The sequence below is a fragment of the Canis lupus genome, chromosome 11, assembly GCF_048164855.1.
Source record: "Canis lupus baileyi chromosome 11, mCanLup2.hap1, whole genome shotgun sequence".
NCBI classification, from domain to species: domain Eukaryota; kingdom Metazoa; phylum Chordata; class Mammalia; order Carnivora; family Canidae; genus Canis; species Canis lupus.
Window position 1 is genome coordinate 39,532,088 of NC_132848.1, and position 288,358 is coordinate 39,820,445.

Sequence of the window (288,358 nt, forward strand, 5' to 3'; positions counted from 1 at the left end):
GTTGAAACAAGACAAATAACATAGTATTTGATTATAATGCAAAGCTAAAATTATCCATGAATATATACTAATATGAAGAAATGATTGAATAAATAAATAACTGGGGAAAAGAGACAACTCTGATATGAATTCCAGATCAGAATCTAGATGTTCACCACCACTCCCAAGAAGATGTGCTTAGTAACTTGCTTTCGAAGAGCACAGAAAATGGTAGAGACTTTGCAGTGAAGAAAACTGGCAAACACTATGTTGTCCAGCCGATTAAGGTCAACATCATCAGTGATAAATAGTCTTCAGTGTACACGGCGTACTTTGGAGTCATTTTCCCCAAAACCTATGACCCCAGTCTAATTAGGAGAAAAACGTCAAACAAACACAAATGGAAAACAGTGCACAAAATACCTGACCAGCTCTCCTCAACACCATCAAGGTCATCAGAAACAAGGAAAGTCTGAGAAACTATCGCATACCAGACAAGATGAAGGAGATGTGATGGCTAAATCAAGTGTGATATCCTGGCTTACATCCCAGACCAGAAAAAAGAAATTAGGGAAAAACTAGTGAAGTCAAAGTGTGGAGTTCAGTTCATAGTAATACTCTCATGTTGGTTTTCTAGTTGTGACTCATCTACCACAGTGACAGTAACATACTAACAGTAGCAGAAACTGGATTAGGGTATATAGGAACTCTCTATACCATCTTTGGAACTCTCCTGTAAACCTGAAACTACCCTAAAATCAAGTTTGCTTGTTTTTTTTTTAAGTAAGCAATCTAATTGAAAGCATGATACAAACTAGATCTTACCAAAATCAAAAAAACTTTGCTCTGGGAAGACGCTGTAAAAAAGATGAAAAGCCAAGCCACAGACTAAGAGGAAAATTAGTAAACAATGTACATGACAAAGGACTCATATCTATAATATATAAAGAACTCTCAAAAGTCGACAATAAAAAAAATCAAACAATCCAATTAGAAAATGGGCAAAAACATCTCACCAAATGGTATCTACAAATGTCAAATGAAAAGATGTTCACATCAATAGCCATTAGAGAAATGCAAAGCAAAAGCACGGTGAGCTATTACCGTACAACTATTAGAACAGCTAATACAAAAATACCTCCACAAAATACTAGTGAGAGTACAAAGAAACCAATTCTTTCATACGCTGCTAGTGGATGTGTAAAATAGTAACAACACTCCAGAAAAGAAAAGGGTACCTTCTATAAGAATACATGTACTTATCATCTGACTCGATGATTGCTCTCATGGGCATTTAATCTAAAGAAATGAAAACTTAAATTCACCCAAAATTCCATACACAATTTTTCATGGTAACTTTGTTATCAAGTGCCAAATATCAGAAAGAACCCAAATATCTTCCATTGGGTGAATGGTTAAGCAAACTGTGTATATTCATACCAGTGGCAATAAAAAGAAAGGAACCTATTGATAACAGGCAATTATATGGATGTATGCCAAGGAAATTATGCTGAGTGAAAAATGCCAGTCTCAAAGGTTATGCATTTTACATAACTTTCCTGAAATGACAAAGTTACAAAGATAGAAAACAGATTAATAGTTGCTGGGGGCTGAGGGTTGGGGACAGGGAAGGGCTGTGACCATAAAGGCTGGCACAAGGGATCCTTGTGATGGAGCAGTTCTGTATGTTGTCTGTGGTGGCCATACAAACCTATAGATGTGATTAAAATGTCATAAAACTAAACACACACACACACACACACACACACACACACAAATGAATGTATATGAAACCAGTAAAATCTGAGTAAGGTTGATTGCTCTTATCAATGTCAATTTCCTAATAATTATATTATACTATAGCTGTACAAGACATTACCATTGGGAGAAACTATGTAAATGGTTTCTTCTTTCTGTTATTTCTTACAACTCCATGGGAATCTAAACCTCAACATATTTTTTTTTAATAATGAAAACAGCACAGGAGAAAGCACCAGGCTATGACAGATGGGATTTTTTTCAATACTAAAATATCTGAATCATAACCACCTAGTTTTGTCTAATCAATTCTGGCAAAGAAATAGAAATAACAAAATATAAAGATTAAAATGGAGCTGGTATATAATCTAACCAGTTCTGTCATGTCATATCAGTATATCCCAGAAACCACAGGCTAAACAAATGGAAATTCTACTATAAAAAGAATTAAGTACTCAGCATTTGTATAGTTCTGTTGTTGACCTGCTGCATAAGCCTTAGGAAAGACATTTACTACTTCACTCTGGGCAGGATGTAAGCAGAGCCTTGTAATATATCTCCAACTTCCCTAACGTTGATATTGATTTATTAATTTCTACCCTTTAGATCAAATTGTTCAGTTATAAATTGTCTATCGATACAGTTATTTAATATTTTTTTTTCTTCTATAAGCATGTTAGTTTTGTTTTGGTGTCTTAAATCTCAACTGTATTGTTGACTTCAGGATAGTTTTTATCTACAACATTCCGTAATCTGTATTTGTCGTGTAGGAAACCTTCAAAGGAAATGTGGTTAGTGAGGCATGATCTTACATAATCCATCCTGACTCACAAAGATCCTACTCTTTGAAAAGCTTGAAATATATGATAGAGTTTGTTAGGGAAGTTCTCAGTTTTCTAACCTATAATCTCAAGATTAACCTCTATTGCATTTTTGGAAAATTGGAACTATGGTAACATTGTTACCATTATAATGCTCACAGTTCAGAAAGACACAAAAATGTATACACTGGGAGATGAGAGACAAGTTGGAGTGATTCTGTCTTAGTTGAGAGAGTGGGAGTTTTAGGCTTCATGGTACAAGTAAGCTGTAAGCAGATTTTTACAGTAAATATGTGCTTAATAAATAGTTGTTGGATAAATAGATGAAAAATAAATAAGAAAAGTAAACTCATATTTGCACAAAATATATATGCAAATACGCCTTTATTTATGACTATATATGCAAATATGTCCATTTGTACAAATTCAAAACCTTAAGTGACATGTAAAAGGGATTGATTAAATAAACCATACAACTATAACACAGCTATTAAGATAAATGAGAAAAAGCTTTGTATATGAATATGGAAAAATGCCCAAAAGACCATATTAGTTGGGGTAAACAGATAGTTGAAAGTTATATATGATAATCATATATATATAATGTATAAATTATAAATGTATATAAATTATAGGCATATAATTTATGCTTAAATACAGTAATAGTATTTCTTAGTACACACTGAAATCTAACAAAATACAAATTAAATTATTTAGAAATTATTAGTAACTGTCTAGATGAAGAAGGGTAATGGGCCCTTTTATATTCTATTTATTTCTTTAATGTTTGATTTCCCTTTTTCTTTTTTTACTTTTATTTATTTATTTAGTAATCTCTACACCCAATGTGTGGGGGCTTGAATTCACAACCCAGATGTCAAGAGTCTTCCGATGGAACCATGAGCCCAAAGTTTGATTTCTTGATATAAGTACAAATTGAAGAAAGAATCTAACAAGTAAAGCAGGCATCACAGTATCCAAAAAGCAAAGGATGCTGTGGATTGGGAACAGCTTCTGTAAATGTCACGCTTAGCGACTCCACGCCCTCTAACACATCTAACACATAGGCTGGGCGGGCGTTGGAGACAGGGGAATGGCGTGCAACAGCATCTTATGCGCCAAGTGAACTAGTTTGGGCTTGTTTTCCACAGAGAATGAGACTTCAAGAAGTAACATTATCAAGCCTGAATTTTACAAGATAACACGTTTATTATCTTTATGCTTGATTATGAAATCTGTGTCCATTTTGGAGCTACACTTTGAGATCACACACACCACACTTTTTTCTTTAATGTCACTTTTCTGCTAATTCCCTCTCGATTTCCCACTGAGATGCTTTATAATTATGGGCTAAGACGCTGCCTTCAAGAGCCATCAGCTCCTCCTGAGCCCTGTTCCCTCCAGAGCATAGTTAGCTTTGGGCCCATTAGCTCTTCTCTGAGCATTTGGGAAACTAAATCCTATTATTCTGGCCTCTTGAGCTCTCTCTCTGAGTCTGTAAGACACGAGCTGGGGAAGACTGGCCCAGGGATGGTTCTCCCTGTTCTCATCTACCTGGCTATTTCCCCACAACAGCTGTCCTCCTTAGGTTTCGCCACCACCACCACCACCACCATAGCAAAATAGTAATACTTTAGCAGAGAAATGGCAGGGGAAACTAACCTGCCCCCACACCCTTGGGTTGTATTAAAGTCATCAGGAGACTCAATCATGCCTCATGCAAACTTGAGGAAATGAGTGGAAATCTATGAAGCATCATTGAGACTCGGGGCAGGAATCCCTGCTTGCAGGAGTGCTGTGTCCTCCCGCAACAGGAGGCCTTGCCAGGTCAGGAAAAGAAGTTACAAAGCCAGGCTATCAGAGCTGGGGGCGAGGTTGGGGGGGGGGGTGTGCCTCGAGGGCTGAGGCAGTGGCTGTCTGTGACCGCATGTAGGAAGGCCATCTCAGGAGCTGCCAGCAAAGTCACAGTCAGCACACAAAGCTTCAACATGTCCCGGTGCTGTTGTGCCACAAGGAGAGGTCAGGGGCCCTGCTGCGGTCTGCGGGATTGTAGGACCAGGAGACACAAATGCAGGTGCAGCAGAGTACATCGGAGGAAACACTGTTCCCCCAACCATCTGACCCTCCTCTAGTGAGGAGCCCCTCGCAGATGAAATATCTCACCAGCCCACGGATTTGTGCAGTCAGTGGGTCCCAGCCATAGGTGACAGATCATGGCAGGTCATTCTTCCTATCTCCTTAGAACCCAATCCCTTCCCTTATCCAGTGGTAGCATCATTATTTAAAGCTTAATGACAGCCGATCCTCATGGTTCTGTGGAGCACAGTGTGGAGCATGGGACCACAGGACTTTAGATCTAGAAGGAGCCTTTAAATTCATCCTCTGCCATTTCGCACATCTGTTGTCACCAAGTTGGCTGGTCAGCCTCATCTCCCCCCACCTTGCCATCAGGCTCATTGTTTGAAACAATCGACAATATTCTCCTTCTTCAAGGCACAGCCTAAGGGTTAGTTTATTGGGAAACCTTTGAGGCTCAGAGTGTCTTTGTATAAATCTTCCTTCTAACAGATAAAACACCATTTTAATTATTTGTTTGACTTCCTCTTCTCCCCACTCATAAGAAAATCCCAAGCTATTATAAATAATGCTGCAATGAACATGAGTCCCATGTGACTCATTTGAGGACAAGGACTTTATCTTATATTTTAATCGCCTTTGGAGGCTGGTAGATGAAGAGATAAAGGAAAGAGAAGAATTTGTTATAGTGAAACCAGAGTGGGTATCTGTAATGATCTCTGTATACACACCCACGAACAGGTGCTTTATATACTAGTCTTCAGCATGCTTTTCTGCAGTGAAGATGCTATTACCTGATTAGGGCTATTATTTTAGTCATCCATAATACTTCTTAAATAGAGGCCTAGGAGAGAACAGGAAGGTTTTTCAAATTCTCACTAATCATTGCAAAACAAAAGAGGAAAGGTAATTGTGTGGTTTTTTAGTTAAAAGGCTTTTCTTTTCAAGACTGAGCCTGTGGCATCTGGAGCCTGTGGCATCTGGTTTAAAATGGCTTCTGAGAACTAGTCCCTATGCAGCCTCTCCCTACTTTCCACTAAAATGCTGAGGAATACACAGCAAAGGCAGAAAACTCATACTCTTCTCTAAGATCTAGGACTGAGAGTCCTTGTGGGAAAATCTGAAGTAAGAGAGTAATAGACGGAACCCATAGAACCAGGGAAAGAAGAACAGCCTCACAAGTGCTAACACTGAACAGAAAAGCTCCAAAATGCACTGTTTCATGTCTCACAAGCCCCACTCTCCTCGCTCTACCTTTCTCTGCTGACCCCTCTCTTCCAAAGGGGCCCACCTACATGAGCTGTGATATGACCCCTGGGATCCCAATGACCCATGACCTCCCAGTTCAAGAGCTTGGCAGAGTCTGGCTCTTGGTCCTGCCTCTTCATGTCCAGGAGGCAAGCTCTGAGCAGTCCAGTTCATAGATAGGGGCCCCGGTATGGCAGACAGGATGATGTTGCACAGCTCATCATAGCCACGTGGGCCACTCCTGATGGGGCAGAGAACCTCAGGAACCTCAGGTGTACAGGAACCTCGGGGTGCTTCTCCTGCAACCTTCCAGAACACAGCTGTGCAGGGTAGAAAGCTGCATGGGACACCTCGGATTCTGAGATGTATATGTATTAGTTTGCTAGGACCACCATAACAAAGCACCACAGACCGGTGACTTCCGTAGTAGAGATTTACCATCCCACCATTCTGGAGGCTGAAAGCCCAAGATCAAGTGACCAGGAAGGTTAGTTCCTCTGAAGGGCACAATCTCCTTGGCTTGTGAATGGCCATCTTCTCCTTAGGCCTTTCCACCTTGTCTTCCCTCTGTGCATGTCTCAGCGGTCAAATTTCCTCTTTTTATAAGGACTGTTGTTTCACTGGATTAGGGCCAACCCTGATGGACTTACTTTTAACTTTAAATTGAGATCTAATTGCCATATAACACATTCATTTCAGGTGTACAACACAATGGTTTGGTATCTGTGCAAATTGCAAAATGATCAGTCTAGTTAACAGCCATCACTATAAATAGTTATAACACTTTTTATGTGTGATAACAAATTTTAAAATACATTATTTCAGCAGCTTTCAATTATACAATACTGTACTATCAATTATAGTCACCATGCTGTACATTACATCCCCATGACTCATTTATTTTATAACAGGAAATCTATGCCTCTTGACTCCCTTCACCTATTTTGCCCACTCCCCATCCCACATCTCTGGCAACTATCAATCTGTTCACTGTATCTGTGAGTTTGGCTTGTTTGTTTGTTTTCAGAGTCCCATGTAAGTGAGATCATATGATATTTGTCCTCTGACTTATGTCACTTAGCATAATGTCTTTGAGGTCCATCGGTGTTGTCACACATGGCAAGATTTCTTTTTAAATGGCTGAATAATATTCCGTTTTTAGATAGATAGAAGGATGATAGATAGATATCACATTAGCTATGTATAGATACATAAATATCACATATTTTCTTTATTCACTTATCCACCAATGAACATGTAGGTCGCTTCCATGTCTTGGCTATTATAAATAATGCTGCAATGAACATGGGGGTACAGATACTTTTTGGAGTTACTTGTTTCATTTTTTTTCTTTTGCTTAAATACCAAGAAGTATAATTTCTAGATCATGTGATAGTTCTAATTTTACTGTTTTGAAAAAAAACCTATACCATTTTTTATAGCATCTGCACCAGTTTACATTCCCACCAATAGTACACGAGGATTTACTTTTCTCCACATCCTCATCAACATCTGTTATTTGTTTTTTGATGTCATTTTTACAGGTGTGAGGTATCTCACTGTGGTTTTGACTTACATTTCCCTGATTATAAGTGATGTTGAACACATTTTCACGTACCTGTTGGCCATCTGAATGTCTTCTTTGGAAGAATGTTTATTCAGATCCTCTGCCACTTCTTTTTTCTGCCACATTTTATATGGATTATTTATTTGCTATTGAGTTACATGAGTTTTTATATATATATATTGGATATTAATCCCTAATCAGATATGTGCTTTGCAAATATTTTGTCCTATTCATGAGTTGTCTTTTCATTTTGTTGATGGTTTAACAGATCACTTTAATTTGATTACCTTGTTAAAGACTCTATCTCTACATAAGGTTTTATTCTGAGGTACAGGGGGTTAGGACTTCAACATATGAAATTGGGGAAGAGAGGGAGACACAATTCACTCCAAAACAGTACAGTTCCAAACACAGACATTTAGTACCCTGGGAAGTGTAGTGTTTGATATTCTATCTTCTCTGAGTGGCATACTCCTATAGAACATCTAGAGCTGCTCTGTGTGAATGTGCATCAGAAATTCAGAACTAGGGGCACCTAGGTGACTCAATGGAGAGGGTCTGCCTTCAGCTCAGGTAGTGATCCTGAGGTCCTGGGATCCATTGAGTCCCACATAGGACTCCCCATAGGGAGCCCGCTTCTCCCTCTGCCTGTGTCTCTGCCTCTCTCTGTGTCTCTCATGAATAAATAAATGAAACCTTAAAAAAGAAAAAAAGAAAAATTCAGAACTAGGTGAGGGATTATATGGGCACCACTCTGTCCTATATAGGTATGGCTCTGGGTAGACCGTTTGTAATACTCAAATAGCTAAGTCAGCACTAGCTACTAAAAGAATGTGAAACAAGACAACAACAAAATCACATTGACTTCTATCACATTGGCAAAAAGTTAAAACCATACTCCATTCTGAGTAAGAATGTGGTTAGGTGAACATTTACACACATTGCTGAAAGGAGTGGAGAATGGAACTATGTGTCTGGAAATACTTTGGTGATTTAATCAAGGGCCTTTTTAAAAAAGTTATGTAACTATGTAACTTGACCCATTATCTTTGATTTTAGAAGTGTTTCTTCATAAACTAACAAGGCCTATATTGAAATTTTTCATAAAGCAATGTTTTTCCCAACATTGATTAGTACAGTAAAACAAAACTGTGGAACAGCCTCAATGATCAATAGTCAAGAAAAAATTCATATGATGTGTAGAATGCTACATGAGAACTAAGAGTAAGAGTCTTCCAATAATGTTTTAAAAATTATAATGTGCTCTTAAGGAAATAAGCCTTACATATATAATATAATTTTGTTTTAAATAGTCTCATAAAAGAAATAATGGAGATCTTAGCATTTATTATCCTTTGGCGAAAAGATTAGAGAATGTTTTTATTTTTTACTCTTTACTGTTCATATTTCCAAAACTTCTTACAAGGTGTATATTTATAGGTTACCCCTATAAAGCAAAAGGATAGAATTTCTCTTAACGTTGTGTATCTTTCTATCTCATGTCTCCTCTTCCTTTATATTCCACCAAGACTATAGATCGAACAGTGACTAAGTGCTCACAAAGACCATTACCCTCTTTTATTCATTAGCTTTAGATCTATTTCTCATTACTATTGCATCCATTATAACTCTATCCATATCCCAATTCTCATGAAACTTACATAAGAATCTCAATTTGTTTAACCTGTTATCACTAAGTAAGAATGCAGTTGCCTCTTTGCTTCAGCTGCATCATGGCACTGGAATGAAAACACTTTAGTGAATGGAAAATTGACTAACAATGGAATTATATTAAGATTTATGAAGGCTAGAAATGGAAATAACCTAGCTGAATTACTGTCATTTACAGACTATATTTTTCTATATATGTATTACAATTCCTACCTTGGAGTTTTTTCATGGTAGAAATATGTTGTCTTTTGGATATAAATATGAATAAATATAGATATAAATATAAATAGTATAGATACAAATTCAAATATAAGTATAAATGTATTTATTAGCATGGCATTACCAATTTGTCATGAACTCTTTTAATCCTTTTTTCTCACCTGTGACAGGATGATTACTGTAAAGAAAGAATTTGATTATGTTAATTTCCCAATTTGAAATTCTCTAAGGGGATCTGTGGGGTGTGACCATGATCCTCCTTCAGGAACTGAGCACTCATTCCCCCAATTGCCAGTGGTGTTGGGAGCTAACTGAATGACTCTCCAGGAGCTGCCCTCCACCAAAGAGAGCAGCTTTACCCTAGGTCACCCCCAACCCCAGGAACAGCCCCCATCTAATGACTAGTCAATGCAGGTATGTAAAGGCCTGACCACCTTGCCTCGACTCAGGACAAATCTGAAGGGCCATCTCAGCTGTAGAGCTTTCTGTAGGATGTTCCCAGCAGCTATTTCTTCCCTCTGCTCACTCACTCCTACTTCTTTCATTTCCCTATAGATGTTGATCCTGGAACACTTTCTAATAAATACTTCCACACATAAGAATCTCTGTTTCGGGGTCTGCTTTCTGAAGACTTTTTTAAAAAAGATTTTATGTATTTATTCATGAAACACAGAAAGAGAGGCAGAGACATAGGCAGAGGGAGAAGCAGGCTCCCCACAGACTCCATCCCAGGACCCCAGATCATGACCTGAGCCAAAGGCAGATGCTCAACCATGAAGCCACCCAGGTGCCCCTGCTTCCTGAAGACTTACCTAAGAGTTGGTGCCACCAGCAGTGGTTTGAGGAAGCTGATTCTACATGAGATTTTGGGAGTAGATTAGCCCTAGTCAGTTGGCCAGGGGAACCCTATCACTGGTGTTGGGTGGGGCATAAACAGCCCCAGGCATCCTATAGCTATGAAATTAGCTTTCACTAATAGTGAATTGGAATGGGATACCATGCAAAGTACTGTACTAGAGTGAGGAATATCTCAGCGCCTGAGAATTTCAGGAAAATAGAAATGAAGGACTGTGGAATCAGGTAGCCATATTTGGGTGCAGTGAACACATTTAAGAAACAAAAAATGAGGAAAGGCTGACAGTGACTAATCTGAGTAAGTCTGAGTCAGAGAGCTTCTTTGGCATAGGGTGACTTTCATCTTCTGTAGCTGGAGGTTACTCTACTTAAAAGAATAGCAGAACTGCAGAGAAGTTTAAAATTTTAACCCCAAAAAGTCTTCTATGCCAAGGTCAGTGCCCTTGGAAAGGAGTTGGAGCCCTAAGACGCAGAATATCTGGGCTCACAAACTTGAAAATTTTGAATGTAGATAACTCTGAAATCTCCAGGTCTGCTAACGTAGCTTACTCTTTCCAGTTAAATACTACCGTTCTCTTCTCTTTCTTGAAGGTTTGAAGGTGATGAGCAGGTCTGTAGCTTACAAGACAACATACACCTCCTTAGGACCTACTCCTAATTCCTCTCCTGGACACAAATGAATAACTCAAGTCATATTATAAACTTGCAAGGAAGGGGCTAGGCCTACTAACAGAGGAAAGTACTGTGTCCAAAGAAGTCACAGGACCTACCAAACATGAGCTAGCAGGAGTTGATATATGGAAACTATTTCAAATGTGTGAATCAAGGGAGACAGAAAAGTTGTATGAAAGTTTATGCATATGGAAATACCATCTGCTGATACACGATTTAATATCCTGGCAAAGACTCCAGAAGACAGTGCTAATGCCATGCTTGCATGTTTCTTAGAACATTGGAGAAAGTGGTAGTTCATGTATATGAAGTCAACATACCAGAAGGACCATGACAGACAATGGAATGGGGATTCAAGGCTCAGAGAAATAGACCTGCTAGAGGGAAGCTCTACACATGTCCAGAAGACAGAGGCTGACAAGGTTCTGTCAGAAACATGGGAAATACCACCAAAGCAATAAAAACTACACTGGTTAGAGGGGTGGTTGCATCACTGAAAATCTCAGAGATGACTGTGCTCTATAGACAAGGACTGATAGTAGGAGATGATGTTAGCCCTGGGTTCTTGATAACAATAAGGATGATAAAATCCCCAAATAATAGAGGTTGGGTGAGAACATGAGAAGCAAGATGGTACAATTTTCATAATAAATGCAAGGTCACTGTAACAACCAAAATGCTATGGAGATAACATATCATGCCATGTTTTCAAACAAGATACATGGATAGACAACAAGGGTAATATTCAGTCTAAAATCAAGACAAAACAGGGATCCCTGGGTGGCGCAGCGGTTTGGCACCTGCCTTTGGCCCAGGGCGCGATCCTGGAGACCCGGGATCGAATCCCACGTCGGGCTCCCAGTGCATGGAGCCTGCTTCTCCCTCTGCCTGTGTCTCTGCCTCTCTCTCTCTCTCTCTCTCTCTCTCTCTCTCTGTGTGACTATCATAAATAATAAAAAAATAAAAAATTAAAAAAAAAATAAAAGTAAAATCAAGACAAAACAAAGATAGACCAAGAGAACACCAAGAATTGGTGCTGCAACAAAATATCACAATCACTTTCCCAGTATCTGAACCTAAATATTCAGACCTAGATCCTATAGACTGAAGAAGAGGCCAAGTCCCTAGGAGGAAGAACCCTGCAATACTATGTGATTGTGTTCACTAACATTTCCAGTCCTTTTCTAAAAGGACATATGGCCCATTACTCCAGGGAAATCATACTCCAGGGAAAAGAAAGCACCTAAGTATATCAATGACAGTGGTACAGAACATCTGAGTTGATACACCGAGAAACATGAGGTATTATCATGACCTCCCTGTTAGAATAAGAGTATACAAAACCCAAGAAAGAAATGGAGTTCTGGCTCAGATCTAGCTTACAATAGGTCCTTGACCCACCCCATGGTCATTCCCCCTGCCACCCAAATCATAATTGGAAAGGATATATGTGAGATTTCACAGGATCCACACAATGACTCCTTGACATGTGAGGTGAGCTTCATTGTGGAGACAGACAAATGGAAATTTCTAACCAGCTCCCCCACCTGCCCGCCCAGCCAACATAGTAAATCAAAAACATCTTTGATTCCCGGACAATTTCAGAGACTGGTATTACCCTAAAACCATATAGGATATAGCAGTGCTGGTCCCTGACATAACCACATTAAATCATCAGTTTAGCCCTTAAAAATCCAGACAGTTACCAGAGGGTGACAGCTGTCTACCAAAAGCTCAAGTCAAGAAGCAACCCTAATTGTGCTGTGTGCCTCATGTGGCATCTCTGCAAGTGCAAATTGATACTGATCCCTTCAGCTTCAAAGCATTGGGGATGCCTATTCTTCTGACCAACTGGCTATAAATTTAGGGACTCTTACAACCCCCTCAATTTTAATAATTCACTAAAGCAACTCACGGAACTCACCTAAAGTGCTATATTGACAAATAAAATTGTATTATAAAGGATACAGACTAGGAAGACACATATAGGGTAAGGTCAGGTGGGGGTGGGGTACATAGATGTTCCTTGTCCTTGTGACAGGTGTATCATCCCCCCAGCACATTAGTGTGTTCATCAACCAGGAAGCTCCACTGAGCCTCAGCATCCAGAGACTTTTATGGGACATGTTTGATTAAATGATTGTTCACAAGATTGAACTCAATTTTCAATCCCTCCACCCTCCCCCACTCACTGTGGCTGGTATCCCAGTAACGGCCCCCCTCCCAAAGCTATCTAGGGGCCCACCTTGAATTACCTTACTAGCAGAACAAAGCCCTATCACTGAGAAAATTCCAAGGATTTGAAGCTTTGTGCCAGGACCTGGGAACAAAGACCAGATATATTTATCATATCCCTGTACTTGAAGGCAATCTAGCCTATATCCAGTGATTGACAGGTATAGGAGATGGGATTTTGGCATAAAGGCAGGACTGTTTTTCTTCAAGACAGGACAACTCTGAGGAGCCATCCTAGCTCCGGAGCTCCCCTGGATCAGCTGTAACTTGTTACAATTTACATTCTGCCTTCAATACCCTACAAGTGTTGATCCACAGAAGCACTCTCCGATGAACCTCTTCCTTGCATTTCCCCTTTTTACTCCACTTCATGGGCAATCTAAGGCATTTTTTTATATCTGGCAAGAAAAAAGTCAAACATCTATGCAGATAAGGTCATTCATATGTTGCTACTAAGTTCTTTAATATCAACTTGTACAATTATTGAACTTTATACTTCTGCCATCTTGAATTCCATTCTACAGTCCCTAAATTCATTTGTTTAGCTGATGGGGCTGGATTGGCCCATGAGAGTGGTGACACTCTCATTCCTCTGTAAAACAACTGACTTACAGCAAATAGGCCACTTCCTCACAAGCAGGCCCACAAAACCATGCTTCACCAACTGTGTTAGTGATCATCTGGAGATAGCTCTTCCCACAAATGTTTATGCTAGCACTTACTGTCATAATTTAATTAAAAACTATATCAATCAGTAAACTATAAAGACAAAAATGAGTTGTTTCTGTGAAAACTAAATTGAATGTTTTGGAAAGACTTGATAAACGGGAGTTCATAAAAATAATTACTCTTTAATTTGGATAAAATCTCAGTAAAAGATTGAAAAAGGATGTAAAGCTCTAGAAATTTTCTCCAGAAAGTTGTTTCCAGATGACTTCATTTTTTCATTTCACTTGAAAGAAAGAGAAATAGGAATCTAGAGGATGCATTAAGGGCATAGCTCACGCAAGAAAGAAAATATGAAACAGTATATTACCAACAAAAGGCCTCAGTCTTGGGACACCTGGGTGACTCAGTGGTTCAGTGTCTGCCTTTGGTTCAGGTCGTGACCCCGGGGTCCCAGGATTGAGTCCCACCTTGAGCTGCCCACAGGGTGCCTGCTTCTCTCTCTGCCTATGTCTCTGCCTTTCTCTCTGTGTCTCTCACAAATAAATACATAAAATCTTTAAAAAAAATTTTTAAAGAAATAAAAAGCCTTGGTCTTTTATTTAAAAATTGGCCAAATGTTAAGTACACTATGATTTCAATGTAACCAAATGTTTAAACTACACATGTCCTTTTTTATAATGACTTGCATTAACCAGTAGTCTGAGCCTGACAAGCAGCAACCCTAATCGCATCACATGAGAATCTTCACTAGTCTAGTGCTCTGAGTCTACCAAGGCCCTTGCTTTTCACAGGATACTTCTCCACCTTCTGCTCCCTCCACGTGGCTTTCGTGAAAAGCTTTCCTTCCTCCTCTTTCAAAACTCAGCTCAGAGAGTAGTTCCTCCAGGAAACTTTCCTAAACTCCTAATATTTCACATGCTCCTCATCTCCCTGTGGAAAGAGGTAGAACTCGTAAGTACACAGAGCATTGTACTTGCCCATTTATTTATCTTCTCCTTAAAACTATAGGCAGTGCCTGACTCTTCCTCATTTTTGCCAGCCCTGTACTCAGCAGTCTGGCACTTGGGAGGAATTCAATAAATATTCATTGGAGTAATAAATGTATGAATAATTTGCCAATGTTACATTTTCTTTCCATGACAAATCTGCTTCAGATGCCGTCACCTTCTTTTTCTGGCTGCTGCCTTCCTTGCTCCTTGCATAGGAGATGGGCCTGTCAATGTCAGGGATGTGTTCTGATAGCATGATGTAGAATAGAGGCAACTGCAAACTTCAGAGACCAAATGAGAAAACTCAAATTCCTAAACATTTTCCAAGCATTAGTCCAAAAAATGTAGTTAGCACAAGGCTTATAATGGCATCCCTATAGCATTTTTAAGTCAATGAAAAGGAACTGGAACTTACCTCAATGAAATCTGTCTTTAGAGAGAATTATATATATGGGTCCTACTAACTGAAGGAAAAAAATATATAAGCAAATGGTAATTTTTCCAAGCTCTCTTTTTTTAAAAATAAAGCCCATATTATCCCCTGCTTCAATGCACAGAACTACCAGATTCTTTGTTGTCTAAAAATTTTTTTCTGCAAATATCTTGATTTAGAAAGATATACAATGGCTATAATAATCCTCATATTTCATTTCTACATAATCTAATTAACATAATGGCTCCTTATGGATTAAAGAAGAAAATTACATTTCTTCAAGGAAATAGCTGGTCATTGCCTTTAGAAATTTATTTGTAAACTACTGTGATGCTGGCAGCAAATGGTACATACACCATTCCATTGTCCCTAGAAGCACTGAACAAAATTTGACACATTTTGTATGAAACTGGTTGCCTGATGATAAATTATTGTAATCGCTGTGAATACTGTTAGTATTCTTGACAATGTTGCAAAGAAAGTCATGATGATGACACTGTGCCAACCGTGTTTCAGCTGGAAGTTATCAAGAAGCTTCTACCATTTGTGACTCAGTGTTTGCAGATGACAGAATCCTATGGGCTCCCATCTTCCCCTCCTTTAGCACAGTCTCCGTCCAGGAGAGATTGCACTGCAGGTGTTTCCTGAAAAGGTCTTACCTGGGACCCTACACTTCTCTGTTTATCAGACAGTTCCAGGTTCTGCTACATCCAATCATTAGTACAGGGAACAAAATCAAAATAAAACAAACAGCTCTTCAGTTTCTCATCATTCAGAGAACTTTAAGAGGTCAAGAAAAATCCTCAAAGGTGATGTGTGTTTTCATCTTTATGTTACCAAGGTGAAGATTTTAGTAGAGTTGTAGCCAAGGCATCTGGGGCTTTGCCCTGTCCCCTCCATCCCTGTAGCAATTGTGCCCACAGGATCTGGTGTCTGTCCCTCCAAACTCCCTCTTGCTCCTTGTTGACAGAGGCTGTTCTTAGTCTACCAGATCCAGGTTGCCTGGGTCAGAAGTGAGAAGTGCCTAGAAATTGTGACTTCAACCACCAGATCTGAGCCAAAGTTACCTTCTGTGGGGTCTGTATGGCAGCACATTTTGATTGGTCTCCTTCCCTTCACCTCTCAACTGGGGTGACCACTTACCCTGGTTTGCCTGGGACTGTACTGGTTTTAGTCTGCATCCCAGAAACTTCTTGGTCACTGGTAAACTGGGCTAGATGGTCACCTTTCACTCCCCTACACCTCTCCCAAGGGGATTTTCTAGGAGCATTTAATAATAAATCACCTTCAAATGAACCCTTATCTCATGATCTGCCTCTAGGACACCCAACCCATAATGTCAGTTTGTACAAACATTGGCTTCATAATAGGGAAATCTTTAAGGAGATAACAACAGGGCATTCCAACAACCAGAGTCAGCCCCTAGCACACTTTCAAGAAGGTGAGGAGGGTCCTTCAAGGAGACAAAGAAGGAAGTGAAGAACTGGGAGACTCATTCTCCACCACCCTTACTGCCACCTCCCGGCACTAAACCTTTGTCACCAGTTGCCATCTCTCACTGGGATCTTTAGTGGCCTCCTCACGCCACACATCTCCTTTCTTCCCCCTTTTCACTCTGTAGTTTATCATAGAGTAATTTAGTTAAAACATGTCAGACCATGGTCCTCCTCTGCACAAAGCCCCGGTGCATACCCCGCTACTCAGAGCCAAAGCTATAGTCTTCCTTCTGACCCAAAGGCTCTACAACAGTCTGTTCCGACCTCTTCTCCTGCCACCCTCCCCCTGGTGGCACCCCAGTGGTCACCCTGGCCTCTTCGTTCTTTGTCAGTTATGCCTGACCAGCCTACCCTGAGGCCCCTGATCTGGCTCTCACCTCAGTCTAGAAGGTGATTCACCACCTCCGGCAGGTCATGACTCAAATTGGCCACCTCCTCTGGTGTCCCATCTGAAATGTAAACCCCCACCATGAACATGCCATATCCCTCTCCTGCTTTCATTCTTCTCCTTAGCATGGACTTCTTTTCCCTCTTTCTTTCCTGTCTGCTCCCTCGTGTGCAAACCCCCATAGGCAGTCTCAGTATATTCTGTTCTCCTCCTGGATGCTTGCCCAGCCCCAGACGCTCACAGTGGATGCTCAGTCATTATTTGACAATTGTCCTTGTTGTGTCACCAAGTCTGCTGCAGCCTTGGGAGACCTGGACTTGTGGGGAGCTAAGCTCAAGTTCCACTTTGTTCATGGCCAGTGACCAGTCAACGAATTGGGTGGCACCTGAACTCTTAGACCCTTAGTGCTTCTGCCAGAACCCTGATGGAAAAGAGCCACGCTAGCATTATGGTCCCACTCTTTGTGGGAGATTGTCTAAACTATGAAGCTCTGTCTTGCAATTGTGGCTGTCGTTGTCCTCCCGAACACAAATGCTCCCAGATACCAACTTCCCTTTAGAAGCTTCCTTTTATCAAAAATGTTAAAAAGATGATGCTCATTGCCTCAGGAATTGTGGTTGGACAGACCCAAACCAAATCAGAATATCTGAAAGATACAAATAGAGCACAGTGTGGAATGTGAGCATCTGAGCAAGGCATTGCTCTTGCCATCCCAAAAGCATATGTCTTTATGGGTGCAACTTTACATACAGGCCAGCTGAGCCTCACTCTGATGGTTCTCAGAGTGAGGCCCCCAGATCAACAGTGTCAATATACCCAGGAACTTGCTGGAAATGCAAATCATCAAATCCCCCCAAAGCCTCCAGATCTGCTGAATCAGAGACTGGCAGCAGGCCCAGCAATGTGTCCCATGACAAATTCTCCAGGGATATTGACTCACACTTGACATTAGAACCACTGGCCTAGCAGATAGACTTTACTCAGCACTCTTTCTCTAGAAAACACCTGCTATGAATCTTTCCACTGGAAGCTGTTAGGCCAGGGTTTCTCAGCCTTGGCACTGTTACATTTGGGGCTAGACAATTTGCTGTGTGTGCCGTCCTGGGCATTGTGGCATGTTTACTGCATCCCTGACCTGCATCCACTAGATGCCAGTAGTATCCCTACCCCTTCCCTCCACCACTTGTGATCGACAAGAATATCTCTAGACTTTGCCAAAATCACCTCTTGTTGAATATCACTCCCTTGGACGACATGGAAGACAAGATGGCTTTATAATGTGGTAAAGCTGAGCCTGCCAACAGCAAAAATAGGTGGAAGTCTCCCATTTCCAACAGCTTGAGCCTAGAGTGTCTTCTGTATTTGGGCTTCCTGGGAATAGACTTTGAGGTTGGCATGCAGAAGGTTGATGGGGGGCATACACCCAGGGACCACTCCGAAGAGGGGTGAGAGAAGCAGGAAGGGCAGACAGAGAGGTTGAGCTGTGAGGCACTTGAAACAGAGGCCCCATTGGAAGCTATGGAGTCCCACGGCCCTGCCACATTCTCCCTATTGAGTCAAAGGAACAGGCCTGTCCCACTGAACAGCCTTGGGCACAAGTGGAGGTGAGGCAGCTTCCTGCACAGAGGCAATCCCCAGAAGACTGAGTTGTGAGCTGCCAGCAGCTGGCACTCCAGGCCCCCAGATGAGCCAGGTCCCAGGTGGTGAACCACAGCTTTAGTGACAGCATCTCATTGTCATAGGCCTGACACCTCAATGTCAGCAGAAAACCTGTGATTCCAGTCCAGGCTGCTAAGTGCCATGACAGGAGCTTACATCCAAAACACAGTTACCTAAACACCTAAACAAGCAGCATTTATTGAGTCAAAATACATGTTATTCTCTCCAAAACCTACTGTGCACGGACCCAGTGCTCTCTGTGCTAGTGTTCTCTGTTCCACGGGAGCACGATCAGTTCTCATAAATACATCATCTGTGAGGCTGCCCTCCCTGGATCTCCACGATCTCCACGCAGGAGCCGGTGTGAGTCCGGTGTGAGTTGGGCTCAGCATATCTTGGCTCTGATAGGACTCTCCTCATGAGGAGCTAATTACAGATGATAAGAAGTTTTCAGGGTGTGCAGTCTTGCCTTCTCTTTGATTTCTGTTCTGAATGACAAAACGTAGAGCAGTCATTAATACTTGTCATCTCCCGGCCCGGGGAACGGAGGACCTCAGCCTTCATCAGCAGCACTGCCTGTCTCTGGGCCAATCAGAACTGACCCCTCAGTGTTCTCGACAGCCCATCCTCTGCTGGAGGACCCATGACATCCATCTGGTGTGCCTATCCTTCAAGCTATCACCTCTCGGGCGTTTGACACTTATTGAGTTCCCATGAAGATACACCTAAAAGGTTGTTTAGCATGTCCCCTCTGACCCCCATGTCCTGCCAAGTCATGTGGGCCCGGCCAATGACTAAGACGATTTGTCTACAACACTAGTGAGCCTAGTGTGTGCTGAATGTCCCTGTGAAAACATAGATTCTTTAACACCACTTATTTCCAGGATTTATAACCCTGAGAAGGGTGTAGTCAGTAGAAATTCTAGAAAGAAAGTTTTTAATGCTTTCAAGTGTGAAATCTGACTCTCAGTACTCATCTAAGTTAAAAAATATAAATTAAAGCTGACAGGGCACCTGGGTGGCTCAGTGGTTGAACATCTGCCTTCAGCTCAGGTCGTGATCCTGGGGCCCTGGGATCGAGTCCCGCATCTGGCTCCCTGCAGGGAGCCTGCCTCTCCCTCTGCCTATGTCTCTGCCTCTCTCTCTGTGTCTCTTATGAATAAATAAAGAAAATCTTAAAAAGTAAAAAATAAAGCTGACATAATATGCAAAGGAGGAAATGCCTTTTAATGAGTCTTGTTCCTTTCAGGAATTTGTCCCACACACAAACCTTTTATTGAGATGATGAGTTAATGTGGCTGTTTCTAGCCTAGACTTGTAAGTGCCTGGATGACAAAAGCCCAGGATCTTGTCTCTGTTCTGACTGTGGAGGCTTAGGATCTGCAGGCCTGGGGTTTGAAAGGATCCCAGACTGAGATGGGAGAAGAAAAGGGGATATATTAGAAACCTCACCCCACCATTTGTCTAAGATTTTCTCAGAGAGCCTCAATTACAACAAAAAAGCAAAACTCTCTATACTTTTGTTAGACCATATGTCTGCCAATGCTCCTATTTATGGTTCAGAAAATAGGAAAATATTTCCACTGAAGGTAAAAAATGTAGTGACAACCCTGTACTTAAAATCTTCTCCTTGTGATCATATTTGTAGAAACTATGGTTGTTCACCTATTTGGATCACACACATAGTACTGTGAGTCTGACTCATTCCCCTCCCCACAACCAGACTGTTTCTGGGGCTTCATCAGCTGCAGAAGTACCCACCCCCACGTGGGGCCCAGAAAAAGCCCAAGCTCCCAGAGAGAAGCAGCATTTTTAGCTCTTCTTGCCTCTCCCTGCCAAGTGAGCTACCTAACTTTCTCAGAAGTATGCTAGAAGATAGTATCTTCATCCACTTTGCCAGATGGCTGCATCAAGATAACACTGAGACACAGTCTGTGAGGGTGGGGGAGAATGAAAGCACTCCCATGTGACGGTGGAACATAGGACTTCCATCACTCAGCCTGCATCTATTTCTGCCTCAGCAATATCTGAAAGCTCAATGGCCTGTAAATATATTTAGGCGCATGATCATTGAGTTTCACAAGCTACTGTCAATTTCATGTGTCAATTTCCATAGAACATTGAATGTTTCATTATAAAAACCTTCTAAGACATTTTCCTCTCCTTAATATAGATTTTAAGAAATAAAAATTGGACAAAATAAGTATTAATTCATCACACAATAGACTGTGATACACTATTGACAGTATCTACGTAATCAATCACATTGCAAAAATTCATGACATTGGAGATGTCCTGTCTCTTCATAATCTGACTCTTACTGATTTTTCATTGTTTGGGAAAACAAAAAAAACTTTGCCTTAGGCTGAGGATTTGACATTTGGATTGGGCTTACCCATCTTTGGAGAAGGCTCTTCAGATATAAGGAAGGCTATTTAGGGAGGAAAGCACAGACGATGATTTTACCAGGCTCATCTCTCCAGAAACTTTTGCCATTTCCCATTCACAACATGTCCTCCCTGACTCTTTTCAGCTGTTTCATTCTTACTGTGATGATACAAACATTGCCCTAGTGAAGCTGAGCTATATACCGCCTATATACCAAGTTCAACTGCCTCCCAGAAGCCATGCAGGAATATTTGATCCATATACTGCCCCCTTTCTTTAAAACCCTACAGCACCCAGAGTTTGTAATACTGCTGTAAATATTAAATTATATAAAACTTGGTTTCGGGATCCCTGGGTGGCGCAGCAGTTTGGCGCCTGCGGTTTCAAGCATGGGTGCCATCAGCCCAACCCATTTGTATATCTCCTGAAGACTGAACTCCTAGCTATGGGATTTCCATTTCAGGGAAGTTTAAGTGATTGCAAATAAATTTCTGACCATTCCAAAATCTATCAAAAATAAATAATAAGATCACATGCTATCAATTTATTTTTTTAACAATAATTGTGAAATCCACTTTTGTGTGTGTGAAATTCTTATCATAACAGGTATGAACGCTTACATATAGCACTGACCAAAGTTGAACTGATATCTAAAACCATTGTTTTAGTAGTTTGATAAAATGATAATGGTAATTCAACTTCTGTCATACTGTATAGAAGTATTTATATCCATTATAAGATATATATGTATGTATAGAATGTATTTATATAAATATATATTTATATATATATACATATATGTATAATATATACATGTGTTTATGTATATGTATATATTTATATGTATTTTAAAAATACATATGTATATTTTCTGGTAAGCATGGGCTAAAGACAGAAAACTAATTAGGTTCTGAAAAGTAGTAACCTATAGTATAGCATTCTGGAAAGCTCCCATTCCTAATTTAAAAATTATTAAAGCATTGCTATTTATAAACCAGTTTATAGAAAAATAAGAAAATAAATTTTAAAAATGTTAAATGTGACCTGCAATATACAGAGATGAGCTCAAAGATTCATGTATAAGAATATTTGTTGTCAGATTACAAATAAAGTTAAAAACTGAGAAATATCATATATTTCCAAGAAATAGAGTAAATAAAATGTAATATTATACACTCATGAAAAGAATATTTTAGGAGGACTTTTTAATAGCCTAGAAATGTTCAAAAACATACTGTTAAATTTTAAAAGGCAAACTATAGCATTATGCACAGTATGGTTTCTTATTTCTTTTAATGTATAAAAATTCAAAGAGAAAAAAGATAAATTTTAAAAACGTTAATTATGATTAACACTTGGGAATGAGAACTAAATTGTTTTACTTCTTTATTCGTACCTTTCTCTATTTAAAAAATTTTCCACACTGCATATGTATCACTTTTGTAATCAGAAAGGAAATAGCATTATTTTTTTTAAATGTGATACTCTGTACCAGCAGTACCATTTTTAAATAACATCTTGTTCTGAATTTTTAAAAACAGCAAAAAAAAAAGATGAACTAATAAAACTATCTCTGAGATTTTGTTTTAAATAAACTATAATTTATCTAGCACTCTGATTTTGTTTCTGATACTATTCTCCAATAAATAAATACATACATATGTACATACACATATACATACATAAATGGAAAACAGAGATTTTCAGAGGTAATGACTGAATTCCAGGCCTGAGGCAGAGAAAGTTCAAGATGAACTTTGCACATCTTTTCTTTTTACTTTGGCACAGATTTTTTTGTTGTTCTTAATCACTAAACATTATACACAGAAGTAGTGCTTTGCCCATGACCTTTTCCCATTTTTGCTCGTCCTAATCCTAGCTTTTTCCAAGGTTCAGGTAGAAATCTCCATTTTCACATCATCTTCATTGACAAGCTAGAAGTATCCTTAAGGCACCAAAGAATAAGGCAGTGCTCAAAGAATGACACTGTTATTGATGACAAAAGGACATGTGAGACATTTTGAAAGGGCTCCCAATGGTCAAATTTGGGAGAATTTGAGCAATAAAATAATTAATTATAGAAAGGGATTTTAATCCATAGAATGAAAATATCCATATTGACATAAATATAGATGAGAGGAATAGATAGATGATAGATAGATAGATAGATAGATAGATAGATAGATAGATAGATGATAGATAGATAGATAGATGATAGATAGATAGATAGATAGATAGATAGATAGATAGATAGATGGAAACCTCCTCCATACTGTAGAATTTCAATGAATAAATAAGCTTTTAATAATTGTACTGTGGTTTTAGAAAATGATGAAGGAGTTCAGGAATTCTTTGTTCTAGTTTGGCAACTTTTTTATAGATTTAATACTATTGCAAGATGGGGGCTCCTGGAGGACTCAGTTGGTTAAGAATTCCACTCTTGGTTTTGGCTCAGGTGATCTCATGGGTGTTGTGATCGAGCCCAGTGTCTGGTTCCATGCTCAATGGGGGAAGTGGCTCCAAGATTCTCTCCTTCTGCCCCTCCCCCCACTTGCACACTCTTCTGTTTATCTCTCTAAAATAAATTAATAAGCCTTAAAAAAACTATTGTAAGATGAAGAGTTAAAATTGCAATAATCTAAATTATTAAGGTATAAATTTCCTTGTGTTATTAAATTAATATGTCGTGGTTGTAGAAAACTGAATAGGAGAAAAGAAAATGTCACAACCCATAAACCCATCATATAAAGAGACATTTCTATTGTCTTTGCTTTTTAATGGACATTGAAGGGCATTTAAGGGCAAAAAGCTATATAGATCTAGAGAGAAACTTGCTGTGCCTCCTGGATTTATTCCTACATGACTCTGAGCTTTTATAATTCTACTGTGCTCAGAATTAAATCCACATGTTGAAATGTGGGAAGACAGTGGGCCGGCATCAGACATGCGAAAAGAGAGCCTCTTCCTCATCAGTCAGAGCAGGCTTCCGGCCTGGCAAGCTTCCGGCCTGGAAACCACCATCAGCCATCCCATCTGGAGAATATTAGCAGGAATTTCCACGGGTAGCATCAGAACTTCCCTCCAGGCACAATGAGGCCTGACGACAGCCAGGAAATGGTAACAAGATTTCCAGCAGCAGAGAAAGAGGAAAACTGATGTTTAAATGATGTAAAAATGCTTTTCTTAATATAGAGTCTTGATCAAAAACCAAAAGCATCAACAAGTAATTGCAAGGCATCTACCTGGCAAGGCATCATGATGTGACTTGTAAGCAAATAAACACAAGGCTGCAGGAAGGCCTGCTGTTCAGGCCACCGGGACCCTATTTCCTGGTAGATGTTCCGCCCCAGCAACTTGAAATGGCGGTTTCTGCCTTGAGAATGGAGGAAAGCAAGCCTAGAGTTCCCCGTGAGCCAGCACAGTGATCCTGTTCTCTAGAATTAGGCTGTTGCCATAGTAACTACCAAATGATGGACAGATTTTTGAATGTGGAGTGGTCTACTGTGATAAGAGCTTCCAGGACATCACTATGTATTTCCAAACCTGCTATATCACACACACTGTGTAATGATACTAAATACCATGTTTCAAGATCGATTTTAAATGGTTTTCTTTTAAAAATTGAAATGATAGACAATCTGAACTATTTTTAGTGCTAAATAACCATTTGTGCTAATACCAGTTTTATTCACTAGCATGCCAAGTCAAAACTTGCGTGCTTTGTGCAGCTCTGCTTATTTGCTTTAAGGAAAGTTGGATGGAATTAATGAAAAAGTATAGTGTCCCCTAGATAACAGTAAAGTTCTTACTGAGGTGAATTTAATGCCAGGAGTTGGATGGGTTCTAAGAAATCAACACAGTGAAAAAAACAGTAAGATGCTTTTGGCCTTCACTTGCTGTATATATTTGACTCATTCCCTTAAGAAAATATTGTATCTACAGAGCAATTTCATTTTGGTGGAAGTGGGAGTGAATAATGTCCATACAATAATAACATTTCCAGGCAATCAAGATTCAATTCTCTACCTGAGTTTTATGCAGATCCCCTTGACTTCAATACATCCAAAATGCTTTTGACAGCCAACATCAGAAAAAAAGCAACGAGATGCCTAGAACTGCTAGCATTTGTAGCAAGTGGTTTCCTCAGATCCCTGCCTCACAAGACTCTAGTAATCACTTAAATCATAGCTGAGATCTAAAGAAATAATCTTAAAATCCAGGCAAAACTTTTAGTGTGTTTATAAGCACAATTTAAGCTTTTTTGATGGAATGTGGATTGACTTTACCAGGACCCTTAGGCAAAGAGTCGATCTCCCTTGAGGCAAAGACTGTCAGAGTGTCTTAAATCTTGTGTTGAACCATGTTATACTCAGATGGAGAGGGGTCTCCATATCTTAAGCGCAATCAGCTCAATTAATATAAATAACACACCTGTGTATGGGATCCCTGGGTGGCGCAGCGGTTTGGCGCCTGCCTTTGGCCCAGGGCGCGATCCTGGAGACCTGGGATCGAATCCCACATCGGGCTCCTGGTACATGGAGCCTGCTTCTCCCTCTGCCTATGTCTCTGCCTCTCTCTCTCTCTCTCTCTCTCTTTCTCTCCCTCTCTCTCTGTGACTATCATAAATAAATAAAATTTAAAAAAAATAACACACCTGTGTAACCAGCCCCTGGATCAAGACAGAGAATACTATGGGAACCATGAAAGGCTCTCCAAGCCTTCCAAATGTTATCCCCAAAGGGTAACCATGCCCTGACTCCATAGATTAGTTCTGCCTGTTTCTGGGCTTTATAAAAAAGGACTCACACAGTGTGTTCTGGGTCTGGTTTGTTTAGCTCAACATTGTGAGACTCATTCATGCTGCTGTTTGCCATGATAGTTTGTTCCTTCTCAACCCTGTAGAGTACTTTATACAACATTTTCACTAAAAAGATGATCTGGATCTACTTTAGCATGGCCAATTCTAGGAACTTTCTCTCAATGCTGAACATCAGAAGGGATCACAGAGAGTTGGCAGGCACAATGTGTTTTTCCTTGAAATCTAAGTGATCATACTCTTGTTTTATTGCTTTGATGGTGTTGCAAGATCTTTCTTTCAGGGCTCACTATTCTTGGGCACTTTGCTTCAAAGAATGAAGAGCTAGCCCCCACAAAAAGAGTGGTGGGCAGCAAAGCAAAGTTTACTGAGCCAGCAATAGTACAAAGTTCTCGAAGAGGGAGGGAACCCAAGAGGGTTGCCAGCAGAATTAAAACCCAAGAGGGATTTTAATGGACTTTTTGGATGCTCTTTTAAATCTGATTGCCCTCTACACTCCTGTCACCCAATCAGGTTTTTGTCATCTACCTATTGTGCAGGAAAGGGTGGAGGGCTCCCACCAGGGTGGTATAAAATCCTTTTAAGGGTGGTTTCCTCTTAGGGAGGGGGTGCCCCTTGTCCTTGCCAGCCTTTGTTCTGACCATCCTTCATTAATGGGAATTAGTGTAAATATCAGACTTGATTGCCTTTGAGGACTGCAAAGCACTGAGAAATATTAGTGCTTTTAAAAGTCACCCCAAGTTTTTGTATACTACACGTCCAAATCTCAAATATCTTTCTTTCCACTTCTAAAACATATTACGAAATTTGGTGGGATTGTTTCAGGGAGGTTCTAATTGATTTCATCTTCTTTTTTTCTGTCTAAAAAGTCTAAAATGATTTTTGGAAAGGACAAAATAACACATTTCCAGCATGGGTATTTGCAAATATATGACCACACAGAAGAAATTCCACAGAATTCCACACCTCTGTACCAGTAATATACTTTCAGAGATGTCTCCATTTTTTTCCATTTTTATTATTATTGTTGAGACTGCCAGGGGCAATTTGCAAAAGTTCTAGAGTAAATATATATATATTTTTTTTTTTTTTTAGAGTAAATATATTATTTTGAATGGCTGCAATATCTTTTCCAAAACACAACTCTAAATTTAGATTGTTTCCTCAGAGATTGCTTCTAAAAATTTTAATTATATCATCCAAGTGGGAGTAACTTCACATGGTCAACAATTTGTTCAAATGTATAATATTCTTAGGTTCATTTTGATGAGGAAAAATGTGACCTCTGTTTCTAAAGGCAAATATCGACCAAGGCTTAAAAATCAAAATTAATTCTATTTTTTCACACTCTGCTGCATTAACTAATGAATCAAACCCATGCTTACCTTCTCTTTTGGAAAGGAGTTGTAAGAGCTTTAGTGCCCAAGGAGAAAGACACTGGATAAATATTTTATCTTTTATTTACTCCAAAAGATTTGGAAAAAAATCATTTAGAATATTCAAAAAACTGAAAGTGTGTCTTTTTAGCCAAGAGTTTTTCTTCTACTCCTGGTCAAGTGTTCCCACTTGGTAGTCTTAGAGAAAACACTGCATGGTACAAAAGGAAAATTTCAAGGACTTTGGACTCAAACTTCATATAGACACAGGCACACACTCCAACACACATGCACCCACAAGGTTGCTTTGGTGTATATGTATAACACATATAACATGAAATCGAAAACAGAATTGCTGTCAGGATCAGCTAGGTGATCAAGAAGGGGCCACACTCAACCTTGATACCAGGCCAGGGGTCAGTTTGCCCAGAATGTCATGACCAGCAGTGAGCCCTCCATTTCCCTGGATCAATCTCTATATCTATATCTATATCTATATCTATATCTATATCTATATCTATCTGGTCTAAATCTCCTTTCAGAGTTCAGATGCTTTAATTCTTCTTCAGAAATATATCAAGTGGTGAGAGGCAGGAAGGAGGTTAGAGCAGAGGCCAGGAATGTGGTGATTACAGTTACAGGGAGCTGGTGGTGCAGCACAGGGTTAGAAATAGATAATGAGATCTCCAGGGATTTCAAGAAGGGATCCAGGATCTAGGAACAGTGATAAATGTTCAGAAATTCCCCTAATCCTGGTGCCTTTGAAGTTCCTGCCAAATGAGGACGTGAGCAGGAGACTAAAACAGACACAGGGTCTGCCCAAGTTGACATGAGCTCAGGGAACAATCCTGACTATGTGGCACCTGACCCACTTCAGAGAAGGCAGAAATTTGGGGTAAGATATAGGATTTGGATTTTTTAAATGAACTTTTTAAGATTTTTTAATAGTTTAAGATTTACATAAGAATGACAAAGACGGTACAGAGATTTCCTATATACCTCCACCCAGCTTCCATTATTAACATTATCCATTGTTTCAGCACATTTGTCACAATGAATGATCCAACAACAACATATTATTATTAACTTAACCATGCTTTATTCAACTTCCCTTTGTTGGGCCAGGGGGATCAAGGGGGATCGGGAGGCACCAACAAATGGCGACAGATCTTTCATCTTGTTACCCTCGCCTTGGGACTTTCACACCACTAGCGACTGCCCGAGGACACGTCATCATGGGAAAAACAGGACCTATTCAGGAAACAGGAACCACACCTTGCCCAAAGCCCCATATAAGGGCATAAGCCATTATCGCCTCACACCGATTCCACCGGTAATATGCCCTAGTACCTACCACCCCACTTTTGCCTGGCCTCTCCATTTCATTTCACTATCAACTGGATCAAACCTGACACCCTTAGTTTTTACTCAATATTCTTTTTCTGCTCTTGGACCCCATCTAGAAGAACAGATTACATTTGGCACATGTCCTTTTAGGCTTCTCCTGGGTATGACAGTTTCTCACACTTGTATTTTAAGGACCTTGACACCTTTAAGAAGTGCTGGTCAGGTAGTGTGTAGACTATTCCTCAAGTGGGGTTTGTCTAGTGTATTTTTTCTTTTTTTTTTTTTTTTTTTTGTCCTCGGATAGAAGACATATCAGATACTAAACTGAGAAGAACAAATACTACAAAAGGCTCAAAGACCCAGAAGTGATTCAGTGTTTTTCTAATGGTTGGAGTGGGTTACAGACTTTGGGAAGGAAGATCACAGAAGAACAATGCCATTCTCAGCACATCAGATCAAGAGTACATGCCACCAACATGACTTATCACTGTTGATGTTAACTTTGCCTGTTAACTCAAGTAGTGTTTGTCAGCTTTTCCCACTGTAAAGCTACTCTTTTTCCCCATTTCACACTGTAATGTTTGGACGGAGCTCACTATGTCACAGCCCACAGTTAAGAGTGAGGAGTTTGACACTTGTTGAAGGAGTAAATTATTTGCAATACTTCTGCATGGAAGACTTGTCTCTTAAAAAAAAAAAAAAAAAGACTTGTCTCTTCTCTCTCATTCATTTATTCACTCACCCATATTGATATAGACTTACAGAGATTTATTTTATATTTTGAATTATAATCCAATGCTACTTTATTCTCTTGCTCAAATTGTTTCAGCTTTGGCCATGGACAGCTCTTGCAGTTAGCTACTGTGTCCCATGAGCTTACCACCTTCATTGTTGGGTTTGAGGTTTAGTTTAGATTTGTTTTGTTTTTTTGAGAACTTCCTGACTTTCTGGGGTTTGGGTTTTGACAAAAGTGGCTCACCTAGGACAATTCAGTCCTCTGCCTAAGCCTTCTGTTCTGGTTACCTTTATAATCACCTAGATAATGTTTACACGTAGATATTTTCAGATCTCGCTTACCTAACAAGGAGCAATGTAGGAGATTGTTTTTTACTTCCTTGGCTCCACTGCTATGTTCTGACTGCATATTATATATATTTTATGGTCTTAAAGAGATATCTTTTTTCAGCTTAGGAAATTATTTTTCTGTCATGTATTTAAGAAAATTCTTCCTACATTTTCTTTTTTCTGTAACTCTTAATAGTTGGATAGCCTTGGGATGCCTGGGTGGCTCAGCAGTTGAGCATCTGCCTTTGGCCTAGGGCGTGATCCTGGAATCCCAGGATTGAGTCCCACATTGGACTCCTTGCATGGAGCCTGCTTCTCCCTCTACCTATGTCTCTGCCTCTCTTTCTGTGTCTCTCATGAATAAATAAGTAAAATCTTTTAAAAAATAAATAGTTGGATAGCCTTCTAGATTGATCCTCTCAAGTTTCAAATTTTTCATCTTTTTCATTTTCTTGACTTTTTGTTTTATAGTCAAAGAGATATCCTTATCTTTATCCTCCCATCCAGTTCTTGTTTCTTTTATATATGCCATCTTCTTAAATCATTCTAGGGATACCAATAAGAGCTTTTAAAAGTTCTCTTCATTACTTGACTTTACTCCTGTTTTTTATAAGTGTTTGGGGAATGTGAACATTCTGCTCACACTTTATTTAGAATGTGGTACTAGGAAGAATGCCTAATATCTCTCTGCTTGTGGACAAGACTTTCTACCATAAAGCTTAATTTTTTGCTTTGAAAATAGTTCTTATGAGATGGACCTCCAAATCTGAGCACTAGCACCTCTCCCAGCTGTCCTAATTTTTTTCCAGAGTGTCAACTCAATTACTTTAGAGAAGAATTGTCAAATATATTATACTGGGGTAAGTGTTTGGTATGGGCACAAGTAAGTGTAAACTATCAACAAGCCTCTAGTTGGCATGTTTCAGCCCAAATCAGAATTCCACTTTCTGTTCTCTGTGTAACCAGTGGTGTGCACATCTCCAACAACAGACCCTCTGCACAGCCCTGGGTAGTTTCTCTCAGTAGCACTCTTGTCTATGTGCACTTGCCATGTACTCCTTTACTTCACAAGAGCTTGAATTTATCTTCAGGACAAATGCCTAGAATTTGAGTTATTAGTACGATGTATACACGAGTTTGTAATTTTGATAGGTAGTGATAGTTTTGCCCGAAGAGGGGAGGTCCCAGTCTACATTCCAATAGGCAAAAAATGAGCCTCTCCAAAATATTTGTGTCATCAAAGTTTTGTAATTTTGTCAGCGTGATGAACAAAAATGATATTTCAGTGTAATTTTGCTTGCATTTATCTCATCTGAACAAGGCTAAGCATCTTTTACTCATTTAGGAGCTACCTATATTCCCTTTTTGTGAACAATATGTTCAATTCTTCACCTAAGTACATTGTTGGTCCTTTGCCTTATTGAATTATAGAAGCTACATATTAGAGAGATTAATGTTTTGCCTTTGTCATAAGTTACAAATATTTTAACCATGTTGCAGTTCATCTTTTGACAGAATTTATAATTTTTTCCCAAGAAAACATTTTTAGTGTTCGTATAATAAAATGTATCCATTTCTTTAATGGCTTTTGGAATGTGGTTTATAGTTAGAAGAAATTGGCCTTCTCTAGAGTAATAAAAGGATTATCCCAGTTCCTTCTAGTACATTTTATAGTTTCATATTTTTATATTTAAGTCTTTTGTTCATTTAAAAATGCTTCCTTGACCTTAGAGTGGGTTATCTAGTACAGACTATAAGACTCTAACAATATTTGGTGCCTTTCTTCTTTTACCCTCTTGACACTAGATTTGACCATGTGATCGATCTACTTTGGCCAATGAAATGTGAGCTGAAGTAGTAATCTATGTCGCTTCTGGTCAAAAGCTTTAAGAGATGGTACGTACTTTGCTCTGTTCTCTCTCTTCTCTCCAGCAAGGTAACTAGCAGTTGTGTCACATAGAGGCTGGGATTCCAGAGTGACAGCAGTGATGACTGGTGCAGAGTGCCAATCTGCCCACAATATTAAATAACATAAATGAGATAGAAACCCTTTTTGGATTGAATCAAGTCACGAGATTTTAGGGTCCTTTTTCCTGTAGCATAACCTAAACTTTATTTCTGATGTAAAATGTAACTTCATTTTTTTCCAGATGCCTGCCCCATAGTCAGATCCTAGATTGTTGAATGTTTTGTCCTTCCTCATTCATCATATGCAACATTTGAATTAGGGTCAGTTTCTAGAGGGCTTTTTTTGCTTGTTTGTTTATTTGTTATCCCTTGATCTGTCTGGTCATACAATAATACCATACTATCTTTATTCATGTGACTTTATAGAAACTTTTTTGTCTTCCAAGAGTAATTTTTGCCCATTATCCATCTATTTCAGAGTTATCCTTGCTCTTCTTAAAAAAAAAAAGTCCACATGCATTTCCATAACTTTCTCAGTGTTACACATCTATGACTAAATATGTCAGTTTTAACATTTATCCTTCGATTTCAGGTATTACAAGTAAGATCATTATGTTTTCTCAATTTCTTTTGCCTTTGCACTGTGATTTTATCAGTGTGTCATTTCTTCTTTACCAGTTTATTCAGCACCCATATTTGTGTTTGTCTTGGTTTCATTGTTAAATATGCTATGCTTACTGGTATCCTTTCATTCTAGTTTCTCTTCAGATCTTTCAGTTAGCCATAAAGCATCTTCTTGCAGCTTCCTTAGATGAGCTCATAGGAACTTTGCTCAAGTTCAAAACTATTTACTTGTCATCCTTAAGTCTGAAGGATATTTTGACTAAGCATCAAATGGTTAGCTTACTCATGGTTTCTTTGGATGTCTTTGTCATAAGATGCTATGGAAAAGAAAAAATAAAGTTGATTTCCCATCTCCACCCCTGCATCTTATTTTGCCCTACTGCATGAAAATTTCCTTCTTTTTTTAATTTTTTTAAAATTTATTTTTATTTTTATTTATTTATGATAGTCACACAGAGAGAGAGAGAGAGAGACAGAGACACAGGCAGAGGGAGAAGCAGGCTCCATGCACCAGGAGCCCAATGTGGGACTCGATCCCGGGTCTCCAGGATCGCACCCTGGACCAAAGGCAGGCGCCAAACCGCTGTGCCAGGGATCCTGAAAATTTCCTTCTTTATCCTCAAACTCCAATGGCTTTACAGGAAAATGACTTGGGCTGATTGGGCTGAATATAACTTGGGACTTGATGTACTCCTTAAATAGACATTCAAGTTGTTGGGGCACCAGGTTGTCTCAGATAGTTAACTGTCTGCCTTTGGTTCAGGTCATGATCTTCAGATCCTGGAATGGAGCCCATCATTGGGTTCCCGGCTCAGTAGGGAGTCTACTTCTCCCTCTCCCTCTGCCTCTCCTGCTGCTCATACTCTCTCACTTTCTCTCTCTCTCAAATGAATAGACAAAAAAAATCTTTAAAAAAAGAAATTCAAGTTGTTTATCCATTCAGGAGAAACGCTTAATGTATTATATATTTAAACACATTTTTCAGTTTTGCTATTTTGTGTCTTTCCTTCAGCAATTCACATGTTGAATCTCTTTGGCCTGTCACCTATATTTATTTGTCTAATCTTTTTAATTCTGATAAAATTTCAAGCATATAGAAAAGTTTCAAGAAGAGTAGAAAGTACTCTAATTTTTCTCTTTACCAAGATCTAGCCATTGTTTATATTTTACTCAAACTGTTTACGATTTGTATGTGTTCTTTCTCTCTCTCCACACATACACATTCACACACACACACACACACACACATATGTATTTTTTTAACCAATTGAGAGTAAGCTGTAGACATTACACTCTTTTCCCCTAAATATATCAGTATACTCCCTAACAACAAGGCTATTCTTCTATATGATCAAGAACAACATCCAGATTCAGGAAAGTTAATATTAATACAGTCTTATTATCTAATTTCCAGTCTCTTTTCAAATTTCATGATTGTCTCAATAATGTCTGCCATGGTGTCTCCCTCACTCAATCCACGATTTAATAAAGGGTCACACATTATATTTAATTATCACATCTCTTTTGTACCTTTTAATTTGTTTTTTTTTGTCCCTTTTAATTTGAAGCATTCTTTACACTTTGTTTTCTTTAATGACTGACCAATTATTTTGAGAATATCACTCAATATGTGTAATTGGATGTTTTATCATGATTAGTTGTAGTTCTACATTTTTGACAGAAATGCCTCAGAAGTGGTGCTGTGATCTCAGTGAGTCATAGCAAAAGATACTTGATCTTGGTTTGTCTCAAAGTTAACTTTGATCCCCTGAGGGATGTGGTGTTTGAAAAGTTTCTCTGCTTTAAAGCTACAATTTATTTATTTTCCCTTTGTAACTAGTAAGTATCTTGTGGGGAAACACTTAAATGGAAACAGGGTGTTCACATAGACTCACACTTTCACCCACAAGTTTTGAGTCATCAACTCTATGCAGTCATTCCCAACCATCATTCCTTCTACTTTTCTTCATTGGTTTTCACAGTAAGGAGGAGTTTGTCCTTCTCATTCACTCACTCACTCATTCATTCATTCATTGGTTCACATCAGTACCAATGATTCTCATTTTATCCAAGGAGTTAAAAAAATCCCTTCTGTCATTATTTATTTTGATGCTTACATTGTCCCAGAACTGATCAGCAGGAAGATCATTTGTAGATTGGCTCCTGGAGCTTTTTGGGGAGTCTCCATCATTCTTTGATTAATTTCTTGCTTCCCACAAAAGGTTGCTCTATAACTCAACTTACACTTTCCTTGCCACAACCCTAGAACCAGCCATTTCTCCAAGGAAACCATTTACCTGAGCCATTTCATTGGAGAATGGTATTTAGTTCTCAAAATCCAGGTGTGATTGGTACTGAGACATCTTGCTTGTTGGCTCCTTTAACAAGGAGAATTGGAAATGTATGGATGGATTAATGCATGTGTAATCATGAGATTATACAGATACCTTCAACTCCATTGCATATCAGAGGGTTTATTTTAGTCCCTACCCTCTTCATGCTTGCAATCCAGCTCATCAAAGGGAGAGAAGAAACTTGAAGCCGATTATCCTCAAAATATTTACTTATTTGCTCAATTTTAGTATGCCCAGAAGTAGTTTCAGAATTACTAACACACAGGACTGGGGAAAACAAAGCTACTAATTAGAATCCAATATGCATGTACATATTATTTTTATCTTTAGTCTGAGATAGTCAAAACACTATCTAACACAAGTTATTTGGGCCAGTTTCTCTATTGCATGTTCTTTAATATTTTTAACACTGTACCCATTTTTTAAATGAATGTTCTTATCTCTACTCTCCATGTTACTTGATGTTTTTTACTCATGTTTGGACCCCATCCAATACCATCCTCATTTTGGTGATCGTTAGTTGTTTTGTGATATTTCCATCATGTGTTCCTCTAGCCTATGTTTCATACCCACCCCGTCTTCCATCTCTTTCCTGAGTTCTTGCATTTCTGTGTCATCACATACCTTTTAAAATGGGATTTATTTTAAATTTATGAAAATTTTATTATTTTTTAAAATGTTTTTATCTATCCTATTGCAATACTTTTCTGGAGAATACCCTTTCTCTGTTGGTAATCTTTGCTGCTTGTTTCTTCCCTTTCACGTATAGCATCTTTGTTCAGGTGGATATTGTATGCAAAATGTCCTTCTCTATTACACCATTTATATGACTGGGCAGTTTGGAGCCGACCTATCTGCAAGAGACTTTTGTAGGAAGAGTGCAGCTAGTGTAAGTTTCCAGATTGGCTGGTTTTCACAAGGCATATGCTTTCTGCCCCTCAGCCTCTGCATACAACTGCTTCCTACAACTGTTGCTTCTATGCCATTCTACATGGAGACCAGCTTCTCCACTTTCTTACTTTATGGTGCAATTCCATTTCTATATTCTTCTTTCACAATTTTTTTCCCTTGGGTGGGAGCCACATTTCTCACACTTTACTTTTGTTAGCACTTTTGAAGTCCCGCTGCAATGGGGTTCTGCTGTCAAGAGCCTTTGCAAAAATAGTTAGATCTTCTATAGGTCTTGGCTCATAAAATCATACTTCTTAAGGCCCTGACCTGTTATTTTTATAGCTGCCCTCTACCAAGAACTCGTAGCTACTTTTCCAAGGCACTAGCTAGAATATATTCAATGCATTTCTCTATAACAGTGCCAAGAATGTTTTTTAAGGATGTAAGTGTTCTGGATTTTCTTAGCCTGGTGACCCAGAGAGCAGAGCCTCAGGCACAGTTTTTTCTGGAACCACTTTATTAGGAAGTGAAATCTCATGGAGTAAGAGTGAGAGAAAGGGAGAAGAAAGCAGGGGATGAGGAAGAGCTGCCCATCATTTCACAAAGCGCATGCCTGACAGTTCCTTTGTCCATTACTGTCTTTGGAAAGGCCTTTTATGCAACTACCTCTTACATAGTTTGTTCAAGGAAACAGGGAGAAAGTAGTCCACAAGCTCCTGTTCCCAACTGATCAAAGGTTTGCTCCACAAGGTATTAATTTTCTCACACTTCTAAGTTGACCTGCCTGGACATGGACCTGAGACCACAATCCTTACCCCTTGGAGTCAACAGGGAAGCCCTGGTAATAGCTGCAGAGGGCAAGCCAGAGCATCACCGTCCAATGATGGCCACCAGAAGTTACTTGTCCAGACTTAGCTTGGCTTTATATTCTAATTGACTAGACACTGTCCCAGTTATGGCATAATTATTAAAAGCACCATATTTTACTTTGAAAATTGTTTTTGGAGTGAATACAAATTAAATATTTAAATAGCAGGACCCAAGACAACTGGCCAAAGTCCCTGAAGACAGGTAAATCTGAGAAGATCTGGAGTAACATAGAAGAGGTATCTGATACACAGTCTGGAACATTTTTTCTGGATATTTCCTACCTTCAATTCTGCAAACTAGTCAGTAATGCTCTGAGAGAACTAAAATAGCCTTTTTTTTTTTTTCAGGGGACCTCTCTTCACTATTTGTCTGTTAATATCTTCGGATATTCATATAAATAAAATGGCAAGATGCATTAGAGGGTGGGGGTGGGAATAGAGCTGACCTGATAGCCTAGAAGGAGGTGATAAGGTGTCTGCACAGATGAGGTGTTCAGTATGACTTAGAAATATAAGTGTGTAAAGACTATAATATTCAACCAAAGATTATTGACTTTCAGTACCATTTTAATGGTGACATGCATTGATTAAGTTTAATTAACTGGTTGTAACGTACTATTAAAAAGTCTATTCAAAACAACTTCCAGAAAATGCATATAATTTGGAAATTTTTACAGGGTACTAAATTCAGCCTAACCTAGAAAGAGCATTATCAAACAAAATTTATCTTCCTAAATAATCTCTAAATATTTTCAAACAACCAAGGCATAGTAGCCAATGCACTGTTCTGCTCATTGTAATTTTGGCTTCAAAGGTAAAATTTAATTGGATATATTGAAAATCCCAGTGAAACTCAAGAGGTAAAGCAATCCATTTTAATTATAAAATGTTCAGAACACATCATGCAAGCTGCGGTCGGCAGGCATCTGAAAGGTAGATCATGAGTTGTTCCAATATGCAAATCACAAAGCGAGGGGCAAGATTTTTCAAAATATTTTCTCTCCCACAGACTTGAATTTGCATTTAAAAGCACAAGAACAAATTTATGAAAGATTTGGTCACAACACCAGCAAGGAAAAGCCTACCAAGAGAAACATTAGCTATTAACTGCCAAAAAGCTCTTTGCTGAGGCACAGAAGACAGAGTCAGGTTAGGTGGACCGTGGAGGCACTTCATCAATGAAGTCAACAGTTCAAAAAATTGTGATATGAGTTTAAAATAAAATGATTATAGGTGAAATATTGGAAAATAAAGACTATGAGAAGAATCTGTGCTTGCTTAACTAAATATAGAGGTATACTATTTTCTTGATTCTGTGACACCATCAAATGGAAGCTGCCTCATCAATTAAACAACAGTCTTTTGGAGAAAAACGAAAGTGCATATGTTTATTTTGTGTGCTTCTTTTTTTTAACTAAACAAATAGCACATAGTAATTCATCATTCTTTCCTCTGTTATTACAAAAGGCTTCCTAATTTAGAAACTAAAGATTGTTCTAATAAGACTTTTGGCCATCAACAGCTTTAAATAACATTAAGGGGACACATTGTCTTTCAAAATCCATACTTATTTGTGCTCTTGACATATTTAGCATGATTTTTTAAACATATAGGATAATATTAGGGCTTTGACTGTAATAAATGTCTATAATTAGATGTCTGACAAGAATTGTATTTCATTGAAAGTTAAACAGCTCTTCTTAAAAGTCAGACAGATATATTATAGATAAATATTCACCACCTAAGTGTAAGAAAGATGAATTAATTATACCAACCATTCCAAGCTCCCACTATAAGGATTTTGGCAATTTCTATACCTTTGATTATATTGCCTGGAATGTGACAGACATTTTTTGGCATACAAAAAGGCTGTAATCTTAAAATGATAGTTATAAAGTTGCATCTCTAATATATTTTGAGCAATGAATTACAGATCCCAAACCGAGTTAAATTTAAAATTGTTTATACCATTTCCATTCATTTCAAAATATATACATATATCAAATCATTATGCTGTTCATCTTAAATTTACACAATGTTATTGCCAATTATATTGCAATAAAACTGGAAGAAAAAATCAAAGTAAAATAAATAAGCCAACGCATCTAACACAATAAAGTACACTAACAGGATAGATAAAAGCAAATCCTCTTCAGATAGAAAAAATAAAACAGAAATATTATCTTGTCTATCCATAAACCTATGGAAAATCTCTACTTGCAATAGATGGTCAGCTCTTATCCCCGTCCTTTAAGAAAAAGAAAATAAACAAAGATTCATCAAAGTAAGAAAAATTGGAGTGAGTTAGGTGATGGGGTGGGCAAAACAATTAAAAATGCTCAGATAGAGGACACTTCAGTGGTTCAATCAGTTAAGCATCTGCCTTTGGTTTGGGGTCCTGGGATCAAGCCCCACATTGGGCTCCCCGATCAGTGGGGAGCCTGTTTTTCCCTCTCTCTCCCTGCTCATGCTCTCTCAAATAAATAAATAAAACCTTAAAAAAATAAATAAAACTGTTCAGATGGGAAAGTCAGAGGCTGAGTACAGAAACAGTGGCCAGACCATATACAACAATAGAATTCCACTCCAAAATCTGTAGCAACCACCTGGGAACCAGACCTCAACACCTGTGGCAATTGGCACAGTACATTCAGGACATGGTCAAGAATGAATGACTGCTCCCCTTACAGTTTGCCCTTGCTTCCAACTCAACACCCACCACAGAAAGCCAAATATCCTCCCAAAACAATCACATAAGATGTCCCACTTCTAGTGAGCCCAATTCCAACTTCCCCATGCCAACAAACTCAAATGGGGCACACCTGCAGCCTTCCATTTTATTCCACAATAAAGCTTCTGCACTCCTCAGCCTGTCTTTGTGCCCCCCAACATACAAGTGATGGTGTCTCATCCTAGCTATGAAAGAATACCCTTTGTTTCTTTTCATGTAGTGACCTTTGCTCATTGCCACAAGGGAAAAAAATGTTTAGAAGTTAAGATGATAAACATCTATAAAGTCAGGAAGGATATACTTAGGGCAAGTAGAGACTTAATCAACAAATTTTGTCCTTAGAAGGAAAAAATAAGTTACTTTAGTGTGATCTAAACACAAAGTCCCCCATGAAAACAATCTTGACAAAGTAAAGATCAGATAACTATAAAAGAACCCATCTTAGAAAATTATTTGTAAAGGTGATAATTGCTATGTACAGTATTTCCTCTGTTTCTTCCAAAATCAGGCTGTCAAGTAAATTTGATCAATAGATAAGTCATTAAATCCACAGTAAGATGCAGATTTGAGGGTCAGGAGTAAGCCAAATCCAACCTCTTCTGTGAAGCTGTTCCAGATCTTTTCAGCACACCCAATGTTCTGCCTACCATCACACATTGTTCTCATAGACTACAGTTACCCATGACCTTAAACCCCCATGCATAATTGAGTAACTATTGTGCTTCTGCCTTGCTAGTGTTTCATGAGCTAGTGTCAGCACCCCAAAGCAAATGTTAATGTTCTGAGGGAAGGAGCACAGAGTGCATTTCCTGGACTACCTATTGTAGTAACAACACAGATAGACTGATCATTAAGGACTTCCTGAAGAACCCTGTCAAATGTCCTCACAGATTACCTATGATTTCTTACATCATAGCTCTTCCCATGATTGTATCATGGTTGCTGTGTCCACCTTTCAACTGGAAAGATTTTAGGGCAATGACTTATTTTTGTGTGTAGTGGTGTGTTGTTGTTGTTGTTGATATTTAAATCCCCTGTACCTTGTTTGGTTGATGGCTTAAGACAGGGTTTGATTTTGAAGGTTTTGTTGGCTATCAATTTCTATCTGAGAAAAAACTATGTATGAATCAGCAATGACCTAATGTGTAATAGTTGCTGCATTTAATAACCAAGGTCAATGAAGTTTTCCTTAAACTGACAAATGGCAAATATTAGGCTTGCAGGATGTAGGGTCTCTTTGGAAACTAGTCAATTCTATCTCTGTCAGACAAAGCAGCTCTGGACGATAGTAAACAAATGGGTATGGCTGTATTAGTACCACTTTTTTCACAAAAATAGGCAGGGAACTGGATGTGGCCTGAGACCCACAATATGCCTACCTTTGCCATAGAATGTCAACTTCAAAAAGAGGTGGAAATTAGAAACATCAAATAAATCTAAGCAATACCTCCCTATAGCCATAGGCTCAGCCTCTGGACCAGTCTCAAAAGTGATGTTATTTGCTGCCTATACTTATAATGGAAGAAAACGTTAAATTTCAGGCAGAGGTTAGTCAAGACTAAAGAGGGCCCTGGGGGAAAAGCTGTGCTGCGGGATAAATGGAGTCCACCCTCAGTCATCAGTTTTCATAATAATACCATTCATGGAGGGATTACACACCATGGGCCAAACATTTAGCAAACATCATCTTGTTTAATCCTCAAAGAACACCACAGAGTAGGCATCATTGTTTCTGTTTTATACCTAAAGAAACAGTGATGGGAGTTACTCAAATATTTTGCTTGAGAATCCAAAGTCGTGTATGGGGAAAAGACAATTTCAAGTCCAGGTCTGCCCACCTGCAAGTGCTGTATGTTCTTAAGACTCCGTAGAGGGAGAGGGAGTTATGTATAGTTTATAACAATGACCTGCAGTGACCAAATAAACTTAACTTCTACTCAAAATATGATGTTGACTTTCTTTTAGCTCTTGGAATCTGTCACACAAAGATAAGGAAAAGAAAACAACTGCTATTTGATGGAATTAAACAGCTAAGATTAACAATTATATTGAAATTATATTCATTGTGTAAACAAAATGCAACAAATTGCACAGTTTTTAGAGATTTGTTTATTTTAGACAGAGAGCATGTGCACATGGTGAGGAGGGGCAGAGGGAGAGAATGTCAACAGACCCTATACTGAGCATGGAACCCCAGGCAGGGCTCAATCTCACCACCTTTAGCTCATGAGCTGAAACCAAGAGTCAGATACTAAACCAATTGAACTACCCAGGCCCCCCTAAAATGCACATTTTTGAAGAAAGATGTCTTTGTGTTCAAACAGTGCTAGAATTTCAAAAGTAGAAAATACAGCTTTTCCATAATACAATGGATTATTTTTATTTGAGCACATTGTAAAAGTGTTCAAAAGTTCAAGTTTTCCAGTCCTCACTAACATGAAATTGAATTTTTAAAATGTAAGATTGAACTATTTCATACACCTTGCTATATGCTCTATGTCTGGCAGGTTTTCTTATCTTTTCTTTCTTCTCCACAGTTTTCCTCTATACAGATTTCGTTAAAAAGAAGCATACTGATTTTTTTTAGGGGGAAGGTTGGAGATTCATGAAAAACAGGCCTGTAATATATCTGGCTCAAAACACACACTAAAAGATTATAAGAGTTTTTTTCTCCACTGGCTTTGGACCTAAACTCATTAGCTGCCTTCTTTCAAAGGATGCAAATTTTACAGAGGCAATGCAGAAATAATATATAGATTTTTAGGTGTACCAATGGATTTTTTTTTTGAGATGCTAGTAAAGAGGTCCTTTGTTTTTGTTGGTTTCCCCACTTTTAAATACACACACACACACACACACACACACACACAAGAATAGTTTGAACAAATTCCTTATTGAGGTTCAAAAGCTTCCAGGCCCTCACCCTCTGGTTTAGAAAGTCTCTGCCCCTGGACTTTGCCCCCACAGACTCACCTCCTCCCCGAGAGCATCTCAAAATTCTCTTGCACTTCAAAGATCTCCTTGCCCTGTTAGCCTGTTCTGGAGACTTTAAGAAATTCTTACCTAAGGTGTTTTTCTTCTCCTTTTACAGGGGTTTTAAAAAGTCAAAATCTTTTTTTTTTTTTTTTTTTTTTTAAATAGCGATTTAACATTCAGGTTATTTTGAAGCCTCCACAATCAAAGGCTGTACAAGTAAAGGTTCTGCTAACACACTCACCCACATGGTCCATATGTTATATTTTGGATAGGCAAGATGTTATATATAAGTTTTAATAAATGCAGCGAGGCTAAATGAAGTCAGGAATCGTGATATTTGCATTTACTGTTTAACCATGATTTTGCCTCACTCTACCAAATGAAGACAGACAATCCTGAGCAGGAAAGGGGAAGAGTCATTGTCTACTTGGTTTTTACCAATTTGTGGACATACAATCTAAGTTTCAAACCTACCATCTTAGTCCTGGACTTGTTTTCTCCTTCATTTAATTACTCATCTCTTTTTTCTCTTCCTTCATAAACTCATATCATGGTTCAAATACAGAGGGAGGAAGTATGGAGATTACACAACTGGATAGTAGATCTCACATCTGTTTGGAGATAGGGTTAGGCTATAGTGGATCTGACTTGCCTTGGATTCTTGATTCACGTGATGCAAGTTGCCATCCAGATGACTGTTGTGGTTGGTTTTGTAATTCAAGAATAGTAATAAGATTATGTAGTGAAAAGAAAAGCTAAGGAGGAATATATCTTTGTTATTTGATTTCAAGTATATTCACAAATAGCTTTCAACACTGACAAAAGAGCGACACACAGGCACTCTTCTTGTTAAGTAACACCAAACATCTGGATGAAAACTGAAGAAGAAGAATCAAGCAAATTGCCTATCTTTGAATAGTCATGAAGTGAAGCACTCAGGTCTTTGGAACATCACACACGAACTTTTGATGAATGTGTATTCCTCTTCAAAGTGAAAATTCTATGAAAACTGCCTTGGGTTTCTTACAGACAAATCATAGTGTCTTATCTCAGAATGAGATAGTGTTAGAAATGGGAGAACCCTGGAGAGGGGGTTCTTGGGGATGGCAGAAAAGGAAAGAGGTAGTTCATCAGAAATAGGATAGCGTGCATCACCAGACAGAGTAACAGGTGCTCTTTATTGAGGGCTCTCTGTACAGGGCACGGGCATGGGCATGGGCCACATACTTCATACTCATTACCTCATGGAAGCCTCAAAAAAACTGGATAGTCATTTGTACTACCACTATTCTGCTACTGATGTGACTGATAATACTATTACAACTTATTGAGTGATTATTACACATCAAGAATTTTTCTAAGCATTTTACATTTACTGAGTTAGTCTTGACACCAATATTTTCATAGATGAGGTCATTGAGAACCACAGAGGTCAGCTTACCTAATCAATGTACTTAGAGAAGCCACTCTCTCTGCAAAGGGGTTGGTCCTAGAGAGGACTACAATGGACAACATTTCCTTGTGTCTCTGAAAAGCTAAGGCAGTCTCAGTCTACACCGTTTTGTCTAGAAATCTCTTTATCTGCTCAACAAATGATTTTTATGAATAGCTGTCTTTTGTGCAATACTCACTGTGTAAGACACTGTTCTGAGTGCTGTTATAAGCATTCCATATTGATATTTTATTATCTTTTTTAGAAAACTGAAATCCAGACAGGTTAATTAACCTGCTCAAGTCAACAGATACTAAATAGAGATTAGAGCCATACCATGAGACTGAAGTTTGTGTGAAATACTGCACAGTAAGCATCACTGGCAAGAGCATTTTTGTGCATGTGCCATGGCAATGTCTGGATTAAAGGTTGGCTATGTTCTGAGGAAAGGCCAGACTCCTTGTCAGAAATGAGTTAAGGGTCAATTGAAGAAGATATACATAAACTAACAATCAAAATATCTTTTAAAAGTTGTTTTAATTAAATGGGCATGCATCAGAAAGCACCTATATAGGATATGGCACTTGACCTGCCATTTACGGGGTGCATGGAAGTCATCTAGCAGAGTTATACTGGGCTCGATGCAAAGAGGACTCTGGCTGAATGTGAGTATACACCTTCTTGCATGGATAAAGATATCACAGCTGTGAGAGAGTTAGTGAACATGCGAGTGATCTTTCACTATAGAGCCAGGATCCCCAGTATAGACTTATACCACATCATGACCCAGAATGTCTCTTCCTTCTTCTCTGCACCTTTCCATCCCATTCACCACAATTTCTGCATGGCTTTAATACTCAGTATTCCTAAGTAGATATAAATCACATTCCTTGCAGGCAAATCCTCTACTATAATCCAATATCCTACTATATTATCATTGTTTCTTTCCATCCCCATCTCCTCTACTGGATTGTGCACTCATATTTTCCTTGCCTGAGTACCTTGCTCTCCCCCATTCCAGTGCCTCACAGCCACTAGGTAGCTGGTTGAGGGGACACTTTGGTTCAGAATAGAGCCCAGTCCAGCCCTGGCCTTGGAACCTCCTTCATGCTCAGAGAAGTTGAACTTGCCCCCAAAACATTTCAGTCATAAAAATCAGAGCTAGGATTTAGATCGTTAGCTCTCTGGCCTAGCTTTCTCTTCATCACAACACACTGTCCCCAATTGAGCAGAGACTACTTAACTGCTGACCCATGAATATAGAGCTAATAATTTGAAGAATTAGAACTCTGATTCAAGCCTGTTGAGTCCATATTTAATAATCATCACAGAAAATCAGCTAGGATTTCTTGGCAAAAATTTAAGGTTATATATTGAAATGACAGTTGTTAAGGCATAATGTGAAGGACATGAGAGAAGCAGCAGGCAGTACTAACATTATTAGTGATCAAACTAAGAACCAGTGAGGGGTGCCTGGATGGGCTCAATTGGGTAAGGATACAACTCTTTATTCCAGCTCAGGTCATGATCTCAGGGTGGTTGGATCAAACTCTGCATTGGGCTCTGTGCTGGGAGTGGAGCCTGCTTAAGAATTTCTCTCTATTTCTCTCCCTCCCTCTGCCCCTTTCCCCTACCCTATCTTAAAAAATAAAAACGAAAAACAAACAAAAGAAATTCCCAAGAACCAGCTTGGTGATGGAAATTAAGGCTTTATATGGGTGACTGCCCCAGAAACCAAAGATCCATGCCAGAGCCTTACACTTGATTCTGTCTTCAAGCTCCCAGATTCTAGGTTAGTCTTGGCTAGTTTTTTCCAAAACTAGCAACACTCTTCTGCCTCTTAAAATCCTTACAGAGGCAATTTAAGATCTTAGCACCATAAGAAGGTAGAGAGGTCCAACATGTAAAGAGGTTGAAAGTTATTCCTTCTGCTCACACAGTAACAAAGAACTACAGACTGAAAATCAACAACTCTTTTTAGATCCACATCCCCCATATTGGAGGGACAGATAAGGAAATACAGAGACTCACAGCTTTGTGGAAACAGATGCTCCTAGAACCACAGACTGATAGAAAAACTTAAACAATAATTGATGAATTGTTAGAGGTTCAGTGTGGACAATCCTGGAAGGTAAATGTGGAGGACCTGCATGCATTTGTCAGTTCCAGTTCCAGAAACCTCATCAGATTCTCACAGTGAAGATCAGAGAAAAATTTTCTCCTTCTTCTGAAGGGCAAAAGGGAAAAGTAACCATTTTGAACTATTCCTAGAGCACTGCTATCCTGACTAAGAATATTCTCTCTCACCTCAAGAGAAATTTTACTGGAGCCTATAGATTTCTGTTTTACTGGAATTTAAAGAAGGAAAATACCCAAATCCAGCCCTCAGTAGACCTCTTGTCCCATGTAAAAGAGAAAGGATTCTGAGAAATACTCATCAGGAAAGCTACAGCCCAAGGGCACAGACTCACTAAAGACTGAGACCTGATCATGGGATTATAGAACACTTTCTGTCCTCTGGACACCTACATCCTATCTATAGATGTTGAGAGTTTAGCATCCATTTAGTTTGTCCAAGTGGCCTGCAGGGACTTTAAACTGATACTAGTACCTCTTGCAAGTGCATGCCCCAAATAGTAGATCACAGAATCATAAATAAATATAAGTCTTTGATGTGATTTCCCCAACAGCCTGTGGGATCAAAAGTCTCCTCCACCTCACAGGGCCTTCCCCTTAGATAAGACCCCTACTCTTTTGGTTTGAATTGACCAGTCCAGCCCTGGCCTTGGAACCTCAAAGCACTCCACCCATGAACCTTAATAAATGTATGTACTCCAGGTCCTATTGCTGTCTGCATTCTGCCTGGACCTCCCCATGTAGCCCCTGAGGCATTCCCCATACCTCCTCCAGGACCTGTGAGTAATAAACTTCTCTATTTCAGTTTTTCTTGTTATTAAACTGCAGTCCACCGTCTAGTGCCTTATGTTCCACTTAACAAATGTTAACAAAGTCATAACAGTAGTGTAATAATGGATCACAGATAGAAGAACTGCAAGCTTCAGACCCTATTTAAGAAAAAGTTTCTAGAAAAATAAAAAGACAATAGAGAAGACAAAAACAAGGACACTAGAGGAAATTTTAGTCACTGACACTGTAGCTAGAACGCACAGTATACACAAACTCCTAGCATAGAATATAAACCCTCACACCAAAGTCCTATTATCTCAGTTCCTTTCACCCAATACACCATTTCTCATATTCAACAACAAATTACAAAGCATGTAGCATGCAAAACCATAATTTGCAGAGACAGAGCAGACATCAGACCCAGTAGGACAGTCAGGGCTCCTGGGTGGCTCAGTCCATTGAGTATCTGACTCTTGGTTTTGGCTCAGATCATGATCTCAGGGTCATGGGATGGAGTCCTGCATTGGGCTCTCCCCTCAGCAGGGAGTCTGCTTCTCCTTCTCCTTTTCCCTCTACTCTTCCCTCTACTCATGTGCACTTTCTCTCTCTCATGCTTGCTCTCTCTCTCTCAAATAAATAAAATCTTTAAAAAATAAAATAACTAGATTGATATGCTAAGAATTAAATGGAAAAAGTGGACATGTGAGAACAGATAATTAATATATCTGTATCTATAACAGATGGAAACTTTAGAATCAAAAGGAAATCAAAAACACTAGAAGAGAAGTAGAAAATATGCCTTTAATAAGCCCATTGGTAAACTGAATACAGCTGAGGAATGAATCAGTGAGCTTGAAGGTATATCTGTAGAAATTTTGCAGTCTGAAAATTAAAGAGAAAAAAAAGAATGAAATCAAGAAAACAAAATATCAAAAAACTGAGGGACAATTAAAAAGGAGTAGCATACGTACAATAGAAATATCAGAAGGAGGGATCCCTGGGTGGTGCAGCGGTATGGCACCTGCCTTTGGCCCAGGGCGCGATCCTGGAGACCCGGGATCAAATCCCACGTCGGGCTCCCAGTGCATGGAGCCTGCTTCTCCCTCTGCCTGTGTCTCTGCCTCTCTCTCTCTCTCTCTCTCTCTGTGTGTGTGACTATCATAAATAACTAAAAAAAAAAAAAAAAAAAAAAAAAAAAAAAAAAAAAAAACAGAAAGAGGAGAAAGAAGGAAATATAAGAAATATCTGAAAGACTAATGGTTGAGAATCATCTAAAATTAGTGATAGGCATTATACCACAGATCTAGGAGGCTTAGAGAACACCAAGTAGAATAAATATCAAAAAAATATATATACATCTGGGAATATCATATTCAAACTTAAAAAAAAGCAAAGACAAAAAGAAAATCTTGAATGAATATAGAAGGGGGAAAATATCTAAGCTGTAAAGTAACAAAAATAAAAGTTATGTTAGATTTCCCTTTAGAAACCATGTGAGCAAAAACAAAGGGAAGTACAATATTTAAAATGTTGGAATGAAACCACATCAACTTAGAATTTTGCCTTCAGCAAAATTACTCTTCAGAAATGAAGGAGAAATAAAGACTTCCACAAGCAAAAATTGAGGAAATTTGTCACCTGTAGACCTAACTTGCAAGAAATGTTAAAGTTCTTCAGAAAGAATAAAAGTTATATAGATCAGAAACTCAGATATACATTAAACAGTTTGTTAAAAATAATAGCAACAATGTGTCAAGTGATTATAGCTTATAGATGAGAGAAATGAACAGAATTGTCATACAGGATGGGAGAGAGAAACTGAGAAGATTGAGTTGTAAAATACTTGCACTATCTGTGAAGTGGCATATTGTTATTTTAAAGTGGATTTAGTTGTAAGTGTATATTGCCAACTCCAGGCAACCACTAACAATTTTTAAAAAGAACTATAATTGAAATGCGAAGAGAACAAAGAAATGCTCATTCAAAACCAGAAAGAGGGATCCCTGGGTGCTTCAGCGGTTAAGCACCTGCCTTCCGCCCAGGGCGTGATTCTGGAGTTCTAGGATCTGGAGTCCTAGGATCAAGTCCCATATCAGGCTCCCTGCATGGAGCCTGCTTCTCCCTCTGCCTGTCTCTCTGCCTCTCTCTCTCTCTGTGTGTGTGTCTCTCATGAATAAATAAAATCTTAAAAAAAAAAAAAAAAAAAAAAACAGAAAGGGCAGAAAAAGTGTAGGACAAAAAAAAAAAAGAGGAAAAGAAAAGAAACAAAGAACAAGAGTAAAAAATTAAAGAATTATAAATACAGTAGATATATTTTTTTTTAATTTATTTACTTATGATAGTCACAGAGAGAGAGAGGCAGAGACACAGGCAGAGGGAGAAGCAGGCTCCATGCACCGGGAGCCTGATATGGGATTCGATCCCGGGTCTCCAGGATCGCGCCCTGGGCCAAAGGCAGGCGCCAAACCGCTGCGCCACCCAGGGATCCCAATACAGTAGATATTAATCCCATTGCATTTATAATCACTTTAAATATGAATGGTCTAAATATATCAATTAAAACACAGAGACACCTGGGTGAGACATCATGGAGACACCTGGGTGGCTCAGTGGTTGAACATCTGCCTTTGGCTCAGGTCATGATCCCAGGGCCCTGGGATCGAGTCCCACGTCAGGTTCCTCACAGGAAGCCTGCTTCTCCCTCTGCCTATGTCTCTGCTTCTCTCTGTGTGTCTCTCATGAATGAATAAATAAAATCGAAACAAACAACAACAACAACCAAAAAAAAAAAACCACGGGGCTGACAAAGTGTACTAAAAAAACAAAAAAACAAGACCCAACTATATTATCTACAAGAAACCCATTTTAAACATAAAGACATGGATAGATTAAAAGCAAAAGGATGAGACAGATACACTGTGCTAACACAGATCAAAACAAAGCTTGGAGTAACTATTTAATTTCAGACAAAGCAGACTTCAGAGTAAGCAAAGTGACCAGGATAAAACGAAGCATTGCATAATGATAAAGGGATTAACCCCAAGGAAAACATAACAGTCTTTATTACACTTAAGGAAAAACATCAAAATACAGGAGACAAAAATGACAGACAAATCCACCATTTTAGTGGAAGACTTAAACATGTGTCTATGAGTAATTGACAAATCCAGCAGACAAAAAAATCAGTAAGGATACCACTAAATTTAGTAACACCATCAACTAGCTAGATTTAACTGACACTCATATAATATTTCATCTAATGATAAGAGAATATACTTTCTTCTCAAACTCATATGGAACATTCCCCAAATTAGAGTAGATCATAGAACATAGAGCACACTTTAATAACAAATTTTGAAGAAAAGAAATTATATGAAGTATGCTGTCATAGCACAGTGAAATTAAACTAGAAATCAGCAACAGAAAGAGCTAGAAATCGCCCCAAAATATTTAGAAATTAAATAGCCCACTTCTAAAAAATGCATAGGTCTTTGGGACACCTGGGTGGCTCAGTGGTTGAGCATCTGCTTTAGGCTCGGGGAGTGACCTCAGGGTCCTGGGATTAAGTCCCACATCGGGCTCCCTACAGGGAGCCTGTTTCTCCCTCTGACTGTCTGTGCCTCTCTCTGTGTCTCTCATGAATAAATAAATAAAATCTTTTTTAAAAAATGCGTAGGTCAAAAAAGTCTCAAAAGAAATTTTAAAACATTTGTAACTAAGTGAAATGAAAATGCAATTCATCAAAATGTGTGTTATGTTATGTTATGCAGGGAAAGCAGTGCTTAAAATTAAATTTAAATTTATAGCATTTAATGCATGTAACTGAAAAAACAAAAGATACAAAATCAATAATCAAAGCTTCCATCTTAAGATATAGAAAAGGGAGATCAAATTAAACATGCAGAAGAAAAGAAGTAATAAAAATTAGAACAAAAATAGATGAAATTAAAATCAAGAAAACAATAGAAAAAATATATTAAATTGAAATCTGATTCTATGAAAAGATCAAGACAATTGATAAAATATCTTGCCAGGCTAACCACAAAAAAAAAAAAAAAAAAGATACAAAATTCTAGTATTAGAATGAACTAAAGATGATCTCTACTGATACCATGGACATTAAAAAAATAATAAAGGAATATTTTGAATGCCTTTATGCCCCCAAATTTGATTCTTTGATGAAATAGAGCAATTCTTTGAAAAACAAAATATACCAAACTAACACAAAGAGAAATAGATAATCTAAATAGACCTATATCTGTTAAAGAAATTAAATTAATAATGAATTGATAAGCTTAACCAATAAATAATTAATAACCTTCCAAATAACAAATGTCAGGCCAAGATGGGTTCACTTGGAAGCATTAAGAAAAGCAATGATATCAATATGTTGCTCATAATTACAGAGAGAACGCTTCCTAACTCATTCTATGAGGTCATGATTATCCTCTCCAAAACCAGACAAAGAAGTTACAAGACAGGAAAACTACAGATCAATAGCTATCATGAGCAAAGATGCAAAATTCCTCAGGGAAACATAAGAAAACATAAGAAAATCGAATCCTAAATGAAACATGAGAAAATTGAATCCAACAATGTAAAAAGGCGATTATGGTATAAACATACCTTATTCCAGGTATGGAAGCTGCCTCAGCATTTAAAAATCAATGTAATCTATCACATCAACATATCAAAAGAGAAAAAACATATAATTATACAAATAGTTGTAGAAAAGCATTCAACAAAATCGAAAGCACATTTATGATAAAAACCCTCAGCAAACCAGGAATAGAAGTTAACTTCTATTAATTCCACAACTTGACAAAGTGCATTAATGAAATGCCTGCAGGTACCAACTTACTCAGTGGTGAGAAACTTTCCCCTAAAGATCAGGAGTGAGGTAAGGATATCCCTTTCTACCACTTCCTACTGAAAGTCCTAGCTAATGCAATCAGCTAAAAAAAAGAAAAGATACACAGATTGAGAAGGAATAAATAAGCTTTGTGGACAGACAACATGATTGTTTTTGTAAAATCCCCAAGAACCAACAAAAAAAACTCCTGGAACTAATAAGTGATTATAGAAAAATTTCAAGATATGAAGTTAATATACAAAAGTCAATTGTTTATATACCAACAATAAATTATTGAAATTGAAAATTAGAAACACAATACCATTTACAATAGTTGTCTCCTCATGACTGCAAGGCAGATGGAAAAGGTCTGAGCATCTCCTCTTCATACAGCAATATCCAAGACCTGGGGAAGAATGGTCCTTATTTGCATCATTTTTTAATAAAGAAGAAAGCCTTTTTAGAGAAAAGAACCACCTCCCCCCCCCCACACACACACACCACTACCAGCAATGACGAATTCTGTTCAAACCTTTGACCCATTTTTTAATTGGATTCTCTGTTGTCTTATTGTTGAATTTTTAAAGTTCTTAGAATATTTTGGATACCAATCCTTTATCAGGTATGTTTTTGCAAAGATTTTCTCTCAGGAAGTGGATATCTTTACATTCTCTTTGCAGTATCTGTGACAAAGCTGAAGATTTTAATTTTAATGAAGTCTAACTTATTAAATTTTTTTTCTTTCATGGATTGTGCTTTTGGTGTTATATCTAAAAAATCATCACCAAACCCAAAGCAATCTAGAATTTCTGCAATGTTGTTATCCTTGGAAAAGTCTTATAGTTTGTATTTTGCAATTAATGTTATTCCATTCCTTCTACTAGTGATTGTTGTGGCAATGAGCAGAAGGACATTTGCATTCTTACAGCAATCTTTGCTAAGAGGAATGGAATAGCTATAATTGGTTTTGACTATTGATTATCAAACTTCTTCCATCATTGGAATCACCTTGTGCAGTACCCAGGTCAGGGTTCTCCAGAGAAACAAAACCAACGAGGTGTGTGTGTGCATGTGTGTACATGTGTATATACATGTGTGTGTAATAAGGAATAAGGTCACGCATTTATGGAGGTAGGTAGGTGCAAAATCTGCAGTGTGGATCAGCAGGCTGGAGACCCTAAGTGGTACACTTCCAGTCCAAAGGCCTTCATATGGAGAATTTCCCCTTGCTTGGAAAGGCAGTTCTTTTTTGCTCTGGTCATGCCTTCAGCTGATTGGATGAAACCCATCCACATTATGGGGAGCTATCTGCTTATTCAAAGTTCACTAATTTAAAAGCGAATATCTCATCCCAAACACTCTCCAAGTTGACACATAAAATTAATGATCACGAGTGAACCCCCTGTCAATTTGGCACTCCTTAAACCATTGTTCATTTTTTTAAAATTTTTTATTTACTTATGATAGTCACAGAGAGAGAGAGAGAGGCAGAGACACAGGCAGAGGGAGAAGCAGGCTCCATGCACCGGGAGCCCGATGTGGGATTCGATCCCGGGTCTCCAGAATCGCACCCTGGGCCAAAGGCAAGCGCCAAACCGCTGCGCCACCCAGGGATCCCTCATTTCCAAGTAGAGACACTAGCAAGGTCATACTTCCACTTGACATTCCTGCAACAATGAAACACTCACAAAATTCTTTCTCCAAGGAAGATACAAAGTCCTTGCAGGATGTTTACTCTTCTATCTGATATGCCATAACTTAAACACTATGATATGAAGCTAGCAATACTTAAATAATGTGTTATAAAATCAATATGACATAGTTACATAATAAGAGAGTAAGAGAGGGAAGAAGACAAAGGTATTTGTTTAACACACACACACATACACACGTTCATGACAAAATAAAGAAGAAATATTCATGACAATTACATCTCTCATTTCTGTAACTGGTGACGTGGTCATAGCTGGTATCTATAACTACCTTCCTCCACTACTCATTCTGTATTCTCTTTACCTTCATCAAGCACTTTAGCCAGTCATGGTTCTTTACCCAGTGGGATGACCCAAACTTTCATCCGTAAAAAGTCTGGGGCATTAGTAGTCCTGCCTGAATTGTGGTATTGTAGTTATCCACGACGTTAATCACAGGGCATGGTGATACTTAGAAACGCCTAAAGGATCTCGTATATTCCAGACATGCTCTTCCTTACATTTACTGTGAAATAGCAGTTCCAATTTCCCAATCAGAATCAGTGGCTGCAGCCTGCACTGTAACTCCCTTCTTTGCCTGTTAAGTCAGAGGCATAAGGATTTCCAAGTGGCTGGGTTAGCCGTCTTAACTTCCAGTTCAATGGAATCATTACTGTGCCTCCTGGAGGAAACATTCCTCCCTTTAGAAATAAGTCCTTTAGGGGCGCCTGGCAGGCTCAGTCAGCAGACCATGTGACTCTTGATCTCGAGCTTGTAAATTTGAGCCCCATGTTGGTTGTAGAGATTACTTAAAAATAAAGTCTTTGAAAAGAACTTAGAAATAAGTCCTCTCGGCCTGCAGAACCTAAGATCACAGGGATAGGAAACAAAAATTTTACTAGCAGGTCAGTAAGAGTAGCAGTGAGTGATACCATTCACATTTCCACCCCTTGATTCCTGTACTGTGAATCCTGACTATGGAGGACACAGCACCATCTATTAGATGCTGATTTAGAGCACACATAGCCTCCTAGAGAACTTTGTCCCAGCTTTGCAAGGTATTTCCACCTAGCTGACACTGTAAACAAATTTTCAAAGGCCATTCCACCATTTTATCTAGCCAGTTGTTTCAGGATGGTAGGGAGCATGTTCAGACCAATGAATTTCATGAGCATGGGCCCATCACCACACTTCATTTGCTGTGCAATGAGTTCCTTGATCAGAAGCGATGCTGTGTGGAAAAGTATAATGATGGATAAGCATTCTGTATGTCCACAGATGATAATTTTGGCAGATGCACTGCACATAGGGAAAGCAAATCCATAGCTAGAGTAAATGTTTATTCCAGTAAGAACAAAGTGCTGCCCCTTCCATGAAGCAAGCAGTCCAATGTAATCAGGTAACTAGCTAATCACCCTGGGGAATGGTGCCATATCTGAGGCTCAGAACTGGTCTCTGCTGCTGGTAGATAGGGACTCAGCAGTGGCCATAGCCAGGTAGGACTTGGTGAGTAGGAGTCCACGTTGCTGAGACCAGGCATAGCCTCCACCCTGCTACCACAGCCACTTTGTTCATGAGTCCATTGCATGGTAACAAGAGTGACTTTGGAAACAGACTCACTATTATCTACAGAAAGTATCATCCTGTCCATTCCATTATTAACATCTTCCTCTGCTGATGTCCCTATTTGGTGAGTATCTTCATGAAACACAAATATGGTCATGTTGGCTTTTTTTCCCATTCAAAGAAGTCTATCCACATATGCCATCCTCAAGTTTCTTTTTTTTTTTTTTTTCATCCTCAAGTTTCTTTAACAATATTTCATTCATGTTCCTTTTAAGGCCCTGACTACCCAGTCCAACCATTGGCCACAGTCCGTGAGTCAGTATATAATCCTATGCATAGCCATTTCTTCCAAGCAAAGTGAACAACCAGGTGCACTACTCAAAGTTCTGCACCTTGGGAGGATTTCCCTTTACCACTATCCTCCAGGGATATCCCAGAAAGGGGCTGCCACCCCACAGATGTCCACTTTTGAATAATGCCTGTATATCATGCAGAGCCACCCTTAACCCAGGTCTCAGTAGTCTTTTCTTTGTTAACTGATCATAAGGAACTCCCTATGAGTCATAGGCATTTGGGAAGTAGAATGCAGCATGCCACTTCTTGGGCTTTAGGGCCTCCTCGGGCTTGATCATGTATATACCATCTCCACTTAATGATGGCATGCTGCTGTGCCCAACCAACTTCATAGTTTTGTGAGTCAGGTAACACTTGCTTCCTGTTGGGCAGCTCAGACTACATGGTAACTTGGTGGACCAGACTTAAGCATTCAGTCTCTGCTAAGGCCCAGTAGCAGACCAAGAGTTGTTTCTCAAAAGAAGAGTAGTTATCTGCATAAAATGAAAGGACTTTTTCCCCAAATCCTAAAAGTCTGCTCTGCAATTCACATGTACGGACTGCCAAAAGTTCCAAATAGCATCCTTCTCTGCCGCGCTGACACTTCCAGCACCAGCGGATCTGCTGGATCACATGACCCAAGGGGCAGAGCAACTGGAAGGTAGCCTCAACCTGTTGTAAAGCCTTCTCTTGCTCTAGACCCCAGGTGAAAGCAGACACTTCTGCTGGTCGTTATGAACAGGTATGGAGAAAAAAGTGTTTACATGATCAATAGCTGCATACCAGGTACCAGGCAATGTGGTAACTTATTCAAGCAAGGAGACCACATCCGATACAGCAGATGCTGTTAGAGTTAACACCTGGTTGAATTTAAAATAATCCACCATCATTCTCCAAGATCCATCTGTCTTGAGCACAGGCCAAATAAGTTGAATGGGGATGTGGTGGGAGTGACAACCCCTGTATCCTTCCAATCTGTGATGATGGCACTAATCTCTGCAACATCTCTAGGTATGGATATTTCATTGGGTTTACTATTTCCTGGTTAGAGGCAGTTCTTGTGACTTCCATTTGGCCTTTCCCATCATAATAACCCTCATTCCATAGGTCAGGGAATGAATGCAAGATTGTTCTGGCGACTGAGTGTACCTATTCTAGTTATGCACTCCAGAGCTGAAGAAATACCTGTAAGATGTATTCAGGGCCACACACTGGACCCACTTTAAGATGGATCTGAGTTAAAACTCCATTGGTCACCTGACCTCCATTAGCCCCTGGTGAACAGCAAAGACATTTTGGGTCTCTTGGCATGCATGTTATCTCAAAGACAGTATCCAGTGGTTCTCAACCCCTAAAGGTCTGGCTATCTCTTTTTCCCTAATGCAGGTACCCTGATAAAAGGTCCCTTTGGGGAAGGCTGTGAGAAAGATTTATAGTATACATTTTCAGTAGTGGGGTGCCTGGGTGGCTCAGTTCATTAAGCATCTACCTTCGGCTTAAGTCATGACCTCAGGGTCCTGGGATCAGGATGGAGGCCCACATCGACATCGGCCTCTGCTCAGTGGGGAGCTTGCTTCTCCCTCTCCCTCTGTGTTCTCTTTCTCTCTCTCTCAAATAAATAAGTAAAATCTTTACAAAGATAAAATAAATGTTCAGTAGTGTGTCAGGGGCCTTTTCTCAAGAGCATGGCCTCCCCTACATTCAAAGTTTCTTTATCTGTAAATTGGTTCAAATTTGGGAGTTACTATTGAGAAGCTGCTGATTCTGTTTTTATGATTCAGCTTGGGCTTTGTTTCATTTTACCTTGTTTTCTGCTTAAATAAACTGAGTAAGAATCTAGCAGGCTTCTTCTCTATTTCACTTCTTGGAACACCACCATCAACTAGTCACCTCCATAGGTCTGTGTGAACCTGAGATTCTGAGTGCTACATTGATTCTGCTGCATGCTACAGTAATTATGTCCGCTCTGCCCTTGGGGGTTGATGCTATTATTTGTCTCCTTCCACCCTAGAATCCAATCATTCCCAATGCGTTTAGATTTCCCAATTCAGTGATCACAGTTCCCACTATGAGTTCTGGCCTAGAGAGAAGAACAAACCATGAAGTTTGTCAAGGATGCTGGGGCTCACTTCACAAATTTATTTCTCACAGTTGTGGTGGAAGGTAGATTTTCTGGATGCCTGTCATGTAGATGAGTAGATTTGAAGTGAGAAATTCACTCTAACAGTACAATCTCCTAAAGCCCCTACCTGCCTTCTTCTACAGTAAACTAAAGCAGGTCCGGCATTTCCAGTTCACTCACTAATGGACTACCTTTTGGTTCATGTTTTAGTCAACCATTAGAACCTTTTCTAACCCTCAAGCTACAATATTAAAAAGAAATCTCTGGGGATTCCTGGGTGGCTCAGTGGCTGAGCATCTGCCTTTGACTCAGGGCATGATCCTGGGGTTCAGGATTGAGTCCCACATTGCGCTCCCTGCAGGGAGCCTGCTTCTTCTTCTGCCTGTGTCTCTGCCTCTCTCTGTGTGTTTCTCATGAATAAATAAAATCTTAAAAAAAAGAAAAGAAAATATTAAACATCAAATTGCCATATGATCCTTCTGGGCATATCCACAAAAGAATTTAAAGCAAGAACTCAAATAAGTATTTGTATACCTGTGTTCATAGCAGTATTACTCACGATAGCCAAAAGGTGGAGGCAACCCAAGTGCCCATCGATAAATAAATGGGTAAACAAAATGTAGTCTATACAAACAATGGAATATTATTCAGCTTTAAAAAAGGAAGGCAATCCTGACATATGTTACCATATGCACAGACCCTGAGGACATTATGCTAAGTGAAGTAAGCCTGACACAAAAAAGTCAAATCCTGAATGATTCCACTGATATGAGAGGCTAACGTAGTCACGTTCATAGAGACAGGAAGCAGAGTGGTAGTTACTAGGGGCTGTGAGGGAGGTTTAAGGGGTAATATTGTTTAATGGGTATGGGGTTTAGTTTGGGAAGATAATTTTTTAAAGATTTTATTTATTCATAAGAGACACACAGAGAGAGGCAGAGACACAGGCAGAAGGAGAAGCAGGCTCCATGTGGGGAGCACGACATGGGACTTGATCCCAGGACCCCAGGATCATACCCTGAGCCTAAGGCAAATGCTCAACTGCTGAGCCACCCAGGGGTCCCAATCCATAAAATCTTAAAAAAAAAAAAAAAAAAAAAAAGAAAGAAATCTCTGTTTAGTGGCCCCATATCTATAAATTCAGCCTGATCCAAATTAATGTTCCTTTAGCTATTATCCCACACTTTTATCCATTCCCACACATATTCCTCAGATTTTGTGTCTGCAAAAATTAGAGAACTCAACAGAAGACAACATACCTTCCCAGGTCACACTTTGCACCTTATCTTTAAAAGCCTGCTGGAACTCGAGTCAAGGCATAGGTCTAGAAGAACAGAAGGGGCTAAAGTGGTTCTTGAGAATCAGCAGTGTCTTACTTGGCAATAGTCTCCAGGGAGGTCAGTGCAGGGTCCTTAGGCAATGCAGTGTCAATCTCCTCAAATGGATAATCTATTTCTACTGACAAAGAAGATTCACCAGAATTTAAAGACTCAATCTCTACAGCTTAATTTGGGTCTTCTCACATATTCCCATTCCAACTGTTAAGATCCTGTTCTTTCTCAATTAATGTCTTCACTTTAAACCTAGAAATCCTGAAAGATTTTGTAACTCAAAAAACTTGCTCAATGAAATTCTGGACTTGGTTTACAGCAATTTCTGCCAACTGGTTCCAGGAAGTAACTTTCCTCCTTCAGCAAAGACATGGAAACTCTTGAGTCATTGATGTAGTGCTTAAACTGGGATCCAAATCCTTAGGCTCATCCTTTGCTCCTCTTACTTTGTCCAGCAACACTAGGAACAATCAGTCTATATCATTATACTAATTAATTTGATGAAAATATTTGAAAAGAACAAAAGCATGGTTACCCAGATCCTTCCTTCTTACAGTTGCTTGATTAGGAGTGTCCAGTGGTGATATTTGGAGTATCTCTACTGTCAAATCACATCATGGACAATGTGCTCTCCTTAGTACTTGAAATCAAGACATTAGTATCTTTAAATCTAATCAGATTATAGAGCTTATTCCAGCAATTTCATAATAAATTCTGAAGATTTATCCTTAAGATTCTGTTCCTCTAGAACCTCTCATTATCAAAATCTGTATTAGTCTGTATTCTCTAGAGCTACAGCACCAAAAGGATATGATTTGCGTGAGATTGCAACTGACTCATGAAATTGTGCAGCCTGGAAATTCAAATTTTGCAGTGTGGGCTGGGAGACTGGAGACCCAGGAGAATTAATTGTGCAGTTCTTGTTTGAAGGCAGTCTTAGGAGATTTTTCTCTTGCTTGGGAAGCCAGTTTTTTGTTTTGTTTTGTTTTGTTGGACTTTCAACTGATTGATGAGGCCCATCCACGTTATGGAGAGCAATCTGCTTATTTGAAGTTTATCAATGTAAATGTTAACCCAATTGCAAAACACCTTCTGAGTTGACACACAAAATTAACCATATACCTGGGGAACTTTACAAAATACTGATGCTTGAGTCTCATCCGCAGTGATTTTGATTTCATTAATCTTACATGAATTCTGAGCATCCAGATGCTTGAAAATCCCTCAAGTTATTCTATTGTGCTATCAAAGTTAAGACCCTCTAGATTAGATGAATTAAGATTTATATTCCTGGGGCTAGAGAAGAGCCTTGGAAGCACAAGACCTCTTGATGGCTGAACAAAATTAGAGTTAGCAATAAAAGCACATGGGGGTATTACAGCAACTAGTTTGGTATTAGGAGCCTATTATCTCTGCCACAAAGTATAAAATTAAATTCTTTTTCTAATTGTTTTTATTATTTATTAATATCCTCTTTCCTTCTTGTTTTATATGTGGCCATTTCTCTCTTTTTTAAAGATTTTATTTATTTATTTATTTGAGAGAGAAAATCTCAAGCGGACTCCATACTGAGCTCAGAGTCCCAGGTGTGGCTCAATCTCACAACCCTGAGATCATGACCTGAGCCAAAATCAAGTCAGTCACCTGACCAACTGAGCCACCCAGGCATCCCTATATGTGACCATTTCAATTTCAGTTTATATTAATCAAGAATAAGTAAAATAAAAAGTTTAGATCTGTAATCACATTGGCCATTTCCTAAATATTCAGTAGCCACCAATGTCTGGTATCCACTATCAGGCAGCACAGATAGAGATACTTCTATCTTCACAGAAAGTTCTGTTGGGCACCACTTATGAATAACAAACTTAATAATAATCTTAATAATTGTCTTAATAATCTCTGTTTTTAGTTTCTGTCACACACAAAGCTCACCTAAGTTTGCTAAGACATAATACTGCCCTCACAAAGTTTACTGGTGAAGCTGAAGAAGCATTGTATATAAATATGTAACTATAATAAAATGTTATATTAGCAATCATAACATATTTATTGCACCAATATTTCAGAGGTAAAAGATATCATGAGCCACTGAATTTTTTTAGCAATCCACTTTTTAAAATATTTCAGGCCATTTTTCCCTTTAGGTATTAAAACAGTACTTCCATATATTTCTTTTGAAAAAGGAATGTTTATAAGCATAGAAAATAGGGATATAGGGGTAAAAGAGACACCTTTTAAGATATTTTCCCACCCCACAAAAAAACTAGCCTCTGTCATCACTGTTACTGGGTATAGGAGTTAACCCAGAGCAGCTGTGTCTATAAAGTTGGACTCTAAAGTCTTAGCCATCTTTGATAGAACCAGGAAGGACTCAAATTAAATTAATCCTCAAGAACTGTAAATGGAAGTGAGAAGCATGACTCTTGAAATTTGACCAGAACTGGGGTCGGTTCTCTCTTGGAAAGCTCACAAGACGCAAAAATATGCAACCAGAAGGCCAGCTCTTACATTTGCAGTCAAGCAGACCATAAAATTATTTCAGCCCTGCTGTTGAATTCTCTCCCAGTAGGCAAGCTACATGGGAATCCCAATCATCAAAAGTTTGTGCGCAGGGCATCAGAGTTAGTGCATTTGAGCATGAAGTGGTAGCAACCCCAGGTGGCCTGGGGTGTCTACAGTCATAAAAAGGAATTACTTGTTGGGCTGTCTAAACATACCAAGGTAATACATGGAAATGGGGAGCAGATCAATTTTGAAAATTTGGTTTTGGATCAGCTAAGGAAATATTCTCTCAGTCTTTCTCTAGTAACCATCACCTTACATGAAAATCTCTAACCAAGACTTATTTCCAGAAATTGTGGGAATGCCTTGTTTTCCCTTGCTCAGCATCCTCGCTCACTCAGTACTCCCTTGCAGAGGTCGAAATGAGATAGTCACATGACCCTGGCCCCGCTAATCAGAGTCCTTCCCCGTGACTGGTCTGAGGGAGGTGACCATAGGTCTGTAACCTCTGAGATCATGGAGCTGACTGAAAGTGAAGTAGTTTAATTCTTGAAGCCTTGTTGCCTTATGGAGAATCCTTCTTGTACTAACAGAGAATGGAAGATATTTAGAGACCTTTAGAGTGATTTGTAAACCTTTAAGTAATTTTGTCATCTCAAAAAGTTGAAATGTTAGAAAGGAAAAATATGAATAAAGAATGAAAAGATATTTGCTTTTCTGAGATAGTCCTAGTTTTAGTACAATTTTGATCCCATGGATAATATTTTTTTAAAAAAAGAGATACTGGAATACCTGGCTGGCTCAGTCGGTAAAGCGTATGACGCTTGATCTCAGGCGCATCATGGGTTCAAGCCCCATGTTGGGTATAGAATTTACTTTAAAAAGATTAAAAAATTTTTAAAATACACTATAAGGGATTAAATAGTGATTCCTCAAAGGATGTGTCTGAGTCCTAACTCCCCAAACCTACAAATGTGACTTCATGTGGAAAAAGGGTCTTTGCAGATGTGATTAAGTTAAGAAGGTCATCCTGGATTCTCTGGATGGGCCCTAAATCCAATGACAAGTGTCACAGAGGAGACCACAGGAAATCAGGCCATGTGAAAATGGAGGCAGAGGTTGAGGTGATGCAGCCACAAACCAGGGAAGGCCTGGAGCTACCAGAAGCTAGAAGAAGTGAGGGAGGATTCTCCCCTATAGCCTTCAACAGGAAGACAGCCCTACCAAAACCTTAATTCTTGACTTCCACCTTCCAAATCTGGGAAAGAATACATTTCTTTTTTTGTAGCCCACCACATTTATGGTAATTTGTTATAGCAGACCTAAGAAACTAATCAAATGCTAAATAAAAAACATAGTTTGCTTACTCATTCAAAACTTTGGCTATAGGTGGTATACACCTAAAACCAATTTCTTATTCATGTTAATTCTTGGTCTGACATTAAAAGAATATTAAACAAAATGCTTTGGGGCTCATCCAAAAATATTTTCTTTCAACCCAAGCCAGATTTGGGAAAAGTCCTGGCCTGATTTCACAGACCAGCTTTGAATCCTATTTCTTAAGTCAAAAGCAATGTTCTTTTTGACTGCCACTGGAGGTGGCAAAGAAAGATCATTCAAAAGGGAATCTTTACCTTCAGATAAATTTCATATTTCTCATGTGGGGTGGGATGTTTCTAACCATGTGAGTATTTTGACAGGTACATATAAGGCATTTAAGAGAATTTTCATTGTTTGATTCCATATTCTTACATTTTGAGCCTAGATAAAAACATGAAGAAAAGATAAAATTGCTATTATCCTTCAGGAAATAAGGGATACAGTCTCTTCCATACATTTAAATTGGTTTCTTCATGTTTTTACATTTCTCTAAGGCTTGAAGCAGCCAAGAGCAGAAATGACACTTCCTTCTTATAAAACATCTTAGGGTCCCAGCAAGAAAAGCATCTTATGTGATTATAGGGAAAATTAAACAATTATATTTTCAATTGATTCTTACAACGCCCCACTGAGGTAGTTCAATATTATTTCTAATTTCCTGACAGATGAAGAACCAAAGTACTAAATTATTTTCCCCCAAAGCATTTAGTGGCTCAGGAAATGGCAGACCTCTTCCTCACAGGCATCTGCATTAGAACACCAGGCCTAGTGTTAATTTATTCATTCACAAGGTTCACTTGCCAAATCAAAGCTTCAGAGAGGTACTCCTTGTCCTTAAGCTGAAGCCAGAGGTGGACTGGTTCCAGAATAGCTGTAGGTGGCAACCCAAGTGCAGTTGCTATTGTGTATTATCAAGGTGTGAGAGAAGGGAAGCCAGCATTCTCCTCCTACTCTACAATAGGCAGCCTCTCTTAGAGGCACAGTTGCCGGAAATTGGCCATTAGAAGCTCATTCATTCCCCGTTAGCATGTAACTCAACCTGCAGTGGTACCATACTCAATTGCTAACCTCTCATCCTGGATTTGCCCACAACTATCTTAGAGAGATGAGACTCAGGATCACTAAAGAACATTGAGGACTGCTTTTCAAGAAGGCTGGAATAGGGAAATTCTTTTAAACAAGCAAACAAACAAACAAACAGACCAGTAAGATGGTGAAACAAGACACAAGGAAGATAAGCTCCCCTCCTGAACAGTGTTCCTGCAACCAATAAAGAAAAAATCATGGACGGAAGTCTCCAGCTGAAGAACACATTTTTTTTTTTCATCCAGGTACCAAAATGTGTTAGTGGAGAATTCCAGGTAACTTCTAGTTAAGTGCTCAGTTAGTGTTGCTGATGCTGTTGGTTCTCTGCCATTCTCTGACAAGCCTTGTCACACTAGTGCACAAGGCTGACTTCCAACTGCCATCATTTAATCTCTGTGCCTGGGGACTTTCTGTGACAGCTGGAGTCCTCTTAGCCAGCATAAAAAATGAACACCTCCTCCCACCCACTCCCTCATTCCAGGCACCCCTTGAGCAGAGACTGACAGGAACTTATAAAACCCCAGCCCCACCATACTTGAAGCTGTGTGTATGACTGGTGCCCACAGCACCCCAGCAGGACTAGCTCTGGGGGCCTACACTGGTTATTTGTGTCACAAGGCACTCTTTACTGGCTGCCTCCATTTCCAATCCTTCTTTCCCCACACCTCCTCCCACTGATGTTTCCTGGGAGCACCTTCAAACAAACTTGCACTTATCTCAAGGCCTGCTTCTGGGGAAACCAAACTGAAACAATTGGCAAAGTTAGCTGTAACCAGAACTTTCCTCTGCCTAAATGACTGCTGCCGTTGCATTCACAAGGCCTTTCCTGCCAGGAGTGCTATCTTATCCTCTCAAAAAGAACCAGCCAGAAGAGTTATCGATCTAAATATGCAGTTTCCTTCTTGGCTTATGATTTGATTGTTGACAGAGACACACTTTTAGATCTATCGCTTTTAATATGTGAAGAAAAGAAAGTATGCAAGGTGCCAAGATGGTATCAGCAGAGGCCTACAGCGCACCTACCCCCCAACCCAGCAATACCAAGGAGTCCCGTCTGTCCCCACAGAGGCCAAGTAGAGAACTGAGATTTTTACTGCTACGTGAAAGTAACAAGGTAGCACCCTCTTTCCCTCACTGGAGTAGTATCAGAGGACTCCTTCCAAAACACAAGATTTAAATAAGATCCTGACTCCTATATCCAAAATATCTGGGTTTCAAGATAAAAAATCAGTTGTCATATAAAACATTAGGAATATCTTAAGCTAAATGAGAAAAGACATCATTAAATACCAATAGCAAGATGACACAGATATTAGAATTACCTGACAAGGGCTTAAAAGGAGCCATCAAAAAAATACTTCATTGATCAAATATGAAACCTTAAAGTTAAAACATAGAAAACCTTGGAAAATATATAGAGGATATAAGAAGAACCAAATAAAAAATTTAGAACTAAAAACTACTATAGTCACTTAAGTGAACATAAGATAGAATGATAAAGATTACCAAATTTACAACATAGAAAACACACACATACACAGAAAGATTGAACGGAGTCCCAGGGACATCTGGGATTATAACAAAAGATAAAACATTTATGTCATTAAAATCCCAGAAGGAGGGACGCTTGGGTGGCTTTGTGATTGACCGTCTGCCTTTGGCTGAGGGCATGATCTCAGGGTCCTGGGATCGAGTCCCATGTGGGGCTCCTCGTGAGGAGTCGGCTTTTCCCTCTACCTGTGTCTCTGCCTCTCTCTGTGTGTCTCATGAATAAATAAAATCTTTTTAAAAATCGCAGGATGATCAAAAAAGGGATGGGAATGGAAAAATATTTAAAGAAATGAATACTGAAAACTTGCTAAATTTGGCAAAAGTATAAAACTACAATTCAAGAAGTGAGCAGACTGCAAACAATAAAACCAAAGAAATCCACACTAAGATACATAGGCAAATTTTTGAAAACTAAAAACAAAGAAAAAAATCTTAAAAGCAGTCAGACAGAAATGACACACTACCAACAGGGGGAAAACAATTCAAAGGACAGAATTTCTTTCTTTTCTTTCGTTTTTTTGTTTTTTTTTTTTTTTTAGATGACAGAATTTCTGATCAGAAACCATGGAGGTCAGAAGGACATGGCACAACAATTTTTCAAATGCTTTGAAAAAAGGCACTGTCAGCCTATAATTCTATATCTAGTGAAACTATTCTTCAAGAATGAAGGGGCCATCCAGACACTCTCAGATAAATGAAGGTTAAGAAAATTTGTCACCAGAATATTTACCTCCACAAAAAAATGCTAATATAAGTTCCTCAAAAGGAGGTGCCTGGGTGGCTTAGTCAGTTAAGCATCTGCCTTCAGCTCAGGTCATGATCCCAGGTTCCTAGGTTCAGCCCCCCTGCTCAGTGGGGAGCCTGTTTCTCCCTCTCCTCCCTGTCTGTGCTCTCTCTCACTAACTCTCTCTCTCTCTCAAATAAATAAAATCTTAAAAAAAAAAAAAGAAGTTTTCCAATTGGGAAGGAAATTATTTAAACAAACAAACAAAAGAATCTTGAACATCAGGACAGACCAAAGAAAACAGTAAGGAAGAATTTAGGTGACTTCAACCGAATTTCTCTCTCCTCTTGAGGTTTCTAAACTGATAGGGAAAGTAAAAATTATAATACTGCTTAGTGTAGTTTACAGTAGATATAGAGGAAATGTTTAAGACAATTATAAATGGGGGAATATATGAATGTAAAGGGAAGTAAGGTTTCTGCACTTCACTTACACTAATAAAATACTGATGCCAGTAGAATTTGATAAGTATGTATCTGTAATACAAAATCTAAACAACTACTAAATAAGTTATAAATGAAATACACTCAAAAACACTATATAGAAATGAAAATAGAATTCTTAAAAAGTGTTGATAGCTTACAGAAAGTAAGAAAAGAGACCCAGAAGTAAAAAACAAAGATAATCAGTAGTAAACAAAATGTAAAATATCAGACTTATGTTTTAACATATAATAATTGCATTAAGTGTAAATGACTTTTAAAACTCAGAGATTATCAGAGTGTATTAAAACATTAGCAAGAATATATTTTCTTTAAGAAACTCACTTCAAATATAATGACATACATAGTTTTAAAGTAAAAGGATGAAATATTATATACCATGCAAATATTAATCAAAAGAAAGGAAGGGTGGATATATTAACATCAGATAAGATGGCTTCAAAGCAAAGAAAATTACAAGAGACAGAGAGGGTCATCAAGTGACATAACAATCCTAAATGTGTGTGAACCAAACAACAGAGCTACAAAATGTATGTAACTGAAAAGAGAAATGGAGAAATCCATAATTATACTTGGAAACTTCAACACCTCTCTCTCAAATTGACAGAACAGCTAAAAAGAAAGTCAGCAAGGACACTGAAGAATTCAGCTACTTCATCAACCAACAGAATCTAATTGATATTTAAGAACACTTTACCTAACAATAGCAGAAAACATTATTTTCAAATATCCAAGGGATATATACCAAGTTATACTATATCCTAGAATATAAAACCAACTAAAACAAACTTACAAGAATTACAATCATGAAGACCAGTTTCTCTGATTACAATGGTATCAAACCAGAAATCAATAATAGGAAGATAACAGAGATATGATAGAAATATAGAAACTAAACAACACATTTCTAAATAATCCATTAGTCAAAGAGGAAGTATCAAGAGAAATAAAAAAATATGCTGAATTGAATGAAAATGAATCCACAACATATCAAAATTAATGATATGCAGCTAAAGCAGTGAAATTTATAGGCCTGAATATATACAATAGCATAGACAACATCAACATCCAAAAATCTGTTATATTTCTGTATACTAGAATGAACACATGGAAATTGATATTTAAAAAAATGAATTTCTGAAGAATAAATCTAACAATTGTACTGAAAACTAGAAAATGTTTATTAAAGAAATTAAAAGAAAATGTAAATAAATGGAGAGACATACCAGATTCATAGATTCAGGAAGCCTCAACATATTAAAGGAAGTCAATTCCTCCCAAATTGATGCATGGTTTTAACCAAATTCCCAACAAAATTTCAGGAAGAATTTTTAAAATATAAGCAAGATTATTCTAAAATTTATGTGGAAGTGTAAAATAACTAGGTTAAAATAATTCTGAAAATGAAAAATGAAGTTGGAGGAATCATTGCACCCAAGTTCAAGACCTATTATATAATAAAGTAATGAAAATTATGTGGTATTGGAGTTGATAAAGACATGTGGGTCAGTGATTCAGATTTGATAGCCCAGAAATAGCCTGAAATGATTGTGATCAAGTAATATCTGATAAAGATGTGAAACAATTCAATAGAAGGGAGTGTCTTTTCAATAAATGATGCTAGAGTAATTTGGGCATATATGCACAAAAACATGAACCTAGACTCACCTCATGCTTTATACAAAAATTAAAAAAACACATTTAAATGTAAACCATAAGATTATTAAACTTTTAGAAGAAATGTAGGCAAAAATCTTCAGGGCCTAGGGCTCAGTGAAAAGTTCCAATATGTGACACTAAAAACATGACCCACAAAAAGAAAAATGATAAATTTAAGTAAATCAAAATTTCAAACTTGCTCTGCAAAGGACCCTGTTAAGGTGATGGAAAGACAAGGTAATATTTGTAAATCGCATGCATGACAAAAGACATGTCCATGTTGTCTATGCAAAGCACTCACCAAAAATCAACACTGGAAATATAGACAATCTGGTCAGAAAATAGATAAAGACATGAAGAGAAAGATAGATGGCACATAGCACAGCACACAAAGAGGTGTTCAAAATCATTAAGCATCAGGACAATGCAAATTAAGACCAAGGTATGATATCCCCACACTCTTATTAGAGCAACTAAAATTAAAGAATGATGATAATACCAAATGCTGGAAAGGACGTAGAGAAACTGAATCACTCATTCATTGCTGGTGGCAAAGGAAAATGGTAGAGCCATCCTCAAATATCATGTATTCTTTTGTTTCTGAACTATTTCATTCAACACTGTGTCTGTGAGACTCAGTCATGTTGTTGCACGGGGCTACAGTTTGTTTACTTTCATTACCGTGTAATAGTCCGTGGTGAATAGACCATAATTCATGTATGTCTTATGGTTGAAGGACTTTGGAATGCTTCCAGATTGAGGTAATAGAAATGATACTGCTACACAAATTCTCCTCTTTTTATTATTGGTATTATTAGTCTTTTACTAATTTTAGTTATTCTGGTATAGAGAATAATTATAGACTTAAGCCCCATTTCTCAGATTACTGAGAAAGTTGAACACATTTTCAGATTTATTGGCCATTTATATATCTTGTTTTATGAGGCACCTGTTCAATTGTCTTGCTTATTTTTCTGTAGGTTGTCCCTCTATCTCTTGCTGATTAGTGACTGTTGCAAATGTCTTCTCCCATTTTGTGAATTTCCCTCTCCTTCTCTTAATAATGTCTTTGGATGAACCTCTTTTAAAACAGAGAAGTTTCCTATCCCAAGGTTAGAGGGAGACCAAAATGCTATCTTGTTCCCATGACGATGGCATCATTTGGGAAGAAGAAAGATAAAGGTAAGTAAAGATGCTGCCATGGTGCTGCACTGGCATGGGCTGCCTGAGATGTAACTGGTGCTCAGCGAGGGCTGGAACACAGAAAAGATTTATTTTTGAGCACAGATGAGATCCTCCTCCTTCCTCCCTCCATTCCTTCAAATCTAGGGAAACTGAAAATAAAATGGGAAAGACTGTGAGACAATTCAGTGTCTAGCAATGGAGAACTAGAAAAAGATCTGGCAAAACTCTATTTGTTACTGTTGGCAGAACCAGGACATTGTAGCCTGAGAAAAAAAGGTGGGCAAAAAGTGAAATATTTTCCCAGATTCCAGAGTTACTGATCGCATGACAGAAATGGATCCTTTGTGCTGTGATAGGTGGCTTCATGGCACCACTTGGCACTTGTGATATCAGAGCCTAAAGAGAACGTGGCTGATGCTAACTGAAGGCAGGGGAAGGAAGTCAGGTAAGAAGAGGGAACCAAGCTGGGAAAGCAAAGAAGACCACATGTCAATAACCTGGGGAAGAGAAAAGAAAAATAAAAACCAAAGGTTCTCAAACTTTCTTAGTTTATCGTGCTCTTGGTGCCTCAGAAATCTTTCTTCTTTCTTTCTTTCCTTCTTTTTTTTTTTTTTTTTTTTTTTAGATTTTATCTATTTATTTGAGAGACAGACATAGAACACGTGTGCAGAAGACCGGAAGAGGAGTGGAGGAGGAAGGAGAGGGCCGAGCAGATTGCACTGAGCGCAGAGTCTAATAGGAGACTTGATCCCAGGATCCCAGGACCAGGACCTGAGAGGAAACCAAAAGCCAGTAGCTCAACTGAATGAGCCACCCAGGTGCCCCTCAGAAATTGTTCAAGGTGTATCTAGGCCAAAAAAATATATATCTAATAGCTTTAATTCACATGTTAATTAATTAGGTACAAACCACTTTCCAAGTATATATAGTCTGACATCTTAGTACAAGTAATCCTCATCATTTGTGGCTTCCATATTTGCAAATTCACCTACTTGCCCAAAAGTATCTGTAACCCCCCAATTGATACTCATGGCACTGTCAGGGTCATTTACAGACATACACAGAGCACTGAAAATTCTGAGGCAACATTTTGAGAACAGGTTCCCAGCTGCGGTCACACAGGTGACACTGCCTTCTTGTTTCGGCTCTCATGCTGTAAACTAGTGTCTACATCATGGCCTATTAAGTGCCATATTTCTCACATTTTTGTGCTCTTTACTACTAGTGTTGCTGTTCAGAACACCCCAAGCATAGCACTAAGGAAGGTTCTGAGATACCTTCTGGAAAAAGATGTGCGTTAGATAAACTTCCTTCAGGTGTGTGTTATAATGCTGTCAGCTGGGAGTTCAATGTTAACGACTCAAAAATGTATATTAAATAAGATGCCTCTAAAAAAAAACACTAGTAAACAGGGCTATGAATTGATCAGTTGATGAAGATGTTGTGGTCAGGAGCTCGCAGCAACCAGCCCTTGTATTTCTTCTTGGAGCGATGATTCAGTATTTGTGAATTCACTGTTTGTGGGAACATTCTGGAACATAACTACCACGAATAACAAAAATCAACTGTAGCTATTTGTTTTTTTTTTTTTAACTGTAGCTATTTGAAAAATAATTTCTATAAATTGAAGAAAAAAACACATAATTTTACTTCACTCTGAAATATCTAAAATTATTTAATAATGTGTGTTCCTGTGGAGCATTGCACAACTTCTCAAACTCAGAATCAGGTTGAACACTGCTGCTTTCGTTTCTTATCACCAACAACAATGTAGCCCAATCTGATGTTCAGACTGTCAAACCGCATTATCCTAGAGGTATCAAGTGTCTCTGTTTTTCCCTTAAAAATCTAAAATATCCTGCAGCATCTCAGTGAGTTTGCTGTGGCATCCTGAGCACCTCTGCACACATTTTGAGAACCATGGGTCTAATTAAAGAAAGAATAAAGACACAGCAAAATTGAATATTTTTTCAGGAATAACCAATTTGGTTACAGTATGTATAAAAATTGCATACTTATGAGAAATGGTAGAAAATGAGGCTGGAAAATGAGATTTGAACTAGCAAAGGAAGACTATGAACACCACTTTGTAAAACTGTTTGGCTTTTATTCTCAAGGCATGGGAGAGCCAAAGAAGATTTTAAAGAGGGGAGGGCAGATGTACAAACCTGTATATAGATATGTTTAAATGATACGTAGATATAGTAATGCATAGGGATCGATGAATTCACATACATATATTTTAGAGAGAGAGCGTGGAGGAGGAGGAAGAGGCAGGGACAGAGAGAGAGAGAGAAAATAAAATCTTAAGCAGGCTCCACCCTCAGCACATAGCCCAACATGGGGCTCTGTCTCATAACCCTGAGATCATGATCTGAGCCAAAATGAAGAGTCAGATGCCCAATGGACTGAGCCCCCCAGGGTCCCTCATGTATATATTATACATACTTAATATATATGAAAATATAGGGGCACTTGGGTGGCTTAGTTGATTAAGCGTCCGACTCTTGGTTTCATCTGAGGTCAGGATCCCATGGTTGTGGGATTGAGCCCTGTGTCAGGCTCCACACTCAGCGGGGAATCAGCTTGAGACTCTCTTTCCCTCTGTCTCTATGCCTGCTCCCCACTCTCTCTCTCTCAATAAATAATAAATGAATAAATAAATGAATCTTTAAAAAGATATATGAAAATATGTATTATGTATACAAATAAATCTAAAATTATAAAATTGTATAAAATTTACATGACATAAATATATATTTATTTTATATAATATATAACATTATAAATATTATATTATAAATGAATAGATATATTTATATGTAATAAATATATATATATGAACACAATATGGTGGCTATGAAGGATGGATTGAATTGAGGAGAAATTAGAGGTGGAAAGATCAGATTGTAAACTACTTTCAGCCTCAGACCACAAAAATCTGACCCAAAGCATGTGACATTTGGGTGGCTCAGTAGTTAAGCATCTGCCTTTGGCTCAGGTTGTGATCCCAGGATCCTGGGATCGAGTTCCGCATCGAGCTCCCTGCAGGAAGCCTGCGGCTCCCTCTGCCTGTTTCTCTGTCTCTCTCTGTGTCTCTCATGAGTATATAAATAACATAACACCTTAAAGAGAAAAAAAAAAGAATCTGACCCAAAGCAACAGAAAAGGAAAGGAACATTTTAAGGATGATGCAAATACAGGAGTTAAAGAAGCTAAATATTTATCAGGGATAAAAGGGTGTGTATGTTGTTTACTTCCAGCTTCCTAGCTCAGGTGGAGGGTGAGGCCATTAACCAAGCTACACTCAGACTTGAGTTTGGATTTCTTTTCCCCAGTGTTAGATGAGAAGGATGAATCAAAGCTCAGATTTAGTCCGTATGCCAGTATCTCAAGCACTGCTGCTGGTCTCCATCATAGTTTCATTTTTCTGTCAATGTTAAATAGCAAGGATTGAGAGAAGGACTCACAGAGATTCCAGAAAGAGCAGCAGATTTCAGGAACAGGGGGATAGCCCTGTGTTAGGAGGAAGGCCTGGTGGGCGGGGCTGAAGGGTGGACAGAGGTGAGGAGGAGGCTAGTTATCCCTGTTGACTCAGCATGCACCCAACAGATATTTGCAGAGCACCAAACACAACAGATGACATATTTGCTTTTATTTATGCAAATAGGGAAAAAGGATGTCGCAGAAACTAGATCATTGTACTTAAAAACTGTATACTTCCTATAATATTTAATAAATGAATAACATATTTTCATTGCTGTTTGCTGTACTCTCTTCTACCACTCTGAGGCCTTCCCCAGCTAGGTTTGTTCCTTCTTCTCTGTGAGGCTTTCCCTGATCAGCCTTTTAAAAATAGCAACCCTCACATTCCCAGGATCCTCTATGTTCCTCTATGCTTTATTTTTCTCTAGAGCTCTTATTATCTGGCACACTATATAATTTATGTATTTATTTGCTTATTACCTGTCTCCTACCACCCTATACCAGAACATAAGGTCTACGAGTCCTGGGATTCTTTTTTATGTCTTTCATTGATGTGTCTCAGTGCCTAGAACAGGCCCTGGCACATGGAAGACATTTGATAAATATTTGTCATGTTTGAATGTGATTCTAGTTTGTCACATGCAACAGAAGAAAAGTACTACAGGCCATGAAGTTGTATTTTATTAGTAAGTTTTTCCTGAGAAAATGAGATTGAAACTGAGATGTGTAGGTGAGGAAGTGAGCAAAAAAAGGCCCAGGGGCTGGAAGACCTCTGAGGGGAGGGAGTCAGGGAAATGCTGTGCTAAGAAGAGGGCTGTAGCTGGAAAACCAGGTCATGCAAACTGTGAGGGACCAGCCCAAAGTCAATTAGCCTGGACCTCACCACATTTCAGAGCATTTTCATGGTCAGTTGTGCCCCCCAACATTACAGCTTAGTGGTTCTCAAACTTTTTCATCTCAGGGCTTGTTTTCATTCTTGAAAATGACTGAGGACCCTAAAGACCTTTTATTTAGGTGGGTTATATCTATTGCATATTTACCAAAATTAAAATAGAAGTTTTTAAAATATTGAATTTATTTATTTTATTTTTTAAAGATTTTATTTATTTATTCATGAGAGACACAGAGAGAGAGAGAGAGGCAGAGACATAGGCAGAGGGAGAAGCAGACTGCATGCAGGGAGCCCGATGTGGGATCAATCCCAGATGCCAGGGTCATGCTCTGAGCCAAAGGCAGAAGCTCAACCGCTGAGCCACCCAGGAAACCCCAAACATTGAATTAATTTAAAAATAATAATATAACTAAAATAAGAAATATAAGAAGCAAGCATTGGTTGGATGTGGAGAAAGGGGAACCCTCTTACACTATTGGTGGGAACACAAACTAGTGCAGCCACACTGGAAAACAGTATAGAGGGGTCTCAAAAAGTTAAAAATAGAGCTACCCTATGACCCAGCAATTGCACTACTAGGTATTTACCCCCAAAAAATACTAATTTGAAAAAGCATATGCATCCCTATGTTTATTGCAGCATTATTTACAATAGCCAAATTAGAGAAGCAGCATAAGTGTCCATAAGTGTCCATGGATAGATGAGTGGATAAGAAGATGTGATATATATATATATCAATCACAATATTCACTATATATATATCTCACAATATTCACTATATATATCACTATATATATATATACACACACATATATATAAATAATCTCCACAAAATGGAATATTACTCAGCCATAAAAACGAATGAAATCTTGCCATTTGCAACATGGATGGGTCTAGAGGGTATAATGCTCAGGAAAATAAATCAATCAGAGAAAGACAAATACCATATTCTTTCACTCATATGTGGAATTTAAGAACTGAAATAGACAAAGAAAAAAAGAGACAAACCAAGAAATAGACTCTTAAGTCTAGAGAACAAACTGATGGTTACCAGAGGGGAGGTGGGGAGGGGGGATGGGTGAAATAAATATCAGGGATTAAGAGTACACTTACCAGGATGAGGACTGAATGATGTATGGAAATGTTGAATCACTCTATTGTACCCTTGAAACTAATATAACACTATATGTTTATACTGGAATTTTTTTAAGTCAAAAAAAGTAATAATAATATGAAGCTATTAGATGTTAACATAAATCATGTTTGGTGAAAAATTAACTGTTCTTCTCAAAGCAAAATGAAATGAAACCTAGGAAGAAGAACCACATTGCTTCACACTTTTGCAAACTGCTTTCATGTCTGACCAAAAATACAGGTGAATTCTCAGAGCTGCTTCTGCAGTCTGCTACACTATTACACGTCACACAGCCTCTATAAAACTCCACTGTACACTCATGACAAAAAGAGAATAAAAAAGGAACAAATACTTAGTATTACTAGGAAAATAGCTTTGACTTCATGAGCCCTTTCTGAGAGGGCCTTGAGACCCCTAGACCCCTGGCCACACTTAGAAGGGGTTGCTCCCTCATTCAGGAAGATGACCATGGAATGCAACCCATCTGTCCCCAGGACAATCTTTGTTGACATCTTGGAACTCTTCCTTCAAGAGTGTTCTTAAGTCATTCTCAAAAAAGAGTAAAATCATGAATGTGTACTTTTTTCCTCTTACCATATCTCAGTGGCTCCATAGAAAGGAGCATCTTCCAGAACCCATGTAAAAAGAAAGAAGATGGAAGGAAGGAAGGAAGGAAGGAAGGAAGGAAGGAAGGAAGGAAGGAAGGAAGGAAAGAAAGAAAGAAAGAAAGAAAGAAAGAAAGAAAGAAAGAAAGAAAGAAAGAGAAAGAGAGAAAGAAAGAAAGAAAAAAAGAAATTTAAAAGTGCTCTCTCAGGAGAATAAATTATTCATTGTATCTCATCAATACTGCTACCATAATTTCCAGTTGAATGAATAGGGCAAAGGAGTTTGATTGTGTCCTTCTAATATTTTTACATGTCATGGGATAATTGGTTCCCCTTAGCCAAGTCAATCAAAAATCTAAAAATTATTTCCTGCATGTATTAGGATGCAGTTTGCTTTGTTGGTTCTTTTTTACTTCTGTTGATTTTTGAGTTGAGGAATGTATGCCTATCTAAAATTGTGCTATTTAATATATAAAGTACAATCACCCCTGGTCATGTGAGAATGCCTTGGGGAAGTGTGCATTTATTTTTAAACTGCGTTAGATGAGAATTATGTTGGAGAGAATAACTTGAACCAAACAAGAGAAATATCAGACGACTTAGCACTTCTTTTGAAAAGCTAACAGGTAGGTTTTTTAAAGGAAAAATTTAGTCTGAAATTTCTACTTTGCATTCACGCATCTGATGTCTCTTAAATTAGTGCCATTATTATCTATTAGTTTCTATAACTGAAGCTATTTTGTACCATTTCTAGCATTGACTGGAAAAAAAGTAAATTGCTGTAGGATTTAGGCTCTGAAATGGAATGGTATTTTCACCTCAGTTGTAATTGTATGTCGGGACCGCCTGCTGCACCTTCAGATGATTTGTGTTTTGTGAGAGATGTGTAACAAATTGCAAGGCTAATCAATGGAAAAATTACCCAGTAGTCGAGGTAGGTTTTAATTAATTATATTGCTAGTTTGTTAGAAGAGAGGGCTTTGAACAGGTAATCAAAGAAACATCACATATGGGCGGTTTGTTCCTGTATCGTTGTGTTTAAAAAAGAGGTTTCTTGACTAGCCTTGGACCACCTCCAGATCCTGCCAAGGAATGGGGACGGGATTAGTATCCTTCTGGCAACTTGCTGATGGGTCTTTCCTTGCCCTGTGAGGAAATAAATGAAGACCATCCGAATGAGATCCCACAGAGGCTATTTCTTCAGAGCTGGCTCTAGCAAGGGAGTCAGCCACCATCATATGCGTTTGGCAGAGACTCAAAGACGCGAGGATGGAAGAGGGGGAAAGCTTTAGAATGGAGACAAGGGATGATTTCAGGGGTCCCTTGAGTGAGATGGTTGGAATGGGGAAGCAGCAGATGATGTGTTGTCGTGCTAGGGCTGCCATAACAAGATGCCACAGAGTGGGTGCTTTAAGCAACATAAATTAATTTTCTCACAGTCCTGGAGGCAGGAAGTCCCAGAGGAAGGTGTCGGTAGGAGCAATTTCTTTGAGGCCTATCTGCTCAGATGGCTAGCTGCTGGCTGTGTTGCTATATGGTCTTTTCTCTGTGAGAGGGTACCCTGGTGTCTCTCTGTGTGTCCTAACCTCTTATTCTTATAAAGACACCAGTCAGAATGGATTGGGAATCACCCAAATGACTCCATTTTAATTTAACCATCTCTTGAAAGGCTCTATCTCCAAATATAGTCATATCCCTGAGGTACAGTATGTTAGAACTTCAGCATAAAATGGGCAGGGACATAATTCAGCCCATAAGCATGGAGTAACTAGACACAGGGCATCATCCCATGTGATTGGTTAGGGAAGCATATTTGGCTTTCTATATATGATCTTAAGTTGTAAGTGGGGACAAATATTGGAGAAACTGGCAGCTATTACACCCTGACTGTGTGGGGTGGATTGTGCAAAGGTTTTGCTTCCTGGTTTGTTTGTCGCTGATTGTTAGTCAGAGTTTTATTGTTACAATATAATCTGGCTATTGTAGGTTTGTATGTTTAGTCTCACTTGGAAAAAATAGAAGGTAGTGAGAGCAAATCCCTGTTCTGTCGTCAACTTCTAAAGCACTAGTTCCTAGAACTGAACCTGGTGGATAGCTAGCACTCAAAATAGTTGTTGATGGAATGGACTCGGTGTCGTACTGTTTCTTGGTACCAAATAGTCATGCATTTCTCTTGCCCTCTATATAAAATCTATGTAATATAGATTTTCTTATCTACAAAATGGGCATTCTCCATCACTTTAATGACAGTTATTGTTTATCAAACAATTATCATATCAAACAAATGAATAGGGAAAAGGAGTTTGATTGTGTCCTTGGGTAGGCACTTTGAAGTCACTATCTCATTTAGTTCTCTAAACAGCCCCATAACATGGATTATTGTTTTGATTTTATAGATGAAGAAAGAGAATCAGAGGCGCTATCTTGCCTGAGTGACAATTACTAGAGATACATTTTTTTATCCAATTTTCCTGTAAGACTGAAATTATTTCAAAATAGAAGGTTGAAAATGAAAAAAATTTTAAAAACCTTTGCTACAAGGATTAAATGAGTTGATACTTATAAAGAGCTTAGAACATAGATTCAAAAAATTTTAGTGACTACATATTCTTATTACCTCAGAATCAAGAAGTGACAGGGCCACCTCTCTGTGTGCCTTCCTACCTTCCCTTCATCATTCAGAGTTGTGGAAAATCCAGTGAGATAATTGACAGGAAACCCTTTACATAAATTGTGAAGTGCTGTACGCTCGCCAATGTTTCTGATAATTGTGTGTGTGTGTGTGTGTTTCCGATAATTGACAGGAAACCCTGACATAAACAGTGAAGTGCTGTACCCTTGCACATGTTCCTCAGCTTGTGGTGAGCTTAGATGCTTGTAAGTAACTGCAATGGGTTACTCCGTATTGTTGGTGAGGTAATTGAGGAACAGCAAGCTCAAGTGACTTCACCAAGGTGACAAGCTCAGAACTAAAGGCGTGGCTTTCAGTCCTGTCCTTTCGATAGCAAGGAAAAGTTTAGGGAAAAGAAAAACGTTCCCACGCCGACTTTTTCATGCTGCTTTGTCTGAAAGGAACAGATTGGCTAGGAGAGGTCAGGTGGTGACCCCTTAACCTCGCCCTGAGGCCAGCTCAGTCACCTAGCCTGGAGCCCCAGGCTGGGCTGGGAGTGATGCTCACTGCAGATGAGGCAACTATTTGCATTTGTAACCTTCCTTCTGTATCTGATGCTGAAATGACATCTTTCTTAAGCTAGAAAAATTTTTGTCTTTCTCTCCACCTGGAAATATTGGAAAGAATGGTGTGGGGGGGTGGGTGTGTGTGTGTGGGGGGGGTGTGCACACGCGTGCTTGAGAGTAGGAGCTCCCCCTGCATGCCCAGGATTCTGACCTCCACACACGTCCAAATTCCCAGAGTTGTTTCTTCTTCATAAGGGTCTGTATCCTTATTAACATTTCTAAAGAGTAAATTAATTAAATTTTTAAAAATCTATATAGGTTGGCTAGAAAACAAATGCTTCCTCCTGATCTTAGTATCGCATAATGGGCTCCAAACAAATGAGTATCTGAAATTCATTTTTTTACACTGACCACATACAGATTTGTTTCACTGATTAAATATGAAGAACACATCTATAGGCGATTTCCCTCCCTGAGGTGCTAAATGCATTTTACAGAATGGTGATCACAGGTGAGTCAAGACCAGAAGAGAAAATGCTTAGAGAAAAATGATACTTAAAAAAAATAAAAAATAAAACAAGTTCTCAGCCTCAGTTTCCCCACCTGTAAAAGAATCTGTGGGTTTACTGTGACAGCTGAATGGCACAATAAATAAGAGAGAAGTATTTTCTATAAACAGTACTTAAGCGAAAAGAAATACTCCAGATTCAGCAATTCAGTTCCTACCCAAACTCAAATCCTTCCCAGCTGGGAGATTCACTGAGCCTCCTGATTTGACTGCTACCCAGTAACAAGTTCCTGAAAACAGAAGGAACGTTTCCTGTGCAATATAGCCCATCATGGGTCAATAGTGGGTGGGACAGTGGAGGGAGCCCTGAGTTTAAAAACAGAAAAGGAAATTAAAGTTATTATGAGCAAATGAGTAAGAGCAAGCAAGTTTCTGGAATTTTTCTTATTTGGAGGAGTAAGTTTATTTTGGTTTTTTGTTGTGGTTTGTTCTGTTTAAGGAAAGGGATATTTAAGTGCCAGAACAGCCCAGGAATGTCTCACCAATTGGTAGACTCATAAAAACATTAAATAATCTACTCCCATTTGGCATTCCTGTAAGCAATTAAACCAAAGGATGTCAAAACATTTTATTTACCATTACACTTCGACAGAAAGAATCATCAGTTGATAGCTTTATGTACATCAACTGGCTTTCTGATTTCTTCAGGAAGCAATAGATTATGCCACTTTAGTGCCACTTCATTTAGTACCCCCATAAATAATCGTAAATAATAAATTCAATTCACTTTGAATTTTACAACAATAATTTGCATATTTGCCTTCAAGTGGTAATTTTTCTACAAGCATCAAGTTGGGCCACTCTTCTTTAACTTCTCATTAAGATTTCTTTATGGTAGTCAACATGTCAGCTTTTTCAGCATGCATGCAAAGAAACAAGAAATAAATACAAATATGAGAATATACAAGAAATGTATACAAATTATGTTTTTACTTCACTGTTAAAGTGTTTTAACAGCATTATTTATTAAGTAGAATTTATTAAGTATCAGATTCCAGGCCCTAAGAGACACTGTTAACACCCGCTCTCTACTTCTTACAGCAAACCTTGAAGGTAGGTACCATTACATGCATTACACAGAATGGAAAAGCAGGGTCCACAGTTGGTGACCTGCTCCAGTTGATAAGGGGGTTACTTCCCGCCTTGCATCACTTCCTTCCTCCACCTCCACCAGCCACTGGACCCTATCACGTTCCTTTTTTTTTTTTTTTCCCAGAACTTTCTTTTAGCCCCACTATAGTATTTCACACTAGTGGAATACAGTCGTCCTTGTTGTTAAATCCGTGTGACACATTATCCCTCCATGCAGTTCTGGCCAATTCCAGGTGTCAGAAACCATTAGCATAACCCGGGAAATACTGAGTAAGCTTTCCGGACACATGCTCTTGATGGAGCACAGTGCATTTTGCCCAGTCAGTTTTAGTTGACCCCGTGATGTTTTAAATTTCTGCAAGCCTTTGGATGGTAGGAAAGGGATTTCCATCACCTTTACACGCCTACTGCTGAACCCGGGGCCCCAGCACACAGTAGGCACTCCGTGATGCTGAATGACTTGGGTGCCTCGGTAACTGTTTTAGTTTAAAAAGCCTTAATTAGTCAAATGAACGTCGTACAAATTTTAAAGTGGTGTGTTTAGTGAAGGACTTGTCTCCGAAATGTTATTAACCTCTGCAGGGACCTGCGCTGGAGAGGACAGAGGGGAACTTGGCCCTCCAGGTGGTAATCCCACCCACCTCAACCTGTTCTACCTGCGGGCTCTCCCACACCTGCGCGGTCCTCGGCCGGGAGCCGACCCCGCGGCGGGGACCCAGCGCCACCCGCACGCCCGCGGCGAGCCACGTCGAAGTTCATTCAAAGGCGCGTGTTTGTCAGCAAACAAAGGGCGGCGCGGTCTCGAGTCCCGCGGCCGGCTGCGGCCCCGGGGAAGGGCAGGAGGGCCGCGGCGACAGATGGACATTCCGCACGCGGGCAGACGGACACCCGATCTGCGGCTCCCGGCGGCCCCACCCACCCGCGCCCGCGGCCGGTGCTCCCAGCGCCCAACGAGCGGCCTCGGGCGCCGCCGTCCCGAGAACTTTCCCGTCCCCTTGGGGACAGGGGCCGGCGGTGGGGAGGGGCGGGGAGGTGGGGAGGTGGGGAGGCGGGGAGGCGGGGGCCTTTACAGAATTCCTGCCCCGGACGTGGCGGGAGGCCCTCTGCAAGTGGAAGGTGGCTGGTCCCCAAGTCCAAGCCCGACCCAGGGCGCCCGGGAGCAGCCCTCGGGGCGAGGAGCCGGCGGCCGCGCGGGAGGAACAAAGGGACCGGCGGGCCGGGGAGGATGCGGCGCTGCCCTGCGCCCCACCCGGCCGGCGGGCGGGCGCTGCCTCCTGCGCAGGTAGCCCGGCCTGCGGCGCGGCGGGAGGGTGTGTTCAAGTGGGGAACACAAAGACTCACTTCCGCGGAGCCGGGCGCCCGGACTCCTCTGCCCGCCGCTCGCCGCGCGTCCGCACTCCTGCATCCCTGCCGCCCCCGCGCCCCCGGTGCCCGCCGGCTGCCCCGCGCGGGGCCGGTGCAGGTCACCCTCGGAGGGGCGAGGGCTGGCTGCAGGCGACGGCCGGGAGAGGCAAGCCTTTTTAGGCAGCCGCGCCGCCCCACGCCGCCCGAGTCTGCAGTCGCTCTCCGCCGGGGGCACGGATCCGCGCCGAGCCGGGGAGCGCCCCGCCGTGCACCCCGCCCGGCGGGTCGGGGGCGCGGGGAGCGGACTGTGCAACTTCCCAGCGCCCGGCGCCCGGCCGCTAGGTGAGCCAAGGCCGGGAAGGCGGAGGACCGAGGCGCCGGCGGAGGGAGGAGGGCCCGGGGCGCGCGCAGGGGAGGCGCGGGGCCCGGGGGCGGGGCGCGGCGGGAGCTGGGCGCGGGGGCCGCGGGGCCGGGGGCCGGGGGGCCGGGAGCCGCCGCCTCTCCCCGGGGCTCCGGGCCGCCGCTCCCCCCGCCGCCCGCGCCGCCGCCGCCGCCGCCGCTGCCGGGAACAATGAGGCGCGCGGCGCGGAGCTGAGCGCAGCGCCGCGCCGCCCCGAGGCCGAGCCCCCCGCCGCGCCTGCTGCTGCCGCCCGGCGCCGAGGCTCCGGCCCGGGGGAGGCGATCCCGCAGGCCTCCCGGGACGCGGGCGCGGGCCGCCGGGGGCTCGGGAGGCGGCGCGGGGAGGTGGCTGCGCGGGGCGGGGCGGGGGCGGCCGCGCGCAGAGGCTCTGAGCCGCGCTCGGCCCCCGCAGCCCCCAAGTTGCGCGGCGCGCGTCGGGCGCCCCGGCCCCGGGTCCTGGCTCCGCGGGCAGCCAAGGCGGTGGGAGCGCGTGGCGCGCGCGCCCGAGCGGCTGCCGGGGAGTCGGCGTGACAGGCACGCCCCCGCCCCCGCCTCCGCCCCCGCCCCCGCCCCCGCCCCCGCCTCCGCCTCCAGCGCCGCGCGCCCGGGCAGCGCCGAGTCCCGGGGTCGGACGCCGCGCCTCGCGGGAAGGTGGGTCCGGCGGCCGCGCTGCTCGGGCGGCGGGCGGCGGGCGGCGGGCGGCGGGGGCCTCGGGCCGCTGCAGCCGGGGCGCCGCTCCGCAGGGACTTGGGCTGGCGAGCGGCACCCGGGCTTGCGGACGGGCGGACGCCGAGGGCTTGGGCGAGAGGCAAGGCGTTCTTCGGGAGGGTGAGCGAACCCAGGGCTTGCGCTTTGGGGACCGGTGGACGCCGTTGTGCTCCCGCCGTTCGGTCACTACAACGGCGATCTTTTATTCTATTTAATTTGGCTTTGGGAGGGCATCGGGGCTTTTAACTGCCTTCCTCGACCCCACCGCCATGCAGAACTGCACTTCTTAAAGCCTAAAGTGTGTTCCCTTGATCTCCGGTTCGCTGTAGCTGTGATGTTTAGGGACAGAAGGGATCCTTCGCATCCCACGTCCCCGGTGTTCATTCCTACGCATTCGCACGAGGGAAACTCTTGCTTTTTAAGTTGTACTTTTCACCGTGCAGAGAAGATCCGCGATGCATTCTTTTGGATAAGCAGCGTCTATATCCGTCTCTTTCGGATTTGACGGCGCTGGGGCACGGAGCGAAGTTAAACTTGTGGCTCGCAGCAAGTGGTGCCTTCCAAAGCTAGAGCTGTATTTGGGGAAGCCCTGCTTTCCAGGAATTTAAATGAGACTTTTTGTGGTTGCCTTCCAGGGCTCTCCTAGTACCATATTTGTTTTGTCAGGCTGAACTTTCAAAGCTGTTTTATAATCCAAGAAGCACTTTGGGAGAAAAGTAATGCTTGGCTGGTTTTTTGTGAACTTATTTTTACAGGGTCTTGCTGAAAACTCGACGAGAGGCAAACCATATTTGGTTGAAATCTTTGTTTTCCGTGCCTTTCGCCTTCTAACAGTGAAGGGGCTTGCAGATCCCCTGTGCGGGGGACTGGCTGCCTGGGTGAAGGTATTATTGGAGCACTTGTAGCAGATTTTGTGTTAAGTGCTTTGTGCATGTTTAAAAAGCCTCATGCGGGTTACTCGATATTTATATTTGGGGGAATTTTGCTCAACATATCTTGCCGTTTTGAAATAATTGTGACTGATGACGAATTTCAAAAATTGAAGTGCTCTATGTTGCAGACTTCTTCCTTTAAAAGAAAAAAAAAATGATGTGTGGCCTTGAACTTACTTTTACCCACTTTCCTTCTCCCATTATTTTTCTGAAACTGACAGCCAGGATGTTTGCAACACTCCAAGGCTTGCATTTCCTACTAAAGACTGAGAAAAACTGCAGTGGTGAATGAATATTATAATCAAAATGGAGAACAACCTAAAATAATAGGTGAATTGCCTTAAATTTTCCAGCTACGGGGATCCCTGGGTGGCGCAGCGGTTTGGCGCCTGCCTTTGGCCCAGGGCTCGATCCTGGAGACCCGGGATCGAGTCCCACATCGGGCTCCCGGTGCATGGAGCCTGCTTCTCCCTCTGCCTTTGTCTCTGGCGCTCTCTCTCTCTCTGTCTCTCAGTCTTTCATGAATAAATAAATAAATAAAATCTTAAAAAAAAAAATTTTCCACCTACGTTTAAAAATGGAGGCACTCAGACTTGTTGGATTCTTGATCCAGTTTTTATTGTGATTGATGTAAATTCTTGCATTTTACCTTTTTGCCTGGTGCAGTTGGAGCTTCTGGAGTTTTAAGGGAAATCTCTTGGGAACAGTGTGATGTGAGCCTTCGCTCTTAGTGGATTTCTGAGCCCCACAGTTTAGACAGAAGGTGGAGAGTTTTGGTGAGCAGTCAGAGCAGAGCCCAACGTTTGGTGGGTTTCTTATGTGGTGCAGGCTATCTAGGAAGTAAAGATCATGAAATGAGGATATGCAGACTGGAGGGTTGGAGGCTGAGATAATTTAATGTTTAAAAATAAGTGAACGGGGGGTGCCTGGGTGATGCAGTCTGTTAAGCCTGACTTGACTTTGGCTCAGGTCATGATCTCAGGGTCCTGGGAGGGACCCCTGTATAGGCTTTGTGCTCAGTGGAGAGTCTGCTTGTCCCTCTGCCTCTGCTCCTCTAATTGTGCCAGTGCGCGTGCGTGCTCTCTCTCTCTCTCTTAAATAAATAAATCTTTTAAAAAATACATATATGTGAATGGATTTATTAGGCAGGTAAGCGCAATCAATCAACTATGCTCACTTTCTGGTGAGGACAGTTAAAAAGGAAAGGAAGGGTTTACTCTGGGGTTGAAGACTTAAACTGGGGCTAGGGGAAGATTTGTGGTCAGCTGGCGAGATACAGGTTAAATAGTGAAGTCGTTGCTGAAAAAGTCCTGGAGGTGCTTGTTTTTAGAGGTTTTTTTCCCCGAGTTTCTCCTCTTTCTGAGATGATTTAAGTGTGTGACTCTCTGACCTACTGCTTATATGAGCTGCAGTTGCATACCGTAAGTCCAGAATGTACCCAAGTGTTGGTTTGCCAAGTGCTGTTTAAGTCTTTCCTAACTTGACAAACCCATCCTGAGGTTTCTGCATCTACTGCTTACATCAAATAAATGATGAGTTCTGTTCCACAAACAGAAATATTTGCCTTTTGAGAAACCGAGTTGATTTTCAGACTTAATGCCTCATTTCCGATACTCCTGAATAAAAATATCTTATGTGTTGTTAATGGGGACAGTCTTTTAAATATTCACGTCTTTAACTGTAATATGTCGTTGTCCACCCCCCCACCCCCAATCTTCTGTTATATAACCTTAAATTTTGATTGGTTACGTTAAATGAAATACTTCATTCAACTTGCTAAGCAAAAAGTAGTGCCCTCATGCTACGTGTACGTTAAGTTTGAAGTTTTTAAGCATTGAAAGCTCCTCCTCCTCAAAAAAAAAAAAAAACTATGGGGTGAAGTTCACCACTGACTCTAAGAGAAATAATTACATAGAATCAGATGCTAATTTTGGAACCAGGAAAGTGCCAGGTGTACCTTTACATAGCAATTTTCAATGTTCTCAACAGGTTAAGGTCAAGGTCAAGGACTGAGTGTGCTATGGCAATGGACCAGCTACTGTTAGTACATAAACTTCAGACCCTCAGTTTATGTATCTACCATTTATCTGAAAGCCCTCCTTCTTTTTTTTTTTTTTTAAGCCCTCCTTCTTTTGAGAGATTTATCTGTAAACATTATTAAGTACACAGGACACAGAAATATCAGAGAGATATGGATTTATTATGCCACTTACCAAATGCCATCCTGATCTGAAATTCCAAGTCCTCTCCTCTGAATTGCTGTGCTTGGAACCCACCCAACCTCGGGGCAAAGTGGTGGCCGTTCAAGGATGTGAGGTGTGAACTGGCAGTCCTAAAGCTTTCCAGACATCAGTAGTTTGGTCCAGCACTACTAGAATGGGTCTGGTAAAAGCAGGTTACCAGCAGCTGCTTGGCCGCTGTCTTTCCTTGGCCGCTTGCAGGTCCCGGGCCATCCTGCAGTGCCGAGGCCCTTCTGATTTGGGGAGGAATTGCTCTATGGCTGGAAATGACATCAGAAAAATGCTACCCCTCTCTCCGGGATTTGTCTGCATGGAACTGCTTTCTGTCCCTTCTGGGTTCTGCTGCCCCCTGTGGTCTTCCCTAGGAAAGAACTCTGAATTCCAGGTAGACATGGGGCTCTAAGGAGCTGCTTGGAAAGGTGTGTGGGTTGGGTTTGCAGTTTTGCACTGGACTTTCTCAGCAAGCGGAGAAGAGCAAGGAAAACTCTTGGCCAGAGCCCTCAAATCTGAGTCCTAGGGAGTGCTGGCACTGTACAGCAGGTCACTGGAGCAAGTCTGAGCCTTACCAAGGCTGCGAAATGAAGCCATACACAGATTAAATCCTCCCCAGGGTGGCTTCTCTTGCTGGGATTCCATGCAATTGAGAACTGCATGTTCTCGCATACTTAAGAGCAAATTCCCATGATCAGGGGCGAATTTGCCTTTAGTCAACATGCTGGACATCCCTTCATATACCATGTAGCCCAGGGGAGAGTTACAACACAAAGAATAATAACTGTGATTGCTTCACACTTACTGAGGACCATACTGGGCCGCTTGCTCTGCATAGCTTATCAAAGTACACCTCAGCCACAGCCCCGGGATGTCCGGTTATTCCCATTTTACAGGTGCGGAGACTGAGCCCCAGAAAGATGAAGTGCCTTCCTCAAGTGTCCTATAGTGAGAAAGTGGCAGTGCTGGGATTTAGCCCTGGTTTTATGTGTTTGGAAGTCTGTGCTGTGGACTGTGCTCAGACTCTGTGGAGGAGCAGGCTTGACTCCCCCCGTAGTCATCATGTTGGAGCCAGAGGAGGGCTGTGACCATGAGCTTTCAGGTCTCAAACCATGGCCTAACTTGCTGGATCAGGAAGGTTGTCTAGGATGGAAGTGGGTGGCAGGGGCACTCATCAGACTAAGCCCATGGACTCACCGGAATGTGGGGGCTGAAAGGGGACATAAAATGCAACCTAACAATGGCCCTTACGGGTGAGACTATCCAGGCAATCAGTATTAGAATGAAAATCAGGCTCATAGGCAGGGTGAAATTTTCAAGGAAAAAATGTAAGCTAAGATTTAAGGAAATCATCCCGGCTCTCTGAGTTATTAGGTCAGTGAAGAGAGCAAGCTCAGAAAAGTAGTCTCTCGGGACATTTAGAAATATATCGACTAAAGCAGGAGAGAATACACCATCAAGAAAAAACCTACGATATCTTGATCACAAGCTGCTGTTTTCAGAAGTTTATAATTCACACATTAAGTTCTTCTCTAGGCTGCTCCTAACATTTGAGCCTGAGATGGAAATGTATTATTAAATTTAAGACAATTGGTTTTCCATGTTCAAATTCTTCACATTTTTCAAATGGAGGTTCTTGCATGTTGGCAATTGTGGTCTCTAAAATGACTTGGCTTTAAATTAAATTTGAAAAAGGATAAATCTCTTAGATAATCTGAGAGCTTTCTTTATTCAGGGATAAATTTGAAAAGTAGCCTCCTCGAAAGTGTAGTTATGACTTTTCTGAACAATATTATTATGTGCTAAAAACCTGTATTTGCGCCTCTGACAATAAACCGGTAGAAAAAGATACAGTTAATATTGGATTTGTTTCTTAAATGGCATAGTTAAGGTAAAGGACTATAAGTGCATGATGGAATGAATGGATTTGGTTGTACGATGAGAAGAAGGACCTTGCTCTGTAAATTATATTTTAAAATTAGGAAAACTATCTCATACAGAAAAGAACATGCATGCACACGCACACACACATATGCAAATACAGGATGAATACATCCCTGTATTCACTTGATTTGCCATTGGTAATTGGGAATGGGAACCTGAATGCGGATACTTAGGCTTTAATTGTTGGGATTCACAACTGTGTGAGTAAAAAAGTCAGGACTCAGAGCCCTGACCTTCTGACCAAGTGAAGAACATTCTTTTTCCTATATTACATATCTCTGAGAGAATTGCGTGTTCCAAATTACCAATGGCTTACATGAAGGTTTTCAAAATGCTTTATTTATTATTAATAGGATAGATATGGGAAAACACATTTATGTGTGTATATGTATATGAGAGGGTGTATCTGTAAGTATTAACAACAGCAGCATTTTCAAGGTACCTTTGGTGATTTGCAGAATGTTTTTGACTCTTGACACTAACTCACAAGGGCTACCTCTCAGCCAGGGCAGCCGGGAGAACCAAGGCTGGCGTCCTATACATTAGTTAGCTGTTTGCTGGAATGAAAGAAGTGGAATCATTTTAGGAGTTTCGGGTCAACCTAAAGTTGGCCAAACAGTGTTTGTGACTTAGTCTCCCTCTGAGACAATAGATAATTATTTGAAGTTACCCTGAATTGTAGAGTCCTCTGGTCTTTGAACTTTAGGTAAAATAATTAAGGCAATAGCAAGCTCACATGTTTAATTTTTTTAAGAAAACATTTGATACCCTCTAGTGCTCAAGGTATTTTTTGGAGCAATTTATGAATAATGGGAGGCTGACTAGTGCAACGTGGTTTACTTTATACTCATATGCATGTATCTGTGTGTATATAGCATGTATGTAGGTATTTGATTTACATTTCTCACAGGGAAGTTTCCTTCCTTGGAATCACAGTGTAGTTACAAACTGTATTCCTCTGCCCTCTGTTTCAAAATTAGTAGCTAGGAGAGTTGAACTAATTAAGTAATTTGCCCAACTAAATACTTGATACTTTATGATAACATTCTGAGAATGCCATTAAACAGATTGCCTCATTAACTATTTGAGGTGGAAGAGATTCAGAAACTGAGTTGATAGTAATAGGAAAATGTCTATAATGTGACTGAAATAGTGGAAGTGCTTCCATAAGTTAAACATGACCATGTCTCTACTGGCCACACTCTGTAATTTTCACATAATTAAAACATATCATTAATGTATTATAATCCTACCCCAGTAATACCCCCCATATTACTGTTTAATACATACACAGAAAGAGCAGAATTAATTTTTGGCTTGGGGGTTTTTCAATATTTTCATGACTAGTAAGCATAGCATTAGATGTAAAACCAGAAGTGGGTGAAAGAAAAAGCTTTAAATTGTATTAAATCATGTGCTTCGTGAGAGGTAGTCAAAAGATGCTGGGAATAAGGAACATTCGTTGTTTCTGGTTGGTATATATAACCCAATTACAGCATGAGTACTATAGCTGTAGATGGTATATATAACCCAATTATAGCATGAGAGCTCTGTAAGTATAATCGGATGTGTGATGTGCATGTTTTACTGACAAAACTAAACTCAGCTGACCCCAGAGCTCCCCTAGTGGGCCCATGCTTCTCAGTTGCTCAAATTAGATCTATCTTGAACTTATTGCATGGTATTGAAAATGAAAGGTGAGTTTATAATATACAAAGTTACCCTGCATGATGGCCCACACATTTGATCTGAGAATCACCGATCCACATGGTGCCAAGCAGCATCCTCAAGTGCTTGGGGCAGTTGGTGCAGCAAGCAACAAACGAGGTGCCCGGGCTTGCTGTCTGCAGGTCCCTGTTCAACCTAGAGGGGAACAGCTTGGTAGGAGGGCCGTTCCTTAGAATCGTTCCTTGTTGAAATACATCCATAGATCCATTAATTTGCTTTCCCGGGTACATATTTCCTTTGAACCCACAGAGTCTTAGCTCTCAGGAAAAAAAAATCAAGTTCTGTATGTGAGGAAAGGTAGACATAGAACAGAATTATAGGAGGAAGGTCATGTGCGTTTTGCTTATTTGCTTTATATTATTGTTGTTTTCTTTATGTTGTGGGTAGAAAACAAGGATTGATGATTGCAATTAGGTATTTAAACCCCTTGTTTGTTCTTTGTAGCTGCTAAGCAGATCTTTTTATTTCTGAGACAAGGTGAAGTCCCTTGGACTGTGTACTCACGTGTGTACCTCAAAATAAAGCTTCCTTCACTTGGTGCTGACAGTTTGTAGCGGGAGAAAAAGCAGTGACTGAGTCAGGAACCCCACTGCTTGCGTTGGTAGGACGGAAGATACATGTTCACGTTGTACCAACAGAGGCTAATGCCGCCAGCATTTGTTCGACTCTGGGAGCTTAGCTTGGAAGAGTGATCTCATTGAACAAAACAGGTTCTAGAGCCTATTTTGTTTAGTTTGTTTGTTTTCCAATTCAGAGGACTACATTTGCTCTCGTGTGACATTATTCTTGTCAGCTACCTTTTTGCTCACATATCACCTTTCATCAAACTCAAATACAATGGAGGTGGAGCCATGCCCCCAAACCACCTTCTGGGGTCTCAGGAGGATACAGAGAAGCAAACTTCGCTATTCCTTTGCAAATCAAATAGACCATCAGAGATTTGGCTAAAACATCCAGGGTTGGTAGACACTCATTAGTAAGAACTGGCTTGTGTTATGAATGTCTTGAAACCTGCAATGGAAGGCATCAGATGGAATCCAGGAGAAGAAAAGAAGTACAAAGAAACCGGTCATTTCCACCCCCATCCCCACCCCACCCCCGGGCCCCTTATTTATTTCTCCAGAGACTTCTGATCTCTTATTTTCTTTATTGTTCTCTAAACGTGTCTGTGTGTGTCACGTGCTTCTTGTGTCCGTGGGGTGTGGGAGGGAAGCTGTGTTACTTCTCCCAAGTTCAATTCTACTCTGACTTTTGGGCAACAGCTTTACCTGTGTGATTTTCTTTGGCATATTCCTAAACAGATAATTGGTGGCACAGAAAAGTTACTTATTGAATCTTTAGCCAGTGTTACTGTGCACAGGTCGTAAGTGAAAAGTTTGCTGAATTTTTCTACACTGAATACATGCATGTAACCAACTATATCAAGAATCAAATATTACCCACATCCTGAGCTTCCTGTAGGCCCTTCGGGTCACTGTTCTGTGGCAGATAATCTCTCCTGATTTCTCACGGGACAGACTAGCTTTGTGTCACCTGCTGACATTCAGTTTTAAACAAAATAACATTTTAATAATTCAGTATTATTTTTTTTAGGGTTAAAGCAGCATTAACCAGCAGTGATCGGTGCTTTAAAGTAGAGAAGTTTCATGTTTGTTCTAGTCATTTCAACTTCCATACTGCATAAAGTGCATTTTGTTATTAACAACCTCACAGTTGTTAGTATTACAGGATCTTAGTTTTGCCATTTGTTGGATGCTATAGGTCTTCCTTTGTGTTCGCTCCATCACAGGATCAGAAATAAATTTTAAAGTGTATTAAAGGTTAGTAACATTACGTTCTAAATCTTGGAGATACATTTGAATATATTTTAGTTTATTAAAAATAAAACTGAACATATGACAGTCCTGTGGGGAAAGAAACTTTAAAATGAAACTTTCTTTACTAACTAAATTTAATTTCATTTGGCAACTTTTAGCTTCTGACTTGTGAATTTGGCCTACTTTAATACTGCAAGTGGACGCTGAAAAATGGATAATTCTATGAGATATTTAACATAACATAGACTTTTTAGGAGATGTTTTTTAAGGAGCTAGCTCAGAAAAATTCAGCAAGAAATAGAAAATTAAAGTCACATAGATTCTTTAAAGTTTTTGTCTTCATAGAGATATTCTACATTGCAATTTTGAAATAATAAAAATCCACAAACTGGAAAAAAAAAAAAAAACCTAAAAAATCTAAAAACTCAGTTCCAGGCTGTCCACTGCCTGGCCTATACTTGAGGTAAATGACCAGCTTGGGGAGAGGCTTTCACTATACTAAACAACTAATGTTCAAAGGGATATAAAGAAAAAGTAGAATGATACCTCCAAGTTTACCAGAAAGGAAAAGAATAAGAATTGGAAATGTGATTTAAATAGTTGTGAAAAGGTTTACAGGCAGGTTGCTTCATAATGATCCGATGTACTCAGATTATGTTGTCTAAATTCAGGATTTGCCCAAAGCCAAAAAGATTGGCTTAGACCCAAAGCCAGATGCCAATGGAACCAGTTGGTAGAGAGCAGCCAGGCTTACACAGCGTCAAAAGTCTCATGATTTGGTTTCTGTCTCCTGAAGGAGAAGCTGTATCTCTTACCTGCCTCTTAAAATGCTGGCTTGTGTACAGCATGCCCCTGGGCATGTGCTGCTTAAGTGGCTCAGAAATCTGTGATTATACTTCATGTGACTGTCCAGAGTCTCTTTCCTGACATTTACCATTTCTGGAGGGCAAAGTGTTTTTTGGGCTTCAGCTGCTATTGTTGATCGTGTTCTTCACAGAAAAATATGGAGAGAAGCCCTGCCCTGTTAGCAGAGCATTTTTTATGAGGAATTCATTTTACAGATGGCTCCATCCACTCTTGCTCACCTCTGGAACCCCCGTCCGTGGTCCATATTGGCAAAGAGGCATTTTTCCTGACCCTGACCTTGGTCATGTGGCCCTCCCTAGATGCTCCAGTGCCCACTCCGTCCTCTCATTGCATACAGGACACAGCCTGGAATTTTTAGAACATCATGTGATTCTGAATTGGCCCCTGGCGTTTGGTCTCCACTTTCCTACTTTTAGGGTCTCTCTGACCATGTCAGCCTGAGTCTAAGGATGGACCTGCTTCTTTCTCCCTGTCTTTGTATCTCTGTGTCACAAAGATACTGGGCTCAGTAGGTGCTTGATCAATGTTGGCTGAAGGAATGGACCTAAAAGTACTATTCGATTGGAAAGGACTTTAAAAAAAAAATTTAAATACAATTAACCAAAATATAGTACATCATTTGTTTCTGATATAGTTTTCAGTAAATCATCAGTTGCATATAACACCCAGTGCTCATCACAGCAGGTGCCTTCTTTAGTGCCCGTCACCCAGGTACCCCATCTCCCGCCCGCTTCCCTTTCCGCAACCCTGTTTGTTTCCCAGAGTTAAGAGCCTCTCATGGTTTGTCTCCTTCTCTGATTTCTTCCCACTCAGTTTCCCTCCTTCCCTTATAATCCCTTTCACTATTTCTTATATTCCACATATGAGGAATATAACCCTATGATAATTGTCTTTCTTTGATTGACTTATTTCACTCCGCATAATACCTTCCAGTTGCATCCATGTCGATGTAAGTGGTAGGTATTTGTCCTTGTGGCTGAGCCATATTCCATTGTGGAATATATATATATATATATATATATATATATATATATATATATATATATACCACATGTGGAATATATATATATATATACCACATCTATATAGACCACAACTTCTTTGTCCATTCATCTGTCGATGGACATCTGGGCTCTTTCCATAGTTTGGCTATTGTGGACATTGCTGCTATGAACGTTGAGGTCCACGTGCCTCTTCTTTCACTACATCTGTATCTTTGAGGTAAATACCCAGTAGTGCAGTTGCTGGGTTGTAGGGCAGCTCTATTTTTAACTCCTTGGGGAACCTCCACACTGTTTTCTAGAGTGGCTGTACCAGTTTGCTTTCCCACCAACAGTGTAAGAGGGTTCTCTTTTCTCCACATGCTCTCCAACATCCGTTGTTTCCTGTCTAGTGTCCTCTCTGTAAAGATGACTTCTAAAAAAAAAAAAAGAAAGAAAGAAAAGAAAAAAGATGATTTCTATAAATGAAGGGGACAGAGGGGGATCTTTTCTGCCTTTTTTCCCAAGCTGAATCCCCATGTATATAGCTCCCCCAAACCTAGCCATCCATTTGTAAACAAGACATTCTAAAGATAAGCAGTCATGGACCAGGTGGACTGTTCTTTACATATTTATCTTTAGAATTACTGTTGATCACTCTGGAAAAATACATTTATTTGCAATATTAGGAAATTAGAATCAAACCCTTCACCCTTATAATTTTTATGCCTTTTGTGAATCACACAGAGAAAACTGGGAATTCACATTTCTTTTCATAAGTGTTACAAATGTGGTTGGGCATCTTTGTTCCCCTCCTTAACAAAGCATTCACAAGTACAGGACATGTGTAATTGGTAAGTGATTAGTAAATAAATTGGGTAGGATCTGCCCAGGGAGGTTTCATAAAAGCACTTTGTCTAGGATTCATAAATGTTGTATCAAATTCTAACAATTAGAGCTACGTACATTATCAGCACCTAGTGTGATAATAAAGGCTGCTCTGGAGCAAATGGGCTCAGCAGCATTTTGTTGTTGCACTGCATTTTTTTTTTTCTGGCTGCCCACAAATCATCTATGGATGGGTATTAAAACTTGGAAAGGTACAGCTAGACTGGGGACAGTGTAAAATATCATCTGTCCATGAAGAATTATAAATGCAGTCCCTTGATCTGAGATCGGTTCAACCCAGTGTGAGTAGAAAGGTACACACTCCTTTAGTTGACAGCCTGGGAAAGGCACGGTGCTGTGCCTTCTTCCTGTGTTGGTCAGATACGTGGCCCTGACCTGCCAGTGCTCCCTGCAGGAGCCAGCAGCCCCCGGGGGCTGAGGGATGCCTTCCCCCAACAGAGGGTCATGCTAGGGCCAGTGTGCCTCTGAGGTCCTTAAAGTTTATGTCGAATATAGTGTTTTTTCACAGTATCTTCCCCGATGCATATCCTCAAGTGCCAAACACTATGCATTTCTCTCCCCACTATGTAAGACAGTTTTGTTTTAAAGTTTGCAATCTCCCAGAAGGTTGAGTTAGAGCTAGGGCATGCCTGGGATAAGTCATTTAATTAAAGGGACTCTTTCCCTTGCTCTGAACCCATACTAGAATTAAAATAAAAAATGTGGGCAGCCCGGGTGGCTCAGTGGTTTAGCGCCGCCTTCAGCCCAGGGCGTGATCCTGGAGACGCGGGATCGAGTCCCGCGTTGGGCTCCCTGCATGGAGCCTGCTTCTCCCTCTGCCTGTGCCTCTGCCTCTCTTTCTCTCTCATGAATAAATAAATAAAATCTTAAAAAAATAAAATAAAATAAAAAATGTTACCAGTAGTTGAAGTTAGGGACCTTTGGCGGTTCTCAGTGGTAAATAGACCATGGCAGGAATTTAACAAAAGCACAGGGAATTAAAAAAAAAAAAAAATGCTTGGAGCATTTGAATAAACTATTTCCTTGCTCCATTTACATATGCTTAAGATACAAGGGACCACTTGGGAGTAAAGAAGAACCTAAGTGTGGATTTTCTCTCACCCACGGAAATAGCTTTAAATCGCTTTCATAGTCAAGTTAAGTGGGTTTTAATGACTTCTTATGTGTTGGCTATTAGCAGTTGTCATGCTGCTGACTGTGGCACTCGGGCAGTTCATTCTGGAGACCCCACCATTGCCTGTGGGTAGATCACATCTCAGCACAGACTCACTGCTGTCCCTGGATTCACAGACCAGGCAAAGGAAGCTCTTTAAGTGAGACAGCTCGATCTACTGATGGAAGTCTGGTTTAGGTCCCAGAGCATCAGGGCATTACTGTTATTTAAAGTAATGTATTCAAATCTGAATATCTTTTTAAATTATTTCATTTTTCTTAATGACCTTAAATCTCTACGCACCCCCAAGCCCTTTTAATTTTCCTTATGAGTCATGCTATGCCAGCTTAATAAGGCTTGCTATGCCAGTGGGTTTCTCTGCACTTTTTAATTATGTTGTCCCAGACATGGTTTTTGATAACTGGATGTGGTTAGAAAATTCTATCATTGTGTTCTGGAAATCTAGTGCCAGCCAGGAAGGCCTCTTCCTGCAATAAAACCCAACCCACCAACTTTTGTTGAACCCTCCAGGAAATTCATAATAATCATTGGGTATTGGAACTCTTTTCAAATGGATCCCAGGCTTTTGTGGGAGGCAGTGAACTTGGTCTGTGCCTTCAGTGATGAGTTTGGTGTTTTGCTTATTTATTGGTTTGGTTTTCTTTTTCTTTTTCTTTTCCCCTCACAATGGCTTTAGACTCCTTAAGAAGGTTTACTCTCAGGCAGTAAGCCTCAAAGTAAACGCAATTTTGTGGCTTCCTAGAAACTGATGATGAATAAATGGATCTAACAAGACATACTACATTTACCTTGTTTACATTTCATGCATATCTAAAGTAGTTTCAAAATTTCAACTTTTCGGGTTCTCTTACTGAGTTACTATTAAACATTCAGTCTGGGATCCCTGGGTGGCGCAGCGGTTTGGTGCCTGCCTTTGGCCCAGGGCGCGATCCTGGAGACCTGGGATCAAATCCCACATCAGGCTCCTGGTGCATGGAGCCTGCTTCTCCCTCTGCCTATGTCTCTGCCTCTCTCTCTCTCTCTCCGTGACTATCATAAATAAATAAAAAATTAAAAAAAAAAAAAACATTCAGTTTGCACACCAAAATAATTGTCTTTATTCTTTCTTTCTTTCTTTATTTATTTAGGAAAGCAAAGCCTTCTCTCAGGAAGGGAAGACTAGCATCCTGCAGGGTGATATGAATAATGCCTTCAGCTCTCTCTGCTAAGGGAAGGGTGGAGATGTGGCCAGGCAGTGATTGAGAGAATTCCTGTCCAAACAGTAGCTGAGGGCGGGGATCCCCCAGGTGACTACCTGTACAAACCTGGCTCTCCCTGAACTCCCCTCACTGGCCATTTTGCAGATGGGCTGCCTCGCAGTTGGCAGGGGCACATCGCATGGGCCGCACAAGGTGAAGTAGCACCTCTGTGGCTCAGCACAGAAGTCAGCTCAATGGTAGTCTTCACAGTGCCTCCAGGGCTGGGGCCACTGCTCAGTCCTGCCTTGAGTCTGTGAGGTGTGAGGTGCCGGTGTAAGGGGGAGCCAAGGGAGGGGGCTTCAGCCTCAGATCCCAGCATGGCTGGACCCCTGCATACCTGGATGCCAAGTGAGGCCTCTGCTCTCAGCCAAGTTAATGAGAAGGCTTAAAAGCCAACAAATCCTTTCTTTCCTCCCCAGGGTTCATCAGTGTTCTGGAAGGGTCTGACTGACAGCTTTGAAGGCCCCACTCCTGCCCAGAGAGCTGAGGCAGCAGGAGGGAGCTTCTGCACTATGTGAACTGTCAGCCTCTCTCCTCCTGGCCATATATAACAGGTGGGAGAGGGGGTCCTCGGCCCTTACCTCGGGCAGGTTTCCTAGGACAGCAAGGGTTATCATTGAGTTCAAAGGCCAGCCATTGCTTGGGGGCTTCTGGAGGGCAAGGTAAAAAGATAACACAAAATATGTTTTATGTTTGCTGAAGGAAATTAACAGAGTTGTCTGGGTTTGGTATTTCCTGGAATACGTGAGTGGAAGAGGTAAACCCTGTGTGCAGGGGAAGCTGCCAGAGATGCAGATGTGCTTCCCTTGCTCCCTGGCCACACCTGCTGGAGAGGAGCCCTTGCAGTCCCTGACTCTATGGGGCACCACTCCCTCCCCATGGCTTACATCTCCTGGGGTGGCTGTCCACCCACAAATCTCCACCCTCCTCCACCCCGAAAATTCTTAAATACGGATGGTTTTCCTCACTTAACCTTTGTGTAGCCAGGGCCTAGCAAATTCCTTCTGTAGATACTTGTTGAATAAAAGAAGCTTCTTTCATGGTAAACACAGCCTTATTGCAACCTAACAATAAATCACCCATCCATCTATTTTTGGCCTTACTACCAACCTGGCATGGAACGTGGTGGCTTTCCTCCCATGAACAGTGTATTTATTTATTTATTTATTTATTTATTTATTTATTTTTATTTCTTTCTTTCTTTTTTTTTTTTTTTTTTTTTTTGCATTCTCTGATTCATGCTCTTCAGCCATAGTGAACACAAGTGGGAACAGAAATTTATAGAAGGTACATTCTGAGGTTAGAAAGTTCCTAAAAAGAGAGAGAACACGTTGGCTTATTCTAATTATCTCTTCAGCCCCCTTCTCTATCTTGATGATAGATTGATGACAATTCTTTTCTGTGTTGGATTCTCTCCCCATCTTTCTTCAGCTTCTGGTCCCTGTCTCTTGGTGTGACACAGGATGTCAGAACTTGCACATTAACAGCAAGCACTATTGAACCACTGCTGGAGGTTTTCAGGACAGTTATCATTGCTATGGGACTTGTACACAGATATTCCGTTTATTATGGCAGGTTCTAAAAATTTATGACCTGTGAAAAGTTTATTTTCAGTGTAACTGAGGTCAGAATTGGACATTTAATCCAAAATCCATATGGTGCTGAGTTGCTCAGTGTATGAAAGTGCTTTGCAAACCATAGAGGACGGCCTGAGGAGAGAGATGGGCCTGAACTCAATAGACTGGGTCTCAGGTTCCAGGACCTCCTCTCTAGGGGGTTGTCTGTGAGTTCTTCTCCTTTTCTTCTTTTATTTCTACATTTTTTCCATTAGGACTTCCAGAGGAGTTTTAGGTTCATAGCAAAACTGAACAGAACACAGAGATTTCCCACCTGCCCTGACCCCGCAGGTGCAGAGCCTCCCTGACCAGCGGCCCACATGCAGCCGTACACATGTCACGGTTATGAATCTGCGCTGACCCATCACTGTCAGCCCGAGTCTGTAGTTCACATAGAGTGCACTCTTGGGGTTGTACATTCTGGGGGTTTGTCAACGGTGTGTTCACATGTATCCACCATTGGTACCACACAGAGTATTTGTACTGCCCGAAAAATCCTCCCCCACTCCCACAACCACTGATCTACTGTTTCTGTAGTTCCCTCACCTTTTCCAGGATGGCATATAATTGGAATCCCAGTTTGCAAACTTTTCAGACTGGCTTGCTTGCTTGCTTGCTTTTAAGGACTTTATTTATTCATGAGAGACACATAGAGGGAGGCAGAGACACAGGCAGAGGGAGAAGCAGGCTCCCTGTGGGGAGCCCAGTGTGGGACTTGATCCCAGGACCCAGGGACCCCAGGACCGGGGGATCATGACCTGAACCGAAGGCAGACACCCAACCACTAAGCCACCCAGGTGTCCCACAGGCTGGCTTCTTTCTTAGTATTAGTGCTTTGAAGATTCCTCCCTGTCTTTTTATGGCTTCTTTCTTTTTAGTGCTGAATAGCATTCCATTGGCTGGTTACCACCATTTATTTATCTGTTCGTGTTATCCAATGAATTATTTTATCCATTTGGCCAACTGAGGGGCACCTTGGTGGCTTCTAAGTTTTCACAACTGTGAACGAAACTGCTGTAAACATCACATGTGGGTTTTTGTGTGGATATGAGTTTTGAGTTTCTTCTAGTAAATACCAAGGAATGTGATTACTGGATCGTATGGGAAGAGTATGTTTAGTTTTCTAAGAAACCAACAAACTCTTCCAAAGTGGGTGTCCCATTTTTGCATTCCCACCAGCTATGAACGAGAGCTTGTGTTGCTCTACATCCTTGGTGGTGTCATTCTGGATTTCGGCCATTCTGATAGATGTGTAGGGGTATCTATTTCATGGTTGTTTTAACTTGCATTTCCGTGACGACTTAGATATAGAGCATCTTTGCATGCACTTAATTACCATCTGTATATCTTTTTTTAAAGATTTTTTAATTTATTTAATTGAGAGAGAGAGAGAGCAGGTGCAGGAGGGGCAGAGGGAAAGGGAGAAGCAGACTCCCCGCTGAGCAGGGAGCTGGATGTGGGACTTGATCCCAGGACCCTGGGTTCATGACCTAAGCCGAAGGCAGATAGATACTTAACTGACGAAGCAACCCAGGTGCCTGGATATCTTCTTTGATGACTTGTCGGTTAAGGTCCTTCACTCATCTTTTAATCAGGTTGTTTATTTTCTTGCTGTTGACTTTTAGGCATTCTTTGTATAATTTTTTATCACAGTCCTGTATCAGGTGTGTCTTTGCAAATATTTTCTCCCAATCTGTGGCTTGTCTTCTCATCCTCTTGCGATTGTCAGGGAGTAGCAGCTATTTATTTTAATGAAGCTCAGCTCTTCCACTCTTCCTCTCATATATTGTGCCTTCGGTGTTGGATTTAACAAGTCCTCACCATACCCAATACACAAAGTCCTCAAGGTTTTCCCCTGTGTTCTCTTTTAGGCATTTTTATAGTTTTGCCTTTGGGGTTTAGGCCTATGATTTCTTTTACTTCTCATCACTAAGACTCTTCCCTTGTAAAATGAGAGTAAATCATCTGGGTCTCTTTTGATAAACAGGATGCTTACGCACCAACCAGCTCACCTGCCCTGGGCTCAGGAGGGTCACCTGTGGCTATTATTAGTAGAACCGTGCCACCACAGTCAAAGGCAATGGACTTTCTGCATGTCTAGCAAATTTCTTTGGCCTTTGCTTAATCAGCCCTCGACAAGGTTTTGGAGTTTTTGTGGTGGTGGTGGTTTAGCTATTGCATTTCCTTCTTATATAATACTTTAATCTTTGAAGTGGGTTTTGGCTGAGGTAGCTTAACCCAGTAAGTGGTTTGAGGGTCTTGAGGATTCAACAAGGTCCTAAGATGAAAATCCCCTTGACTGAAAGTTTGCTGTGGGACTCAAGTACACAAAATTTTAACCTGCTGCTTCTCATCCACATTTGCTGTTCAACCAAACACACCATCTCTGCACTGGAATGCCTGTTTAGCTGCCAAGTGCTCATTGCCCATCCCTCCTCTGTCCTCACCAGCCCAGACCCCTAAAGCATTACACCTACCATAAAATGCAGCCATTGGTTATGGAGATAATTAAGTATTGGGGGAAAGAAGCAGAAAGACTTTGAGGTTACATAAAACTCCTCATTTATTTGTTTTTATTAAGGTTCTAGAAATGACTTCACCATCTTCGTCTCTAAAATTGTATGCTTTGCTGAGACTCTGTTGTTGGATAACAGTTCTGTGTTCCTGGCTCAGAGTGAATACTTACTTGGTGAATAGAGAAAAGACAACCTAAGTGATTTAGAGAAAACAAGAAGGAAAAAAAAAGGAAAGCCAAAGGGAATAAACAGTTAACTGTCAGATGTCCAGATTGCTAACAGTGGAATAATGACAAAAATGTTCTGAAACTGTGGGGAACCCTGTTGCTTTTAATGAGAGACTGACGAAGATGGTGTCAAAGCAGCTGAGCTTTGGAGTCAGCCTGGGTTCAGATCCTGACAATGCCACTTACACTCTATGTGCCCCCCGCCCCCAGACCAGGGCTGGCTGACGGACTCCATGAAAAATTAAAATGTGGGGCCCCTTGTACAAAAAGCGGCAGGGAAATGCCCTTAACACCATTAAAACAAAACACTTTTTTCCTTCCCTTTATTCCTCTGTCTTGACTTGTCATGGTGTTTTTAGTGTTCTAAGTAAAGAAAAATTAAAATTTAATAGTTAGCATGATTTTACTGTTCATCTTTTCATTGTCCAATGCCAGTTTTGAGTGCAAATGTAAGAGCATTCAGCGCCTGTGTGGAATCACCGGGATTACACCATTTGTACTTCATAGCTGGCACATGCTTACATGTTTCATTCTTACCAGAACAGTGGAAACACAGCTCAAAACTAACTCAGCTGTTCTTTATATATAAAGATTTTATTTATTTGTGAGAGAGAGCACAAGCAGGGGCAAGGGGCAGAGAGGGAGGGAGAAGCAGACTCCCCACTGAGCAGGGAGCCAAGTATGGGGCTTGGTCCCAGGACCTGGGGATCATGACCCGAGCCCAAGGCAGACACTTAACCAGCTGAGCCACCCAGGTGCCCCGACTCAGCTTCTTATTTCGCTTAGTGACACATCCTCATTCTACCAACTTTAGCTCTCCAATAAGGAAGGAAGGACTTTTCTATACATGATCATTTTTAGCATGTGTGGATGATTAATCCAGGAAGGTAGGAAAAGACCTGATAGGGCCCTTGGTCCATTGTGTTTCTTGTTTTGCTTCTGAAGCCAGTCCTAGCTCTAACAAAGAATGGCTTCTGGGGGCTGTCAGTTTCCCCTACTTGGTCACAGAGGTAACATGTTTACCATGTTCTTCACTCTGAGTGGAGCTAACTTCCTGTGCATTGTGGGCTCATGGGGCATCACACAGGCTGTAAGTGAATGGGGCGGCAGAAAAGGGTGGACACATACTCAATGCACGTTCTACACACCTGCTCTACTCATACACACACTTCATTGCCCCATTGTCCCATGTTCCCATTGGCTTTTTCTTGGGAAGCAGACTCAAAGACAAAATTATTAAGCACATTCAGGCAGCGGCCAGAGAACAGTGAAGTTAGCATGGTCCTTCTGAATGTGGGGACCTAGGACACTGCACAAGTCACAGGTCCACGAAGCTGGCCCTGCTTATATCGAATGGATTCTTAATCTCGAGGAACCTGTTTCCTCATGATAAAATCAATCAATAATGTGACCTAACTTGTAGGTTGCTTTTATGTTTAGATGAAACCCTGTTTGTGGTTTATGAAGTACCACACTTGGTACATAGTATGCCTTTACTAAAAGTTCATTCTTAATCAACTTTGAGCTATGGAGCGAGTCTTCAAACAAAACAATTCTATTGTTGGAAAGATAGCCTAATGTGGAGGCAAGCAGGAGTCATGAAATGCCACTTCTAGAATTGAGCAGGTGGAAAAAAATATATAAAAAACTATAAGTCACAAATATATTTTATTTCTTTTGAAATGATTCAGTGTTTGTACAGATGCATAAGAAAGTAAGATGTGCCTTGAGGGCTTTGAAGGGTAAAGTGATTTTATAAAAATTGAAACATGGCTTCTAGTCCCACACCTCATTACCTGTGGGCAACTTCCTTCCTTCCCCTGTGCCTTAGTTTTCTCCTGCGTAAATTGAGAGTGTCAGGTGTCTGACATGGATACTAGAACTTGTCACATCATGGCATAGGGTCTTATGACTGGAAGGGACCAAAGATGAAAACAGACTTCCAAATGTATGTAATAAGAACGTGATGGAAAGAGGAGTGATAATCCGTTTTACTATTGCCCCCATGTTGGCTGGGTGCTGGCAACGTGCGGTACGCTGTGGAGCTTCCCTCTCTACAGCCAAGGCTTTGTCCAGCAGATCTAATGCACAGGTGTACCCATGGGTACCATACAGATGTTTAGGACTGTTTTGTAACCATATTTCATCCTTGTTTCTACAAGCATATATTTTCCATGTCTCTTTAGAGGGTCTACATAAATAAAGCCCTCTGGGGCACCTAGGTGGCTCAGACCATTAAGTGTCTGACTCTTGTTTTTGGCTCCAGTCATGATCTCAGCGTCCTGAGACCAAGCCCCACATCTGGGCTCCCCACTCAGCAGAGAGTCTGCTTGAGATTCTCTCTTTCCCTCTGCCCTCCCCCCCCACCCCATGCACACTCTTTCTCTCAAATAAATAATCTTTAAAAAATAAAAAAATAAAGCCCTCTGTATAGTCTGAAAAACCTAATGCTCTGGAATTAACACCCCTATAATCAGCTTTTCCTTGATGAGGTGAGATACAGTGGTGTGCTAGAGCTGGCTCGTGCATATTCCAGAATTTTGTGAGCCAATTGTTAAACTACATTAAAAACAAAGGTAGTCCATTCTCAGCACTCATCATTTCCTAATTTTCAGTTACATTTTACTGTCATCGATGCTCTTGAGGTTGTTTACATCTGCTGTGTCTGCATGGTGCGAATACTTGGCAATGATGCGCTTCTATGTGTCTCTTCCCAGCTCTGTGTTCAGTGACATCACCCGAATAGTTTAAAACTGGCTGTGGCAGAAGTATGACCACGGAAATGGGCAGATGCCAAAAATCAGCTCTCTGCTTCCCACTTCTCTTTCCCAAGAGCCAATTGTCAAATATTTATCAGCATATTATTAAGTAGGAATGAAATTGGCATAGAAGTTTCTTTTGGAAGGTTTGTTACAAGCTCTGTAGGCTACTGCAGCCCATCACAGAACCAATTAGAAAGTGTGCAAAGGGAAAAGGGGGAAGGCAAGCCTCTGTGCCCGGCAGTACATTGATTGACTTTCATATAGAGGTCAATTAAAATCCTCTTAAAGGACAGCTAAGCTGAGTGATGTTACCTCAGTCTTGCAATTGAAGAAACTGGTCAGTGGTTTAATAACTTGCCCACGTTGATAGGGTTAATAAGGGAAGGAACTTATATTGAAGAAGTATTTGAATGTAGGTGTTTATAATTCAACTCATTATCTTTTCCCTATAGAATGGAAATTTGAATGCCTTTTGTAAAAGGAAATAGTGTTGCTAATGCTGAGGTAAGATTTTTGTAACCGTCATGAATACCGGATTTTTTTCTTTCATTCATTTGTATGCACATCAAGCATTGAAAGTCAGATATGGTCATGCGGAGGCTCTGCCCCAGGGAGGAGTAGATATGTATGAAGTCCTGGGGCAACGCAGGAAATCACGAGGGAATGTCAGAGTGGGATGCCGAGGCTGGCTCTGGAAAGGTGATGTTCTTTTCTTTCTTTTTTAAAGGTTTTACTTATTTATTCATAGGAGATACAGAGGCACAGGCAGAGGGAGAAGCAAGCTCCCTGCGGGGACCCCGATGTAGGACTCGATCCCAGGACCCCGGGATCATACCCTGAGCCCAAGACAGACGCTCAACCCCTGAACCACCGAGGTGTCCGGAAAAGGCGATGTTCTTAAAAGACATATAGATGTGTGCCTCGCTGGTGTAGTGTGTGGCTCCTGGGTGTGAGGTGTCCTGGTGCAGGTTGGTTTTGTTAGAGGTGACAAGATTATGAGATTGTGGTCAGAGGGCACCAGGGGGTGGGGGGGAGGGGGCATGATTTCTTCCAAACCCCAACCCCCCTGCCCACGGTGCACTTGGAAGGCAGAGCCCATTCCTCTAGCCTCCCTGGCTCACTGCCTCCTCGCTGCAGCCCTGGCAAGGCCAACGGCAAGGGCACACGGCCCAAGGGGAAGTGTCTACAATGAAGGCTCCAGGGCACTGCCCCTCTGATTTTGGTTCAGCAAGTTGGCAGTGGAACATGGGAATATCCTTTTTAACATGCAACGTAGAGACTCCAGACGGCCCCGGGCCTTTGTTCTACAGCTTCTGTGCTGTGTCCACCAGGAAGAGAAAGCTCACACACATGTTAATGGTAACAGCTCTTCCTAGCTTCCCACTGCTCTTACACTCAGTCTCTGTCTGTCCCCACCTTTACCCGATGAGGTGTTCCAAGCAGTTAATTGCTCTTCTTATTCCACAGTTGAGACTGGAATTGACTGTCTGGGCTCTCCAGGCTATTTTGGACTCCAGTGGAGCAATTCTACAAACACTACAATGTACTAATCGTGTTCTTCGGATTCTTCATTCCCAATTTCTGCAGCATTCTGTTGGGCTACAGAACTTTGAAACACTCTAGAAGTTAAATCCATGATCTGATCTATTCCATATCATTAGATGACAAGGAATGTACCCTGAGTAGTCTGCCTCCAGCCAGCTTTGCGACACGGTTAACGCGCTTCGTTTCCCCACACCATGCATTCTTCATCAGAAAGAAGAGAAATATCATGTCCTTTTAAGATTTGTCCCAACTCTTGTGAAAGTTCTTGAGTCTCTAGGATGGAGCAAGACAAATATCACCACTGATTTTACTTCTTTGGCTCTTGCAAGACAAATAACATTTACATCGTGAGCCATGAACTCATGATTCTATTATTATATTCACTTATCATGGGATTTGGGGAAAATAGAAATGTATTTTTATGCATTGCATTAATTAGACTTAAAAGAGAAGTCTCAACTTCCCTGCCTCCATCTAGAAATGTGGTTTTCTTATATGTCCTGCCTCTTTTTAGGGCCTGCTCCATAAAGCAGGATGAAATTACACTCCTCCTCGCACATGCCTCTCAGTTGTCTTTACTTGGAGCCGATATTTTGTTTGCTTATAGAATTGAGACTAAAATTTTTACTAAAATGAGAAGGGAAACCAAGTCAGAAATGCTTTTCTAGCACACGCAGTGGTGTAAGCCCATGGTAGCCCATGTGGCTTGACCTGAACTTTATATTCTGAGAGACCGAGATCATACTTTAGGGTATATTCTTTTCTTTTCAATTCAAAGTAATCACTCCACACTGTTCAGAAATGAATTCTTGCTATAGATTTTTATCAAATGCATCTGACATTTTAAATAAATTTTAGACTGATGAATTCAGTGTTTCTGTGACAGAGATCATAAACATTTTCCTTTTTCAAAAAGCAATCTGATAAAAGTATATTTGTACTGTAGTTAATGCTGTGTTAAGTCAGTGTAATATAGTTGCTGCAAACATTTGTAGAGCAAAGGAAAAAACGCCTTTATTTAAATCTTGCCAAGAGCAGAAATAAAATGAGCAAATGCACAGTGGAGTGAGAGAAAACATAAAGACCCATACGGTTTTATTACTGTGGTGCTCTGGTGTCAGCATCTCATTTAAGCTGGATGGAATATATGGTATGATCGCTAATCATAATAACTTTATGTCGGAGTGTATGCCTTACAGAGATGTTTGTTGAGTGAATAAATGTTGGATCAATCTTTTTTTTTTTTCTGTTACAGAACTTTCATTTCCTCGGCATAGAAATTAGATACAGATACTCTAAGTGTAGTGCTATTCGTATATTTTCATAAGAATAAGAAAAAATAAATGAGTATAAATTCTAATAGTGAAATGTTCTTGGCTGATACAGGTACCATGAAGACAACTTTAGTAGTTATTTCCATTAAATTATAGAATCGGGAAGGATAAGGATGAGTTGCATTGTTCTTTTAATCCCCACCATGTAGCACAGTGCTGGGACATGTAATAAAGGCTTAACACGTGCATTGTGTGTGTGTGTGTGTGTATGTGTGTGTGTGTGTGTTCCCACCAAGGATAGGTGGGCAGCTAATATGCCATGGCTTATTTACAAATTAGATAAAAGAGCTTTTTTTGCAGACCAGAGAAAAATTACAGCTGGATGGAAAAAGGGCTGGGGAGGGCATGGGATTAGATGCCAGAGTGCTTGTTTAGCATAGATATTGGACCAGAATTCATCAGAATGATTTATGATTCGTGGTGTCGTCCCAGAGACACAGTCTTCAGATGACATCTTTCATCTGCTTTGATGCGCTGTATTCCTGTGTCATCCTGGTTGCATTAAGTTCACGTTCTGATGATTTCATCAAGACTCTGGACTCACCCTTCCATCCCTCCTTCCTTTTCCCTGACATTTTAAGAGTGGGGCTGTCCCCTCTCCAGAGCAGATCCAAGTTTCCAGCATCACGGACGTGGTACCTGGGCTGCGTGTCCTGTCTGTAAACGTTTGGGCCTACTCTTCAGCAAAAGTTCTGTGCAATCCATCAAGGCTGGGGGAATGTGGATATATTACTATTTTCGTGTTTCTCTCTTCTTCCTAGTTCTCTCCCTCACAAAATAAACATCCAGAACCTATACCCCAACTGCATGTGGCTGACTTTTAGCAAAAACTATCTGTGAGGGAAGGTTTTCACTGAGCTCTGATGGGGAGGCTGAAACCCACTGCTTTTTATTTATGTCATTAGATGTGATAAAGACAATAAAATTATAGTGTTTCTCAAAAGTTCTTGATAGTATATTTCATAGAACCTGGTGTTTCCATCTCATGGTGTGTTTGCAAATTAAGTAACAAGTGGTTTGGTCTTTGCAAAGAAGATCCATTGTATGCCTGTGCGCTCACCCAAATTATAGTCCAGGCAGGCACGTAGATTTTCACCTGCCCGGCCCCACAGCCCCTGTTGTTCTACTTGAAATGCACCTGGCCCTCAAGTACCAAACTTCTCACCATCTCAGCTTAAATATTACTGCCTTTACATGACCTGCCTGGTCCCCCCTAGCCTAAAAGCCTAGGTCCCCGCAGTCTTTTGTTGTATGGTCTCTCATTTCCTTCCCCACCTGGTTCCTGGAGTAGCTGAGCACTTACTTGTGCCAGGCCCTACCTAGGGAATGAGGAAACACAGGTCCCCCTCCTGGAGCTTATGGCTTGGTGGAGAAGAGCTTTAAGCATACAACATACCAGGTGGTGAGTGGTACCAAAGGTGAGGAGAGAGCTGCTGAGAGGGGTCAAGAGGATGCGTGTTGCAGGGAAAGCCCTTCTGAATAGAGCCGGCTTTAATAAAGGCTGGAGGAAGACAGGTCAGATTCTAGAGGATGGCCCCAGGCAGCAGGAAGGGCCTGAGCAAAGGCCCTGCAGCAGATGCGGTGGGAGCTGAGTGTGCAGGAAGCTGCAGGGACCGGGAGGAGGGAGGAGGGCAAGGGGACGGTGGTGGGAAATGGGGTCAGTGAGACCAGGGGACACATCGCATACATGAGGGAAAGAAAGGGGAGGGAGAATTGATAGCTGAAACCCGGCTACATTAAATCTCCACTTTGAGAGTGTCCCTGTGCCTCCTGGAGCGTCCACAGAGGACAGACGGGATGGAAGCAGGGAGGTCAGGTAAGGGTCATTGCACCAGTGCAGTCAGGTGGCTCGGACCCCTTTGGGGCAGTAGAGAAGACAGCCAGCCGTGCGAGTCCATGCATGTTTTAGGGTTAAGGGTTGTCAAAGTCAGATTAGGGCTGATGGTCAGGATGGGATGTGGGTTTAAGTGGAAAGAAAAAGCGAGAATAACACCAAAGTCTTTGACCCAGGGGCACCTGGGTGGCTCAGCAGTTGAGCATCTGCCTTCAGCTCAGGTCATGATCCCGGGGTCCTGGGATCGAGTCCCACATCAGGCTCCCCACAGGGAGCTTGCTTCTCCCTCTGCCTGTCTCTGACCCAGGCACCTGGGTGAAAGACAGCGCCACTTACTGGATGGGGAAAGGCTAAGGGAGGAAAAGAGAGTAAGGACTGTTTGGTTTGGACACGTGAAGCTTGAGATTGCTAGGAAACACTAAAGGGGAGCCGTCACACAGCACTTGGTTATAGGGGTGCAGTTCGCAGGACAAACCAACATGGTGGATGTAAATGTGGGCAGCGCTGGAGGGGAGAAAATGTAGCACGCTTTGGCCCGGACACTAGCAGGTGTATGTTTACAGCCCACATCCAGGAGTCTTCAAGAAATGCAACTATCTCAATTCAATGTAAGCTATATTTTGAGACCCGATTCCACTCAGCGTTGGAAAATGTAACTGCCAATTCAGCCAACCTGTTCCAGCTGATTAAATTAACCAAAGTTGCCATTAAAGTCTTGGTTCTTAATTTAGGTTCTTTTTTCCTTCCTCTAACTTAGATCGCCTCATGACCTCAGGGAAACCGTCTAGCCTGTAGCATCCAGGGACTGTCCGGGCATGGGGTTGCTGGCCTGGCCTTCCGCCTTGTAGCACATTACAGTCCAGTGCCCCCTCCACCCACTCCCCTTCATCCCTCTGTCCATGCTGCATGCCCCCTCTGGGCCTGTGGATTCTCTCTACTTTGGGGGCCTCAGGTGGTTGTTCCTCCCTGCCATTCTGGGTACAGAAAACCCGGGTTCCTACAGCCATCCCTGTGCTGCCTTCACACCCTGAGGTGTGAGGTACAGAGTGGGGCAAGATCCCATCTACAAACTTTCCTAGAGTTCTCTGTCCTTGCCCTCTTAGTTGGTAGGAGAACCATCGTCAGGGGCCCTGGCCAGTGTCCAGCTGTTCTGCTTCACTTCCCACTCTGCTTTTTAAAAAAAATTTTTTTAAATTTAAATTCAATTTGCCCAAGTATAGTATAACACCCAGTGCTTATCCCATCACATGCCCTCCCTTAATGCTTGTCACCCACTCACCCCATCCCCTACCCTCCTCCCCTTCTACAACCCTTTATTCCCCAGGGTTAAGAGTCTCTCATGGTTTGTCTTCCTCTCTAATTTTTCCCCACTCAGTTTCCCTTTCTTCCCTTATGGCCCCTTTCACTATTTCTCATATTCCACGTATGAGTGAGACCCTATGATAATTGTCTTTCTCCCATTGACTTACTTCACTCAGCATTATACACTCCAGTTCCATCAATGTTGATGTAAATGGTGGATATTCATTCTTTCTGATGGCTGCCATCAGGCAAGAAATCTTTTCAGTCTCCATTTGGGTAAGAGAAAACTGGCTTTGCAAGTATTCCTCCCAGGTTTTGTCCTGCACTTCCCATTGCTTGAAACACAGCTTTGGAACATTATTTTTATTTATTTACTTATTTGTTATTATTCTTATTTATTTATTTTAGAGACTGAGAGCAGGGGAGGAGCAGAGGGAGAGGCGGACAGAGAATGTTAAGCAGGCCTCACATCCAGTGCAGAGCCGGATGCGGGGCACTGCCTCACAACCCTGGGATTCTGACCTTGAACCCAAACCAGGCTTAACCACCGGAGCCCCCAGGTGCCCCAGCTTTTGAACTGTGAAGACAAGAATTAACATCACTGCTTCTGGTTCCTTTGTGACGGTTTTCCTTAGGGCATGGGAGGTCTTAGGTTTATCTCGGTGAATGGAGGAAGGTCATGGGGTAAAAGGGAATGTGCTAAAAAATTCAGCTAAAATGCACAAGCACAATATCCCGCAAGATTAGTAGGCCTGATTTCTGTCTTTCCCTTACGGCAAGCTCAATGAGGGGACAGGTTATATTTGATTTGCTCAGTGTGGTAGACATAGTAGAATGGAGGTGCCCGGTTATGTTTAGGCCGGATGAATGAGTGAAGTGATGGAAGACCAGTGCTGTGCTCGTATGAACATGTGCGCACAGATACAAAACACATTTGTGCTGCTGTTCACAGGGTAACCTTGACTCAGTGGTCCTGACAGGGGTGTGCGGGCAATTAGAAGATATTCTAAGGGTGAGCTAATCCTCAGAATTAGAAACTGCAGAAATTATTTCATAATCTGGATTTTTTTTTTTTTTTTTTTTTTTACTGGCTTTGAAAAATAAAAAACTAGAGAAGCATACTAGAGAGAAAACATTTGTGAACTTTTCTTAGGTTGGTCTTAAGTGTGCTGGGGCCCTGATACTCATCTCATCCCAGCTGCTCAGACTTTTCCTTTAGGGAGGACATTTAGCTTTGGAAGTTTGTAGGGCGGAGTTCAAAGTTCAAAGCTCTGCACTGAGATATTTCTTTGAAGTCTCATGTTTTATATGAAATCTTCAAGTTGATTTTATATTTGACTCCACAATATGTGTGTATATGTGTCTTTATATAAAATTAATGCATTAGTCCTCTTCTGTGGAAAATGTGTCTTATCATAAGGAACTTGGTGTTAGGGCGTTAACAACTTGGCACTTTCTCTTAATGATGTTTTAAAAGTTCCAAACTTAAAATCAAACTTCTGGAGTGTTAAGGCCGAAGCCACTGAATAGCCTTACAAAGCAAACAATTGCCATTTTTACTTGCCCAGAAACATGTTCACCGTTGATGATTTTCACTGGCACCTCTACATCTGCCAAGGTGATTTTTAAACACATAATGGGGCCATCTTTTTTATTTATACATATTTTGTGCGACAAAAAAATCAACTGAGATAACTTTGACATGATAATGAAATGTAAATATTTATGATTCCTTATATCCTGAAAACTGGATGAATTTGTAGGACATCAGATTTCAAGTGTTCCAACTAATGCATTTTTCTTGGGTATTTTCAACAACCCTGGAAGGTAAGGAGAGCAAACATGATTACTGTCCTCATTTTGAACTGCCTACAATTTTTCCAGGTACTGTCCTAGCTCCAACACATGCTAACAGTGGGACTTTTAAGTGACTGTGATTCATACTTCTCATCCATAAAATGGGCTTCACCATAGGATTTGAGAGGCACTGAAGTAATAACTGTTCAGTGCTTTAGAAGATACACAAATGTCAGAGAGATGGAGGTTAAATTATTACATTCATGACTGATAGTCATTCCTAACTTGTGGCTTGGGGTGTGGGAACACGTTGGATTACCAATTCCCCACCTTACTTGCTGCAACTATCAAAACTAGACTTAGGGCCAACTCAGTTCAGAGGTTCATACCATGATCCTTATTTCTCAATGGACTGGGAACACCTTCTATGTGGAAGAATTAAGAGGTGGAACAGAGACCAAAGATGTTGCTCTGTAGATAATCAGTCAGTTTAGCCAACACAGGACTGTGAGAGATTCCATCTCTCAGGCAATGAGGAGTAAACAAGATGGCACCATGAGTGTATAACAGTGCCAGCGGCCACATGGAATAGCTATTTTTAGATAACTAAGGTGGCAACAAGAGAAACTTTATTTGCATTTTATCATTAAAATATGTTATTTCGTGTCAACTTGTTAACCTTGGGATTATTTTCATAGTCATATGATGAAGCTTCAAAAGGTCAAGCAACTTGCCTCAAATCACATACCTAGAAAGAGTGAGGGCCAGAATCTCAGTGCTTTTCTGTGTTTTCATAAATCATTATAGCTGTAAGTTATTCTTTTCTGGATTGACGATGGTATCACTTGAGTCTTAACCAAGCTGGAATCCAGTGTGGAATCTAAATGTTAGATTTATATTTTGTGCTAACAGAGTAAGCAGGAACTATCAGCCAAAGAGATTAGGAAATAAGGATATAAATATAAACACAACTAATTGATTTCTCTTTCTTATTTTTAAAAGTCTTAATAACAACTTTTATTTTTACAACCTTTATTATGTGTAAAATTATTATGTTTAAATCTGTTCAAAACAGAGAGAAGAGGCACTTGGGTGGCTTAGTGGTTGAGCATCTGCCTTCGGCTCAGGTTGTGATCCCAGGAGTCCTGGGATCAAGTCCCACATCGGGCTCCCTGTAGGGAGCCTGCTCTTCTCCCTCTGCCTGTGTCTCTGCCTCTCTCTGTGTGTCTCATGAAAAAATAAAACCTTTAAAAAGAGAGAGAGAAAGAGAATACAGGGGCTCCTGGGTGGTTCATTCAGTTGAGTGTCCAACTCTTGGTTTCGGTTCAAGTCATGATCTCAGGGTTGTGAGATCGAGCCCCGTGTCAGGCTCTGCACTAGGCACAGAGTCTGCTGGAGATCGTCTCCCTCTCCCTCTGCTCCTTCCCCATTCATTTTCTCTCTCTCTGTCTCTCTCTCGTACTCTCTAAAGTAAATAAAATCTTAAGGAAGAAAACAGGGAATACGTAAGAAGTGAGCTTATATACTCAGATTTAATGCCTATCACTACTCTGCCTTACTAATTTGGATCCTTTCTTTAAAGGGACACTTCTGAGCAATGAGGCAAGTGTCCAACCCGCACGCACTCATCCAGATCTCGGCCCATCTTCCTCAGAGGTAGCCCCTAGCTGAGGTTGGTACTGGCATTTTAAAATCTTACATAAATGGCACAACTCTTGTGAGTTTGCGTCTGCAGCTTGTTTTTCCCCCAGCTTTACACTTGAGATCTGCTGGTGCTGATCTATGGAGATGGATCTAAAGCAGTCAGCCTTTTTTATTTTTGTGATTTGTTAAGATGTGGCTCTTGCCACAGAAAACCACTTTCTTTCCCCTGATGGGCAAAACAAGTGCCCCGTGGGGCCTTTGAAGTTTCCTGAAAGGGGGTTCTTCTAAGCACTCTTTCTTCCTGGGCTCTTGTGAGAGCCTCATTGTCTGGACTGAAGAGACGCTGGAATTTGAATCCACCGCGGGCTTTTCATTCGTTCACCCTTGGTGTTCAAGAATTTGAATCTTATTTTCCCCAAGAACTTCAGGTCCCCCAAGGGCAGAATGTCCTGGGATATAAATATTCAGCCTGACATCAGGTTTAATAAATATTTCTTGAAGTATAGCAACATAAACTAAAGCTGACAGGGCGAACCCATTAGAAGATACTTCGCAGGCCTTCAGTCTCTGACAGGTTCTGCGGTTTGTGACCGAGACACCAGAGAGAGGGCTTTATTTAGGCAGGGTTTAGTCTACACTTATTAGCTTGAATCAGGTGTTAGAGTTTATCTGAACGAGGGCACATCAGTTTGGGACCCTTTAAAGAGAGGTTCACTGGATGAACCTTCCAGTATATACATATGGGGCCAGTACTCACAGTGAAATCCATGCTGGTTATACCACTTTTTTATTTTTACAGACTCTCAAAACTGGATTTGAAAAATCCTATTTGTGTAGCTTTCACCTCAGGCCAGGCACTGTGCCAGTCAAGTCACACGCAGTGCCTTACTCATTCATTTCACAGAGCCGTGACTCACATTGGATGAAGAAACTGAGGATTTATCCAGAATAACACAGCTGGCAAGCCCCTGAACACGCCATCTGACCACAGGGCTTCCCAGTCAGCCATACATTGCCTTTCCTCTTTGTGGGTAGAGTCGTCAGTATCTCTCTGCAACATTGGGTAGGCCAGAGATGGTGGCACTGGCCTGTCCCCTGTGTGGTGCCAGCACTCCCTTGCCATCACACACATCCACTGTCAGCCCACACTGATGCTTTGGACCCCTCTTGGGCTGGGACAGGAGGGCATGCTTTTCCCAATAAAGAGTGGCTCCAGCTGGTACAGAAGCCTCCCTGTGAGAGCCACCTGCAGACCACCTATATTTTTACCCAGATGCCCACTTATATTTAAGGGAACAGAGTAGAACCTTGCAATCTCAGTGGCAGGTAGGCAATATTTCATCTTCTTGACTATTAAACATCATGGCTGAAGCTAATTTACAGCTTCAATCATGAGCCTTGGCATATTATTGGTATAAAGTGTAAATATTTGAATGCTAATTATCGTAAAACAAACAGGCCACTGTGTCCAGAGCAGATGAGTGCTGTTTCGGGAAGCCAGCAGACCCTAGCTAGTAGGCAGCTTGTGTTGTCTCTGTACAACCAGTAATAGACGTCTGGAATCATTTCCACCTCCCTCTGCCCCAACAGCACCTGCTACCTCATTGCAGAAAGTTCTGAAAGCTAAAAAGCTGCCCGGAGTGGCTCACATATGGTCGTCCTTGCCTTTTAAACTATTTCCCATCTGCCCTGCCATGTGAGGAAAAATCTTTAGTGCTGAAATTATTCACCCGGAAAGAGAATACCATCGTCTTAATACAATGGGCCCTCCTTGTCCAGCCTGAGCCTGCCATTCCTGGTCACCTGTCTTTGCACCATGCAAATTCTCATCTCAGGCACACTTAACCCAGTTGTTCCACTGGCTGGAAATGACTGGTTTCCTTCTGTACCAATGTGGGCTTCAGCATCCAACCCTAGTCCCCCTCCTCTTTAAAGTACTCCATGATTACTGTCCTCTATATCACTCCTCTGTACATTCACCTGTCCTAGGGCAGAGAATGAGAAGCCAGGATTGGGGTCTTCCTGCCTAGATAATAGATTCCTTGAGATCTTGGACCTTCACACCTGTAGCCTCACTGGGAATGTTAGGGCATCCCATTCTGACTGGGCAAAACCCACTCAGTTGGCATGCCAAGTCTACGCTGTCTCCGGTGATTGCCGAGCAGGTGGATTCTGGGAGGTGCAGATCCCAAGGCCTAACTGGAAGATCAGTTTCTCCCGCAGACAAACACATGTTAGGGAAGACAGGATGCTAGGGGATCCCGTGGTCCGGTCAGTGTAGGGAGCTAGCCTGAAATTCGGCACAGTACTTTATGGCAGAGGGAAAAAAATGTTGTTAAATTTTCAAGCACGATGCAACATCCCCTGGTTTTGTGATATAGTTAGTGCAACAAGACTGGGGTTTTGGAACAGTGTGCATGAAGGAGACCACTTAGAGCTTCAGTTTCTCCATATACCGAACAAGAATAGTAGTGTTTACTATGGAGCTTGATATAAAAATTACAGTGGGAATGAATTAAAATGAGACAGTACAGATGAGGTGCTTGATACAGTGCCTGGCACATGGAAGCATCTGGTACCACTGCTGCTGATTCGTTCCATCTCCCTGACCACTCCTGACTGCTGTTCCTAGCCATATGACACCTGATTACTTTGCAGGGAGCCATGCTCACACTCCCGCTGGCCTGGGAAGGATAGCCAGCAGTGTGTTGCCCCCGTTTGAACCCAGCCAGGAGTCCCATCGTGCCATCTCACTTTATTTTGTTTTATGAATTGCAGTCATTTAAAATATTAATTTTCATATTTAAAATATTAGTTTATTTAGAGTATCAATCAGGAACCTTCCATGGGACCACCTGTGCTGTTTGCTGGGAATACAAGACTGAATATGAGGTGGTCCCACCCTCAGAGAGCTCCCACTTAGGCCCTACTGAGATGACTCAAGCATCCAAATTTTTAAATCAACCAGAAGCCGTGGCACCCATGTTTTAAACTCAGGCCTTTACCAAGCAAGCTCATTTGAGTTGGCCAGGCCTAACATAACTGTTCCATTCTGGAGTCCAGCAGCTTCTGGTCGCAGGTGACTCGGCCTGAGCCTCGCTGCCTCACCCTTGGAGCTCATAGCCTGACAGTGAGGTCGCCTTTGTAGGACAATGAAGCAGCATTTCTGCCAGGACCTGTTAGCGGGTGGGCAGCCCTTGCACTCCAACCCTACTGACCGGGCTGACCTTCTTTCTCTTCTTCTGGACATTAGCTTAAGAATGGACTGAGACAGAAGCTAGAAAGAATTAGGGAGGGGGCCCTGGGTGTCCTGCATGCAGTAGTCTGGAGGCTTTCTTACATTTACAGAAAATGAAAGAAAGGAAAGAAAAGGGATTATTTGTGAAAGGAGCCGATGGGGTTGTGAAGAGAGAGAAGCATTCCAGCTGGGGGTGGCACCTCCCTCTTCTGCAGACTTGAGTGTTTTCTTGGGTGTGTGACAAGAGCTAATTTTAGAAAAATGAATCTTGGAAGAAAATGACTCCTGAAGGCTATTAAGACACATGAGTGTCTCACTAAAGCTCACAGACTAAATCTTCTTTATTATATCAGTGTTCACGTAAATACTTAGATTTATGATCCTTTAGACAACTTTTACACAAAAAGAGACACGAGTGTTTCTCAGACCAACAGAAAACCCGGCCAGATGGCAGCTGTAATACACACATCCATCAAAGTGGGTTAAAAAAATACTCTCCATTCAGGAAAAAGGGTGAGCCAGCCTGTCAACCTCCAGGCATAAGAGGGATGTCGTTCAAGAGGCAAAGGCCAGAATTAGCTTCTCTTTCCCCTTGAACAAAATGAGAAGCTGGTCATATTAACCCTTAGCTGCATCATCTGTGGCTTGCACTTCCTAATTTCATCTGATTACTTGTAATGAATGGTGCCTTTTGGAAAATGTGATCTCTCTCTGAACGATTTCAAGGAGAATTAATACCCTTTTGTATTATTTTGGACATCTGTGCAGAAATGTGACTCGTTGCTTTGAGAATTAGTATCTAAGAGCCACCAAAATTCCTAAGCAGGGGGAACAATCAAAGTAATATCTTGCAGTGGGTCATTTTCCCCTTTAGTCTGTGATCATTGCTGTAGCATTCCCATACAGGTTCCCTAGAGGTTTGCCTCGAAAGGCAACAAAATGGGAGAAAAGTGAGAACGGACAAATAGTAGTTCAAGTGGGCAGAAAACATCTGTGTACTTGGAATGCAAACCTTAGCTCGTCTGGGTAATAATGTTAGAATCGCTACGGAGCGAAGAGAAGGCCACACCACACACACTGTGCTTGTAATGTTGCCAGCTCTCTTCCCAAGGGGAAACCGGCAGGAACTCAACCACCTCAATCACTTAAACTCTCCCCAATGAAGCACATGTGAACATAAGATTAGGGAGCACTTTGTCACTGACACCTGGGGACAGATGATTTGCCTGATGCGCCTCTTCTGTCTCCCCCATGCAATTTATATCACACCAGCTAATGAAAGGATATAGCATCGAGTATACTTTACTTTTTTAAGCTATATCATTATAATATTTCAGATATACTACATTAGAGGGAAAAAATATTGTTGTTGTTTTTCTTTTTATGTTGCTTAGCTGAACATTTCTTCCCATGAGGCTGCATGGTCCTCTTAAGGACAAGAATGACCAATGGCATATAACTTGACAATGTCCTCTTCCTCTGTCTAACCTGGATTTTTATAAAGATGCTGATGACAGGACCCAGGATACATAAAATGATTTCTGTAGCATTTTGCTGATAGAGGATTTGCTCTTGCCTTGCAATTTAATCATTTTGGAGAATGTTCCCTTAATTGGCAGCAGAAGGTTTGCAGCGACAGAGGTAGTGGGGAAGGCTTTGGATTATTAAAAGTTCAGCCTAATCATGAGTTGAGACAGTGATCCCACTCCTTTCTATTATTACTGTGCATCAAAAGCCACAAAATCTTACCTAATGAAAAATCCTCATTATTGCATTGGGATCCCTAGTGCTTTCAAGATACTCAGAGGGCTTCACAAATCCCACCTTTCTACCTCCCAACAAAGTGGGCAGGGAGAACACAACCTGCCCCAGGCTCCTGGCCCCTCTGCTGCACCTTCTCTCCTGCCTTTTTTCCCTCATAAGCTTTCCAGAGCTCCTCACTCCCTCCCTTCCATGTCTGTCATCTCCCCACAGAAAAAAAGTCTGCCTGCTTTGCTGGGGAACCAGGCATGGCCGTATGATGGAGCCTGTATGTCTGCTACTCCCATTCTGCTGCCCCCAGGCAGCTAAGGGTCACCTATCATCTGGTGCAGGGGGTGGGACCCTCAGTTCTGAACCCCAAGGCCAGAGGTTTCCAGGGCCTCCCAAAGGATCAAGGCTTCCTCTTCATCATATCACCCACAGCTGCCCTCTGCAAACCCCTCCCCTTCTGACTTTGCGTCTTAAAAATAGTCTCTCAAGCAAATGCTAAACAAAGAACCTCCACTCCCCATTCTTTAATAATCCACCACGAATGCACCCAGAGCTGTTGCTCAGTGTGGGGCAACCAACTAACCAAGTAACGAGGATTTCCAGCCAGACGCAGGAAGACTGCCTTTTGGATTAGCAACTACTGCCTTGCTGTGGTGTGGTCATTTGTCTGGTCTTTGTCCTCAGTTTCTGATATGGGGCTTCTAAAACCCTGGCGGTTTCCTGTGTGACAGGAGTGTCTTTGTTATGTCCTGGAGGTGACTCTTGGTGGGTCCCTGCCTAGCTTCAGGACGGGGGCTGGTCACCAGAAAGACCTGTGGCCAGCCTGACCTCTGGGGGTGGGGGGAAGGGGACTGGGGACTGAATCAGGGATTCAGTCAGTCATGCCTAGGAAATGAAACCTTGGGAGAAATCCTGGATGCCAAGGCTTGGTGGCGGTTCGTGGTTCATGAGAACACGGTTACGTTGGGAGAAGGTGATGTTCTCTGACCCCACAGAGGGCAGAGAATCTGTGTTTGGGATCCACTTCCCAAGACCTCGAACTACATATATACCTTACACAAAACCTGGCCATTGTTAGTATAAGGTTCTTCTGAGATCATTCTTGCTAATGATGAAACCCCAGGGATATTCTGGGAACCTTCCAGATTGCTGGCCAAATGCTCAAAAGTACAGGTAAGCCTGGGGTTCCCACTTAAGGCTGTTGTCCAAAGCAGAGGTGAGGACTGAGTCCTTAACTCCTGGGCACAGTGCTAACTCCAGAGATTAGCATCAGAGCTGTACTGCAGTGTGCTCAGTGGGGGTAAAGGCAGAATTACTGTCATTAAGGGCGATTTTCTGATTTCTAATAGAAATGTCGAAATACTGGAAATAGGCTCTACATCTTCTGGCCGGGCATTACAGTTTGAAGCACTCGCCCTGGGGTAGAACAGGTTTAGAAAGATCATTTAGTAGATTCTTAGTCAAAGTGTGGTCCCCAGACTGTGCACGTCTGCAAACTGTTCATTACCAGCTCCTGATGAGATGTGTACGGAACTTGGTAGTAAGCATTTTGAATTTTTTACAGCAGTCGGGCCTTGCCAAGACGTTCAGGAATGGAAATATACATGTATCAGAGTGTGACAACTTGGAGGGAAAAAGTGATCCTTCACCACAGAGAGTTTAAGGAGCCTTATTTAGAATATATAGCTTCAGTTGGTATGATCGAATGGAGTCAGAACTTAGTGTTCAAAGTGTGAGGCCTGGAATCAAGCAGATGGGGTGGTACGCAGTTTCTGCTGCTTGCTACCTCTGTGGCTTTGGGCAAGTTACTCAATCTCTGAGATTTATAAAATGGATTAGCAGTATCTCCTACCTTACGAGGTGCTGGGAAGACCAAATGAGATAATCCAGGAAGAGTGCTAAGCACAGGCTGTGGCACATAGCAGGTTAGCTGGTGGCATTGTTTCTTCAATCTCAATTTCTTGGCATCCGTGTGTGGCTTGGTGAAAGCATGCTCTGTGTATGCGTGTTTGATTTACGACTGTAAATGAAATCGACAGCCTTGCCTTTATGTGAATACAAGGTACTTTTGAAGAGCCAAAACTTAAATATTTCAATGAATATTGCTCTTCATACAATCCCTGGGAGGCTAGACTCTCATTTCAAGGATGCCCAGATGTTGGAAGCATTTGGGGCATCTCTTATTTCACATTTCCGCTAGTGCCTGTTCCAGTGATCTATTCTGATGTAAGAAACTGCCTCAAAACCTAATGGCTCAGAACCACAATCTATCCTTATCACTCTGGTTCTGTGGGTAGACTGGGCTTGGTTGGGTTCTCACTTGGGGTTTTCCCTGCAGTTGCAGTCGGAGGTTGGCCAGGGCCGGATCATCTGAAAGCTCAACTTACCTGGACATGCAGCACGGTGTCTTCGGTCTTCATGTTTGATGCCGGGCTGCGACAGCTGGAACAGATCGGGGCTTTCTGGGTGTCTCTCAGTCCACAGGGCCTTTCCATAGCTTGGATATCCTGGCTGCTGGGTGGACTCAGGTCAGAGAGATGTCTTTGTTGGTGGCCAGCTTCCCCCCTGAATGAGAGTTTTAAGAAGCAGGAAGTGGAAGCTGCTGAACCTGAGTCCAGCAGATGAGAGCAGTTACAGAGCCCTCCCCAGAATGCAGGAAAGGAGACATAGACCCCACCTCTCCATGGGAAGAGGGTCAATGAATCTGTGTCCATATTTAATCAGCTACAGAGCCACAAAGCAAATGTGGTTTTCTTACATTGGCATATCTTTTAACCACCAAAGTGTGTAGCTTCCACAGTAACTACATTTATGTATCACTCACTTTGATATGAGTTATCTGAGTAAGAACCCAGCTGTTGCATTACGGTCAATGCCTTTGAGTTATGTTTCCTAGTCTAAGTCTATGTCTTCCCTAGTCTATGCTAGGGAAGTTCCCCTCTGAGTACCTCCCATTCTACTCTGAATGTCCCGATTTCTACTAAGGACCCTCTAGAAGCCCCCTCCTACACTCTGCCCTGTCCCTCTTCCCTGCTACAGAGAAATCCGAAAGCCCATGCAACCAACATGGTACCCTCTTGCTCAGACAACTTCACTCCTCCCCATTTCTCACAGAGCCTGTGGCTCAGATATCCAAGTAGGCCCTCAAGGTCCCCCATGGCTGGATGGGGATCACATCACTATCCAGTTCAGTCTCTACTTCCAACCCCATTACCCAAACATATAGCCCCCACCACCAACACGCACATGCCTTTTATTTTTTTCCTTTTGTGGGCTTTGCTTACATTCCTGAAGGTTAGGTGCATTTCTTATTAATGTTTTATCCCACGCAGCAATGTAGCAAGAAACATGGGTTACAGTACCGTATCAAGGAGAGGTTCCCCCCGTCTTACATTTTATCTTACACTTTTTATCCCTTTCCCGGTTGGAGGCTCATCTAGAAACAGCAAGCTCTCTCCTCATCTCCTGCCTTATTTGAAAGGTTAACATACTTCCCTTCTATTCCATCAGGGACTCATGATGGGGATGAAGTAGGAGGGCATTTATTTGAGTGCATTTTTGAAGTCCACAGACACTCTGGCATAACTTTGGTCCACGGCCACGGTCTCTGAAGCATTGCTTATTCGGGACCATCGGTGGACTTCTGGTATGTTCCAGGCAGCCTCCAGGCCCTGGGAGGGACTGTGAAGAATCTGATATGGTTGTCACCCCCTTAGAAACTGAGCCTTTGGTGTTCTGATAAAGCAGAGAAGAGAGGGCCAACTCTGCTTAACTCAGCTGCTTTGCTTTACCAAATAGAGTTCTGTAAAGGCAGTCGCAGGGAGAGGTTGTTGGGCTGGGCCCCAGTTAAGGAGCTGTCAGGGCAGGGAGGCGGTCATGCCTCCAGAGGTTTTCCAAATACACAGCCACTCCTCCTCGTCTCTCCCAGGACTCTCAGTGGGACCCCTTGTCTTGCAGAGGTTGGGTCTGAGAAAGCAGGGCATATGACACTTGAATTTAGTCAAAATTCCCCAAAGATCCTGGTTTCCGAAGCCCCCTTTAACTCTTCCCTGCAGGACCACTACTCAGGCCAGACTGACCCCAGCGCCAGGGCCCGAGGAGCAGGTGTCTTCCGGCGGCTAACTGTAGACCTTGGCTGTTTTTCAGGTTCGTTGGGCCTCCCCCAGCTGTAAGGCCCCACGTGCTGGCCCCAGAGCCCTGCCATGAAACCACACTTGAAGCAATGGAGACAACGAATGCTTTGCGGGATATTCGCGTGGGGGCTCCTCTTCGTGGTGATCTTCATTTACTTCACCGACAGCACCCCCGCTGAGCCCGCGCCCAGCGCCTTCTCCTTCCTGGAGACCAGGAGGCTCCTGCCGGTGCAGGGGAAGCACAGGGCCATCATGGGCGCCCTGCAGGAGCCTGCCTGGCCCGGGAGCCTGGGCGCCCACCAGGGGCCGCTGGAAGGACGCCCGGCCGCCCTGCCTCGGTGGGCCCAGGCGCAGGGCGGCTTGGAAAATGACGAGGAGTTCTTCTCCTCCCAGATCGGGAGAAAATCGCAGAGCGCCTTCTACCCGGAGGACGACGACTACCTTTTTGCCGCGGGTCAGCCCGGGCTGCGCGGCCGCGCTCAGGGCACGCCGGGGGGCCCCTCCCCGGGAGCCCCGGGCCGGCGGGAGGGGGGCGCGGCGGGCGGCCCGGAGCCCAGGAGGCGGGCGAGGAAGCGGCCGCGCAGCGCGGGCGGGAGCCGGGCGCCGGCGGGCGGCGGCGGCGGCGACGGGGACAGGCTGTACTCGTCCATGTCCAGGGCCTTCCTGCACCGGCTCTGGAGGGGGGACGTCTCGTCCAAGATGCTCGCCCCGCGGCTGCAGAAGGCCATGCAGGACTACCTGAGCGCCAACAAGCACGGCGTGCGCTTCCGCGGGCGGCGGGCGGCCGGGCTGAGCCGCGCCGAGCTGCTGTGCGCGCTGCGGCGCCGGGTGCGGGTGCGCACGCTGGACGGCCGGGAGGCGCCGTTCGCCGCGCTCGGCTGGCGGAAGCTGGTCCCCGCCGTGCCGCTGAGCCGGCTGCACCCGCGCGGCCTGCGGAGCTGCGCCGTGGTCATGTCGGCCGGCGCCATCCTCAACTCCTCCCTGGGCGAGGAGATAGGTGGGTCCCGCCGCGGGGCGGGGGGCCGGGCGCCCGGGCTCTGTGCCACCGCGGGTCTCGGGGGGGGGAGGGGGGGCGATCTAGGGCAGAGGGGGGACCCCGCCCCCGCCCCCGCCCCCGCCCCCCGCAGCCGCTCTCCATTCCTCTCCTGCGGAAACGGTTCGACCGGGACGCGCCCCACGGTAGCTTGCGGAGGCCTGACCGACCCCGAGGTGCCAGGGTCACGGCGGCCGAGCAAGGGGACAGAAAGGAAAGCAGAGCTCCCACGGGGCAGCGACAGAGATCGGGGTCGCCTCCAAAGAGAAGCAGGCATGATGATCGTGTTCATTAGCCCCGGGACTAAGTGGATGTTGTGGGCTCAGAGCAGAGCCCTTCGGGTCGGAGCAAGGAGCACCGACCTCAGGCCGTCGGTGCGCGTCCAGCCTTTGGGTCACAGTCGTGCACCTAGAAGGGGCCTCTCTCCAAAACGGTAGTAACGGGACCACAGCTTGGGCCTCCTTCTTTCCTTCTGAACTCGGCCTTCGAAGCCGTGTCAGGAGCCCAGGAGCACTCCTGGGTCGTAGTTCCTGTATCAGGCCTCTCCAGAGAAACGGACTGATGGGAGATTAGAGAGATAGAGAGATAGAGGATTTATTTTAAGCACTTGCCCCTGCATTGTGGGGACTGGCAAGTCTGAGATTTGTAGGGCAGGTGAGTAGGCTGGAAACTAAGGTAAGAGTTGAGACCGCAGTCTGGAACCCAAAGTCCATAGGGCAGGCTAGCAGGTGGGAAACTGAGGCAGGGTTTCTCTGTTGCATCTGGAAGCACAATTCCTTCTTCCTCAGGAAACTTCAGTTTCTGCTGTAAGGCCTTAGACTTCCCTTTGTGCCCAGGCTCATCCCATTGGCATGGCAGTGAGTCATCCGTTTGATCCTTCAGACTTATTCACTCAGTTAACAAACACGAGTTTGGTCCCTACTGTGTGCAGGTTTCTGTACTAGGTGCCAAGAAAAAAGTGTGATTCAGACATGGCCTGGGCCTCACGTCCAGGTGTCAAACAGCTGTGGGTGATACATTCTCACAGTAGATGGTGTTGGTGACAGCCCATAACTCAACCTGGAAGTGACAGTGCAGGGGCATTTGCCCACTTGTAAGACAGGAAGAGCCATTGTTTCCAGGGCCCACCAGTGTGCCGTGTTCCTGAGGACCGGCCAATATGCCAGAGCTGTCCGGTGCCATTGTAATCAGGCTCCACAACCCAAGCCCCATCTCAGACATTCTTGGGAATGGAGCTGAATGTGAAATTTTTAAAAAGCTCAGAAAACCAAGGCCCAAGCATGCGCTTGAGGTCTAGGGTCCCAGTGTCCCCATGCTGACATTATAGCAGGCTCACAACACTGTCCATGTGTCACATGCCGCCAAAGCTGGAGCAGAGCAGTCTGCAATTGATTAGGGAAGAACAGTGGGTTAGAGCTCCCTGGGGTGAAGTTCTTAACCATTCCCGAGGACCATTATTAATAATGTAAGAAGGAATTTAAGTATTATGCTTTAAAGCAGGCAGTAACTTGCTTCTGGTTTTGTTTTGCTTCATTTTAAACACCTCTGCACAGTAGTTGCGTATTTGGATTGCTCTTGCGTGTCAGGGAGATTTCTCTTGCTCTTTATTCTGGCATATGTATCCCTGACCAGAGTCTTGTAAACTCTACTCAGAATTTGGAAGACAGCGTGAAAGATACCAGGAATTACACATTTCTGGAGAACGTGAAATGTCACTTATATCTTTGTTAGTTTCTAGCATCCAAATTTAATTTATATTGCCGGCACTTATATGAAGCTTCGTGATTAGGATTATAGACTCATCACGGAAGAACACACTCAGAAATTAAAAGAAATTCTCTTTATTGTTTTGCCTAGGTTCCTTTGAATCAAACTTTGTACTAAGATTTTAAGAATACATAATCAAGGGCACGTGGGTGGCTCAGTCGGTTAAGCGGTCGACTCTTGATATTGGCTCAGGTCATGATCTCAGGGTCCTGGGGTCGAGCCCTGCTCTGGCACCATGTTCAATGGGGAGTTAGCTTCAGGATTATCTCTGTCTCTGTCTCTGTCTCTCTCTCCCCTCCTTTGCCCCTCCCCCCACTTGTGCATGCTCTCTCTCTAAAATAAATATTTTTTTTTAAAAAAGAATACGGGATCCCTGGGTGGCGCAGCGGTTTGGCGCCTGCCTTTGGCCCAGGGCGTGATCCTGGAGACCCGGGATCGAATCCCACGTCGGGCTCCCGGTGCATAGAGCCTGCTTCTCCCTCTGCCTATGTCTCTGCCTCTCTCTCTCTTTCTGTCTCTCTCTCTGTGACTATCATAAATAAATAAAAAAATAAAAAATTTAAAAAAGAATACATAATCAGAGCATAGTTCAATGTGTAAAAACAAGAAAGCCTTTCATTTTTATAAGCTAGTGTCTCTCAGTCTCAACACTTGGGCATGCCAGGTGCTGACATTTCTCCTTCCTACTCCCCTGACGAATGTGTGCTTATTAACACATAGTTGTTAATGGCTCTCTTGCTGAAAACAGATTCACGCAGAGGACTCCTTCAGGCAGCTTGCAATATTGGGGCATGCTCTGCTAGTTAGCTAAAGGCATCTTGGCCCCCACATCGCTGCTTGTGACATTGGCTAAGTGAAGATCAGAGGACTTACCGAAGGTCATGGGCTCATGAAAAACTGGGGAAGCAGCTAGGAAAGTACCCGAGGCTAGCCCCAGGTCAACCCTGGGCTGGAGGAGGTCTCTCCAGGCTGTCCTCCAGGGTCTCTTGCGAGTCCCTACACCCAGTCGGGCCTCAGCCTTGAGCATCAGCTGCCATCTCGCTCCCCCTGCTGGTTGCTCTGCTGGCAGCGCAGCCCCGTTTCCCGCTCCGAGATGCTGGAGTCCAGGGGTGTGGTGGTTTTTGAGAACAGTGCAGCAGTTGTAAACACCTCCACTTTGAATATATTATTGAAAAGCCAACTGAACTGTTTTTGGAAACATGGAACAGCCTTTCCTAGAACTTAGAGATGATTTCTTTTTAGCCAACATACAAACAATAATAAATTGGTGGTGAGATCAGCTACCCACGGTCCTGTGCAAACACAGGACAGAGTCTCCTCTGTGATATCTGCTAGATATCTAACAGGAGTAGCCTTGGTGTGGGAAATCAGGATCCGTGTGCCTGAAAATCAAATTCTGGGAAGTGTATGGGGAATGGGAGGGTGTAGGAAGCAGGCATAGAGTACTTGGTGGTAAAAGCTTGGGGATTTGGCATATCCTGATACTTTGGAAGGTGAGAAAGGAGATCATATAGTCATTTAACAGGCATCGATTATGTATTGATCCCAAACTCACTGAGGCCTGATACTGTGTGAGGCACTAGGGATGCAAAGATGAATAAGGCACAGAGCTAAACTTCAAATCCTCTGCAGCCTAGTAGAAGGGACCGCCTGTAACAGGCAATTCCAGTCTCATGGTTTGAAGGACAGAGAGATACGCAGACTGACAGGGAAGAAATGACAACGGAAACCTAACCCACCATGAGGGCTGGTGGCCAGGTAGAGGGAAGGTGAGCCAGGACTGCCCAGAAGAGGGAAATCCAGGCCAGAGGCCATGGTCACAGGGAGACGAGACACAGTGTAAGGAATGCCAGGAGTGGGTGTGGGGGCTTCTCAAGAGGGTACAGGGTGGGAGATGGAGGATGGGTAGTGAGAGCTACAGGGAGCACCAGGGGCCAGGAGTGGGGACAAACCTAAGTTGATAAGCAGGCAGGCAGGCAGCTCACGATGTTCTTGGGCATCATCCTCCAGAAAATAGACTTCACTTAATAATTGTAATACAAGGTGCTGCTTGCAGGGTGTCTGCTGCAGACAAAGTCCTCTTCTAGGTGCTTTTATGTTAACTGTTGAGAACCAGGGCTCCAATGGTGTCTGCTTTATGGAGGTACCTAAAGGCACAGGGGGTGGAGCCTAGACTCCATTAAACCCCAGTCTCTTGTCTCCAGAAACCAACTCTGACCCCTGGGCCCACGGTGCTGAGAGAGGCATTGCAATCTTTTTTTTTTTTTTTTTTTTAAGATTTTATTTATTTATTCATGAGAGACACTGAGAAAGACAGAGGCAGAGACACAGGCAGAAGGAGAAGCAGGCTCCCTGCAGGGACTCCCAATGTGGGACTCGATCCTAGGACCCTGGGATCACACCCTGAGCCAAAGGCAGACACTCCACCACTGAGCCCCCGGGGCGTCCCAGCCTTGCAATCTTTGAAGCAGGGAAGCAGATGGGTCAGCTTTTCTTTTGAGAGAGACTGTTCCAGAGCCCGGATCTGGAGGCACAAAGGAAGTAACTCACAATGCAGCAGTCCCAGGGTGACGGAGTCTCCAGAGGGATGAATCATCTCGTTGGCAGGCCCTTCCTAAAGACTGGAGGCTTTGCACCCTTGCTGGTTCAGATTTTGTTTTCTGGAGGAGCACAGGAGAGGAGGAGGGGGACATGGGAGCCGGTGCCCGAGGCAAGCGGTGACTTAGTGCGTGCGCATCACTCGTCTGGCTGCTCCTTAAAGGGTTTTTTAATCTTCCTTCAGTGAATGTATGTAGCCTGGCTCGCTTCTCAAGGTCAACACGAAATGGCTCTACCCTGGAAATGCCTTCTCCAGAAATGAGGCTTTCCTTTATTCCCCGTGTGCTTGCTGTCTGATCCATTCCTCCTTCTGTAAATAGGAATGGACAGCTTAGTTTTTCAGGCGCATTATCAGGGAGGTGCACAGCCAGGCATACATTTACAGAACGTGTCTGCCTGATGGACACACTGGGCTTGGCCTCCCCCCCCCCCGCCCCCCCCTCCCATCCTGATCCTCCTGGAGGCTTTAAGGAGGTTCACTCTCCATCCATAGCAGCCTCCGACCCTACCTCCCTGCCTCCTCCACAAAAACTGGCCTCTTAACTCTTCAGACTCCTACCACTTCCAAAGGAGTTAAGCCAGATTCCATTTCTGTGCCCTGTGCAGTTGCTGGAAGGGTGGACACACACCTTGTTGTAGGATACCGGCATTTCAAAGCTGTGACATTTTCAGGGGCCGTATGGTGAATTGGAATTTCTACCTGATGGCTCTGAAATGCACCCACTGCTTGGGAGCCTTGGCTTCTTCAGCTTTCCTTTAGATTGAGGCCGTGACCAAGGGCAGCATGGTGTAGTGGCAGAATTTTGGTTCAGGAGTGTTGGCCTCAGGCTTCCCGTCTTCGGATTGTCCTGATTATCTTAGTTCCTGGAGGTCAGCTCACTGGAGCCTCTTCTCTGCCTCGGGAGAGAGCTGCCCCAGATCAGCAATTCACATGGTGGGTGTGGTTCACATTTGGGGTCCCCGAGATCCCTTCAGGGGCTCAGGAGGTGAAAAATGTTTCCATAATAGTGGGCAGGGGTCTTTTGAACGGTTGATGTTCCCACTGATGATGCAGAGGCAGTGGTAGGTAACACTGTTGGTTAGTGTCCTGCCCAACAGGACTAGTTGCTGTGGTGGTTTTCGGAGTCATGCTCAGCAGGAAGAGAAGAGAGTACCAGTTTCACTTATGGATGTCCTTGCTGAAGCAGGAAAAAATACTGGTTTTATTAAATATCAATCTTTGACTACATGTGTGTGGGTTTTTTGTTTTTTGTTTTTTAGATTTTACTTATTTATTCATGAGCGACACAGAGAGAGAGAGGCAGACACAGGCAGAGGGAGAAGCAGGCCCCATGCTGGGAGCCCGATGTGGGACTCGATCCTGGGTTTCCAGGATCACACCCTGAGCTGAAGGCGGCGCTAAACCACTGATCCACCTAGGCTGCCCTGACTACTTACTTGTGTTTTTAAGACAAAGTGGGCAGTAAAGTGAAAACACACTTCTGCATACCAGTGCACGATGGAAAGGCCTCCGTGTGGTTTGAGTTGTGAGCAGAACTAGCCACTTGTGTCATGAAACACAATTTTTACTTGAAACACATGACTGATAGACCTGTTTTATTCAGACTTTGATATTTGGTAGATGTTGTCTCAAAAAGGAATTGAGTGAGCCTGTCACTTTTAGGAAAATAACTGGCAATATTTTTGCCAGTGATAAAATTCAAGCTTTCAACCATGAACTTGTAACCAAACCCAAGTTCATGTCCCCGATGCACAGCAAAGGCGGTCACTAAGACATCAGGTGTGCGGCAAAGGAAGGGTTTATTTATGAAGCTAAACTGGGAGACAAGGGGACAAGCCTCAAATCTGCCTCCCCAAAGGGGGAGAGAATGAGTTTTTAATAATCATAGGGGTTGAGATTGCATATATACTGATGAAAAGGGTAGGGAAACTTATGACAGCTCGTGAGGAAAAATGGAACCTGCACATTGAGCAAACATACATCCTGTGTTCACTTTGGGGTGGAGACTTAACATCAGAATGAGGCGGCATTCAGCCCCTGATGTCAGGAGGTTTTCTTCAGACGAGGAGAAAGGGTTTGGGTTTGCTCCAAGCCATTATAAACTGGATGGGGTCTTGGGCTTGTTTCCACGAGTAAGGAATGCAGGGCCTCCTTTGCTCATAGCCTGGAACCGTATCAGTTGATCTTGAGTCCAGGCTTCTGCAGAAGCAGCCAGTGGGCTTGTTTGTGGGGTCTGAAAAGACACAGTAGCTGCTTAGGGGGAAACAGTTCTCTGAAAAACAAGCTTTCAACTCTGCTAGTTTCAACCTCATCAACCCCATGACACATGGTTTCAGACTTGGACACTTCCATGCTTAGATGTATGGTAATACTAACTGATGGGATTTGGAAGGATACTTCATAATGAAATGCATCAATATTTGGAAGATCTACATATAACTGATGGAACTGGTAGTTCCAAATGATCATTGCACAATGCTACAAAACCGTGCATGGGTGAATCCATTTTAAAAGCAAGATGAAGTATTTGGATGTATTCCAATGCAACGGAGCATGGAAAGTTCCTTGATATTGTTTCACATTCCGTATTACAAAAGTTTTTTTTGTTTGTTTGTTTTAAGAAACTAGCCCTTGCCAAGTTTTGATGAAGTACCAAAGAAGAATATTCTCAGTAATCTGGAAAGACTTAAAGTACTCCTTACATTTTCAACAATATATCTGAGTCTTGACATAATTCAACTACAGCAATATATTGCGGCAGATAGAATGCAGAAGCAGATAAAAACCAATGGTCTTCTGAAAAGCCAGGCATTAACGAGATTTGTAAACATTTAAACCAGTGCCAGTCTTCTTGCTGTTTTTTTGAAAAGATGGTTATTTTTCATTAAAATGTTTTAATTTAAAATAAATAAATAAATGAATAAATAAATAAACAGACATCTTTAAGTTTTGCTTCCTAGGATGGCACATGTTGAAAGATGCAATCCAAATAAACAAAAGAACTTTGAGTTTTTGATAATTTTCAAGAGTGTAGGAGTGTTCGGAGACCCAAAAGTGAAAATCACTGCTTAGGGTAATCTAATTTTTCTAGCTCAAATGGCATTTGTTTTTTTATGACCAAATACTATTCAATAAAAATAAATACTAAGACAGTTCATTCAAAAAATTGTACAAACAAGTGCTTATATTGTAAAGAAGATAGAATGTGTTAGTGTGTTAGTGTTTTTTGGCATCATTTATGCAAAGCATGGATCGCCTAGAATGTAAAGATTGGCAAACATCTTTTTTCTTTTTTTAAGAGCCAAGTAGTAGATATTTTAGGCTTTGTGAGCCATGGGATCACTGTCAGAACTCACCTCTGCTATTATAGACAATAGATAAACAAATGAGTGTGTCTGTGTCATGGTACAGGTTTATTTGCTAAAACGGGTAGCAGGTCATAGCTTGCTGACCCCTGTAACATTTCCCCTAAAAGGACGGTATAGAATTTTTTAATGGTCTAGCCAGGTATCCTTTATGCATTCTTTGTGTTCTATTTGATTTTGGTGCTTGAAACTGGAATACAAATTCTTCTGAACTTAGAGCTCGTCAGGAAAGGTACCCGATGGTACCTTTGGTGGCATGTGTCCCGAGTCTCTGCTACTTTGGGAATAGGAAGGTCTCTCTCAGGGAATCTGCTCAGGAGAGGATAGTAGGACTCAAGGGAATATTATGGGCTGCTTACGGGACTTGCATGTGGGGTACCATCACAGTAAACGCAGGGTACATCCATAGGCTCTTTGGCAAATCAGAAAGAGGTCATCTTGCCTTTCTCACACACACACAGGCATTATTGTTACTCTAAGTTTAACCTGAGATGCGCATAGAATTTTTGAAGCTAAAGATAGCCCATAGAAATTCCCTTATTGCTGATTAACTCTGGTTTCTGAGCAACACAGTAGCTGGCTCAGGAAATTTCAAGACATATGTATGCATCTAGACTCCTTTATGGGAAGGGAACATACCCTCATTCCCATCACTTAATCAGCCTAGCCCATTCTCTTCTACCTCTAGATCTTTGTGTCCTTGTCAGCCTCTAGGATACGGGAAGCTTGGTTTTTCACCCAGGACCTCTGAGAACTTGAAAAAGCCTGTCAAATTGAATGAAGAGGGACATGGATTTATGCTGTAGTTGAGGCTCGGTGAACCAAGGTATGCCTTACAGAATATAAAGAGCATTGGCAGCCAGTACCACTGGTGGTCCAGCTTCCCATCATCTAGGGCTACGGCAGTAAGTCCTACCATTGCTGGGCATACAGAATGCCCTCAGTTGCTCTCACGTAGGTGTTCTGGGCATCAGTGTTCAGTTTTACTTCTAGTATAGTTAACGTACAGTGTTATATAGGGCTGGTTTTCTTTCTAAGCACAAACCGATACCCCAAGTTATAGACGTTATATTAAAGGCTGGCTCTTCTATGTGAGAGATGCCCTTGGTCTTGATGCAGGCAGGAGCATTAGCAGCACTGTGAACAGCCTCTGTGCTCCCAGCAGGAAGAAGCCGTGTAAACAGCTCGTGTCTTACAGCGTCCTTGCCTCCCACAGATTCCATCTTTGAAATATTCTGGGATCTTTGAGAGAATGGCTGCATAAAGCATGTCATCTTTAAAGAATATGAACATACAACAAGTATCTAAATATAGCTGAGATGATACAGGACCACTGGTAGTGGATTCATATGTTCCCATGTTGATTTGTCCCCTAGCCAGCATCTCACTCTAAATAAACACTGTACTGAAAATTCCGTACGTGAGTATCTTAACTTTCTTGGTTGTTTCTAATTCACTTCGGGTATTGAGACATTTGCTTCAATGCTTTTTCTCAATTGTGTTGATTCTACAGCAAAAAATAAAGTCAGTTTGTCATTTATGTGTCCTTAGATTCTCACGATGCAGTTTTGAGATTTAACTCTGCCCCTACACGCGGCTATGAGAAAGATGTTGGAAATAAAACGACTGTGCGCATCATTAATTCCCAGGTAAGATGGATGGTGTGTTTTCATGGATGTACATCTTACAGGTAAGTAGTTTAACTGGATGAGTGAAGAGAAATTACCCAGTTATTCATGACCACGGTCTTGCTTATGTCAATGGGTCTCGTAATGAAAAAGAATTAATGAGAAAAAAATGCAGATAAGTGGGAATTTATGTGTGACAGGAATAGGAAGAAAGATTTAAGGGAAAATCAGCGTAGATATGGAAATATGTGTGTATATCCATATACACGTGTATGATATAATCATAGACTTAGCGTGTCACATTTTATGAATGGAGGAAAATAGTTAAATTTAGAAGAAATCACGGTGGCGAGAAAGGGGATGAAGGGAGCAAAGCAAAGGTGACAGAACCCAAGGGTCAGTGGGGTGGCTCGCAAACTTTAGTCCATTATTTGAAAATTTTAAAAAGGAAAATGGATTGTTTCATTAAAAACGATTGTATTTCTCTTCCTGGTGTTCTTCATAAGAATGTTTTCCAAGTTCAAAGCAAAACCATTCTCAAAACCATTCTCAAAACCACAGCAGTTTCTGGAGTTTCAGACTATGTAGAAAGCACATGAGGTGACAGATGATTTATGACAGGTTGCCTGCAGAAGGGAAGATTAGCTTTCTGCATGGTACCCTGAGCCAGGCAGCCTGCAGCACGGAAGAAACAAGGGCCATATTTCCTTACTTCCTAGATGCCATCGATCGTAGGAGCCCCATTCCTTTAACCCCAGCTTCCTAGCTTCTCGGGTTCTCAACCCCACCAAATTAAAATCCGTGTCACCTGTAAGGTACATCCTGGCTTAAGAAATCCTCAAATGTGAAGAGAGAAAGTGCATCTTGAAAACTGAAAGGTTGCTCCTTAAAACTGATGAAAATACTTTTTTTTGCCTCCAAAACTGTAGTTTAAAAAAGGTGATTGGCAGGTGAGATCGAAGGACTCATGCAGGAACCAGATAGGGCCAAAGAGGGAGGAAGTCACACGGGGGCTGCCGCCTGTCCTCTGGCTGTCCGTGTTCCGTGTGTCCTGGGGCTGCACTCTAGAGGTGCCTTCGTGAGGCGGATCATCCACAGCTGTACCTCCCTCTCCAATCACCCGTGAAGGTAATTGGAGAAGAGGTTAGGGGTGCTGAGTTCGCGAGGCCATCATAGCTTTCAGGAGCTGATTCGATCCCACCAGCTATGAGTAGTAAGTACACTGCTGGTGCAAATGTAGGATCTGGTGGATTTTATTTTTAACCCTCATTTCCCCAGAAATGAGGATTACCTCATTGCTTACCTCATTGCTTACCTCGCATTAGCACGCAATGTCCGCAATGCCCACCTCCCTCTCTCTCCCAGAGAAAAATACAAAGTCTGAACAAAATTGTTTCTTCTTGCTCTGATTCATTTTTTAAATTTTTGTCTTTTTTTTAAAATGTGATTTTGAAAAACCAAACACTTGTTTTGAAATGATTTGGGTATGTATTTGCAGATTCTGACCAACCCTAGCCATCACTTCATTGACAGTTCGTTGTATAAAGACGTCATTTTGGTGGCCTGGGATCCTGCTCCTTATTCTGCAAATCTTAACCTGGTAAGTGCTGAAACCAAGGCTGGCCATTTACCCAGCACGATTGCTAACAGGTTCTTGACTAGGAGTACAAGCCAGAAGCACCTGGATAGTATTTTTCAGATGTATCTGTCAGAGCCCCATTTCTAGACCTGTAGCCTGCAGCCTGGGTGTGTATTTTTTTAGAAAGCTCTCCAAAGAGTACCTCTCCCAAGAGTCAAGAGTGTAATGCATGTTGGAACTCTTGAGCTTTCTTTCCAGTCTGAAGTTTTCTGGTTTAAATTCTGATGGATTTCTTGCTGTTTGTGGACAGATTGAGAACTCTGGCTTTTGGACTTTGTTTCTTCCTCCTGTGGAAGCATCCAAGCCCAGGGCACCGAGCTGTCCAACCCAATGGACATGGGTAGTGACAGTGCCAAAATCCAGGCGACAGGGCTGGATTTCTGAGTGGTGGTGCTCTGGATGAGGAGGGGGTGAGGAAACTGAAGCCCATACTCCTCTAGCTTCCTCCCTGCTGCCTTTTGGCTTGGGGGCAAAATCTACTGGAGATGATTGGGCCTCGTCCTTCTTAAAACTGTTAAAGCCACAGAACCCATTCAAATAGGGAATATTACTTGGAATCTTAATAAATACCTCCTATCTCCCTAAGGTGTCTGTTTGAAGGGAGAATGGGCCCCTCGGAGCCTTATGAGCAGTCTCTCCCCCACATACCTCGCAATTCCATCTCATGGTGGCACTGGAGACATTCTAAAGACATTTAAAAGAAAATCAACCTTATTGTGCATCTTTTCATACAATAACATATATAATCAATAGAAGTATACATTTTAATGAGTATTAACACAATTATATAGTCATGTATCCACCACGCCAGTTAAGAAATGGAATATTTTCATCACTCCACACAGTTCCTTGTGCCCACCTGTCAGTCTTCCCGGCCCCAGACTTGGGCAATAACTGGTATGCTGTCATTTGGTATACATTTGATAGGGAAAATATGTTTTTGAAATGCAATGCTTGAGCCCAGGGTTCAGCAAGCAGGCCCAGATGTGGCCCTGTTTTGTAAATGAAGTTTTATTGGAATGCAGCCACGCCCACTAGTGATATATCATCCGTGGCCTTCTCCATACAGTGGACAAATTGCCTGGTTGCAGAAGACCGTGTGGCCCACAAGGCTTGAAGTGTTGCCTGTCTGTTTACAGAGAAGTTCGGCCTTGTCTCCCGTATTTCATGAAAAACAGAGCATCGGTGCCAAAGGGCTGGAACCCTGTACCTCTCTGTTCCGTTTCCCTCATCCAGTGAGGCAATGCCTGCAGAAGTGACAGTCACCGCCTCCCCTCCCCTCCCCTCCTGTTCCCTCAGCCTGGAAAAAGCTTCCACCCCAACCCGGGCGCTGCGGTTCCCTTCTCACAGTGTGGTTCTCTGTACTTGATTTTGTTGATTTTTTTTTTTTCCTTAGTGGTACAAGAAGCCAGATTACAACCTGTTCACTCCATATGTTCAGCACCGTCAGAGAAACCCAAATCAACCATTTTACATTCTTCATCCTAAATTTATATGGCAGCTTTGGGACATTATCCAGGAGAACACCAAGGAGAAGATTCAGCCCAACCCACCATCTTCTGGCTTCATTGGTAGGTGTATATGAAAACGGGTGACAGGAGGGGTTAGGCTTAGTATTTAGTAAATGTATAGTTATGTTATTTAATCGGAGCAATTAAAAGGTGGTTTCAGAAGAAGCCTAGATTGGCTGAAGATTGTAGAAATACTCTTCAATTGTCTATTGCTGCATAACAAACGACCCCCAACATTTCAAGGTATAAAGAAAACACTGTTTTATTTTCTGTCATGATTTTGTGCATCAGGACGGGCTTGGCTGGGTGATTCTTCTGTTCCACAGGCATCGATGGGCGGCACTTGGTGGTATTCACTTGCTTCACAGGATGGCCTCACTGCCATGGTTGGCCCCCTTGGTGGGGGTGGCTGGGAGGGTGGGCTCAGCCAGGACTGTTGATTCTGTGCCTGCACGTAGTCTCTTGCATGGTGGTCACAGGGTAGTTAGGCTTCTTAAATGGATGCTCAGGGCTCCTGGCGAATTTCTTAAGGCTGAGGCCTAGAGACCTACACAGTGTCACTTGCATTGTATTCTGTGGGTTAGAGCAGTCGAGGCCCCAGGGGTTCAAGGGGAGGACACATTGATACCACCTGGGTTGTCTATGATCCACTCCCACTCACCCATTCACAATTGTTTATGTGATGCCAGATCGAGACCATACAGTAGTGTCATGTGTTGCAAAATAGCAGGTGCAGGCTTTGATGAGACTAATTCTAGGACCTTAAACAGCTCTTGCTACTGGAATGCACTAGCTCTAATCTAAAAAATAGTTTTTTTTTTTTTTTTGTCTAATAGGATCATCACCCTTGGCTTATTATTTATATTTTTTGCAGCCAGGCTTTGATCCTCAAAATTTATGGTGTTGCCCCATTGTTTTTACCTATCTTTCAGCTAATCATCCCTATTATCTCTTTACCCGAGTAGGGTAAGTTAATATTACCTGATCGAATATCTTCGATCCCCCTGACAATATGAAAGCTGTGATAGAACAAAGGATATTAATTTTGTCCAGAAAAACCTGTGACATTCTCTACCCTAATTTCAATGAATTTACAACCTTGCATCTTAATTCAGGCTGCACAGTGGGTCCCTGTGATTAAAGGAGAGATTTATGGAGATAGTAGTGGTTTGGTTATGGATACAGAACACACAAGTATCTGAGTTGGGGCTTGTGGATTTTGGAGTGATTCTCCGGTATTGCAATAATGAGAAATATTTTACATAGAATTCAAGACAGGATTTACAGTCTGACTCTGCAGATGATTTTCCTTAAGCATAGCTAACCCCCCTGTTAAACTCATGCCTCTGACACTCTATTTCCAAATCAGTCTTATGATCCTAGGTTCTTTACCTTTCATGCAATTTCATGGGATCCCGTTGATTTAGGAGAGAAAATGTAATCTAGTTTGTCAGCAAAGGTTAAGTGGGATAGAATAACACTTAGACAGCATAATACAGTGTGGCAGAAGTTTAATAAAATCTTTTTCATATTGTTGCCTTCTCATGAATTCATGGGACTACTGTTTGCTTGGAGCAGAGGTTTTAGAGTCCAGCTGGAGGCTGTCAGGTATACTTACCGCGATGTGGCGTTTGGAAGACTCAGGTTAGATCCTCGTAGCTGGAGAGAAATATTTTCCCTGGTGCTTTTGTTGGAAGGAATCCTGCCACATATGCCTAGCTTCCTTTCATAGCTATTTACTGAGAATTTGGAATTTTCAGAGGCTGATGCTTGCCTTTGGGACTTCTTTTACATGAAGAAGGGGAAATGACACCGATGTCACAGAAGACTGTGGCCTGCCATCAATAAATGTATTTGCTGCTCCCATCCCCAGCCGGCTGTAAGGGTGAGCCCCACTGAAGGATGGGCAGGAGCTGCAGCCGCGGAAGCTGGGCCCAGCGGAGCACCCCTCACCCTCTGAATCCCCCGAGGATGTTGCAGTGTGACTCCCTCCTCTTTGATCTTGCTCAGAAATAGGCAGCCAGAGTCCATTTTATAACTTCTCTGATGTTCCTAAATATTGGTAAAATGATGTTGCTCACATCTCAAAGTATCTGCCATAAGAGTTTTTAAAAATCAGCGAGTTATTTTCTCTTATCAAAAAAATGTTCTCCGGGAGTGCCTGAGTGGCTCAGTCGGTTAAGCATTTGATTCTTGATCTCAGCTCAGATCCCAGTCTCGGGGTTGTGAATTCAAACCATGCGCTGGGGTCCATGCAAGCTGGGGAGCCTACATTAAAACATAAATAAATAAGAACATTCTCCAAATACTCCTTCATGTTCCAAGGTCACGTTGAAAAAAAACTGTTGACTTCTTATCTCACCACCTTATCATTTCCAGACACTAATCTCCTTACTGAACAAAAGAACCCCTTGTAGAGCTGGTCAGCAAGATTGGGACATTTCTGAGTGCTCTGTGGAGGGTTCCACCCAGGTGTGGGGGATTTCTTGTTTCTTGGACTTCCTCTATCAGAGAAGATAAATTGCTCTGAGAAGAGCAGTATCCTGATATTCTGCTTTCCTTATTAGCATAGGGCTCCACCTGCAGGTAAAGCAAGGTGAGTCTCTGTGCTTTAATGATGTTCATCTATACGAGAAAATAGTGTCACATTTAATTGCTTATATTTCGAAACCCACTGCATATATTTTCTTTATATGTGCTTATGAATCTGCATGTGTACAATAGAGGGACAGTAAAAGTCGACTGTTTTGAACACACAAGACATTTCTTTGTATGGAAATTTATAGTCGATGGCCAATTCCCAGGGAAACACACCTTGAACTCCTTAAATGTAAGGTTATTGGTTGCTATTCAGAAGCCTGTTCCTGGGGCCTCAATTCATCATATAGGAGGAAGGTGGGAAAGATGGAAGAGAAAAGTGGATATTGATTACGCACCTCCTATGTGCCAGGCCCAGGGATCGTGGGAGGGAAACCAGGCAAAGGTCCCCCTCATCAGGAACTCACAGTACAGTGGGTGACTGACATTACATAGGTGTGTGTTCTCTAAATAAAATATAATCACAAACTGCAAAGAAGGAAAAGAACGAACTGTATTGAGGGCGAGGAAGCATGTTTTGTCTATTCTGTTCCCACTCTTAGCCTAGCTCTTAGCCTGCTGTGTGCTAAGCTAAGAATGGGAATAATTATTTGGAGAATGGAAGGAATAATTATTTGGAGAATGAATGAAGGTTTTAGCTCAGTGGTTTAGTATGTATCAGAATCATTCAGAGGGCTTGTGTATTAGTTATCTAATGCCATGAAGCAAATTACCCCCAGAACATAGCTACTGGAAGGAATAAGCATTTATCTTGTGCAGTGTCTGTAGTCAGTGTTGTGGGAACAGACTGGCTGGATGGCTCACGTGGTATCTTTATAGAGGTTGCACTGCAGCTGTCTGGACGCAGGTTGGCCAATCTGTTTTCTGAATGGCTCAATTACAAGATGGCTGTTCGCCAGAGGCCTCAGTTCCTCATCACATGGACCTCTCTAGGTCTACTTGGAAGTCCTTACAACATGGCAGCTGGCTTCCCTACAGCAAGCAATCCAGGTGAGAGAGCAAGGAGGAGGCCACAGTACTTAGTATAGTGTCATGAACTATCACTGTGGCTACATTCTGGTTATTATATCATTCAGTACCTTTGTTGTGGGTTGGAACTACCAAATATGCGAACAACAGGTAGGGATCTTTGGGGGCCATGCTGGAGGCTGGCTACCACACCTTCAAAAACAGACAACAACACCCACCCTAGAGTTTCTGAGGAAGTGGAGGTGGCAAGAATTTGCATTTCTAACGGGTTCTTAAGTGATATTAATACTGCTGGTCCTTGTTCTGTGCGTTGAGAACTACCATTCTAGCATTTTAGAATCTTAAAGATAGAGGGAACTTTACATATCTAGTCTGCAGATCCTGTCTTGATAGACGTGGTACCATCAAGGTGTAATAAGCATTTGGCTAAGTAGGAGAACACTGGATGTTACCAATTACATTATTCGTTTTGTTTCTTTGAAGACATAGCTAAAAAATTTACTCCTCATTCCTGATGGACTCCTTTCATGTTCCGAAAGCTTGCAAAATGTCAAACATGGTAGCTGGCTATAAATGTTCTTAAAAGTGGATTTTTGTTGGTTTGGTTGGTTGATTCTATCATCTTGGGACCCAGATTCTTTAGATATACTGATGGTTTGGATGTAAGTTTGGGCACCAATAAGCAAGGTTACAACTCTCATTGATCACAGGAAACTATCCTCAGTAATATTCAAGCAGATAGTTCAGCCAACATCTCTAATTCTAGAAGCGTGACATCCTCTTTGGACCTTCATTAGGAACCCCAGCCCTTCCCAGACATCTCCTTCATGGCATACAAATCATGAGGGCTTGCCTGGTAGATTGGAGCTCTGGTGGGTATGAATGTTTTCTGTGGGGAAGAGAGAAGTCATAAATACAGTCTCCCCCTCATCTGTAGAGGATACATTCCAAGACCCTCAGCAGATGCCTAAAACCTCAGATAGTACCAAACCCTATTCCAACTGTGTTCTTTCCTGTACATACATACTGATGAAAAAGTTTAATTCATAAATTAGGCACAGTAAGAGGTGAATAACAATAACTGATAATAAAATAGAACAATTATAACAATGTAGCACAAGAAGAGTTTTGTGAATACAGTGTCTATCAAACTCTTACTGCACTGTATGCACCTTTCTTCATGTGATGGTGGAGGATGATAAAATACCCACATGATGAGATGAAGTGAGGGGAATGATGTGGGCACTGGGATTTGGGATTAGACACTATTGATCCTCTGATGATATGCCAGGAAGATTGTCTGCTTCCCGACTGCAGGTGGCTCTGGGTAACTGAACCTGCAGGATGAGGAGAGACTACTGTGTTGAAGTAGAGAAGAGTCTAGAAGCAACTTCTGTCCACTGCACCATTCTGAATGTTCCCTAGAGTAGGCTTCAGAGTATTTCTGCATCAGCTTTCTTTGTCCTGGATCACAATACCCGAGTATGCATTGTACTATTTCCTGGGTTCTTTCTTATGGGCAAGACGTCCTAGTAAGATCAGATCTGAGCACAAAGATTTGATTTGCACCTAAATAAATTCTTCTTGTTTTATCTACAAATAACAGGAGTTGCCTTCTCTGATTATAAAGAAAGAACAGTAAGTTGGGATCTGAGGAACATGTTGACCCAGCATTGAAGAAAACAAACTCTGAGAGCTTCTTCACTGAAACTCATTTTATTACTGAAAACACATTCCAGAAGTTTCTTTTTTATTTGTTTTTTTAAAAGATTTATTTATTTGAGAGAGAGTGTGTGTGTGTGCAGGTGGAAGGAGGGAGAGGGAGAGGGGGAGAGAGAAATCTGCTGAGTGCAGAGCCAGATGTGGAGCTCAATCTCAGGACCCTGAGATCATGACTTGAGCTGAAACAAGAGGCACTCAACCACCTAGGAGCCCCCAGAAGTGTCTAATTCACATATGTAAAGGACTTACCAGAGCTATTAATTTAGTATGCTTTTTTATAATAAAACTAGAGAACATAATGAACAATTTTTCTAATATTGACACAATGTAAATACGTTTTAACATCAAGTGAATTAAACTATACTTTCATTACAAGCTTTATTTAATATTAATAAGATACTTATTGAAGATTTAATATCTATGATGTATACTCAAGCTAGTACTCTCATATTTCTAACCGAATATTTTTAAACTATGTTTTCTTCTTTTTTTTATAACGTCAAGCCTGTATTACTATCAAACTACTCTACCAAACAAAATATTTTGAAGAATCACTGTTAAAATGATGAATATTCACTGCAATTAAACATAAAAACTGACTCAAAGTTTGACATCAATTAGTGATAATTATCTTTCAAAATATCTTAAAATAACTGTATAAATATATTCTGACTTTTGTTAACAAAGTCATTATGGGAAAATTAGTGAAAACTTGACTAACTTTGTAAGAAATGTCATTATTAACATATAGAAGTTTAAGGAGATTTAGGGATTATTTATCCCAACATAGATATTGGTCCAAAGTTTTCACCAAACCTTAAGGAAGAGACTGTCTTGCTTTATATGATTTTTCTTTGTAACGTTTTTGAAGTCTCCTTTGTAGGCCTTATGCAAAGGGGAAAATAACATTATAACTAAACATTTAAACCTCTTTTTAAAGCACCAAATAATCCCACCACCACCCCCAGAATTGCCATCTGATTGTATTTTAGTCTATATTCTTCCAAATCTCGACCACATCTTGAGTTCTGTTTTTTTAACATTGTTGTAAAGAAGGGCACCTGCGTTGGTTGAGTCTGACTCTTGATTTCAGCTCAGGTCATGATCTCAGGGTGTGGGATCAAGCCCCCCATCGGGCTCCACACTCAACAGGTAGTCTGCTTGAGATTCTCACTGCCCCTCTCCTTCTGCCCCTCCCTCCACCTGTGCTCTTTCTCTCTCTCAAGTAAGTAAATAAATCTTTAAAACTAAGACCATTGTTGTAATGAATGAGCTTCCCTCAGCATGTGGCACTGCACAACAGGTGCACAATAAATGTTTGCTGAATGAATGAGATGAACAGACAAATGGGGAATTGTGATTTATGTCACCTTATAGACTCTCACCTCTGATTCAACTGGTCTCACATTTAGAAAGATGCCCACCTCTTCCCATATCACTATATGTGTGTGCTGTGGTTAAGACCCTGGGCTCTATGGAGACCAAAATCAAACCTTGGTTCTACCAGTCAACGAAATATGTGATCTTGAACAAATTACTCTAAACCTCCGAACCTCACTTCTTTCAACTAGAAAATGAAGATACTAGTAGTGCCTTTGTGTTTGTATTACCATGTGCTTAGCACAATAGCTGACGTTTACTGTTCACTATTACTGTAATGTTCCTCATCTAAAACTTTATGCTTGGTCAAATACAACCATATTCGTGAATATAAAAACGCTGTTCTTTCATTAAGATACATAATCAACAAAATAGACTTGTTCTCTTTGATATTACAGAGACCATATCAGCACATCAAACAATTATATTGATGAGTCCTCACTATATCTATGTACGAACAATACTATAGTTTATTCTGTATGTGAGCACATAGACTTTTCTTTCCTTTAAACCATGTCCTTAAAATAAATTCCCAGGAATATTAGTGCTGAGCAAAGGGTATGTATGGCATTTTGATGCCTGTTGGTTAAGTGTTGACACACTGATTTTTCTTTGAATTTCTAATCAGAGCCATATTTGCCCTTACAGTTCACAGAAAGAGGAACACTAGTAGATACCCTGGAAATGTGCTACGTGTACCGTGCTCTTCTCTAGAGAAGCAGCAAAGGGATTCTTACACCTGGTGGATGCACATGGATTTTGTAAATTAAAAGGAAGTCACATGGATCAAGGTAATTTTGATGATCCATTAGGACTGTTTCCCTGGAACAACTTTGTCATCTTATTAGGTTCCTCACCCTCAGCCCACTGGGGAGCTATTCATGCACAGAGGAGTAGCATTTCTTTCTTTCCTCCCTAGTTGGATACTAGAGATTTATCTTGTTATTTGGTACTTTGAAGTCATTTTGACTGTACCTTAGCCTGGCTGAAGATAAGGAATAATTTACTTGGAATCCCACAGCTTCCATTTTGTTCTCATAAAGATGTATTTTTATAGGAGGTCAGTGAACTCACCTAGGATCATAGAGCATGGCTGGATTGGTTTGTCACCTACAGACAGTGGGGCATCCAGCCAAGCCAGGAGGCACCAGCTTCACCATCCCTAGCTCACTGCCCAAGGACCAGCAGGCAGGCAGGCCTGGGAGTACAGGTCCCAACCAGCAGCACAGAGAGGAGATTCTCTACTTAAATCTACAGTTGACCAATTGACAATATTTTTATTGTAGAAACCACCAACACATCCTGCCACTTTTTAAAAGGCAGACGCTACTGATTATATTATGATTAATATTTCTGGAATTCATAAATGCAGGCACTATAATTTCAGGCTATTTGAATATGCACAAAAATAATAGACTTAAAGGCAAGTCATAACTTTCTTATCCATTTTGTATTTCTTTTGGGGGTTCTAATTTCCCAATATATCACCCAAACTCAGTTGTTTAACGCAAAATAATAAGCCATTTAACATTCATCTTTAGGATTGTGTAAAGTGTGTCACAGTTACATTGATTAGGAACAGCTTTTTGCATTTCCTTGTGAATAATGAATCCTGAATGTGTGTTATCATCAAATAATACAATATTAATCAGTGAAAAATTGACCATTGAGTATTGCCTTTGCATTATATGATTTTATCTAATAAGGTAGATGCTTCTTAAATTATTATTATATTACATCAAGTTCAAATCTCCAAACCACTTTTTAATTACAAATATTTTCTGGAATTGTCCTTTGAAATGGAATTGTCCTTTTGCTTTTAAATAATCCTGCGAATAGTTCTCATGCTTTCCTATTTCATGATGAATTTAGGAGAAACCTGACAGAGCTGCTAGATTTCCATTAGACTGGCATATTCCAGACACTTGGGTTTTGTTTCACTCTGACCACTCCTTCAGAAATGTGTTTTGTTTTTTTTTTTAATTTTTTATTTATTTATGATAGTCACACAGAGAGAGAGAGAGAGAGAAAGGCAGAGACACAGGCAGAGGGAGAAGCAGGCTCCATGCACCGGGAGCCCGATGTGGGATTCGATCCCGGGTCTCCAGGATCGTGCCCTGGGCCAAAGGCAGGTGCCAAACTGCTGCGCCACCCAGGGATCCCCCAGAAATGTGTTTTGTATGTTGTATTGGTCATTCTCAGAAATTCCTAATTTACCTTTCCTATGACTTATGTTCACATGTTAACTGGAAGTGATTGATGTAAGCCAGTATTTTGTCTGTCACTTGCATTATGTTGTTTATATCCACAGCTTCTTGTGCTTTGTATTGAAAGAATATATTCATTAAAGAGAAAATTCTATCAATCTGAATATTTTGGATGTTACTTTAAATATTTTGCCAGGTGACAGCAAGATAATTTTAATCACAATTAAAATCAAGACTATAAATGATTACACTATACTAGGTCTGAAAACACATTAAATACAAAGCTAGGTATGCAAAGTACAGTTTTATAGAGGAAACCTCATTCATTCAGAATTTGTGATACTCTGCACATGGTTTGCAGCTTGCTTTTTATCCTGATTTTAGAGTAAATAAATAAGTGTATATACTTCTAGTATGCTGAGTCATATAATATGACATTTTATTAAGACTGGTTGAAATGCTTTTTAATTGGTTTGATAATTACATTGCATTAATAATTAAAGATATGCAATTTGGCAAATGAATGCTTCTTGAGTCATAATTGTCTGGAAAAATGTGCACCTTTTCTTTTTCTTTCAAAGAATCCCTAGTATGGACTCACTTGTAAAAACTGGCCAAAGAAACTGAATGTTAATTGAATCATATTTAAAGATTTAAAGTCTTTAAATTAAAAGCTAGCCACATGCCCATTTGATTGGGTTACAAAAATACACTAAAAAATGTCTAAATACTGATCTGCCTATCTGAAAGTCTGGCTTCATGTGAAAAGCAAGAATATTTTTTATTGAGGTTTAACTGATGTGCAACATTACATTAGTTTCAGCCATATAGTATGGTTATTTGATATTTACATATATTGCAAAAGGATCACCACAGTAAGTTTGGTTAACATCTGTGACCACACTTGGTTTGCAGAATTTTCTTTCCTGTGATTGAGAACTTTTAAGATCTATTCTCTTAGCAACTTTCCAATATGTAATTCAGCATTTTTAACTATAGTCTCAATGCTGCATGTTATATCCTGTGACATATTTACTGTATAACTGGAAGTTTGTACCTTTTGACCCCCTTCGCCTGTTTTTCCCATGACCCCCACTTTGGCAGCCACTAATCTGTTCTCTGTATCTATGTTTTTTGTTTCTTGGTTTTTTTTCCTTTTTTTTTATTCCACATATAAATGAGATCACATGGCATTTGTCTTTCTCTGTCTAACTTATTTCACTTAGCATAAGACCTTCTAGATCTACCTTATCACTTAGCAGTGACTTCAAGGACACTTAGGCTGTTTCCATATCTTGGCTATTGTAAATAATGCTGCAGTGAACATAGGGATGCAGATATCTTTCCAGGTGGTTTCATTTTCTTTGGGTAAATACTGAAAAGTGGAATTGCTGGATCATAAGGTAATTCTATTTTTAATTTTTTTGAGGAATAGCCATACTGTTTTCCATAGTGGCTGCACCAATTTACAATACCATTGGCACTGCACAAGGGTTTCTTTTTCTCCACACCCTTGCCAACACTTTTATTTCTTATCTCTTTGATGATAGCCATCCTAACAGGTGTGAGGTGCATTTGAGTTGCATTTACCTGATGAGTGATGTTGACCATCTTTTCATTTACCTCTTGGTCATCTGTATGTTTTCTTTAGACAAATGTCTATTCAGTCTTCTGCCAATTTTTTAATTGGATTGTTTGTTCTATTTCTGTGGGGGAAAATGCCATTGGGACTTTGATAGGGACTGCATTGACTCTGTAGGTTGCTTTGGGTACTGTGGCATTTTTAAAATATTAATTCTTTCAGTCCAGGAGCATGGAATATCTTTATATTTATTTGTGTCTTCTTCAGCTTCTTTCATCAGTATCTTACAGTTTTCAGTGTGCAGATCTTTCACATCCTTAATTAAATTTATTTTTAGGTATTGTTTATAATGCAGTTGTAAATAGGATTGTTATCTTAGTTTTTCTTTCTGATAGTTTGTTATTAGTGTAGAGATTTTTATGTATTGATTTTGTATTCCACAGCTTTAGTTAATTCATTTTTTAATTCTAACAGTTTTTGGTCTGGTCTTTATAGTTTTGTATATCTAATATCATGTCATCTGCAAATAGTGACAGTTTTACTTCTTCCTTTCCAATCTGAATGACTTTTATTTCTTTTTCTTGCCTAATTATTCTGGCAAGGATTTCAATACTATGTTGGATAAAAGTGACAAAAGTGGACCCTCTTGTCTTGTTCCTGATCTCGCAGGGAAAACTTTTAGCTTTTCATCATTGTATATAATGTAGCTGTGGGCTACATTTATTAGGTTGAGGTACATTCCCTCTATGCCTATTTTGTTGAGAACTTTTATCATAAATGGATGTTGAAGTTAGTCGTGCTTTTCTACATCTACTGTAATTTTTATCCTTAATTTTTTTTAAGATTTTATTTATTTAATCATGAGAGACACACAGAGAGAGGCAGAGCACAGGCAGAGGGAAAAGCAGGCTCCATGCTGGGAGCCTTTCTTGGGACTCGATTCCAGGTCTCTAGGATCACGCCCTGGATGGCGCTAAACTGCTGAGCCACCCGGACTGCCCTATCCTTAATTTTGTTAAAGTGATCTATCACATCAATTGATTTATCAATGCTGAATCATCCTTACATCCCAGGACAAATCCTACTTGATTGTGGTATGTGATCCTTTTAATATATTGTTGGATTTGGTTTGCTGATATTTTGTTGAGCATGTTTGCACATATGTTTATCAGGGATATTGGCCTATAATTTCTTTTATTTTGGTGTCCTTGTCTGGTTTGAGTATCAGGGTAATGCTAGCTTCGCAAAATGAATTTGGAAGTGTTCCCATTTCCTCTGTGTTTTGGAAGAGTTTGAGAAGGATTGGTATTAATTCCTCTTTGAATGCTGGGTGAAAGCGGTAAAATTTTATTAGTGATGAAAGCAGTTACTTTGTGGTAGTCCATAAACAAAATTACGTAACATAAAGGTTTAAGTAATTTTTTCTTTTAAGAAATTCTTTACCGAAAAAAAAGTAAGAAATTCTTTACCAAATAGAATTAAATTATTTGTACTTTTTTTTTTTATTTTAGGTAATCCTGAGCAGTCCTAAGAGAGGAAATGAAAAAAAGAATAAAAACATTTTTAGCATAACCAGATGTGAATTCCCCATATTGGTCTGGCATGGAGAATTAATTATGAAGTAACATGATACTTTGAATTTATCCATATATGGTATCTTTGCAGAAAAGATTTAACCTGGCAGGCCTGACTGCTGATCTTTAGGAAGGCATGCTTACAAAGTTGGCCTTTCGCTGGCATCTGGGATATTTGATTTGGGAATGTTTCCAACCCTATAACTGATAAGAGTAGTTCACCATGCCTAGACTGTTTATGTAAGTAGTATGGTTTATGTTGCACACCTGCTTTCATTCTGGAAGCCTGGAATTTTGGTATGTGCCAGGCAGAGACTGCCAACATGACCAGTTCCCAGTAAAAACTTGAGTACTGAGTCTCTCCAAAGCTTCCCTGATTGGCAGCATTTTACATGTGTCGCTAGGGGTATCAAGCAAATCCTGTGTGACTCATTTGGGAGTAGAAACTTGGCCTTAGTTTCCTCTGGACTTTTGCTGATTTTGCCTTGTATCCTTTTGCTTTAATAAATCATAGCTGAGTATCACTAAATACTGGGTCCTGTAGGTCCTCCTAGTGAATCAGCAAACCTGGGGATGAGTTGGGTACTCTTAACATGGTACTCTAATTGGTGGTAATTCACAGGACATCTGGGAACCATGTGTTGTTGGTATTTACATCATTTGTGGATAATAGGCTCAGCATCACAACATTTACAAAAGCAATTCTGGTGGTAGTACTCAAACATTTTTTTCTTGGTGCGTTATGTAAAACACTTTCTTCAAGTGGTCCACAAAATTGTAGGTTATGGGCTCACTACCTGTTTTTAAATTTAAAGGTTAGTTCTTTAATTTACTTTCTTTCTTTTCTTAGACTTTCTCTTAATCCCCAATGATTAGCACTGTGCCCAGTTTAATAAATGTTGAATTTAATTGAAGAGGCCTCCAGCAGAACATGAAGGCTTTGATCTTTGCCAGCCCCATCCCTACTCTGCCTCCCTGCAGTGCCTACACCCACACCCCCATTCCCTAACAAACACTCTGTGAACTGTGCCAGGGTCATTATAGAACTCCAAATATTGATGTTTACCTAGTTTCTTTTTGCAAAACAAGAAGAAATTTCGTCTTTAGGATTTTGTGTGTGGCTTAGTACTGTTAACTCTAAGGGTAACTGATGTGTAGATTTGACCACATTTAGTAATAGTGATTTTCAGCATTTATTATATGACAGAGTCTGATTCAAAACCATGTGTAATAACGACTTTAATAAATTGAAAAGCAGCGTGTGCATATGCCAAATGAATTGACCATGCTGTCTGAAAAAAGTTCAAAATGAGAAGAGTATTCTCCAGCTTTGGTACCGTAAATCTTGTCCACCTTTTACATGTACCCAACAAATGGTAAATTAATTTTTCCCTTCCCTTTGAAGGTATTGCCCTACCAATTATGATATCAGCACGACAGCTGGCTGCCACTTAAACACTTAGAGCAGATTCTGCTATTATGTAAGTTTTAGGATGCTCTAGGCCCATGGTTACAGAAGCCACAAGTTCACATGAGTACAGATGGGAAGGAAAACAGCTGTTATAAGTCTGTATCATATAGGGAAAGATCAGGAGGGATTGTGCAGATAACTCAAGGCAAGAACCCACACTCTTAATTTCTTTTGGCTTCCATTTTGGACTCTCATGAACTCAACATCAAGTTTCTGCCTTTCTGAAGCTCTAGAAGTTATTGTAAAATACAAGGTATTTATATATGAGAATGCTAAAATGTACCTATTTACTCACAGTGAAACTCTAACTTCTTGCCTAGTCTCCTGACAAAATCTGTATTGTGTATATAGCAAATGCATTATTTAAAATGTAAGAGTGAAAATTTTATCTGGGAAACTTTCTAGAAAAAAAAAGTCAGATTCAAACATCTTAGTAGATGCTTTTTTTCTTTTCTTCTTCTCCTTCTTCTTCTTCTTTTTCTTCTCTTTTTAGAGAGAGAGTGCAAGAAGAGAGGGCGAGAGGGACAGATGGAGAGGGAGAAAGAGAATCTTAAGTGGGTATATGGAGTCCGATGTGAGGTTCCATCTCACCGTCCTGAGATCATGACGTGGGCCCAAATTAAGAGTTGAATGCTTAACCAACTGAGCCATCCAGGTGCCCTTTGTCCGTGCTTTTTGGGACCAAGACAATAGTAAAGACTAGAGAGACTACCTACAGATCTTCTCACTTAGGTGTGGATTGCAGTTCCGCTCTAGATTTAATCTAATGTGGAATGTCAGGCTACTTAGGAGGCAGCAGAGGAATTCCTTACAGTCTACTTTTTCAAAGAATATGTGTGTTAATACCATCATGGTCCCCAAAGAATGGTCCTCAAAGCATGGGAAGTGAACCAGCATTGGTCCGGAAACATTAGTCATTGTTCTACAAGCAGATCATTATAGAAATTGAAACTATTTACAGACTTGTGTAGTAACTTAACATAGCATGGCATCCAAATATGTGTTCATTTTTCTAGCAAATCATTGGGTTATATTTTATGGAAGTAATGGTCTGTGATTCATTGAACTTTTTCTTTTTTCCATGGCCCTTCCCCACAAATAGCTTAGGAATGTTTGTTAAAAATGCAGTTTCCTGGACCCCAACATAAACCAGTGGAACCCAAATCTCTGGAACTGGGTACAAGTCCCAAGAATGGACATTTAGCAAGCTGCCCGGTCATTCTTTTTCATGCCAGAGTTTGAGAACTGCTTTAGGAAGAGAGCCATGTTATTGGCTCTCCAATAATACATTTCTCAAGTAAGAGATTAACTTTTGAAAGCCAGCCACCCCAAGGACCTTAGTTGCAAAGGTGATAACTTGTACCCATTTGACTTCAGCCCTCATGGGGGAGGTTGTGTCATTGGCTCACAACACACTCCAGCTAAAAGAGACCTGTGGTTTCTAGGTATAGTTCCATTGCTAGGTTTTGAGATGCCTTTGTGCAGGACACCCTTGAAGCCTCTGCACTGCCATCTGCGGGAAACTTGTTGTATTAATTGTATTAATGGAAGGTGTCTAGGTGTGTGAATGATGGCTAGGATCCTTTGATGTGGTTCCTTTCTGCACAGCTGGCATAGCCATGCGCCATGCCCAGGGGAGGGAGAGCAGCTAGCTCCGTGATGTGGTACAAGAACTTGTTCTAGAGCTCCTGATTAGAAAACACTGGAGCCATCCTCAGCTCCATAGACACAGGCCTTGTGCCCCTCATCGAGAAAAAACATACACATCAGAGGGGCTCTTGTTTGCTGCAAGTATAAAGTAACCAGGATCAAAGGGAGAATTTGATGCTCCCTGGGCACATGGCTTTCTCATTCACCATGTCAATCAATAGGTGATTTTATCAGGAGGAGGGAAAAAGTATTTCTAGAGCAGTCAATGCTCATCAGAAGAGAAAGACTTCTTTATCGCCTGTGCTACATGTTCAGGTGATGATACCCACTCACCTTGGTGACTTTGGGAGGGAGATGCTGGTCCTTGGCTCCCCCTGAATCACCATCCCCTTCAGGCATCCCAAGGAAGGGGCCGCAACCTGGCAGTAGGTCAGCTGATAAGGAGGAAGAAATGGGTTGTGGGAGGAAAAAGAAAGGAACAGACCAGTAACTTGTTCTGACAGAGCTGTGGAGGACATTTTTGCTTCTTAGAATTTGAACTGAAATACCTCCTTCTCTCTGTTAGGAGTATGTTTTATTCTCAGCCGTAGTACTGTGTCATGGCTCCTGAGTGACACCTTTAAAGGTTTCTATACAGAATGCCATTGTCACCTGTGGACCAGCACCCCTTCTTCTGCTTCTGTTCTTCCCGTTGTCTGCTAGGAAGCTCCTCTGGACTCCGGGCAAATTGAGGCCCCTTCTCTCTTCTGTCCCAGTGGCCCTTATGCATAACTTTCTCTGGTTGTGAGAATTTTCATGATTGATTAATTAGAAACACGATTGTCCTCTGCAGACAGATACTGCCATTTAACAGGAACTAATTGTTGTGACTATGTTTTTTATAAGAAAGATAGCTCTTTTGTGAAAGGGATGAGCATATATGTTTTTTTAAAGTTTAAAGGATGTTAACAAAGGTGGTGGTGGTGCTGGGAAAAGAAAACCCATTAGCCCTTCTAAATCAAGAACTAGATTTGCTGGGCCCCCTGCTCAGTAGGGAGTCTGCGTCTCCTTCTACCCCTGCCCTCTGCTTGTGCTCTCTGTCTCTCTCTAAATAAATAAAATCTTTTTTAAAAAAAGCTAGATTAGCTCACTGACGAAGAGGTTTGATAGCTCTCTATTTGAAACATTTTTAAAAAGAGGAAAAATTAAAGCAACTTTAATATTGACAGTTCCAGGGAGATAAATAATTTTGATAATCTGAATCTTAAACTCTGCGTCCCCAATTCCATCTCTTTCCATTCAGACAACTATCCTGTAATCAGTTATAATCAAGCAACTATTTTATAGGCAGTTTTTTCTAACGTGTTTCTTTGGAAACTGCTCTTGCAAATGAGAACAGAAGCTGCCTGCGTGAGGACGGTGACTCATGATACTCTAACTTGGGGGAAGGCAAATCTGTGGCTCACTGGATTGTCTTCTTGTTAAACCGGGCACCCCCGTCTCCTCCTCCCTCGCTGCCCCGCACACAGTGATCAACCAGATGTGTGAAGGTCTAATGGTGTCATGTCTCTGTGGGTGCCCGCACCCCACGGACTGCAGAGAGGCCACTCCTGGAGGTTCTGACCCGGCAAATGTCTAAGTGACAAGAAAGCGGGCGCAGAGCAGGTGCAGCCATTCCCCCCGCCTCGCTCCAAAACATCCTCCCTCCTGCTTGGAGTTGTTGATCGGCTACTTTTCTTTTCCGAGGCAGGCATCCTCATCATGATGTCCATGTGCAGCGAAGTGCACGTGTACGAATACATCCCGTCCATCCGGCAGACGGAGCTGTGCCACTACCACGAGCTGTACTACGACGCGGCCTGCACGCTGGGCGCCTACCACCCGTTGCTCTACGAGAAGCTGCTGGTGCAGCGGCTGAACACGGGCGCCCAGGGGGACCTACACCGCAAGGGGAAGGTGGTCCTGCCGGGGCTCCGGGCCGTGCGCTGCCCCGCGCCCAACCCCGCAGGTGCGCCCTCCTGAACCCGCGCTCCAGAGAGGCCACGTGCAATAAGGTACTACTGTCCTACCCGACGTCCGGGAGAATACTTGAAGATACGTGTTAGGCAGTGTAGTCTGCGCTCTTTAGACTCTAACTTAGTGGTGGCCACGAGAATTGTTCTTTTTCTAAGCCATTGAGTATTTATTACTGTTTTGAATACAGAAATGGAATTTAAAAGGAAAAAAAAAAGCTCAAGAAAGATGCAAAAAAAAAAAAAAAAAAAGAAGAAGAAGAAGAAGAAGGAAGGAAGAAGCAAACGTATGACCAATGGGTACTATACCTCCAGAAACGTAAACCTTTGCTTTACTTACGCCGTAGACACCCCTTATCTGGTTTGGTTTCAGCTACAGGTTTCAGTGATGTACCTGATATTACGAAATGGTTTATACGCCCATGTTGAGGTGCAGGATCACTTAACGTGTCACTTGTACATTCACTCATTATTAAAGATCCGAGCATTTATGACGTGCATCTGAATTATCACTCAGATGTGTTTATTTTAATAGCAAAATCCCCCATATATGTTGAGAGATGTGCATGTTGATACACGGTTGCATTCCCCAGCTCTGCCTCCCATTCCCCACCCAAGCTTTGCTTTTTGTGTATTAGGATAGATTTCTATAACCATAAAGCATCCATCTCAAGCAGTCCAAGAAAAAGCCAACACTGGAATAACACTACAGTGGAGACACTTTGTTTTGCTGCAATATTTTATTACTCTGGCAAGTAAATCCAGAATCAGGGGGCTGCAGGGTGGCCCAGGGCCAGAATGTTCACAGCTCCAGCTTTCCTGCATTGTACCTCCTCAGCTGCCAGTCCTTCCCACAGCCCTCACACTGTTATGCCCGTGGACCCTTGCCCCCACCCCCCCGCTATGGGGGAGGGCTCCTTCTAGTCTAGAAGGAGGGAATACGGAGCCTTCACTCTGTGCTTCTGGGGATGCATGCCTGTCTCTTTCATGGAGATTTCTTTCAGGTCAACATCAGCTGCTGGAAACCCAGCAGTGGTGTACTGGATTTTCCCTAATTCTCCCGGCAGACAGACCTTGAGGAATCCTGTCTGTTTTCACAAATATATTTTATGTTAGCAACATACAAGCCATATAGTTAAATAAAATTGTGTGAAAACGTTGACCTTTAACCACACGGAAAACACTTATATGTTTGAGAGGCAAAGGCAGCTAGAGGGGAGGAAGTAGTCACCCCCATACATTAGCTATATTCAGATCTGTCTTGTCTTGTTTTTAATCTCAACTTTAATGACTGATACATTGAAAAACAATCTTTTTCTATGAATGTAGTGAAACAGAAACATTTTGGAATCCATTAATTAAACACAGTATCTCACTATATAACCAAAACATATCTCAGCAGTACAGGTAAGGCTTTTTTAATTAAAAATGTTCTCCCTTGCAAGTGCATGAATGTCAGGAGAGCTTGGTGAGAAAGGTTTTTCTGTTGCAGGATTGGTTTTTTCCTGAGTGCTCTCAAAACTCCTTTCTTGAGCAAGAATGGTTTAGAGAAACTTACCGCTTCTATTTGGCTAGTCTCACTCTCCAGAAATGGGGTTGGGCAATAGGCATCTCCCCTGTCTTATTATAATAGTGAAGCAGAGGAGTAATTGAGCAGTTTCCTTCATGACAGCATCCACTAAAAGCCCATTTTGTGAGCTTTCTTCCCAGATCTCTGAAAAGAAATCAGTAATCTTATCCTACACATGAGCTTATATGTGAGCTGACATGGTCAAGCCATTTTTCTCTCTGATTTCCTGAAAGAACTTTGTCTTGTCTCCATGTGTAGTGAGTAAGGAGTTCAGTGACTGGAGGCTTGTAACGTAGCTCTGATCATGCTGAGCAGTCCTCCCATGGCCTTTCTTCTCCCTGGACCTTCCAGACTCTGCCTTCAAATGTCCATGACATTTCATAGTCTTCCCAGTGGATTTCCTTCCGACCTCATTACCCAGGACAACTCCCTTTGGTGACATAAGAGCTTGGTTAGAGGAAAATTCATTGGAGGTCCATATAAATATTCAAGTTCAAAAGCCCCAGAAAACACTTTAGAGATTTTTTTTTTTTTTACTTTAGAGATTTTTAAGTAGCATTTTGTTGTAACGTGTATACTTTTAAAAAGTCCTTTCAGTCTCACTGAGGTTACAAGAAAGACTGAAGAGCATAAAGGAAATTTAATTAAAATTTTTTGAATTTATTATGGCCTTAAAGACTCTTGGGAATCAGGGTCTGTTAAGCATTCAGAAAATGTGGTACACATATTAATATAGTGTGGCTGGGCAGTCTTCTCTTTGAGAGAGTTTAAATTCTTTTGCCTTCCAAAAATATCAGGCAGTTATCGTTAACATGATGACTGCATCTAGTATTAGCTAAATTGGTCCTAAGTGGCAGTATTTTGCCAGACAATGATTAAGACCTTCTAAGGCTACATTTATGGAATTGCAGTAAACACACAGCTCTTCCATGGAGTGGATAACAATGAATGCTGTCCTAGTACATTTGTCGCAGGCTCTGTCCCTCACTGAACGCTCCATCCGCTTCTGGAAGGGATACTGATAAAAACCCTAACGTGCAACCTGAAGCCATTAGGTGTCCTTCTTGCACACAGAAGACTAGCAAAGGTCACATTGCTTTACAATTCAAGGTAATTTCACTCCATCGTTTGTTGTAGTGGTGGCTATTATCACAAAGATACCAATGTTGACCAAGAAGGACAACTCATCTTTATGTAGGTTCTCACTGACTAGTTTCCCTGGTCCCTCTACTAGGTATGAGGGTGGGGTTCAGTAGGTGTCCAATGGTCCCCAGGCCCCAGGGAATACCAGTGTTGGCCCTGTGTACCTCACCTTCCCCACTAAGTCCTTACAGAGCTGCTTTTATCAGGAACTTCATGCCTCGGTCACAAGGTGGTCAATTAAAGTTGCATATATGCATCATGCAACATCAAGGACATGTATTAAGCCAAGTGAGGGACTTTTGCACATGTTTCAATTACTGAGTCTTTCCTTTCTGCCTGGATGCAGAGCTCCGGGAGCCCTGCTTCAGTCACGGCACTTCGAGTGTCTCATGCCCTAGGTCTCTGAGCCAGACATTTAATCAATCCTGAACTCACCAGTCATCATCTGTCATTGTAGCCATAGCGTCTGGACAAAACGGTTCTGAAATAATCGTTAGTATTTTCAAAATTGGGAAATGAAAGTAACTGTTTAAAGCCACCATGGGGTTGCTCCATTACGTGTTTATGAGCCAGTTCACTCTAGTGGAACAGATTAATACCTTATGTTGTTGGCTGACCCTTCCGGGCAGGAACACTTACATCCACTGAATTAATTAGGTCCTGTTTGGCTGCATTAAGTGGGATCAGTCTCATGTGAGTAATGGCATGTGATGGAAGCATTTTCTAGGCACAAATGACATGATTACAGCTCTCTCTCCAGCCTTTCTTAGAGATCGACACACAGTGCGTGTTTGAGGTTGGTGGACAAAGTGACCTGGTCCCATTTCTGCTTAGCTATGGGAAGAGACAGAGAGAGGAACATGGGGAATTCTCAAGAAATCCGTGACAGGCCAAACAGTCTCTATGTCTTGTATTATCTGATTTGACTTTCCACTTTCTGATAGGTTTGAGCTCTTGCTCAGTTGTTAATAGCCAATGAAGGCAGCTGCATTTAGAAATTGATCACTTAGGTAAAATGTGCCTGAGTTCAGACTTGGTTTTTCTTTTTTATATTCTGGACATCTCCATTGCAAAAATACTCTGCATGTTCTTGTCACTTGGGCATTATTTACGCAATTGGTAAATGAAAGGTATCTCTCTGTGAATTCAAGGATAAAATGTAAGTTCTGATTCTTGTTTTATTAAATGAATGAAGCCTTTTAGCAAGAAATAATAATCCAGAATACTCCTCCTACAGGCTTGGAATGATAGAATTTAAAGAATTAAAGACATTGCTATAGTTCTTACTTTTGTTATAAAAGTGTGCATGTAGATATAGTTATATAATTGTATATATACATATCTACACACATGGTTGGTTTTATATTGTCTTTTTTCATCAAACTTTATTCCTGAAACCTTTACAATAAATTTTATTTTAATTATGCAAGTGCCAGTTTTTTAATAGAAGAAAACAAATGATATATGTCCTTCTATTTAAAAAAAAAAAATCAGTCTTCCAACACACTGATATTCTAACACACCCTGGACATGTTTTAAAGTATGGCAGGAATATTTAAAAGGCACTATGCAGGTAGAACCACTACCTGAACGTTGTAACCTCATCAGAAGCCTAATGTAACGCTGAACGTTGATGGGAAGGATACTTATTATAGCTCATGGCTTTTACAAGGTTGAGGGGAAAAATGAATATTGGTTCTGTGGAAAACAGTCTTCTTCTTACCTGGTAGGTTTCAAACAAATTAGCCGCACTGTAGTGCTAAAACCTAACATTTATGATACCACACATCCTGTTTTATTCTCGCTAAAATACTTAAGAAATTTCCCCGATGGGAACCAGTGAACTTTTTTAACAGGGAATTTTTTTGTATGATAATTTTTAAACTGAAATGTGTACTCTTCCAATTAATTAAGGCCTGAAGTTTTTCCAGGAGTCACATTTTAAAAGTGTTTGTATGCATTTTAACACCTTTGATATTTTCTATTTTGGTTTTGTATATTTTTATGTATACACAGTGTACAGACTTTTTTCTTGTAAATAAAACATGTTTTCATTTGTCTAGAAGTTTCTCTGTTTTATTTGTTTATTTATTTATTTATTTTAGTTTCTCTGTTTTAATTTGTAAAAGTCGCAGCTACAAATGAGCGAGTGGCAGAAAAGGAGCCATCCCTTAGGAGGACATGGCACAAAGCTGAAAGCTAATTATAAAGTTGTAAACGAGGTAACAACAGCAGGCCCTCCAGCTGTGAGGATGGACACAGCCCAGGCCTCAGACCAGAGGCAGGCTGGGTCTTCTCCACCCAACGGCTAATTGCCAAACACAAAGATCCACTGTGGCAAAAACAAGCAGGAAAGGCATATTTAGGCTAACGTATCACAATGTTGAGTTAGTGGCCTGGCATTTTGGCTAATTTATTGCCTTGGGAGACTCTTCCCCGGCTTTGACAGGGTTTTAGGTCTTAGAAAATATACGTAAATTATTAAAGGGAGGCTTAGGGATGGTGAAATCACCTTAACCTGCTACAATGTCAGATTAGCCTTGGTATCTTCGTGTTCACCGTGTGAAGGGGAAATTGGTTCATTAGACTCCTAGAAAGAAGTTCCCAGATATTTGGGCTTTCTGGCTACAATGCAAGAGGAGTCTTGAAAGGAGGTGCTGGTGATGTCTGATGTGAGTACTGATGTGAGCAGCTGGGGAATTCGGGAGCCCATAAATCACCGCCGACAGTTGTGCTGAATTGGAGAGGGCTCCCACCACCTTTGTGTTACTGTCATTTTTCTTCCCCTACAAAATGACTGCCTGCTTCCAGATAATTAAAACACAGGCCTGGCTCTGAGGGCCCTGATGGGAAGGATGTTCCCCTACATTCAGAGAGCAGTGGGGGATGAGCTGCCTTGCAGCAGAGGTGCCTCCACAGGGGCTGACTGGAGGCCTCTCATGTCTGGCTGCTTCCTAGGGGGAAAACCAGGAATAGTTCAGGTAGCCTGCACCTGCACTGAGATGGAGGAACGAGGGGAAGGGCAGGGCTGGGGGTGAGGGTGAAGAACAAGGTGGGGAAGGGGAAGGGTAATAAAAGTGCCCAGGATCTTTAACACTATTCTCATAGCAAAGGCATCAACTCCCAAACAAACCTACCTCCTGGCTAAAGGCCCAAAGGGTTAGTGGAGCTCTAGGAACTGAAGTGTTATGTTCAAGAAACCCTGGGGAAGAAGCCCCTCCTGCCCTAAACCTCTGCTGGCCCCTCCGGGAGCAGGGGTTGGCAAACTGTGGCCCACAGCTTATAAAGTTCTATTGGCACACATCCATGCTCACTTCTTTACTTCTTGTCCGTGCTGCCACATACCAAGAGTTGCAGCAGAATCCTTATCATCCACTCACCAAGCCTAAAACATTATCTGCCCCTTTACAGAAAAGGTTTGCCCAGCTCCCATTATAATACAGTGGTCCCCAGCACTATCTGTGGTTTTGCTTTCCATGGTTCAGTTACCCAAGGTCAGCCGCCGTCCAGAACTAGACGGTCCTCCTTCTGACCTATCACCAGGAGGTCAATGGTAGTGTATCGCCATGTCACAGTGAGTCACCTCACTTCATCTCATCACATAGGCATTTTATCATCTCACATCATCACAAGAAGGTGTGAGTACTGCACAATAATACATGGAGACCAACCACATTCATATAGCTTTTATTGCAATATATTGTTATAATTGTTCTATTTTCTTATTAATTATTGTTAATCTTTTACCATGCCTAATTTATAAATTAAGTTTTATCATAGGTATAAAAAAATATAGAGAGTTGAGTACTATCTTTGGTTTTAGGCAGCCATTGGGGTCTTGGAATGTATCCCCTGGGGATAAGGGGAAGCCACTGTACAATAAACCAAGAACAACTGTTTAGGCAAGGCTTCTGGTAGATGATTGCATGTAGGCCTCACAAAATCACTTTCTAAGGTAGATATCTTATTAGTCCCAGGAAAGTTCAAACTCAGAGAGGTTACTTCATCAGCCTATAATTGCACAGCCAGGAAATGACAGAGGCTGGCTTGCAATCCTTGTCTGATTTCAAAGCCTATATTTGGAACCACTATGGTAGGCTTTTTAAAGCAGCCTCTAGTATCTAAAGATACTGCTTTAATACTCAAGTATCCCGTACCCTAATACTCCACAGGCTCAGCTTTGGAGGATAATTATATTTTGAATATTTTGAGAAACTGTGCTATGCAAGTTATGGAGATTAACACAGAAGATCCAGGCTTTTCAAGGTTTCTAAATCCCTAGGACACAAAATGCATCTGAACTCCATGTGTCCGTCAAGTACAACTTTTATCATACTGGAGAAACAAACAGTACTTAACTTGAAAAATGAGATGTCAGCTGAGAAGCTGATCACAAAAGTAAAAGAAAAAAGAATAATCGCTGACTTTGAAAAATACATTCCTGTCATTGCTCACTTCCTGATCCTCACAGGGGGGCAGATAAAAGAGGATTAGAACAATAGCATACCCCTTGGCTATTTTACAAAGGATGCTTGTCTGAAGCCATTGGGGAGGGTACTTTTGAACTGCTCTTCTTCTCATTCATGAAGCCTGTTTGAGTGAGTCCTGGCACAAGGCATCTAGAAGACACGCAGACACCTTGGCAGCCATATTGCACAGCAGTAAATGAAGAACCAGAAGCCATGGTACCCACCCTGGCTGCCTCACCACAGGGGCTCTGAGAGGCCCACTCAGCTGACCTAGGAATCTAGAGCAAACGGTGGTGTTCCGAACAGCTCCCATCCAACCTACATGGCAGGTGTGTATAAGAAACGTAACTTTATTTTTTCCATCTCTAAACTTAATTTCTGTCTTGAATCACCTTCCCAGCCCAAGGTAAAAACTACCATTTTTCATGTCATCTAAGACATCATTAAGTATAAGATGAACCACTGCAGAGAAGAATGCTGTGATTAAATTAGTGAAAACTCAAATGTTTGATGCCAAACACAGTAGCCACAAGCCACATAAGGATATTGAATGCTGAAATGGGGCTTATCAGTCTTGAGATGTGAAGTGTAAAGTACATGCCGAATTTCTTTTTTTTTTTAATAGCTATTTTCATTTATTTATTTATGATAGTCACACAGAGAGAGAGAGAGAGAGAGGCAGAGACACGAGCAGAAGGAGAAGCAGGCTCCATGCACCGGGAGCCCGACATGGGATTCGATCCTGGGTCTCCAGGATCATGCCCTGGGCCAAAGGCAGGCGCTAAACCGCTGCGCCCCCCAGGGATCCCCATGCCGAATTTCTAAGACTTACTGTGAAAAGATGAATGCAAAATATCTCAATCATTGTGTTATATTGATGAAATTGAAACGATATTTTAGACATTTGGGTTAAAGAAAAATACGTGAAATTTAATTTTACTTGTCCTTTTTACATATTTAATGTGCTTATTAGAAGATCTTCGTATCTATGCTCACATTGTATCTCTGCTAAACAATAATTACTTTGAACTTCTATACTGGTTGAAAAGGCTTTTAGGTTTATTTAGACATATTTTTATTTCATTATCATGCTTGTATATACAGAAAAACAAAATATATGCAAAATTATTTAAGGCTATTTTTTTTAAGATTGTATTTATTTATTCATGAGAGACACAGAGAGAGGCAGAGACATAGACAGAGGGAAAAGCAGGCTCCCCGCAGGGAGCCCGATGTGGGACTCCATCCCAGAACCCTGGGATCATGACCTGAGCCAAAGGCAGGCGTTCAACCGCTGAGCCACCCAAGGGTCTCTATTTAAGGTATTCTTAAAACATTCATATTCACAGGCTCTATCTCCTAAATCACTTTTTTGGATAAGAGTCATTAATTCTATGACTCATAGTTTTCCTCTGCACCCATCAGAAGCAATGAGGATGCACGACTTTTTAAAGGGTGCTCTACTATCATCTTTAGAATTTTCTTCTGAGCTACTGATGCATTCTGCAATCTTAATGTCCACAAGGAGACAAGAACAAATTCTTAGGACTGCAGACTGGCAAATAGTGATTGGAAACTGCATTTCAACTTCTGAGATGTTAAAATATGAGGGGAAAAAATATTATTATTATGAAAAATTATATTTCTAATCTAGCTTGGATTTAATCCTAGTCTTTCCCCTCAAGGTTGTGTTTAAATTCTGGACTGCAGAAAAACACTTCTCATATGGCAGAGTAAGGCCTTCCAGAAATCCACTCCTTCCATAAAAGCAGCAAGAACCCTGGAAGAAATCATGGAAATCAAATTTTTCAGACATTAGGACAGTAACTGAGAGCATACAACAATCTAAGGAGTGTTTATTCTAGAAAAATGTCTAAATCTCAATAAGAACAGTGAGCTTTGTGGCATTTTTAACTTGCCCTATTCTCTTCCCTTCCTTTCCAGGTCCATGAGAGTCTTGAACAACAGCCTCACAGCTGTGATAGCTGTGAAAAACAGAATATTAGCAGCCACTGGAGGGTCAGAATAGCTTTTGAGCTTTCCAGAAGCCCCCACAGAATCATCATTATTTGACCTTTCTTGCAACTCACAGCAAAACACCTTTCTTAGAGATTGTAGTTCTTTTACTTTGAGGCTCAGAGCTGTCTGTCTGGGGCTAATAGCCTGATTACTAACATGTTTGTTGAAAACAACCACCAGCAATTCTTTAACATGGCAGCTGAGACAGTGATACCAGTTGAGGCTAACAAGTTGACCAAAACCTGATAATAAAAAACTGAGAATGAGACGTCTGTAGCAGGCTTTGGAAAAGCTCCATCATCTTCCTGTGAATCTGGAAGGCTATCCACATATGCAGGGATATGTGTATGCCCAGAAAAAAAACAAGATTCAAGTGTTGAAGACATGCTTCAATACACACATAGACCCCTTGGCAAAGGCTAGGTGACTTACGGGTTCAAGGCATTGAAGAAAATCAATGTCCAATCACTAGCTGAACACTAAAGCTGAGCAAGGACCTCAATCCTGCATGCAACAAAGAATATAGAATTTACATAATTAGTCCAGGGAAGTCAGTAAACACACAAATAGCAAAAGTAAATAACCATAGAGAAGGGAGGAAAATCTGATGTCCAGAATTGCCATGTTATATAATTTAAAATGTCCAGCTTTTAGCAAGAGATTATGAGACATAAGTCAAACAAGAAAGTACAACCCAAAGACAGAAAAAAAATCTATGAGGAAGAAAGATGTTAGATTTACTAGACAAAGAGTTTAAATCATCTATTATAAATATGTTCAAAGAACTAAAGATAACTATGTCTAAATAATTTTTTTAAAGTGCAAGAACAACCATTCACAAAGCAGAGAATATCAATAAAGTTATAGATATTATAAAAATAATGAAATAGAAATTTTAGAGTTGAAAAGTATGATCTTGGAAATTAAAATTTTGCTAAAGGGGCCTAAAAGCAGATTTTAACAAGCAGAAAAAATCATTAATGAATTTGAAGGTGCATAAACTGCACTTCACCAAAGTAAAAACCTTTGTGTTTCAAAGGGCACCGTCAAGAAAGTGAAAAGACAAGCCATAAAATGGGAGAAAATATTTGCAAATCATATATCTGATAAAGGTCTAGTTCTGGAATATATAAAGAACTTTTACAACTACACAATAAAAAAGTATAGAAGTACAATTAAATGGGAAGAGGATTTGAAGAGATATTTCTATAGAGAAGACATGAAGCTCATGAAAAAAACACTCAACATCAAGTTATTAGGGAAATGTAAACCAAAAGCACGATACCACTTCACACACAAGAATATTGATAATAAAAATCCAGATGTTACCAGTATTGATGAGAATGTGGAGAAATAGGAACATTGATAAGTTGCTTGTGGGGGATGTAAAATGGTGTGTCTGCTTAGGAAAACAGTTTGGCAGTTCCTCAAAAAACTAGAGATACAGTAACCAAATGTTTCAGCCATCCCATCCTAATCTCTGGAACCTGTGAATATGTTATGTTACATGGCAAAGGGTATTGTGGTGCCTGGCTGGCTTAGTCAGGAGACATTGCAACTCTTGATCTTGGTGTTGTGAGTTCCAGCCCCATGTTGGGCATAGAGTTTACATTAAGAAAAAAAAGTAGGCAGCCCAGGTGGCTCAGAGGTTTAGTGCCACCTGGCTAAACCTGGAGACCGGGGATCGAGTCCCACATCGGGCTCCCTGCATGGAGCCTGCTTCTCCCTCTACCTCTGTCTCTGTCTCTGTCTCTCTGTGTGTCTGTGTGTGTCTCTCTCATGAATGGATAAATAAAATCTTTAAAAAAAAGTAAATAACAACAAAAACTACAAAGAATTCCCACATGGCAAAGGATAGTAAGATTATAAATAGGAATTAATCAGCTGACCCCAAAATAAGGAGATTATTCTGGATGATGGTCCCAATATAATCTTAAAAGTAAAGAATTAAAAGATACAAATAGACCCAGAGAGATGGCAATGTGCCATCTCCACTCCAAGCTTCTATTTTTGATGAAAGAAGAAAGCCCTGAGCCAAAGACTGGGTAACTTCTTGAAGCTGAGAAGGGCAAGGAAGGGAGAGTCTCCAAAAGAGAGTGAAGCTCTGCTGGCACCTTGATTTTAGTCTAGTGAGATGAATATCAGACTTCTAAACTATAAAATAATAAATGTTTGTTATAAGCCACTATTAGTGGTAATTTGTTATAGTAACCATAAAAAACAAATAAAATCCTCAAAAAATTGTAAATGTATATACCCACACAAAAATTTATACATGAATATCCATAGCAGCCTTATTCATAATAGCTAGAAAATAGAAAAAAATCAAATATCCATTTTGATGAATGGATAAAGAAAATGTGGTATATCCATACAGGGGAATGCTGGAGTTTTTGCCATAAAAAGGATGAAGTAGTCATATATACTACAACATGGATGATACTAAAAATCTCATATTAAGTGAAAGAAGTTAGCCACAGAAGGACAAATATTTTGTTTCCTTTTATATGAAATGTCCAGAATTAGGCAAATCCACGGAGACAGAAAGTAGATTAGTGGTTCCTGGAGATTGGGGTGAGAGAGGCATAGAAAGTGACTGCAGATGGGTATGAGCTTTCGTTTTGGGATGATGGAATGTTCTAGAATTAGTGGTGATGGTCCCATGAGTCTGTGAATATGCTCAAAACTACTGAATTGTACCCTTTAAAGGGTGAACTGCGTGGTATGTGAACTATATCTCAACAAATGAAAAATAAATGTCTTTTTTGTTTACGCTAAAATGTATTTATACTCAAAAACAAAACTAAAATTTCATTGAAGTAAAATTCATGACCCCGTGAGGGAACAGCTGCTCATGGCATGAGGCCCCGGAGGAAACATCTGGTTCTTGGTCACCATCTATCCATTCTGAAGTGTCCTCATTGCAATCTAGAGTCCAACCACAGGTGCATCCAAGAAGACCCACCACCTCTCCTCTCCCTGCAGTCTCAAGGCCACTGAAGACTGTTCCTCTCACAAGCTACTTCTTTCCCACTTCAGGCAGGCTCACAAGTCACAGCTGTGTCTTGCTGGAGTGAGGGGACACCTCGGAATCTCTCTGGCTTGTTGCTTGTGGAGTCCATTTGCTATTCTATGCCATCCTGGTTGTGGGAGGTGCCCTATATCTTGCCTTATCCCATGACTCCCCAAGACAAGCATGTCATGTGTTCTCTGTCTTTGGAGATCTTTAAACCCACCTTGGGGATGCTTTCACTGACTTCATTTTGGAGTCAGCCTGGAGTGGGGGGAGCAGCGAAACAGCTCTTGGTTCTGGGCCACAAGTGTCTACCTTTCTGGGTTCTACTCTGGCTTCTCTTTCACCCATACTTTAGAGAACCTTTATCCAATCTAGATATAGATAAGAACTAGCTATTCATGTGGCATAGTCTTCCAAATCTTCTGTCTTAAAACCAACTGTGGCTAAAGAAAATCAAAAGCCAAATATCTGACTCTTCATTTCTTTGTATTTTACTGTCACTTTCCATCTTTGAGGAATGATGTCAACATGCCTTAACCCCTGAGCTGGAGAAAGAGCCATGGGTACTAGGTATTGTGGGGGAGGGGGCAGCTTAAATTACTGTTTCATACTATTATCACCACATACCAAATTTGCAAAATGACCAAGTTCTGAATGAAACACCAATCAGAAATAGTCATGGCTTAGGGACTTGGTCCCTGTTCAAGAAGAGCTTTAACTGAATGATTTCCACCACACCTGAAGGTCTTTGTGAAACCTTCGAGTGTCAGTATGCTGCATCCGTCTAATATACTAGAAAAGCTTTCTTTCTGCAGAAAAGCTGTCTCTCATATATGTTCAGTAGAAAATTATAACCATGGGCCTACCTGAAGAACAATAAAACAAATTACTGAGCTATGAATGAAAATGTATACCTCAGGTTTACAGTTTATCTTCCTTCACTTCTCGTTTATTTGTTTGCTCATCTGCTGTCATCATTAGCTGATGAGCAATACTCAGCACCAAAGATTGAAGAGAAGAATGTGGATGGTGCCACCAGTAATCATTGTTTCCCCCTGTAAATTACGGATGACTGCTCTATTTGTTGCTAAAGCAACTCCCAATATCATATTTGAATTTTGCTTAGGTGGGAGTTCAACAGGCTGTTTGGCAGACATTCTTCCTCATGGTGAAAGAAACACAGTCTGCTCTGATTTGAAGTTTTTTCATCCCCTGAGGGCTTTGGAGCCCTCTACACATTCTCTCCATGTCCCCCCAGGATGAGAGAAGACAGTGCTGGCAGTCTGCCATGAAACATGTTAGGGGCCTCAACATGGTGCGTCTTACATCTGCCCACACCCCGAATTGATCACATGCGCCATGCCTGATTGCCAGTGTTGGGGATGTAGTCTAGCTGTGTGCTCCTGGGAAGATGACGGCCTTGTAATGTCTCTGGCTCAACAGCTGTTAATTCAGATTGGTGTTTTAGAGAATGTAATTTGAGAAACCACTTACACCAAAAATGTTAACCAGACCCAGACATAAAAGAAACTATAAAGATTCATTAGAACTATGGAGGCCAATTGAAATGGGTACCAAATAGGAAGTTCTGGATCAAATGAACATTCTGGAAACACCTTAGGTGGAGATACTGTATACTGGCATTGAAAATGCAGCAACATGTGCTAGCCAAACACAGTTCAATGAATGATTGCCATGGTGACAACATCACAGACATGAGGTCTAAGGGCAGTATTTCTTGTATTTTTCACACAGAGAAGGTACAGAGCTCTCATATAGAAGAAAATTTTCCTGGACTCCCACCATCAGCTCAATTTATCCTTAGTATAATAATGCTGTGATGTATTTCAATATGAAACTAGGCAAATTTTTGTATGTTTATTAAATGAATGAAATCCATATTAGTAGCATTAATGGGATGTAATATTGGTTTGTTTAAGCTGAATCACACAAATTGGATATGGATCACAATACAGCAGATTCCTTTAAAATTCCTGTATCCATCCTATTACAGACCAAGTCTTCTGATACTCTCTTCTACATAAAATTTGTTTATATAGTGTATCCTTACATCATTTAGCATTAAATTTGTGTTCTTGTCTTGATAACCCCCATTCAGTTGGTACTATATGATGCCAACTTGAATAGTTAAAAAAAAGAGCAAACACTGAAATATGACAGTGCATGGCCAATAAATGATGTTCTGCAGCTAAATCTAGCTAACTGTTTTTGTAAATAAAGTTTTATTGGTACATGGCCAGGCTCATCCATTTACATATTGCCTATGGCTGCTTTAATGATACAATAGTAGAATTAAAAAATTACATCAGAGACTATATGACTCTCAAAGTCTAAACTATTTACTATCTTGATACTTACCAAAAATAATTGTACATCCAGATTGAGATGATTTGGAATAAATGCACAATATTGGGCTACTTATCTATTGCTGCCTAAGAAATTAACTTTCAGAGAGCTAAGCAGCAGCCATTTTATTATATCTTATAATTTCATCATTTACATTTTCATGCAGCACTTGGCTGATGATTCTTCTGCTCTGTGTACTTAGCTTATGGATGGGCTGCTCTGAGGACTCCAAGGTGACTTCACATATCTGGCACTTTGCAAGGATGGTTGGAAGGCCGAGCTCAGCTGGGACTGTTGACCTGAGGGTCTACATGGGGTGTCTCCAGCATAGCAGTTTCAGGGTTGTCAGACTTCATCAAAGGCCAACTACAGCCCCCAGAGAGAATACATCAAGAGGACAGGGTTGGAAGGTGAGGGCCTCTTATGCTCCATCTTCAGAAGCCTCAGCATGTCACTTCTGCCACAATTCTACTGGCCAAGCAAGTCACTAAAGCAGGTTGAAGGGGAGGAGAATTAGACCTCACTTCTTAGTGGGAGGAACACAAAGAATTTTTAGCCACGTTCCATCTACCACACCTACTTCTTAACTATCACTGAAATGAAAGCACACAACTTAAATTACAAATACAGCAAACACAAAACCCTGAAAATACATTTGAGGAGGCTGATGAGTCTGTGATCCCAGTTTGAAAAAAAACTACACAAGAAGATTGTAGGCAAAAGATAAGAACATAAGGGTGAGGGAATCTAAGCAATTACTTCAATTTTCAATCCAGAGTATCTGTACATGCATTATGTGTACATCTATATGTACATGTATATATGTGTACATATGTATGCATATCTATATATTACACTGTGTGTGTGTGTGTGTGTGTGTGTGTGTGTGTGTGTGTGGTTTAGCGAAAAGAACATAGGTTTTGATGGTGTAGGTTGTCAGAAAGGAAAATCCACATCCTGCATTTTGTTTTTTCATTTTTATGACCCAAGTGTGATGGAAATTAGAGCCCTCAAATATCCATAGCCATCCAGCTAGCACTGCACCCAGCTCTCCAGCAATGTCACCAGCAACAACAGTCACCCCTTGTGGAAAGCACCTGGAATCACATTATTGATTAGAAAGGCAAAGTTCAGTCCCTGCCTCCCACACTAGCTAGGTGACCTTGCATAAATTACTTACTCGCATAAAAAGCTCAGTTCCCTCACGTGTAAAATAGAGATAACAGTACCTACTCATTGAATTATTGCAGTTATTAATTTAGACAGTAAATGTAAATTATTTAGCACAGGGCCTAACACCTAGTGAATGTGAATTGGTGATGGTGGTATTATTATTATATTTTGATCTCTTCAGTCTAACACATCTAAATAATTAATAAAAGAGAACACCGATGGATGCATTGAACATTGAAGATGGCACTTTATCAGAGAGGTTTCATCTGTTTAAGTTTCAGAAGTCAAACAAAGCTAGTTCTTAGTGGCGGTGATTTGTTTTCAAGGTGATCTAAATAAAACTGCAGGAATCCTTTTTCACGAAATGAGAAAAAAAAACAACAGGAAAATATGTTTTTAAACTGTTTTTCTTGTTTCTGTCTTCTTGGTAGCTAGCCAACTAGCCGCTTGGTTGGATGCATCAGATGCCCAACTCCATCATGAAGAAGGAAGGGATGTAGGATTCTTCTCTGGAATTCTTTACAATAAATAAGGACTTGCATTCCTTGCTGCAATAGTTGCCAGTGCCTCTATCCATGAACTTTTGAAGATCTCATCAGCTGTCTTTCTGATGCTGGCTAGCTGGGTCCAAGGACCCAGAGTGGTGTTCCAGAGGACCAGCCCAGAGGGTTTTTGACTTCTCGCAGACAGAAATCAAATGCAAGTGGAGAGAAAGTAAGAGCAGAGTTTATTAGAGAAATAGAGAGAGTACAGATACAGACAGAGCATCTGGGAGACTCGGAAAGAAGAGGAGAGTGAAACAAGACTCTCTCAGAAACAAGACTCACTCTCATCTCCTTTCTGAATCTCCTTTTTGCTTGAAACCTCAATTTTTTATTGAGGATGGTGGTCTGGTGGCCTGGTGCTTGTGGCTTCCAAGTAAACTGGGAACAAAGGTGTTTAGGTGTCCTCCATAGGTCACTCATATCCTGGAGTCAGAGGACTTGATAAGCCAAGGGTCTTAGGAAACATTCATGATGACCCCACCTGGTCACTCCTTAGATGTTATCTGTTGTGCTGGAAAATTCCAAAGAAATCATTAACTCCTCCACCTTTACAAGGAGGACATATATTATCTGATCTATAAGGTGTGTATAAGGCAGGGGTGTGGTCCTACCAACAATGGAAGTATGAAAAGGAGCAGAAAAAGCAGTTTTTCATAGGGTCCTTTTAGTTTCCCTGTCTCAATACCACTTCACAGGGCAAGGCTTCTGACCCAGTAACTCATTTTATGTGCAAGAAGCTCGATAATAGCTTACACTCAGAATCCACTGGTTTCACCGGATTCCCTATGGCTACGTACGGATGGCAGCATCAACAAAGTAACAGTGATGTGGCATATGCTCTGACCCAAAACTAGCACAGGTGGATCCAGGAACCTTTCATAAACCACAGGCAAAATACTGGCTCCCCCTTTCCAGATCATCGACTGAGGTCTTTGGTCACGTGACTCATTTAGACCAATGAAACATGAACCTATGTGCATTTTTCTAACCTCATTTCTTTGATTAGAGCAATTCTACTTTTAAAAGATGGGCCAGAATTTAAATTCTTATTCCTGAAAAGTTACTCTTCTGTCCAAAAGAAGCATAGATGATTTGCCTGAATCTACTTTTGAATTTGATGTTCTTTCTTTAGATTAGGGTCTTGGCAGTGACCTGGCATGTCACTGAGAAATGACTTCAAATGACTTCAAATCCTTCAAGGCTGGTGACCACAACCCATGTTCCTTCCCCCTCCAGATGTCTTACAGGAACCCACAAGTGCACAGTCTTTCACAATTCAGTGCTAAAACATTTATTGTACTTAATAAATTGCTTTTCAAGGATGATAGAGGTGTTAATGAGATGGAGGAGGGGAGTGGAGCTCTAGGGGGTTAAAGGGTTCAGTGTGCCACCACAGCTCCCAGGGAGGTCATCAGGACAGTGACACTGTCAACCGACCAAGAAATTTCCAAAAGGTAGCATTTGGGATTTATGTGAGGAGCCTCTGGCAGAGAAAATACTCCTCTTCCTAGCCCTTACTCCACAAAGCCACAAACAAAAAACACCCAAAGCTCTAGGGAAATAAAAAGTTGATTCTCTGATGTCCTGAAGCCTGTCCAAAGGTGATGAGGACAAGCTTCCCTCTTCTAATTGTAGCAGACATTGTTAGATGTTCTCCAAAATCCACGTTCTTCTCCAGGCATTTAAAAATTTTACTCTGAGACTAAAACACAAACTTCAGTCTCTATCTGTCAGGTGAGAAGGGGTTGCTCTAGTCCCCTGTGCAGAGGGGAGTTCATGGGGCCCTGGCCCTCAGGGCTGGGGAAGTCAGAGCCTGCATGCAGCTTCCCATGTCTGCGGCCACAACTCAGGAATACATCCCTTTGGGGAAGGGAAAATGGGCAAGGTTGACCTGAATTCTGCCACAGAAAGAGGATGTGCTCCTGAGGCTAAAAGGTGGTCAGACTCAGATGTTAGTGAATTGATTGGGAAGTCACTGAGTGTGAGTCATTTTCCAGGGGCTTTGACACAAAGCGCTTGGCTAACTCTCATCTCCCAATTCCCTGGCATTGTGTGTGGTCACGGGTTGAGGGTAGCCAACGGGATGTGAGCAATGGCTATGCCCACCACATCCCAGCTGGGTCATTATAAGCCTTCCATAAGTACCCCTCCTCTCCCTTTTACGAGATGAAGAAGGCCTGTGAAAACAGCAGAGCTGCCATCAGCCTGACCTCTGCACTGATACAGATCCTGTCAGATCAAGACAAAATATTTGGTAAAATTATTGCCTAACGTGACTTGATAAATTAGCTGAAGACTTGCCGAGCCTGTGACCCTATGGAAAGTGGTGGGAGGGAGCTAAAACACTGGAGTGTACCGCTTGCTCCTCATCGCATTTAGCAATATGTTGCAAGAAAGAGATTAATTTAGAAAAGTCTGGCCAGTTTGCAAACCAAATTAAAAGGGAGGAGGGTATGTCCATAAACATAGGATCTCAGTGGGATTAAAAACAGCTAATAACATCTAGACTCCAAACTTTTAGAAGAAAGAAAAGTTTTGGGTAATAATGATTCATTAAGCCTTAGTTAAATAAAGTGAGTCATCACTGTGGCAAGTATCAGATCAAGGATGTTGCCTTGCCCCAAGCAATTGCTTCAGTGGCCTTGCCCAGACATTGAAAGAGGTACGGAACTCAGAAATTAAAAAACAATGCAGTCTTGAGAATTACATCTAGAAAATGTCCTTGGGCTCCTGACATGTGGAACAGAGTGGGCTCACAGGATTGGAAGGATTAGAAGAATTATCCTGCTGAGGAGGATAGACAAAATAACAAAGCTCCCAAACCAAAAAGCTTTGATTCTTAAAGAAATCTTGGTCTCCCAACTTAGAGAAATTGAGCCATGGAAGCTCACAGCCCTATTGAAAGAGATCAGAACATACCCCCTAAAATATGCCATTGTGGCATAAAAATTGTTTGAGCTGAAGGCAATTAAGAGGCAGTGAATACAGAAAAAGATCTCTGCTATCTCTCTGTCTGCTTAAAAGCAGGGCATAAATTTCCATTCATGAAGAGGTTCCTCCTCCCCTCTCCCGTACAAGGAGGCAAATAACCACTATCCCTGGAGGCAGAAAGTTGGTACCAACTTGAGTCTGCATAGCAAACTTTCCTAAAATAATCCTCAACTTCCATTAATTTCACCCACATATCCACCTTTCCACAATGTACCACTCCTTAAAGCCCAGGTCCCTCTCCTTTGTCTTGTTGCTTTTCCAGAACTCATCACTCTTTGTTAAAATGGCTCATAAGCCCTTGGGTCTAACTGCTTCTCTTAGTCTACATTCTTTTTCTATGAAAGCCTCCGTATGCATACATAATACACCTTTCCTCCTCTTAATCTGCCTCCTGTCAGTTTTAAGTATAGACCCCAGTCACTTAAAGAGAAGAGAGGAAAGAAAAAGGTGTTTTCCTCTCCTCCACTGTCTAATACTCTGGAGTCCCTTCCACTGTGAACACATGATATAGGGAACAAGAAAAGCCCATCCAGAGGCAGAATCACGGAACTCAATGGGCAAGGCAGTTCTTTCTAGGCTAGAGAGGAGAAAAGATGTTGAATCAAGGAACTTTGCCCCATGATAGAGCAGAAGGACCTTGTAATGCCAATCTAGATTTGCCAGTTTCCTTTGCAATTAGATAGGGCAATGTGGCTGAGTTGCAGCCAGTGGAATGGGACCAGAAGTGATGGGACCCACTTCCTGGGCTGGCCCAACATTTCTCTTGTATGGTGCTCCAGATTGTGTCCTCTTCCCATGACTGGATAGAGATGACCAGGGCAACTTTGAAAGTTAAACAAAGCAGAGCCTCACTCAGCCTGGGCCCCTGAGGGGCTGCACAGAGCCAAGCTCCCTGGTGACCAGAACCACTCAGAACTGAAGCCTGAGCAAGACATAAACTTGGGTTGTTGGAAGCCATTATGTATCTGGGGGGTTGATTTTTTAATCCCAGCTAACAGTACCTTAAATAGTATACTGATTGTATCCAAATGTTTTCCTGATTTCCTGGGTTACTAATCAAGGTTGAACTTTGGAGTCAGCCGTCAATGACAATTTTGCTGACACTTGGAAGCCTCCTCTGCCTCCAAATCGCCCCCTTGTGTTCCAGTGCCTAAAACGACTCTGCTGGAGATACTCCCTTCAGTTTGCTAGTTCCTTGACGTTGGACAAGACAAAGAAATTCTCTGAACCCCAAAGCCCTGAGTTGTGATATGGGGACAGCAACAGAGCTACTTCACATGACCAAGTGAAGAAGGAACATGGTAATGTCACAATGCCTGACACAATGCGTGTTCAGTAAAGGCTCCCATTATTGTTGTTGGTATTATATTTATGATATGATAATATTATTATTATCTTAAAGAGATCCGTATTCTTGTGAAAATCTTCTTGATCTGAATTCTTCAAACACCTTCCAAAGGAGAAAAGAAGGTGTAATCCCCAGTGCCTGAATGGAGCAGCTTAGTACTAGCAGAGAGACGGGGCAGGTGAGGGAGTAGGCTAGGAGCTGGACCTGTGACCCTTAAGGGGGCCAGGGGACACACAAGTGAGGGCATCTATGTTAGGATCCCATTGCAGCCCAGGCCAGCTGTGATGCCATGGTCACTCACGACAGCTCGGCTTCACATAATGCAAAGAGCTGGCAGCTGAGGGAATGAGGATACTAGGTTTTGAAATAAAAGGAGTCTTACAGGAGTATGGGAAGAAGCAGCAGTTTGAGGAGAAACTAAGCTGAGGGCAGGCAGAGAATTAGGAGCTAGTCTCTCAGGGCAAGGCCAGAGTCAGTTCGGTCAATGGCTGTGGAGGGACAAAGTGTTTTTCATAATATTTTCAGGCCACTCACATCACACTTAGGTTCCAGGCCAGCTTGCAGGACCTCCTGAATCATATCCTCTGGAGGCAGAGCCCAGGAATCTGCATTGTTTAAAAGTCTGTGATACTTATCACTATCATTCGTGAGCTAATAGTTGCTCAGTAACTATTAATTTTCTTTCTCTGTGCTGGTGAAAGACATTGAAAAGATCCTTGCACCTGGTAAATTATCCCCTGGCTCCCACAAAGCTGCATATCAGAAAGAAATTAAAATTGATTCCTTTATTTGCATGCAAATTCTTCTGCCCTGGTTGTGTTTCAAAAGATGTATGTTCAAACAGTTATCTCTTCTTTTACGTAACCCTGATCTGTAAATAATGTTGGAAAGTGTAAAGTCTAAGCTTCCTGAGGGTTTATTTGTGTGTGTGTGTGTGTGTGTGTGTGTGTGTGTGTGTGTTACTGACTGTATTTTCAGGCCCAGCACACAAAAGTTCTACAATGAGGGCTTATTATGGTGTATTAAGTTTTAAAATAAGACTCAAACTAGAATCTCAGCTTAGTTTCTTGGTAAAATTCTATTCACATCATTCATCAGAAGTTCTATAGAGAAAGTTAAGCAGCTTCAGTCTCTATTATGAAATAGCATTGTTCTTGGTGTTCTTTCCATGCATTTCATTAATCATGATATGATGACTCAGTAATATGTAATAAGAAGGCCAAGCTTTGCATTCATACAAGCACTAACTGCACATATGCATATGTATTAAGAAATACCACAATTTATAACAATAGGTGATCAAATATTTAAATTATTGGTGAGGCATTATTTACTATTGTTTATGAAGTGTGTCCCAATTAAGATCACTGGTCTTGAATTCATTTTTGATCATTTTATGCTTACCACACTCTGTAAAAAAAAAAAAAAAATTCTTGAATAGAATACTGGTTTGCATCATCTCACCATGGAGAGGGAACATATCAGAAAAGAAAAAGAAAAGAATCATCCATATTGAAGAGACCAAAAAATTGCATTTTTGTGTGATGTATTCATACAAGAAAAAAAAGTATTAAGCATGCACTATGTTCTAGGTATTACTCTAGCTAATAGGGCGTTCGAAAAAGTGAAACACAAATTTGCTCTCCTTTGGATATCTTATAGGAGAGATATAAATCCGTGTAAACAAAAGGTTGTTCAGTGGATACTACCTCTTGTTTCCTCACCCCCTCCAGGGAACCCCGCATCAGTCAGTGTGCGGATCCAGCATGAGTAAGAGGGCAGGGGACATCCAGCGCTCTGCAGAGTGACATGCTCTGTTAGCTACTGCCCTGAGCAGATAGGAGAGGAAGCAGGCTGGTAGATAGAAAGCTGTAGGTTGTGCTCTCGGGAAACCCACTCTCCAGAGGGGTGGGGATTGCAGTGCCAGGAGTTTCCAAGGGAAGTACAGTCTATGCATGGGGCAAAGCCAAGGGGCGGGGAGGGGGGCGCAGGGTGCCTGGTTGGTACCTGCTCAGAGCCAGCCATGTGCTCTGCTTTAGCAGAGGTGGCTTCCCCCAGCTTTAGAGGGAGTGCTGTGAAGGCGTCCCTGACCTCTAGAAGCTTACAGTCCACTTGAATAACAAACAAATGACATGTCCAGTTAGAGAGCAAGTAAGGACAAGTTGGATGTGATTCTGAGTTTACTGTCTGGACCCTGCAGCCTTGTCTACTCCCAACTACTGGCTGCCTGTCAGCTGTAAACTGTGTAAGCCCCCTCCCTCTCTTTTTCTGCAGTCAGGCTCTTCCATAGTACTGACCTCTTGGATGGTTTTATTCAATGAGAACCTCTGGGTAGGGTGCTGGGAAGGTGCTCGGCACACAGTGCATGCTCAGCAAGCAAGAGCTATCCCCAACCAACACAAAGCGAAAAGTGTCCTGAACAGTGTTTGCTCCACATTCACAGGGAAGATTATGGTTTTCAGGAGGAACAGAGGTGAGTAGTGACTGTACACAGAAGCATCCTTTTTATTGGAAGCAGGACAGGAAAGGGTGGGGGGCTGCCCCTCCACAGGTGTGGCTGGCCGACACTACACCATCTTCTCTGAGATTAGTGGCAAAGCTACAGAAGCCAAGAAGGTGTACTTTTGCTCAGATGAAAGACTCCCAGTTCATTCCCATGAAGACTGCACTTCAGTACCAGCCCAGTTGAATTAAGGGAGTTCCAAGGCTTAATTTAAAGAGAAAATAAGGTTTGCCACAGTAATTAACCAAGAAAGAGACAAGACATCTTAGAAGGAAATTCAAATTATCCCAATGCTGAAGTTAATAAGAATGCTTTTTTGCTTTTCTCCCTAGAGGTTATCTGGATCTCACAAATTTGCAGCGTGCCTCAGCTCGTTGGTATTCCTGACTGAGAACTACTGGCTGCAGAATAAAAGGTGACTCTAGAAATAAGACTCTATAGTGCTGCTTCCCTGGAGCTGTTCTAAGGGTTCTGTGGCTCACTCACCCTTCTTTTTCTCTGCCTGGTGACTCCTGAGCACTCATGTGTGGATTCCTATTATGAAAGAAAAGGAAATAGTAGGGTTAATTTTCACACCATGAATAAGAAAAAACAAGGAATTTACATCCTAAGAAATGGTCAGAAATAGCTAAGAAAAAAGCCAGTAAAGAAGTGTGAGGAAGACCCAGGCATCCCAGCCTGGTCTCTGAGAAGCCTGATCGCCTCTCCTGCAAGCTTCACACATCCATCCATCCATCCATCCATCCATCCATCCATCCATCCATCCGTTTACTCATAGATATTGATGGGCATTGACTATGTTCTGGGTCCTCTGCAACACTTTGAGGTACAGGCATAAATGAGACAATTGCTGTATGCCTTGGGGTTAGATATTTCCCAGCTCCAGTCTTCTATGATCTGTCCACCTCTCTTAGGAGCCCAGTTATAAGTTCTATCTTTATTATTCCTTGGGTAACGATATTCTAAGTTAATATGTCTTTTCATTTTAATTGGACCAACTTAACAGGCATTTCAAATACTAAGCTGAATAACTTTTTTGGGCAACATATCCAGTCTCATAGCTTGAAATACTACCTAGACACCAATAACCCCCAAAGTAACCGTTCAGCCCTTGGGTTCTAGACTTGTATATCCAAAAGCTTTCTTGACATCTCTACTTAGACATCTAATGGAGTTCTCAAAGTTAATATGTTCAAAGTGAGCTCTCTAGCTTTCCCTCAATACCTCCTATAGATCTCCAACCTTGATAGATTCAATCTCCCTTCTTCTGCTGCCCAGCATAAGAACAACAGAATCTTCCCTAATTCTACTTTCTCTCACACTCCATATCCAACCCATGAGCAAATGTTCCTATTCTCATGTTGTAAGGTCCTGAACATCATCCTCTCTTCTGAGGAATACTTAGGAGCCTTTACCTGGTCTTCCTGTTTGCTTTCTTGCCTCCCTTCTGTTTAACAACTTGGACAAAAAAAAAAAAAAAAAAAAAAAAGGTCTCAAACCTGACAAAAGATAAGCATTCAATCTGTTTGTTTATGGAATACAGAATGCTGGAACTCCCTCATAATTCAGCAGGCAGCATGCATTTCATGTAGTTTTAGTAACCTGGTGCTACAACCAGTTGGTAGTTTCTTTCCAGGACTTCTATACATGGTAGGTCAGCCAAGAAAATCACACCACGGTTTGTACTTAAATTCTGCAGAGCTCCAGTATGACATTTATTAACTCTGCCTACAGTGTTCCTTCCTTAAAGGAGTGGGACCATTCCCCTCAAAACGAGACAGGGCCACGCAGGAACATCACCCACTTCCAGAAAGGAGGCCATTCCATCCTGTCTTGGTCTGTCACTCATTTACTCTGGCACAGACATTCCCCCAGCTGAGACCCCTACTCTGTGGATGCTCACTCCTGCTGCTGCTGCAGATTGCCAAGCAGCCTCTCTCCCCTTGTCAGTTTTCTGGCTCATTGGTTCCCCCATCTAATTTTAAATCCCAACTGAATATCATCTGTGTCTTGCCTAGGATTCTTTTGTCCTCTGCCTCCATGCTGTGTGTTTTTGAATGCTATCATTATCACCTAATTCAGTGGAGGAACTTCAGGAGAGACTCAAGACAAAACAAACAATTCTAAATGATGCTGTAATGTGCGTTTTTATTGCTGCCATTACCTTTAGACCAAGAGGGAACTGTTTTTAAGGGATTAGCAAGCCATGTTGAGAATTTAGGAAGGTTAATAAGTACATGTGATTTGCTTTCTCTTAGAATTTATAGTTTATAGGAATAACACTTGGCTACTTTATGTAAGGACACAGAAGAAAAAGAAAGAAGGAGATCATTTCCGAACTTTCCAGGAGCCAATTCACAAGATTTTTTTTTTTTTTGACAACATTCTTTCTTCAAGTAAGGGATTAAAGTTTAGTAAGAACTTTGATACCTTTTGTAAAATGCATATCCTTAAAATCTACTGCATTCCATGGTCTTTGAAGAAACTTCTAGAATGAGAAAAAAAAAGGTAATAGATTTCTAAGAAGGCATATTTTCAATATATGCATGTTATTGCTCATCCATATTTATTCACATTCAGATTAGAGCCTCGTGGATACGGAAAACAGCATTTTTTTATTTTTGCAACTATCAGAGCATTCAAAGTCATTTGATAAATTCACGCCTAGTATGTTCCAGGAGCAATATTGAGAATTGGAAATCACTGACCACCAAATTAGTAGTGGCAAAGAATTGTGGCAGCCAAAAACTCAGCAGACTGATTCATGCCATGTGGTCAAGTGTGAGCCAAGTGCTTGCTCCTCAGTTCTGCAGCTGTGGGAGACAACTTCCAGAAGCCTGATGGATGCTTGCATTGACTACCTAACTTTGATCATTGTCATCCCTGCAGGATGCCTCTTCTCAGAAAGACTAAGTTAGGGCACTTGCTTTACATTTTCATAGCATCTTAACTGTTCTTTCATACCACCTTGCCCACCTAAAAATGAATCAATCAGGGCAGCCCCGGTGGCGCAGCGGTTTGGTGCCACCTGCAGCCTGGGTTGTGATCCTGGAGACCCGGGATCAAGTCCCACATCGGGCTTCCTGCATGGGGCCTGCTTCTCCCTCTGCCTGTGTCTCTGCCTCTCACTCTCTCTGAATGAATGAATAAATAAATCTTAAAAAAAAAAAAAAAAAGAATCAATCAAGATTTACATAGGCAGGGACCATATTTGTCTTATTCACCATGTCCACAGCATGTAAATCATAAGAAGCCCATGATAAATATCCATTAATTGATTGCCATGTTGGCTAAAGGCATAATAAAACTCTAGCAAATCTATCCATAGAGGGGCAATCAAATGGGGCAACCAAGGTAAAAGAAGGCTGAAATGAATCCATTCTGAAAGATGGAAGTCGTTAATGGATCTGCACCATTCATATAGCTTCAGAGGATTTGGGCAAGGTACATTTTGTTTTAGAATATTAGATGAATGGGCAGCTTTCGATACAGTTCTACTCAGCATAGAGGATAGCAAACTTCTGAAATGATATAAATATCTGATAAAAATAAAATACATACATTAAAGAAGCATTACAATCTGTTTATGACTGAGGAATTTATAAAATGTTCTCAAAAGGAATACATGATGTTTGGGTATTCTTGTACTTTATATACCTTCTGAAGTGAGATTGTGTTGGTCACAGATATTTCTTGGAACTGTAGAGGGCAAAAGACTTTCCCCCTCTTCTTTTGGGTTCTGTGGCTGGCCTCAGAATCACAGTGACAAAAGACAAACAGGAGAAAAGCATACAGACCACATTTGATGTGATGTTTGTGATAAACATGGAGGCCTCCATATATAAGGAATGAAAACCCAAAGAAGCAGGTAGGCTTGAGAGTTCATATGCCCTTGTTACAAAGAATGATAACTGTGCAGACATCCCAGGACAAGGTTATAAGGGGTTTGAGGTAGGGAGGGCAAGTTGTGGGAAGGTGACTAGGAAATGTACAGGGAAACTTAAGGAAAGGTACAGTTATTTTTTTAAAAGATTTTATTTATTTATTCATGAGAGACACAGAGAGAGAGAAAGAAAGAAAGAGAGAGAGAGAGAGGCAGAGACAGAGGGAGAAGCAGGCTCCCCACAAGGAGCCTGATGTGGGACTCCATCCCAGATCCTGGGATCAGGACCTGAGCCAAAGGCAGACAACCGCTGAGCCATCCAGGCTCAGGCACAGTTATTTTAGTAGGTTTTTTGGTACAGATTCACCTCCATGTCAACTCCTCGTCCCCAGTGATTAAGATAGTCTCCTCTACCTGGTGTGGGAGGGCACCTTTCTCAGGAAAAATGTATGCCCTGCTTTTAGGTAGAAAGGAAGAAGTCAGAAGGCCATCCTCATAACTGTTTTTTCTTAATTTCCTTCAGTTTAAAGTAAGTATTATGACAAAGTGGCTTATCTGGGGGTGTAAGTACCATTGTTAATGTCAGTAACACACTGTTGAGTATGAAGGACTATGGTGGTATCCTGATCTTTATGTTAGATTCCATACTGCATGCTTAGCATGGTAGAAATAAAACAGTTTGGGCTTGTTTTAGTGATAGAAGCTGCCTTAGAATACTGTGTTTTGCAACAACATGGATGAATCTCAAAAATTTTTGCTAGGTAAAAGTAGTCTTAGCAAAATAGTATGCACTGTATGATTCCATTTACATGGAGTTCTGGAAAAGATAAAACTAATCTACCTTCAGAAAAAACCTGAAAAATAGATGCTTCTAGGGGGTAACAGTGACGATTGACAGGGGAAGGGTATGAGGGACATTCTAGGTGAAGCAATTTGCAATGTTGATAGGGATTTGTGTTATACAAGTGCATATTTTTGTCAAAACTATGCATTCATTCTATGTAAATTTCACCTTATATTGGATTCCAGTTCATGATATCTGTGAGAGAGGAAAAACTTTTCCTCTACCCTCTTATGTTCTGGGACTGGGGCCAGCAAACTAAACTGACAAAATATAGATTAATGGGGTGGGGATACACATTTTATTAACGTTTCACACATGAGGAAATAAGTGAAACTCAAAGGAGCAGTTAGACTCAGGGACTTACATGCCTTTTTAAAAAGGAAAGAGAGTTTAGATATGAGGGATGATAGATATAAGAAAATAAGAAATATTTGGGGGAAACTAATGAAAGTTAAGGGATATTTTGATAAGGTCTGTTTATGCAGACTTATCTCAATGCTGACTCTTCATCTCTTTTATTGCTGGTACAAGAGACAGGGTCACCCTGGGAAAGGGAAATTTATGCCCTGCTTTTGGGCAAAAAAAAAAAAAGGGAGAGAAGATAACTCTTCATACATTTGTTGATTCTCAATTGCCTTCAGCTCAAAATAATCCTTATTCTAAAGTGGCATATTTTGGGGTAACATATCCTGATCTGCTTCAAAATGCATACTAAAGCATTTAGAGGGAAGTATACTGATAAGAGAAATTTACTTTGAAATACATCAAAGATAAGATGGATTGATGAATATATGGAGGATTAAATAGTCAAACGGATACATAATTTTGAAGTACAATAAAATGTTAATGGTAGAATCTAGATAGTAGGTATAGAGGTGTTCATTTATAGAATTATTTCAACTTTGCCAAATATTTGCAAATTTTCATAATAAAGAGTCAGTAATCATGTTGTGTCCACTGTCCAGGGAATGGCGTCTCACTGAACCCCCTTGGTAAGACTGCACTGCTGCAAGACCCACAAGCCCATCCCACAACTTCCCTGAGTCCAGTTGTGTCTCCAGGGATTCTGGACTTTACTGGAGGCTCACATGGTCCTTAGTGATCTGACTTGGACTATGTGCTTCTGATGAATTCCCATCTCTACTTCATAACCTGTGGCTTTGTACCTTCATGTCGCAGAGAGCTGGAACTAGCCCGCTGCCCTTGACTCTCCTTGGAAGCCCCCTGAGCAGAAATTTTACTGAAAATCAGGAGGGACAGAGAAGGTTGGCACTGCTAACTTGCAAAAAGCGCCATTGGAATATTCAGAATTCCTGCTCTTGCTGCCAGACCCTCTGCTGCCTCCAGCCCCGCAGCTCGCTCACCTCTCCTTCTTCAGACCTAACCCTGGCACCTATTGTCTCACTGCCAAGGGTCATCAAAATAATTTGCCTAACAAAAAACTGTTCTTTCCCCAGAGTAGCTCTGTCCAATGGAAAGAGAACGTGAGCCACATCTGTAATTTTCAATTTGCCATTTGCCACATTAAAAACCTAAAGAGAAACTCTGCTGTTGGGAACAGCGTGGCTGAACCTGGGGCCCATGGTGCCGCGTGACACAGGCAGACCCAGAAGAACCAATGCCATATAATCCCACTTATATGAGGAATGGAATTTGAGCAGAAGCAGGGTAAGAAGGCAGTTCCCAGGGACTAAGAGAAGGGGAAATGGGGAGGTACTGTCAAAAGGCTGCCAAGTCACAGTTAGCAGAGATGAGCAAGTCCTAGGGTCCACTGCTCAGCACAGGGCCTGTATTTACAGTACTTCCCCCTTATCTGCTGACTTTCTACATTACTTGCGATCAGTTGGGTCCAGAAGCAGATGGTCCTGTTTCTGGTGAATTGTCAGAAGGTCACTAGTAGCCTAACGCTCCATCGCCACACCTACGTCATTCACCTCATTGCATCTCATCGTGCGGGAATCTTATCATCACCCATCGCCACAAGAAGAAGGGCGAGCACAGCACAGTAAGGTATTTTGTGTGAGAGAGACCGTATCTTTTATTACAGTATATTGTTATGATTGTTCTATTTTCTTACTATTGTTGTGAATCTCTTACTGTGCCTAATTTAAAAATTAAACTTTATCATAAGTATATACATCTAGGAAAAAACAGAGTACATATGAGGTTTGGTATTATCCATGGTTTCAGGCACCCACTGGGGGTCTTGGAATGTATGCTTCCCAAATAAAGGATGACTACCGCCTACTCAAACATTTGCTGGGGTGCATGGGTGGCTCAGACTGTTAAGCATCTGGCTTTTGATCTCAGCTCAGGTCTTGATCTCAGGGTTGTGAGTTCAAACCCCATGTTGGGCTCCATGTTGGGTGTGGAATCTACTTTAAAAAATTGCTAAGAAGGTAGTTTTATATGTTAAGTGTTATTACCATTCAATAAATAAATAAGATGAGAGGAAACTTGTGGCAGTGAAGGGTATGTTTATGTGGCATGGATTGTGGCAGTGGTTTCACGGGTATATACTTATCTACAAATTCATCAAGTTGTCTACGTTAAGTATGTACAGCTTATCATATGTCAAGTATACCTCAGTAAGGTGGGCTTAAATCCAAAAATAGAGAAACAGGGGAATAAATTTTCATAATATATTTTATTTAACCTGAAGTATTGGAAATTTCCACCTGTAAACAATATAAAAAATATTTTAAAAATTCTTTTTACCACCTTAGTAGGTCTTTAAACCAGAATGTATTTTACTGTTACAGCTCATCTCGATTCTAAGTGACCACATTTCAAGTGCTTGTTAGCACATGACAGCGGCCACCAAATTATAGAGTACAAATCTAGAAGAATTCTGCCTCTGGCTTTTAGACAGAGAGAGAGAGGGAAAAAAAAGTGCACGTGTTTCCTGTGACATGTACTTATAGAATAAGTTGGCAGCTATTGTCCAGGGAAAAAAGTAACGAGGCTTCCTTTTGGTTTTAGGAAGAATTCCCTTCATAGCTCAGTTCACAGCATCCTGGGAGGGGTACACTGTATGCATAGAAGCCTCCCAGAGGGATGGGGGGCAACATTTAAGGTTCAATATTATCACCATGCCTCTGATGGACTGAGATGACTTGATGTAAGAAATCCGACCTACAAGGACATCAGGAACGCCTAAATTTCCCTATAGCACAGAAGGAAGGTCTGGAATGTTCCTTGGCTCAATGTCAAGGCCTAGACTGTAAAGAATAAAGAGTCCTTCTGCAAACAGCACTTGATGATGTTGGAGACACTACTAGTATGAGCTTCCTTTGATGGAACTGTGTGCATGTGCGTGTACACATGTGCGTGCACGTACTGAAGAGACCACAAGCTATAAAGCTGCGGAGGTGATGACATCCCCGGGGTCAGTGAGTGGGTGCAGCACTGCAGGCCAGAGGCTTCCTTTAGCAAAGCCTTGAGGAATCACTGACAGGCCAGTGGCAGCAGCACAGGACTCGGCCACCAGGACAAACCCACCCATGGACAGGGAAGGCCCTGGGGTGCCAGGAAGCCGGTCCCAGGGACAGGGACACCAGCCTGCCAGGACAGGAGCTTGTGGGCATGCCACTCTGTCTGCAGACAGCACGTGACCGTCCCTGGGGTGGGGGTGTCAGAGTACAGAGTCTCAGGTCTCACTCACACCACCTGCACTCAGTCAGGTCCTCCATGCTTCACACGCATGGATGTTTAAGAGATTGCTTTGGTGTGTTTTCCACTTTTCTCTAGAGGACACTCAACACCAGAGCTGACCTCTGGGTTTCATTTAACACAGGGGATCAGGGAGGGAAAAGCTCTATTGGGTTTGGCAGGGTAGGGGCTCCTAGGGTTAAATTTGATGAGTGACAGGAATGTGATCTGATGTGCACCCTAAGCCGTTGATGTTACAGGACATCTTCGTTACCTCACCAGCAATCATACCGTTCTACACTTAAATCCAAAATATTAAAAATAAGAATGCTGAAGATCAAAAATATGTATGAATGTATATTTATATCATATCTATTATCTATATTATCAGAGACTGGCTGGTTGTCCATTGCCCCATGGAAGGCCATGGCTTGGGTATTAGGGCAGAATCGTAGGTGTGAATGGTGAGCATTGAAGGATGGACACAATGGAGAAGGGCAGAGTGATGAAGGAGAAGAGCAGCAAGAGATCAAGAGCAAAGGTCGTGTGTCAGAGAGGGGACCCTCAGCTTCCTGCAGCCATCTCTCCAGAGGACTCTGTGTCTGTCCCTTATGGACACCCCAGAGCCTGTAGCTTCTGAAAGATGGACTTTTGGGGGGTAAAGGAAGCCTCAGGCTTTGGTTCACACAAAAGGGAGGCAGAAATGCTTCCATTCAGCTCTTCATTCAAAATGCATGTATTGAGGACCCACTGTGAGCAGAGCATAGGGAGAGGTGTGGGGAGGGCAGGCAGGAGCTAGAAAGTGCTAGACTCCTTCTGACTGTGGGAGCTTGCAACCAAGTGCTGAGTAAAGCTACAGGTAGAGCAACACTGGACAGGTGTGAAAGTCCCATATATGTGATGGAGGTATGGGTACCACAGGAATGTTTCAGGGGAGATCCATGAGGCACATCATTAGAATTGAGACCCACCTACTATCCAAGAAGAAAAAGAAATGTAATCATCTTTATTCATATATTCACTGTTTCTTCCTCAGGCATGCAATTACCGATGCAGCAGAAATGCGTGATTATCATTGCTATCAACATCGAGCTCGTATTAAATGTCAAGTGCAGATTGATTAAGAAAAAAGATCACAAGGCTGTCAAACTGAGTCTCCCTCAAAAGACAGAAATGAAAGTAATCTCTCCCACTAGGTATCTTTCCTGGAGAAGACAGGGCCTGTAGCCAGCAGTTCAGCTTAGCGCTTTGAGAAAGATCCTCTTCTGAGCCAGAGGGGACTCTAAAACTAATTTGGTCATCCTAAGCTCAGGGTCCAGGGTGAGCCCACCTATCCATGTTTGGAAAGAAGGGTTTATCAGTAACACACTACAGCATTGCCACTTTGTCTAACGTCTCATCAGAGGCTCCATCTTAAATGATTTCAGTGACCAGAAGTTCAGATCCTGAATCCCTCAGGATGGAGATGGTGACCAGGGATGATTTTCAGGTCAGGGTTCTCTCTTTTAGTTCTGTCTCTGGGGCTTGGGGCAAGGCTGCCCTCTCCACAGGCACGGGGACATCTTCATTGTCCCTGACCATGGGGGACCAATCTCCCAATGAGGGGACCAGGGCAGCTCTGCCCAGTGCTGCTCTGTGCATGCACAGAAGCATCCTGTCTGCCCACCCTGCTTCCCACCTCCCCCACCAGCCACATGCCCAGTGGAGGTTCTTGTGCATCTCTCCTCCTAAGGAAATCACATGAGCTCAGGGTGCAGACAGAAGTCACCACTACCCAAATGTGCTGATAGTTCTACAAGACTTGTTTTATATGCAAGAAGCCAAATACATTTGAAGTGTGGGATTTTTCTGAATACAACTACAAAAGCCCATGTATACTTTTGATCATGCCACCATAGACACCCCTCAATTATCTAAGGGCTGATTGCTCCACAAGTGGGAACCATTCCTTTGTATCTTTTTAGGCCATGGGATTACAAACAAATAAGAGATAACATTTAAATCAAGTTGGATTGATGGTGATAGAGGAATGGACATCTCAGAAGGTGCATAATCAAGCAGAATAGGAACATGGTCAGAGAACCTAGGAGATGAGCATATGGCTCGTATGAATTGCAGCTAGGGCTGCAATCCCCAACCACAAACTCAGTGCCTTTAAAAGAACATTTGTTCTCTCACAGTTCTGGAGACTAGAAATCCAAGATAAGGTGCCAGCAGGGTTCACTGCTTCTGAGGACTGAGGGAGAAGGATTAATTCCACACCTCTCTCCTTGGCTTATCGATGGCCGTCTTCTCCTGTGTCTTCCCTATGCACCTGCCTGTGTCCAAACTTCCTCTCCTTTTTTTTTTTTTTAAGATTTATGTATTTATTTATGATAGACACAGAGAGACAGAGAGAGAGGCAGAGACACAGGCAGAGGGAGAAGCAGCCTCCATGCCAGGAGCCCGACGCGGGACTCGATCCCAGGACTCCAGGATCGCGCCCTGGGCCAAAGGCAGGCGCCAAACCGCTGAGCCACCCAGGGATCCCCCAAACTTCCTCTTCTTATAAGGACAGCAGGCAGCCTGGATTAGGGCCCATGCTCATGACCTCGTTTTAACTTAATCACCTCTTTAAAGACCCTGTCTCCAAATACAGCCCCATTCTGTGGTTACTGAGGGTTACAAGTTCTTCAGATGAAGAAGACACACTGAGCCCATAACATGGGTGTTACCTCTAAAATTCTTTCAACTTGCCTTGTGTTTCCACCTTTTTAGAATTAAATGACAAAAAATGTTAAATCAGGCAAATATGTTTCTTGTTTACAACTCTTCTGAGCAGTCTCGCCAAGGAGGAGAGATCATAATCCCTAAACCAAGAGAAGCTGGACCTCCATAGATTAACATGCTGCGTGTCAGCCCTTCTCCCTGGGCAGAGATTAGAAGGTAGGCTGCAGCACTTCATTTACAATGGCTGCTAAAAATCTCATAACACTTGGTTAAGTGTCTTAAAATCTCTGGATGGTAAACACAGACAATGTCAGTCGCTATCATAGCCTGGGACCTCAGTGCCTTAATTTAGAGTGAAAACTGCTCAATAGGACTCAGCTTGCTCTCAAACCTCCAACAACATCTACCAACATTCCAGGACAGAAAGTAGGCTGCAACTGGGAAGACCTGAGAGGAGAGTGTGCCACTAAGTGGTGGCAATTCACATGCAGCAGCCGCCAAAGCATATGGGTGTGTTGGGGTGGGGGGAGCACGAATCTTCTAAGGATCAGCCGGTGGGACTTCTGTCCTGTATCGCCTCTGCAAAAATAGAAACAAACCCCAAGCCATCCCAAGAAGTAGAGATAAACAGCTTTTAGCAAAATCAAGTGGATGCAGGTTAAGATCCAATCAGTATCCAGAGCAATTTACAAGTAATAAAATTGGCACTTAGGCATTTTAAATGGAAATTTTAAGTTTATGGAAATTCTAAAATTATGGTGGGAGTAGAGAAGCTACAGCAGGGGACTGCCCGAAATGTTTCAGCAGGCTGCTCAGTGCTCCCACAGACTTTCAACATTGGCACATACTGTAAGTGCAGAGTTAGGTCTCCTTCGATCTGTTTCAGCTCCTCAATAAACAGTGACGGAAGTGAAAGTGCAGTTATTGCTTTTTTCCATATAGCTCATCTCAGACACTAATCATAGCAGGCACAGAGTGGACACACTCCACGGTTGCTGCAAAAGTCTCAGAAAATGATGGGGAATGTGGGGAATCAGAGCTTGACTGCTGCCCTGGTCATCAGCTGGTAGTGACCTTGAGAAAGTCGCTCTTTCTGCAGGCGCGGGTTTCTCCACTAATTGAAGGTGACAGTTTTAATCTATGTTCCAGGAGCACTGAGGGGGAGGAAGGGCTCAAAATATCCTGCATGCCACTGTTTATGACATCCCAGGCAATGAGGTCCATGTGCTACACAGGGTGTGGATGACCTTCCTAGAAGACAACAACAACAACACGGAGAGAATTTTTAATGCCTCGAAGTTTAGCATACCACTTAGGGGACTTTGAGACAAGATGGCATTGCTTTAGCCTCACACTGAGCCATTTGATCTGGTTTGCAGGAAGTACATTGAAAACAAACACGAATGAGCACTCGAGGTCCACGGGTATCCCGACTTTGAGCCAATCCAGTCCTAGCCGGAAACAGGCATCACACTCAAATTGTGTCATAGAAGAAAGTTTAATGGAATGGTTATTTGTAAAGATGTGGCACAGTGTGGAGGATCGCGAAGGATAGAACAGCACCCGGGGGCACCTCTGGGACTGAAGGACCAAGGAAAGGGAGGGTGATTCACAGTGGGGGCCACTGGAGAGAAGCTGTGGCATGGTCCAGGGGCACGGTCCAGCCGGAGGTGACACTGGACAAGGGAGCAGGAAGAGTAAATGCCCCAGCCTCCTCTGTCTCCTATTCCACCTCCTACGGCTGATGCCCAATGGCCCAAATCCACAGGGGGCAGAGGGTCGGGAAGCCCAGTGTCGCCTTCCATGCAGGCCAGCCTCGCGGACAAGGAAGGAGGGCTCCATGGTCGCGCCAACTGTGAAGCCCACTGTGTGGTTAAACACAGGAGTTCTGCTGTTGGACTGCAACCAATCCTGGCTCTTCCACTCTTATGAGTTATGTGAGTTACGCCAACTTTCTGTAAACTGCCGATGCTAGTATTACAGAGTGAGCCAAAAATAATCAAACGTTTCCAAAAAATGTTCCTCAGCAACTAGGAGGGAGGAAAGAGTTGAAGCGGCTGGCCTGGGGTCCATTCACTCCTTGTACTAAGAGATACCCTGGCCTAAATCCTTGTCAGCTAAACAGATGGGTGAGGGCACTAATGGTGTCTCCTGGGAGGAGGGGACTTTATTTAGTGAATGCCATTAACAGGATGTCCTAATGAATAACTCTCAGTAAATAAACCCAGAATCTATGAAGCAAGGCTTCCTGGAGAGAATGTCACATAAGCTTAACTCTCTGGGGCATAGCACGGGATGTTTTGGCATCGGAACCCTCTCTGCTCTGTGGATCCCCACAGAACTTCACTTGGAGCCCATCTATTATTCTCTGCCAGACAGTGTGGGTCTGATAAGGGAAGAAAGCCCCTGGGAGCTACATGGGATGTTCCAGATCTCTCTCTCTCTCTCTCTCTCTCTCTCTCTCTGCTTCATCTGTGGCACTGAGTTGTCTGTAGCCCAGAAATTATTGGTAAAGCTTGGTACAAGATCTCTCATTTGGTTGTGGCTGATGTGACAAGTAAATCAGAGCCAGGGGTTAGAGGGAAGACATTTAAGCAAGGTGACAGGGGAGGGCTGAAGGAGTCACTCACCCACAACACCATGCAAATGTAGGTGGGCAGCTGGAGTGAGGACCTACTTCAATTTTGCATCCCGGCACCTGTCTGGCCCCTACCTCGAGCCGCCCTAGCCTGTCCTCAAGGCTAGTCAGTTAGTCCCGTGATCCTGCAAATGGTCAGCGGGCACCCCTTGTGGGGCAGGGCTCACCTCAAGCCCAGGGTCTGGTTCCATGGTGGTTAATGTGTGCTCCGAAGAGAAGCGGTGCCAGCTTTACCTACACCTTCCCAGACCCCCTCTCAGACCCAGAGATTTTCGTTGTCTGCATTTTAACAGTATCACTAGGTGAGGTGGATGGCTATTAAAGTCTGAGACTGTCTGCGCTGATTCCTTGTGAACTTTTGTGATACATCCTGGTTAATGATTGAAATGGCAGCCACGTCCTGGTTCCTTGTCTGAAAGCTGGGCAGGGGGTGACCTATAGTGTAAGATCCATATCCAGCAGCTTTTGACAATTTTCATATGCGAGCTGGTTTCCAAGAAATCTGTTTTTTAAGGTGTCCAATACCTTTTGTATTTCTGTGCACCTAACTCATAGGGCTGTTAGGGGTTTCTGAGTGAACAGATACAGAACATCTGGAATGGTTCCTGGTGCTTGGAAAGTTCTCAATAAATATTAGCTCTTACTATCCTATGTGAATTCTACACGGGACGAAAGAAAAAAAAAAGAGTTACATGTTCCATCAATTTGAGGAAATAAATTGAGAAAATTTAACTATAGTGTTCTTGACCTTGGTCTCCAAAATCAAAAGCTTCTTATCCTCTTTCCAAATGAATGTTCAGATCAGTATATGTGAAGAACTATGAGGCTAAGGAACCAAACACAGTTAAGTTAAATATGCCATGAATAGGGACACCTCAGATTTGTTTACACTGGATTTGAGGATTATTGATCTACAGTGGGGATCTGGTGTGTATCAGGGCTCAGTTGCCCATCAGTCTGTACGAGAACTAAAGTTCACAAGGGGGAGATTTCATGCCAGTTCTAGTTTATGAAAGTTCTTCTAGGCAGTGAAGGAGAGAGTTTTCTGGCACTCTCCAGAGCAAAACCATCTACAGCTTCACAAAGGGATAGAATTCTTCAGGTTTGGTCATAGCCAAGCAAAATAGAGTAGCAAATTCAGTTTTAAAATTAAAGTCTATGTGCGTCTATTCTATTGCCAATTTACTGCATCTGGTCTTTTACAACTGTCAAGTTAACAGAAGGTTAAAGCTGTCATGTCTAATTCATTTATAATTGTGTTCAACAACTTAAGTCAGGGTAGAGCAAATGTTGGTGAGCAAAATATTTTACAATTCTTTGCAATCAAACTTTTAACCCAAGTCCCTCGATATATAATTAACAGCTCAGACAAGTTCTCCTGCTGACTTTTTAGAAGTTTTCCTCAAAGAGTTCTGAGGATCAGTTGGGGTGATGTATGTGTTTACTGCCTTGTGATTATAAGACCCACTGGGTCCCCAGATGATGGCAGCAGCATCATAATGTCAATGTCAAAGCTGATAAACACTCTTCAAACTGTGAATTGCTGGGAGAATGAGCAATGCTTCAAATACCAGTTGGTGACTTTAACCTTGATATTAATTGCATGTGAAGACAAGAAAACTCTTGATTTTCAGGAAACTGGTTTGAAAAATCACATAGGGGTCACAGTGCTGCCCTCGACCAAGGACTCTACCTCCACACAAAAAAAGGGGATAACTCTCATAACAAAGGGGGCATTACAGGTAGGAAAGACTTTACATGGAACGTGACTCTGATAACAAGTGAGATATGTTCAGTCTCATGTGTTAATATGATATTAAGAAAATAATTTTCTAAGAAAGGCTCAGGATAGTCTCAAAAACTGAAAACCAGAAGACCGGAGTAACACTGGGGGAAGGGGTGAGACCAGAGCGTCTTTCTGGGAAAGTTTCACTAATTTACAAAAAAAAACTTAAAAAATATGTATTGTGAAATGTTCTTGCTGGTGTTCAGGTTTAGAGTTCAGTTTTGAACAAATTAATTTGAATTCCTATGGGACTTCAGGTCAAGCTGTCTTGTGGGGTAGTTATATGTGCTGCTGTGGCATTCGGAGTTTTTAAAAAATTGGGCGGGTTATACCAGTGGGAGGTGACAAAAAGAGAAAAATAATATAATATATAATATAATAATATAATATAATAAATATAATATAATATAATATAATATAATATAATATAAAATGATGGAAGCACTGAGGGCTAGGATGGAATAAAAGAATCATGTCAAGCTTCAATCCTCTGCCTAGGAGTGTGGGCACCTTCCAAGCAACACAGGAATCTTAGCATAAGCTCTATCTGCCCAAACCAAAGGGAACCTTGCTTAGAAAGGGAAGCTGCCTTTCTTGGTTCCCTCTTATCTGCCATATGCTCATGTGACTCTCACATCAGCGCCAAGGGTAAGCTATTGCCTCCTCAGTTTCCAGACAAGGAAGTGAGCTCAGAGTTGTTCAATGCCCTCGACAAGGTTGTGGGCTGGCCAGTGGCAAGTCTGAGGAGTGACTGCACTGCTTTGATCCCAGAGCTTACGCTCCTCCATGATGCCATCCTGGTTGGGAGTGGGGCCCCAGGCACGAACCGCGGAATTCAGTAACCATAGCAAATGAAATAAATCACCTGAGGTTAAAAAAAGAGGGGGGGATGCCATGATTACACAAATCATAACCAATTTACTAGAACCTTCTCCCTTTGCAAAGAGATAGATGTGACCACCACAATATCATTATTTTTCCTATTTGAAAGTTTGGCGAAGTCAAGAATTACATCAAAGGTGGTTCGTAGAGGCCATGTGACACATCCTTGGACTTTCCAGAACATCCCAATGAAGTGGGCATTTGGCCATCCATACTCCTAGCCCATTATCTGATAATGTTGCATGCATGCACACAAAGGCATTAACCTCCCTCCCTACTTCTCACACCTGTACTGACAGATATGTCCTTTCACTGTGGTAACTGCCACCACATCAACAAGTGCAAACAAGAGGAAGAGTGCACAGGAAGTCCGGGTTTATACAACGTACTGGACTGAGTCCTTGACAAGGATGCTCACGAGTATGAAGGTCAAAATGCTTCACTTCTAATCCAACAAAGGGCTCAATTTGGAACTGAGTGGCAGAGTTGCAAACTCTTGTACCAGTGATTTTCCTACATCCCAAGGTTTTACTTCCAACGAAGCGAGCACTCTGAATTCATAAGTAAAATCTGTCTTCTCTACAGACATTTTATACCACCAGGAAACCAACCCTTGGGTCTGATATTATTGGTGCCAGAGTTAAGGCCTTTCAGGATTTAGTGCAAAATAAGATTTCATTTTCTTCAATTAAAATGGCAGTCATCCAGCCTTTTTTCTCATTAGTGAGCAGTTGAGTGTTACGTTTGGCACTTACGTATTTCCTGGTTCAGCTAAAAGATATACATGCCATTTTGACACTAAAGATTTAGTAAAAATGCGTCTTTTGAGGGGGATTACTCTTTTGAATTTCACCAATAAAAGTAAACACAATTTCAAAAATATGTTTTTTTTTTCTAAAAGGGAATATTTATTACTTTGCACAGATAATAAGAAAGGAATCATTCCAAAATAAAGGGTCATTTTATTTCTATTTTTAAAATTCTTTCATTTATTTAAAAAGTTTCCCATTATTTATCTCATCTGCCTCTCCTCCCTTTTTTTGGTGGACTCTAGGTTTCCCTCTTTGACAGATGTGGTCTTTGAATTACATTAAGTATACTGTAAGGACAGATCCTGACTCCATGATATCAATTAAATCATTATTTTCCTTTGTGTAAGGGCCAATCATTTATTCTCACTTTTTTCAATAACAAAAATGGGAAAAAATTCACTTGTCCTCCATTTTTTCCTATTTTCTTAGGTTCTTTGCATTACATGATTTTCTCCAAATCTTAGCCCATAGGTCTATTTTATAATCATGTGATTATGTTTATTTTACCTTAAAAATCCAGATCTGTGTCTGTCCCATCATGCTTTAACCACAGTCCTATGATGGTTGTTGCGGGTGGAAGCAACCTATATGCAAGCTGTTGCTCCCCCAGCAGCCACCTTGTGGTGCTCTCGAGTCTTCTCCCTTCAACGAGTTTGTGCTTCTTGCCTCCATTCTTGCCCAGGCTCTTTGGGGACAATCCCTGCTAACCTTTGGGCTTCGAAGTCCCCAGGTCCACACATCCAACAGGATCCTGCATATCTTCTCCCCGGGCAGGTCTTATGTTCCAGAGCTCGTGGTTCTATATTTAATATCCACACGCTTGATTCTTTGTTAGCCCAAGATAATATAGACTTGTCAAAATGAATCAAAGAACTATAATCACTTCTCTTTCTCCAAAATGACATTGAAAATTCTCTCACACATTGTGGCAACCAGTCAGAGAACACACATTCACAGTCCAGGATGGTCTTCTGGCTCAGTGCTTTGTTACAAAACCCTCCACAAGGCACTGGATTTTTATTCTAAATGGCTCCAGTTACATTTTATGGGGGAAAGAAACTAACTTTCTTTGCTTCCTGTTCATCTCAGGTAAATTCTCTCTAACTTCCCATACTTTTTCTTGTTATTTTCATTTATCTACTTTTTAAAAATTTTTTTAAAAATTTAAACTAAGACCCCATTTCTGGGGCCTTCATCATCTTTTCTGCCTATAGACAAAGAGGAGGCTCCATGGTTTGAAAGGTGGCCTGGATAACCTGTAAGATCATTTCCAACTGCTTGAGTATAAGAACCTTGGATATGTTTGCTGGTGCCCCAAAGATGTCCATATCCTCACCCCTGGAACCTGTGACTACCTCACTTTACATGACAAAAGGGATTTTGCAGATGTGATTAATTTAAGGGACATGAGATGCGGAGATTATTCTGGATTATCTGAGTGAGCCCAATATAAGGGTTCTTAAAAGAGGGAGGCAGGAGAGTGAGAGTCAGAGTCAGAGGAGATTTGAGGACAGAAGCAGAGGTTGAAGTGATACAGAGCTAAAGCCAAGCATGGCTGCTTCTGAAGCTGAAAAAGGAAGGGAAAGGTTCCTCCCCCACAGCTTCCAAAGGAGCATAGGCCTGCTGACACCTTGATTTCAGCCCAATGAGACCCATTTTGGACCTCTGACTCCAGAAATGTAAGATTGTAGATTTGTATCGTTAAGCCACCAAGTTAGAGCAACACAGAGTCTTTAATTTCCTCAATTATCCCTTAAATTCTTTTCATGCTATTGTCATTTGCCCTTTCATGTCTGATATTATGTTCTTTCTCCCTATGTTTTCTACCTACACTTCAGTGAAAACCTCTAAGTTCTGTGCTCTGATGTCACCCCCGAACCAGCCTCGCATGGCCTCCTCTCCTAAGGGAACTTCCCTGTGTCTTTCTCCCCACACCCCCTTCTGTGAGCAATATACACTCTGGAGGCAGCCGCCTGCTCTTGCAAGGGGCCATAGCATCACCTTTGTCTCCTTGCTTCAAGCACAACTTGTTCTCTTTACGTCTCCCTTTCAAGACCTGTTCTGGCCTGTGGGAGTTAACCAATCCTTTTCTTTCCATGTGGATCTAACAAAAGCATATCCCTTACCTGACATCTCACTTTTCTCATTAGTGCCACTAATGGATCTTGTCTCTCCTTTGCTTTCTTAATATTGATCACTTTGGTATTGGTTTTCTTAGTTCTAGCTAGGATGTGTGCATATCTGCGTGTGTGTGCACATGTGTGTGTGCGTGTGTGCATGTGTGTGCCTGTGTGTGTGTATGTGAAATATAACCTGTTATCTTTTCTTCTAAGATCAAGTCTTTATCTGATTAACTTCAAGTAAGAAACACTCCTTCTATGTCTGAACATCTTCTCTGCTACCCAAATCTATTTCTCCTGAAGGAGCTTTACCCCGACTAATCCACTTTTCACTTTCGCAGAAATAGTAACTGATTCTGCCTTCCCTGTTCTTCTTTCCATCAGCCACGGCTTTAATGTAAAATGTCAAGACATGCACTTCTCTCAGATCATAAAACTTCACTTTTCTCCAAGATTCTAATTCCCCTGAGACTGAGTATCTATCTTCTGTTTAGAAAGTTTGATCTCCCACAAGCTCAGGGTCTCCTCTCAAACTTTCAGTGTAGTGTGAACATGGGTTGACAACTTTTTCAGGAAAGCAACCAGGCAACAAATTTCTTTTTTTTTTTAATTTTTTTATTGGAGTTCAATTTGCCAGCATATAGCATAACACCCAGTGCTCATCCCATCAAGTGCCCCCCTCAGTGCCTGTCATCCAGTCACCCCAACCTCCTGCCCACCTCCCCTTCCACTACCCCTTGTTCGTTTCCCAGAGTTAGGAGTCTCTCATGTTCTGTCTCCCTCATTGATATTTTCACTCATTTCCTCTCCTCTCCCCTTTATTCCCTTTCACTATTTTTTATATTCCCCAAATGAATGAGACCATATAATGCTTGTCCTTCTCCGATTGACTTACTTCACTCAGCATAATACCCTCCAGTTCCATCCACATCAAAGCAAATGGTGGGTATTTGTCGTTTCTAATAGTTGAGCAACATTCCATTGTATACATAGACCACATCTCCTTTATCCATTCATCTTTCGATGGACACCGAGGCTCCTTCCACAGTTTGGCTACTGTGGACATTGCTGCTAGAAACATCAGGGTGCAGGTGTCCCGGCATTTCACTGCGTCTCTATTTTTGAGGTAAATCCCCAGCAGTGCAATTGCTGGGTCGTAGGGCAGGTCTATTTTTAACTCCTTGAGGAACCTCCACACAGTTTTCCAGAGTGGCTGCAGCAGGTCACATTCCCACCAACAGTGCAAGAGGGTTCCCCTTTCTCCACATCCTCTCCAACATTTGTGGTTTCCTGCCTTGTTAATTTTCCCCATTCTCACTGGTGTGAGGTGGTGTCTCACTGTGGTTTTGATTTGTATTTCCCTGATGGCAAGTGATGCAGAGCATTTTCTCATGTGCTTGTTGGCCATGTCTGTGTCTTCCTCTGTGAAATCTCTGTTCATGTCTTTTGCCCATTTCATGATTGGATTGTTTGTTTCTTTGCTGTTGAGTTTAATAAGTTCTTTATAGATCTTGGAAACTAGCCCTTTATCTGATAGGTCATTTGCAAATATCTTCTCCCATTCTGTAGGTTGTCTTTTAGTTTTGTTGACTGTTTCTTTTGCTGTGCCGAAGCTTTTGATCTTGATGAAGTCACAATAATTCATTTTTTTTTTCATTTTTTTTTTCATTTTTGCTTTTGTTTCTCTTGCCCTCATGGATGTATCTTGCAAGAATTTGCTCTGGCCAAGTTCAAAAAGGGCAGGCAACAAATTTCAAAGCCCTTAAAGTCACAGATCTTCCTTTGATACAGAAATCCATGGAATAAATTTCCTAAAATTAAAATTTGATAGAAATTCACAACATAAATTTATTTACTTATGAAGGAACTGGAGACATATGCAAATACTTATGCAAACATATTTATGATGGAATTGTTTACAGAAAAATGTAGGAAACAAAATATCTACTCAATAACTTGTAAAATTGAACATTATACAGTAGGATTTGGAAAAAGAAATTTCTAAAGATTATTTAATGACATAGGAAAGTTCTTATAGTGCAAATCTAAAAAAAAACAAAACAAACAAGGGACAAGGTAAATATATAATATGGATTCAACTGTGAATAAATACACACACATAGAAAACTGTAAGAAAATAATATGCTAACAGTACTTTTCTCTGCATGGCGATGCTACAGGTATTTTATTTTATTCTTCATGTTGTCTATATTTTTCAGTTTATTCAGACTAAACATCTATAATGTTATAATCAGAAAAAAGACAGTTCTTTAAAATATGGACAATAGAGCTAGCAGTTAAGCATGAAATCCAAAATGAGATTGCATAGAGTCATCGTCCTGACCGTGAGTGACATAGACATGTACAGTTCTTAGAACAGTACCTGCCCCATGGCTGATCCCAGGTGAGAGATTGTCCTCAGTACTGGAAGACAGCTACTAGATTGTCAAGCCAGCTCTTCACATACACGGGGGCAGTTACAGGGTTATAGGAGCTGCAGTGACCTCATGGCCAAAGTTGACCAGTCTAGGTGGCAGCAAACATCTGAGCCAAGCTGGCCAACTGGCATTTTCCCCTAGGAATCATGAAAAGGGACCTGAGACAAAAGTCAGTCTATCTGGAGCAACTGGTCTGTAATATATAAGAGTATGAAACAGTAGATTTTTCCCCTACTGGCTCTTAACTCACCCTCTGTCTCAATCATGTGATCCAAGTAAGCCATATTTACCCAGTCTATGACCACCTATGACCATTTAAGGTGGTCATAAAGTCTGGAAACATAGGTGCCATTGTTTTTGCACAATGAAATATCAATAAATCATTTATTTTCTATTATAAAAGATACATATCATGAAAGCATATATATTACATAAATATGCATGAGTTCATATTTCTACACAGATTGGTAGCCAATCTGTAGAATGAACAAGAGAAAAGCAGAGACAAGGTATTCACAATAGCATTGGAGTCCCCGGATCCATGTCATCTGGATGCTCGGTTATCCTTCTTGCTCTTGTGTTACCCTGTCCTTCTTGTAAACTTGCAAGATGTAGGATTTTGTAACCATAGGAATTCTAAGTAGTGTAAACCTTTCTAAAACCACTGCTTCTAGCATCCATCATCAGTGGTTCTTCCCTTCAGCAGTTATTACTGTGATGTTCTAATGATAATTACTGATTTCCCTCATTCCTATGACATGTATTAACTGGAATTGTTCTGTAATGAAAAGTTGTCTCTTCTTCTCAATTCAGTAACTTCTGTAATGTGGACTCATGGATATTCATTTTATTCATTGGATAATAATCCAAAGATATCATTTTTATTTTGTTGTCAAATTTTTCCAGTTTTGCCCACTAGGAGATCAGCTCCTCTGTCCTCCTAACGTATTTTCTTCTTCTTCCCTATTTCTTTCTTTCTTTCTTTCTTTCTTTCTTTCTTTCTTTCTTTCTTTCTTTCTTTCTTTCTTTCTTCTTCTTTCTCTTTCTTTCTTTTTAACAATTCCTTACTTTCTGGCACTGAACTCCAGTCCCTTATATTGTCCCTGTTCTAGCCTTAGAATCAACCATTTCTCCAAAGGATCCTGGCTTATTTGATTAGAGAATGACATTTAGAAACCAAGATCTGGGCATTAGGTGTGCCTATTACTTTTGGGGTATCATTGTTCTAGGCCCTTTTAGCAGTCAAGGCTAGGAAACATATGCATGCATACTGATCCAGGTATATACACATTTTTCTTTTCAATAATAATTTAAAATTAAAAAATTAGTTTAGCATGTTATTTATTTTTTAATCTCTCAGCATATACAATAAGAACTGTATAAGTTGACTAATGTCTCTTGATATCATAGGGTTTATTCTAGCCTCTAATTTACTTGTTTGTCTTCATCCTTTATTAACAAGCAAAAGAAGGCCAGTGGAACCTTAGAACCCAGAACCTCAGTGAAGCCCAAGGAGGTCAGCTTACAGAACATGGTAGTACCAGGTGTGGTGCTAGGAAATCAGAAGTAGACTGAGTAAGACCTATTTTGACCCACAAACCCCATGGACTCCTTCGAAAACCTGGAAAAGCAAGGATTGTTCTTTCCCTTCTTATTTCAGGAAAAGGTAAACCAAGGCACTTATACTCAAGCAGTGAAAATTGAATGGAATCATTCAACACTGTGATTTATTGCCAGGAGTGCAAAACCATTTATTGTCTTGCTCTGAATTTTCTGGAATATAGCAAAACATAGGAAAAGTACCTCGAAATAATAAATGTCATTTAGAATTTCTTTGCTGTGGGTTAGGTTCTTTTTACCTTGAAAGTTTATCAAAGCTATCTACCTGAGGGTGGTGATGGGAAAGTGTTGTGAAGTAAGGATTACAAATTAGTAGTTAGGAAGCAATTGGAGAATTGCAGGGTCTGAATTTCAGGCTTGGTGTTTCCTTGACTTACAGTGAGAAACTTAAATGTGTTTTCTCAGCTTTACTAATGGGAGGGCTCCAATGAGTGATGAATGTCACCATCACCTTCAGAATGCCTCTGCCGGCCCAGGTGTGTCCAGATTGCGCTCAGAGTAACTCTGGTTAGAGTCCCTACAGCCTTGCCTTCTAAAAATAGAATACTTGACCGGATGAGCACTGGGTGTTACTCTGTATGTTAGCAAATTGAACACAAAATAAAAAATAAATTTATTATTTAAAAAAATAAAATAAAATAAAAATAGAATACTAGATACACACAAAAAGTAAGGAAAACACATCGTAGCTGCCCATTCTGACCCAGACCTTAGATCATTTATGTGGCTTTTTGCTTTAACATTTTAGGAACAGTCAGGTGTTAAATTTTAACAGGCAGTTTCTGAGGAATTGATTTCCTGGCAGCAGAGGAACCAGCACAGAAGGAAGCTTCTAGAACTGCCTGTGGTATACTTTAGGGCCTATGGATAGACTGCCCCCTCTTTATCACAGTAGGTGTCGGCTGTCTCCAAAAATAATTGTTCTGACATTTTTGCCAACCACAGAGTTAGAAAAAGCCATTCCACTGTGTTTATCCTTCATTCAGACTTCTATAGTTTTTATAATTTGGGGATGCTCTTTCTTAAAAACAGTAATACCCACCAATTCCACTTTTAGAAACTCATCCTAGGTGTATATTAAGAAATGCACACATATATATGCAGGTCGTGATGTTCATTATATCATTGTGTATATTATCACAAAATGTTAACAATCTTAAAGTTAAGTGTGGGTAAGTAAGGAATGGTTGTTCATCAATAAGATGGAATATTATGCGATTATTTTAAAATATTTTCAAAGACGATCTGTTATTTTCATCGCTCTAGTAAGCGATGTACCTGTGTGCCAGAGAGACCTTACAGGGATGATGGGAAATGTTCTAAAACTAATTTATGGTGGCAGTTGCACAACTTGGTAAATTTACTAAAAATCATTGAATAGTACACTTGAAATGGATGATTATATGATGTGTAAAATATGTCTCAATAAAGTGAAAAAAAAATTGCTCCCAGGAACCTGGAGCACCACTGTCATCCGTGGGTCAGAGCGGGGCATTATGAGGGCGATGAATCAGTGGAGGGTATATCTGAGTTCCCTTGGCAGCCATCGAAATGGGCTCCCTAGCCCCTCATATGATTATTCTCCTAGTTCCCTGGGAGTTCCCTGGGAGAATATGTATCCTTGGATTAGTTATCCTCGTACCTGGAATGATTCCCATATTGGCATATTGGCTCCTGGACCCATTGAACCTGTTATGGTAATGAAACCACATTTTGCACCTGCCAATGTGAAGCAGCAGATGCTCTCAGTGACCTGAGGAAACAGCTGTGCCACAGGGTAGGAGACAAATGCCACAAACATACACAGTGCTGCCCCAGTCAAGCACTAGAGTCTCGTGTTCTGGAGTGTGCCAGGATACGTCTCCCATGTGAAGGGCAAGAGCTGCCAAACCTAGCCTAACCTAGCCTCCCTACTGCCACAAAGCAGGCACATCTGAACTTTGAAAGCAACATATTCCATAATTTTTGAGTGTCCTGCACTGACTCATTTACTCTTCTCCCAAATTACTTCCATTTTTGAGAGGTTCCCAGAGGAAAAGACAAGTGTTCAATGCAAGCAACTAGGTCAATCAACATCTGCAAACTGGCAGAGCCAATATGAGGGCAAAGTATCTGCAGCAGATTGGGCAGCTGTCTGAAGCCTGAGGCAAGTCCCAGTGGAGAGTGAGAAGCTCTGAGTCCCCAGCACTAGTAATTACTTTCCTTCCAAGGAACAGCTCTCGGTTTGTCATGAGGCCCTGTGGAAACAGAATGCCTGATTGTCATCACCAAGCGCACTAAACACTTGGCTGCCAATTCCCACGCTCACGCTCTTACTCCCATACCTGTGCCATTACCAAGACTGAAAAGCTACATTGTAAAATTCGGAGCCACTTTTGTCACTGGAGATGGGGATATGGGTGGCCTCTGTCATAGTTCTAGCCAATGAGACCAAAGCAAAAATCTCTGGAGGCATCTGGTGAAGATTTTCCTCTCCTGATACAAGGGGATGCTGAACTGGTGCTCCTCCTTCTCTACTTCTTCCTGCCTAGAATGTGGGCCTGAGTGAAGACATCCTACACTTCATTCTGGATGAAGGAACCATTCTAAAACCAAAAGGAAAAAGCCAAAATAAACAAAACCAAAACCAAAAAAAAAAAAAAAAACCCGCGGAAACACCCACTGGTCTTAATTACAGAGTCACCAAACTAAGCCAGGGCCTGTCTCCCACTGAACTTCTTTCTCCACAGAGAAACAAAGTCCTATGGGCTTAAGTCACCTTTGGTTGGACTCTGTACTTTCTCATACTGAGGCATTCCTGACTGATACATCAGCAGGTATGTGGCCTGAGCTTCCTACGACTAAGAATATCTAATGCACCTTAAGTAAGCTTTATACCTAACAAACCTGGAGGACCCACTTCCAGGCCAGTAGGGCCTGGTCCTACCACCTTATTACCTGTTCTTTAATCTTCACCTTCATCTTCAGGGGGAATTCCAGATGAACAACTGATTTCGGAGGAAATAGATGGCTCTGCATAGAATCACAGCCCCAATGAGCACTGCAGCACCATTCCCTGGTGGCTCTCAACAGCAGTAGAGGAGGAACATCCCCTCAGTGAAGAGAACTTTAGGCTGCATACTTCCTGAATGAGAAGTGGCCTCACATAGGGATGGACTGGTTCATCACTGATTACTGTACTGGCCAAATAGCCAGGGGATTAGAAGAAGCACAGTAGAACTAGGGACAAAATGTTTAGAAAAGAGACTGTGAATTGTCTTTACACAAGAGTTCAAGAGTGTCAGAATACTTGCACTCTGTGCAGTTGCTCACCAGCTGGATGAGAAGTCTTACTCAATGGCTACTGATCAGTATTCTTCTCCAACCACCCCATCATTTGCTCAATGTGACCCTGGCGAGGGACTGAAGTGGCAGGAAGAGAGGTTATGCACAGATTCAATGACAGTTTCACCATGCGAAGTACCCAAGTAGCTGGCATTGTTTACCAAACTGAGATTCTAATAGTTATCACACCTTGGGAAACAGCCAGCTTCCCAGTGGCAAACTGACTACTCGGAACACCTTCCATCAGGGAACAAAGCCATTTTCCTGCACTAGAATTATTACTTATTTTGTGCTTCAGTTTGCATTCATAATTCTTTTCTCTTCACCATCCCTGGCCTTTATAAATCTCTTACCCATTGTCATGATGATTTATCTTATATTGTTTCTGACAAATCAATTTTACAAATAAAAGACAATAGACAATGCACTGATGTGTGTATGACTCTGGTTTTATCAGGTGTGTTATCATCCAGATACAGACATTCTGTAGATTGGTAAACCGCATATTAAAGACTAGTTCTGACCCCAGGTGGGAGAAAACATTTTTCGAGTTTGGGATACTATCCTGTGGGTACAACATATGCACTAAACCAGCTCTCAGTATGTGGCGCTTTCTCACTGTTAGCCAAAATGCATAGATTTCAGATAAGAATAAGGTGGCACATCTCATGATTAGACTTAGCATCTAAAGGGTAGCCCATTAGGCCATTCAAAAGTGCCACTTTGGCATAAGGATTATTTTAAGCCCAAGGCACTTGAAAAATAGCAAGTGCGAGAAGAATGCTCTGATCTGTTTTCTTCCTGAAAGCAGGAGATGCACCCCCTTGTGAAAGGTGTTCTTCCTGTGCCAGGAGGAAAGGAACACTTTCATCACCAGATGGGGCGTTGAGGCCCAGAGAAATCTATTCTGACTTTATCTTCCTTTAGGCTCCTGGTACATTTGTTACTTTTCCACAGTTACTTCTCTTTGTTCAATACAGTATAGAGACACTTTAGCTCAGCACCTCTTTGAGGCTTCACTTTCCTATGGAGGCTCCCATGTACATGTAAAAATCTGTGTGCTTTTCTCCTGTTAACCTACTTTATGTCAATTTAATTTTCAAGCTCAGTTGGAGACCCTAAGATGGTAGAGGTAAGGCTTTTTCTCCCCTGAAGTCCCAGTGAAATATTTGTATTTCTGGTCGCTGCGGTGTAGTGCTCCTCTTGCTTGGAGGCTTACTAAGAGAGGAATGCTGCTGGCAGAAGACAGCAATGTCTCCAAGTTCTTGGCCATTTGTGTATCTCATGCCATTTGGCAGAAACAGAAAAGACAGCAGGGGAGGAAAAGTTTTAGTGCTGGCTGGGGGAAATATGGGAATGCTGTTACACAATGGGAGGAAGAAGGGGACTGAATGGAATCCAGATGATCCCCCAGGTCCTCACACAACCATGCCCTGTGCTCTACCTGTGTGTAGGCCAGTTCACCAAGCATTGAGGATCCTCGGTGAAGAAAAGTTGATTTATCCCAATCAGTGAGCAATAGCTGAGGTACTGGCTGAAAACAGGCGGAACACAGAATGGATTGTGAAGAATATAGTCTCTACTTATATTTCCTTCCCTGCTGGGTCACGGTTATGTTCATATTTTTTTAAGTGATCTACTTTTCCTTTCCTATTCTTTTTCTCCACATTGTAAATAAGGTGTTGTGGTGATATTAATGTTGAAACTAAGATCATAAGTTGTAAAATATTCAGAGAGCATTGCAATGAACATAGAAGACTGTGTATCACCCAAGAAACTTGGAGTTGGTTGAAGTAAATGATGATAACTTAGATTGCATCCCACTGGGAAGTGCTGAATTCTAGTTATATAAGGTATTATTTTAGGCAGGACAACTTACTTCCATAGTGCAAGGACAGAAGAAAGGTATATATAGCTATTGAGTAGTCAAAGGCATGGGCTGTAGTAAATTTTTTTTTTCTTGCCAGGGGAGTGCTACTCTAATTCAAAGACTCTCATTCTTGAAAGAACACTTCATTATGAGTCTTTACAGAAGACAGAGCCCTCCCCTCTGTATCCCTCAAGACAGAAACTTCTTTATCACTGGCTGCCTGAAACATGGAGCATAGGCACATGGCCTACACTTGACCAATAATATATTCTCACCCAAGACTCAACCTGCATTTGTGGCACAGGGTCTCCGAGATCATTAAGACATGAACCCCAACAGCATCCTAGCCAGACTGCCCTTGGAAGTAGGCGTGGTTCTGTCTGGTTGCCCAGCCTCTGCTTCTCTCAAGACTGATTTTTTAACCTTCTTGCTATTGTTTTAAGCCACTCAACTTCTTTCCTCTTCTTTCCTCTTCTCCTTACCATACCTAACTCAGTTTCTCTCATCTGCACCCAGGAATCTCTGCTAATACACCATGAAATTTGTCTTTATACAGAGCACTCTTTAAAAATGACATCCTTTTCCAGCAACAATTTTTTTAACCACAACTATTGAAGTAGCTTGGTAATATCATTTGGCCTTATGATTAAATGAATATTTGATATATTTTTTCTCAAATACAACCAAATGAGTCCTGACTTAAGAATGTTAGAAAATTGAGGGGTGCCTGGGTTAGCGTCAATTAAGTGTCTTGATTTCAACTCAGGTCATTATCTCAGAGTTGTGAGGTCGAGCCCCACATCAGACTCCACACCCAGGCCCCTGCTTAAGATCCTCACTCTCTCTCTCTCAAAGAAAAAAAAAAAAGAATGTTAGAAGATTGACAAAAAACATGGAAGTTTTTTCACAATCCAAGTGCTGTGTATACTTTTATTAATCATTGCATAGATTCCAAGAACAGAAGTGTCGAATAGCATCCACACTTGAGAATGGTTGAACTATTATGTGTACTTGCAAGATTTAAGTATACCTCAGAAGAAAAGTTATCAACACCACACTGGGGTCACAGGGATCCCCTAAAGAAAGGTGAAAAGCAACCTGAACTGCATCTGGAAAAATAAAGTATTTTTTCAAGCAGAGGGGACAAGCATATGTAAAGACTTGGGGACATTTCACATCTTGCATCAGGGAACTGGAGAATGTTTGAAGCCGCTGGAGCACAGGTTAGGAGAAAGGCAATAAAGGAAAATAAAACCAGAATATTGGGCAAAATTTAATTCATGGGTAGCTCTATATATTATGTGAATAGTTAACATTTTTCCTAGAGGTAAGAGGACTGTACTAATGTGCTAGGACTGCTATAACAAAGCACTAAAAAATGGTTGGCTTAAACATCAGGAATTCATTTCCTCACAGTCCTAGAGGCTGAAGTCCTTGATCAGGGTGTCAGCAAGTTTGGCTCCTCTTGAGGATCATTTCCTTGGCTTGTAGATGGCCACCTTCTTGCTGTGTCCTCATACAATCTCTTCCTTCTTCTAAGCATGTGTGTGTCCTCATCTTTTATAAGAACCCCAGTCATACTGGGTTAGAGCTCACCCCAATGACCTCATCTTACCTTGTTACCTCTTTAATGGTCCTACACCAAATACAGTCACATTCTGAAATACTGGGGAAGAAGACTTCAACATATGAATGTAGGAATCAGGGGTGAACAATGGTGCAGACCACATCATTGACAGAAGGGAGAAGTGAAGGGGAGACAGAAATACTGAAAACTAATTTTTAAAAGTTTTGAACAGTCAATTTCAGTGCAGCTGTGTTTTATGATCAATAAATTCTTGCTGAATTTCTCTTAATTTTCACTCCTATACATACATAAAATCTAGAAATATCAAATGGCTCCATGAGGTCTATAAATTCTAATAATTTACATTCCTCAGAGCACATAACATAGTATTCTGGGTGTTATATATTGCTCAAATATATCTTCATTATTAAAATCAGGCTTATTGACTTAAGTTGTGTAAGCTATTAAAATCATTTAAAATATTATGTGAATATATAGCAACACACGCTTGTGATTACATGGCAAGATTTATTTCAAAGCATGTTAAAAACTATAAATAGTTACATCAACAAAAAATATAGCAGTCTGTTAGACTCACAGTGGCCCTCCAGTGACCTGTAACCATAATTAGAGCCCAGCAACTCAAAATATACCTTTTGGAAATTTTCATATATGGAAAAGGAATCTGAGAAATCATTTACAAAGACATTACAATTAAACCAAATGTCATAATTTATTTTTTTAAGATTTTATTTATTTATTCATGAGAGACACAGAGAGAGGCAGAGAGGTAGGTAGAGAGAGAAGCAGGCTCCCCAAGGAGAGCCTGATATGGCACTCGATCCTGGAACCCCAGGATCATGACCTAAGGCAAAGGCAGATGCTCAACCACTGAGCCACCCAGGTGTCCCCAAATGTCATAATTTAAACTGAGCAGACATAATAAACCTGATTCTGAAGTTCAAAACAAAGTACAAGGAAAACCAAAACACACACATATTTGTACACAAACACACATATACGTATAGTTTATTTTATCCATTTCTTATTTTACAACATTCCAGAAATTTCAGCTGTCCATCAGTCTACCCTAAAATTTTGGAGCAAATTATATTTTATGTTTTCTTTTTTTAAAGATTTTATTTATTTATTCATGAGAGACACAAAAAGAGAGGCAGAGACACAGGCAGAGGGAGAAGCAGGCTCCCTGCAGGGAGCCTGATGTGGGACTCGATCCCAGGACCCCGGGATTATGCCCTGAGCCAAAGGCAGACTCTCAACCACTGAGCCACCCAGACGCCCCTGTATTTTATGTTTTCAACACTAGCTTTCATAAAGTTTCCAAATGCCCTACTTAAGTTAATTCCTAAAACTCTTCTAAATTTTAAAACATATATACTTTATGAGACAATATTTTCTGCTTCTATTGGAACATTGAGAGTTGATTTTCCCCTACAACTTATGTTGGCAGTAATCTTACGAAGCTTATTACATGTGCTTGACATATTGACAAGTGTTATTGAACACTGGTTGGCAGATGAAGATTTGTCATCCATGTGGTCCTGTATTTATAGAAACATGAAATTAAAAACCCAACTAATTCAATAATTCACACCTTGAAAAAATGAGTTCCAAAGGCAAAATTCCAAGTCCTCCATAAGGGTATCTAGGCCTTGGGGCATCCCAATCCCTTCAGAGAAATGAAGAGAACTATGTTCTTGTCCTTGTTCCTCATGCCTTAAACCATTTCCTTTCAATGCAAGCTTTCTTTTATTTTCTTCTTTGTAAGTTTTTTTTAAAAGATTTTATCCATTTATTCATGAGAGACATGGAGAGAGAAGCAGAAACATAGGCAGAGAGAGAAGCAGGCTCCCTGTGGGGGACCTGATGCAGGACTTGATCCCAGGACCCCAGGATCACACCTGAGCCAAAGGCAGATGCTCAACCATGGAGCCACCCAGGTGTCTTAACACCCAGGTGTTAAGTTTTTATTTAAATTCCAGTATAATTAACATAGGTGTTATATTAGTTTTGGGTTGTACAATATAGCCATTCAGCACTTCCATACAATACCCTGTGTGCATCACAAGTGCCCTCATTAATCCCCATCACTTCTTTCACCCACCTACCCCCCATACACCCCCTGGGAACCATCATTATGTTCTCTAGGGTTAAGAGTCTGTTTCTTATTTTGCCTGTCTGTTTTTTTCCCATTTGCTCATTTGTTTTCTTAAATTCTACATATGAATGAAATCATATGGTATTTGTCTTCCTCTGACTGACTTATTTTGCTTAGAAAAGAACTTTCTAACTCTGTCCATGCTATTGTAAATGGCAAGATTTCATTCTTTTTTATGGCTGAGTAATACTCCTCAATGGAGGTTTTCTTGACACATGTGTTCCCATAACTACCAAAGCAAGAAATGGGAAATATGGTAGATTCTCTACTTGTTATTAAAACTTCCATCCAAAAGGGACACACTTCATATTTGATTAGACAAAGCAAGTTACCTGGCAATACCTAATTTTAAGAGGAAGAAAAGTTTAATCCTTCCATTTTCCCTAAGGGGGAAAATATTAGTAATCATGGCCTTAGATTTACCAGTGAATTCTTAAATATGACACCAAAAGCATGAACAAAAGGAAAAAGTAGATAGATCTGACTGCACAAAATTAAAAACTTTTGTACATCAAAGAACACTATCAAGGAAGTAAAAAAGCCAATCTTCAGAATGAGAGAAAATATTTGCAAATATCTGATAAGGGTCCAATATTCAAAATATATAAAGAATATGTACAACTCAGCAACAAAAAGACAAACAGCCCTATTAGAAAACTGGGAAAGAATCTGAATAGATATCTCTTCAAAGATACGCAAATTCCCAACAAGTACATGAAAAGATGTTCAATATCATTAGCCATTAGGGAAATGCAAATCAAAATCACAATGAAATACGACTTTACACTAGGATAGGAAGAAGAAGAAGAAGAAGAAGGAGGAGGAGGAGGAGGAGGGAGGGAGGAAGGAATGAAGGAAGAAGGAAGGAAGGAAGGAAGGAAGGAAGGAAGGAAGGAAAAAGGAAGGAAAAATATGGGTAAAAAATAACAAATATGGGTAAGGACATGGAGAAATTGAATTGGAGCCCTCATGCATCACTGGTGGGAATATAAAATGATGCAGGTACAGTGAAACAGCCTGGCAATTCTCCAAAAAGTTAGTCATAGTATTACCCAGCAACTCCATTCCTAGGTATATACCCCCCAAAATGAAAAAAAAAATGTGAATATTTGTACACAAATGTTCATAGTAGCACTCTTCACAATACCTAAAAGGTGAAAACAACCCCAAATAGATTAACAGATTAACAACAGATTAACAGATTAACAGACAAACAAAATGTATTCTAACTGCTTAATGGGCTTTTCCTTTGGAGTGATGAAAATGTTTGGGAAACTAACATAGCTGGTGGTTTCATGATATTGTGAATGTACAAAATGCCACAGAACTGTACATTTTAGTGGTTCATTTTAGGTGAATTTCATCTCAATTTTTTTAAAAGATTTTATTTATTTATTCATGGGAGAGGCAGAGACATAGGCAGAAGTAGGCTCCCTGTGGGAGCCCAATGTGGGACTCTATCCCAGGACCCCAGGACCACGACCTGAGCCAAAGGCAGACACTCAACTGCTGAGGCAACCAGGTGCCCTACCTCAATTTTTAACAAACTAAAAAAGGAAATTAAAAAATTAGAAGCAATTTAGGAACATCCCACAATCATATCCCCCTCAACCAGTTGAATTGTGCTAAAAGCTTTTGAGTTGCAGAGTGAATTGAAAGCTGGAAGTTTTGAGTGGCCCAAGAGAAGGTGACATGCAGGAATCTGTCATTTCTCTTGTATGTGGTTAAAAAGATGGATCCCTTATCCAATGACTATAGAATTTTGAAAGGCCTTCCAGATCCAATATCCTAGACTCTGATGGTATGTGATGATGGTCGTCTTTTCTCTGGGGTGAAGATTAATTAACTGATTTATTTACATCATCAAGCAATTCCTCAACTGAAAAGGTTATAAAAAAGAGGCAATATTATTAAAATCTCTATGTTCCTCTGGTCATAGCAAAAGACCAATGTGTCATTGCAGATTATGAAAAATTCCTCAAATAGAGCCTCAAGTTTCAGTGTTTTGCCTCTTAAATACTGTATTTCTTATCAAAAATATTTAATACCTTGTACACAAAATGGGATGACCATAGGTCAATCATTCTATAACACTAGACACTAATCAAGCATTTAGACCTGAGTAAATGTGACATCTCTCATTGTTTAGATGCACATTATATTCCTGATGGTTCCACAGAATGAAAGGATGATAAAACCAAAGTGTCCATGGAAGGAAGCATTTAATCATACTCCGTGAGCTGTTGTGGAGGGCTGGGAGCGAGGGATGGCTTCCAATCAGACCACATAATGTTTCTGCATCATTTTGGATAAACACTGCAAATATCTAAAGTGTAATCTCCTCAGGACGATAGCACTTTACAGGGAAACTGTAATGGGTGTGAAGAATTCATAGGCATCTGCCACGCACAATTTAACTAAACAATTTGCCAGTCCTATCTTTTAAACTGGCATTTTTAACACTTGCATAGAACAACAACATAAAAGACAGAACAATCTAACATCTATTCAAAAAGACAGCCAGTTCTTCTAATAAAAGCACAGCAAGAAATGTAGGTTCTGTGAACTTAATATGAGGCAGGGCTACATGAGAATCCCTGGAGTCTTTAAGACAATTAAGTCACTAAGTGACATAGAAGAACAGTTGGATTCCTTGGTCAAGAAAGAAATAAAAATTATTAACGTGATACAGGTTTCCTTACTTCAAACATCACAGAAAATTACTCTTTTTTTCTTCTTTCCTCCTGTTTTTTTCTTTAACTTGGAGAGAGCCATGCTTAGGTATAATTTTAAAACAAGAGATGATTCAGGCCCAGCCTTTATTGCACAGTCAGCAGGAAGAAGAGTAGAAGAGAGAAAGATCTGTACTAATTAAGTTACAAAGTCTCCTACAAGTGCTCCTCAAAGATCTGGATTCCTATGGACACTGAGGTGGAGGTATTCAGCAAAAATGAGAAAAAAAAAAAGGGAAGATTCAGATAAGTGAGAAGTGCAATTTCTAATATGAAAAAAATTGTGTGTGTGTGTGTAGAATACTAGTTTTCAAAGAGAATTTACCAGTAAGAGTAATGTGTTCTCAAAAGCTGAGGTAAGCAGAACTACTTCCTGTTGCCTGAAATGTAAGTCAGCTGACATCATCATCTTTATCCCTTCCGTAAATGAGAGTATTTTTAGAAACCACATTTCTGTATATTACCGAGTAAAATTGGACGTGCTTCTGAACCCACTGAGATGTTATGGTCACACAAATGGAGCCCTGTGGAGACCCAGAAGGAAAAACAATATTAGAAGGTTCTTGACCTTTCTGTGGGCTTACTTACCTAGAATGAATTATTTTTTTCAGGTGGATTCAAATAATGTCTAGATCATACCTCTTCACTGCCTATTTCTCTGAACCTTCCTAACTGTGATGATTCCATAATCATAAGCAGGGGATAGAGGCAGAAGATGGGAGATTAACCAGACCCTTTTCAATTCTGAGTGGGCACCATGGTCTCCACCACTCCATCATTTCTCCAAAAAGTGGTGAAATAAGAGCTGATTATAAGAATGAGTCCTTTCCTCAGAACATTTTAGATTCTCATTAGCTCTGTGCTAATTTAGAGCTTTCACTAAAATTGCAGACTCCCTGGGCAAGTGGCAGGAGAGTGGCGATACTGTGTCTTCAGAAGGAAACCTTCCCTGGGGAACAGTCAGTCCAGAGAAACCAACTGGAGGGTCAAACAGGTTGGCAAAGTCCCTTTTTCTGAAGCTCTGCCTGCATCTCAGCCTTGTCTATAAACCACCCCTCTTCTCCTCCACCCAGAACTCCTTAACCTGTCTAAACTCAGTACTGAAGGCTGGTGGAGTATCACCTGCTAGCGAGTAGGGACTGGGTAGAAATGACACAGGGGAATCATCCAGGGGTCATTCAGAAAAGTAGAAGTCACTCTAGATATTTTAAACAGAGGAATTTCATCCTATTGCTCATTTACGCAGATGGGCAAAATGCTGAGAACATAAAGAGGGGACAGGAAGGCAAAACGGAGGTTTGTCCCTCCTAGGGCTGGAGGCATGAACAGATGACACCGCATCAGTGGATTCAGGATCTTGTATCAACCCCCACCCCCACCCCAGAAGCTAGAGCTGCAGCCATCCAGCATGGTGGGAGCCCAGTTCACACAGGGAGGGCCTTTCTAGAGGTAGCCTGAGTCCATTAGAGGAGTTCAGTTACTACCAAACAGGGGCTCCAATGGAGGCCCTGGCCCCCAAGGCTCCATCAGGCCCCTTCTGCTGGCCAGCTCTGGCCACCATCTTGCCCTAAAGACACGGTTGAGGGGATTTAGAGATGGAACAGGGGCACTGCATCTGGAACGGTGCTGATCCGGGACTTCCCAATGGTTTAGCCACTTTTGCTGTTTGGGATCACTCAACTAGACTTCATTCTGAAAAATTCTGCACATTGAAGAGTCCTGAACTACTTAAGATCCCCCTGCCTCACATCAAAGTAGTGGGACTATTCCAATTAACTGACTGGTTCTTTCAGAGGAATGAGCTACTCATGGTCTTTTTGATGTTTTTCCAAGCATAAATTATCCACTCAACCCATCTCTCACATCTGAGTCAACTGTACTTGGGGAAAAGGAAATAGAAACAGACAAAACCTCCGCTCCCAAACCACCCACCAAATACTGGGAAAGTGGAGTGGAGTGGGGCTGAGGGGAAGAAGAATTTGTTTGTAGGGGCTGTGGTTTGAGGAATTCATGAAATTTCCTCCTTTTCTCCTCTTTTTCTGAAGGCTTTTTTTCACTCCCTGGTTCAATAAGGAGAGGCTGAATACATAGCTGCTTCGTCTTTAGCTCTTATAAATTGGAAATGGACTTTTAGTAATGCAGAAAAATTCTGGACCACAAAAATTGATAAACCCCACGGACTGTGGTCGAGGGATCTGACCTATTTCAGGGAAGCACTAAAGGATTAATGAAATATAGTGGCAAGTCGTAGAATTTCATGTGCTTCTTTAGCTTGCCCTCTTTCTACCTGCCTGCAGGCACACCTTCCCCCGCAGCTTTTCATCCCACCTCTCCAGCCATGCAGCTCACTGTACACACATGCTGGGCTCAGTGCTTGTGGCTTATACTCCATAGTCACTCCCCCCTGATGCCACCTCCACTCTTCCCCTGTACAGCACTGACCCAGCCTACATGTCCCTCCCTCCCCAAAGCCCATCCATTCCAGTCTTGGCCCTTCATCCTCGGGGCTCCAGGGAGCAAATCGTTCTCACCTCTGTCTGCCCTCCTCCACCACCAGAGCACTCCTTGAGAATGTAGATAACAGTGTAACCCCAGTGCGGAGCGCAGGGAGCAGTTCTGAGTTAATTATTTTAGCTCATGATTAGCTGAAATGAGCACAGAGCCCCCTTCCCACCTCCACGTTTTGGTTCATTTTGTTTCTATCTACAGTGCCCTTCTGATGTTCTCTCCAGCTGTTCAAATTCTAAGCATTCACTAAGAACAAGCTCAATGCTCACCTCCTCCACTAAGCTTTCTAGAACCATCCTTTATGATTCTTCTCCCTTCTAAAATCCTGTGTATCTCTAGTAACCACAGTTTGGCTCAGGAAAACTCTCTGCTTTGCCTCCTTGTGTGCTTCTGCATCTTTTTCTTTTCCCTTCAATTGTGTTATAAGGTCCTTGAATAGAAATCAATATTAGTGAGTGACTGAGTATCCTTTTCATGGGTAAGAGGTCTTTTTCTACCCAATGACTATTCCTGCTTCCCTAGGACCAGACACTGCCCCCAAGACCTGGCAGACAACCCACTCTCTCAGGCCACCCTATGTGGTAGGCCACGTGTTTAGCTACCGTACACGAAGACTTAGCTACCAGCCTTTCTAGCCTCTTCTGCCTTTCTGGCCAATAATATTTGTGTTCCATAGTTTGCAGAGGAGGGAGCAGAGGTAAGTGGAAGGAATTTTTCTCAATATTCCTTTTAGTGCTATGTGCCAAATGTCCCCAGACTAGCTTGAAAAAGCACAATTCATAAATCAAATAGCAAGATCATGCACATCATTACAACCAACGATTATTGGGGCATCTGGGTGACTCAGTTGGTTCAGTGTCCCACTGTTGGTTTCAGTTCAGGTTATGATCTCAGGGTTGTGAGATTAAGCCCCAGGTTGGGGGGGGGGGTCCACGCTCAGCAGGGAGTCTGCTTGAGATTATCTCTCTCTCTCTCTCTCTCTCCCTTTGCCCCTTCCCCTGCCCACACTTGTGTGCTATAAATAAATAAATAAATAAATAAATAAATAAATAAATAATCTTAAGTTAAAAAAAGACCAACCATTATTTTGTAATGTGAGGAACTGAGATCTTAATTCCCCAAGGAATTAACCTCTATGAAAAGGCTCCTAACCTGAAGTCTATGGACCTACAAGGCAGTGAGCACAATGCAAGGGTCTGTGAACTTGGGTGGCATAGGAATGTTCTCACTGTTGCCATTATAAGTTCTCACTGATTTGTGGCTTTGAATTATATCAGTTTGTACTCCTACAGCTCTGATGATCAGAAGTCTAAAATCGAGGTGTTGGCAAAGCTGTGTTCTTTCTGGAAATTCTGCAGGAGCCATTACATTGCCTTTTCCCAGTGGCTAGAGACTGCTGGCCTCCTCAGCTACTGGCTGGGTCTCTCCATCTCTGCTTCTGTCATCATATCACTTTCTCTGACTCTGACTCTCTTTTTTCCTCTTGTGAGGACCTTTGTGTTACACTGGCTCCAGGATAACCTCTCCACCTCAAGATCTTGAACATCATGTCAATCATTTTCCTTTTACCATGTAAGATTGTGAAGATTAGGAGGTGGACACTTTTGAGGGCTGTTATTCGGTTGGCATGGGGGGGATTTACATTTATATTTTCATGAATCAAACTGAAATCTGGTATTTCCTCCAATTGTGGATATAGGCAACAAACCACCATAGTACTAGCAATACCATTGTTGCTATTCATTCATTTATACATCAAAATTGCTGTAATTATTATGACACTTCCCATTGAATTTGGTTGTAGTAATAAAGAACCACATACTGTGACACATTTTTTTAAGTGTGACAACTGGATTCCCAGCTACTTTTATATTTTAGGTTAGGTTTCGAGACAAAAGCCTCTGAGATGAGATGTATGTGTCAGTAGTTTATAAAGGATGAGCTCCCAAGAGAGACTGGTGAAGGAATGGGGAAGCTGCACAGGGAACGGGGAAAAGACAAGCAAAGATCTGACTTCAGGTGAGGTCTCAGCCTTGGCTGCTCCTGGTGGGAGCTCTGTAGAGAACATCAGAGTCAGAGCATGTCTCAACTAGAAACAGATAGACCTAGATTTCAAACTGATACCATTCAGTCATTAGCTAAGGGAGCTCAAAGAATAGACACTGTCAGACACTCTCAGCTTTCTTTCTGTGGACAAGGAATCCCCACTGGCCAAGGATAATCCTCTGGAGAATCTCAAAGCTTGTGTCAAGAAGCAGAGCATACAGTCTGAGAGACAGGCACATGGCAATGGTAAAAGATTCTAAGTGGATCTTGGCAGAGCACCAGCTGTATTTATTATACTTGTTGACTATACATATTTTATTTAATGCATTTTTAAAATTATGAGTAGGGATCTGTCATCTTCACCAAACTGCTAAAAGAGTCAGGTACCAAAAACAAACAAACAAACAAAAGTCATAATACAAAAAGTTAAGATCTTCTGTTCTATCCTCTAATGTCAAAAGTGGTTTCTGAAATAACTGGGAGTTCCCAGCCTCCAAAGATAGAGATGGAAGATATATTCACGCATTGAAAAACAAAGCCCATGGAACCCTCCAACCATTAGCCTCCCCATATAAGCCAGCACGTGTATTTATTTCAACAGGATCACACTGTGTTTGCATGTACCACATCCATGTTAAGCAATGATAGGAATTCAACTTGTGAATCCTATATTGTTTCTCATAAAAGAGAAAAAGATGTCATAACGATGGATCTTCACATTTAAGAAATGCCTTTTAAAGGTAGAATTTCTCAAGGTTAATTTAAAATCTAATGTGCCACTGAGATTATAATGGGAATGGCAAATGCTGCTTGGCTTATTGTACTAGGCACACAAAACCCTCTTATAGCATGCTCAATTAGAAGAAGTTATGTTACTGTAAAATAGAGTTTAAAGCAGTACAACAGGAGCTTCAGCCAAGGAACTGGCAGGAGGAATGATGGCTTTTATAATCATGGAATTATGTTATCTTTCTATCTATAAGTATATAGATAAACCATTACTTCAAAGTACATTTTATCTTTGGAAATTATTTCTTCTAGGTTAAAATATCCTTGAAATTTCATTTAATTGTCAATTTAAGGTAAATGTTTAAAAAACAAAATTGGGGATGCCTGGGTGACGCAGTGGTTGAGCGTCTGCCTTCGGCTCTGGGCATAATCTCGAGATACTGCCATCGAGTCCTGCATCAGGCTCCCCACAGGAAGCCCACTTCTCCCTCTGCCTGTGTATTTCATGAATAAATAAATAAAATCTTTTTTTAAAAAAATTAAAATTAAAAACACAAAATTATTTATTTTTGTGAATGAAAATGAACAAAAAGTTTATTTCTGAAAATAATGATAGTACTCCTTGGTTCAAGAGAAATGATAAATTTTGTAAGGGAAAAATGAGTTTGAAGGATCAGGCTTACAAGAGTAGTCTGATTCGGGAGTTTTACAAGGAGAAAAAATGACATGTACAGACACCATGTGTCTTTGTGTTTTATCTTGTTCATTTTCCACACAATGGAGAGTTAAAGAAGAGTGTGCAGTATATGAAAGAAGGCCTCCTTTGTAGTAATCAGACTGATGGAAAAATGAAAAGAAGTATATACATACTGATATAAGACTTTGAGGAAAAATTACTTTTAAGAAATATCAGTAAGTGGCAAACCCTTTCTATAACTAAGATTACAAAAACCATATTGCAAATATAAGAATCACATGATTCTAGTACATGAGGTTTTAGCTCTCTTTTGCCCTGGATTTGAAACTTGTTAAATTGATTAGTATCATATTAGCTGAGAAAAGAAAAATGACATATGGACAACACAATATGGCAAAGCGCTACAACCTATTTGCTGAATTGTGGGAAGTCTTCTAAAATTTGGAATTGATTCTTCACATTTCAGAAACCCTGGGAAGGATCCCTCCCCTTCCTTTCTACAAATTCCTTACCATCAATGCTCACCGTTAGGAACTGTGAAAGTTCAAGGTTTGACCCACTTTGCAAGCAAACAAATAGCTCAACACAATCTTATGGCTGCTAAAAGAAGGCATAAAACTCTTGGATCAGAAACAATGATTCATTATTCACAGCATAGCAAGTGGCATAAGCATCAGTCTATTGGCCTCTGTCCCCTGAGCCCTGATTCTCATAGGACAATGTGAAGAGACTCAAGTCATATCTGCATTTGTAATGGGATGCATCTCAGGAACCCTGAGCTGAGGGAATCCAGATGTTTTATAACAGGCACAAAGCCTGTCTGAGCTTTGTCCCAGAGGGAGACATTGTCATGCTTACTTGACAGTAAACAAGCCTATTCTTTTCTCAGAGGAACATATTGTCTCTATCTTGCAAGGATATTCACCACACAAACATTCTTGAAAAGACAGTCAATGCCTTTGTTTTCAAGATGCCAAAATGTGAGAATCCCATGAAGAATTGTCTCCCAACACTTAAAGATTTCTCATAACTAAAAAAGAAAACACTTCACTGGTCCCTTTTCTCCTTCAGCTGCTACATCATCACTATCTTTTCTTCCACAGCTAAGTGTCTCAAAGCATTTGCACTTGCTCACAATTCAGTTACACGTCATTGTGACTTTCACTGTGACTCCTGCTCCAAGGGACGCTTTGCCATTCTCATTCAACCTGTCTGTACTCTCAGCAAGTTCATGCTCATGATATCCTTTCCTTCCTGAAGCTCTCTCTTGCCTGGCTTTCCTGAAATCACATGGTTATCCCTTCCTCTTATGTCTCTTCATATGCCTTCCTTGTTTGTATACTAATTCCTCCTCTCCTTCACATTAGATTTTGAATTTTCTCTAATGCTAGGACTTCTCTTGTGGATCGGTACTCTGTACCTAGATGTTTTATCGACTATCACATCATCATCATTGTCTGGATGGTGTTTCTTCCTACATCTTCATCTCTAAACTAAATCCCTCCTTTGAGTTGAGCATACTCAATTGCCCTCTTGGCTTTGCCACTGTGCAACTTAAACCAATCAAAACTTGAACCCAAGAGCTTTCTTCTACAAGTATTTCCTGCCTCCAACAAGCTTCACCTTTGGTGAACAAAATCAACCCCTTCACTGTTCAGATTAGGAAAGATGCATCTCTCCTGTGAGACACTTTATTTCCATCCACTGGAAAATTTTCATAATACACTAACTTTGTTAGAATGAGACACTCTCTCCACCAGCTGGAAAACTGTTGTTATAAAAATAGGAATCCATGCCGTTGGTGGTATAAATGCCACCCCTTTGAAGCAACACCATCATTCATTCACAGCACAACCTCTAAAGCATCCCTGGTCGCCCTAATGGACTGAAATATAGATGATTTCTCTGTTAGGAAATACTGCGACATTGTATCCAGGCATTGGTTCTGCATGTTTACTTGACGGAATGAAATAATTAACCCTACTATAAGATATTTTCATGTTTTTATTTTTGAAGAAGAATATAAGAAATACAGGGCATTGTTAAAATCATGCCCTTGAAATCTTCTGGAAGTGAAAAGGAGCAGCAGCTGACATTCTTTTCACTGTGAAATTCATAGGGTAGAAAATGAGAGGTCTCAGAGAAGCAGGTTTTCATTTTCTCTCTTTTCCCTGCCTGACTCTTTAAAATGTAAATCTTGACAGTGCCAACACAAAGCTGCTTCTAAAAAATAAAATAAAAAGAGAGAAGGCCTGTAATTTTCCAGCTTGAAAGAGCAATAAACAAATTGCTATGATGATGCAGCTGTACAAATGCTGATTAAAAAGACAACTTCAGAGAGAGAAGAGCAATATGCAAAATGATTATTAACACTAGAGGCCTCAAGATCATTTGATAAATCATAGCTCAAATCAAAGTGCTTTCCTGTAACTCCTAGCTGTATGTACTTGAGTCTTTAAGAAATATTAAAATGTAAATCTTATCATGCCTTTCTAGCTTCTGCCTCTGTGTCTTAAATACCATGGGACTTATTTTAAGAAATGTGGACTTTATCAGTTAAGCGATGCCATCTTTGGAAATTTTTATCAATTCAAGTTTGTCAAAGACCCTGAAATTATATTCATATCCCATTCCTTTAAAATTGTAATGCATCACTGATTACCATCTATGGTAACATTAGGTATGCAACAGTATTTTATGAACATGTATGATATCATTTAAATTATGTTAGTATTATGTATTATGAAATACAACCATCAAACACTATACATTGTAGCTCATCTGCAGAAATTTGCTGATTTACTCTTGATTTTGTTCAATTGCCACATTCAAGCTGGCCCTTTGCAAATATAGAAAATTATTTGAGGCAGTCTAAAATTATCCACCACAGCCATATGCTGGCATGTCCATTCTGACATTGACTTAGCCTGTCTACCTCAAAATGAAGAAATAATAGCTCAGTAAAAATAAGGGAGGGCCCTACAATTAAAATTTCAACAGCAGGGATCCCTGGGTGGCGCAGCGGTTTGGCGCCTGCCTTTGGCCCAGGGCGCGATCTTGGAGACCCAGGATCGAATCCCACATCGGGCTCCCGGGGCATGGAGCCTGCTTCTCCCTCTGCCTGTGTCTCTGCCTCTCTCTCTCTCTCTCTCTGTGACTATCATAAATAAATAAAAAATTAAAAAAAAAATTTCAACAGCATATCTGCTAAGAATTTAATTGTGAGACAAAAGGAGAGAAATAAGTGAAGAAGAGCCTGTGACCACCATCTTGTGGTAAGTTCGTGATAAGGTAGCCTCTCATAATAGTTCTTTGTTATACACATAGAACTAATGAAAAAACTATCAAGAACTTATAATCAGGACCCACACTACCCAACTTCAAGACTTACTGAAAAGCTACAATAATCAAGATTTGATATTAGTGAAAAAGGCCAAGAGACCAACAGAACACAGTAGAGAGCCTGGAGACAGGCCCATTGATGAGTAATAGTCAACTGATTTTTGACAGAGGTGCACAGGCAATAGAATGGAGAGAGGATTATTTTTTTAACAAGACAAGGTGCTGGAACACCTGGCCATCTACAGGCTAAAATGAAAAAAAAAAAATCTAGACTCAGACCTTACACCTTTCACAAGAATCAACTCAAAGTGGATCAGAGACCTGAATAAAGAATGCAATATTATGCAACTTCTAGAAAATAACATCAGAGAAAATCTAAGTGACCTTGAGTTCAGCAATGACTTTTTAGTTACAACACTAAAGCACAATCCAAGAAAGAATAAAACAGATAAATTGGATTTTTTTCAAAATAAAAATATACTCTGTTTCCTTCAAGAAACAGGAGCAACTTCATACTTTAAAAGTTTACTTAGGCATTGGCATTGCTTGCAGAATATACCAAAAAAACCTCCCAGAAAACAAAAACTGTGCTCATGCTGACTGCCTCTGCTTGCTGCTTACCAATGTCACCAGCCATGTACTCATGTGGGCAGTTTTAAGGACCTCATAGTCAACTCGGGATATCCCTACATGGATAATCTGTTTTTTCATTCTTTTCTAATTCTCTTTGAAAAGGCTCAAACTTTGTCCTCTGGCTCTCTGAAGCCAGAGCTTCTGGTGAAATTCCACCTTCCTCACTAGCATGTGCCAGTGGGATCTGAGCTGGATGCCCTCCATTTCTCCCTGCCCAGATTCTCCTCTCCAGCCTTCTCCACCGGGATCTGTGGCCCAGACAGCTGACCTGAACGGACGGCAGGAGTGGGCTCCCTGGTCTTCAAGCTCCAGCGGTTCTGCCATTTGGGGGTGCTCGTAGAAGGCAGAAGAAAGGAGAATGAGCTTAATGCATTTGTTCTCTACATATGCCCCTCTACTGAAGGCCACAGTGCCTGTCAGATGGTCCTTTCTATACAGCTATCTTCCCAGGTTCTGGAAAACCTTCCGCTTGTTCTCTATTGATAGCTTTGGGGTACCACACTATTCCTCACTGATTTCTTTTTTGTTTAATTTTTCACTGGGTAAAATACACATAACACAAAATGTACATCTTGACCTTTTATGAATGTAAAGCTCTGTGGCATTACATACAGTCACACTGTTGTATAACCAACGCCACCATCCATCCCCAGGCTCCTTTCATCCCACAAAACCAAAACTCTTGCTCTGCCCCTAGAGCCTGGCCACTACTATTCTATTTTCCATATCTCTGAATCCAGTTACTCCAGGTACCTTTTATCAGTAGAATCAAACAATATTTATCCTTTTGAGTCAGGTTTATTTCACATACCATGATGTCCTCAAGATTCATCCATGTTGCAGGCTGGGTCAGAATTTCCTTCCTTTTTAAAGCTGAATAATATTCCAGGATATGTCTATACCACATTTTGTTTATCCATTCAGCTATCAATGGACACTTGAGTTGTTTCCACTTCTTGGCTATTGTAAAAAAGAGCCTTGAGGATTTCTCAAACCCAGCCTATGTCTTTGAGAACAATTCCTGTATTAAACCCTCCTCAGTTACCCAGCAAGTGAGCCATCTGTTTTCTGCTGGGACCCTGACTGATGCAGAAGCCACGCCAGCCAAGTCAGCCTGCCTGAAGAGAAACAAGAAGAGAGACTTTACAAGGAACAAGGAAATCTCAATTCAGAAACAGGTCAGTGGGCTGATCGACATAGCCAAATCAACAAGATGAAATGTAATATGAATAAAAGTAAAGCTCTTACTTTATGTTACAAAATTAGTTACACATCAACAACTCGATAGCATTTCACTCAAAAAAAAAAAAAAAAGAAAAGAAGAAAAGCTTTGGGAATTTCTGGAGAGCAGTGGTTCTCAATGGGGGTGATTCTCCCATGGAGATGCTATCTGGCAATGTCTGGAGACATTGCTTGTCACTACCAGGTGCTACTGGCATGCAGCAAGTAGAGACTGAGGATGCCATTAAAAAATTCTGAAATGCATAGATCAGTCACCCACAGTAAAGAATTATTTGGCCCCAAATGTGTATAGTGCCAGAGATGAGAAGCCTTGCCCTAAAGTATGAAATAAATTCAGAACTAAGAAGGCAGAAGTTTTCAACCTGATGATGAGAACCAACTTTGCTTTTATAGATGCCCAGCAAGGGGGCAGACTCCATCATACAGCTACGCTGGGAAGCGATGCAGAAGAAGCAGGGGCCAGGAGAAGGTGAGAGGCTGGGGAGAGATCTGGGGGCTGAGGGTTGAGGGACAGCTGCTACGTCTTCCAACTCTGGGATTTCCTACTGCTTTTACATTGGCCAGCCACCATGAAGAGATCCTTGGGTCGAAGATCAGTAATTATTTGCAAAGCCTTAAGAATATACAGATATTTCCAACATCTTATTATAAAGTTTTCATACTTACAGAAAATTTGGAAGAGTTTTACAGTGAGCACTTAATACCTCGCTTGGGTTCTACATTCAAATACGTTTTAAGAAAGGTCATTTCTTGTCAACTTTTTCATATTTTCCTGCTGAAAAAGTGAAATGTCAATGGCTAGGTAGACTTTTAAATGATGCAGTTGGTCATGTTCCTTCGAGGAAATGGAGTATGACCATTTTTCTTGACATGGAAATTTTACTCAGATGATACATTTGACATATTTGTGCTTACAAAACTCAGTTCATGGATTTTTTTAAATGGTGTACTTTTGAGGGCCTGTAGTGCCTCCTCATTCTTTTAAAATTCATCAGAGTTAAGAATATCAAATACAGAGTTAGCCCTATAAATACACATCCAAAGCACAGCTCCTTATCTAAAAGGAAACCCAGGATCAGCAAATTCTGATTCCATGCTTACCCCTCACCAACACTCCATCACTGGTCAGCCAAGTTTTGATAATAACTAAAGCTATGGTCACAATCAGTTGCATTATTGTCTTTGTCCTTTAGCAGTTCAATAACATTTTGTGTCTTCAAAGAGCAATACAATCAGCATTTCTCCTCGTCATTCAAGAGAATAATCTAGCTGTATTACATCTTTCCTCTGGAATGTAGAACCACAATGACTGCTAATTCCAGATCCTAAGGGACATTCAGAAAACATTTTTAGGTCTTTCTTCCAAAAGAAAGCAATCTTAAGAAATGTGTACTTTGCAATTAAAGGTTTCTAAAAGGAAGAACAGTGTACATACTCAAGGCTATTAGGAGATTTTGCAGAGATAAATTTAAATGTAGCCTTAGCTTGTAGGATGCATTTGGATTGGTTCCACACATATATATTTTAGAATGCAGTTCTTACATGGGGCTTTTCATCTCCTTCTCTTTAGACCCAAATCCCTATTTTCAGAAATATTGAACATTCATGTCTGAAAAGAGATTTGTGTTAGCCAAACTCTTCCTCCTCCTTCCCATGCCCTTTGCCCTCACCCCACAATTTTGTCAGGCCAGCCACTACAGCACTGGTGTTAAAAACACTGACAGTGGATACATTCCATAAACAAAAAGGTCAGATTCAAGGGGCAAACTCAATGGGGTTGATGGCTCAAGGTCAGGTTCAATTTACTGAATGATGCAAAGGTCAGCACTTCAAAAACCTGACACCTCAGGGGAACTTCCACAGAAAAGTATGATGGAAGAGCCCTGTGCCCACACTTAAAGAAGCAGAAGCCAAGCACAACAGTAACCAGAACTGACGGAGTCAGCTGAAAGAAAGGGCAGAGGAATTTCCTCACCTTCCAGAGCTCTAGCTCCACAGATTAAATTAGAACACTTTTGGAGAAGAGCTTAGACTCAAGAATATCATTTTATGTTTTATGTGCCTCAACTACTATAATCTTAAGCCATTTCATAAAAACATGTGAAGGCTTATTGACAAGTTAATTGTATCCTACAGTAAAAAAAAAAAAATCAATCTTGGAATACATCACAACAGTAACTGAATGCAAATTATCCTTTCCACCTATGGTTGGGAAGAGGGATGAAGCCAAGCTAATGCAGCTTCGTTGGATCTGCTTACAGAAGGCTGCTGGGAGGAAACAGGGAAGAACTTCATCACGCCTGGATGGCAATCTACTGCTTCTCAGGCAGCCTGTCATTGGAACTGATGAATGGTTTGAGTGAAAATAAACAGGAGATACATTGGTCCATCATTAATAATTTGTACACTCAAAGTAATTTGCATTAGAGAACACTTCACCCCCTTCTTTGGCATCTTACATCTTCCCTAGACTTCCTTTTTAAGATTTTATTTATTTATTTGAGATGGAGAGAGAGAGAGAGCAGGCAGCGGGGAGAATCTCCAGCAGACTCTGCACTGAGCACAGAGCCCAATGCCAGGCTCGATCCTACAACCTTGAGATCATGACCTGAGCAGAAATCAAGTCTCATGCTCAACTGACTGAGCCACTCCAGTGCCCCACATCTTCCCTGGACTTTCAAAGATCTGTGAACCTTATAGATATTTCAGAAGCTATTTTATGCCCCTTTCCCAATGATGTGCATCTTCTCCAATTTAATGTAGCTATACATAGGTAGGCTTAAAAATTGAGTGGATTTTAATACGTATTAAATATCTATTTATGCACATTTGTGTGTGCATAACGTATAGGGAACTATAAGTGTGCTCTGCAGTGGACTGAATTTGAATTTACTGTGCTTCTTCGGAATACATTGCTTCTAATTCTTACATTAATGTTGATTGTCTATTTCTAGTACTTATGTTTTTAACATACTTTTGAGAAAAAAAATCAACATGAATGGCATTTAACTGGGATGTTCATCTATTGACATTTACAATGTTATATTCATTAAGAGAAAATACTATGTGGAAATTACATAATGGAATTTGGTAACATAATCAGTCCAAGGTCTATATGTATCAAATTGAACCTGCTTATGTGAATTATTGTATTTTCAATTCCAACTCTAAAGTCTACTTGATCGTACTCCATCAGTTATGTGAAAAATAAGTATACAGAGATAATGACCTACAATCAGCTAGTAACATAAAACAACAAACAATGATCTCCACATTGAGTCAACCTGGGGCTTCATTGAATTTTGACTTCCTCAGCATCTCTGTTTTACAGAGAACATGTATATGTTTGTTTAAATACAATACAGATTATAGATATTTGCCAAATACTAAGATTTCATCTTGCAATATCAAATACGAATTTGACAATATAAGTTTCAGTTCTTTTTTTTTAAATTTTTTATTTATTCATGAGAGAGTCACAGAGAGAGGCAGAGAAATAGTTAGAAGGAGAAGAAGGCTCCCTGTGGGGAGCCTGATGCAGGACTCAAACCCAGGACCCTGGGATCATGACCTGAGCTAAAGGCAGACGCTCAACCACTATGCCACCCAGGCATCCCTAAATTTCAGTTCTGAATGGATGGCAAATGCAAGCTGTTGTCTAATATGTAATTCATTCTATAGAATATCCAGTCACCCAGAGAGTCTTTTTTCTCTTTCCTAGGCATGTCTGGGACTAGTGTGAATCATCCTGTGGCCATCAGACTACTAGCAACCAAAGTAAAATGGCAAAGATGCTGTATGTGGAATGTTAGTGAAAAGGTAAGCTGGTTAGAACAGATCCACACCTCCTAATGACAAACACAGTATTGAAATGCCAAGCCATGAATCTTCATCAAATGGAAAGTCTTCAGAAATATGGAATACATTTATAGGATTTTGTCTCTTGCCTTGATTTGCAATGTGGAGCTTCCATTGCTTCTGTCATTGTAGTTTTTTATTAATTTTTTAAACATTTCCTGCAGAGTGAGTCTCCCAGCAGAAGTTCCTGTTCATACTATCGGTAGCCTATAACCTTCATAGTCAAGTCTGTTTTCAAATTGCTTTTCCACATTATGATGTTCCTTGACATTTGCAAAAGGTGGCATCAGTTCCCCCTTGCAGGTCTAGGGGCCAAGAGCAACCCAATCGGGGTGCACGGTCACAAGTGTAGAAATATCAGGACCCATGTGGAAAAGAGGAGTTTTGTCCCAGACAGTTAGAGGTAGAAAAACAGAGGAAACCATGTACTGAGCCTGAAGAGCATAGCTGCAAATTTGCTGCTGCTCATCACATCATAAGTGATCAAAGGGAAAGTCTAAAAGGGAGAAAATCCCCAAAATGCAAGAAGGAAGAAGGATGAGAATAGGAGGGTTGGTGGTTCTCAGCAAGAAAGTGCTGGTGTTTCTCTACTGTGTGATGCCTGCTGTGAATGTAGCTGCTGAGCAGGCTTACAGAGCCATGTCCATCACTCCATCCAGCAATAAGGAAGGCTCTATGCCCTAAGCTACCCTTGTAAAATGGTTCCAAATAGCCGCCAATTGATGTCACTGAGCAGCATGCTGGAGGTGTTGGCTTTATGTCTTGTGCCAGCCATCCTCTGCCAGGGCACTGAAGCCTTTCCAGCTGCCCCTCCTTGACCTTCTCAGCAGACATATTCATCAGCTCAATCCAACTGGATCCCAGAGGCTTACTCTTTATTTCCAATATATACAACGCAGGAGTTGCCCAAGGTTGTTGGCATGCAAGTGAGAGCTGGTGAATACCAGACAAAAAAATAAGGGGCTAATTGATAGCCACTAGGTCCTTGTCCCATTCTTTCTGTCCTTGGAGATCTGGGTTCTGTAGCACCCAGGCAAAGGTAAGCTGCCACACAAAGTGTTAGTCAAGTACAAGGATGAGTTCCTTTGGGCCAAGTTCACATGGGGAACTAAGGGGGACACTTTTTTGGGTTTCAGGTCACCAACAAAAATATATACTTACCTCCACAGTAAGGTTGGACACAGTCCTCCCGAATTCTAAGTGGAGGTGATCCCATTTGACAATGTGACTGTCCCACATGCTTCTCAGACACGCATGGAATTCTCTCCTCTTCGTTGTCACTAAAGTCTCTGAGAATGCCTCCTTGTCTGTGTCTGATGGCCTTCTCTACCCCTGGAAAGTTAGAATTCTGCACCTTATTGCTAAATTGGTCATATATGCTTATCATGGGCTGGGGAGGCAGCAGAAAGGACAGGCCCTGAGACATCTTCCCAAGGCCCAGGCATGCTGCCACAGTGCACAGTGAGACTGTCAGCCCACTCCTGGCTTCTTGATTTCTGTAACCCCAGTCCCCAGCCTCATGCCCAACTCATGAAACACACTCAATAAATTTAGACTGAAGGAACAATGAGTCAGCTCTCTTTCCAAGAAGTCATTTAATCTTCTCGTATCTCTTGATGCATCATTTTTTTTCTATTTATAAAATGGGAGGATATCACCCAGAAATTTCAAAAAGCAGAGAAAATCTTCATGATGTTTCTAAACCATCAAGTGAGAAGATGATGTAACACATATACAGAACATCTTTGGACTGTGGACCTTGACCTGTTTCCCCCCAGTAATCTCTTCCTTTCTCTCCTGCAGAGTGTTATCCTAATCATTCCCCAATTTGAAAAGAGTTGTATCTTTCCATGTGCAATTTTCCTTTGTTACAAACACCATGCAGAATGATATCCTTCCCTCAGCAATGGAAGCCTACAAATAAAAAACGGAACCCAAGTTTTATTTAAAATTGTCTCAGTGGATTCTGAATCAACTTGCTGAGTTAGGAAGAGAAAACAAATATTTCTACCCGTCGTATGCTCTGCCATTTTATGGGTACCCATTTCCAGAGAGAGCGCCCATTTGTATCCATTTGACAACTGAAGCCGGCTGTATTTCAAAACCATTGTTGAGAATAACAGAAAGTAAAAATACAGATGTAATCATTACATCAAAAGTAGCTGGGTAGAGAATCTAGAATGAGTTCTCAGAGGAAAAGAAACCCAACAAATTTATCACACATAAAAAGCAAATACCATATTACTAGGAAAAGGTATTTATTTCTATTCTTCATGAAAACAGAATTTTGTTGAAAGAACAGGAATAGAGAATAGAGGCATTGCCGCAAAGTATCTATTCCACAAAAATCAATTCCTCATTAAAGTAATAATGGTGCCCCCTTGAATATGACTGAAGATCTGATTTGATACAAATAAAGTGGGGGTGCCTGGGTGGCTCTGTGGGTTCAGTGTCAATTGAACAGGTCATTGCTGAGCAGGGAGCCTGCTTCTCTCTCTGCCTCTGCCCCTTCCCCCTGCTTGTGCTCTCTCCTGCTCTCTTTCTCAAATAAATAAAAACTTTTTTTTTTAAAAAAGAATAAACTGAATAAAAGAATAATTTGAATTAACTATAAATTCAATGTGAATCATTTTGGGGAGAGCTCACGTCAGAGAAAGAAGACCCACGTGCTTTCCCGATTGTAGGCCTAAAGATCTCAGCTCTGTTCAGAAAGAGGCAGAGGAAAAAAAGAAAGAAAGAAAGAAAGAAAGAAAGAAAGCAAGCAGAGGAGGAAGCTTTAAGCTCCACCTGCTTAAAAGGGTGTCTGCACACAGGACGAGAGGAAAATAAAGCAGGCTCTTCTTTAAAAATGTCTCAAATACTAATTGAAGTGGTTAACACATTCTCTAAAGTCTGAGAGCCCTGCATATGTGAAGTGAAATATTCATTACTATTTGTTTAATGCTCAATTTAATAGATTAATATATTTAACATCACCAAATTTTTAAAAAAAAAAACAATGTTTCTTGAGAATTTACACATTGATGACAAATCTGATGAATCATGTGTCTACGAATATTCAAAATGATCATACTCGAGTTAGCAAGGCACATACATTCACTCCTTCAAACACCTGAAGCAACAGAAAAAAATAAACATAAATATAATGTCTACAAAACGTATCTCTTCACTTATACTCAAAACTGTTCCAACCTGTCAACACCATGGATTTACTTAATTTCTCAATTACTTCTGTTACTATTTTGCTTACATTCCTGAGGTTATGGATATACTTATTTTCATATGTTCCCAGTAGTTAGCAGCAATATTTTGATTCCTCCCTGACACTGCCACCATCTTATCAGATTCTGGGCACAAGGAATTCCTTCTCAGGCCAGAGGCCATTCAGGAAGCTGAGACTCCCAGGGACCAGGCACAATTGCTTCTCTCAAGGGGATACAACTGTGTCTGGGACAATTCAACCTACACTTTCTTCTTAGAGATAAACTTCAGGAAGACTTGTTTCTATTGTAGTGGGAATATTTAACATGAGATCTACTCTCCTAACAAATTTTTAACTATACAATCTGGTATTGTTAACTGTAGATACGATACTATACTATCGCGTTCTAGAACCTGTGTAACTGAAAGTGTATACCTAGTGGGTAGTGGGGAGGCCAGGGGATGTTATTCAGTTCAGCCCTTTCCATTATAGCCTTTCTGCATAGGTGTTAGGGTTTTTACCAACACTCCTCACAGTCTTCCCCTGTAGTGGGTTGAACAGCGGCCCCCCAAAAAAGATGCGTCCCAGGGCACCAGGGTGGCTTGGCCTGTTAAGCATCCAACTCTCAATTTTGGCTCAGGTCATGATCTCAGGGTTGGGAGATCAAACGCTGTGTCTGGCTCCGTGCTCAGCATGGAGTCTGCTTGAGATTCTGTCTATGTCTCTCTCTTCCCTCCCCTCCCCCTCAGTTTCTCTCTCAAATAAATAACTAAATAAAATCTTTAGTAATTTTTTTAAAAAGTGTGCTTAGCCTAACTTCTAGAATCTGTTAGCCTGGACTTATTTGGAAAAAAAGTCTGTGCAGATGTGATGAAGTTGAGGATCCTGAGATGAAGAAACCATCCTGGATGACTAGGGCAGGTACTAAATGCAGCAACAAGTATTCTCATAAGAAGCACTTCAGGACAATTGACAAAAGGAAGAGGAGGAGGTCATGTGACCACAGAGACAGAGTGGAATGATGCGGTTGCAAAGCAGCTGGAGCCACCAGAAGCAGATTTGGAAATCTTCCCTAGAGCCTTAAGTGGGTGCACGGCCCTGAGGACCCCTGGATTTAAGCCCCTGGCCTAGAGAACTGTAGGGAACCAATATTAGTTGTTTCACATCAAGTTGATGGTAAATTTGTTACAGCAGCTACAAGAAGCTAACACATGCTCCAAAAGAATTTTTAAAAATATCATTTGGCCTCTTACATAGTCTAGAATCCAATCTTTAGGATGTGTTGTTATCTGTTGTCTACAAATTCTTAAAACTTAAGTATTTCTCCTCTGTATTATATAAGAATTAGTAGACCCATACAGAAGTTTCATTTCCTGGTGGGAGAATTCAGTCTGCACAACTTGTTCGCCTCCTGAGGACCTTGAAGTTACTCATTTGGGACCATTGGGCTCCATTTCTATTTGTAGGTGGTCATGTTAGTTAATCCTCTAGTGGAAGGTAACAGAGCTTGCTTTTTCTCAGATTTCTAGGCTCATCTACAGTTCCGAGTATTTATCCTTTCTTACATCTATAGGTAAAAGCAAGGACATGCCCATTCTTTGGATGGTCGCACATTTTAACATCAGTTACTGATTAAAATCCATACAGTAATTAAAATAATTTCATTCTATTCATCCTAGTGTTGTGCTACAGCTACCTATCTGTATTATCACTAACTTTTCAGAGTATGATTAGGAATCTATCGAATGAGGAACAAAACTTGTTCCTGTTCACCAGAGCCCTACTTAGATTCAAGGCCAATGGATATCCCTCCAAGTTGTTTTTTTTGTGCTCCTGGAGCCACTGAAATTTTCCAGATTCATCCTGATTTTTCCCTGCCGCAGACATAGAATTAGCTACCCTGCAAGAATTCGTGGTTCCTTTTGTGGAGAACAGCCCAGACACTTAAGTCTGGGTGTGGGAGAGTGGGTGGTGGGAAAGTACTCCTGTTATTTTGGGATCGTGCTAATAAGGACAGAAACATACGTCTTGTTGAAGTCCTGTATGTGTTCTGATGTTTCCACACGTCTGTCCTCTGTCCGTCTGGTGTTTACCCTCTACCTGTTCTGTTCAGTGGCCCAGAGGCTGGGCTCAAGGGAGGTCATCCTAGGGGTCTCTTACCCTTGGCTTCCAGCTGGACCTGGTGAAGGGGACCGACCAGCAGGAGGTCCGAAGGTGGGAGGGCAAAGAGATCAGAGTCTGCCTTTCCTCTCCCCCCTCCGCTTTAGTGCCCCTGTCCCAGCAGAGGCTAGACACTTAGATGACTGCTCTTCCAGGAAGGAAGGGAGACTTGTCCTCCTCTGGCTCTTCAGGCCTCCGGCTGGTAGTAGCTTCCTGCTGCTAGGAGTCTCCCCCTACTCTTTGTTGATCCCCTGTATGTTGCTGACACCTCTCCCCACTCTCTAGTTAAAACTTTGGAGTAGATTTTTATTTTCCTGTTGACATGATGAATTAGACTATAACCTAACACGTTATATTCTCATATACCTTAATTTTCTTACTTTACATGTTTCCATCAGCTGCTCAAATTCACTCCTACAGTGACAGAAACTATGTTTTCATTCTTTATTCCAAAGTAAGACATAACATGTCTTGGAAGAAATGCTACTTTTGAGTTTCCCAGGAAGACACACAAAGAACAAATGGGGCAAATTAGTGACAAACTAAATAGACCCCAAGTAAAGTGGTTTCTCCAGGATTAGCTGGGCCCCAAGGCTGGCCAGTTGGTTGGTTGGTTGCTTGCTTGCTTGGTCTGTACACCCTAAAAGGCAGTTCCCTGTAGTGTTATTATGTATAATAGAAAGGTTTTATTATTTACAGTAAAACTCCAGAGATTTCCTTTAAGTCCCTGTTTTAGCTGTTCTTCAGGTGGTCCAACCAGTGACCCAGAGGCAGCAGAGAGATCTAAACTGTGGGGAGACTGAGAACTAATTTCTCTTTCTAATGAGATGGGGAGCTGGATCATTTAAGATGAACTTAACTTTTTAGAATATAGATTTATAGAAAATGTGTGAGATTTGTGAATTCCCACATACCCCACATCCAGTTCCCCTTACTATTAACATCTTACATTAATATGATATGTTTGTCACAATTAATGAATTTTGACACATTATTATTAGCTAGAGTCCATAATTTTCCAGATTTCCTTAATTTTAGCTAATATTCTTTCTCTGCTTCAGGACCCTCTTCAGGAGATGTGATATGTCATTCTTCTTCTTGGGCTTCTCTAGACTGTGACAGCACCTCAGAGTGTCCTTGTTTTGATGATCGAGAGTTTTAAGAAGTACTAATCAGGTATTTTGTAGATTGGGATTTGTCTGATTTCTGGGTGTGTGTGTGATCAACCTGGAGTTATGTGTTCCAGGGGGAAATGCCACAAGGGTGAGTATCCTTTTAATCATATTCTATCCAGGAAACATATTATCCACATGACTTATAATAGCTAATACTGATACTGATCTTGATCATCTGACTGAGATGTGCTGGTCAGAGGGCAGGTACCATCTACAGCCCACACTTGAAGGGAGAGCAGTTACACAAATTATCTGGAATTTTTCTGCATGGAAGATTTGCTCTTCTCCCCAGAAGAACAATTTATTCAATCAGTTGTTTATATCAATATAAACTCATAGACATTTATACTTTGGTATATAATCTAATATTACTTTGTTTTGTTGCTCGCATTGTTCCAGCTTTAGCCATTGTGCATTCTTTCAGTTGGCTCCTCTGTCCCTTTGGCATACGTCCACAATTTGGGGTTTTGGGAAAATTTTAGCACTTTTTGGCACTATAAGATGTTTTAGGCTCATCTTACTTATTTCCTGATCGAGTCTTAGAATCAGCCACTTCTCCAAGGTGGGAAGCTGGATTTTATAAAATAGCATTTAGTATGGATAAACTTGAATTCCTTTATTTGTGTTCCAAAAATTCATTGCCCAAATGCAAGGGTATGGAAGAAAGATGCTGAAGAGGCAGGGAAACAACCATGTAATGAGATCTGAAGCTGATCCTTGAAAACTAGTAACTAGACCCTTGAATTTTTTAAGACAGATGGTTTAAAGTCTCTCCCTAGTAATTTCAATGTATGTGCTTCCTCAGGGGCAATTTCTGTTATTCTTTTTTTTTTCCTGTGAATGAGTCACACTGTCTTGTCTCTTCACATGTCTCATAAGTATTTTTGTTGTTGGAAACTGAACATTTTGGGATGGGTGGCTCCACAGTTAAGTGTTTGCCTTCAGCTCAGGGCATGATCCTGGGGTCCTGAGACTGAGTCCTGCATCAGGCTCCCTGCATGGAGCCTGCTTCTCCCTCTGTCTCTGTTTCTGCTTCTGTGTGTGTGTGTGTGTGTGTGTGTGTGTGTGTGTCTCATGAATAAATAAATAAAAACTTAAAAAAAAAGAAAAGAAAGCAACATTTTGCCTATGATAATGGGCTAACTCTGGATATCAGACTCTCCCTAGAGTTTGTTGTTGTTTTGCTATGGGTTGTAGTGGTGTGTTGGTTTAGCAACCTTTCTAAACCATTTTCGTAAAAGTTCTCTTGTTTGTCACGTGTCTCTGAAATCTTTCTTCATTTGGTCAGTTAGTGATCAGTTAACTGTGATTTCCTTAAATACCTGGAGTAAAAGAGACAAAGAAGGAAGGGAAGAAGGAAGGATGGGCAGGGAAAGAAAGGGAAGGAGATAGGTGGAAGAAGGGGAACAGTAGAGGGGAGATGAAGGGGAGGAAGGAGCAGGGAGGGAAGAGGAGAAGAGACAACCTTGAAGACAATGTCAACTCTTCAGTGCCTGGAATCCCACAGTGGGAATGTGGGCTGCTATCTTGAAGGCCAGCGCCAAGCTGCGGAGGGGTGTCAAGCAACAAGTTAAAATGTCCCGAAGTGTCACCTTTTTTCTTGATTAAGCGCTTGCTTGGCTGCTGTAAGGTTTTAGCAATCTCCCAGAGTTCTGACAACAGTTTATGACAGATTTTTCCAGTTTTCCCCATGTTTGTGAGAAGGAATGAGCCTCGGAGTTCCCTACTTTACCATTTCCATTGATGTCAGTCCTGCACTTAAGGCCTGCATCTTGCAGGCAATAATTTGAGAGAGAAAGTCTCCTTCCTTCTCTTCTACTAAAACACTGAGATCCAACCCAACTCCACCAGCTTTCCAAAACTGCAGTCAAGCCATCCAACCCCATTCCCCTCACCATCTAAATCTCCATCCCAACGTGGAAGAGGCTGGACCACAGAGAAAAAGATCAGGGGAATCACGACATCATCTCCTTACCCTCAACACACACAGTAGACCAGAAAAGACAGTTTTCTTAACCATCCACACCATTAAGAGTTTTTGACAGTTCCTTAGAATATGTTGAAAATTAATATTTATATCATTTATGTTTTGTATGTATAATTCCACTTCTGGAGACTTATCCTAAAGGACAGGTATAAACCAAGATATATGTATAGGGGTGGCTCATCATAACAATACTCATAATGGCAAGTAATTACATACACCTTAAATATGCAACACCCCAGGGAAAGCTAAGTGAAGTGTGTGTGCGCGCGCGCGCGCGTGTGTGTGTGTGTGTGTGTGTGTGTAGCATGTAAGCTCCATGAGGACAGGGACCAATTTGTTTCATTTCTCATTATTCCCCATAGTTGACCACAATGCTACACAGAAGTAGTTCCTTAAATATTTGTTGAATAAATCAATGAAAATCTTGGAATACTTTACTGTCCATAAAAACAAATTTTAAAAGATATTGATAATTGTTCTGAATATAATTTTAAACAAATAAACAGCAAAATACAAAATTGTAATTGCAATTCTAATTTTTTAAAATCAGTTGGGTAAAAAAAGGCTAGCAGAAAATTAAATATTAACACTGGCTACTTCTAAGTAATAAAATTATGAATGATCTTTATTTTCTTCTTTATTGTTTTGAATTTGAAGATTTTAAAAACAGAGCTAATTATTTTAAAAAAGGAAAAAAGCATCTAAAAACACTGGTGTTTGATGACCTGTCATCAGTGTCTACATTTATTTCCAGATGAAGTGATTCTAGAGCATATTAAAAGATCTATTAGCAAAATTAGCAGTTTTTGCTAGAAAAGCATATTCTTAATTACTGTTGACTTTTTAAGCCTTATTACCCATCCATGATTACCTGTAGAAAGAGAGAGAAAATAAAGTAGAGGTGATAGTTTTCAAGTAGGTTTCTTAAGATTTCTTGTTTACAAATTTATGGCTTTGGAACTATGTAATTATTTTATATTATGTATTAAACAAATGTTAACACACTTCAAAAGCACTCCCTGAAAATCAAAAACAAATGAAGCAAATAAACCTATGTATCAAGCTGGCACCACAAACATTCAGAGAGGAACTATGCTGGAGCTTTAAGACACAAAATTTAAATCATACATTCCTCATAGGATATTCCTGAAGGACAAAAAGAAAAGCCTAAAACAATTTTCATGGTGGTAGTAGTGTCAGTGTTGTTGTTATATGTTGTAAGATAAATCAAATATGTATTTAGGTTGGTACTATAAACTGAGATTTTCAACATGGTTGAAGGGAGCCAAGATTAATGAGGGTAAGTAAAAATACCCTGTCATCCAGATTTCAGACTGGAAATATCAATGTAAATTCATGTTCTCTTATATTTAAAAAAAAAATGCATATGGAGCACCTGGGTGGTGCAGTCAGTTGGGCATCTGACTCTTGGTTTCATCTCAGGTAGTGATCTTAGATTCATGAGATCAAGCCCCACATTGAGCTCCATGCACAGCATCAAGTCTGCTTGGGACTCTCTCTCCCTCTCTCGGCCCCTCCCCCTTCCCTCTCTCTCTCTCTCTCCCTCACGTAAATAAATCTTTCCCAAAAATGCATATAGCATTTCCTAGTTCTCTGCCTTGAACCAAAGACCAATGTGGTAGCATGACATCTCCAATTGAAGCCTGCAAATAACATTTCTTGCTAAAAAAAGTAGGGCTTATCAAGAAATAGCTCATTCTAATGGACAAGATAAATCTGAAACATCTGGTCATACCAGAAGGCAAGGAAGCTGTCAAGCCTTCTAGAGTGTTGTCAAAAAGATTCAGGAATCTACTTAAATAGGTTTCCACTAGCCAAAAATGAAATAATTTGAACATTGATACAGATATTTACAATGGATTGAAATACATTAAATATGATTAAATCTAGTTTATAATAATTGTAAAAAGGAAAAAACCTCAATTCATTAGTTAACCTCAAATATATGTTTAAGAACCAACTGATTATTTTAAAATTGATTTTTTAGACCAGGAAGAGAGAGTCAAAAATTATCAGGCCTTTCCTATAAAATCTGTACATCAGAATAACTCAAGAGTTATCAAGGGGAAGTTTCTTAAATTATCCCAGCTTTAAATAAATAAAGTGTGATAAAATTAGAATATCACATTTTTAAATACTAATGAACCAATAAATTTAATCAAAGATTATCAATGGCTGATAAACATCACCAACTGTGCCTCTTGAAGGAAATGTGCCATCATGAAGTGGTACAGTCAAAAAACAAAACAAAAAAAAAATCAAACATTAATCTAATCAAACCTCTAGATCTATTTGCCAACTTACAGGAACCATAGGAAATTTAAAATTTCATGGGGTTGAGATAAACAAAATCCAAATTGTGGGAAACCTTACGAACTATCCAATTTCTTCAACAGAAAAATTGATGTAGGGAAGACACAAGCATTCAATATGTGGACCTTATTTGGATCTCAATTTAAAGGAAATTTAAATATCCAACAAGAGAAATGTGAGAACAGATGGAATATATGATGACATTAAATAATTATTGCTAATTTTTTGTGAGAGAACGGTGTTAGGGTTAGGAAGCTGGGGTACTTTGTATATAGAGCTGAAATGCCCACAACAAAAGTTATTAAAATTGTCACCATTGCCCCAAATGTTTTACTTAAGGTCACACAAATAATTTGTGAGGTTCAGGTTGAAACACTATGAATTAAGGCACAGACACAAGTCACTCCAAACATGAAAATTATTCTGCATTTGCAAGCTTACTTTTTAAAAAGTCAGTTTCTTGCTGTTCTCAGTAGTCAGAACTCATAATTTTCAGTCCCCATTGCCATGAAATTATTCTCTAAGTGTCCCTAATTTGCTTTGATATCTGGGAATGAAAGTTAGAATGAATCTTTTATTCAAGTACTTTCATCTTGGGCATCAAGATTGTCAGGTCACTCCCCTGAGCAACTTTGAACTCAGATGACTGGTGGAATGGTGGAGAATTTTAATGTTTTTCCTTAGCTTTTCCAGCTAGCCTGAATTGACCAGAAATCCCTTTGGGTATGTTGGGAATAGCTCGGTACAGTATTTCACTATAAAAGACTTTTTAATGGCATCCAGTGTACCTAAACTCTAACAAACCAAGAACCAAAATTGGATCAGCATGGAAGCCTCCTAATTCTCTCAGTGGTTTTGATGCAGAAGACGCTAACCCCAAAAGTGGCACACTGCTTTAATGCTAAGCAGCTTTCCCCCCCAATCTTCCTTAAATCAATAATTTTCCTTTTAGGCTGTTGAAATATTTTGTCATTGATTGGTAGTTTCACAGTCCATAAAAATCATTAATTCAGCAAGAAAAAAATTAGAAATAATTGTGGAAGCTATGTCAATGCCTATCTATATGACAGGCAGTTAGATTTTCTTAGTTACTTCTTAAAATTATAGGGATATTACTATCTGCTAGAGGTTTCACTGGGTCTTCATTACGAGAGACTTAGAAATTGACATAAGAGTCTCACTGTCTATCATCTGCATTTGTTGGATACAATGATGGATTATATGCACACTATATTTGGGTTTTATTCTCCAGTAGCCTCAGCTAATTGCCTCTGCTGTTCTCAAAAAGCATTCCCATTCGTGTTATGGGTAGATATTTAGAACAAGTATGACACTCTCTAAACAGCCTTCCTATCTCTTCTGAGCATGCAGGGTCATATAAAAAGAAACACAACTGTCAACATCTCCCCGTGGCACCTTGGAGAAGCTCCTCAGTTCTGCTTTGTGTTTGTCTTCTAGAACCAGCTCACCTGCTTGCCTCACTTGGTGGTAAGAGCTTCCCTTAGGGCACAGTTGTGCCCCTCTGTCAAGTGCTATTTTGGGAGGCAGTTCTGGGCTAGAGTTTCAGTTCTCAGCTCTACCATTGGATGGTTCTCACCTTTGCTCTCCTCACACCAGGTCTGTGGGCTCCATGTCTCAGAGCAGGGGAGAGGCTTTGCACCACTGTCCTGTCCAGCCTCCCAGTAGCCTGCCTTCAGCCAGGACAACACCCTATGATACTAGGGGGAATCACGTAAACAGCATATCTTTAAGAATGTTGACTCAATGAAAAAGCTTATTTCTGATGGGAAGTTCTACAGTTCACCAGCTCTCATTCCATTCTTATGTTCATTTCATTATTGAAAGCAAAGCCGACCTCAGGTAGGAATATACACCCATCTTCCCTCTACAGAGTTCAGAAGTAACAGAGAAAACAACAATAGCAAAATCTTGAAACAAATGAAAAAGAAGTGTCTCTTTTTTCCCTCATCGGATGTCCTGACATAGCACCTCAGGCCAAAATGATTGAGTGACTTTCTTCTCTGCAAAAAGCCTTTATTCTAATATTCTAAAATTTGTCATTGATGCATCTAAGCTTAGGGCTTTTTCATTCTATCTGATACATGGTAGGTTCTTATGATTTGAAGAGTAGGACTACTTTCAACTACATAAAAATTTCGTATTAAGTTTTTGGAAATAATGTTTCCCTTCTTTTTGCTGTTCTCTTTCTAGAAATCCTATCAGACACTTAATCTTCAGTGTTGATCCTCTGTGTCTTATCTGTCTTCTCAAATTTTGTACCTCCTTGTCTTTTGGATTGGGAGACTTCTCTAAATTTACCTTCCAGGCTTCTACCTAATTTGGTTGTTTGGACCATTATGTATTTACGTTCTAGAAGCTCTTTCCTGTTCATTTCTTCTATAGCATCCAGTTCTTGTAGAATGGTTGTAATGTCTTTAGGACTTTTCCTCATTTACTAATCATTTCCTTAAAGTCTTACTGGTTCTCTGCTTTTTTCTTTCTGTTTGCTCTTCTCTCATTTTACAGACCTGCTGCATATGTCCGGTGATCCATGGTTGTCTGGGGAATATAATAGGAAGGCTAGTGGAAGGTCCTAGGGGTGATCAAAGTTCCTGACCAGTAGGCTTTATTCAGATGACCAGACACTACTAGGCTTAGGACTACAAGCTCCCAGGTGCAAAATATTTAATGCCTTATTTCAGAGTGCCAGTCTGTAGAGAAGCTGCACTAACTCTCCCCAAAGAGTGAGTCTATTTTTTTTTCAATAAAAAAAAGATTATCTGGATCTTTCATTTTTCCTTTGCTTTGCTGGGAAGATGGATGCCTAACTGTTGGATATACAGACTGAAGTGGTGGTGTAGGGACTCCAGGTGGGAGACATTCTCTATGAGAGACCTTCCATTAATCTCTTTGTTTCAGGTTCAGCCCTCCATCTGCCTCCAGTATGGTGGGCTTCTGTGGGCAAATGTTAAGGCTGTTGATTTCACTCTTGTTCATTTGCAGCATGGTTAGGAAGTACATGCATGTTGCTACTACGCATGTAGGCTTTCAACGTTTTCAAATATCTTCCAAAAGTTTACGATATGATTTAGTTTTAAACAAAAATATTTTGGATATACAGGATGGCATGAAAACATAGCAGGGTGTATATTCAATATTGGTGAAGCAAATATCCACCCTAAAGTAGTATGTACATTTCCAGTTAGTTTGAAAAGCAACCTCCAAATGCTTTATGGACCCAAGGGGAGGACAATTTCCAAATTCATGAAGAGGGCTACATTTTGTGGCTGTGACACATGCATGCGGATTGTGAAGGACATGTTCAGCAATGCATCTGAAGCCACAAGAAATGGTGAAATCCCTCAATGTGGACAAAGGAGATTTCAAAGGGAAAAGAAGCAGGTTGAAGACCAGTGGACTAGTCAAGACTATTGTTAATTATTGTGCTATGGCTTTGTAGGCAACGTGATTTTCTATTTATGATGTTATAATACTCACTTTACAATGTTGTTTTCTCTGTGGAAAGGATCATAGGAGTGGGGAGAGAAAATGGAATGGAAAGAAATCAGAGAGGGAGACAAACAATGAGAGACTTTTAACTATAGGAAACAAACTGAGGGTTGCTGTAGGGGAGGTGAGGAGGTAATTGGGGGACAGGTACTTAGGAGAGCATGTGATGTGATGAGCACTGGGTGTTATATGCAACTGGTGAATAACTGAACTCTACATCTGAAACTAATGATACTAGAGACTAATTGAATGTAACTGAATGTGAATTTTTTTAAAAGAAAGAAAATAAATAAAATAAAATGTTTCATTTTCTGGTTTCCTTTCATCTTCCTGAACTATAATAGCTAAAGTGCTCAAGTCTTACCTTTAGATGCTTCTCTTTTTCCATTTAGACCTATGCACTAAGGGATTTCCCAGAATCATTGCTTTTAACACCATCATTCCTAAATGCTATTGTTTCCACACCTAGGTCACCTCCTGACTGTTACGGGGGATAGGTGGCTATAGATGGCCAGGCATCTCCTGTGCAAGGAGGTGGGCATTATGGCATCATCCCTTCTCCAGAGCCCCACTTGGGATCAGACTAAGGCTAGATGTCTGTTGAACCCACATCTTTGCCTGGATTCTTCCCTTCTCCTGTCTTGTTTCTCTCACTTTCTAGAAGTCTTCCCTGAGAGCTTTGCCTGAATAAATCACTGATGCCAGAATCTCCTCTTCAGGCTCTGCTTGTAAGGAACCTGACTTAAGATACTACCTATACACTCAGACCTCAAATTTATATTCCCTGCCTGGACTTCTTTCTTATATCCTTATCAACATGTTCAGTTGGAACGTCTCACAGTGAAAGTCTGTGGCAGCTCCTGGTTGCTCCTGCTTTGCTAAAACTTTTCCTCCTGGGGCTTTCCCCATCCCCCTGCATGGGAGCCCACTGTGTCATTTGCTTGGTTTAAAAACCTTAGAATCATCTTTGATTTTCACCTCCTCTCACATATCAACCATTAGCAAACTCTGCCTGCTTCTCCTCAGTGGACCATCCACTCAATGGACAGTGTACCTCTCACCATGGCCACCACCACCATCTGATCCACGCTATCATCATCTCCTGCCTGGATCACTGTAGTGGTCTCCTAATTTTACTTCCTGCTTCTACCCTTGACCCTCTTCATTTTATTCTCAATAAAACAGTCAGAGCAAGTCCGTTAAAATATGTCTGGTCATGGCACCCTTCAGACAGAACCCCCAAAGGCATCCAACTTTGGCATCTGCCATGGGCCCTAAGTATCCCTGCCTATCTTTGCTTGCTCTGCAAACCACAGGTCTTCTCCCTCCCCTGACAGAAAAATTAATGTCTGTAGCCAGCCATATAGACCACTACATAGGTCAAGGAGATCACATGTGACTACTGAGAAAAGCCCCCTTTGCATGAGGAGACTAACATGTCTGCTCTTCCTTAGGGTGTTTGCTGCTTGTTCAGAAAGTTCTGGACTCTTGGCTCTGGTTCTTCTCCTATAACACAACACTGCAGATGCAGATACCCATAATGGGCCCTTGTGTCTCTCCTGTGGGGCTAAAGGGGTACAGAGAACTGGACGCAAACCAATCTGAAGCCCTGGCTATTGCTTTGCCATGTTTGTTTGTGGCCCAAGAGTCTCATGCCTTTCACCTTCATCCATGAAAGCTTGCAAAAAGGGCAACGTTTCACACCTACACAGTTCTTGACACCCATCGCATTCCATGTAAAAGCTGTGACCTGCTAGGCCCTCCACCACACTCTTTGATCCCAACTCCCAGTCCCCACCCCCTAGCCATGCTCAGCCAGTCCCAGGGCCTCCTACTATCCCTTGGCACATGTGCAGCACTCTCCTGCCTCAGGACGTTTGCAGCTTTTTTTTTCTAATTGTAACCCCTTCTCCCAACCTTCCACATGGCAGTCTACCTCGCTTCTTCCCAGCTTTCCAAAAGTACCACCTCCCGTGAGGGCTGCCCACACACCCATTTTAGGTTTTTGAGACACCACAGCTTCTGCTTCTCTGTCTCCAATCCTTCTTCATCACAACTCCATCTTCTCCAGCTATTTTCTTGCTATACCTCCCTTCCCATCCCCAGACAGCGTGCCAGTGTTCAAAGGAAAGTGCTTATCTATTCAATTTGAAGAGTCTACCATGTGCAAAGTTCTGAGCTGAGCAAATGAAGGCCATGATGAATATCCTACACATCCATTAGGACTGCTAAAATTAAAAATAGTGAAAATACCAAATGTTGGGGATGATGGGGAAAAACTGGATGTCTCATACTTTGCTGGTGAGAATGTCAAGTGGTTCAGCAACAGTAGGAGATAGTTTGACAGCTTCTTTAAAAACCAAACATACATTTACTATGCAACTCAGCAGTCACATTCCTTGACACTTATGCTGGAGAATTGAAAACATGTGCCCCCACAAAACCCTCATGAGAATGTTTGTAGCAGTTTTATTGTTAGTAGCCATAAACTGGAAACAACAAGAATGTCTTGCGATAAGTGAATGCTTAAATTAAGCATTGCAGTACATTCATACCATGCACTTCAACAATAAAAAGAAATCTTTGATATGTACAACAACTTAAATGGATCTCAAGGATAATACACTGAGTGAAAAAAGCCAATACCAAAGGTTGCATACCCTGGTTCCATTTTTATTACATTCTTGAAATCAAAATTATAGAGATGGAGAATGGATTAGTGGTTAACCGGGTCAAGAATGATAAAGCCAGGGACCATGTAGGGACCATAATGGGTAACATGATAGAGTCTTATGGTGACAGAATAGTTCTGTGTCTTCATTGTGATAATTACATGAAACTATATATGCGATAAAATGAGGCAGAACTGTTGGGAATTTGGGTGAAGGGTACATAGGACAACTCTGTACTATCTTTGAAACTTCCTGTGACTCTATGATTATTTAAAACTAAAGTCTTCAAAAAGTAAAACAGTCAACTAAATAATGAGAATGTAAAGTATGCATATTAAATACTCCTTGATATGGAGTGTGGGAAAGAATAGCATGGTGACTTCAGGCACTGCATTGCCTGCATGTTAGCTTTGCTGGAGTCTAAAAACTTGTGTGGAACTGCTGAGTTTTTTATTACACTATAATTGAGTTTTACTTTCTTTTTTCATACTTATACATTAATAAGAATAACTGCTGGCAAAATAATTAATGGATTGACTTTAGTTACATTAATGGAACCCATTAAATGCTCTCAGTAATCAACTGATACACACACACACAGACACACACACACACACACATATTTACAATAATTTTGCTTGCAATGCTTAAGGCACCACTATTTGTTTGACAATTTAATTTTGCACTTCAGCCTTTCAAGAGCCTGACCATTTGAATATTTTGTTTATTCAATTACAAAGTAGAAGAACAGACATACAATGTGTCATATGATTGATTTTATGATCATTTATTAAAGGAAATTTACCAGAACAAAGTTCCTCCTAACCAAGTAGTGGACTTTAATGTGTTAAATCTATTTTATGCAATTTTTCTAATTTCTTTTTAGGTAGTAAACAGTCATTGAGGACTACTAATATATAATATATTCTCATAGACTCTTTCTGTATTAGTTCTTAGAAAGCTTACCTAAGTAGGGAAAAAAAAAAAGAAAAAGGAAAGAAGCTTTTCTAAGTAGGATCCAAACCAGTCTTATCTAATAGAACTTCCTATGATAGAAATGTTTGTTATCTATGTTATCTAATACATTAGTTATATGTGGCATGCGCTTGAAATGCTTTAATAATTTAATTTTAATAGATTTAAATTTTAAATTAAAATTTAAAAAGTTATTTGTGGGTGGCGCAGTCTGTTAAGCATATGCTTTCGACTCATGTCATGATCTTGGAGTCTCAAGATGGAGCCCCACACTGGGTTCCCTGCTCAGTGAGGAGTCGGTTGCTCCCTCTGCCCCTCACCCATGCTCTCTCTCTCAAATAAATAAATAAGTAAAATCTTTTTAAAAAATTTAAAAAATAAAATTATATTTGGCTAATGGCTACCATACTGGACAATGTAGCTCAAGATATTATCAAAGAGATTTGGGATATTCATCAGTAAAATTGGGGCTACCTTTCTTCTATGAGTCCATAGAGAGGAAATTGACAGGACCCTTAGCGTTCATAAGTATAAACAAAGAACCTAAGTCAAACACCTTCCAGCTGCTATTCCTCTGACCTTCCTCCATGCTGGCAGAAGCAACCTCCTTCAGCAGCAGTTGAATAGGTCAGCTCCAACCGTGCCAGCCTCCCTTGCAGTTGGAACAGTTCTGGCCAATGGCACATGAAAGAGAGTCTCAGAATTGATTTCTGAACAAAAATTTCACAGAGGAAAACACAGACATGGCCAACAAGCACATGAGAAGATGCTCCGCATCACTGGCCATCAGGGAAATACAAATCAAAACCACAATGAGATACCACCTCACACCAGTGAGAATGGGGAAAATTAACAAGGCAGGAAACCACATGTGTTGGAGAGGATGTGGAGAAAGGGGAACACTCTTGCACTGTTGGTGGGAATGTGAACTGGTGCAGCCACTCTGGAAAACTGTGTGGAGGTTCCTCAAAGAGTTAAAAATAGATCTGCCCTGCGACCCAGCAATTGCACTGTTGGGGATTTACCCCAAAGATATAGAAGCAGTGAAACACCGGAACACCTGCACCCCGATGTTTATAGCAGCAATGTCCACAATAGCCAAACTGTGGAAGGAGCCTTGGTGTCCATGGAAAGATGAATGGATAAAGGAGATGTGGTTTATGTATACAATGGAATATTACTCAGCCATTAGAAATGACAAATACCTACCATTTGCTTTGATGTGGATGGAACTGGAGATTATTATGCTGAGTGAAGTAAATCAATTGGAGAAGGACAAACATCATATGGTCTCATTCATTCGGGGAATATAAAAAATAGTGAAAGGGAATAAAAGGGAAAGGCGAGAAAATGAGTGAAAATATCAGTGAAGGAGACAGAACATGAGAAGACTCCTAACTCTGGGAAACGAACAAGGGGTAGTGGAAAGGGAGGTGGGGGGGGGGATGGGGTGACTGGGTGATGGGCACTGAGGGGGGCACTTGATGGGATGAGCACTGGGTGTTATGCTATATGTTGACAAATTGAACTCCAATAAAAAAATAAAATAAAATAAAATAAAATAAAATGATGATATTGGAAACAAAACAAAACAAAAAAAAAGAAATGATTTCTGAGACACTGTCTTCTTCCCTGATAAACGAAAGAAAGAAAAAGAATGAGAGCCAAACCAATAGTGAAGTGAAAACTTTTTCCCTCTCTTTGGTACTAGGAGCCACTGTAGCCTTTTTGTGGCTGGTAGCCATCTTGTGACCATGTGCTACTAGTGAAAAGAAAGAAGCTTACAGCTGAATTCAATCTTGGTTCCACCAATCTGTGGATTCCTAACTTTGTGAGAAAAACAAATTTCTATTGTTTCAGTCATGTTTCATCAGTACCCTGTTGTTTGCATCCTCAGTTTTCAAACTGAGTGAGATCCCTAAAACTCCTGATGGTAGGGAAGTGGCATAATTTCATAGCACTATGAGAAAATGGGTAAACATGGGAGCAAAGAGATCAGTGGGGGACAGAGGTAATATGGAACATGCTTTAAAGAAAGACCAACAGCCTTCCAACTATTCCAGAGGGGGCTTTGGGATGGGGCCTGGCACAGTGCTACACTGGGGTGGGAGAGTAGGATGCTAATGAAAATTTCAAAGTGGAACCAGCAGAAAGAGGGTGAGGAGATAAAGGACTGGGAATAAAAGCAAAGGTCAGATCACAGGGGATCTGGAGGGACATACTGAGGATTTTAGGCTTGTTTCTAAAACCCACAGGAAGCCACTGTAAGTGTAAATGAAAGACACAACTGTATTGACACGTTTGAGAGGACCAGTCAAGCTGCAGGTAGAGAGCAGTTTGCAGAGAGCACATCCCAGCAGGAGGCCGTGATGTCAATAGTGTCTCGATGCCAACATGGATCACTTCAAATTAGAGAGGTTTGGTCAGACATGTCACTGTCCAAATACATGTAGGGGAATTACCAAGTTAATTCTAGCAATTACTATCAGGCAGCAAAATACACCGTATCCTCCTTCAAAACCAAGAGACTCAGGAACAAGGTGAGATAACTTGCCGAGTATCTAAATCTATTAAGGCAATGATTAAAGAGGTGTGGTGTCAGCTCAGAGATGGAAAAAATAGATCAACAGCACACAGAAATACACTCAGCATATCTGGGCACTTGATAGACCACGGGTGGCATTGCAGGTCACTGGCGAGAGGAAGCACACTTCAGTAAACGGTGCTGGTGTAACTGGTAGGACACATGGGAAGAAGGCAGTCAGATCCAAAACTCACAGCAATTACAAAACCCGATTCCATGTGGACCAAGGATTAAATGCATAAAGCAGAAGTGTGAAACTTCTAGCACAGGAAATAGAATAATGTTTTTAGAAAAATGTAAGAATTATTTAAACAAAGCTCAAAAGGATTGACAAATCTCTCCTCAAATTAAAAACTGCTCTTGTTGAAAGGACCTTATAAAAATGTGCAAAGTAAGCTCTTTCTGACACACATAACTGGAGAATGATTAGTGTCCAGCAGTTATAATGATCTCCTAAAAATCAATAAGGAAGGAAAAAGAAATCCAATAGAAAAATGGACAAAATACATCAGCAGGTACTTCACCCAAAAGTATCATCAATGGTGAAAAATATGAAAAGATGCTTAACCTTACTAATAGTCTGGAAGTAGAAATTAAAGCCAAAGGATATGTAATTTTACTTCTAGCAGGTTCGGCAAGGACACAGCATTGAAGCCCTCATACTGTGCTGATGCCCAAAGTAAAGCATTATACTGTAAAGCCGTGTTTCTCCTACACCTATCCCAAGGGACCCCTGCACGGCTGCCAAAGGTTTCACATACAGGAATGTTCATAGCAAAATTAATTGTAATAGCAAAAAACTGCAAATAGTGTAAATGTCCCTGGACAGGAGAATAAAATTGTGGTGTAGTCATAAACTGGAATTCTGTACAGAAGAATATATTTCAGGGACAGTAAATCAAGTATAGCCATACACATTGTTAGATGGACCTCAAACCATAAAGCTGAATACAAAATGCAAGACACAAAGGCAAATACGCAGAATCACATCACTAATATAGAGTTGAAATACACTCAAAAGTTCATAATATATTGTTTAGCGATGCATACATCTCAGGTAAAACTAAGGAAAACCAGAGATATGATAAAACCACATTCAACACGGTGGTTGCCATGGCAGAGGAGCGCTGTGGTTGAAGGGGGCATCTGAGGCTGTAGGAACATAATCTATTTCTCACACTGGGTAGTGGGCAAGTATATGGGTGTTAATTTTCAGGGTTTTTTAAATTTTTATTTATTTATTTATTTATTTTTAAAGATCTTACTTATTTATTCATGAGAGACACAGAGAGAGAGAGGCAGAGACACAGGCAGAGGGAGAAGCAGGCTCCCTGCAAGGATCCCCATGTGGAACTCAATCCCAGGACCCCGGGATCATGCCCTGAGCCAAAGGCAGACACTCAACCACTGAGCCACCCAGGCGTCCCAGTTTTCAGTTTTTAAACTTCATTTAATTATATGTGGATATGCAAGAAATATCTCATAGCAAAAACAAAATTATAAATACAAGACTCCCAGGTTTTTTCTCTGAGGGACTAGATGGTGTTGACCTCGACAATAGCATCCTGACCACCAAATCCTGTGGATACATCGGTGGTTGACAATGCAGCTGTTTCCTTAAGGACAAATCTTTTTGGTCCTAGGAATAGCCACTGACAGACTGGCTACGCACCAGAAACCTTGTTTTATTTGGGTCAGATACATTCTCTAACTCTACATTTATTACCATCACTGATTTTCTTGGAAAATGGTGATTTCATGGCACACACTCTGAGAAGCATTCCTCCTCTTTTCAATTTCAAGATGAATTATATGTCTCTTGTACACAGGTTTGGTAGGTTTGAATGTAACATTATGAATGTGAGAACAGTCAACAGAGCAATATCTACAGATGGGAAAGAGACAGAAAGCTATGCTTTATCAGGTGCAGACTTCGGAAGCAAAGGTAACGTAGGTGAAAGGTTTTGTATTAAAAACATAATATCAGGGATCCCTGGGTGGCGCAGCGGTTTGGCGCCTGCCTTTGGCCCAGGGCGCGATCCTGGAGAGCCGGGATCAAATCCCACGTCAGGCTCCCGGTGCATGGAGCCTGCTTCTCCCTCTGCCTGTGTCTCTGCCTCTCTCTCTCTCTGTGTGACTATCATGAATTAAAAAATAATAATAATAATATCGGTTGGTTTTCTTATAAAAATTTTATTTATTTATTTATTTATTTATTTATTTATTTATTTATTTAGGAGGGGGGAGAAGCAGCCTCCGCGCTGAGCTTCCATCCATCCATCCATCCATCATCCATCCATTCATCCATCTGTCCCTCCACAACAAGACAGCAGCGAGTTCTGACAAGTCAGGCCCTGGGGTTCACAGCAGTGGGGGCTGGGCTGCTGGGGGCTGAGGATGACCCTGAGGTCATGACCTGAGCCAAAATCGAGAGTTGAACACAACCAACTGAGCCACCCAGGTGCCCCCATAATCTTGGTTGTTTTTACATGAGCAAGGAAATCTACTTAACCAGATAGTCTTCCTGAATAGTTGTATTTGTATCTGAACTGATGTATCAAATGAATTAAACTTTGGAAGGGCCAGGCACAAAGTAAATTTCTTTTCTAAGCAGCACTATATTATCTTCCGTCCTTCCGTCCTATTCCTTCCTGGAATCTTGCATCCCTAGACATGATGTTAACTTGGTAGATGCCGTGGCTTTTCTGGTCATTCCCAAGTATTATAAGTAGTCTGATTTTTCAGGTGTTAAAAAATCCAAACCAATTCAATATTACAACTTTATCTCTTGTCCAGTTCAAAGCCTACCCCCTGCCTAGCGCAGTCCTGCTTTGGGCAGGGAAGCCTTCAGTGAGGTGGGGGATTGGGCCACTACCCCCTGTCACGCTCCTCCCACGGTGCTGCCTAGAGCTCCTCTAAGGTTGAAGAATTGGAAGGGAGGGAGAGGCATGGCCCCAATGGAGTGGGACGGTTGTCACATGGCATTGGTGTCTCCTGGATGTGGCAGATGTACACTGATAATTTTTCTTTTGTGGAGTACTTCAGTGGGTTCTTCAGAGACCCCCACCCCACTTCGTGGCATCACTACTGGGAATCATTCCTGCATTTCCTCTTTGGAGGCAATACCTCTCTGGTTCATTCCTCAGCCCTTGGTCCAGCAGTCCATACCTCTCCTGGACTGTAGCATTTAGAAAACTCACCTGTGGTTCCCCCTGGAGCATAGAAACATGCCTGTTTGCCCTGCCATCACTGGATGAGAAGCTTCCTCCCATGGTGCTCGTCTTTCTGCCATGGCAGCCCCTCTGCAGAGTCTTTACCTCAGTAGGCTTCTAAGTTTCAGAAGGATGGGGGATGAGTCAAAGAGTCACATCATCCCCCATATTCTAACAGACATATATTAAACCCTGTTACTGATTTTTTTTAAAGAGCCCTCATTTGGTTTAAGGGCAGAGGAAAGTGGGCAGCCCTGGTAGCTCAGCGGTTTAGCACTGCCTTCAGCCCAGGGTGTGATCCTGGAGACCCAGGATCGAATCCCACATCGGGTTCCCTGCATGGAGCCTGCTTCTCCCTCTGCCTGTGTCTCTGCCTCTTTCTCTCTCTGTGTCTGTCATGAATAAATAAATAAATAAAATCTTAAAAAAAAAAATAAGGGCAGAGGAAAGTATCTCATGGCATATTGACAATTTTCTCATAGAAATCTTCCCTGCATAATCAAAGTTAATGAGCTCCCCCCATGTACTCCATAGGGGAGGAACACTTGGAGCATGCTGGGATAATCCTTAGCATCATCTCTATCTATATATTTACATGATCTGGTAACTCTCTTTAGAACCTGTAGGCAGTTAACACCTTTGATCTCAGCCTCTGGGGCCTTGATCCCAACTGAGCCAATAGAAAAAGTTTGTTACCATCCCATTACATGTATGGTAATTAGATGAATAATAATAATAAAACATATTTATCAGGTTTTAGCCATAGGCAGGAAGAGAATTATGTGGCCTTGGGTTTTCTTTGGCCAATAAGGTATTGGCCTTATACAATGTAAGCAGAGGGTTATTAGGGTATTTCTCAATTTCTGCTTGCCTTAAGGGGCTGGAGCCATTGCCATGAGAAGCACATGCTTTGGCCAGCCCACTAAGCACAAGAAAAGGAAAAGACACACATAGAGTCTGATTACATCATCACAGCCAAGCCCACCTCGGAGTACAGCCACCAGCAGACCTGTAGACACACGAACAACCTTGGTGAGATTAGCATCAACAGAATTTGTACAATTCTAGGAAGGTGGAAAGAAAGTTTACCTTAAAGCCTTCCCCAAATGTCAGCTTTGGATACAAATGACCTTATGATCCATTAATCTCACTTCTGGGTACATGATCTAAGGAAATTTATATAACGTTGCTTGAAGATATGCACAAGAATGTTCAGAATAGTAGGACTTCAAATGGCCAAAAACTGGAAATAAGACCAGTGTCTATCCACAGAAGAACCAGTAAGTTATAGTAAAGGCATACAATGGAGCACTGTATAGTAATAAAATTTAATGAGCATACAATGCATGCATAAAACTTGCAAATAAAACTGAGAACAAGATACAAGAGATAAAATCATGAATCTGCTTATATAAAGTTCCCCAAAAAGGCAAAATAAATTATTTCCTTGATTTATATGTAGCTGATCTAGTTATAAAGAAAAGCATGGAAAAATTCCCACGAAATTCAAGGTAGTGGTTCCTTCTGAGAAGGACAGGTGGAGGAAGCCTGGGTGGCTCAGTGGTTGAGCGTCTGCCTTTGGTTCAGGTTGTGATCCCAAGGTCCTGGGATTGAGTCCCGCACTGGGCTCCCCACAGGGAGCCTGCTTCTCCCTCTGTCTGTGTCTCTGCCTCTCTCTCATCAATCAATAAATAAAATATTTTTTAAAAAAAGGACAAATGGGTGTGTTTACTCCAAAAAACAACATGGCAGATGGTGGGTAGATTTTGGCAGTGGGACTGAAAATACTCTATTTCATGATCTGAATGCAGGCATCTTTTCCTCATTCCCCCACACAAAAGAGGGAGTAAGTCTCTTGGCTTCTAACTCACACCACAATTTAACAGTTTTAAACCAAAAATGCATTAAACATTTATTATGTTGCCAAGAAATATGGTGGCAATTTAACAGATAAAGAATAAATCTCTCACCATTGGCATCCTTGATGGGCATAATTCAATAGCTGTTTACCCTCTCCCCAGCCACATAGACAACCCCAACACAAATAATCACTCATTCATCTTATACTGGAAGAATGTTTTTCCACTAAAGCTCTAGCACAATTAGAGCCACTTTAAATGAGAAGGAAAATCAAATACAGAAGAAATTAGGAGAATTCCTATGTTAACAGAAAGAAGATTCTTTTTAGAGCCAGCTAAATTATCGTTTCTTTCAAGTGTCTATCTCACAAATGTCAAAATAAGAATGCTTGGGGGAAAGAATGTAAGAAAAGCTAGTGGTAGTATTTGATAAATAAAACTTTTTTTAAGAACAAGATGTAACAGGATTTCTTTATCTGCTAGCTGCAAGTTTGTACCCTTAAACAAACTTGCAACTAGTAGATAAATAAGTCCTGAGATCTAATGCACAGAATAGTAATTATAGGCAACAATACCGTATTATAGACTTCAAAGTTGCTAAGAGACTGCATCTCAGTTGTTCTCACACAACAAAGAAATAATAACTATGAGAGGTGATGAAGGTGTTAGCTAATGCTACAGTGCTAATCATATTGCAATATATAAAAATATCAAATAAACACATTGTAAAGCTTAGACCTACACAATGTTATATGTCAGAATTATATCTCGATTAGAAAATAAAAGTTAAATTGAAAACAAAACAACCTATAACACAAGGGATTCCATTTTGTTTTTTTCAAATTCTTGGGAGCTACTAAATTCTAACTCACTCCTCATCCACCCATGAGATTAAACTATATATATACATATATGTTTATACAGCATAACATGGCGATGAATAATCACATAGTTAACACATAAGAAGGATGGAAGGCATATAACAATAAGACTTGTCAAACATCAATAAATTTTGTACAATTCTAGCAAACTTGAGAGAAAATTTACCTCACAGCCTTCCCCAAATGTCAGCTGAAAATAGAAAATTATGTTGTTATTTGATTGGGTTGTTTATTTTCACTTTTATCAAATCCTTGGGCTCTTGTGGATAATTACAATACTGTGCAGCATTGCTGTTTATTTCTATTTTGGAAGAATGAGATGTAAGATAAGTAGTCCCAACACTTATTACCTAAGCTGATTAGCAGACTTATTCAAACCACAGTCTCTTATATGCAGTAGAATGAAGATAATATAAATTCAACATTCCAGTCTCATAACAAAGCATTTGCTTTCTCCCATCTTTTAAATCCATTTCCATGCAGAATCACATATACATATGGCTTGTCTTCATTATTAAGCCAATATAGTCACCATAAAAGGTTGCTAATCATCCAGAAATTAATTCATTTCATTACTTTGCTGGAGGGTCAAATCAACCATATGCTTGGTCCTATAAGACTGAACATAAAAGAAGTGGAATCTCCAAGCACCTTGGTATTAGTAATTATTTGTATGGGCTCTGGAAGGAAGTGTCTCAAATACAATTATAAAAGCCTATGGTTTCGTAAGACTTTACATAGCGCATGAAAACTGACAATTACAAGTCCCAGTGGTCTTAGGCTGATTTAATAAGATTTAATGATTCCACAAGTTGTGCATTCTAAAATAGAATTGGTAACATGGCTCCCATGGTCTACTGAACAGACTAGTAGGCTCTGGGTTCAAACACTTTATTCTATAGGAGTGACCATAGCCTCGCTTCTGGCAATTTCTACTACCTCATAAGTAAATGAACATTGCTTCCAGAAATCTCTTCAATATCTTATGCTCCTCATACTTCATATTTTAAGGCACTTAATGACTTTCTGATTCTTTTGGTACTTCTTATTTTGTGATTCTCACAACAGCTCTCCACATGGTCACTCACCCAACAAGAAATGACCACATTGACCTTGACATGAGCTTTCTTGGTCTGGTGACCCGAGTTTCACCCCACTCCCTCACTGAAAACATCCTGTTCCTTCTGTTTACTTTTGAAGCTAGAAAATCCCCACCAAAAGGATTGTCTTTGAGTTTTACTAGGAACCAAATGAGAAGAGAGAAGTGTGTCAGCAGAGATAAATTTCTGGTATGCCAGAATATATATAAATATAAATATATATGTATATATAATACAATATACATATTTTAAAGCATACAACCACTGAGGAAGTAGAAGGAGCTATAAAGAGAGCCAACTGTGGAGGAGGTGAGTGTTAGTGAATTAGTGCGTTGGGGTGGAAAGGAGGGCCAGCCACATGAAAAGGAGCAGATGGGGATGCTACCACGTGATGGGGAGAGGAGCCCTGCCACGGGGGCCTGTACTTACTGATGAGGACAGGTCAGGCTCCACATCATGCAGTCACATTTCATGTGGGTTTGGTTGTATGGAGTCTGGTGGTAGGATACTGTCACTCACCTTCTAGCAGAGAGAAGAAAGCTTTGCCTGGATGTTTATTCTCTTTATCCTCTCCTTCAAAAAAAAAAAAAAAAAACCAACAGACTTTCTAAATGCACTCTGTGTTTCTGAAAATAAAGCACCTCAAAAAATACACAGAAAATTCTCCCATTTCCAAACCACTACAAAAATACCTATTAGACATTTCTCTCTGTCACACAGTGTCTTAAGATCCTGACAAGAGTCACATTCCAGTATAAAAGACAGAAAATAAACAAGAAAATAAGCAGCTAAGCATGACTTTTTCAGGTAGAAGTAAGTGCTCCAAAGAACATGAAACAGTTCAAGACACAAGGGCAGGGCTGGTGGTTTCAGTGGGTCAGGGTGCCACTGATAATGTGACACCATGGAGGTGACAGCTGGCTGTTAAGAAGCAAGCCTAGGAAAGTGTGTCCCCAGGCAAAGTAAGAAGTTCCCAAGGCACACACAAGCTCCACCTATCAGGTAAACAGAAATAAATGCCAGTGTATGCAGTGGGCTCACAGAGGAGAGCCTTGCTACCCATGGACTCCATTGCCAGTGCTATAGAATGCCATCTCAATAAGGGAGGGTCATGATACAATTCTCATTTTAAACAATTGTTCTGTCTGGAATTTAATGAGTGGAAGTATGATGCTCAGCAAAAGAGGAAGCAAGTTTTCATCTAATTAGGCCATGACTGTATTAGTCAAAGAGAGATGATGGTAGCTCAGAACTAGAGCAGCAATAGTGGATTTTGAAAGTAGAGGAATATGGCTGGATTTTGAGGCCTCTGAGGTTGTGGAGGGGATCTGCCAAGAATGGATGGAGGGACACAGCAATGCAAACAGGATTGATAGTGACTCTTGGTTTTCTACTGAACATTTAGGAGGTTTATGGGGACAAGGGATGGAGATTAAAAAATGCTAGAGGGTAGAGAGTGTGTGTATGTGTGTCTGTGTTTGCAGGTGAGGGGAATAGTGAATAAATAACTTTGTTTTAGATGTGTTAGATTTGAAATATTGACAACACATCCAAGAGATGTCAAATAGACACTTGTTATGGGGAGCAATATTGATAATGAAGAGGCTATGCTATGCATGTACAGGATAAGGGATATGTAGGAAATCTCTGTACTTCCATTTCAACTTTATTGTCAACCTAAAAACTTTTTAAAAATTAAGTCTTTAAAAAAAATACAGTAACCAGCACACAAAGATAACCTAGTATACACATGCACACACAAATAAAACACAATAAAGAAGAAAGATCAGAGAACAAAAACAAGCCTATAAAGACCAGATGTTGAAATTATTAGATATAACTTTTTTAAAAAAACTACAATTACTAAGTTAAAATTAAATCAAGCTAAAAGATATGCAGAGAGGACAGAAAGTAACCAATGGTATAAGAAATCTAAAAAAACCCCAAATATCTACAACTAAAAATCACAAAAACCATAAATATGGCCACAAAGTATGGCTATAACAGCAGATTAGATACAGATGAAGAAAGAATTAATGAATTGGTAAATAGGTCATAAAAATATCAAATATGCAATACACAGAGACATAAGAGATAAGAAAAATCAAGAGAAAAAAAAAAAGGAAAAATCAAGAGAGTAGAAAAGGGCTGAGAATACTTTTTTAATCTGAATCAAAAAAAGAGGAGATAGCAGAATACAGGCAATGTTTAAAGAAATGATACCTGAATGTTTTCAGAATTGAAAAAGGAATCAATCAATTTGCATGGTTGGTTTTTTTCCCACTTATTGAACTGGCTGCTTAGCTAATTATTATCTTTATTTTTTGAATACCTTTTTGAAAGCTGTAATTCTCATTCTGAAAATTGGTTTAAATATGGTCTACATTTTTAAAAATTATAGTGCTTTTCTCATTTTCTTAATTTCCATCATGACTTTTTTAATAACTCATGGATTATTTTGAAATGTGTTTTATCTAAATATTTTCATAAACATTTGAGGATTTATTGAGTTCATGCTAATTCTTAATTTTTCTAATTTTATTGCATTTTAGTCAGAGAAGATGGTTGTATAATATCAATTCTTAGGAATTTGTTGAAACTTTCTTCAATGAAATATATATTTTTTAAAAGTTCTGTATAGGCTTGAAATAAATTACATTCTTTGTCAAGAGCAAAACTCTATATAAAATCATTAAATCAAAGAAATTGTGTTTTTCAAATTTCTATGATTGTTTTTTGTTAGTTTGAGCCATCATTCTCTGGAAGGCATGTGTTACTGTCATTGTGGCTTTGCCAAGTTCTACTTTTCTATAAATTATTTCCCTAAATGTTTGGCAATTATACTTCATATGCATACAACCATTATTGCTATGAATTCTTGGAGAATGTTTGCCTCTATTTCATAAGAAACATCTCCTTTTTTTGTTTGTTTTTCTATCTTTATTCTCTTTTGGTTGTTTCTAATATTTCTACATCATCTGATCTTAGTATTTTATAATCTATTGTTTTTCAACATTTTTGTATCCTTATCTTGTAAATGTGCTTCTTGTAAACATCAAATAGCTAGGGAAGCCTGGGTGGCTCAGTGGCTGAACATCTGCTTTTTGCCTCAGGGTGTGATCCCGGAATTCTGGGATGGAGTCCCACATCGGGCTCCCTGCGTGGAGCCTGCTTCTCCCTCTACCTGTGTCTCTGCCTCTCTTTGTGTCTCTCATGAATAAATAAATAAAATCTTTTTTAAAACCATCAATAGCTAGATATTAATCCAATCAGTTTATGTCTGTCACTTAATTTGTGTTAGCACACTCATATGATTTTGATATATTTGAATTTATTTCTGCAATCTTATTTTGTGGGTTTTTAATACATATTTTTATCTACTTTCTTATCCTTTATTATCTTCTATTTCCACAAGGTTGATCAAACTGTACATATCCTATCCTTCCCTCTACTGGTTTAGAGATCACAAATTATATTCTTATCATTTGTGTATTTATGCTTATTTTTACATACATACTTAAAATTATATTTTCTAAATAAGTATAAATACATTAATATCTCTATTTTCTCAAACAAGACAAAAGAATTAGCAATAATTTAACCTCCCTTTAAATTTCCCACATTCCTAATTTCCCAACTGCACATTTGTTTTTGCTTACTATTACTTCCTGCATCCCACTCCTTCTTTATAAATTTATTATTATTGTTTAAGTACATTATTTGTATATTTCATATATCTTGTCCACAAGAGTCTTTAAATAATAACATTTACTGGGGCACCTGGATGGCTCAGTGGTTGAGCATCTATCTGCCTTTGGCTCAGGTCATGATCCCAGGGTCCTGGGATCGAGCCCCGCATCAGCCTCTCTTGCAGGGAGCCTGCTTCTCCCTTTGCCTATGTCTCTGCCTCTCTCTCTCTGTGCCTTTCATGAATGAATAAATAAAATCTTGAAGAAAAAAAAAACTAAAATAAAAAGTAGATAAATAAATAAAAACATTTACAAATTTATGTCCACTTTTTTCCTTTCACCCTTAAATATTCATCTAAGCAGCATTCTAAGTTCACAACATTATTCCTCAGGACCTTAAAGATTTTTGCTTCACTGTCTTCTGTCTTCTTTTATTTCTGATGAAAACACTGCCATCTTTAGATTGTAATTTATTTATCAGCACTCTGATTTCTCCCTGGTGGGTTTGAGAATTTTTGATGTTTTTCAGTTTCTTTACAACATTGTGTGTGTATATAAAATTCACTTATTCTATCCTAACATTCCAATCTGATGGGTTTTGGCTGGTTTTTTTTTCCACCTCTGGAAAATTCTCAGCATTATCTTTTTGGACATTGCCTCTAACACTATCTCAATCACCTGCGGGGATTCTATTACAGGTTATATTGGGCCTGTTCACTTTGTCTTCCTTACCTCTTACCTTTTCCATTTTTCACATCATTATTTCTTTATGCTGATTTCTGATTTACCTGATCTATCTGCCCCTTTACTAATTTTCCCTACAGTTTTGTCTAATGTATCATTAAACCCATCTAGTGATTTTTTTTTAATTACCACATTTTGGGTTATTTTTTAAATCTGTTTGTTCCACTTCATAATTTCTTATCCTTATGTAATTCTGCTTTATCCCTTTTGGCTTTTAAACATACTCATTTAAGTTGTATCCATAGTCTTCTCTTATCACTTCTCCTTTAGACGTGCACTTACCAATTTGGAGTCAGATTGGGGATGGTATTATAGATCAATGTTCATGGAACCAATTCTATCAAACATTGTATCATTCTTCTGTATGATCTCATTTCACATCATAGTTCTCCATGAGTATTCTTTCTCTGGACCTTGGAGACTTCTGTGTGTAGTTCTTTATTTGCCCAAATCCTATTGTGGGTCCTGGTGCTAAATCTTGGGGGAGTGTAACTCTGTGAGTTCAACAACCAAATGTCCCACAGGGCTGCAGTTCTGACCATAGATAATTCCACATATAACCATGACCAAGAGTGGTCAGTTTGCTCTTTATTCTGATCTCAGCCTAGTGGGTAGATAGTCCCATCCCCATTCAAGGACAGGTAATAATTCCCCCAGTTCCTGGTTTCAACCTTGGAGCTCAGTTTTTTCCCTGCTTTGTGTGAATCCACAGATAGCTTCCCCAGTCCATACAGTTGTCAAAAGCTCTGTATGAGCAACCGTTATCCAGGGGCTGGCTCAGTTCAGCTTCTCTTCCCTTCTAGTGTCTCCTCACTTTGATTCTTGAACCTTTGAGAATATTTTAAAATATTTCATTTAGAATGTCTTTGTGTTTGGAATAGAATTAGGAGAACTGTTATGTTCAATCCATCAATTTGACTAGATGTTGAGAGCTCTTTTAAAAGAAATGTTGCATTTTGTTTTAAATCTTGAAGCATCTCTGCATGTCCCCACTTCATACTGAATACAGACGTATCTGTGAGTGAAGTTAAGCCACAGTATACTCAGGTGTCTGTCTGTTTCCACCAATTTATACAGGAGTCAAGGGGCCTCCTGGAGAAAGAGTTCATATCAAAGGTAGACTGAATACCGTTTTAAGGTATTCAGAGCCTTAAAAAGAAATCTGGAGCAAAAAGTTAGGGCTACATCAGAAACTGAATTGTAGCGTCGATTTCAGGGATCCCTCCAATTGGCTCAGCAACTTTGTGGCAGGCATAGTGCAGGGAAGTAAAACAGCGTGTAAGTTAAAAATCCCTTGGGTCAAGCAACCATGCAGCAAAGCCCCTCTGTAAGGGTGAACTTCAGAGGAGGAGATGATATTTCCCTGTAAGTAAACAGAAGACAAGCTCTAACAATGGCTTTCCAGGCAGTAGAAATAACAGGGCCCCGTGATGGGCAAGTTCACAGATAGTGATGCCTATAAAGCAGAAGATACATTGCCTGGCACCTGACATGTATTAGGTTGTAAATAAACAGTTTTTGGTCAAGTGAAGAGGTAGAAAGCTTTGGACTGAGTGGCAGTGGACAACCAACTTGTAACAGAGACAGGGTGAAGTGGCCAAAATGACCCTTAGGCGGATTGAGGACAGGTGGAATGCAACTAAGTGACCGTAGAGACAGAGACCACACCCTGGACAGTCTAGGAGCCCAAAAGATGTTCCCTCACTGTGTGCACATTTTCTAAGGAGCCTCGTAAAGGAGCTGAAGGCCCACTGCTGTGTCAATGGGAACTTATTAACAAAGGAAATTTAATTCCAGATTGCAAGGTGCCTCCATTATACCAGAGAGGAAAGAAGGTCTTTTATCACTTGTGTAATGGGGGATCTCAGTAAAATAAAAGAAATATTGCCAGATACTTAGGGGAAATAGTGCCCAACAGAAGTTGAAACAAGACCAAGACCAAAGAGAGAGGGCCAGAGAGTTAGGTCCATTCACATTATCCCATTTCACTGTCTCAGCAAGTGAGGAAGGCACTGTGCCCCTTTGCACACAAAGGAACTGAAGCTTGAAGTTGAGTTACTCACCTAAAGTAACAGATTTAGAAGGAACCAGACTCTGAATTCACAACCACCTCATTCCAGGATAATGTAGGAGAATGGGCATTGGCATTTCCTACATTTCCTACATGTTAAGATTCCCTGAAACAGTATATATCTTCCACTCTCATCTACATTTTCTCGTTCATTGTAATTGGTTTTCGCTTCTGAAAAACTAGTAAGTGGGGAGCAGGTATGAACATTTTGCTATCATTTCCATGTTACATTTTTATAACATGGATGGAAATGTGCAACAAGATCAGCATTTCCTAGGCAGCAGCAAGGTGTCCTTTAGGGGACATACTTATGTTGTAGCCCTCATTATACTGTGTGGTAATTAGCTTCTTTACCATGTCCTTCCCTTCCTTTATCCAAGACCTACCTCCCATGACTCCTTCGAGGAAAAGAAGTGTGTCTTGCATCCCTACCACCTTGCAACTACCTCCCACAGAGCATGACCTGGAAATATTTTATGAGTGAATGAATGATCGGAGCAATGGCTTGTGCAATGTAATAGTTACTGAGGATCTTTTAAGGTGTCTAACTTCTATTCTAGTTATAACTTAAAATCTGAGAGTTACTGGATTCCTTTGCTTACTACATGATTTTTCGAATGCTCTCATATTTAATGTTTTTACATATATGCATCTGAAGATGACGGCAGTCAATATGTCATTTCACCCTTGGCTGATAATTTTCAGTCTGGAAGGAGGTTTTTAAGTCACACAGCCAATCTAGTCCTTTTACCATTGATAAAAATTTTGACTTAAAATGTTCCCGAGGGTTTAAATGACCTACTTAGACTTCTCCAGAAGGATAACAAGAGTTAAGGTGGGAATGCAGTCCTCATAGTCCCCAGCATGGAGTTCATTCACTCCCATGGGCTGTCTTCCAATTCTGAGCCACCTAGTATTCTTCATTCCCCACAGAAAACTCATCTGTCCCTTCCAGAGAGTATGAGTGTTGGTTAGATTCAATTAAATTTCCTAAGCACTCACACAGCTGGAAAAACAAGTTATGTTAACCTGCCTTTAAATTTGCTAAAATAAGTTCAGAGCCATTTGCACATGTGAACACACACACGCACAACACCAATATTGAGCTACCCAAGGTTTGACATTGTGGAAATGTTCCATCAGCTGAAGCCTCATTTTTGAACAGCAAAGCATTTTTGTCTTTGCCTATTCCTGGAAGTAGTGACAGCAGGGCCAGGCACGGAGAGTCTCCATCTAGTTGACAGTCCCCAGAGAGCTCTGAATTCTGGGGACAGAGCTCTCAGCACAGATCCTCCAACAGAACTGGCCCTAAGATTCACTTACCCCTCAGTGTCACAGAAGTTCAGCAGCTACCAGTCTTCTTCCCAGTCCCACAGCTACCTCCTGTCCTGTGGGCTCAGAGTCCCCTTCACAGGAGAACAGGGAGTTAGGCCTGTAGAATGCACCAGTTCTGCACATCTCCCTCCTGGGTGCAGTGTCAGACCTGCCAAGACCAAGGTTGTGCTACGGATGGTCATGAAGAATGGGCACTTGGAAACAATGAACACACCCATAAATCCACTTATGACAGGTGACAGCTGCAGAAAGTACTGCCTTCAAGTGCTCACTTCTTGATCATTCTGCATAATTTCATTATACCTAACTTTTAAGGTATTTTTAAATAAAATCCTAGCAAGTTTCCATTAACCTCTAATAATGGCATAATATATTGCCATTAACTCTTATTTTATCTATATTCGTGGTTGCAACTCATTTAATGTGTGTTATTAAGAATGTACAACCAGTAATATCTGGTTTGCCCTTTAGGGTTAAGATTTCATAACATTAAAACCAGCAATCATATTGCTTCCCTGGGGTCGAGATCCATGTTAAGACTATTTCCCACAGTGAAAGGTATGCTAATCAGAAACATAGAACAATTTTCTTTTCCACCCCCCAAGCATCCCTGAAGAGAATGATGTTCCATTGAAAGATTGGAACATCATTTCAATAAAACAGCTATGATTGCCAGGCAGAGACAACTAAGCTATGGTCATTCTCTGCATTGGGATCAGTGAAACAGCATGGAAGAGGTGAGCAGATCATGGGGAAGCTGCCTGGGTGGGCTCTGTAGGAAGAAAAGTCATGGGAACTGGATCCTCACGTTGTGTGGGAATCCAAGTCTCTCCAAGAAGGAGAGAAGAATAAATCTCTACCTTTATGAAAAGCAGTGACAAGACCAAAGGATCAGGGAAGGACTTTGTGGATTTCCAAACCAAGGTCAGGATCAATTCAAACAGTGCACCAGATTGCTGATTAACTAATAATAATAATGTGTAGAAACACCCTCTGACTCACTGACATTTAGACGGAATTAACAGACTTAGAGAGGTAGAGCGCTCTGAGAAAAGACTGTGGGGTGCATGCTCATGGAGCATCTAATCACATCATCTGTCTACCAGCAGGAAACCCATCATCTCCTCCACCAAAAAGAGGTGGGAGAAGGAGAAACCCGGAAAACCAGGGCAGTGCTGACACAAGGGCGTGATGCTCACAGAAGGGATGTTGATGAAATATAGCATCTCAACAGGCAAGGAAATTGAGTTCAAGGAACACAGCAGACATGCCATTAGCACTTACGAGCTAGAACCTTGCAAAGAACAGAGGTGAACAAGAATGCGAGATGAGGGAACATAAGTGTTTATATACACGGACACATTCACCTGAGATCACACATTTGTAAAACAGACATTCATGTTAAAATGGAATCTGTATTTGAGTGTAGATATGGGCACATACTGGTAAGTGAACATGGGTCCTTGGAGGAGAGAAAAAGTACAAAAACCAGTTGCCAACACGGTTCCCAGGAGCAGAGGGGGAGGGAGGAGAGAACATGCACACACAGAGACACACATGCTCACGCACACACACACACTCCTGTAAATAAAGTAGCTTACATGGTATAAATTATAGATGTGTGTATATATGCATAAAGCGAAGCATGAAGAAATGACCATGAACTGCTGTTAATGGTCAGAGGGTAGAATTTTGGATGATTTCATTTTCTTCCCTACATATTCCCTGTGTTCTTTGGACATCTTTATGGCATGATTATGCACAAAAGATAAAGGAATAGTCACCCATTATTGATGTTATCGGGAGAAACACAATAACAAGGTCTCACGGGAGACCTTGTGAGAAGGTCTTACCCTGGAGTTCCCATGATTTCTTTTATATTTTTTAAGATTTTTTTAAATTTATTTTTTATTGGTGTTCAATTTACCAACATACAGAATAACCCCCAGTGCCCGTCACCCATTCACTCCCACCCCCCGCCCTCCTCCCCTTCTACCACCCCTAGTTCGTTTCCCAGAGTTAGCAGTCTTTACGTTCTGTCTCCCTTTCTGATATTTCCCACATATTTCTTCTCCCTTCCCTTATATTCCCTTTCACTATTATTTATATTCCCCAAATGAACGAGAACATAGAATGTTTGTCCTTCTCCGACTGACTTACTTCACTCAGCATAATACCCTCCAGTTCCATCCACGTTGAAGCAAATGGTGGGTATTTGTCATTTCTAATGGCTGAGGAATATTCCATTGTATACATAGACCACATCTTCTTTATTCATTCATCTTTCGATGGACACCGAGGCTCCTTCCACAGCTTGGCTATTGTGGACATTGCTGCTATAAACATCGGGGTGCAGGTGTCCCGGCGTTTCATTGCATCTGTATCTTTGGGGTAAATCCCCAGCAGTGCAATTGCTGGTCGTAGGGCAGGTCTATTTTTAACTCTTTGAGGACCCTCCACACAGTTTTCCAGAGTGGCTGCACCAATTCATATTCCCACCAACAGTGTAAGAGGGTTCCCTTTTCTCCGCATCCTCTCCAACATTTGTGGTTTCCTGCCTTGTTAATTTTCCCCATTCTCACTGGTGTGAGGTGGTATCCATTGTGGTTTTGATTTGTATTTCCCTGATGGCAAGAGATGCAGAGCATTTTCTCATGTGCATGTTGGCCATGTCTATGTCTTCCTCTGTGAGATTTCTCTTCATGTCTGTTGCCCATTTCATGATTGGATTGTTTGTTTCTTTGGTGTTGAGTTTAATAAGTTCTTTATAGATCTTCGAAACTAGCCCTTTATCTGATATGTCATTTGCAAATATCTTCTCCCATTCTGTAGGTTGTCTTTTAGTTTTGTTGACTGTATCCTTTGCTGTGCAAAAGCTTCTTATCTTGATGAAGTCCCAATAGTTCATTTTTGCTTTTGTTTCTTTTGCCTTCGTGGATGTATCTTGCAAGAAGTTACTGTGACTGAGTTCAAAAAGGGTGTTGCCTGTGTTCTCCTCTAGGATTTTGATGGAATCTTGTCTCACATTTAGATCTTTCATCCATTTTGAGTTTATCTTTGTGTATGGTGCAAGAGAGTGGTCTAGTTTCATTCTTCTGCATGTGGATGTCCAATTTTCCCAGCACCATTTATTGAAGAGACTGTCTTTCTTCCAATGGATAGTCTTTCCTCCTTTATCGAATATTAGTTGACCATAAAGTTCAGGGTCCACTTCTGGGTTCTCTATTCTGTTCCATTGATCTATGTGTCTGTTTTTGTGCCAGTACCACACTGTCTTGATGACCACAGCTTTGTAGAACAACCTGAAATCTGGCATTGTGATGCCCCCAGATATGGTTTTCTTTTTTAAAATTCCCCTGGCTATTCGGGGTTTTTTCTGATTCCACACAAATCTTAAAATAATTTGTTCTAACTCTCTGAAGAAAGTCCATGGTATTTTGATAGGGATTGCATTAAACGTGTATATTGCCCTGGGTAACATTGACATTTTCACTATATTAATTCTGCCAATCCATGAGCATGGAATATTTTTCCATCTCTTTATGTCTTCCTCAATTTCTTTCAGAAGTGTTCTATAGTTTTGAGGGTATAGATCCTTTACATCTTTGGTTAGGTTTATTCCTAGGTATCTTATGCTTTTGGGTGCAATTGTAAATGGGATTGACTCCTTAATTTCTCTTTCTTCAGTCTCATTGTTAGTGTATAGAAATACCACTGATTTCTGGACATTGATTTTGTATCCCGCCACACTACCAAATTGCTGTATGAATTCTATCAATCTTGGGATGGAGGCTTTTGGGTTTTCTGTGTAGAGTATCATGTCATCGGCGAAGAGGGAGAGTTTGACTTCTTCTTTGCCAATTTGAATGCCTTTAATGTCTTTTTGTTGTCTGATTGCTGAGGCTAGGAATTCCAGTACTATGTTGAATAGCAGTGGTGAGAGTGGACATCCCTGTCTTGTTCCTGATCTTAGGGGAAAGGCTCCCAGTGCTTCCCCATTGAGAATGATATTTGCTGTGAGCTTTTCATAGATGGCTTTTAAGATGCCGAGGAATGTTCCCTCTATCCCTACACTCTGAAGAGTTTTGATCAGGAATGGATGCTGTATTTTGTCAAATGCTTTCTCTGCATCTAATGAGAGGATCATATGGTTCTTGGTTTTTCTCTTGCTGATATGATGAATCACATTGATTGTTTTACGGGTGTTGAACCAGCCTTGTGTCCCAGGGATAAATCCTACTTGGTCATGGTGAATAATTTTCTTAATGTACTGTTGGATCCTATTGGCCAGTATCTTGTTGAGAATTTTTGCATCCATACTCATCAGGGATATTGGCCTGTAATTCTCCTTTTTGGTTGGGTCTTTGTCTGGTTTTGGAATTAAGGTGATGCTGGCCTCATAGAACGAATTTGGAAGTACTCCATCTCTTTCTATCTTTCCAAACAGCTTTAGGAGAATAGGTATGGTTTCTTCTTTAAACGTTTGATAGAATTCCCCTGGGAAGCCATCTGGCCCTGGACTCTAGTGTCTTGGAAGGTTTTTGATGACTGCTTCAATTTCCTCCCTGGTTATTGGCCTGTTCAGGTTTTCTATTTCTTCCTGTTCCAGTTTTGGTAGTTTGTGGCTTTCCCGGAATGTGTCCATTTCTTCTAGATTGCCTAATTTGTTGGCGTATAGCTGTTCATAATATGTTTTTAAAATCGTTTGTATTTCCTTGGTGTTGGTAGTGATCTCTCCTTTCTCATTCATGATTTTATTAATTTGAGTCTTCTCTCTCTTCTTTTTAATTAGGCTGGCTAATGGTTTATCTATCTTATTAATTCTTTCAAAGAACCAACTCCTGGTTCTGTTGATCTGTTCCACAGTTCTTCTGGTCTCGATTTCGTTGAGTTCTGCTCGAATCTTTATTAACTCTCTTCTTCTGCTGGGTGTAGTTTTTTTTTAAGATTTTGATGAGAGACACAGAGAGAGAGAGAGAGGCAGAGACACAGGCAAAGGGAGAAGCCGGTTCTATGTGGGAAGCCCGATGTGGGACTCGATCCCAGGATTCCGGCGTCACACCCTGAGTGGAAAGCAGACCCTCAACTTCTAAGCCCCCCCAGGCACCCGAGTTGCCATGATTTCAAAGCACTAAGGAAGTAGCAGCCCACTTGACATAGAGCCCGGCCCCTCCTTTTGCTAACTAACCAGCCTCTCCTCGGAATGCACATCATTTCTACCCATTTCCCTCCTGAGAGAAGTAACCAATTTTCTCAATATCAAAACGCATCTATGATCATGAAATTCCTTACATTCTGAAGCAAAATTTTATATCCGAGTAAATATAATTGCACCTGATAACTTCCCTCACTGAGAAAAACATGAGAATCATTTCAAGAAGTTTCTTTTCACCTGCTCCCTCCTCCGCCCCTCCCCACCTTCCACTTCTCCTTTCAATTTCTTCGCTTCTTCGCTCCTTTTATTAGCCGTGGCAATGCTGCGCCCACCAGCAGGGATGTACCAAGACGGCCGGATTTCACTGTAAATGCAATCTATGTCTTGATGGTAGCTCTAACATTTTAAAACCTTCTCTATTTCTCATGACAGGTCCTTTGCTGGGTTTATCTGGGTGTCTGCTCCTTGGGGACCATTACAGGCTAAGGTGTGTCCCCTCAAAATTCATATGTTGCCGTCCTAACCCAGAAAGTGTTTGGAGACGGGGCTTTTAAAGAGACGAACAAGTTGAAATGAGACATTAGAGTTGCCCTAATTCAATCTGACAGGCGTCCTTACAGGAAGAGGGAACTTGGATGCACTGGGAAACACCAGGGATGTGTGAACACAGAGGAGAGAACCCCCGAGGACCCCATCCAGATGGCAGCCATCTGCAAGCCGATGGCCGAGGCCTCAGGAGACCCCAAACCTGCTGACACCTGGATCTTGGACTTCCAGCTGCCAGGAACATGAGAAAATAAATGCCTACTGGTTAAGCCCCCAGCCTGTGGCCCTTTGCTATGGCAGAGGGAGCCGTCGAGACAGGTACAGCGTTGGCCTCAACCCCAAGCTGGGAGTGATCCTGATTCTCTTCCCCTCCACACCCCACAGAAGGTTCCGGCCAGTCTCACAGGCTGCACCTCCCAGATCTTTCCCACGGCCTAATCCGAGCACCCTTCTCCCCTACACCACCGCTGCCTGCCCAATGCCTACACCTGGTCAGCACCCAGAGGTTTTAGGTCACGAGTCAGGTATAACACTCCAGCAGCCTCTGATTTCACTTAAGGCAAAGTCCGAAGGCAGTGCCCCAACCCCAGCATGGGGGTGCCCCTCACACTCACTGTTGGATGAATATAGTCACGCGCACGCACAGCACCCAGGACCTGGTAGGTGAGCAGTGTTGTTCACAGACACAGGCGAATGAAACCATGTCTTGAACCTGTGGGAAAAAAATATGTCGTTAGTGAAGATGAATAGGAGTATACTAGCTGAGTGTTTTCTTAAAAGGATCGTTTGTCTTTGTATTCCATTCTTGCTTAATCTAGATTCTGAATTACTGATCAGACACAATCAGTTTGGATTACTCTCATGAGCACCATTGCAAGAAGGTTTTTTTTTTTTTTTTTTCCTTCAGACATTGTCAGAAATATCACCAGCCTCTTCTTTTAATCAAACAACTTCAGGTATCATCTCAAAAGTTTCTCAAAAATACCATGCTGGGAAGTAGGCCTATAGAATTCCTTTTGTTAGGAAATAACACAAAGCAGTTATTTTCATGTACATTGAAAAAAATAGGGTATTAAATGTACATAGAACAAGGTCAGTCTAAGAAGCCCTTTACCACTGCGCCAGACACCCGTAGAATACAGGTAACTCTACGCTCGGACTAAAATTGGTTTCTGCTCCTTTGCGGGAAAGGATGCACGTACTATACTTTGTTACACAGATACTAGTGAAGCTTCTGAACAAGCTTCTTCATTTCTGGTAAAAAGACACAGAATCGCCTTGTTTTGCCCCTTGACCTTCCTCTTCATCCCGCCTGGGGGCGTGGCACAATCATCTTGCAACCCTGAGGTCAAAAGCCTCATGCAAAGAACAGAACAGGTGCTGACCACCTCGTGGGGCTCCATGCACCTGCCTCCAGGCTGCACAGGAGAAAAAGTAGCTGTCTGTTTGATTAAGCCTCTGCAGTAACGGTTCTGTGACAACAGCTGAAAATAACACCAATCGATATAAAACAATGTCCACAAAATGAAAATGTCTGCTCATTTATCCCCCAAGTATTTACCCAGTACCTGTTTTGTGTTGGACACCATGCCAGGAATCAGGTAAACCACAGTGACCAGGGCAGACCCAGCCCTCACCCTCCAGAACTCGTGGTGAGAGTTAGAGAACCAAGTAATTAACCAGAGAATACAGAGAGACACCCTCCTGGTATATTAATGTTTGTATTTTTCTTTCTTTCCCACAGCTCCTGACTATTTGCTTCATCAATCAGAAGCATTGCATTATAAAAGGAATGCAAAGAGCAAGGCACGGTTAATGTTCTGTTTTTAAATTTCCAAATGTGAATCTTGGTCATAGGATACAGGGTATGATGATCAAAATTATCAAAAATGACCAAAGAGTAAATCCCTGAGAAGAGCAGAGACTAGGTGCCATAAAAAAAAAAAAGTAATGAAAAAAAAAAAAAGTAATGTAAACAGAGCAGAGGGAGAGGCAAGAGCTCCACCTTCCCAGGAAGACCAGATGAGAGCTGCATAAGGAAGGTGGTGGGAGCCACATGGGTGATGTTAGGGGCTGAAATGAGGGGACAGAACCTGGGGTACCAGAAAGAGACTCACACTGAGCAGTGACATGACCTCCACCTTCCAGGGAACAGATGGAAACCAAGCCACGGCCTGCAGATCAGCCCTCCATTTGCCTGAGTTCATCACTCAAAGGCGAACTCATGTGCTATTCCCATCACTGCGGGCGTGGTAGGACTGCTAGCAACAGCTGCCAGCTGTTGGGTCCCCTGTGGGTCACCCAACAGAACCTCAAGTGTGCTTCCCAATTTTCCTGAGTTCCACCAGAAGGTCCCAGGAGAAGAATGGCCATGTGTGGCTGCATGATTTGTGCACAGAACAACTCCAGGTGGCATCATTCACTTATATGTCACTGTGTGTGCACGACCTCTCCCGTGAGTGTGTGCAGCACAGTGGCCCTGCTCAAGAGGAGAGCCCCATATTGACAGACCAGGACACTAAGTGTCCCTCTTTAAAAAAAAAAAAAAAAAAAAAGTTGAGTATGGGGCCTGGATTATCAAAAATACAGAAGGGTATAAAAAAGAGGAGAAAACCCTAAATATTAGAACTAGGATGAAGCCACATTACAGTGGTGGAGAAATCCCTTCTTGTGCTAGTCTCTTAAATAAAACCTCTGAGATGATAAGGTTGTCAGTCTTCTGGCCTCTCTACTCCACTGGCCCTTCCATGGGCATTCACCATGTCTTTACCACCTGTCTGCCTCTCCCAACCTACTGAGATCCCATATTTCACCATGCATTCCAGCAGCTTGGCCTAGCAGGAGATCTAGAGAATCTTAAACAAAGAGTACTGGACTCCTGGTGATACCATGGAGGTCCCACATTCGTACATCATGGGGAATATGCCAACTGGAATGGTGATTTGGGAAATTCACATTCTGCATCAGAGATTTGCAAGAGCTCCATAAGAGGATTTGTTGATCAAATCCAAGGACACCTTGGCTCCCACCCTTCATAAGAGAGAAGTCATCAGAAGGGTACCTGCCCTGCTGTGTTCATGAAAAGTCACAAGAAGGGTACCTGCCCTGGTATAAAGATCCTTCTAGACTTCCAGTACTTGTGTGTTTCTCTGACACTGAATTTCTTGCCTGAGTGCCCATCTTGAATTATTCTTTTAATTGAAACCCATGATTTTTAGTTTTGGACCAATTGCTCCAACTTAGACCTCACTCCACCTTTAAGACATTACCTTGTAGAATGTTCCCATTGGTTCCATACATCAACCCCAGTTAAGAAGCCTGTCTCATACCTCAGTATAGTACAGGCAAGGCCTCTCCTTTGTGCAAGTAGGGACTGGGGAGAGACATTGAATATCACTTAGATAATGGAATAAGAACAGCACAATTATTTTCATCCCATCCATTTTCCATTCTCCAAAAAGTGATTTTTTTTAAAGAAGAAAAATAGATTATCTTACACTTCTGATTAATGTAATGCTTCTTACTGCTCTTATGATAAAGATCTAAATTCCTAGCCTGGCTTGCCCCTTCTGCCTTCCTTACTCTACCTTCCCCCATCACTCCCTCAGTGGTGCTGGCCTTCTTGACCTCCATGACCTGTTCAGTCACCCGCCTCCACCCCACACCTCTCCACCTTCTATTCCTGGAGACTGGGCTCCTCTCCTTCATAGCACCCAGCCCGCTGCAATTTTACACTGATTCAGGTCACTATTTGATTCACATCTGTCTTTGTCCTATGATGATGGGTTCTCTGAAGTCAGAGAATGTATCTTCCTACACCCTAGTCTATCCCCAGAGCCTGCTACATGTAGTACCTCCTCAACTTATTGGCTTAAAAAAAAACACTTCTCTCTTGTTTCATAAGCTAGCAAAACAAAAATTATTTCTAATAGACTTGTTCAGGATGACAGCATGCATTATGTTAGAGCAATCATATAGCACTAGCAGCACACAATGTTTAGTTTGTATAATTTTCTTAAAAAGATCATTGAAGTCTTCTACAATACGATAGTCTCCCCAAGTCCCTAAAAAGATAGGAGCTTTCATTTCTCGTGGATACAATGATAAACAAAAAGCAAAGAGTACAAACATTGTGTATCTTTTCATTACAGAGTATCCTACATGCTTAACTGAGACCAGATATCCTGTTACCACCTCACAATACTAACCCATACCAGTAGGGTCAGAACCTCACCATTGGGAAGTTCTTTCTAAGCAAGAGTTTCTCCAACCCAACACCATTGACATTTTGGGCTGGATAACTCAACCTTGTGAGGGTTTCCCTGTGCATTGTGTGTTTTCTCTTTAGTATCAGTGAAAGGACTTACGTCTTCACAGATACTGGTTCTAGCGATGATTGATTTAGAGGAATATATATAAATTCATATGTATATATAATGTAATAATCTCAACAACATCCAGCAAATCTAAATTCATATACATGAAGCAAAGCTTCATTATTTCAAATATTTTGGTCAAGTGTCCAGCAGAGTAGATTCTGGCATCACTTCAGTGTTTACCTGTCCAGTTAGATAAAGTAAATGGAGCTATTTAAGCTTATCTTGGCTTTACATCTACAAATTAAATAAGTCTGGAAAATCAGAACCAAATTCCAATATTCACACTCATCTTTATATCTTTGGGGTATTTCTGACGTATAAGCCAGAGCAGTTTTAAAAGTACTTATTACAGATTAAGTCTCTTGCAGAGTTTGATGCCTGGCATATTGGGGTTTTTTATTTGTTTGTTTTTGCTTTTTATTGGGGGGGGAGAGAGAGATGCATGAAGTTTTAAAAGGGACAGTAACTTCAAATGTGAAACAACTTGTGAATTTACTATTATAGCAAATATGACCATTGTTAAGGTCTGAGTTGGCTTTTGACATCTTACCTTGGCCAGTCATTCAGATCTGGTGACTTTAGGGTCATTTTTGGTCAACCTTTGGAAGAAAAGGAAAACAGTGATATTAGCTACTACCTTTGATGCATTATGCTTTATTATTATTATTTTTAAACACTATTATTGAGTCTACACAAAAATTCTAAGAGATGGGAGCCTCATTTAACTTATGAGAAAGTCAAAATCCTGAAAGACTGGTGCCCTACCTATGATGCTAGGCTGGCTGGGCAGAGCCCATGGCCCACGCATGATTTTTTTTCAATATTTATTTATTTATTTGAGAGAGAAAAAGAGTGCAGGGGGGTGGGCAGGACAGAAAGAGAGGGAGAGAGAAACTCCAGCAGACTCCACCCTGAGCAGGGAACCCCACACAGAGCTCAGTCCCATGACCCTGAGATCACAGCCTGAGCCGAAACCAAGAGTCAGGCACTTAACCAACTGCACCACCCAGGTGCCCCTACTGCATGATTTTAAACTGCTTCCCAGAAGCACTCAGCATCTGGCTGGGTGTGTGTTTATTGGTGAGTGAGGATTTGCAACATTCAAGTAACTGAGCAAATAACACTAGTACCCCACTATCCATCTTCCCTCCCCACCCCCTGACTGGCCCAGTATCAATATAACAGTACTCGTAGAAAACCAGTCTCCGACCATTAAACATATGAACAACTTTTCCCCTAAACTGATAGTTTCTGGAACCAGTATGTGTGAAAGAATGAGTCCATACTCTTCACTATCTTGCAGAAGATTCTGAGTCTAATGTACTCTTTCTTTCTGGTTTTACTCTCACTGTGGAAGCAATGCCCTGGGTGATTTTCCTTATTTGCAAAGAGTTATCTTTCAGACAGATTAATGTCTTTCCTTTCCAAAAATTATATTTTGATGATGACCTAAAATAGTCTTTGCTTTCTCAAATAGGTTTGTGGGGTTTTTCCTCTCTCTCTCTGAAAACAGATACACTGAAAAAAAGATTAAAACTGGGTTGGCACTGTTCTCCACAGAGAATAAGAATCTCTGTCAATTCTCTATTTTCAGGATGATTCTAAATTCCCTTTTCAGGGAAAGTTCAGATTCCTTTTACACCATAGGATAGATTTTATTTATTTTACTTACCTACTGAGATTGTTACATTAAAGAACAACAACAGCAAAAATTTTTAATGCCTCTGAGCTTAAGAGTGAAAGGTTCTTATCACACTTTAAACAATGAAGAAGGATGATTTCAAGATGAGCTAAAATGGAAAACAGTTATTTTTAAGTAGGTTCTCACCAGTGGCTGGAAAAAGAAAAGTGGTTTTAAAAACACAACATCGCCACCTAGTGTTCTGCATGAAAATTAGGGGAAAAAATTAGGAAGCAGGAGAGTGGAAGAATTTCACCTTGATCCCATCTTAAGTGGGCAGTCCAATAAATACATGCATGCCTAAGTAAGTAGGATGACATGTACCACACCGCAACATCCATTATAGTATTAAGTTGTGGGGAGGATTCAAGAAACCACTAAGCCATTCCATACTGTGAAGGCACTTTTTACAGATGACTTGTTTGCAAATTTTTGAAAAATGTATTTATCTTCCCATTAGGATTCTGGCCCACATTCTCTCCACAAATAGTCCATACTGCCTGTGTCCACAGAGTAGAATATAAAAAAGTTATTTGTTGGAGTTAAAAGAGTCCTTCCAGAGCATCTCATCCAGTCTATACATTTTATAGATGAGGACACTCCACTGCAGGGAGATGAAAGCTCAGCCAAATGCACACATCCAGTAATGGCAGAAGTGGGACCTTAATCCCATCTCAGGAGTGTGCATCTATTCAGCTTTCGGGGGTCCCCCGTGTTTCAATTCCAACATGGCTTGCCAGTGTCAGGTACTGAGGAAGCTCTAGATTCCCTCACCTGGCTGTCAGTACCCACATCCTCACGCTTCACACCAGCGCCCACAGACTCGCAGGGCACAGAATCCAAATGGGGCAGAAATGAAGAAACCGCAGTGAGAAGCACGGGTGCGGCAGGTGGGGGCTGTGTTTAATTGACGTGGCCTATCAGAGCCTGGTCCTGAGGTCTGTCATTTCCTTTTAAAATGCTTCAGAAGAGGTAGTGTGATGGTATGTGTGTTAGCTCAAGCCAACTAACTGTTCAAACATCAGAACTACAGTCCAGGGGTGACCCCCCAGTCCTGGGGTGACAGCCCTGGCCTACCTCCTTTCTAGAGGAGGCTGCGTTAAGTTCTCCGTTACTGACATCTCAGCCAACGCTTTTATCTTTTCTGGTGATCATTCTGGATGTCAGGAGAAAATCATGGCCTGTGGAAGCAAGATAAAAGTTAGAAATGGGCTTTCATCGGTAATGATAGAGGAATTCAAGATATGTGAATTAGCTAAAATACTGTAGACATTGTCCATCTTTGTGTAAACAGGATGCAAGTACCCAGAGAACCCTGTATCCTTTGTCCTTAGATTATCATCTGAGGCTTTACTCCCTGAAGGAGCCCTGTGTTTGACCATCAGTCACCCAAAGCCAGCTATAAGGCGAAAGAACCCTGCCCTGCAATGTTCTCATGTCAATCTTTGACAAACCCTTGATGGCAAGTGATAGCCTGAGCCCCAAAAAAGGATAAGCCCAGTGTTGTCATCAAACTCATAGGAAAAGTTTGTCAGTGGCTTTGGGCCTGCCATTTAATGGATGGCTGCTCAGTTAACGTCAGTATGTGTGGCTGAATTTTTTCCGAGGCTTGCTCTTCTTAACACTTGGTAGTGAAGCAAGTGTGAAGGTGTGGGAGAACCATCCATCCTCACCCACATCAACCTCTTCAGGGACTACTTCAGTCTACCAAGAAGAGTTTAAGAGATGTTGGTAACCAGATTGGCTTAGGTCTTTTCCCAAGAGAATTCAAAATTACATTTATTAAAACCACTGTGCCGTTGAAGCAAGTCTCGTTCATGAGACACGTTTGGCCCACAGGTTGGCCTTTTTTCTTTCTAGACTCACCTTATTCCGTCAACCTTGGCTCCCATTGCTCCTTTATGCACAGCCACACAAATGCTCACACTGGCCTCCTCGTGCCCTATAAGTGTGGGCATTTAAGCACATGCAAGACCAGCTGCATAATTTGTGGGGCCAGGTGGAAAATGAAAATGAGGGACTCCTTGTTTAAAAGTCATTAAGAATGTCAAGATGTCATGGAAGCACATTAACCAAACATGAGACCCTTCATATCATGGGATCCTGTGCAACCATACAGGCCACACACCCATGAGGCCAGCCCTGACCCCACGGAATACTCCTCCATCTCCACCATAAACCTAGCAATTCCAGAAGCCAACCTCATACTTACCCATTCGTTTATCCAACAAACTCTCTTTCAGGTGCAGGCTTTTCTGTGGACACACAGATGAAAGATACAACCTCAGAAGACCTCATTCTACCTTCTCCATGAATGCCACTGGCCACACCCACGTTTCTTTGTTTGACCCCCACAGCATCACCAACAGTGAGACACTTCTGGGCATTTTATTATGTTATGATCATTGGTCTCCACTCAAGTCTAGTTTCCTTAACTGGATCATAAGCTTCTTGAGGCCAATGAGTATATAATATTTTTTTGTGCCCTGTAGCTAGTCATTTGGTGAATGCTTAACAAAGTCCCCCAAAGGTCAGGTAAGAACCAATTATGCACGTTTCCAGATCAAAGTTAGAATTTAACATTTTTATTACTTAAATGATCGCATCTGCTTTCACCATATGGTGGTGAAAGGGAATTAAGAGAAAGGAGGGGAACTGATTGTGAAAAATTAGAGAGGGAGACTAACCATGAGAGACTCTTAACTCTGGGAAACAAACAAAGGGTTGTGGAAGGGGAGGAGGGTGGGGGGATTGGAGTAACCAGGTGACAGGCACTGAGGAGGGCACTTGATGGGATGAGCACTGGGTGTTATACTATATGTTGGCCAATTGAATTTAAATTTTAAAAAATGTGAAAAAGGAAAAGAAAAGAAAAAAAAAGAAGAGTAGAGGGAGAGGGAGAAGAATTAGATTGGAAAGAAGAACAAATAGTGAAAGGGATTATAGGGGAAAGGTGGGAAAATGAGTGGGAAAAATCAGAGAGGGTGACAAAACATGAGAGACTCCTAACTCTGGGAAGTGAACACAGGGTAGTGGAAGGGGAGGTGGGTAGGGGGATGGAGTGACTGGGGTGATGGGCACTGAGGGGGGCATTTGACAGGATAAGCACTGGGTGTTATACTATATGTTGGCAAATCGAACTCCAATAAAAAATATACATAAAAATAATTTAAAAAATTTTTTACACAAATAAATAGTTTTTTAAAAAAGAAAGAACAAAAGAGACACTTCTCTCCAGCCACAGGAGAGGTTGAAGGTCCAGATGAGAAAGACACTGCAGTGAGATTTGGGATGGGTAACAGCTATGCATATATTTACGCACACAGATAACTTATGGTTGTTTAATAAATGGTATGTAATTAGCCCCATGGAAACCTTCAGGGAGTTTAAAGGAGAAGAACCCAAACCACGTGAAACCAAATGACTCATGTAGTCAAGATCTTATCCTGTCGGTAGACCAGGTGAGCATCTTTCTGTGGCAAAGCGGGAATTCTTAGGCCTGCCCATTCCACTCAGACACATCTACATACTTCTTAGTCTTACTGTTTTTATTCAATCACCAAGAAAATAATACTACAGCTGCAGTCCTTCACCAAATATCACATTTGTTCATAAAAACCCACACATACCAATTCAGAGATATTTTACAATGTCCTCGTAGGTGCAAGGGATAAAATGCACCTTCACTCTCTCTCTACCCCCTGAACAGAACAGCTGACTCCTTGGCACATGCAAAGTGTTACCTTCAAAAATCAGGGAAATGTCCACCTTATAACTCGCTGTTAAAAATCATCAGGAGGGATGCCTGGGTGGCTCAGTGGTTGAGCATCTGCCTTTGGCTCAGGGCATGATTCCAGAGTCCCGGGATCAAGTCCTGTATCAGGCTTCCTGAATGGAGCCTGCTTCTCCCTCTACCTGTGTCTCTGCCTCTGTGTGTGTGTGTCTCTCATGAATAAATAAATAAAATCTTAAAAACATCATCAGGAGGGCTTGCTGTCATCCCTGGATGAGCAGCAATAGTCAAGGGCAAGGAAAACCCTATTTTCTCAAGAAGGGTAGAATAATGCTGGGAGGAGGTACCATTATAATATATTTCCATTGTATCTTCCGTGAGGCTTTCCCAGAATCCCACATTAAATATTAGTAAATGATATTCTATTTGGCCAAAACCAGAGTCAAGGTCAGAAGTTGAACCAACCTCAGATCTCATTTCTTTCTCCATGCTTCTTTTTTTGCTCCCTTTCTTTATCTCACCAACCACCCAGGGGCTCACCCCTATCTGCCTCACTCACCTGGGACTGTTTATTTTCCTGTGTCTCTGTGGTTTTTGTGTGCACGTGATTCGCATCCACAATTGGGTACCAGTCAGCCCACATCAGCCGACTCTGGCTGCTGCGGGATCAACTTACCCAAAACATGGCTTCCTTATACTCCTCTTTTTTTTTTTTTTTTTTTTCCAGAAACATCAACTGTTCATGCTCGAACGTGGGAGCAAGTCATATTTCCGTGCACAATTAGTGTCATTGCTAATGACAGAACTGGCAAGCCTGAGCACTTCCCAGAGCCAGGTACCCCACCAAGCCACTCACATGGCCACTCCATGGCCCAGCTGTTACTGTTACCATGTCCACTTTACAGATCAAAAGTACTGGGACTCTGAGAGGTGAAGTGACCTGTCCAAGGTCACACAGAGCGGAACTATTGGAGATATGATTCAACCTCTGACAAACTGACTCTAAACTTTACAACTCTAAACACTTGACTCCTACCTCAGATAGATTAATGATGGATGATAGATAGAAAGATAGATCCACCAAATATTAGCTCGTATGAAACCAAGTTCATCTTCTATTTGACTACAAGTCTAATTTCTAACTATTACAACGTCTACTCTCCAGCATTTGCTCCTAATTGACTCTACCAACCTCATTCCCCATAATTCCCTGCTTCCACCCAATTCCTCAGCCACAATGCCCCAAATACCTGTAGAGATGTCGCCGTGCTTCTCTTGTCTATACTGAATGTGTTCTCGCTCTCCACCTGCTTGTTTCCCTTCTCCTGCCTCTGTGGCCCAAATGAAGCTTCTCTCCCCCAACACAGGCATCCTGTGTCCACTCTCACTCTGGTAATTCTTTCCTTGGACACTTGTCTTAAAACTCACCTTTTTAATTCATTTCTTCATGGGCTCGTATTCAACTGACATGTTTTCCAAGAACGCAGATAATGAAAACAATCCCTTTGCCCTTAGCAACTTCGAGTCTAAAAGGTAGAAGAATCTACCAAAAACCACAGTGCACGTGGGTGGTGTCACATATAAATGAATCTACAACCACGTTTTCATTTTGTAGACTGGTTGTCCCTGCTGGCACACTGCTTCCCGTTTAAGTTCCCCCAGAACTCTGGTTCTTGTCCCGGGCTTCCTCTGCCAGGGATTTCTCATGAGCCTTCCTTCCCTGGTCCTGCTGACCGGGCAGAGGGTGACCTTGATCCATCTGGGAAGGAGTCCTGCAGGCCTGGGCCCGGAGCAGGAGCAGCAGGGGGCATTCACCCTCCCCCTTTCCTGTGAGCAGGGTCACTAGAGATAGCTTCCCAGCCAGCTGTTTGGGGATTCTTTTCTTTTTTTCTTTCTTTCTTTTTTTTTTTTTTTTTTTTTTTTTATTGCTCAGGGTTGCCAAGGGAAATGAAGGGAAAACCACACTGTGCCTCCAGTTATAAGGCACATAGACAGTGGAGCAATCTGAAGGACAACAGGCAGGCAAGAGATGCCCAGGCACAAAGCCACCCCATGTCATTGCCTGAGACGTCTTAGGCCTGCCCCAGCCCACACTGAGGCACCCTCGGAGGCCCAGCCTGGGTCAGGGTTTCAACGGGTCGTGAGCAGTCCCCGCAAAACTGGAGAGTTCTAGCACTCTGGCACCCTGAAGGCCCTTCATGCTGAGGTGTGTCTGGGAGTCCTAGACAGGTCTCTGGACCCAGATCACGTGCAGTTCTCCAAAGAAGGACAATAGTGTGTGACAAAAACCAGGGCTTAGAAAAGAAGTTTGTGGCTGAGCATGGGAAGTCCTCGGGAGCAGATCTGTTTGGAAAGAGAAAGCCAGTTAAGACAGAAGCTGTCATGAGCGCATTCACCTTGGTATGTGAACTTGAGCATATGTTTTGTTTTAAAGGCTGTATTCCAAATGAAGACCATGACCACACCGAAGGGAGGGTCAGCGGGAGGCTGACCTAAGTGACGTGGAAAGCAACATCTTGCCTGAAAACTGTAGGAATTAAGACAAAAAGAACCATACATAACTGCTGTAGTCTAATCAGAGGATGCGTTTCTCACTGGAGGAAAGGTAGTGAATCTGAAACTAATCCATGTGCATACTCCAACCCAGCAAACAGGGACATTTTGAATCTAATTAAACCAGGTTCCTCACTGTTAGAGAAAACAGTTACAACTAAGGAAAAGGAGCCCAAGGGGGCCTCATGCTGGTGGAGGGAATCTGAACTATCAGTATGAAGTCACAGCTGTCCTGCATGTATACAGGTAAACAATAGATGCAGAAGTGCAGGTGTGTGTGTGTGTGTGTATGGGTTAGCATGTGTGCAAGTTTTTTCCACTCTCTCCTGGGAGGTCTAGAAGGAGTGACGCCCAGAAATGGTAAACACACTTAGTGCTCAGATTTTTGTTTCCAACCATCTTTCACGAATTAAAAAACAAGACAAAAAACGAGGGCTCTCTATGAAGTCGTTAACTCCAGGACATGAGTAGGGAAAGAACAAGATGAGCCTGAAGCATCCTGTGGCACCAGAAAGGCAGGAAATGCTCAAAAAAGATGGAAAGCCTTGTAGATAGATCCCAGGAGCCACCCTCAAGAAAGTCCTAATGACAAGGATGGAACCATTTGCAGAAAAAAATAGGAAGTGAAGGTATTAGGTTATTACACAGCATAGAATAAAGATCCCTGAGTTCACACTGATAGGAAGTTTTTAAATTGATTTAATCAGGATAGCCCCAGTGGCTTAGTGGTTTAGCGCCACCTTCAGCCCAGAGCATGATCCTGGAGACCCAGGATGGAGTCCCACGTCAGGCTCCTTGCATGGACCCTGCTTCTCCCTCTGCCTGTCTGTCTGTCTCTCTCTATGTGTGTCTCTAATAAATAAATAAATAAATCTTAAAAAATAAAATAAAATAAACTCGGAGGAAAAATCATAAAAAAATAAAATAAAATTGATTTAATCAATAAGTACATGGAGGAAAAGGCAAGCCTTCCCTTTTAGGAAACTAATTGATCGATGTAGAAGGAAAAAGGAAATAGATAATCCATATTACACAAATGCTACAGTAATATTTGTTCCAGGAAAGCTCCAGTGATGGTGCTTAAATGAGTGAGCAAGTTTTCAGGAGAAGCAAGATTTGCACAGTCTCTGCATGGATCCTTCCCTAAAAGATTTACTAACAACAAAAGGAATGGCTGTAACCTTAGAATGGAGAAACCTCAGCAGAAACCACCTTCGCCAAGTAATCAAGGTCAACATCACCATCAATTAGACCATGATGACACCTGGAACCCCCTGATAGGATGTACTAGGAAAGACCACAGCTTCATTCTATGGTATTCTTAACAAAAGTTTATAACCTCAGGTCATCCAGGAAAAATCATCAGACAAACCCAAAGTGAGGGCTATCCAGCAAAAGAACTGAGCAAAGTCTTCAAACACATGAAGAGCATGAAAAACAAGGGTCAACCTGGAAGTTACAGTTTGCAGGAGAATAAGGAGAAATAAGAAACAAATGGCCTTTGCTGTGTTAGCAGTATTCTACTGGTGTTAATTCCTTGGTGTTAGTAATGGTTCCATGGTTATATACAATGTTAACAATAGGGGAAGTTAGGTGAGGGCCATATGGAAACTCTTTGTATTATCTAGACTTTTCTGCAGGTTTAAGGTTTGTGCAAAGTAACAACTTTTTTAAAGAATGGTATTTTCTTTCTCCAGGTAGGAAGGATACAAGTTAGAGATTTTACCAAAGCTTAACAGTAATCTTTCAAAACAAGCCTGGGCCTCTAGACAGTCCGCAGGTTACACAAAAGCCATGTGAGACTGATTCAACCAGAACTGTTAATTACTCTTTCTCAGGAAAGCACAGGGCCAATCTTTTTCAAGATGCCTTGTAGTCTGACTCCGTAGTTGAGAAACTCCTGTTACGGAACAAGCTGAACCAAGCACACCAGGCTCCATCCATCCATTTACTGCCCTGTCGCTCACAGGGCGCCCGACCAAGTCCTTCCCACTCCTGGCCTCTTGACGTCTACTGTCTGCCAAGAGTAAGTCTGAGATGAAAACACAAACGTGAGCTCCCATCAGCCAGATGCCCAAGGGAATGGAGGGACAAAAGAAAAATATTAAGTTTTTAAAAAGCAAGTGCAAGCGCTGTAGGATGGTTACTGGAAAGGATGAATCTGTGTCCATTCAAGGGGTCATTCTCACCCTGCTCATTTTAAGATCTAGCTTGAATGGTTTTCTTTGAACCGTGTGGTCCTAAAGAAAACAAGTTCCTAGGGCACAGTCAGGGTCCTGAATTAAGAGTTTACTGAAATATCTACACTCTTGCAATTTCCTACTTGGCTCTCACACCACTACCATCCACCATTTGCTCAATTTACCATATGCTCTGTTCTCTTTTACTTCTGGAAAGTGTGTTCTGTGCTCCCTGTTTTATTGGGAGTCTTCTAATTTTACAATAGGTTGAAGGGATAAATCCCATTTTATGGCTTGCCTAGCAGAGTACTGATGTTTTCTTTTCTGCCACCTAATTCCAAACAAATAACCACAAAACAGCAATTTCCTTTCTATCAGCTGAAACGGTGCAAAGGTAATTCTTTGCTAGAATGTCAGAGATGAAAGCAGTTAAGGAGTATGAGCTGTCACGAATCAGATGCTCAGTCTACAGAACTTAGAATGTTCATACCTGCAGTGTTTACTGCAGGGAGCTGACTTTTCCAAGCTGCTCTCTGGATGGAAATCACCTTAGCCTGACACTTCTGACAGAATTTTGTGATGCACCTGGCAGGGCCGGGGAATAATGAGGAGTCATGGGACAGAGGGAAGAGAAATGTAAGATTTGGGAACACAGCTATCTAGACAACCAGCTCACATATTGCTCGAATTTTACAAAGTACTTCCCCACTTATTATCTTATTTGATTTAGCAAAATTTTGTGATATTCCAAGTTCTTATCCCATTGCACAAGAAAAACTTGAGAAAACCTGGACAGTGCTTAAGTGTTCTACTCAAAAAGAAAAGCAAGTTAATATGGAGCCAGGACCAATATTAATACTGACACAAAGTCTTAAATAATTCAAACACTTCTATTGTTTTCTTTGTTAAAGAAGCTGTCTCCATCTGTCATACGATAAGATCGAGGTGCCCAAGATACTGGCACTCTTTCTAGAGGGAGCTAAACTGACTGCCTGGCCTTCCCTCCAGCTCTATAGTTATATTCTCTCAAGGTGAATGGCTGCCCACATATACACCCACAGATGCTACACAGTCCAGAAAAGAGTTAAATGAAACCAGCTATTAGCCTTGGCAAAGGAGATGCAGATTGGCTTTCCAAGTGATAGCAACTAGCATTGCTCTCATATACAAAGATAATTTCCAAACCACATCATTTTAATCAGTCAAATGTAGTCAAAGGTCCTCATGAAATGAAAAGTCCTGCACCCACATCACCCCTACTTGTACTCGGATTTTGTCTTTGGGTGAGCACAAAAGGGTCCTTTGGATGGAGGCCATGAAACCCATGATATTTAATGGAACCCATCAAAGTTACAGCAGCACCTCCAGCTACCAGGAAAAGAGCAGAGAAAGTAAGATGTTGGCTTTGGACCTTATTCAAGAAGTGAGGGACAAACATTACTGGTGTTGAAAGAGCAAGAGCTTTGGACTCAATGAACTTAACTTGCAACCACATACCAGAGGACTGTCCTGGGTTTGGATCTGTCTCCTCCAAGGCTCCCTCTTCCCAGAGATTGGTGAGAAGCTAAGGCTTAAAAGAGAGGATTTACAAAAACAAAATAAAACAAGAATCACTGGTTTTAACCCATTAGCATATGCTTATTCTTACTTACTAGAGCTTGTTTCCCCAAATTATATATTTGGTAAATGTTGAAGTAGATACCAATGCCAATGCCCAGGTGCATGGAAGAACTCCTAAACACACACAAAAGGAAAAGTTGTTCTTATTGCTTCCTATTACAGAGTGTAAAATGGTATTTCTCAACCACAACTCTTATAGGCAAGCCACAGGCTAGAGCAATGATCGTCTTACACATATGGCCCTTACTGTCGTCAAGGCTCATTATAAACTTCTTTCAATTTGAAAGCACAAATGAAAACAGGTGTGCAGGAAGCAGAACTATACGCTCTTTATGGATCCTTAAAAGCACTGTGCTTTTAGTTCCTCTGGCAATTGTCTCTTTTTCATCTCTTCCCTACAGGCTGGGCAATCTTGATGGTTCACAATGAAAAATCTGCTTGTTTTCAATGTGAATACTAATGACATTTGATTGAATGTTTATCTTGAGATAATGAGCTAATGATTTTGCTTTGAAAGTGTGTGTACAAATACTTATATACATCACAGAAAAAGAAACACAAGTGTGTTTGAAATTTTTTCATTTTAGTGACTACTAAACAACTGCAAGATAAGAAATACTCTTTCTCTTTGCTGCAATGATATGCAAGCTTGTATATTTGAGGACAAATAGGATGCTATAGAGTTTCAAAACTTTAAATCAGAACATATCAGAAAGTGCCTCTGAAATTAACAAATGTATTTAGGTAATATTCAATGATAGGGAAGGAAATGAAACAAGCAGGCTTGTGTCTTGCGGTCAGAACTGTAATTTTGCAGAACCTTTCAGGAGAGCAATTTGGCAGTATAACTCAGGACCCTTAAAACTGCTTTTACTTTGTAGCTAGTAATTTCTACTTTAGGAAATATTCTAGAGAAATACTCCTTAATGTAGAAAAAGGCTCCACACAATGGGGCTTATCACATCATTCTTTATAATAAGGTAATATTAGAAAGGACTAAGCAGGTATAAGAGAGTGATAACACCAAAATGGCAAAATAGAAGTTTGCTACCATTTTCTCCTAAAAGAATCCCTATTTTAACAATCACCCACAGATGAGAGGACATTTTGGAAGTCCAGTACAGCAGAGAAGTTCTAGCATATTGTTGGAGCAAAAAAATATCCAAGATTGGACACAGCAAAGAGAGTTCGAGGAACAGTGCCATTTTACCCATGTCCCTTTTCCCCAAGGAGGCACAGCTCAGCGCCAAGATCTCTCCCAAGGGGGAAGTGAGGGCAAGGGAGTACCTGGCTTCCACCACTTTGCAGAACACTGTCAGAGAAGCCCATTTCTTAATTGCCCATGCAAAATGCTGATGTGTGCTGTGTGATTTGGGGTGGGCATGGGCTGGGAGAACACCAGCTAGGGCTCTTGGAGGGCATCTAAGATATGTAGATCCTATTAGCCATTTTGCAGATTCCATCAGGTTGCCTGCTTTTGAGCCACTAGGGACACCTTGCCTGTGGGTCCCCCTAACTTTTCCACAGGCACCCCCAACGTTCCTCATGCCTCACCCACACAAACTCCCACCCTGTGGCTGGCTCTGTGTGTGTGCTCCTGAGGGAGGCAAGTGCAAGATTTTGCAGACAGTTAAGAAGCAGACACAGAAAGCCAGCCAGACTCTACAGAACTAGGGGAAAATACACAAACTTGAGCATTTAGCAACACCTAGAGAAAGCACCTAGTTTGGCTTTACAAGATCTAGAAAAGGCATATAATCTTAAGAGGAAATTAGAAATGCAAAGATGGTATATCCAAAGAAAATGTCTGAGAAAGCCTCAGAATCCCTATCAGGGCTAAAAAAAAAGGTGGTCAGGAAAGAACGAAGGAGGTGACTGCTTCTTCAAATGCAAAGACAGCAATATAAAACTTCAAAAAACATGAAAAATCAAGGAAACATGATACCACCGAAGGTAAACAATAATTTTCCAGAAACCAACCTCAAAGACACAAAAATCTGCAATTTGCCTGATGAAGAATTCAAAATAGTTGTTTTAAAGAAGTTCAGTGAGCTACAAGAAAACATCAAAAGACAATTCAATGAAATCAGAGAAAGAACACATGAAAAAAATGAGAAGTTTAACAGAGGGCTAGAAACCATAAAAAATAAGCAAACAGAAATTTTGGAGCTAAAAACACAATGAATGAAATGAAAAATGCAATAGAGAGCGTCAATATCAGGCTTGACTAAGCATAAACAAGAATCTGTGAACTCAAAGACTGTGAAATTATCCAGGTAGAAGCAAACAAAGAAAAAAAGAATGAACAAGAGTGAAAAAAGCCTGCATGAATACGGATACCACACTCTATGCGAAGCCATGAAGAGAAACAATCTATGCATCATTGTTGTCCCAGAAAGAGAAGAGACGTATAAAAAGAAAGAAAGCTGATTTAAAGGAATAACGGCTAAGAACTCCTCAACTATGAGAAGAGATGGGACATCAAATTTTATGAAACTCCTAGGTTTCCAAAAATGTTTCAACCCAGAGTTCTACTCCAAGGCACACAATAAAATTGACCAAAATCAAAAACAAAGGGAAAATTTTAAAAGCAGCAAAAGAAAATAATAATAATGATAATAAATTAAAATAAAATAAAATAAAAAATAAAAATAAAATAAAATAAAATAATAATCCTTACATAAGGAAACTCTCTGATTTCTAAGCAGAAACCTTGCAGGCCAGAAGAGAGTTAGATGCTATATTTGAAGTGCTGAAAAAGAAAAGGGACAATCAAGACAACCTGGCTCAGCAAAGTTGTACTTCAGAATAAAGGAGAGATAAAGGCTTTAAAAAAAAAAAAAAAAAAAGAGGTAGCTTTGTTTAAATCAGAAAAAAAAAAAATAGACTTTAAGTCAGAAACTGTAACATGTGACAAAGAAAGTCATTATATAATGGTAAAGTCAATTCATCAAAAGCATATAAAAATTGTAAATATATATGCACCCAACATTATAGCTCCTAAATACATTAAGCAAATACTAACGTATCTGAAAGGAGAAAAAAAAGACATCAATACAATAACAGTAGGATACTCCATACTCCACTTCCAACAATAAATGGATTATCCAGAAAGAAAACTAATAACCTAAATAAAACTATAGACCAAGTGGACTTAACAAACATGTACAGAATATTCCATCCCAAAGCAATGGAATATACATTCTTCTAATGTTCACACAGAACATTCTCCAGGTAAATTATGTATTAGGTCACAAAACAAGTCTTAGCAAATTTAAGAAAAGTGAAATCATACCAAGTATATTTCCTATGGCAACAATATGAAACCAGAAATTAATAACACTTGGTACATAATAATATATTTGCTTCAGGTGTACAACAAAGTAATTTGATATTGTCAGATTTAGTCCAAAGTACCCCCAGGGGGCCATTGAGCCTGGTGGTGAGAAGAGAGAGGCTCCCCACCAGCGTGGGGCCTCGATCTCCTCCCGGGTTTCAGCACCAAATATCAGGTTTAATCCCACCGGTAGTGAAATGGAATAGAGAGGCCAGGCAAAAGTTGGTCAAAACAGGCTTTTAATGGGGCGCGCTCTGGGGCGAGGTTCCGTGGCCCACAGGGGAGGGAGGGCGCTGGGAAGTCACCCCCCCAAACCGGCAGGTTGCAGGAGGGTTTATAAGGAGCTTTTGGGCGGGAGGGTTGGTAGGGAAATATGAGGTAAGGTTTCCTTATTTGGTGGTGTTTTTCAGGTTTTCGGTCTTTTCCAGTTTTTGGGATTTTTGTTTTTTTGTTTTTTGTTTTTTCTTTGTTGGGTTTTTTTTGTTTTGTTTTGTTTTTTGTTGTTTTTTTTTTTTTTTTTTTCTGGTTAGGGCAAGGGTTACAGGTTTTGTAAGCTAAGTTAGGGTAGGGCGGCAAGGGGCGTTGGCTAGAAAATGGAGGTGGGGCAGCGTTATTGGGAGGCTGCTGGCCTCAATATTTTGAGGTTCCCCAGTCTCGCCAGCCCAACAAATACATGCATACAGCACAAAGTGATCACCAACGTTAGCCCAGTTACCATCTGTCACCAAACAACCCTTTGGGTGTTCCCCCACCCTTTAACCTCCTTCTTTGCTAACAACCACCAATCTGAACTCTGCATCTATGAGTTTTGTTTTGTTTGTTCATTTGTTTTTTAGATTTTACATATAAGCAAAATCAAATGGATTTGGTTTTCTCTGACTTATTTTACTTAGCATAATACCCTCTAGGACCATCTTGTAGTTGCAAATGGCAAGATTTCCTTCTTTTTATGGCTGAGTAGTATTTCACTGTGTATATCTCCCACATCTTTATCCGTTCATCCATGCATGTACACTTAGGTTGTTCCCGTATCTTGGCTATCATAAATAATGCTGCAGTGAACATGGGGTTATGTGCATCTTTCTGAATTAGTGTTTTCATTTTCTTTGGATAAATACTCAGAAGTGGAATAAGATAGTTTTTTTCTTTTTAGATTTTTTTTATTTATTTATTCACGATAGACAGAGAGAGAGAGAGAGAGAGAGAGAGAGAGGCAGAGACACAGGAGGAGGGAGAAGCAGGCCCCATGCCGGGAGCCCGACGTGGGACTCCATCCCAGAATTCTGGTTTCACGCCCTGGGCCAAAGGCAGGCACCAAACCGCTGAGCCACCCAGGGATCCCTGGAATATGATAGTTTTATTTTTAATTTCGTAGGGAATTGACATACTGTTTTCTGTACTGACTGCACCAATTTACATTCCCACCAACACTATACCAGTGCTCCCTTTTCTCTACAACTTCTTCAATGCTTGTTACTCCTTGTCTTTTTTATACTAGCTGTTCTGACAAGTGTGAGACAGCTCACTGTGGTTTTGATTTGCATTTCCCTGATGATTAGTGATGTTGAACATCTTTCTTGTGCTTGTTTGCCATCTGTATGTCTTCTTTGGAAAAAATGTCTACTCAGAGCCTCTGCCCATTTTTAACCAGATCATTTGGGGTTTTTTGTTGTTGTTGTTGTTGTTGTTGTTGTTGAGTTGTATAAGTTATTTACATATTTTGGATAATTAGCCCCTTATTGGATATATGATTTGCAAATATCTTCTCCCACTCAAAAAGTGGTCTTTTTAATCTGTTGATGGCTTTCTCCACTATATAGAAGCTTTTTAGTTTGATGTAGTCTCATTTGTTTATTTTTGCTCTTGTTGCCACTGTCTTTGGAGAAAACCCAAAAAATATATTGCCAAGAG

At 41.1% G+C, this 288,358-nt stretch overlaps 1 protein-coding gene and 2 long non-coding RNA genes across 8 annotated transcripts; 1 reads left to right on the forward strand and 2 right to left on the reverse strand.

Moving 5' to 3' along the window:
* Nucleotides 1-18,917: 18,917 nt before the first annotated feature.
* Nucleotides 18,918-74,901, reverse strand: LOC140643025 (uncharacterized). The gene is made up of 3 exons (XR_012039406.1): nucleotides 74,399-74,901; nucleotides 51,594-51,677; nucleotides 18,918-19,223 (listed from the first exon to the last, which is right to left on the reverse strand). It is a non-coding gene; the product is annotated as an uncharacterized lncRNA (long non-coding RNA).
* Nucleotides 74,902-81,008: 6,107 nt separating this feature from the next.
* ST6GAL2 (ST6 beta-galactoside alpha-2,6-sialyltransferase 2) lies at nucleotides 81,009-157,297 on the forward strand. 6 transcript variants are annotated; one of them, XM_072844360.1, is made up of 6 exons: nucleotides 81,009-81,144; nucleotides 121,847-122,830; nucleotides 132,149-132,246; nucleotides 133,724-133,825; nucleotides 135,261-135,435; nucleotides 152,258-157,297. In XM_072844360.1, the coding sequence occupies exons 2-6, from the start codon at nucleotides 121,903-121,905 to the stop codon at nucleotides 152,527-152,529; spliced, it is 1,575 nt and encodes a 524-aa protein (XP_072700461.1). In that variant the 5' UTR covers nucleotides 81,009-81,144; nucleotides 121,847-121,902; the 3' UTR covers nucleotides 152,530-157,297. The 6 variants fall into 6 exon arrangements, with proteins under 6 accessions (XP_072700461.1, XP_072700462.1, XP_072700460.1 ...); XM_072844361.1 differs by lacking the exon at nucleotides 81,009-81,144 and adding an exon at nucleotides 81,402-81,548; XM_072844359.1 differs by lacking the exon at nucleotides 81,009-81,144 and adding an exon at nucleotides 82,167-82,256.
* Nucleotides 157,298-210,191: 52,894 nt separating this feature from the next.
* On the reverse strand, nucleotides 210,192-213,460 carry LOC140642263 (uncharacterized). The gene is made up of 2 exons (XR_012038748.1): nucleotides 213,250-213,460; nucleotides 210,192-211,242 (listed from the first exon to the last, which is right to left on the reverse strand). It is a non-coding gene; the product is annotated as an uncharacterized lncRNA (long non-coding RNA).
* Between the last annotated feature and the right edge of the window lie 74,898 nt (nucleotides 213,461-288,358).

Bases quoted from the DNA above. Each gene is read 5' to 3' on its own strand.
- ST6GAL2 (XM_072844360.1), top strand. From the start codon at position 121,903: ATGAAACCACACTTGAAGCAATGGAGACAACGAATGCTTTGCGGGATA. The intron at 132,247-133,723 runs GTAAGATGGATG...ATGTATTTGCAG, and splicing joins TGCGCATCATTAATTCCCAG to ATTCTGACCAACCCTAGCCA. The intron at 135,436-152,257 runs GTAGGTGTATAT...TTTCCGAGGCAG, and splicing joins ACCATCTTCTGGCTTCATTG to GCATCCTCATCATGATGTCC.